Source organism: Chrysoperla carnea, chromosome 4 (assembly GCF_905475395.1).
Source record: "Chrysoperla carnea chromosome 4, inChrCarn1.1, whole genome shotgun sequence".
Classification (NCBI taxonomy): domain Eukaryota; kingdom Metazoa; phylum Arthropoda; class Insecta; order Neuroptera; family Chrysopidae; genus Chrysoperla; species Chrysoperla carnea.
The window spans coordinates 56,610,645-56,827,928 of record NC_058340.1 but is presented as its reverse complement, the minus strand read 5'-3'; the positions used below and the strand labels follow the sequence as shown (position 1 = coordinate 56,827,928).

The following is a 217,284-nucleotide window of genomic DNA, read 5'->3' as shown; positions in this document are numbered from 1 at the left end:
AGTAAGTTTCAATAACTAACCCCGTTCAGGGGTTCTTAAGAACACCATTGTTTTTACTTGTATAACATGAATATTTCCAACAATATGTTATATTTCATAACATCACAATAAATTATCGTGAATTGTATAATAATACCCTTAAGTTTTTTTTTATAGGCAGAATGATTGATTATGTAGTTAAACTATGCTCAGAAATAAATCACATGAACACATGAAGGTCGGCGCGATACGTCTTAAATGACAATACCAACAAACTGATTTGATTTTTATAGGTTTTGTATTTGTTCCCTTACATATTTATTGACATGGTAATAACGTGTCTTTAACAAATACCTATATTTTGTATTGATTAACTTCAAAATCCTTTTTGAATAATAAAACCGCAGGAATTATTATTGTAAATTTTTTCGTGAATCTGGTGCTGAAAAGAGTTTAATATATAAATTAGGCGTTGCTTGCAGATTGATAATATAAGCGTTGAACCATACCAGAGCATTTACACATTATGCTTGTTTTAATACAGAGTGGTTCGAGTTATAGTAACTAGACTTCATGAAATATTACATAACTTTAAAAGAATTACAATTCATCAAAACACTTATAGCCGGGAAAGTGTCTTTTTCCAGATATACAAAGTGTGGGCTTTCGGAATCTGGAATAAAAATGAGCTTGATATAACATTAAAATATAAACTTGAACGCCTTTCAACAATCGAGCAGAAAAGAAAATATAATTGGTGATACACAATATAACATTATAAATAAAGAGAGCATAACAAAACATGCATAAAACTTACCTTTTTTTCATGGGTTTTTATGTTATTCGCTGATAATGTAGCTTTTACAACGACATAGGTTTTTTCCCCACCTAGTAATTAAACTTCCAAAATTCCTTCCTAAGTGCTCACCTCTTCGATTTATCAGTCAATCACCCAATTTCACTTGTCTTGAGTTACCTATTTAACATACATTCTTAAATAGAAATCGAGTTTGGGGCAGCATTGAGCAATCTACCTTTGATTTTCCAACCATTGAACAAGCCATGGCCAAAGCAATTTAAATGAGCTTTGGCTTGATAACTTTTGCCTTTGGCGTTAATATACTATGGCTTGAATTGCCAGCCTTTAGCCAAACCATAGCCAATGTTAATAAAGTTTGTTTTTAATTCAATTTTTTGGCAACAGAAATTATGAGCGTGGGAGTAAACAAAACCAATTTAAATCAACCCCCTGTTTTGACAAACTCGTTTATTAAATTACTAGCTTATATGTATAAATCTAAAAACTTACCGGACACGTCATATTATGGATAACAACCGGATTTAGGAAAAAATAGACCGGGAAAAATAATTTCTGTAATAGTGTCTCATTTTTGAACGCAAGGTGTAAAAACTTCAGAACAAAACCAACTTAACTTCTCTTTAGTCGATAAACTCAACCCAATCAACTTGTAATTACAACAATAATCCGGGCCTATAAAATTTTCAGTCTATTTTTTCAGTCTAATTTTAGGTGGTCTATTTTTTCTGGTTACCATTATAACCATCAGATTATTAAAGAGGTTGATCTAGTTCAAAATTAAACCAAAAATCACGGACGGACCAGGCTAAGGCAAACACTTTGTCCATAACATACAGTTGTACAGTGGTTTAATTGAAAACTGGGATTAACGATCAACAATCTCCTCCTAGGCTTGAAACAGTATTGACAGTTTTACATTTTCTCTTCATGATAATGTGCTAAAACTGAAAAATATATTGGTAGAAAACGTTGATGAAAATAATACTTTCATAAAATTGATTTATATCGTGTACGTGAGAATAGAGAATAACCCAAGCTCTTCCTTAAGGCATGAGGTCTTGTGTTTTTTAAAAAAATTTTAATATCCACGATATTTACTTGAGAGGTTTTACAAGAATTGAAATAAAAATCACAACTTACAAAAAGAGAAACTTATTTATTGGACAGAAATGGAATATTTTTTTTATTACATGTAAAACAATTTTCGTATGGATTGGATGGCATAACACCAGACATATCTTTTAATAAATGTACAATAGAAATACAATATAAAATAATAATAGTTGTGAAATTTGATGACTATGAGCTTTGTTTTCACCCATGGCCATATCACGTTGCATTGCTTCTGTATGTTCACCTGCAACACAAACCAATGAAAAATTACTTTATATTAGCAAAAGATTATTAGATGTAACAATAGACTTTTAAATATTTATTTCTTGGAATATAATTTAATTAAAAAATAATTTAAAAACAAACAATTGACTGAGTTAACAATTAAAATACCATGTATAGACAGTGTTGATTATATATGTCCCTCTTATAAAAATGTTATAAATGAGACAAGTCCTTTCAAGCGTGCCTACGCATTTTAAAAAATGCACTTTAGGCGCGTCAAATTTGAGGCCGAATACAACATACAATAATTTGGAATTCTAACATTAAAGAAATAAAAGCTAAATAATTAAACAAAATTTTCAATTTTCGATATTTTTAAAATTACTCCAGATATCGAAAAATTATTATTATTCTAACTTTTCGTCTTATATTTTGAAGTTAAAACATAATTCACCATCATAATTGAAAATATATATTTTTAAAATTTTTAGTCGGGTACAACGAGTTTTTTTTTTCAATAATTTGTAAAGGTTTTAACTTTAATTTAATTTTTTTTTTACAATATCCACCGACTAGTTTTGGAGAAATATATGAAAAAATATAATCTATCTAGCGTTTTCCCATAAGACCAATGTTAAACATGCCTACTTTTGAAGTCATTTATTTATTTAAATAATCGGGCAACCGCTCCTAAAATTATCAGAACTGATTTAGATTAAGTCCAACTTCATATAAAAGAAAATCAAGCCTTTTATCCAAAATTTCCCTGGCACTCGTACATCCATAAAATATATGCATAAAGATATTTCTTGAGGTATTAAAAGTATATTTGTTAATTTTGGGTGCCTTGGATAACCGTCCAATTAGGCCTCACAAACAAATATCCCTATCCTAGTTCATAATATTGATTCAATTTGCATTTCCTTTAATTTCAATTAAAACAAGCAATCTTAATTAAAATGCACATATAAAATAGGCATTTAATTAATCTCCTGATACTATTTTCTTAGATCGAAATGTAAAAAGAATAGATGTACCTATTTTCATATATTTTCTTCATTGATTTTTTTTAGTCATAGTTTCGAAAATGTTAACTTATGCATTGCACCGAACGCCAACAAAGAACGGTGGTTTATAAATCTGTTTTTCCAAGTAAACAAAATCATGTTTTAAAGGGGCTTTGTTTGACAATATTTCGTGTTTTCGGAAGAATGAAAAGGTAAAAATCGCATTTTAAGAAAATGCATCTAACAATAAAAAAAAACAAGTGAAAACAAACAATTGACTGAGTTAATTGTTGAAATACCATGTATAGACAGTGTTGATTACTCTGTCACATTACACATACATATATGTCATACATTACTGATATTCCCATATAATACATATCATACAATTTGCGCATAATTTGCGCTCTCACGGGTAAACAGTGATGTTTACAAAAAATGTTTCAAAGAAAAGTTGTTTATTGTTTTCAAGGTACATTTAAACTTTTATTCTATCTCTAACGGTTTACAAGATGGGTCCTATGGACCCAAAACCCAATTGATCTATGTTAATCATTTACAAACTTGACCTGACTTTTTACGTCCTCAGCACTTTATAAAAATTTCAGCTTACTTTCTCTTTTCGTTTTGGAGTAATCGTGATGACAGACGAACAGACAGACGGCAGACCGACGACAGACAGACAGACAACCGGAAATGGACTAATTAGGTTATTTTATGAACACCTATACCAAAATTTTGTTCATAGCATCAATATTTTTAAGCGTTACAAACTTGGGACTAAACTTAGTATACCTTGGTTTATTTCATATATACATGGTAAACAAATTAAAAGAGAGATAAATGTGACTTTAGTGATGGGGATATTATGCTCACAAATTGTTTTTTCAACAATATCACAATGTCTATTGTTACACTATTCACGTTCAAATTTTAAGTCTATGTTGCAATTATTTTTATGAAATACAATAAAAATATTATATAACAAATGTTTGTTATTTTATGTTATCTAAACAAGTAATACAATTAATTCTAACAAACAAAACAACATAGTTATTTTCTTCGATAATATTTTATTGTAACTGGAACTGTTCGACCTTTGCTGATGATTGGTAGTTTACAAATACTTGTACAATTTTTGTTTGAAATTAACGCCATAACTTATTGGCTCTATTAAATATTTAATTGGATTAATTGTTTATTCTGAAGGATCATTCTAGGAGACATATTTGATATATAATTGTTTTTAAATTGTGTTTTTTTAAGTGGAGCAAAGAATAATTCTGAAGGAACATTTCAGGAGCAATTATTGACTGATTGCTCCTTTTTTTTAAAATTGTTCGGGGTCCCTCAAGCTTCGGGATCCCAGTGCACTTTACCACCTAGCTATGCTACGGTAAGTGAGATCGTAAACATTAAATAAGCACTTGATTTTTATCCAAAACATTGTTTCCATGAAATGTCTAAAAATAAAGGAAAAAATAGAGTGGTTAGGTTTTGTTGTATGGAAATGCAATAATATACAAAAAATTTTATTTGTGTTATTCTATTTAACTTTGGTAAAGATGTACCTACTTTAATACAGAGGATTATAAAAAACTGTATACATAGAAAACATCACCGACAACATTTTCATGAAGTAATATTTTAGCAGCTCTGCCGGCTATTCTATTTTAATTTCAAGATTCAATTCCAGAAAGACTCGTGGCTGACTAATCAAAAATCAAGCTAGATCGTCGTACATTTCATCAACGTTCTAATCAAATTAGCCAACAACAAAATTAGTTTTTATCAAAAATTATCAGCAAAATCAATTTTGTGTTAATTACTGTACAACATTTTATGAAAACATAGAACTGGAAAATATTCATTTTACGTAAAATCATCTAAGCCTACTGAAGGAGTGAACATAAGCCGTTCCTTAAATAATTAATTAGTAACTTGTATAAAAATATCTATATCATCAAGATCGGATAGCAATTTTATTTATCAAAATATATTTTTCACACCATTTGGAGGGTTCAAGTTACAACAAATACAGTGCAACCTCGATATAACAAATTGGAAGAAAACTAGCAAATATTCGTTAAACTGAGGCTTGTTCTATTGAGGTCAGGTTGGTCTAAAATTTGTTATAAAAAGGTAATTAATTATATTTCGCTTTTCTGCGACTGATAAGGAACAACTTTTACGATTCTGAGCCATTGCAACTTGAATCTTTAACAATAGTGAGGAGCAGCAGTGTATACATTACTTTCGATCAAACAAGAATGATTTATTTACGAAAAAAATACATGTATCGGCTCCTGTCGCATCATGAATCACATACTATGGGATGAAGGGTTATACATTGGTGGGAACGTTATATAAAGGTTTTGGTCAAAATTCCTTTATTAGAAGTATTTACACTTTTTTTATAGTAGAAAATTCGTTGTAAGGCGTTGCTGGCAAAAAATTTTCGCAATGTAATGTAAAAGTGTATTTTACATTGACTCTTATGGACAATTCAAGGGAAAAATTTGTTAAATCGAGGAATTGGTTATATTGAGATACCTTAAAATTACAAACGTTGAAAATTTTTTTAAATCGAACCATAATGGTATACCTAGCGCGTAGGTTGTTTAGATGAGATGTGGGCTCTTAATAAAATCGTTAACTAGAGTATATTCTAGTTAGAAAATATCTTAAAATAATTCTTCTAATAACTCCCATTAATAAATCCTCGTTTTTGTAATAAGTGAAATTAACAACTAGAATTGCAATTTATGTATTAATCGGTCGAACCAAGTGTTCGACCTATTTTATAACAACGCTACTTTGGCTTGACATTTTGAAATAAGAAATTTTTGACATAAATGCTTGTTACGTGATAGGTAAGTTTCAAAATAACTACTGAGATTAATTACAAGGAGAACTGCTATAAAATAGCCAACACCCCTTAAAAACAATTTTCATAAAATAAACTAACTAACGTAGGTACTTAGTTAGAGGTACATAATATTATATTCTGTTTAGAATTAAACAAACTACGAGTAGTTACTACTAGCCATGTACGATATACTTAGTTATTATTTTACCATTTTTAAAAATTCAAAGGCTTTAAATACTTTTTGTTTTGTGCTCAGTTGTTCGTTCATATCATATTTAGCCGCAACAAAAGTATTTCAGATCTACTAGCAAAAAAGAAAAATCATGCATTTTTGGTTTACTTCAAAAAGTTATTAAAAACAAAGTATTATTTGTATTATTATTTAAATTTTTTAAACTCTTTTGACATGATTTTGTTAACTATATCTATAAACAAGTGAAAACAAACAATTGACTGAGTTAATTGTTGAAATGCCATGCATAGTCAGTGTTGATTTCTTTATCACATTACACATACAAACATGTGACACATACATAACTTATAAAGTATAGTATATATGTAAATGACTTTATAGGTTTCTGCATTACCGACCGACATTTAGTGTATAGTTTGTACACATATTATAAAATTTCCGCCTAATTGGCGCCCTCACGGGTAAACAGTGATGTTTACGAAAAAATGTTTCAAACAAAAGTTGTTTAATTTTTGATAAGGAACATTTTTTACATTTAAACTTTTGTTCTATTTCTAACGGTTTATAAGATGGGTCCTACGGACCCAAGACCCAATTGACCTATGATGCTCATTTACGAACTTGACCTCACATTTTACGTCCTGAGTACGCTGTAATTTCAGCTCGATATCTTTTTTCGTTTTTGAGTTATCGTGTCCACAGACGGACGGACGGACAACCGGAAATGGACTAATTAGGTGATTCTATGAACACCTATGACAAAATTTTTTTCCTAGCATCATTATTTTTAAGCGTTACAAACTTGGGACTAAACTTAATATACTATGTATATTTCATATATACATGGTATAAAAAGGCTCCACGAAGGTAAAAATTAATTTTTTTTTTTTAGTTTGCAATGAAAATGAAAATTTGAGAAAATTTTATTAATAAACAATTGTATAAATTATTGAAAAAATAACTTAAAGATAAATTTCCAACGGTAATAAATTCTTTAAAGTGTTTAGAATACAACATCATTTTTTTCAAATTTTTTAATTATTGTGTAATACCTAACTATTACAACAATCAAAAAATGTCGCAAAAAGACCTATTTTCAGCGTTAAATTAAAAATATACATAATGGAGAGTGATGGTAATTTTTTATTGGATATCACATTGAAAAGGTTTGATTCGGATATTGTGGCCTTGAAACCGCGGAAGTATGTAAAACTGAAGTTTTTTAAAAGCAGCCCCATTACATTAACTTCCTCTGGGATCATCTTATATCTCAATCTTTTCATCCGTTTTGCATACTTATATTATGCATAGACATTAACATCTTAGTAATTATGAATAAAAGTTGTATACAGTAATTATATAAAACTATAATCATTTAGTTTCGAATGAATAGTAGTAATATGAGAACTAGCAAAGATTTATTTACAGTTTGAAAAGTTTGTCTAGAAGTAATATAAAGTTTGTCTAGAAGTAATATATAAGTATACACCCTTAATAACTCTTTACTTAATATGATTATTGTTTTGAGTGAAAACACGGATAATTTAGTTTTACTAAGATCCTCTTAAGTCGTGGGAGTATTGACATTAAGTTCATTATTTACTGTATTCTTCGGATTTCGATTTTGGTTTCCTTAAGTTTAAAGATTTACAATATTTCTTAATTACCGTTATTAAATTTTAAAATATCTATGGACACACAAATACAATACGTGTATACATATTATATTTTACTAACCTAATTTGCACTTTCACGAGTAAGCAGTGATGTTTACGAAAAAATGTTTCAAACAAAAGTTGTTTATTTTTTTTATATGGAACATTTTTTACATTTAAGCTTTTTTCCCAACAGCATTTGGACTCAAGTGACCTATGTTGCTCATTTACGAACTCGACCTCACTATTTACGTCCTAAGCACGCTATAAATTTCAGGTAGATATCTCTTTTCGTTTTTGACTAATCGTGGTGACAAACGGACGGACAACCGAAAATGGACTAATTACGTGATTTTATGCGTTACAAACTTGTGATTAAGCTTAGTATACCTTGATATATTTCATATATACATGGTATAAAAATACACCTGTAAATATAAAAAAAATCTCGTTTTTCAAGATTTTAAAATATTGTATAAAAATATATTCAGATATAGTTTGTGATAAATAATAAAAAATACATTATTTTCTAACCCAATTACATAGTGCAATAAATAAGCCGGAAAATGTGGAAAAGTGGTGGAACAGCTCCGATTACAAAAATTTTTTGTGTACGTATTCCTTAGACCTCTAGGAACATTCAGCCGCACTAACTTTGGCATAAGAAAAAAAACTAAGAAAGTTAGGGTAGTTTTCCCAACCCCAAAACTCTCCAAATAGTAACAGTGAAAACAAATCAATATTTCAACTCAAAAATCGTCTTCCGAGGGTTTTTGAGGTCGTTGATCACGAATTCAAGGTTAAAAAGCAACTGAATATGGTTGGAACCCCAATAAAACTACCCTTAAAGTGATAGAGACAAAAACTTTATTAAATTCAAAATTTTGCCTCAGAAATCGTGTCTCGTGGAGCTTTGAGGTTCGGTGTTCACATATTTAAGGTCAAAAAGCAATTGAGGATTGTTTCAACCCCATTAAAACTACCCCTAGAAGTGACAATGATAAAAAAAATTTGAAAATTCTGAATTTCACCTCAGAAATTGTCTCTTTCTGGTTTTAGAAGTCATTGATAATGAATTGAGGGCAAGAAGCAACTGAATGTAGTCCCAAGCCACCCCTAAAGGCCACCTTTAGAAGTGACAGAGAAAAAATTTAAAATTGTTCCTCGAATATCGTCTTTCAGGGGGTTTTTGGAGCCGCTGATCACGAACCCAAGGTCAAAAAGTAACTTGGATGGTTGCAACCCTATTAAAACTACCCCTAGAAATGTCAATGATATATTAATTTTGAAAATACTGAATTTCACCACAGAAATTGTCTCTCTGCGGTTTTAGGAGTCGCTGATCATGAATTTGAGGTCAAAAAGTAACTGAATGTCACAGCATCCTTATTAAAACCTCCCCTAGAAGTGACAGAGATAAAATTTTAAATTTGAATTCTCTCCTCGAATATCGTCTTTCGGGTAATTTTGGGGGCGCTGATTACGAATCTAAGATCAAAAAGTAGCTGAAGAGGGTTGCAACCCCAAAAAAACTACCCCCAGATGTAAAAATGATAAACATTTAAAAAAATTCAAAATTTTCAAATTTTATTAATCATTCACACTTCTAGGGGTAGTTTTAATAGGGTTGCAACCATTCAAGTTACTTTTTGACCTTGAATTCGTGATCAACGATGCCAAAAACCCCCCGAAAAACGATATTCGATTAAAAATTTTAAATTTTATCTCTGTATCCTCTAGGGGTGGCTTTTAGGGGTGGCTTGGAACTACATTCAGTTGCTTCTTACTCTCAAATTCATTATCAACGACTTCCAAAACCGCAGAAAGACAATTTCCGAGGTCAAATTCAAAATCTTCAAAATTTTTTAATTATTGACACTTCTAGGGGCAGTTTTAATGGGGTTGTAACCATTTTCAGTTGTTTTTAAACCTTGAATTCATGATCAGCGACCTCGAAAACCCTCGGAAGACGATTTTTGAGGTGAAATATTGATTTGTTTTCACTGTTACAATTTGGGGATGGGAAAACTACCCTAACTTTCTCAGTTTTTTTTCTTATGCCAAGGTTAGTGCGGCTGAATGTTTCTAGAGGTATAAGGGACACGTACACAAAAAATTTTTGAAATCGGAGCTGTTCCACCACTTTTCCACATTTGATGGTATTTTCCGGCTTATTTACTGTAGTAACACTTATATTCACTGAATTTCAAGTAAATATGTCAACGGTGGATTTATTTTTAGCACCAAACCTATAAAAATAAGCCTATCTACAATATAACAAATTGCTTGAAGTTTTATTACCAATTTTAAAGAAGAATATTTGTAAAATACTCAAACGACTTCTGTATACATTTAAACTAATGTTAATATATTCCATTGCTATTTGTAGAAGAAATTATTATTTAATTCAGTAGAATCGGAATAGGATAACCGAAACGGTAAAACTTTGCCGAATTATTGAGAGCCAAACCTGAACTTATTTATGTAAGGGAGACTTTTCCTGTTCCTGCGGAAATAGAGATTACACATAAAACTTTGTTTTGCTAAAAGGAGATGGACAATCTTTTATTGCTTATAACCTCTTCGTTTATCAATCAATTTTAATTTCACGTTCTAATTTTGTCATGGAATCAAGTCTAGTTATATATTTTTATGCACTGAACAAAAATTTCTTAATACCAACCGATATGAGGTTGTCTTAACTTCATCGTAAGATCAAATATGGCGATTTATACCTGCTAATAGGTTTAATTTAAAAAAAAAAAGATTTCGGAATTGAAACAGCAATATATGGATTATTATTGATTTTAGTGTCCTAAGTCTACAGTTTAACCAACAGCGCTATCGATGCTTGTTTCATATGTACCAAAAAATGGTATATGTTATAAAAATGATCGATAAGCTTATTTCAAACTTTCTGTAAGTTAGTAACAACAATCTTCATATAGTTGGCTCAATCACATATGGACTAGACATGATAGATATGCGATTATGATGACCAAATCCTTTATTTAAGAAAAACGCAAAGAAATTTTCTATCTTTCATCGGTTCGCTTTATTTACACGATTATATATTCCACCTAAGTACAATTTTATTTTCCATCAATAAAATACATGACTTTAAACTCATTTAAACTCATATAATCTCTTTCATAGAAGTAATGATTTTGATTATTTAACTTCAGTGATTTTGTATCAATGAATTCATATTTTAAATTAATCTCCTTCTATTGTAAATACAAATATTTAGCTGTACTTGTTCCAATCGTTAGGCAATTTTTTGAAAATATGTTTTCTTTATTTGTATATGAAACGGCCAACTTCGGGATGACGTTGTTATTATTATAATTTTTTTTTCAGTGTGGGTAATATGGCCAATTTGACATCATGATTATCCCCTATTCTAAAATGAAATGTGTTGAGGTTTATTCTCCAATAAACTTAGTACCTCCATTTTCGTATGAACGTAAAAACTATTCCTATATCGTTGAAAAAACATGTAACATATAATTTGATTACATAATATCGTAACTATTCTTATGGAAAATCATAAATCATATATGGTAAAATAAATTATAGAACATACCAGTATTATAGAGAGCATACATTCACTATATATAATACTGCACTGAGCTCATTGGATATCAAAAGTTATGCTAATGCGTTTTAATGCCCGTGGAACAACGAGAGATAATACTTTTTTTCACAAATACTAAATTTTATGTGTATGTGTTATATTGCAAGAGATAATTTAAAGTTTTCTTCAATTTTTATGTTATTAACTTTTGGATAGCAGGTCATGAATTTTATACCGAAAATTGAAATCAAAAGTTTTACATTTTCATTATGGCCATCAAAAAAATGACAATGAAACTACTATCTATTTTTGAGTCCCCGTATTCATATCGATTAACAATGCTGACTGACCATTGAGCCATCTGCTCACGCCAACTTATGAATTATCAATCTATAGAGACTATATTCCCAGAAAGGTCCTTTCACTAAAATTGATTTATCATCCCATTATTTTTTTAGTAAAACATTAAGGAATGTTTTACAAGGAATCACAAGTCGACAAGTCAGTTCAAAAACTAAATCCTTTTCGAGGGTGAAACAAAATCCCTTATCATCGGAAATTGACGGAAAATCTAAGAATTGGTTCATCTTGCAAAGTCACTGCATCTCAAAATTTTATAAACTTACTAGCTGTTACCCGCCCGCTTTGCGTGGCGTAAAATATACCCGCTTTGCTGGGCAACATCCTCACTTGCACCCCTCCCTCCACATTTCCTCGCGTTGGATAACATTTTTGTAATGTACACGTCATGCTCTTTTATTTGATACCCCACTTAGGTATATTTGTAAATATTCGATATTTCCTTCCCACTTTCTCGCTACACCTTTCTACCCTCCGAAGGTTAAAAAAATTTCTAAATGTAATTTAAAACATTCTGACCAAGTTTTGAACTATTAAAAGCCATAATTTAAAAATATGAATTTTTTATTCATGAACACCCCCGCAACCCCCCTTGTTGGTGGAATTTCGTTCTTAGCTGACCTCTACTTGGCAAAACGAATATTTCTGCCAAATTTCAAGTCTCTAGGTCTTATAGTTCCAGAGCTATCGTGATGAGTGACTATCTATCTATATAGATCTATAGAAAGTCTCCTATATATTTATAGATAAATAAAATAGTAAATCCAAGTGGCTCAGTTTGTTATGCCTAAGCGGGCTCGACTCCGGCCGTTGTACTATAATTTATCAATGCAGACAAATTAATTATTATCAAAAAACTATTGGCAGGAATATTCGTAATGTCTCTAAAGTCCATATCCACCATAACTTGATTCTTTTTTTTAAATATTATTTTTCAAAGCGTAACTTGACTATATTTTTTAACTTTATATTAGTTTAACAATAGGAATAATTTATTGTTTTTTTATAATTTATTATAAAATTGTCATATCCGATATATTATTATAGTTTGTCAGGAATAAAAACATTAGTGATACTATTTATTGGTACTGCAGGAAACTGATATTGTGTGAATTATATTTAAAATACTGCATTTAATCAGGATAATAAATAGACTTGCAACTATGTGTTTAGTCCTGTGTAGCATTTTTAATTTATTTTAGTGAACTCCTTCTATTATTGCTTTCTTGTAATGTATATATAGTTTCAAATTAACAGACAAAGTATTACAAATCTTTTTTCTAATGGAAAAATTTATCTACTACATTTATAAAGACCTATTAGTTCATACTACTAGCGGACATAATCCTAATTCTGTGTGTTTCTATATTAACTAATATTTCATTTAAAGTATTTCTAACGATATTTTCCAAAGTAGTTTTCAATGCAATACAGTTTTAAGAAATTTTAGATGCATTAAATTTTTAGTCTCCGTTAGCAATAAATTTTTAAAGTTTTCGATATTTAACACGTGAAGTACCTATAAGAATTTTACTGACATTTTTATACTACGAACAAAATTTTGGTATAGGTTGATAAAATCTCATAAAAAGTACATTTTTGGTTGTCCGTCTGTATGTCTGCCAAAAATGAAAAGATATATTAAGCTGAAATTATCAGCTTGCTTAGAACCTAAAAAGTGAAGTCAAATTTGTAAATGAGCAAAATAGGTCAACCGGATCTCGTGTCCGTAGAACCCATCTTATAAACCGTTTAGAGTCGTGAGAAATGGCAGAAAATCAAGAAGTGTCTTCTACATAAAATAATGTTAAGAAACCCACATGTGGGAGGAGTCAAGATTTTCAATTGCACTTTTTTTACTTTATGAAAGAAAGTTTTGAGCAGTAAAACTTGTTCTTAAATTATGTCAACGAATCTGTGATGGTTTTCGTAGCATTTCTGCTTAATGGGTTCTTTAGGTATCGAATTTTTTGAATTTATTATGCTTAAACTTGAACAACTATCACATTTTTGATTTTAAGACATTATTTCCACGCTTTTATCCGTTTAAGCCAAAATTTTCTAGTAGGTACATGATAAGTATAATATCTATGTTCATTACATGTTATACTTACATCATACTGAATACCTACATCATATATATTAATAAAAAAAAGTTTAGAAGTTTCTTAAACAACTGTGTAAATTCTTCGTCTTAGAATTAATACATACAAGTGAAAACAAACAATTGACTGAGTTAATTGTTGAAATACCATGAATAGTCAGTGTTGATGACGCAATCGTTTGTTTTTTTACGTCACGTAAGTAAAGAAAGAATAACCACACACACAAATAACTGATATTCCCATATTTGCATATACTATAAAATTTGCAAACTCCTGGGTAAACAGTGGTAAAAAATGTTTCAAACAAAAGTTGTACTTATTTTTTTATAAGAAACTTTTTTTCATTTAAATTTTTGTAACGGTTTACAAGATGGTTTACAACGGTCTACAAGATTGGATCCTACCCAAGACCCAATTGACCTATGTTGCTCATTTACAAACCCACTCTTTACGTCCTTAGCACGCTACAAAAATTTCAGCTTGATATCTCTTTTCGTTTTTGAGTTATCGTGCTTACGGATAGACAAGCAGACAGACGGACAGACAAACAGACAACCGGAAATGGATTAGGTGATGTTTTGAACATCTATATCAAAATTTTTGTTCGTAGCATCAATATTTTTGATCATCACAAACTCGGGACTAAACTTAATATACTATGATATATTTCATATATACATGGTATAACTAGTGTATTCAGTACTCTAAAATGGAATCTATTATAACATTTTTAATAAATAATTTTGAGTTAATATATGATTTTTCTATTTTTAAAAGTTTGTTTTTTGAAAAATAAAGAATGAAAAAACTACTGATAATTTTTTGGCAATATAACAATAAAAAATAAAACAAAAAGAAGTATTTAAATAGTAAACATACGGTTACAATAGGAATGTTAAAATTAAGATGAATGATAAACGGTTAAACCACATAAAAATGCGACCTACATATAGGCTGATCCGTCAACTATGACATAAACTTACTGATATTCTAGTTAACAAGTTCAAATTGGTGAAATATAGAAATAGTGTTCGTAAAAATACGTGTGATAATTCATTGAATTTGGAATGATCTAGAAAAATATGCTAGAAGCGTTTGCATATAAAAAAAATTATAGATGTCCAAAAAAGTTTTCCAGGCATACACTTTTAGTATCTGCAGTCAAAATGTAAAAATTATTTTATTGGGAGAGTTAATTACATTTTAAAATGCGGATTGTAAGGCATTTCATATTTCAATAGACTTGGGAGGAGATGCCATATTGTAAATTGTATTGTGAATTGTAATTTTTGATTTTTAACCCCCGAACTAAAAAAAAGGGGTGTTATAAGTTTGACCGTTATGTGTGCGTGTGTCTGTCTGTGGCATCGTAGAGCCTGAACGGATGAACCGATTTTAATTTTTTTGGTTTCATTTGAAAGGTAATTTAACGGAGAGTGTTCTTATCTATGTTTCCAGTGCGAGTTTAGGTTTCCGTTTCCAAAAATTGAATCTGATTTTCGAATTCGATTCAGTTTGGAAAAGGCATGTTTTGAACATATAAATAAAAACTATGGAAATGAATGGTCAAATAAACCTGGCTCAATTCATTTCGAAAAGCGAAATGGTAAAATAATTAGGTATTTCAAAACAATAATTCAAAAGAACAAAGTCAACTCAAATATTTCAATTTCAATTAAAATATTTCAAAAATTTGTCCCTAAAAAATGACAGCTCTCTAAGTATCCTTTTCGTCTTATCTAATGTCCGTGACCATCATTTTGATATTGATTTAAGAAGGAGTGTTATAAGTTTAAAGTGTTTATCTGTACGTTTGTATGTTTCTCAGTGGCATCGTAGCCCCTAAACGGTTGAACCTACTTGATTAAGAACATTTATAGTTTAGTTTTCAAAAATCGGTTTACAAGGATTAAATCGCATTTGTCGGTTTTTTTTTTTTTTTTAATTTTTTAAAATTCACCTGTTGTTCTGAAATTTTAAAATAAGACTAATTTTTAGGTTCTTAATATCCTTTTATTTTCAATTGTTTTTTGCTAATTTCTAGACCCTCATATTTTAAGGTCATCGAAAATTGTTGTCTTTTCAGTTTCGATAAATATTTTCACCTAAACCAAATAATCACTGTGTAAGAGAACCGAAAAATTTACACACACAAAATAGCAAAGAAATGAATGGTATTGTTGAATGATATATTTTGATAAGGTTTTGTGATAGAGTAACCCAAACAATATAATATATTACCTTCACATATTGCCAAAAACTTTTATATATTACTTTATCATGAAATGAAAATCTTGTGAAATAATTGTAAACAACAAACATTACATAAATGTACTCACTCGCATATTATATAAGTATGAGAAGTTTTTTAAAAACTTTTGTATAGGGAAAAGATATTTTTATACTTTATATTGACGGGAAATAAAGGTAAGGAATGTAACGATAAAGCGTAATATCATGTCAATTTTTTTTGTTCCAGTTTATATTGTATTGAATTTATCTATAATATAAAAATTAATCGCTGAATGTGTTGTTAAACGCAAATCTCGAGAGCAGCTGAACCGATTTCGTTAATTCTTTTTTTATAATATTCATTGAAGTAAGAGGATAGTTCTTACGGAGAGAAAAAATTAAAAAATTGCCTGAAAAAGTCTAAAAACAACTCTTTTCTATATTCCCATACAAAAGATTCGTAATAATAATTAAAAGTCAATTTGAACTTTAATATCATACCATAAAGTTATACTATTGTAACATTACTAAAAAACAAATTGTCTATGGTAAAATGTAAATTGTCTGTGATAAAATGTCAATTGAAATGTAAACTTCTCTTTGCTGTGCATCTACTAAATCTAAAAGCTACAAATTTCTATAAAATTAAAAAAGTGTTGTGTGTTTGTGACTTACTAAATATACATCCTATAAGGCGCGGACAAATTTAGGCAGAAGAACCCGAAATGCAACGAATGAAATTAATTATCAATCTAATCGTACTACCTTGGAATGTGAAGATCGTAGTACACGTTAAAGAATCCGGTTCAGACAGAAACGTGAAGCGAATTCGACTAATAATGGTGCAAGTTTGAATCGAGCTTCTTTATGTTACTATATTTCAATTGATTACATTGCCTACAACTGTGTTTCTATTGGACCTATGAACTCAGTTTGCCAATATTGTAAGGCAGTCAAATACAAAAATGAAGCCTATGGATTGTATTGCGCTATATCGACTGTTAAGCGGTACAAATATCGTCGGGTCAGCGAGTAAAATAATAAAAATGTTTTATATAATACTTTTTTATGAGATTAGAAATACTACTTGACATGTATATTGTGAAAGTAGAATTTATAAATCTATAAAATTATTGTGGTTTATGGCCCAAGCATTAATACTTAAAAATAGTGATTATTTGTGAACAGTTCCCCGGGATAAGAAAAAATCTTTTTTAACAAAAACTTAGAATCAAGCCTAACTTTGGCAGCGACTTTTATTTTGATATCCTGGAACGTATTGATTAAGGATATACGTGCGCCAGTTCAATTCAAATCAGTCTAAATCAATTATGAAAATTTTAAGATAGGTTGCCCGATTATTTGAATGAATAAATGACATCAAAAGTAGGCATAATTAATATTGGTCTTCTGGGAAAACGATAGATGGATGATATGTTTTCATAAATTTCTCCAAAACTCGGTAGAAATTGCAAAAAAAAAAAAAAAAAAAAAAAAAAAAAAAAAAAAAAAAAAACTGTTTAAACCATAATCTATTAAGCTTAATCTGTTATTGAGACAAAAAAGCTCATTTTGCCCGACTAATTAAGGATGTATGAGCCCGAAAGTGGTGGCACAAATTTAAAAATTAATATTTATTTTCAATTTTGATGGTGAATTATGAACTTGACAATATAAGACGATAAGTAAAAATAAAATTTTTTCGATATCTGGAGTAATTTTCAAAATATCGAAAATTAAAAATGTGGTTTAATAACTTTCCTTTCGATTTTTTGTCTATACCTACTCATGAAGTTAAAATATAATTCATCCTCAAAGTTGAAAATAAGGTACAAATAATTTCAACCACAAGTCTAAAGTTTTTCCTTTAACATAAAGCCCGTATATTTTTTATAATACTCACTTTCTTCAAGCTTTAGTATAACAGTAGCTGGTTTAGTATCACCTTGTACACATGTATAGTCTCCAGCGTCCTCTGTTGTCACCCTTGATATAGTCAGACGACTTGTTGAAATCATATCACTGTAATCGGTATCCATAGAAATACCACCTCTTGCTGCCTGGAATAAATTAAAAGTATTCTCATTTATTACATGATATTCTACAAAAGAAACTTTTTTATTTATCATTTTATATTTAAATCAGAGTATAAATTAGGTAGGTACTCACTCTTATCAAAAATAATTAAATTCTATTATTTTTTAATGAAATAGTTACTTTGTATGACCTATAAATTATATACGCAATAGTTGTTACGTGTAATAATACCAAGGTAAAATTTCCTGGAATTCGTAATGAATAATCATAAAAGTAAGATCATTTACGACCAGGTTTTAGTCGAAAGGATTCGGAAAATAGGTGGCTACGTATTGTCATAAAGAAAGTACTGTTGTTGTAAATATTACAAGGCGAAATATGTTACGATACAGAACCAACTTTTTTATTCTAGATAATTTTATAAAACAAACGAAGTAGGTAATCTGGAAACCATTTCACGTATTTGACCAATGATAACTTTACTCGAATTCACTTCCAAATAATTTTAAAAAATCTATAGGGTCAGTAACTGTAGCTTAAAGGACAATGTATCTTGCGGTAAAGGATAATTGTATACAAATATATCTGATATATAAAGAATATCGCATTTTTTTGTCCGCAAGTCTACCTTTGTCAATTATTCAGTTTCTTGAAAGATATGACTATGTGTATAGCAATTAGTGAGGAAAAAGTTTATTTCCCATGAGGCAAGTAGCCAAAAGAATGGATCCACATGAGCTTTTGATTTCAAGGAATAGAGTGTGTGCAATATCTAATCATAAAACTAAATAGCTTAATCGATTTAAGCCAGTTTATGAATGTCATATTGACTGCTAACGTCATTATTGATTTTCCCAATTATAAAATAAAAATGTTGTAGGCTACACTGGAATGAAGCCACTCAGGAAGTGTCGTGAGTGTGTTAGTAACGAAGCCATACCCCCCTCTGTACTCTAGACTATAAAGAAATATAGATTTTCCGGATTACTATCGACGGTTTCAATCTCTTAGTATCTAACGAATACGAAAACCAAATTATTATTTCCAATTTCTTATAAAAATAAAGTGCATATTTATAATCATAATATAGGAATAAATAATCAATTTGCGTAAATAAATTGAAATATATAATGCCAAGAGAACAATGTACATACAAAGAGACAAAAGTATATGAAAATGATTGTTTATTAATATAATATATAGAGGAATATCACATCCTTTCTTTAGTTTCTGTAAGGATAAATATAAAATCGTAAAATAATTGAAATTTACTATAGCAGAGATACAATAAAAATTTCTTTTGTTAAAAACAATAAAAAATTATTTTTTAAATACAATGTATTTCATTTTAAATGTTTTTAGAAATGATACTTTTAGATTTCGAAATAAAAATACTCTATTATTACATTCTTGTCAATAATGTTTAACATAAAAAACATGTTACCACCAATTACTCCCACCTTTTTATTTGATCATTATAAATAATCTTAGCTGAGACATGAACCAACAGAAAATAACTTTTGGCGGCTAATTCAGCACTATTGATTATGAGAAGTCATTACGACACAAATCCAAAAACGTACGTTGTAGACCCTAAAATCAGTTCATTTTTGAAGACAAGACTTGTCTCACCAAAGTCTCACAAGTCTTGTGAGACAAGACTTGTCTTACCAAAGTTTTAACTAGCGTCCAATATTTATTTTCTGATGATAAGTCCAACTTGTGGAGCATTTCCACCACCATCCCTTATGATGAACTTTTCTGAAAGGGATTGCTCAAGATTTACGAGTCTTGATTTAACCCAACCAACGCTATTTGAGTCTAAAAATAACAAAGTTAACGTGTTCTTGATTTGTTTTCGGATAAACTTGAAAAACTAATTGAAGTACAAGTTATTGCTCTACTTGGAGCTCAAAAGTCGTCTTTCAAGTATCAGAAATTTATTTTCATATTTCCGATGAATGAAATGAATTGATACACGCTCTTTTAATGTAAGGAAAATTTATTATAGAAAATATTGAAATGTATACCATATTTACACCAAGAAAACTGTATTAATCAAAATATTTTAAACGTAGAAAACAGTAGACAATTTACGGTATGATAAATGCAATTAAAATGGCTTAGTGAAACCTAAACCAACCAGAGGCTTCAAAGAAACGTTGGTTTTTCTTTTTAAACTCAACGGAATGTTAATTTTACTTTAATGCATTTCAATTTAGAATTTAGATTTGCAAGGGATATTATTTCTTGTCCAATGTTTTGCGATAATAAATTAATTTATTAGGTCCATCAATCTCAATAAAAACAAAATTTATGAAGGCATTAAAAAAAGTTTAGGAGATGAGGGTCTATTTATTTTAAAGTAAGCGTGTATTTTAAAACGATGCATGAAAATTCTGACGAGTGTTTGACTGAAAAATTTTGCACAGTATTCAATGCCTTGCATAAGTGTATAAATAATCGATCAAATATATTATCCTGCTTCTTTCCAGAGTTGGATAAAGCTAAAAACTATTCCGGATATGATTTTGAACTTATTTACCACATCGTTTTCTTCAAATCTCGCTAAACAAATCCAAGTAAAAATAAAGATTTTAACCAACTATAGCCCGAATCTTTCGAACAATCAAAACTTCCAAAGAGAATCAAAACGGACAGAAATCAAATAGTTTTTTGTAGATTTAACAAGTTTAATCAAATCACTCTTGAGACATGTATGTAGCAAATTAATATCATGAACATTTCAAATACAAGCATCATGTTATGTTTGTATAAAATTATATTCATGTATCACTGTTAACATACCTGAAATGAAACTAATCGTCCCTGATGTGTCCAAACAATAGGTGCATGCCGAATTCTTGGATATATTGTTGATGTTGCCATTAAACTGGTAAAATTACTGCTTGAAGGTAGTGTAGAAGAAGGAGAATAACTATCATTATCACTACCAGTATTTGTGTTCCTCTTGTCCATTGGGGACACTTCGCATGTAAACGTGACTGTTGATCCAACGCGTACATATTGTTCACGCGGTCCTGATATTCTTGCTATTTTACTATCACTGCCCCAGGATCGTGTCTTATATGGTGAATCATGTAGCTGATCAGAATCTAAACATATAAATGTGAATTGTGCTTACTTTAACATGTATAGTGTATGTATGTATATATTATAGAAACGATATTGTCTAGCTCCCTATATTCCCACACCATCCTTAGACCACTCCAATCCTTCCTTACATCTGGCCTTTATAGTATATAACATTAGAATTTATTGCATACGATATGATTTTGCACAGAGTATTAACCAATTTAATCCTTATAAACTAAAAATGCTGTTGGTGTAGCACTAATTGTATCTTACATCATCGATGTTTTAAAATCATTATAAACCATTCTCAAATTAGTCTTTTTATTTTTTTTATTTCATTCTATTCTCAATAGGGGATTGGTTGGAGGCCTTAAAGCCGATTCCACCCTGGAAAATGACATTTTTCACGTTTTAGCTCATATCTTGCGTTCTTTTTATTCAAATTTGATGCCTTTGTTGTCGTTGGACTTGCCTGCGTTTGATCATTAAATTCATTTGTGTCAAAGTACACCCTACGATTGATGAAAAAAAAGTTATTCGTGTTCAAAGTCAAAAATTGTTTCGTGAACTTTCTTCTTCAAGAGATAACAAGCGTCCTTTGGGCGTAAAAAGTAAGGTCAAATTCGTAAATGAGCAACATAGGTCAATTGGGCCTTGGGTCCGTAGAACCCATTTTTTAAACTGTTAGAGGAAGAACAAAAGTTTAAATGAAAAAAAATGTCTCTTTTTAAAAAAATAAACAATTCGTGTTTAATGTTTTCGTAAACATCACTGTTCATCCGTGATGGTGCAAATTAGGTTAGAAATACAAACTGTCATAAAGAGAAACTCACGAAAAAATGTCTGACTTTGAACATGAATAACTTTTTTTTCTATCAATCGTAGCGTATACTTTGACAGAGATGGGTTTCAAGATAAAACTTGGACAAGTCCAACGACATAAACATCATCACATAATAATGAATAGAATGCCAGATATGAGACACTAGACTTAATCGCTTTTACACTAATTACGTAACAGTCAATTTTATTTCGATAGATTATAAATAAATCTTTGCATTTAATATATTAACAAGTTAGAATTGGATAAATCAAGTTGTAACTAAAAGCAATACAAATTTAACTTAAAATATAAGATTTAAAGTTTAATTTTAGTATCCCTTAAATTCCCTTTAAATTAATTACAGAGGACGTAAATAATGATAAAGTATTGTTTATATATTTTAATATAATATATACTTTCTATGTAGTTTTAAAAATATTGAATCTAGAATAATCCTTAGTAGCTCTCTGTAAGCCAATACTTCCCCCGAGTGCAACACAGTGACAATGATTGCTACTTTATATTCTTGAAATTGTTTTGAATTAATTATTTATGTCTAAGTATTGACGAATCTCAAATATAAGCTGGAAAACTGAAACAAATATATTAACATTTCAAAATAAACGAGACGATTAATGATTCGTTAGATTTTATATTTGAGAAGATTGTAAAAGTTTGTAGGTCAGGAATGAAAATTTTCAAGGAATGCTTTTTCGATGGTGGTTATCTCCTAATAATTCAAAGATACTCAAAACTAAGTTTTTTTACTTACTATAGAAAATAAGTCTACTTTCGATATGTCTGGAATATCCATTACAAGAAAATTAATAAAAACTTGAGGCATTAAAAACAAAAGTCATTGAATTTAAAAACTTACCTATAACTGTTAATACAACTGGAAATTTTATTTTCGGGTCAGTATTTACTTGACATTCATAAAAACCAGAATCTGTTAGCTTTGTTGCATTTATTTTAAGTGCCCATGTATCTGAATTTAATGGATGCATTGTTTCAAAACGTGTATCAGATGTATATTGATGTATATCTGATGTTAATATGTGTAAATCTTTAGTTCTTATCCAAGAAACCTAAAACAAAATAAATTTACATTTATATAAACCAAACTTTGTAAATATTTTTGAAAAATATTTGCTAGAACTATATTACAAATAACTAAGAAATGTAACTTAGTTATCCTAAAAGAATTGACAAATTTCGACATTCAAGGTTCGAGGATTGAAATTTTATATGAGTATTGAACTAATGTTAAAGAAGTGGCTTTAAGTGGTGTCAATTCCGGTACCCTCTTTCTTTTATGTAAATATTTCATGCCCCAAAATGTACAAAGACAAAAGTCCCATTTCAATAACAAAATATTATAATTAATAACAAGAATGTGAAGGTAATTTTGTCAGCAGAATTGTGTTGAAACTTCTTTGAAGGGAAACTAATCTAGAAAATCGATTACTAACCACTTACAATTTTTTTACTTACAAATGTATCATCGTTCCTATTTTTTTTAAATACCATAAAGAATGTTTTCTTTTAAACAAACGAAACCCTAATAATTTGCATTTCGATTGCATACAAAATGGTTCTATGAACATGTGAAACACAACGTTTTCAAATAATACAAGTCAATGTCTAATACATGCATAAACTGTTCGAATAAAACAATTATGGATATAATTTAAACAATATATAGAACTAGCTTTGTTCAGCAGCTTCGAACGCGATAATAATTCAATTCAATTAACTCACTGTGTGTAATCATGAATTAATTTAAAGAATCATTGTGCGGCCATGAACTCACATCACAGGAAATTTCATGAGATTTCTCGCTGAAAGAAAAACACCGCATCTTAGCATTTATAGAAGAAAAAATGTACTTCTGTTTTTCCCACTTTTGGCGATTGCGACATATATCTAGAATTTTTCTGTTGATTTGAATTTTGAAGTCATTCGAGTTAAAATATAGAAGAGATAATGGTTTAAAGGCAAAAATGGTTTAATTTAAAATAACACCTACTTATCACCATTTATTTACCTGAAATGCGATTTGATCCTTCAAATTTGAAATAAATTTCGACTTCAGAAGAAAATTACATTCATCAATCAAATGAGTTTACTTTGAATTTCATTCTTAGGAATCTCTAGAGGGGGGCAGCTGCCCCCACCTGAACTCCCCCGACGTAGCCCTAGTCTTTCTCTTAACCGATAATCATCGAATTTGGTTCAGCGGTTTTTGGTGTAACAGACAAACACACATACAGACAGTAAAATTACTTTTACAATTATAATATTAGTTACAATTACATTACACGATTTTGATTGTCAGTCGGTTGGTCGGTTGGTCTAGTGTCCAGTTGGTCGTCGATATAATATTGTAATTGATCGTATCGCATTATTTGAACATGTATAACCGAGTAGCTACCCATATAATACATACACAACCCACATATATATCTGTGTAATGAATCGTTACGAAACACCTTTGTCACATTGTCGACAGCGGTCATCGTTAGATCTCTAATGGTACATGTAAGTTATTCCTTCAAATTATGACTAACTTTGCTGCTATGTGATCATTATTCAATATATGTATACTGGATGAAACCTGTTGAAAAATCAACGGTTATCTCTGTCAAGTAAAAAGATCGAGTTAAGAAAATTATGAAAATGACGCTATATCGAAAACTTATTATACCTACAACAAGAAACAGATATGCAAATTAACTTTATTGAACAGAAAACACGTCTGTTAAATAAACTTTTTTTAAGGATCACCAAGTCAATTTTATCACGCATCAATCCCTACGATAAAGTGATGTCGATAAACTCATGAAAGAGTTGGATCATGTACTATAAAAACGATTTAACTTATTAGTTCATTCATTAACCAGTGTTCAGCTTTATTTACGAATATATGAAGGATATTAATTCAAGTGAATTTGATAATTTATCGTCAATGGATGTCTTTTTATTGTTTCGAAGCAAAAAAAATTCTGATTAGTTTTGCACCCTTAAATAAGGTTACTTTTATAAAAAGTAAATTGTATTTTAAAATCATTTTAAAAACGATAAAGACAGATTTATCGTCCTATAGAGAATAATGTATAATATTCAGATAAAATTTTGAAAAAAGTTAAGTAGATGTTAATGGACAGAGAACCGCAAAGACGAATTATCTATAATATTAAATGTTATGACTGACATCCAGCATCATATATAGAAAATATAATTCTATAGACGTATAATTTAATCCGTATATTAAAGTTTATTCACTGTGTCATTGAAATATAATAATTGGATATTACCTCTCTATTTATAGTCTACAACCCACAGTGCATTGTAAAGTTAATGTTTCTGATATTGATATAAAATTACTTTTAACATATATGATAAAAGTCTGTTTTATCATATGGCGACCAAGAAAAATGATTTCAAACCTTTATTGTTTTCGTTACCAATCATACATTTAGCAATCTTTCAAAAGGCTAAACGTAAATTCCACATCGTTACTGTTAAGAGTATATAATATTTTATATTTTTAAGTATAATACTAATAATAATTACCGTTTAAATTGCCAAAAAACTGTTCAAAAACTCGACTGCGTTAAATAAAAACTGCAAAAAAAGAAACAAGTTCAGTAGTTTACATAACGACTTTAACAGCCGCAGCCCATTATTGGAAAGATTTGAGTCGGTCTAGATTTTCAATGGGTCCCGACTGTTTAAGTCGCTAGGTAAACTACTTGAACTCTTTCTTTTCAGATTTTATTTAACGCAGTCGGGCTTTTGAATTTTTTTTATTAATTTTATTTTAGACTTTTAAGTGTCCCAGCAATAAAAAAAACCCTATTTTTATACTATATATTTGAACCAATTTATTATCCCTAATTAAATTTAAACATATAACTTATATATAAGTATATGCTTATATTTTGTAATCCCTTTTAAATTTCCTTTCTTTTGGTACCCTACTCGATATATTTTGTTGATTTTTAACGTATTACTTTATCGATTGAGTTTTTGACACAAATATATTGATACCATAAATGTTGAAATCCATTGAGCCGTTTGGAAGATAGCCGAAGTTATAAAGAAATTTACAAACAAATATACATATCTACATACATACAAGGTACGCACGAAAATAATAACCATTTCTTGACAGTCGTGTAAAAAGGTTTTTAATAAATGTTTGTATAACTCATAAATTTACATAGAAATACAATAATCAAGTGTTGTTCCAAGCAAACATTCATCTGTTGAACTCTAATTTTGATATAAAAAAAAAACATTTGGTTCGAAAAAAGTCCAGCAAATATTTTTAATACACAGGAAAGTATTTTATATTGAAAAACTTTTTTTTTATTGAAAAACTCCATTTTTGTAAGCACATTTACTACTCATGATTTCGTGCTCTACAATGAACTGTAAAAACTCCATCTTGAAGAGAGCGTGTAGAGATACTCACTTTGCATAATTGTCTCATACATTAAATCGCAAATAAATAGAATATAAATATACTATTGTCGAAGTTTTTAAATTCTTTAAAAAGGCATGTTCGAACGACGCAAAAAGAGTATATTATTTCCATAAAAAAAAGCTTCAAAACACGTTCCATTAATGTCAAATTTGATCCAAGGTATAACAGCCTTCATTTTTGCTTGCACTAACAATATAGTGGAAATTTTCATTTTTTGACCCCATTGTATGACGTAAATTATGGTATTTTCAAAACAAAATACAGAAAAAGGGACCAATTTTAAAACATAATATAAAAAGTGATACAATTAAACATTATAATATTGATTTATGCAAAGTATCGAAGAACAAATCAATGATAATGCAGAATTAATTGAACCGAATGGAAAAAATATATATTTATATAAAATGTTTTATCACTGTTGAATATCAGGTTATAATATTTTGATGATGGGTAAACTTTAAGTAAGTTGAAGTACCCTTAGGTATATACCATGTTATTTACACTTTTATAAAAGATGCGGACTACAAACTTATTTATAGACAAAAACAATATTTTCATAAGATTTTCCCATGTGGTTTTCTTACATACGTTGTTTTAGGATTTTACGATGGGTGGTCAAAACATTTCCGCACTTATAACAGTCAGTTTCTTTTCGTTTTAAGTTAAGAAGGTAGATACTTGAATTTTAGAATATCATATGAAACTTTTCTTAAATATAACTTTTTTTGTCAAACATAAACTTATTTGCAGGATAAATATAATTCTAGTATTTTTTCAATGGATAGTACATCATCCACTATAAATTAAATGGCTTCCCAACCATTTTTTTAGACCACAACTTCTGAGTTTTCAAAATGTAAAGCGTTACAACTACATTTTAGAAGTTGAAAAGAAAGATTTCAACACGGAGTATTTTAAAAAGTAAGCTTTTAAAAAGTCAATAATCCTTCTTATAACGCGAAACGTGAATTTAAATTGAAAGTCAATAAAATAATTTGCATGTAACATTGTAATTCGAGCATAATTAAGAAATTATTCTAGCACGGTATTTTATGAAATGTTAACGACTTTGTCATTTAGTGTGGATTCAGATTTGGTGGAGGCGTACTATTAAGTTTATTTTTAGATAAAAATACACGAAGATGACACACTCTTAAAGTATTTGTTTGTGGTTTCCATAGAGGGTCTTGGTGTATCCAAAGACCTACTCTTAAATCAAAAAAATGTGCCATAATATACTTTTGATTTTAGAAGAGGTGTTTGGGTGGTCTAAAATCCTTTATAGAAACCGAAAGCAAAAACTTTAAGATCGTGCCGTCGGGAATCTCAAAATGTTGAAATCAGTCATTACGAATCGACTGTACATACTTTAATCTTACAATTCTAATCAGAAATGATTATTTACTTTCCTATTTGATAAGCGATAGAGGGACACTTTAAGCTAGCAATTTGTTAATTAAAAAATAACTAAACAATTTCGTTCAAAAAATTTCTTAGAATAAAGAATATCTTCGTCAGAAATCAGTGGCACACTTTCGGTTTCACTTTCGGTGGCACACTTTAGATTTAAGATATGGTATACATGTGATACAAGACACTTAATAAACCTAGTACCACGAGTATGATAGAATACTTGCGTTAAGCAATGCATCTAAGTAAGAGGTGTTATAAAAATGTGTTAAAGCTTCGATGCGCGTTGAGTTAGTTGTAAGACGCTTGGAGTTGTAAGACATACTTTTGTAATTTCATTTAACATCTATAATACCTCTTACTGAGATGCATTACTTAACGCATGAACTCTGTCATACTCGTGGTACGATTATGCTTAGATGTAAACTGAACGATTAGTATAAGAATACTAATGCATTTACTATATTAATTTCAACGCACTTATCGTGTTTGGTTCTTCTCTTCTAAATTTATTTTAATTAGAACATAAAAACCGATAGTAAAAAGGGTTAGATTTAAGTCAGTATTGGTTTATTCTAAAATCGAGTTAAAAAAACCCAATATCCTATAATAAATTTAATGAATGTACAAAACATATTAACTATCAAAATATATTATCAAATTTTATATATACACACCGCATTGGATAAAGGTGTTTTAGTACAAAATGATAGTAAAAAATTTAAATTATCTCTCTCTATAAATGGTTTTAAAATATTTTCACATAGCAGATTGTAACAATATTTAACACTAAAAACACTCACAGCATTTTGGAACAGAAGCCCTTAATATATATTTATATGTACTATGTTATAGGATATTTTCAAGGAATCTTGACACCTTTAAGGTACACTTACCATAAAATACGCTGAATATAAAAATTTCATGTACGTATAGTATAGCTATTAATTAATTAAAGCTGCAGGTTAATTACGATGAATAATCGCTGGCAAAAGTTAAATTATCAAATTAATTGTTTTAAAATATTACACAGAGTTGTTGGTCAATAAGAGTTTGAGTAGAGTTCCATAATTTTAATTGACTTTTTTTATAGCATAAATATTATTAGACAAAAAAAAAGCTCTAAAAACGGGTCAACTGTCGATTTTGTGAGCAGTAAGACGGATCGGGATGTGATTTTTTGCATTCGATTTGTGAGAGATTCTACAAACTTTGTGAACAAAAAAAGTATTGAAGGAGAAATGAAAAACTGGAAAAACTAGAAACTGAATATCGATGATAATCTTTTTGAGCCACTGAACTTGAATGTTACGAATGGTCACCGAGATACCTGGTGTCCTGGACGGGCGAAAGGAGGACGTTCAGGGACAAAATATGTTACATATTCTCTTAAAACTCCAAGAGGCAAGATGTATACTGCTCATCCTAGGCACCAGCTATCATGTGGGCTTTGAGTGGTCATATTCTACTAAACGACAGGAATTTAAAAAATATGTACCTTATTAAACAACTTTCTATTATTAATTATTAGTATATGAATATAATGGCCGACAAGTATTCTAATACAGTTAAACCAGGTTGAGTTAGAGTCGGAGGGACCGTGAATTTTTTTTCGCTTATGGATATTTCTCACTAATCTGTTTCTAGCTTATAGAATATCGAAATAAATAGTTATAAACATGGAAAAGTATAATTTATTGCCATACATAGCAAATGTTGAATTTTCGCTTATAGAGGTCAGGGTAAGAAAAACAACTGCCACTTGTATAGGTTTTTGATTCTCTCTTATAGAGCTTTTGAAAGGTCAAAGTCTGGGACTTGAGAAATATTCTCACTTATCCAGTTTATTATAAATGTTAGTTTTCTCGCTTACTCAGGTTTCTCTTACTCAGGTTTAACTGTATTAAATAATACACCTTCTCATAAACCGCTATTAATACAGTTCTAAACTTTGTGTACACTGAGTGATCGAATTTTAGTCGTCACTCTGTGCATTGGTTGTACACGCAGGTATCAACTTTTTAGAGAGCTACCTTAGTTAATACTGCCTCGAATCTTCTGGTGTAATGTATAATGTACCTCTGTGACTAAAATCATATTATGTGTAAATAATCAAGTAAAGGGAAGCTAGGGAAAGATTATATCATTTAATGTCTATAATAGTTGATGATTCGTTTTACCTTTATTGCTCAATGCAAATACAATTATTTATGCCTGAATTACTTTCTATATCCGTATACTGCTTACCCTATCTGAATAGATATATGTAAATATACGGTAGAATATTAAAATAGAAATTCCATCATATTCATAATACATATCTTCGAATATGAGTACGAAAAAGGTTAATATGTAATTTTTTTTATATTAACTTAGTTATTTTTTTAAATTACGATGTTATTATGTTGATTTTCACTTAATACACAAATTTAAGAATTGATATTTTCATTTGGGGTGATTTTTCTTTGTAAAGTTTATAGAAATAGGGGAAACAAGTGAAGAAATGCATGTTCATGATTATTGAAACATCTCGATAAAATAGTTCGATCTTATTAACCTTTTATGAAAAAGGGGGATTTATTCTATAAGTTGGAAATTCAGTTAAAAAACTTTTCTATAAATAACACTAAAGCAGCATTCGAGTAAATTTCAAACACTAATAGATCGTTATATAGTGAATATTTGTCTGCCTTATTTAAATGCTTTTGCTTTGGAAGGACTTGAAAAATACTTTAGTTGACGAGAAATATTCGTTGATCCGCGGAAAATCTATTGAACCATTGGCAGACTTATGTCAAAAGTGTATCTCTCGTGTTCCAAATGCCTGTCTATTTGGTTTTCCCTGCTTAAAAGTCAACTGATTGATGATATTTAGAATGGAGATAGCTTGAACTGCAGGAAAGAACATACGCTACCTTTTTATGAGGATCCACTAATAAAGTGCTTACATGGCAAAAGGCTTGACTTGAAGAATCGTAATGCCTTTATTTAAAAACTTAGATTAGCAAGTTAAATTTGAAATTATTTGGCTTAAAAACTATGTCTGAATGTTTTCGTTAATCTATCTTGATTTTCTTAAGCATAAGTTTTTAATTTTTGAAGTGAGGCATAATTTAATCCAAACACATGTACCTACTATATAATGAAAGCAACCCAAATTCTAAGGTTGAAGTTAGACTGAAGACTTCTCTAGTGATAAACTCGGGTAGCATAAGATTATTAAGGTGTCAGAGATACACTGTTGGTTGTGTAAAAAATAATTATTGTATAGTAATTGTATATACAGTCATTTTTTACATATTGAAAATTGGATTCATCCATGGCTAGACTCAAACTAAAGGGTAAATTTTATTACAATTAATTCTATGAAAAAAGATATGAACTAACATATTTTTTATTTATAGACAGATTGTAAATTATCATAAAAGTATTAATCGAATTATCGATATAAAAAATAATCTTTAACATTCAAGTAGAATAATATTTCAATTCCAATAGTTTTCAAGATATAATAAATAATATTAATAGATTTATATAAAAACGATTTTGAATAATCGAAACTAATATAAACCATGATGATTGATAGATAGATTGAAATAATAATAATAATAATATATATTTGGTTGAAGGCTTAACCCCCAACAACCAGAAATCATTTAATTTAATTGTATCACAAACTAGGTTTTCTTCGATGAATCAAATGACTGACACAGCTGACGATCAACTACTATTTATATTTGGTATTATATGGTTATACATTTATACAAAATGTCTCAAAAGAGTGTTCCATCTCGTATAAGATCATTTTTTTTACTGATAAAAGTATCAGTTTCAAACAAATTCGTCTATTTTGACTAGTTAATTGCGGTTACAAAAATAGATTCAAAAATAGCAATGACCTTTGATTTTACCACTATATTTTCATTCAGAACTGATTTAGAACTATTTTTCGCCTACGGTTTGTTAATTTTGTTTAAAGCTTATTATGAAAACTCTATAACAAAAGTTCCAAAACAAATTTGTTACTTTAAGTTTATAATTTGGATAATTTGATTGGTTGAAAATGTGTGCGGTAATAAACTTTTTTTCCCACGCAAAAGAGAGCAAATAATAAAGTCAACTAATCTGAAATTTATGTAAAGAATGTATCACCTTTAGTAATCAAAGCCCATATTTGTATGCCAAATTGTACTATAATAGGGCTGACGTTATAAATGGTTTTGTCTATTTCACGTTAACCATACTATCAAAATGTGTTATTGTCCTATACACACATAAAATTTATCATATCTACAAAATTTGTTCGTTCATCGTTAGAAATTATTCATGACTATTTAACTTATTTCATTTCATTTTAATTGATTCAAAATAATTGTTCATTTTAATGCCATTTCATTATAGATATATCAATATATCACATTAAATTACATGAGCTTTTTAAAGTCAGAATGGACGAATAAAGTAAAAGTTAAACACAATTAGTAAGCACTAAATAGTACTATAGCCCCTACCCTAAACATCAACTCTACCATATATCCACTAAGAAAATAACGCTATATCCGGTCATGGAAATTCCTGCTCTAGCTTAAAAAATGAAATTAAAAAGTTTCACAGTAACTTTTGTCTCAAACGAAGAGCATATCTATCAATTTGTTCATTTCTAACTTAAAAAATGATAAAGCTTTATATTAACTTTCACCCACTGAAGGAAGAATGGATTTTTTTTAAATAGTAATACAAGATATCATTTTTTTGCATTTCTTACTTCAAAATTGACCATGGTTCATGCAAACTTTCAACCCTTATTTCTGGTGAATAACACTCATACGAAACGTCGCGAGTGGCTCATTTCAGCGTAACCTACAACGTTTTCATTTATGAAAACATTAAGAATTTTCAATGTGGAAGACAAAAAAAATGTTAAGTAAACGACCTATTGAAAAAATATTGGGGCTTAAAAAAATTTGGATCGTTTGGCGTGACCTCCACTGCCAACAACTCGGAAAAACGAGCGTATGAAAATTTATCAAAAACCGGTTAATTTTTACAGAAATGTTTAATAAATATAATATTAAAATAAAATGCTCACTCATACTGGCCTACAAATTTCATGAGCCGTTTTCTCAGTCCTACGCCTTAAAAATGTCAGTTTAACGACTATATATTTTATTATAAACTCTTGGTTGAATAAATCTGAAAAATTCGATTCGAAAATAGATAAAATTATATGAAGATAGAAAAGGTTTCAACCATTTGAAAAATAAAAACTATTTATGTTTTTAATCGGGCGTGAGCAGAATGCTCATAATGCTAATGGGTACTGACAGGTTAAAAGATTGTTCAAGAAGATAGTTATTTTTATATAGAAGAAAATGAATTACTCATATAAAGTGTGCAAACAATGGTAAATAAAGACAAAAGTAAAGAAATTGAAATCATTAATTATTTGTAACTGGCATGCATAAGTTATGAAAAGTCATAAACAGAACTTGTTTGTTGTGTATACATAATGATAATCATACTTTACGTCTTTTAATACAGACAGTTTGTGAAATATTGAAGGTACAATTTATTTTAACTTAATATTTTCTTGATTATGAAAGTTTACTAATAATATTAAACCGTGAGACAGAAAAGGTGTTTTGTAAAATGATTAATACATACTTGAAATTTCGTGAGTGGCTTCCTTTTCTCAAGTCTACCAAACTTCTCTCTACGACTGTTTTTGAAAGCGCTGCGTTCTCAAATGAGAACAATGATGTCAAATTTAAACTATTGGTCTGAAACGCAGCAAGGAATTTGTTGGACACTATTACCACTTGATAACATGAATAATTATTAAACAATAATATATTTCGTACGACAAAAATACGTCATCGATGAGCTAGTCTCGAACATGGCGCACTTTTGCTTTTTAATACATTCGTAGTTCATTTTTGCTGAATTGTAAAATAATTGTTAATGTTATCCAGTGGTCATAGTGTCCAACAAATTCTTTGCTGCTATTTGTCAGACCGATAGCTTAAATATGATGTCATCATGCTCATTTGAGAAAGCATAATCATTTTACAAAGCACTCTTTCTGTACCAAGGTCTATATAAATTATTGATTATTTCGGAAAATTTGCTAATTTAGTATTTTGTCCACGGAAAAGTACGTGGCTATGAATAATAATAAAATATGAAATTCCCACCTGTGATACCATTTTCCCAATGAAGAATTTGACAATGGCACTTGTTGGCTTTATGTGCACCTGCCACTAAACATATTGCCAAATGATTTTCCACAATCGGATTAATTTAAGTCAAATTAAAATTGGAAAGCATTAAATAAAAAAATTGATATCTGCATAGATTATATATATCTGCATGCATATTTAATGTTAATTTTTCGTAATATTTCGTAAATTTGATTTGCTGTTAACGAGACGAAATAAATAATTTACAATTTAATTTTTGGTTCGACCATAGTCGCCCTTATGATAAGTCTACGATTAGCTACAGTTTTTTTACCGCTATATAAAACAAACCTATTTGTCAGGAATTGGTCGCATGGTCTTAGTTCTGCCTTGTTCACTCAAGAAATATCTACATTTTTATTGCTAGGCATTACAAATTTTAGTGCATGTGTATAGAATCTATGTTAAAAGTTTTTTGATTGATTATTTAAATCATGTATTTTCAATTGTTATTTTTATGTAAAAAAGCACACAAATTAATTAAGATCAAACACTTTTTATGGGCTGTAATCATGGGCATAGGAATATTACAGGGTGTAATACATGTATTAATGAGATTTTTAGAAGTCATTCAAGTGCTATTTCAAAAATTCTTTTATAAAACAAATTCATTTTTTCAAAACTCTTCGGTATGTCATTCGTACACAAACCGTTTCGAACCACAAGTACCGTATAGGTAATATAAGATAGGTAGAAGATCGTTAGTATAGTACCCTACTATAAAGAATACCGTAACGATAATTACTAGATAACGTATAATATGTGCATAATGTTTTGGTAATCAATACAGATTACAGACAATTATCGTATGTTTGTTGGATTAAAGACGACATACATATACGTAGATGTATACATACATACATAACTACCTATAGATATGTATTTGTTGACAAACCGTATTAACAGAATGTTGAATGATTACATTAAGAAATTATATAAACAATTCTCGCAAAACATACCCAACCTATGTTCAAATAAACATGGATATTTCATTTCAATGAAAATATTATAATTGCATGTTTGATTTGTGTGTTTTAACTATTGCGTATATTTTGGATTAAGGATGTACGAACGCCAGAGCATTTTTGGATAAAAGGCTTTGATTTTTTTTTTTTAATTTGAAGTTGGACTAACTCTAAATCAATTCTGAAAATTTTAGGGAGGGTTGCCCGATTTTTTAAATGAATAAATGACTTCAAAAGTAGTCAAATTTAACATTGAGAAAACGGTATATGGATGAAATGTTTACATAGATTTCTCCAAAACTAGTGCATAGAAATTAAAAAAAAAAAAATCTAAAATTAAAGTCACAAACTTTAATAAATCATTCAAAACAAAAAAATCCGCTTGACTAATTAAAGATGTATGAGCACGGTGTAAATATTGAAAATTTTGTTTAGTTAGTTAGCTTTCGATATTTCGAAAACCAAGATAGATATCGAAAAATTATATTCTTATTTTTCGTCTACAGTTATGAAGTTATAACAAAATTCATCATCAAAGATGAAAATTAGATACAAATAATTTCAAACACAAGTCTTAACTTGCCTTGACGCTGATTCTTTCTTAACTGATTTACACACTTATATGTAATGTTTAATATAGTTACTTGTTGCAAAATAGAGACGAGACTAGCCGAGAGTAGCATGTCTTTTGTATAGTCTAAACTTTTAAAAATTTTTCTGTCGTCTTTTCTCGTTCCGTTTCTAAGTGTTTTTGTGACTTATTAGTCGTACTTATTAAAAAGGTTCTTGGATAAAATTCCATCTTGTGCTAACCTTAAGAAAAGTGTCTAGGAAGAACACCTATCTTTTTATACTGAATTTACCTACCTTTTTATACTGAATTTTTCAATTTCTTTAGTATACTCACATCGTGAAATTTGTTTATTTATTGTCACTGGTGCAACTTAATTAAATCATATTCCTGCCATTAAAATTTTTTGTAAATATATAATGAGACATTTGTAAATGTAAGAGTATAATAACACAATATCTTGTGTTAAGGTTGAACTATGCGGGTAATCAAAATTCTCTCACTAGCCATCGACTTAACAAAACGAGAATATCGTGAAAATTTATGATTACATAATGTCCATTTTTACTCATTTTAACATAACGATTTGTTCTGTAAAACAGACAATGAACAAAAATAAAAAATATTACCATCTTTGATAGCCTCCCCAATTATTGTGCGAACAATTGAGGTTATAAAAACAAAATAACCAACCCAAAATTTCGTATGTCATTTCTGAATGACATTTTCATTACAGAAACGTTTCATAAAAAGTCTCAAAACTCATATGACGCCTGTCGTTCACGAAATTGATATCTTTGGCAAGCCACCGTCGTATCTTGTAAGGAATATTTCATCGATTCCAACCAATCCTCATTTATTCTGAATTTCGAATCTACAAACCTAGAACGCCAATAGATAAAAGGGCGACAATCATCCGTGTTTGGTTTTTTTCAAATTCCAACTATACCGCATCGTTCAAACCATCGCAGATTTAATCATACTCTGTTGTAATTCATTTAGGAAAATTTGATATTACGTGGTCTCTGCATGGCGAATTTTTATATATAACGAATGAAAAATTTTCAGTTAAATGAAATCGAAACAAACATTATTATAATATGAATACAACAGAGATTTTAGGGTACCTTTTAACTATATTGTGTAGGTATAGTTAGGTATATCTACATAATTTTAACTAGGTAATTTACAAAATGATTGTAATTTTGGTTTCATTGAGTATTATTTAATGTTAACCTTTTCAAAATAATAAAATACACGTCATAATAATAATGAAAATTAACTTATACATTACCTACAATGGTTACATAACACAATGTATGAAACAAAAATATTTATACACCTCTGCAACCCTTTGGCAATCATTAAAAATTAATTTTAATAACTAATATACACTTGAATATACGGCTTTTATTATATACACTAACAATTACCCGTTAGCCGTTACCCGATTCTATTTACAATCCCTTGCGGCAGTCATGAATCGATTCTAACTTCAGCTTCAAAATCTACGTATCTTTGAAGAATTTTATTTTCAACCGGTACCTTAGATCATCTTGCAACATCTAATTATAAATAAATTTGTTCTTTTTAGCTCGGTGTAGCGGATAAGGTAAATAAGATGGTGATACCACAGTGTAGTAAAATTATCTTTTTCTAGTAACATCAAGCTTAAAACACGGACAAACATTTGGTATATTGCTGATTTGGCATGGTCGGGTTGTCTTTAAGATTACTCTCGGATATCTGCAGGAACTCCTGATTTCTCTAAGCACGCTATGGGTAACACTGATAATTCATTTTATCAAAATAACAATGGAATATTATTTTAAACAGTGAACACATATATTTCCTGTAAAATCTATTACCAAAATGGTAGTAAAAAGAATGCAGATAATGAATTTTGTTGATAATAAAGGAACGGTAAACATTTTTAAATGTTTCTCTCAATAAACATCTTGTACAAAGTTATTATAACATCGAACAATCCCGAAGTGTTTGACCTCCTAAGTCTTGCACAATCATGTTAAACATACAAATAATTTAAAGTTTAATATATATTTTAACCCCAATTCAATTCACAAGATGTACCATTCATAATAATAAATTTATTTCAGCCCTATAAATTCTTTTAAAAATTAATTTTTGCATTTTGAGGAATAATGTAAATTGTATTTTTTTACCCGACTGCTGTTCGAGTTAAACGAGTAATTATATAAATTTATTCATGCTTGTTATTCCTATGTAAAACACAACACCTGTAAAAAGAAGAATGCGCTAGAATTTCAAAGATAAAGTATTTTAAACAGTCGTCAGTCACCATAAAAAATACACACGTAGCTAAAATGTGATGAACAGACACCTACACCGGATTTCAACAATAACGTTTTGATAATTTGACCTAGTTACCGTGGGAAATAATCAATATAATGAATGCTAAGCGCCTTTTTATCCATTCATAGACCTGTAGAGCCTAAGTTCAGAACAAATGAGAATTAGTTGAAATCGATGAAAAAATCCTTGCAATACAAGATTATTGACGTGATTTTTAAGCTAATAAAATTTTAAAATAAATTAACTATACTTTTTGAACTGTTGTGAAACAAATATCTTCAAACATTATTAATTAATTTAAAATTAACCACGATTTTATCCTTTAAATTTGTTGGACCATCGTGTAAGTATAAAAATATGTAAGTTTTTTTTTTTTTTTTCATACAATTTAATTATTAAAGTTTTTATTTTGCTAACTTTACATATTTTTCTGTTAGAACTGATTACTTGAGTTATTAGTCTAACTCTTGAATTCATGTAATCATTCTACATATAAAATTTACATAGTTCTTACTACTGGAGTATAGAGGTAGTTATTTCTAGTAACACTCAAAGCTAATTATTGTTGAGCTTCATATTTAAATGAAAATTAAAAACTTAAGTACATAAACTAAAATATAGTGTGAGTTGGGATGAACGTTTTAAAAGATAAAGTTGTATTCTACATACAGTGTGCCCTACAAAGAAGTTAACAAAAACATCTTTTTTAAATAAACTTGTTTGTCGAAAAAGCTATATTACGATAAACCAAATCAAATAGGGGAGAGTATCCCAAAAGATACTCTTAAGAAAAAGTGTAATTTATAGCTAAACTATTCGAGATATGAATAACGTCGAAATATTTTTGGTTTCTTTATTCAAGTGTTGCAATAATGGCGTGCCAATTTCATTTGATTTGTAAATTTTTAGAACTTGTCCATATTTCTCAAAAAAAATCGTTTTACTCACCTTATAGGAACAGGTCGGTTAATAATAGGTGTTTTTTACCATACAGATCACTAAAAATTGATAAGTTAGTAACTGTTCTTAATCGTTCCTTCACCGTAACCACCAAAAGTACAAGCGTAAAAATCACTGCAAAAATTATTTTCAAAAATGAACAAAATCAATAAAATTAAATCAATAAAACAATATTATTTAATTATTTGAAAATTTTATGCAAATAAACGCTTTAATTTTTGCTTCGTAGTATCCATCCATTCCTTCTGGGTCATTCTATAAGTATATATGAGTGGTTTATTATAATCCCTCATAATACGAAAAAAATAGGAAACTAAAAAAAAACTTGTTAAGTCAATGAACAGAATCCTTACAACCACACTATTTATTAAAGTTAATTTTTTTTAAGTAACGGACACACAAAAATTATATGTACTACATAATTGAAGACTAATTGTATTTTCTTGGAAAATTGATGTTTAATTGTTCATTACGTCCTCATTTCCCCTCATTTCACTTTCTAATTGATTCAATTTTTAATCTAATATAGCATAGAACATATCGAATGGTACGTTAAAAATGAAGTCTCCCAATAAATATACAGAACTAAAAGTTTAAGTAGCACATTTGTTTTAGTAATAAATCGTGCAGTATTTTATTTCAGCAAAAAAATATGATAATATTAACAACTCCAGGCTATTTTTACATATAAATTTGGTATGAAGGGTTGTTTACTAGAGAAATCGATATTAAAGCGGGTGTTTATTTCAGCAAGGATATCCAGGAAGAAAATCACAAAGCGAGGATACAATTTTTTAAAGGTTTTAAACACTTTGTGTACCAGCAAAGCCACTTCAAATTGAGTGACATAGTTTGGGTTAGAATCAACAAAGTGTTTCTAAAAGGGTGGACTATCCTATCCAACACCACTTCTTCTCATAAACCATGACAAAATATCATGGGTTATCACAGCTTTTAACACTTTACGCACCTATACATTCCCACAAAAAATGAAAAATCGAAGATTTTATTGCTATAAAAAGCATCTTATAAAAGAGGGACCTAATGATAGGAGAGGTGGCCTTAGTTATGGAGCGCTGCAACATAAAAGTTTTCTTTCTTTTTAATTTAACGACGTGACGTTGTCCATCATACATATCTAACAACTGTTCAGGTTAAACCAGCTTTAAAACTAATGGAACGATGACGTCGCATTACTGACAAGTACATATAAAATTTACATAAAGGCAGCTGCTTCGGGGAATTCAAAGCTGTAGTAAAGTAGAAGGAAAATCTAACCCACAAATATTAGTTTTTTAAGATAATAGGAGCACCAAGTTTAGACTTGTGGTTGAAATTATTTGTACCTTATTTTAAACTTCGATGATTAATTATGTTTATAACTTCATGAATGTAGACAAAAAATAAGAATAAAATTTTTTGATATCGACCGTTTCCAAATATCGAAAACAGAATAATTAAATAAAATTTTCAATTTTAAATATTTTGAAAATTACTCCACATATCGAAAAACGTCTAATACTGCACTTTTCGTCTTATTTTGCCAAGTTATAACAGAATTTACCATCAAATTGAAATCAAATATTTTTTAATTTATGTCCTCGCTACCGTGCTCATACATCCTTCATTGGTCGAGCACAAAGGCTTTTTTTTGTTGTCAATAATCTATTAAGGTTTTGACTTTAATTTAAATATTTCCACCGACTAGTTTTGGAGAAATCTATGGAAACATATCATCCATCTACCGTGTTTCCAGAAGACCACTTCATATAAAATAATCAAGCTTTTTATCCAAAATTTCCCTAGTGCTTGCACATCCTTAATGAAATAATCATGGCAAAGTTAAAAATATTCTGTTTCGAAAAATAGGAAAAAAATTTTCGTTATGTTCGAGGAAACTTCAAAAATTAATCTTCCTACTAATCAAAACTATATTTTTCATTTCCTGTAGAAGCAGAAGCACCTTAACCTGTCATCATCTTACGATTGAATTCCCAAATCCAAATCAAATCCATTTTAATCCAACACAAAATATATTCATCTTTCTCATGCACATGTAGCTTCAATTGATTTTCTATCATTCTAAAATCTAGATACACTAACTGCATGCATAGTACAAAGTTAACGTACTAATAATTTTCACAAAACTAGGTTAGATAACAGCACAAAACGAGTAAACTGTATTTTATTAGGATTCAAGTATTAAATTTAGTATTTCTCATTATCATAATGTGTGTGTTTGTAGTACGTAACTCTCTTTTTGTCTCAATGTTACTGTAACGAACAGTTATATTGTTCTTGGTCGAATGTAGACATGGAAAATAAATAAAGTTTTCTTTATTGTACTTATTATTTTATAGAACCCTGTATATGTCAAGAGCCAGTCATGCTTAATTTCCCGTTTATTTCATTTCCCCGTAAAATGGACTTCTTGTACCAGTTACACACCACTACACGAAATACCACCACAATGAGTAGAGTTTCGAGCACGGCTATTTTTTTCTGGAGATGGGTTAAATTTTATAAAATAAAAGCCACTCACACAAAAATTTGAGATTCTTAATTGGAAAACCAAGCGCAAATTTCCACAATTCTGATGTTTCACGTTTATTTCGAAGAATAACAATTAAACTTGTGTTACACAAATTCTATACTATCAATGAATTATTACTCTCTTATACTATCAATAAAAAATTCAAAACTGAAAACTGATAAACGGCGTCCGGATTTTTTTTATAATTTAAGGAGTAATAGACGATTAAGCAAAAGTTTTAAAAAGTTTTTTTTATTAACATTAACAATTTTGTAATAATATAAACGGCACTAAGATTTAAGGAAAAACAATTGAGAAAACAAACAATTGACTGAGTTAATTGTTGAAATACCATGTTTAGACAGTGTTCCTTACACTGTCACATTACACATACATACATGTCACACATACATTACTGATATTCCCATATAATACACTACACAATTTGAGCCTTATTTGCGCCCTCACGGGTAAACAGTGATGTTCGCAAAAAATGAAAAATGAATGAACGAGTGATGTTTATAACAAAAGTTGTTTATTTTTATAAGAAATATTTTTTGCATTTAATTTTTTGTTCTATCTCTAACGGTTTAGAAGATGGATCCTACGGAACCAAGACCCAATTGACGAATGTTGCTCATTTACGAACTCGCTCACTTTTTACGTACTTAGCACGCTATAAAAATTTCAACTTGATATCTGTTTTAGTTTTTGAGTTATCGTGATGACAGACAGGTGACAGACGGACAGACAACCGAAAATGGACTAATTAGGTGATTTAATAAACACCTATACCAAAATTTTGTTCATAGCATCAATATTTTTAAGCGTAACAAACTTGGGACTAAACTTATTATACCTTGATATATATTTGAAATATACATGGTAGAACGGTATAAAACTTAGTATACCTTGATATTTATTTCATATATACATGGTATAACAAGTACAAATAAGTAACTGAGATAATTGCTGATATTCTTACTTACTCTATATAGACAGTGAACATAATATATAAGTACATGGTCTTACTGTCAATTATCAACTTGTATCAGCAGACAAAGCCAAATTTTTAGTTTGAAAATTTTCAAGTTTTTATTGTATTTAATCTTATTTATGAAAAAAGTACACTAGACTTGCTGATTAGATATCTATGAGTGGTTCTTCTAAAGGTTTAAGTTTTAGAGATTTGGTTTGATAGAGACCTCGTAATTACTCCAAGAGTTTTCTCGTTTTTCCAAGTCTCACATATCCAGGGTTACTGTAGTTGCTGTCGCAAGAAATTTCGTATTGATCCAAAGTATAAAGTCCCATAGATCAACATTTTACCTTATTACATCCAATCTTGATCAAACATACTAGTTGCAGGAACATACGCCAAGCTTATTGAGTATATTAAAATTATTCCATCGAAAATTGAATACAAAACTTAATGTCGGTTAAAAACTTTTTATCTTTATGATGCGGTTTTAGTAATCGATAATGAGTCATGTTCGATGAAAATAATTGATTTTAACCGAAATAAAATACAATAACACTAAATATAAATATATACACCAATACAATAAAATTTATTAATGTTAAAGAATGTGTGTTTTTTTGCGTGTATTTCCTAACATTTCGATCGTCACATAATTACATTTCATGGCAATGGATAATAAAAATAAAATCACAACCTTAATTTAAGTGTTTTGCAATTATAAATAATGCTATTAGGATTTTTGAACATCCATTCACTTATACATATAAAGCATATCCAAACGCAGCAATCCGGGATCTGATGACAAGCGGATTGCAGGATATTAGTTTGGTTATCTTTATGTTTTTTATTTTGTCCAGTATTTTGATGAAAAATTTTAGCGGCGGGTACCTTTTCACGGGGAAGGAGAAATTGAAGAATGTACGAACATTACTAAAATTGATGAATGTTCTAAAATATGTTGTTTTATACAAATTGCAAAAATCATTCAAGTTAAATTGTCCGTGGCCCGAAACTCAGAAAATTGACATCTTCTAAGACGTTTGAATACGAAAATTTGTTGGCAACGTATTTCATATTAAAATTATAGTCTTTATTTACTAAAAATTCTACTTTGTAACATAAAACTGTTCGTAAAAACTTGGTCTTGATTCCATGTTAGTAAACTGAAAATTTTCATTCAACGACCTGAAGATTGAAAAGGCAAGTTTAGACTCTTGGTTGAAATTATTTTTACTTTATTTTCAACTTTAATAATGAATTTTGTTATAGCTTAATGAATGTAGACGAAAAATAAGAATAAAATTTCAATTTTCGATATTTTGAAAACTACTCCAGATATCGAAAATTCAAGATTGAAAACATATATTTTTTTTAATTTGTGTCCCCACCGTGCTTATACATCCTTAATTAGCCGAGCACAACGTGTTTTGTTGTTTTCAATAATTTATTGAGGTTTTAAAATTAATTTAAATAGTTTTTTTTTGTCTTAATTTCCACCGGCTAGTTTTGGAAGAACCTATGAAAACATATCATCCATCTACCGTTTTCCCATAAGACCAATGTCAAATATCCCTACTTTTAAAGTCATTTATTTATTTAAATAATTGGACAACCTCTCCTTAAACTTTCAAAATTGATTTAGACTTAATTCAACTGCATATTTTAAAAAAATCAAGCCTTTTATCCAAAATTGCCCTGGCGGTCGTACATTCTTAAAAACATAAAGCACGCACTTCAAACTATACAGACCATTTTGAAAGAGTGAACCTATGAAGGTACTTGTGCACAAACATACAACAATACTTTAGCATGTCTTAAGTCTTAGTAGGAAGCAATGTCTTACTTGAATTCCTCTTGAGTCCACTCTACTGTCATCAGCTCCCGTAGGATAAAAACTCATACTAACCTATACACTCGCATACATTGGCACACGCATTGATACATAAATGTAGCCCACCAAAAATGCGTATAGAATATAATATCAACCAACAAACCAACGAAGTTGTTAGTGTATTTTTAACCATAAAAAAACTCGTATTTTTGTTTCGCATTCTGAATTACAATTGACTGTTTGGAAATTATTACCAATAAAAAGTTTCAGGTTACAACATCAGGAAGGTGGTTTGTATCTATACGTAAACTTGTGTATACGGGGTGGATATTTAGGGAACCACTAAATATTCTTCGTCAAAAACACATCGAATAACTTTCAAAAGAATAGTTCTCATTGTGTCTAATTTTGTATTTTAAAATTTTTAAACTTAATTTACTTTTGTTAACTGCTAAAGTTGTTCTATTAGAAGTTAGTTTTTAACTATACTGCAATATTCGGATGTGTAACATTCCCAAAATTTTGCTCGATGAATTGCAATAAAAACTAAGTACCGCCTATCTATTTTATTGAATAGATTAACATTTAAATTTTCCATCGTAAAATGGCCCAAAATATTTTCTCATCATGGTCTACATACAAAATGAAATTCTATTTTTTTAAACTTCAAGTGGACGAAAAAACCTACCCACTTACTTAAAATATCGATGTTTCTTACTCACATCAGATAAGAAATCTTTCGAGACGAAAGATTTTATGACCGTCCTATATTTAAAGTGTATTACACATAGAATATAATAAAATTACTGTCAAGGTTATAAACTTTGATTATTTTCTTTAAAGGGTTCAGTAGTTTAAGCTATCAGGTTTTCTTACCAACTCCAAATATGTAGCCATATTTTCCTAACTATTTAATTGGAATGTTAAATCAGTATGCTTTAAGATTAATTACGAACCCAAAATTAAAATTTAATTTTGGAACTTCTGTTACGTTCCTTATGTATTTAGTTAAAAATTATTTATCGAAATCTAAGAAGTTGGCATGTAAGGTTTAACATAGTAATAGGAACAAAATTTAAGGCGATACAATATACAGGCATATACGAATCTCTCGAATAGATGTACAAAAACCAACCTGTACAGTTTTTTGGCAGATTTAGTCGATGGGAGACTGTTGAACCTCCAAAGCAATTTTAGATTGATATGATTTTCTTTTAATAAAATATAAGAATTACTCTCTTCTGATAGTCCCATTATCCTTAAATTTTTGCATTTTTTTAAATTTATATACTTACAGATACAAAAAATTGTTGAAGACTAGATGTATTTACTACAGTATTCACCCGTTTAACCGTACTTCCTCTTTTATTAGTTAAATAAAAAAGGATGATATGAGTGAGTAATGGAATGTATTCAACTAAGATGTATGTATGTTTGTTACCTAGCTTGTGAATTTAAAAATAGTAAAAATTCCACGTGAGTTAACTATAAAACGCATTCTATATAGACTTAATTTGCATGTAATGAAAAACTTTATTTACTTTTGCAAAGGCACAGTTTTTTTTAATATCATGACATAGAACTAAAAAGACGACTATATATTTTTTCTTTTCCATTTCTATAAAAGTGACTAATGAATTTTTTGTTTATATTCATTGTATTTAAATGCAATAATTTTACAAAAATAAGTACAGCATGCAATAAAATAACAGATGACAAAAGTTTGTTAAAAAATTACAAGAAAATATCAATATAATTTGTGTAGTCTTGATTTAGATGAAATCGTTTTTGTTACATAAAATTCCAATCTACCCCAAAGAATTTCTTGGAATTGCTATTTGAAATAAAGTCACCAATGATATTCTTGATAAAGCAAAAATTTTTGAATCAAAATATACGGAAATATGACGAAAGTGAAAGCTTTAAACTTTGGAGTAACTGGCTTTCAGGCTTCGACAGTGGAGCTCGCTGCGCTCCCATATAACTCGATTCTAATGCTTCAAAAAATATGGTGGGAGCGCAAATAAATACATTTGAATAGTAACATCTAATCTTCTATAAATATATAGGAGACTTTCTATAGATATAGATAGTCACTCATCACGATATCTCTGGAACTATAAGACCTAGAGACTTGAAATTTGGCAGGAATATTCCTTTTGCCAAGTAGAGGTCAGCTAAGAACGGATTTTACGAAATTCCACCCACAAGGGGGGTTGCGGGGGTGTTCATGAATAAAAAATTCATATTTTTCAATTATGGCTTTTAATAGTTCAAAACTTGGTCAGAATGTTTTAAATTACATTTAGAAATTTTTTTAACCTTCGGAGGGTAGAAAGGTGTAGCGAGAAAGTGGGAAGGAAATGTCGAATATTTACAAATATACCTAAGTGTGGTATCAAATAAAAGAGCATGACGTGTACATTACAAAACTGTTATCCAACGCAAGGAAATGTGGAGGGAGGGGTGCAAGTGGGGATGTTGCCCAGCAAAGCGGGTAGTTCCCAGCTAGTGTAATATATAATTTATTGCGTTTCCACCATTTATTTCAAGGGTTTTAATTTTTTAGTGCGAAACCCTCAAAAACATTTTGTAGTGGAGTGAATTGTGAATCTAAAGCATCCTTGAACACATACAAAAAAACTTCATCAAAATCGGTCCTTCCATTTAAGAGGGAGCTCACTTAGAAACAAACGCGATGAAGAAAAATGAAAGAAATTTGAAAAATGCAGTATTAAATTTAAATGAGTTTGGATTCCTGCTATGTTTTAATTTCGTAAAGAAAATACGGTACAGAACCCTAAAAAAATCAAATGTGTATATGAAAATTGGAAATGAAAAAGAAAATAAAAAGAGGTGATTTTATTAGGTAATATTATTTATAGTTAAATACGAACAATATAACGACTGCTATCTACTCTGCTGAAGTCACCCTTGGTGACATACATGTTGTTATGTTGGCGGTAGTGAAATGATGCATAAATGGTTTAAACTATTCACATTATGTGGAAATATTACTATTATTATTATTATTATTATTGTATATCAATTCGATCTAATCTAGAATACAACAAAAAATAATAAAATTTATATAAAAATTGTACTTCAGTTTTTAACCCACTTGTTAAAAAGGTCAACGTAGTTTCTAGTATAAAATATTTTATGTATTTTTTTCTTGTTGTTTTATAACATGGTAGTATTTGATTAGGAATATTAATAGCCCAAAACATTATTTATAGGACTTTTCTCAATCGATTTATGTGGCTGCTTCTTTGATTTCTTTTGAAAACTCTTAACCTATAAAAACGAAAAAATTGTATAAGAATTGTAAAAATTCCTTGCAATAGATCAAAAATCTCGTATAGATATAAAGCAACTGGATGATCGAGCTATATTCAGTATTTTTTGAATTAAAAAGGTACAAATTTTATCGCTAATATATTTACAAGATTTTTAGATTTTAGAAAAAAAAATCTTCCTTTTTCCGAGCTTAAATTTATTTAAATTAGGATTAATAAACCAAAAACTCAAAACTATCTACAATGTGCAAATTGTACCAACGTTGTAAATTTTATATTTTCGGATAAAAAATCAAGAAATCCCAAAATTAAGCACCAAAAAAAACAGGTACTTAGCTACTTATCTCTTTTATAATTGCTGAAATAGCACCAAAAAGAAAATTTTGTTCTAAGAATTAATAATCATTTTGGACAAAAAATTAATAATTTTTTGAACTTGAATTTCTTCGCCGTTTAGTCACAAAAATTGGAGTTTTCAGTAAAGGAATCAAACTTATTTATTTGAATAGAACAGCTTATAAGTTTTTTTTTTCAGATATAACAACCAAAGTTGTTCCCCAAACAAAGATGGTAACATCAGCTACATTTGAAATTTGTACCAAAATCCTTCTTTTATCTGAACTTTTTAACTATCTAGCACTTTTGTTCGGGACATAGTTTTTCATAGAAAACGTACGTTGGTAAAGATAGTGGTAGGGTTAGAAAATGCTCAATGGTGTCTAATCTTGAAAGATGTAATTGCATTTCGCTTTATAGTCGAGGAAGATGTAGACAATAGCGTTCTAAAACAAGAAATACGCCTGAATACTTCTGGTAAATGCATGAACACGGAACAGTGGTAAGGTTATATACATAATATTTCGTCTCCAACTTAAAACGCGGTGGTATTCGTTGGATGCAAAATCGTACTTCGTACTTCGAATTATTCATGAAAATTGCTTTTCATTAAATTATGAATTTGAGTTTAAAAATAATTACTATTATTTTTTTTAAATAAAAGCAATATTATTACATCAATGATAAAATAATGAAAAGATGTTTCACCCTCGCAGCTAAATAGCTGTGGTTCTGCACGTAACGAAAAATAATAACTGACCATTCCAACACAAGCAATCAAACTGCCAATAAATGAAAATATATGATACTAATTCCTGTCAATAGCCATTTTCTTATATAATACGAATGTTTTAATAAAAATATAAAAATGATGATGATAAATGAAAAATATTATTGATAAAAATGGTTTTTTAAAATAGTTTTTCTATCATCACATACATACATTTACATCATACATCATACAACATATATATTTATACTCTTTCACCAAACTTTCTCCACTTTCACATCATTAATAAAGTTATCTATCTGTGAAAACACTTTTCTTAACATCTCCACACATAAGAAAGAAACAGAAATAATAACAAAGTTTTTCATATAAAAAAAAATTAGTTGGTACAGTTTTTTTTTTATTCATATAACAAATAATAATAGAACGAATGAAAAAAGAGAAAAACTTTTTGATAATTGTCATATGACCTAAAAAAAAATGATTACAATAAGACGAAATGAATCTAAATCACAACAGATATATAAATATACACACACATCTAAGAGAACAGAAAATAATTTTTAACAATAGCAAAAATATAATATGAAAAAGATGATATTTAACAAAAGAAAATATGGGACCAAATGAATGATGAAAAGAAAATTGTTATTTAAATAGAAATCATAAAAATAAAATGTTATGACAAAAATGATCGATGATTTTAAACTCAAATGAGTATGCCATCATTTTTTTTTTATATTAAAAATAAAAAGAAATATTATAATGTTTTAAGGCTATTGTAAATGAAAATTGACTATATTTGTGTTAATTTATATATGTTGAAACCTTTCTGATTTATTTTTATTTGTTAAAAAAGACATTATCTGTGGCCTTAAGAAAACTTGCTTTGATAATGCATGCAAAAACATCAAGTGGTAAGTATTAAGAATTGTTCAATTTAATGACTTCTTCTTATAATTACCGCTATTCCATATAGAATCGTATATCGTGAGCTCTTAATGGAGAAATATATTCAGAAATTATGAAGAAAATGGCAGATAGTCCATAACTGACGATAGGGTTGAAAAAAGGATTGCAATTGTAAAAACTAATTATCAAGCATTTCGTCACTTTTTTTCACGTATCGTGTTGTCAACTTTCTTTTAGTATAAATAACTTTTTGATTAAAAATCAAAAAATTTCATTATCTTAATCATATTAAATTTAACACACAAGTCACGATTTAAAATTCAATTTTCTTTATTGCCAAACGTCCTTTCCTCAAACAGGTCATGAAAATTTTTTTTCGGGATCAGTGTCAATCTATTGAAGAAAATGAATGAATAGGCGAAATCAAAGAAGGGCAACAGCTGATAAATTTCCAGAAAAAATAATACAAATTTTGTGCTAATGAACTAAACTAGCGACTAAAATTAAGTTAACAGTGCCCATATTTCTTGTAAAAAGCAACAAATCAATCAAATCCTTGAGAGAAATTAAGAATAAAATTAAATGTAAGGCAGCAATTATCGGTCCTTTGAAATAATTGAGATAAAAATTTAACAAACAAAAATATGTCCTTATCGGTATCATAATTCTGGATTTGGTACCGCTTACTTCCAAAACTCTGGTTATTTTAAACAGAACGAATATTTCTTTAAAAAATGTATGATTCTGAAAGTATAGCAAAATTAAAATCGTTATTTTCTGGAATTTTACATAATTCTGATAAAGCGTTAACCTTGATCAAAAAACCAATCAAAATATTTATGAATAAGTTAAATTTGGTGAAAAGACATTTAATAATCATAAGAAAATATCTATACAAGTGTAGATAATAAAAAATCATTTTTATATGTTTTCTTATTACTCATAAAAGATAAACGTTTTTTTCAACATCTACAAAAAAAAAAAAACCTTATTTCTTGGTTGACCACTCGATAATTTTATCTTTCGAAAAAAATATTGTTCAGTGTAAGAGCAATCAATGAAATATAATTTTGAATAAGAATAATTTTCGTTATTTTTAACAAACAATCACAAAAGAAGTCTATAATTTTATTTTGTTTATTAACAATTCGATAACTTTAACATTCTTACAAAATATTAAATTTATCAGTTCCGAAACAATCTCATCCCGGAAAATTGTGAAGCCAACAATTTTACTATTTTTGTATTTAAATATCACAAAAAAGACCAATCTTACATGAAGATGTTCCTACCTACTTATGGTACTACTAAGCAGAGTATGAGTTCCGAAGATCTTATAGTGATATACAATCGAAAGGCCTATATTAGCAAAACTGAATTATTAATTTATTTAATTATAACTTTTGATCAGTGATTATTAATTCTAAATTAGCACCTGTAGCACTAATTATTTATTAATAGGTAATACTATTGCTTATCTCGCCTGGTTAGACATTTTAACCTACCCTGTCTGTTAAACACAAACTTTACTTCTATTTTCTAGGACAATTAGACCTATGTCCCTTATGTTCACCTTAGGGATTAATTTTCAAAATATTCCCTCTTGCTAAAAGTGTATTTAAGTACACTAACATTTTTTTTTGAACTTTATACATATTATTCACATTATAACCATTTTTTACCAATTTACCAATTTTTCGTTCGATGACAAAATATATATATATATATATATATAATTTATTTTCAATTATACTCGATGCGCTCGCATAAAGCTCTCTTAAATACTTATTCACAATACTGAAGGATAATAAATAATATCTCAATACTATTCAAATAGCTGTTCAAAATTCTACATAAATATGGTGGGAGCGCAAATAAATACATTTGAATTGTAAGATGTAATGTTATATATTATTTAATGCGTCTCGATTATTTATTTCATGGATTTTAATTAGATGCGGGACCCTCAAAAACATTTTGTGGTGTGACCGAATTGTGAATATTCAAAATCGGTCAATCTATTTAAGAGGAGTTCAATTACGAGTCAAAAGAAAGTTTCCCTTCAAAATTTTATTCAAAATCGGCCAGGCCGTTTTGGAGGAGTTTATACACAAACACCGCGACACGAAATTTTTATATATTAGAAGATATTTAATTAAAGCAACATTGGAATATTCAATTAAAGCACCATTTTAGTCGTCACGAATACACTCAGTCCTCACCAAATAAACCACAGAAATTTATTTAAAAATTTAATATTATGTTGATAGCTATATGAAAATTTCACAGTACTTCCTGCATATTCAAAATTCAGTAGCTAATACAATTTGTTCATATAAATACAAATATAATGGCTAGTTAGTAGCAACTAGCGCCCAACATAACGATGACATAACATACAAACACAAAATTATGTTTTAGTCTAGGAGAGAGAGAGTAGAGTGGGCAAACAAACAAACATAGGCAAACACATATACAAACAAACATTGTCACATAAAACAACACATTGTAATTATTTGTATGACCACTAGTAGTTAGCCGGATGGAGTTACTTTACATAGGTAATACGTATAACAATCTACCTAAATGTTTCATGGTATCCAGTACGTAGTACAGAATTTACGGGAAAATAATGAAAAAAACATTCCAGAAAATGGTTTACTATTATCTATTACGAAATGTTTCATTATAGACATCTTAATAAACAACTCGAGTCAATGATTGATTTTTTGTTTTGTTCTAATTTATCATATTGTTCATAAAATAAAAACCTGTCCTTTTGATAGTAAAAAATCTGGACATCCCTTATCCAAAAATTCAGATATTTAAGATTGAACAAATCTATTTTTCAATTGCTTTTGAAGAGTTTCTTGAGAATAACTCGAAAACCGTACATTTTATCCACACAATATATAATTGCATAAAATAAAAAAATAGCATAAAAAATTAGTATTTAAATTATTATTATTTTCGATTCATCTTTACAATGCATTTTAGCAAGAATTAAACCATTGCTATAGCTTGTTCTGTGGTAAATATGGATGTCAGGAGATTCGGTGAAGAGTAAGAATTGAAAGCCCTCTTTTAAAAAAACCAAGGATAAAACTTCCAAAAATATTCTTAATCACCTCATTAATTAGAATTGACAAACAATTACAGCTAGGATTTGGTGACGTAGCCTCAACGTTTCAAAAGGTGTAGCATTTACTATTTTTATTTCTCCTTGAAATATCAAATTATTGTCTTTCTGGACCGGTGTATAGCTCGAAAAATGGAGAAGGTAATGAGTCGAAACTCACATCAATTTTTAGAATAACTTTTAAGTACATTAGTAGCCTTTATAAAATCCGTACTTAATTCAAGGTAAAGTAACTAACCCATACGCCAGTTATCGAGCACTTACAGTATTATTAATGAAAATAGCAATCAAATTTGAGAAAAAAATTGTAAATCGTTATATTTCAAAGTATGAAAATGATCGATGTATCAGAATCTCAACTCATGAATCAGCCTATTTATAAGAAAAGTATAAATGATATATACAACACTTATCTTATATTTACGTATTGGCCAAAGATATAATTGCTCAAACATTCTGTAAATGAAAGAATCTATGGACATTCGTTTTAGATCTCATTAAATATAGTGTGTCCTGTTGAAAAATATCATGAATATTGTACGTAAATGCGACAATGATGATTATTATTATTTATTCGTTAGTCATTATTTTCATTTTTAATATTGTCGTTCCTTGTATTCCCTATTGCACATTTTTTTAAACATATTTATTTTATTTTACATTTTAGTACAGTCATTCTACGATAATAATTTCCATAATAAAATTAATGTATAGTTAAATTTTTTTTACCAAAATTCTTTAACTCTTTTCAAAACGTTCTTTAATCTGTCTTTGGCATCTTAGCTTCTAAACGGATGAACCAATTTTCATATTTACTTTTTTCAAGTTTTCAAGTTTAGGATTCCGTAACCGATTACAGCTGGAAAAGTTGTGGTGATCTTCAAACAACTGATCATATGTTCTTGAAACATAGCTAAGAACTCTCTCGATCAAAATACTATAAAACAAACAAAAAATCAAAACCGGTTCTTCCGTTTAGGAGCTACGATGGAAGAACTACGTTTAGGAGCTACTAAACACATTGACCGATATAAATTTTTTGTTTTTAGTATGAAAGGTAATTTGACTGAGTGTGTTCGCTATGTTTGAAATTCGAGTTTCATACCGGATTTCAACTAGGAAAGAGGTGTTGATCTTCAAACGAGTAGATTTAAAGTGCGTCGATTTTCTTGAAACCTACAAATCGGTTATCGGGATTCAATCGTGTTTATCAAATTACCTTTCAAATAAGAAAGAACTAAAAATAGTGTCAGCCTTTTAGAAACTATGATGTCACAAACGAATCGATAAAGCTTGATTTTGTTTTGGAGGTTTCTTTAAATTTTTAATTTATATTAATTATTAATTTATTTTGAAAAAAATAAATGTGAAATAGATATTATTTACGAAACCCAACCTATAGCATAACTTATGCACAAAAAATATACATTTATGTATATGTATAGAATATAACAACATTAACAAAAATAAAATTAAAATGTTTGCAAAAATTACATTAAATGAATACTACTCTCTAAGTAAAAAATGCGTCCTGTCCATGTTATACTGTTATATAATAGTTACTTCGTTTATACATATATTTAGTTTAGTTTAATTTTTTTATTTATTTATACAGGTTGCCTGCCTGCTATTTACATGTAAAACTAAAAACAACTTTTTGTGTGTTGCAATTAATTAGATTAAATAATCAAGACTAAATTTACGACGCCGATTATAAGCTTAAAATGCTAAAATAAACGATGTCAATAATAACCAGTAACAAAATAAAGAATGAATAGTTATAGCTGGTGTTTTTTAGTTAAATATAGAAATAGACGAAATAGTCGCATCAATGAATGTTTTTACCCGGAATACCTCAGTTACAGATCCGATTTTGATGATTTTTTTCAATGTTTCTTTTTTACCCAACTGTCAAGGAGTGGCTATGTTTTTCGCGTGAATCTTGTGTGTATGTATGATTGAATGTATTTATGTATATTTGTTTGTAAAATTCTTTATTACCTCGTATCTTCCAAACGGCTAAACGGATTTCAACATTTAAGTTATCATTACATTTTTCTCAAAAATCCAAGTGTTTTGAGATTTTTGAAAAAACAAAACAAAAAAACAAAATCACTAAAAATGATGAACAACTCCGATTTCAAAATTTTTTGTGTACGTGTTCCTTATACCTTCAGGAACTTTCAGCCTCACCACTGCATTACCAAGAAAACTGAGAAAATTAGGGTAGTTGTGCCATCCACAAAGCACTCCAAATAGTAACAGTGAAAACAGTTTTCGAGGTAGCCGAACATGAATTCATGGTTAAAAAATAACTGAATACGTTTGCAATCCCATTAAAACTACCCCTGCAAGTGGCAGTTAAAAAAAAATTTATTAAATTCAAAATTTTACCTCAAAAATCGTTTCTTGAGAACCTTTAAGATTCTCTGTTCTCGAATCTCAAGTCAAAAAGCAACTGAGTATGGTTGCAACCCCATTAAAACTACCTCTAGAAGTGTCAATGATAAAAAAATTTAGAAAATTCTGAATTTCACCTCTGAAATTGTCTCGGAAGGCTAAATGTTCCTGAAGGTCTAGCGAGCACGCACACAAAAAATTTCTGAAATCGGAGCTGTTACACCACTTTTCCACATTTGATGGTATTTTCCGGCTTATTAAATGTACTTTAATAAACAGAAATAGTAAAAATTGTAAGAAACGCATGCAATTTATAACAATTAAATAAATGAAATAATTAAATGATTGCCGTTAAGTTGATATCGGAAAAAAATTTCTTACTTTGTAGAAGTTTCAAATTTTGAGAGGATATTGATTTTATTCTTTAAGTGTCATTTCAGAAAGGATTTTTCCGATTTTTAAATTTATTTTACCTATAGAATACTACATTATCAATAACAAGGGCTATATTTTATTTTCAAAAACATTTGTGTTTCGCACCAAAAGTTAAAATTCACTATGTAGTAAACAAAAAGTGCACAAATATTGTTTAAACAATGTAAATATTTAGTAGTTATCCACGTTACATCATTCAGCTCCCTTACCTTACATGCTATCGATGACAATTCCAGAAAACTCTTTCTAAATAATTTATAGTGTGAACATAATAATTTTATTGAACTGGTTTCTAAAAACCATATATACCCATACCTTTTTATTTAAATTTTATACCTAGATAAAATCTAGAGGTCAAGAAGGAATATTTTATGAAAAACATTTACTTATATCTTAAGGTAGTACCAGCATGAAATCACTTTTCGACAGATTTGGCCGAATTTTTTTTCTCGGGTTTATAATAGCTTTATTTATGAATTCCTAAAATTTCATAATTTTTGACCGTTTAGATCGCGAGATATTTAAAGACAAAGTTCGCGATTTTGAGGGTCATGTCCCATTTAAAGCATGTAAAATGTCCGGTCTCTCCAACTATTTTTTATGATATTATTATATATTGAAGAAAAAGTAGAAAAAAATGTTTATACAATACAATTCTAAAAAAAAAATTTAGAAATTAATTTTCACTTTCGAGATATTAATTTTGACGTAAATTGATCGAAATTGGGACGTTGGCATAATTATTTCCCATTTTAAACGGTCAAAATTTCTGAAACTTTGGGAATTAATAGTAAGCATTATTAAATTCTTAAATTTAATTTTTCGTTAAATTCTGTCGAAAAAAAAATTGTACCATTGCTTTAACATAGAAACTGCAAATACCATGCTGGAACTACGTTAAGGTAATTTGGGGAATTATCTCATAACAACGCAAACACTCTATATTTCCAGCTGAAAGTGTATATATGTACTAAAAATGATACGTATGGATATTCCATGGTAAGTGTCTTCTTTGTGTTTGCATGTACAATTTAATAAAAATTTAACTGAACTGTAAAAATTATTTTAATTATAAATTATGATGTTTTTCATTTTTAAATATTATGTTTTTATAAAAAAAATGTTGAAATAATATCACAAAAAATCCATCAACTATATTTATTTTAAACTTGATAAACAATGCCTAGGACTAAAGGTATCAGATGACTGAATATAAAATGTTCCGATTATTAAATAGCTGGGTTCAGTTATGATTTACAAATAATCGTTTAGATACGTCTTTATTTATTTCTATTCAATCTATTGAATAGTCTTCGAGATATTCTACAACTTACATAGCTCATTTTACTGTCATCTTGAGAAATGCTGAAAAATTTTAAGTCTGTTTCTTGTTAATTTAAACTATGAATTAATATCTTTTAACTGAGGCGATGTCTAACAAATATGGTCATCTTGGTCTCAAATAGACATTTCTTGTTTGTCAGATCAGATATAGACTATAATTAGATCATATATGACAAAACTAAAGCTACAAAGAAAACGCTCTTTGTATGATCTTGGATTTTCCATTATCAATCTAAAGTAAGAAGCTTTAGTAAGAAATAACATAACCTTGCAGTAAGAAACTAATTCAAAACCAATAATTTTAAAAATTACTTTTGTTTTTTAAGATAATCAGCACGTAACTGAAAAAGCTTCATATATTGCAAAATAAAATGGCATTCTTTACTTTCAAATATACTACTCAAGACAAAAGATAACTCAGCGCATTTAATAAAAATGATATTTAAGATATTTTTGATCCTTTTAAGAATCTTAAAAGAACTTACCACACGGTCTCCCAAATTTCGTACAACACATGGCAAATAAGCTATTTGTCCTTCGAGTACTGACACTTGTGATGATTTTGTCATGTCGAATTCTGGCAATGGAAAATGTGTTGGCTCTACAGGATTCTTTTGAAGTTGCTTCCATTGTTGTTTTGAATCGATCCATGAATAACCTAAAACAATATTAAATTGACCAATATTAAAGCGTCTTTTCTATTATTTGTTTACAAAAATATCAAAATTAGAATCAAAAGATCAAAACTAGAATCTCTTATTTAGTGGATTAAATTAAAAATAGATTATATTAGTTTTTCATACTCATACTTTATACAAAAAAAATACTTGCTCGCTTTACACAAACAGGGTATTCTGCTATGTTTGAAAAATCACTTCAAAATATTGATTTTTCTAATAAAAAACAATAAAAAACTATATTCTGGCAAAATAAACACGCTTTCTTGCTTTCTTTTTTATTCTGTCAAAAACGCTGTCATCTATCTTGTTGACTTAAGTCACTGTATCAACATTTTTGTCTTCATCAGTTTTTACCTTCTTTTTATCATGTCCTTAGTGGTTATTATTTACCTTTTAATAAATAAATAGGCACAAATGAAATGCACTGACGAAAGAACACAGTTAAAGACAGATATGTACCCAGCTGTTTACACTAAACTGACAGTTTTTGCGTATATGACATCACGTCAGGGCTCGCTCGTGTTTTAGGTCACATGATATACAGTTTAAAAATTAGGATTTTTAATTTTAATATAATAAAACAATAATGGGCTTTTATGACTCAAAATTAGTATATTTATATATATATTTCTAAGTTATTTTTCAGTACCGAAAGTTCCATATTACGAACATCCATGTTTTTTCAAGTCAGTTAAATAGCAATAGAATGCTTTGTTACTTTTCCGCAATAGTGCAATAATCTGACAACAATTTGCTGACATAATTTTATTCAAATCAGCTCATATTCTTTTAAAAAAATGTATTCTAATTTCACCAAAAGGTATCCTTTTAAAACTATATATGTATTTATAGTTTTCGTAATAATACATTATTCTATTTTTTTCTAAATGAAAAAAAATCTAGCACACACGTATGGCATAAGTTTAGAATGTTGAATATAATAACTTAGTAGTTCGGCGTTCTCAATATTCCGAAGGAGGAATTTTTTATTATTTCACATGTGGAATTTTCGCGAAATCACATAGTTTGAATTGATGTCTTCGCCACGCAGTGATTTATTTTGGATTAAATTTTCTGGATATTATAGGTTTTTTTATTAAAGATCATCCTGCCTAAAAGATTTTTAGGCTGTTCCTAACAACAAGCATTTCTTTTTTGACGCATGCAGCAAATGTATGGATGTTGGTTTTAGTTTATTCGACCTTCAAAAAACCTGTGAATTTCAATATTGTATATGCAAGTGATAATAATTTTTAATTTTTGGAGAAATTTTGTTTCTCACAATTCATAAACTTTGTCTCCCTCTAAAAACCGATATTGCAATTCCCCAAACGTTAAGAACTCATTATATGCCTATACTATGCATTATTCAACAAAATTATTTTAATTAAAAAGTATGTTTATTCTTGTGAAAACATTTTTGGTCTTTTCGGGGCGGTAATAACGAAAAAAAAAAGTTTTTCTTAGAGTTCCACCCATTGAAACTTTTAATCAGAATGACAATTTCTTACTAGGTTAGGTTAGGTTATATTGTTTGTCCACGAAGGACACACTTAGGCTATAGAGCCCATTGTGAAACCATATATGTGTTTTACCACCTTTTCGATGATAATTTCGTTTATCAGCTCCTAAATTTCAAAGGCTTAGTGCACCTCCTTCATGCGTATACCATGCACTACACCAGCCCATCACAACTGTTAATTAAATTAAATTTGTTGCGACCGTGGGAATCGAACCCGCTACCCTAGGCATACCGCGGACGGAATTGGTAACGCCTTAACCAACTGAGCTAATAGGGCGACAATTTCTTTCTAAATCTTCAATAAAATCTCAAGAAATTCTAACATAAATCCAAAAATAGTGTAAAGTATGCGGATTCTCTTGAATTAATAAAATAAACTGCCCATACTATTAGTTTGGTGGAAAACCTATGACATTTCCTTTCAGATGCTAATATTTTCTGGCTTGAATAGTTCTTCAATTTCAACATTCCCAAACTAACAGTTAAGTTAGTTAACACTTTATTTTCAAATTTCCGTATATTGCGGTCAAAAACATTATCTCATGCAACATTTTACCAGCGATTGCACTTCTTTACTGCCGACCCAACGGATAGATATTTTTTATTTCATTATAAAAGTAGTTTCAGCTGTTATTATTGCAAATATGAGCTGTATTTAGATTGCTATATGAAGTTTCTTATGTTCTGATTTTTGATGTTTATTCTTCGACGAAATCGGGTATTCCTTTGAAGGGCCCACTAAATGTTGTCAACGCAACAAATATGCTGGTATAAAGAAAGTTTTTGGCATTTGAAAGGTCAAGTTTGTTTATGAGAAAAATTAACAGATAAAGAAGGGGTTGGGATGCGTAAAGTACAAAATTATGAATATTTTCAAAATAAAATATGTTTGTATATTTTTATCAGTTTAAGGCAAAAAATTACTGTTCTAATTTTTTCTCTAGGAGCTTAGTTTTTGAAATAAAAATTAAAAGTGCAATATTCAATTTGACAAAAAATGTGTTATTTGTTCCATTTACGAGGGAATTCGCTTAGTAATCATAATGCACCCATCTCTTGTCTAGTAAAATATAGGTGTATCAGAGTCTAGTGTACTCTGCCGATTACTGAAGTATAAGATAAAATTGAACCTTCATATTTAACGAAATCTCTTCAATATTTCGTGGATACACATACTTATTTTCAATACACATATAATAAACATCATAATAGTCATAATAATAATAATAAGAGCATCATACATGATGCATCCTTATTGTATGTGCAAAGTATCCCACATACATATTTACCATTACCATCTTAGCACCTTACCACCTTACCTCATATCATTTACCTATATGAATTATTATTGTATATACAATTTGTTAGATATATAAGTGAATATATGTTATGCTTAAGGCTCTTACTGAGTGTACATACTACACACCCTATTTTCATGCCCCCTTTTCCATGACAACCTAAGTAAAGTAAACTGCATTATTATTATTATTATCATTTTCATCATAATATGTATTCTGATAGAAAACAAAAGATAATATTATGTGTGTTTATACAGAGCTCTAATTTTAAAGTTTTTGGGTAATTTTTATGGCGTTATTTAAGGTTATAAATTATAAAATAATAATAAATTCAAAATTAAAGACAGTTTTTAAGTAAACATTGCAGAAAACATTGTATTTTGATATAAAAAAGTGGGAAAATTGCTGGGTAATTACAGCCACCAAACTCTTTTAAAAATCACATAAAAACCTTAAACGCTCTATCCCAATTTGTAGTGTTGTAGAGATGAGCAAAGCTTTAAAAAAGTCAAAAAGCAGTTTTTCCTTGGGAATCTCTTCAAATTTTTACTCATATTTAAAAACCATCTCGGTCAAGTTTTTAAAGAAAATTAAATATTACTCCTTATCTTCCAATTTTCTTTCGCAATGGAAATTTTGTACCAAATAATTTTGACATTACCAATTGATTTGTAGTGAATATTAAATCACCGTATCTCGTTGTTTTAATGAAAAATGTCTACGAAATTAATTTTTGCTTTTCTAATTTTGTGTCTTGAATAAGGAAGGAAATTTTGTACATACCATGCATGTTTTACTATGTCAATTAGTATTAATTTCTTGAACATTTTCAATTTGAGCGTGCAAAGCATTTAAACACATTACTTTTAGTGCAATAAGGGATAATATTTTTATTAAATTATTTTTCATTTCGAATTATCCAAACGATACACTTTTCAGCTAAAAAGCCACAATATGAACATGTAGTACCTAAAAAGATCGTTAACTACGATCCAAAAAAGAACAAACTTAATGGTCAGCGTGATTATGACTTATGACTTGCATACGGGTTTTATGTTGTTTGGAACATAATTTATAGATGTTAATATTAATAATTCAAAAATTAGAAAAGAGAATGTTTAGAAAAGTGATTCTTTTTTAATTTTTGAATTATTAATATTAACAGCTATAAATTATGTTACTCCAAACATAAACCCTAAAGCCGTATGTAAGTTTGTTCTTTTTTGGATCGTAGTTAACGATCGTTTTTGATACTCCCTACATGTTCATATTGTGGCCTTTTAGCTGAAAATATAGCCAATGCCAAAGAAGGCACATAATTCGTAAGAAGACCAATAAGTTCGTAATATACGCCCAAAAACCTATAAAAATCTATTTCTCCCCTCTACGTCAAGTATAAGTTTTTATCGACAGTGTCGGTACTTTATAGTTTTGAAACCACTCGATGGATTATCAATATCCTGCTCGTCATAAGTAGCGTTTGCTAATTGACCGCATTACTTTGAATTATATATTTTCGATTGTATAAAAATAAAATTGAACCAAACTGTATATAAATAAAATATTAAGAAGATGGTACCAAAGTCGTGAGAGAGTAAAATGGGTTTTATGATTGTATTAATTCATATACACACAGATATCATCTTTATCCATGTAATAATGTCAGTTGAAACGTTGCAGCACAAGGCGTATAGAAAATGGTAGCAACATGCTAGTATAAGAGAAAAAATTAGACCAGTCGTCAGAAGACTATCTAGCAAGGTGCGATGCGATCGCATATTTAAATATTAGTACCTTTTCTATTATAGGTATATTGTCATATTAAATTATGGTTTCCAATTTCATTATAAGATCCGTACAAGAACATATATATTAAGGACGAAAAACTTGATTGAAAAGGGTAGCAGGAAAAAGGTGCCTATCTGGGCGAGTCTGTCGTTGCGTACTTGGTACTGCACATGTTTTGTTTTCAATTTTTTTTCTTTTGTTTTCAATCAATTGAACAATTTTAATTGTTTTCAATCATTTAGGCAGTCTGATGCGTAGTACAAAGTACGCAACGACCGATGACTAGACTCCGCCCGGATAGGCGCCTTTATAGTTTATAGCCTTTATAGTTAAGGATATCAAACCTCCTACGATTATAGCTCAGCATAGGAGGTTTGATATCCTTAATATATATGTTCTTGGATCAGTCACCCTGAACTAAAATAATTTCTAAAGTGAAATAAATGCAACTTAATAACATAATTAAACTACGTTAACCGAATTTTCTATCACACATCTTGAACTGTGAGGAACTTAAATCGAAGGCTAGTCACCGTCATAGTCTCCGATGTTAGACTTCACTAATTCTGTCACGTATTTCGAAAATCATGCCATTTTTGACCCGAAATTCCATCCTGTTATCTAGGAGGTATTTTGCTCGCTGATTACGATCCTGATGTCCGAGTACATGGATGAATGACTGAATGTTCCTTGGGAAATAAATTAATGTGCCACTATCTGATCGTTCAGTAATTATCATCCATTTTTTGGCTTTAATGACTGATCTAAATATACGTGTACATATTGTATCGAGCATGAAGGATGAGAGTAGAAAAGCATGAGTGAAACATTTGAGGGTGTAATATATTTTATAATGATGATGATAATATTTTGCATCGTTAAGTGTCGTTATTTTTGAAGCATCATTTGTGGAACATATAACAATGGTTTTGGTACGTCCTTTCATATTGTTTTTGTTAATTTAAAACATTTTATTTAGAAGCTATATAATAAATAATATGTATATTTATAGATAGTTTAATGGTGAAAGTTATATTATGTGTGGTATGTTAGATATAAATTTTATGAATAGAAGTGTTTCAGCCAGTATCGGAATCAGCAGGGTGTAGATGTCTTTAGTACAAATACACTCCCCTCCAGTAACGAAAAAATAATATTTTTAAATGTTAAAGAAGTTGCCGCTTTCGCGTCCATCGAGCAGCTCTAGGCTAAGCCAAGAGTGACAAACAACCTAGCTATGTAATATACTATTAGCATCTGACGAGTGCGAAATCAATACTAATCGATATTCTAACCTTTTTTTTTAAATAATATGGACATATTTAGGACTTTCATAAAGGTGGTGATCAAAAATGACAGGTTAGTTTACAATATATTGCCACCTTGCCCCAAGACAAAACACCAGACGGGCACTTGGATGATATCAATGGATAGCGAAGCTGTATCAGTTTCTACGGATCATTTGACTTTCGCAAATCGTTTTACAAAAATTATATGCACCAGATCAATCATTAAGGTGATCTGCACAACAAATGATCCGCAAAAGGTAAATGGCCTATGGCGTTCGGATCTGTACGACTTACATTATCGATTGATATCCATCGCACACGTTAGCATAAGGAGGCGATATTATTTAAACTTTCTTTGAAAAAAGACTAATTAATTTTTGAGTAAAATCATTACAATTGTAAAATTTTCGCACATAAAGCACATGGTTCCCGAAAGAAAAAAGAACCATATCGACAAAAAAACTTCAAGGAACGGCCAGCTTATCTATTAATTTGGATCTCTCTCTCTTTTTGAGACTGATTATACGGTATTTGGAAATTTGTATGAAATATGATCCAGCCGAATTGGTCTCTTTTAGCCGTTACACAAACAAATTCTCCATAATGTAAGCATAATTATTTATAAGTATATTGTGTTATTTTGACAATTTCTACTGTACCAATGCGGAATGAGATAACAGCTCAGAGTACGATTTTCGTATTTAAAATTTAACAAACACGAAAAATCTCTTATTAAATTTAGGAAAAATTATTCAAACAGCAAAAGCAAAAAGATAATTCCAACCATTTTATTTAAAATGTATATTTGATAATGTTTTTTTTTTTTTTTTTATTGGAAACAACATATGAAATTGAATTTGTTCAAATTATTAAACGAAAATATATTAAATAATTTTATTAGATTTCTATCCAAACTACTTCTTATATTATATGAAAGTTCGTTTAACTATATTCTAAAATTATTAGTTTTATTCACTTTTAAAAGTTTCAATTCAATTTTGAAATTCAGTTTATATTCACTATTATTACTTTTAAATAAATTTTTAGTGTTGAAAAGTTATTATTTAATAAGTTCGATTTGACTAAAAGTAATAAATATTTAAATATGAAAAAATCTGTAAACTTATAATAAACTTACTAATATTACAAAAACCTTGGAAACTAAGAAGGGTGTATACAGAGTGGGTATATATTTTCAACATGCTTTTATGTCTTAATGTGTTACTAATTTTGTAAAAAATTGGTACTAGCCACTTTTCTATATCAGTCAAAATTGATTATAACAATTTGAAGAGAGCATATTTAGTCGTAATAGCCGATAGTCGTTATAAACGTTATGTACGTTTTTATATTAATGGGAAAGTAAGTGCATATATAAAAATTTTGGTCCTTATTGCTGGCTAATTCCAAAAACAATTGGTCGCGTAGATTAGTGATAACGCACAACTAGAGCCTTCAATTTTTTTGTAGAGTTTAGAAGTAAACCCAAATTCATCCCTTAAAAGGTTGATTTTCAATTAAAAAATAATAGCTTATCTTCATCATCAGAGCTGAAAGAATGTCCTTGCGAAATTTCATCAAAATTAATTTGACCATTTAGTCGTGAAAGAAAAGCCCACATATAGACATATTAGGCCATTCAAAAAAACTGAAAAAAGCGATTTCATGTACTTATCCAAAGGCAAAAAAACTAAAAAAACAGGAAGGTTTCGACATCTAGTTTAAGACCCTATTAACGCGGAGTCTCAAAGGTGCTGGGGTTGCGTTAATCAACGCTATGTATATCAACTTGAAAAAAGTTTCAAACAAAAACTGTCGAATATTTTTTTTCCTAAAAGAAACGTGGTATCAGAAATTTTGATATCTTCAGCCATTTTCCCGAAAATCGGAATAAACGGCCAAGTATATGCTAATTAACAATATCTTGAAACTAATTGATTTTATAAAATAAATGTAGAGTGAAAAATTTCGATATCTTTAGCCGTTTTCAAAACGATCAATTTTATAAATATTTTCGTTAATTATCTAATCATCCTCTAATTATGTGTAAAAAGTCCTGAATTGTTACTCGGGCTTTTTGCGATCGCTGATTGCGAATATGATGATAAAAAAGATCAGAACGCTTTTGGAGGTTGGTATACCTTGGTATCATATATTATTAGAAGGGTGGAGTAAGAATGGAAAGAGAAAGAATGGAGTACCTATGTGGATTTAAATTCGATAATTGAAAATTAAGTAGATATAAATATCTTATAAACTATATAAATAAATATAAAAATAATTAATTTACAAAAATAAAACAATTTAAAAAAGTAAAAATGAATAAAATTACCATAAAGTGAGGAGTTATATTCTCCATTCACCAATTTTTATTTTTTTATTATATATGCATGTAATTTCAAATATTTATTATTATTTTCCAACAAATGTAAATACTATATAATTTAAATATATTTTTTTGTGTCTACACATATTACAACTACCAACGAATACTATTATCCATCCATTCTATGTATTATATAAAACAATCTTTATTTATTTTAGTCGTGTACTACGCATCGCATACGATTTATTCATTTTTTTTTTCTTCTAACAACAAAATAATGACTTTTATTGTTGAATCGAATATATAAATGATAAGAATTTTAAATGGAATTATTTTAACTTCTATGTGGAGAATACAATGCTGCATTTCAAGACTATTAGCAGAACCAATAGAGTAGAAACTTTGAACTCAAAGATTTTAGGGACCCGCTAAAAATTCAATTTGTATTACCCAAAGATACATAAGGAACAAAGATACTAATTGTTACCCAAAGAGAACAAAAACTTTAACTTAACGAGACTTAAAAAATAAATAATAGTTTTAAAAGACCATTTAAAAAAACACGCTTTATTACACTAAAAAGTGGATGATCATTTTAACTATGACGTAAAATTAGAAGGTGGTCAACATCTGATCTTGGGTCTCGAAAACTTTAGACTGTGATTCAATCCTGGGCAATAAACAATCGATTATATAATAGAAACTTTTTTATACCAGGATTATTTTACGTTGCTTCGTTTTTTAATTATTACTTTATCAAAATACTATTTTTTTAATTTCCATAATTTCTTTTGTCAATATATAAAAAAATAAATAATATATAGATTTATTGTGAAAAATTTCTACGCAAAAAGAAACCATAGAAAATCCGCAGAAAAATGAGTTGGAATTGACGAAAATATGGCATAAAGAGATTATAAAATATTGAATCAACCTGAAAAACACTACTTTTAAAATAATTTTTCCGAGGGATTTTTTTTGAATCTTTTCCAATTCAGAAATCTGTTGTACTGTTCCCATTTTTTGTACGCAAAAAAGGCTATTTAGCTTACGTCTTAGTAATTTCTCTTTGAAAATATTATAATCCACGAGACTTTGTCTAGAAAATTAGAAAACTGAAAAAGGTGCCACTTTAAAACATGGTAATAAAAAAATAGTATGATCTTAATTCTGCTAAAACTATTTTTCTTTATAAGAGATTTGCTAAATGATAATTTTTGATAACCTTTTCTCTCTTTTGTATTCTACCAGTGTATGGAAGTTGAATGACGTTCCATCCAGAATTTATATTTCTAACTTTTATTTATTATGCTTTATTAGTAATACGAATAGCAATTATAGCTGTATATATGTACTATGTACGTATTGACAGAGATAATTGATTTTAAATTCATTGCTAGCGACTCGGAAAAAGAACTTAAATCAAAGAATTTCGATAATAATTTATTTTAGTCAATTTTTTAGAATGTTAAATAAACGAATACCTATTAAAATAATATTGTATTGTATATCTAGTTATGGATCCCCCTACATATTTAACACGATGTGATTTGTATGTAATTTTAATTTCTTTTAAAAATCATAACATTGAATTAAAAACTTCTAATAAATGTTATGAATTTTTTTTAAATTTTTTTTCTCAAAATATTCAAATCTGTTAAAATAATAATGAATTATAAAATTAACATTCCTTTATTTTCTTTTATTTTTTATTTAAATTTAAAAAAGAAGAGCAACTAGCTACCCTACTAAGTAGGGAAAAGTTTTGTACCTTAGGGACAATATACATTTAGATCATTCTTCAGTTAAAGGAACTGTAAATATGAGGCTATTATCTATTCTATATGCATTTATTTTAAGTTATACAGTCAAAAAATAAAAAAATTTACTCTAACTCTATTTTTTTTACAAGTCGACTATTTTATTTTGTGCTTTAAGTTTAAAGTTTGAATAAGCACACAGCCATCTATGCAACGTATTGTTCCACTGATCAATGATTATAGATTGTTAAATAGTGATACAAAGCACGTAAACATGAGGAGGTTTGTGTAGTTCAAACGGGGAAAAACTATTTTTCAACCCCAAGTCAATAAAAAAAGTTGAAATTCTTACTGAACGCACAGCGAAGAAAATGCCAGGCCTCATAATTTAAAATCATTAAAACATGTATAAGGAAAAATCCAAAACCTCTATGAGAGAAAGAAGCTTTCCTTGTTTTCCCTCCTGAACCTCTATAACAACTCTAGCTAATATATGCAATTTATGGCCTATTCTCTTCAAATTTGTGGAACTTAGTAACTTTGATTTTTCTGGATCCTCTATTAATGAGAAAAATCACTCCTGCATGAACGAGAGACAGTTTTGGTAAAAGAAACTTTTATAAACAAAGAAGAGATTGCGATACCATAAATATTCTATTATCCAGACTCTGTGATAGGATGAATAATAATGTCATGGTATGCCACTCTCCTCTAAATATCTCACTAAAACAAAGAATATGAAGTTTATAAATAATAATGAATTTGTTTAGAAAGTAGACTTTAATGTTTTTATATAGTAATAAAAAAGCTTTCATGAAAATAAAAAGCATTTTTACATTTCACATCTCTATATATATATACTCAATTTACAATACAAATATTTTATATTCATTATAATAAAAAATTTTACGTTTTTCTTTTATAAATAGTTTTTAAAAAGTGTATATTTAATTTAAATGAGTAAATATTAGTATTATCTTTCTTTAAATTATCATTTTAAAGTATTATCATTAAAAATTAATTCAACACTTGAATGTTTTTAAGGCAGGAAAATTCTTGGAATTGGTAATTTCATAAAAATATTTATTTCATTTTATTATCTACAAAAGTATGCATATTAAAAATATTACTTAATATTTACTATAGGGTTTCTGGTTTCTCGAGCTCTTTTTTTATTTCTCGAGGCACGATAATTCTCGACGAAAGTTTTTTTCCAGTATCTCGAGATATTTTGAAATTTATAATGATGTCATATTCCAATTTTTCTTTATTACAAATTAAACAAAAAGATGAACTCAAATAAATCAAGTGGTACATTTTTAGTTTCTTGTTTATATAAAAAAGTAAAGAGTAGTACTTAATTATTATATACCTACCAGTTCCGAAGTGTACCGTCTTGAATTAAATAAAAAATGATTAGTCAAATTAAATCAACTAAATCTACATATTTAGATAACCATAAAAACTTGGTTAACAAAACAAACATATTTCCCGATAACAAGAAAACACGTTCATTCTCCGTCGATATTGACTTAACCTACAGCCTACAGCCTTGTATATTTTATTATTACAGCCTTGTTATATTTTCATGAGCATGCGTTGGTCGCTCAGTAGACACAAATTACTGAAATTATATTTTATGAAATTTGTAGTTATGTAAGTGTGTTTGATTTCGTCTGTACTTTCAGCTGTCTGAATTGCCTTAAAATACTTCATTTTCAAGTTTGAAGTCCTCTTTATTATCTTGGTTTGCGATACCGAAAACTTCGGTTGAACTAGAATTTGAGTTTGGATGGAAATACGTGCTTTATTAGTTTTCGCTTGGACAAATCTATCATAACTCCTTAACTGTACTAGCTTTCATACTCTCATTATATGCATATTCGATGTATGTATGGTTGTATGGGCATACTTACAGGCCCTAGACGCTTATTTGTCCAATAACTTGTCTTTGGCATTATCAACAGTCATATGGTGATCAGAACTAGCCGGCAAGTCAGATCGATGTGCTTCATAGAAATAAAAAATCTGCTCGAACTTAACTAACTCGAAACTTAATTATCAAACAGTGACTCCAAAAAATCTCTTGTTCGGTGTGAAAATCGAAGAATTCTCTTTGAAATTTTCGTCAATGAGAAACGAAAAACCTCTTTTAAGCACTTTCCAGGTTATACAATTATTTTTCAAGTTACCCTCGATCAGAGAGAGCTATAAACTGACAGCTTATTATTTTTTAAAGGTTTCATTGGCTTTATATATCACCATAACGGCTGAAATAAAATAATATAAACAATTAAATTTTAACTATATCATTAAATTTTTGAATGAACTTTTTAAAAATAATTGATTATTAAATATGATAAATATTTTTTTATATAATATAAATTTTTAACATAATAGTACATTCATACTTTGTAAATAAAATTGCTTTTTATAAAAAATATGGTTTATGGTATTAAACGCAAATGAATGGCTTTCAAAATGTAATATCTCACCATATCATCGTCATACTCTCATCCTTCAAATAAATATATATTTTCATTTTTCATAATAGCAATACATGAATATCTGACGATTACGTCATATTTTATTTATATATAATTTCGTGTAGCATTTTATAGAAAATATAAAACTAATATTTAGATTATAAATTTCTTAAAATTTAATAACAGACTTAGTATTTAAGTGCAAGACTTATTGCTAAGTATAATATTTAACTATATTTTCGAGTTAAACAAATGAAAATAATAGTTTATAAAAAACCAACTAGGTCGGAATTAAGGTCGGCCTTGACCACATGTTTTTAGAAAACCCACTGCAAGGATATTTGTTAACATTTTATATTTCACAAAATAAAACAAATAAAACAGATTAATCGACCCTAATTCGGATCATAGACTATTAGGAATATTTAAAAAAAATCATTAAAAAACTACCGTCAACACAACAATGACATCCAAATCAAGGAATGGAAATGGTTTCAGGAAATGGAATATAAAAACTAGTGCCTCATATTTATAATATTATTAAACGCTGCATACAATGTCTGAAAAATATGATTAAAAGTGAAAAAAAAAATTGAACCAAAGGTCTCCAAGTTTCTATAACCGTGATTTAAGACGTTTTAAAACAATGTATTAATTTTGTCTCTTTTTTATCTGAAATGCAATGTATATATGAAATATATCAAGGTATAATAAGTTAAGTCCCAAGTTTGTAACGCTTAAAAATATTGATGCTACGAACAAATAGCCCATTTTCTGTCCGTCTGGCAACACGATAACTCAAACACGAAGAAAGATATCGTAAATGGGTCTGTAAGACCCTTTTCGATCTTGAGTCTGTAAGATCCAACTTGTAAAACGTTAGAGATAGAATAAAATTTTAAATGTAAAAAATGTTTCCTATAAAAAATAAACAACTTTTGTCATAAACCTTTAAACATTCGTAAATATCACCGCTTACCGTTGAGGGTGCAAACCAGGCGCAAATTTTATAGTATGTATTATATGAGAATATCAGTTCTGTGTGGTTATCTAAGAGTGGCTATCGTTTTTTTACTTGTATGACGTAAAAAAACAAAGTTACATAATCAACACTGTCTATACATGGTATTTCAACAATTAACTCTTATAACATGGATATTAAATACATCTACTAAGACTATATTTTTATTTTCATTTTTAATTACGTGCCAACACCTATATGTATGTCTCTCTCATACAAAAGTATTAAAACGAAGATAGACATCAGCAAGATGATATTATGTATAAAATATATAATATGTATATATATATATATATATATATATATATATATATATATATATATATATATATATACATATGTAGTTTAGCCATCAAACTTAATGTATCTTTCTCCATATACAACGGTATTTTATAATATAGTACTGAAGCGCATGAATTCAATAAACGTGGCACAGGCATATGCATTAACTTCCGGTTGTATTTCTTTACGGAAATGAGCACTAACGTATATATCTTGAAGCTAGTTTTCATTTTTTTAGATGTGGTTGTCATCACATAAATACGTTTTTCTTAAAGCTGTCTCCTCCATAATAATGCAATAGGTAATATAAAATACATGTAGATACAAATTGGTAATTATACAGGTCATATCGATACAATCATCGGTCAATCATTCCATGTAATAATCCAAACAAAAATACACCTTGACAAAAATAACCCAGGATAAAAACAATGTTTGTGAACTTGTGAAGGTTGTTGGATCATTTAAGCAAAATATTAAGAAAAATAATAATAACTTTTAATATAATTAATTAAAAGTCTAATACACACGATGTTAAAATTTAAAGCCAATTTACCGCATCTAACATGAGATATTAATTGCAATGAAAAATGCCATTTTTAACACTCATAGCAAAAGAGAAACGTATGAAAATGGTAATCTTTTGAATTTTTTCCAGCGAGTTTTCCACTAGTGTCGCCGTTTTGACAAAAAAAAGTAATATTCATCGTTTAGTTTCCCCAAAATATTAAATTAAGAATTACATTTAGAGTATTATTTCAAATGGAAAATTTAAGTGTGTATTAATTTGATTGTATTTGATTGTATTGTATCTGATAAGTAATGGTGTACACTACAGCAAGCAGTAAAAAACTATACATATAGAATGGGCCAATAAGCCAATAATTAATACTAAATTGTAGGGAAGGAATTACCTTAAAATCGAAGTTTTTAAATTTGAAAATCTATTTAAACTTTTAACAAATTTTATACACTAGCCATAACTCTTGAAAAGAAACACAGCATTTTTTCAAGAAAATTTCAAACAATTAAAAACATCAATTTAGCAGAAAATAAAATCAGATTTGAATAACCTGCCGCTCATTCAGGATACCACTACTATTAACATACTTTTTTTTTAGGAATTTTCGGGAAAATTGTGAAAGTGACAACTCTCAATTCTTATCTAATATTTTTATTAGATAGGAATTATTAGCTTACTTTAATCATTTGAGCTAGTCGATTTGTTTTTTGTTAGTTTCTTTTTTGCTAGCTTTTTCTTTCAGTTTTCAAACTACTCGAAATAATTATCTAACAGTTTGAAATTTGCTCGAAATTATGGTCTCTATATTTTCCGACATCAAGTTGCTTGTTTTACTGGCCTATCGTGGGGGCCTATCTGTCAAAAACGCGGGCATCCAATTTGATGACGTAATATCGGTATCACTATACGAAATAACACAAATAAGTTTGACAGATATATTCATGGACATCTGATTATAATAAATATAAATACTTTATTATCTATGTATATATTATACCCAACTGTCTACACCGAACTAACTGATGGTCTATGACTCATACCGTTATGACATCACATCAGGACTTACCCGCGTTTTAGGTCACGTGATATACAGTTTAAAAATTACGATTTTTAATTTTAATATTATAAAAGAAAAATGTGCTTTTGTGACTCGAAATCAGAATATTTAAGTATATTTTTACATAAATTTTAACTTTTTTCAAATTTCATGATTTATTTTTGACTAGCGATAATACTCTATTTATTTGAACTGAATTATTTTTTCAAAAATAAAAATCTATTTTTGTTTAAAATATATTTAAATTAGAATGTTTATTTAGAATACCAATCATATAATGATAATTAAAATAGCCAATTACTATTAATAGGTAAACTATATATTGAAAATAGATTGTATTGTATAAACAAAGTTCAATTCAAATATTTTCTTATCATTCCCAGAATAATTTTAAAATCGTATCATAACAAATAACACAATAAAACGTACACTTTAGATAGAGTTTAGTTGAGATATGTTTATTGAAATCTAATTTGAGTTCAACATACACTTTATAAATAGTTTTTGTCAAAGGTTGAAGTCGAAATTGCGAGTTAAGCTACTTTGTGTTTATAACAACTAATCACTCTTCCTGACACCTTATATTCAATTGATCATTCACATTAGTGACAATTCAATACTATGAGCTTATTTCGAGCTTTTAGATACAAATGACATCAATGTAGTAGTTAAGAATTTTACTTAAATTTAAGAGTTGTATAACGTCGAAAATTCAATACGATTAATTGGATAAGGTAAATGTTAGTTTTATCGGATATTTATCGGATCGGAAAAGCCGTTTTATTGGGATTAACTTTTGGTGTGCTTTTATTCCTTTTTTACAACTAAGCACTATCTTTTGAGAAATCTAAAACCGGTTATTATATACACTAATATAAGCTTCTTGTGTTTCTTTTCCTTGTTTAGGTTTTATGGGAAATAAGATTTTAGTTAATATAAGATTGCAGTTAATACCTGTAGTTAATTAATCCCTGCACATTGAAAATCCAACTACTGTAGGTATTCAAAAAGATTATTATAATATTTTATCATTCATACTTTTATCTATACTGTAATCTTTTATCTCATGAAAAATTCTCTCTTGAAATATATTCATAAAGTAGCAAAAAATGAGTCTCTTTTGCGAGTGGCCTTTTAGTTACATGTTTTGTTATAATAAGTACTAAAATATGTATTTAATGACACATAAACACTAAAACCTACACCCAAATTTTCAATTTTTCATCATTCTGGTTCATTAGTCTATTTATAAAAAAAATGAAACTGACTGACTGACTGGTCGATCAACGTAGATCCGAAACCACTGAGTCTAGAAGACTGAAATGTAGCACAAACATTCTTTAAATGACGTACACATTTGCATTAAGAAGTAAGTGATTAAAATGATACTGTATTATTATTTTAAACAAATTCATTCTTTTAGGGAGTCATTTAGGGGATGGAAGTTTGTATGAAATTTCGTCATTTTCATAGTCAAAAAAGGATGACAGTTTGTATGAAAATTCGTCAGTTTTGAATTAACTACTCAACCAATTTTAAAACCTATTTTATCTATAGAAAGTTACATTATCAGCGAGTATCATGGGCAAAATTTTATTTTCAAAAAAATTAGAATTCCACACCAAAAAATCAAAATCCATGAAATTGTTAATAAAAGGGCGAAAAAGTGTGTGCAGGAAAAGTGTGGGCTATAAAGCGGTACTCTTTATTTTTAATGTTGAAATGCCTACTAATAAGACATAAAACAAATAAAGCAAGTATAAATATTATAAAAGATCATAAATGAAATCTCTAGGATATTTTGAAATAAATTTTAGTTTTTGCCTTAATTTCCTAGATCTAGTGACGAACTGCACCAAATTTGCAACGACTAACATACACAATCAAAGTAATTACGATTAGCTAATTCATACTGATGTTGACTACTTGGTAGTCGAAATACGTATTTATATATTACAAAAATTCATCCAGGAAATTGAGAAAAAAATCGTTATTTTGAATATGAAGACCAAACGGACGAATTTTGCTAATACATATTAAACTGACTGTAAAATAAGTATTTACTGACTGATCTTTGAGTATGGCCTAATACAAGAAATTCTGTTCACGATCAAAATTTGGCAGACTCAGCTCTTGATAGATGCACATAACAAAAACCCATAGAACGAAAATTATTTATCAATATTTTAAAAACTCTCTGTATACATATAACATAGCAACAAGAGCAATATACGAAGATAGATGTATACTTGCAGGCCGATTTTATAATAGCTAAGACTAGATTTACTAGTGTGATCTACTAATTTATTCTTTTGCATTGTTGGTATCTTCTTCCAATATGTAGCGTAGCAGTGAACTAAATCACATGTGTACAATTATATTCGATATCGTGCAACAAAGTTCAATAAATTACGCGAATACAAAATTAAATACAATTGAGATTTTATCGTAGACATTTATATAGGTATAGAAGTGTTCTATTAGCACCGGGAAAATGCAATAAAATAAGATATATGGTTAGATTTCTTGAGTAGTCGGTCGATGAGACAATATTTTCTTCTATACATATTTATAGGTACATGTATATATCCTTTATAATATCCATACAACGATAGTTGCTTGTGCAAAGAATATAGCGGGTACAAAATTTTCACACCATGAAACATGTATCGGTAATAAATTCAGACCAAATAAATCAAGAAGTAACCACTATTTATAATTTCAATTCATTCATATATTAATTAGACTGTCAACCAGTAGCGGATTAAGGCTGAATGCCGCCCTAGGCCCGGTTTGATATGCCGCCCTCTCAGCCGCATTTTATAAGGAAGATTTTTAACATTTAAACTTTTGTTCTATCTCTAACAGTTACAAGACCCCAATTGATCTATGTTGCTCTTTTTGTTTTGAGTTATCGTGTTGACAGACGTGCAGACAGAGAGACAGATAGACAACCAGAAGTAGATTAATTAGGTAAATTAATGAAGCACTATATAAATAAAAATTGTTTCAGGGCTCTGTACATTGTAAAATGAGATTAATTATACTGAAAATACAAAAATTTCACTGAAAATACAAAAAAGGTACATAAGTTCTCAAAATTTTTCAATTCAGCATTCTGTTTTTATTTTTTTTAATAATCCATAATATTTATCGATAAAACTAATATTGATAAAAGCCAATTGATCTATTAAATAATTAACATTGCGGCACATTAAAAAGTACCTTCAATCATTAGATTATTCAATAAATTTTATTGAAAAAAATTGGGATTGCCCTTGAAATGGTTTGCTTTTAAAATTTTGACGTTTCAAAAATTTTGCCGCCCCTAAAATTGTGCCGCCCTAGGCCCGGGCCTCACGGGCCTAAGCCTAAATCCAGCACTGCTGTCAACTGCTGATATGTGAGATTATTGCCATACTTAGAAAATTATTTAAAATTTTTATCAATAATAATTTATTAATTCATAATTATTGCACAACGCTTCCCTATACAAACACGTGCAGAATTTGAAATTTGTTTGCCATTTGTTGGCAAAATTTGAAAGTAAATTAATTAATTAATTTAGATGTAAGAAAAATTTAGCTCCCTCATAATAATTAATATTTAACAGTCGATAATATCGTAATAAAAGTTCAGTGCTGGTTTTAAGAACAGAGAAATGGCTGTAATGGTTGCACAAGAAAATAAATAATTTGTCTGTAATAATATGCAACTTTAAAAACATTAGATAGTCGACTATAAAAACCTTTTGGTATATCTTATATTAACTCTCAATCAAAGTGGCAGATAGTTTGTACACGAGTTCCACAATTGTAGTGTCTTCGATCCGTAACTATGCTAGCATTTAATGTAATCATTTCTATTTCTGCAAATGAGATCTCGATCTACAAATTCTTGAATATTCGGCTGAAAATTTAAAAGTCTAATCTACATCAAAAACGATCTCTTTTGAAATTTTTTTTTTTTCAAATTATATACTAATGAAACAAAATGTATTTAAAAAAATAATTTCCTACGAATTCTTTGTTTTAGAATCCTTCTAGTATCACAAGCCTTTGCCTGTACGCGTATTTAATATAAATTAGCTATTGTAATTGACACAGTCGCCTTATTCATGCAATTGCAAAATTATTGACGCATATATCAAACTAAAATCAATGAATGGATTGAAATTCATCTTTCCACTGACTTGGACAGATTAATGATATAGATATATGTGCTATTTTGAAATGAAATAATCGATAAAATTCGGACACACAAGACGAGGGCTATTTTGGTTCAAAATTACAAAAATTTCCCGTGAACGAAATGAGTAAAAGCTCGATTAATGTAAAAGGGGAATATTAGCGACAATTAACACCTTAAAGGATAGAATTAAAATGACTAAGATCATTTAATGTAAAACTCAAACCTTTGAAGCTCAAACTTTTGAACAGAATGTTATGAACAGAAAAAATTTTGTGAAATTTAGGTTGTTAGAATGGAATTCTGCATATTCAGCCAAGGCATTTATTTGAATGAAATACTAATCTTTTCTTAAACTGAAGGTCGATTTAGCTGCTCCCTCCACAGACTATGCTCCCTGCCAATACATAGTCAGAAGAATCAAAATTTTTATTTTCGAATAAATTTTTTTTATTCGAATTCAAACCTTGTTGACAACTAATCGTCAGTCTACCTGTATACTCATAAAATACCCCCATTTCAATAAAAAAAATGCAGTCAATTTTACAGTTGATTAATATCTGCCGAGAACCACAGAATGATTCAAGGCCCATTTGACTCTAGATCAGGCATGGGCAAACGTGGCTTAGGAGAGTCCCTCAGATTTTTGTATCTAAAATACGAGTAAGACAGTGGCAACCTAACTAGTGACAACCAAAAATACGAGTAAGACATAGAGACAACATTTTTTTTTTAATTTATCTCATTACTATAAGAGAAAGGTCATTAGATTTAGAGCATTACAGAGATAGGAAGAAGAGTCGTATACCCATCTTGCTTTCTCTTCTATAAGCAATGTGGTCTTGGATAAAAAAACACACAATAAAGTTATAACAATGGTGACTTCGACTTAAAATAACTCTCCCATGCCTGCCCTAGATGCTGTCTCCTACCCTATTATCCTTAATTTTTCATATAAACATTCAATTTCCTTTTTCATTAAATATTTATAGCATTATTGTTGTTTTGTTGTGGTAATGTAACGTAACGACTATCTACTTAAATATTTACATTTTACATTAAAAAGTTAAATAATATACTTGCGTAAAACAAATAATTTGTTGCAATACATGTACTGTTAGTACAACACAATACTTGAAATTCTAATGGATCAATGCCAAGTATTTAACACATATCCACCATAAAACGAATGAAACGAATGAACACACCACTATACTTTTTATAATAAGTTGTCTATATGGATGGAACAAAAACTTCAATTACATCAATATTATACAGCCAGCTAGATCCAAGCATAAATAGAGCTTGTAAAATATCCAAGAAAGGTCTATTTTAAAGGCTATTCTTAAATATATCTGCTTATGATATTCTTGTAGTTCCTATTTGATTTATTTCTAATTTAATAATTACAGCTGCTTAATCTTATAGTATAATACTCCAGTCTATTAGTTAATATCACTTAAATCTTCTAGTCTTCATTTTATTATTAGTTGGAATTTTTTTATTTTGTGCTTCCTGAATGGGAACGATGTAAAAACAACGTTGAAAGTTGATTGAAGACAACCCGAGTTACTGAAGCTTAAAACAAACGAATTCTTAAGTTAATAAAATAACGCTAGCGTGAACCATCCAATCTTAAAATCCAAAAATATATTTTTCTACCATGTGTATATGAAATATATTAAGGTATACTAAGTTTAATCCCAAGTTTGTAACGCTTAAAATTATTGGCGTTAACTGTCTCATATTATAAATTTTAAGAAGAAATTTCATTTGAAACACTGAATTCATGTATAAATAAAACATATATGTTCGAAACTCATTATCCCATCCAAATTCACGCAAAGCAAACGATTACCGTTTGTTTACTCCCAGAAACCAATCAAAGTTTGACAAACTCTCTGTAAACTTATCTATACACTTTAACCATATTACCAGTGAGTGCTATTTCACATACCCCATTCTTATTATGTTAAAAGTATATATTCTCTTTTACATTATTATTTTACTTACTATCTTGATTTAATTTTTTTATTATATTTTTATTTTTATGTTTTTGTAAAATTTTAAATACCAATTTCTTTATAGAATGTTTTCATACATATTATATTTATTTTAAACTTGATGTTAATTATATTGAAAGGAAATATTTGCAAAATATTACAAATAGCTTTTATAAATATCTTAAATTTTTTTATTATGTATAAACTCAATCAGTTAGTTTCCATTTATAAAATTTTAATCGTTCATTTATAATGAAAACAAAAACGATAGCACTTAAATGGCACACTTCGAATTCATAACATAATCGGAATTCGAAGCATGCTTACCCTAACTAATTTTTTTCCCAAATGATGATATCTTCACCTAGCAGATGTTCAGATCATGTGGTCTAAGACTAAAGATAATAATTCGATATAACAAAGGAAAAAATTTTATCTGGCAATAAAAGGCATTATTATTAGTATGTAAAAAATGTCATTTAAAGCTTAATAGATAAATAGAGAGAAAATATGCGATAAATATTGAGAGGACAAATGATAAATTTTTAATCAATCGTATCAATGTCTAAAAACGTTCGGAAACGTTCGAGATAACAAGTGAAATTTACAAAATTTAAAAAACCCCGACATCTGCGATTTATTCCTTGTACACCGATTTTTGAAAACTTAGCTATAAAAAGTTCTCAATCAAGTCGGTTCGATCGTTTAGGGGCTACGATGCCACTGAGAAACACACAGACACACAAGTAAACACTTTAAACTCCTTCTTAAATCAATATCAAAGTGATGGTCAAGTACATCAGATGATTTCATCATTTTTTGGGACAAATTTTTGGAAATATTTTAATTGAAATTGAAATATTTGAGTTTAATGTGTTCGTTTGAATTATTGTTTTGAATGACCTTATTATTTTACCATTTCACTTTTCGAAATGAATGGAACCAGGTTTATTTGACCATTCATTTCTATTGTAATTATTTATATATTAAAATTATATGTCATGCCTTTCGAACTGAACTGAACTGAACTAAATCGATTTTGAAGATCATTCCCGATTTTTTAGTTTTTTCGGGTACAGAAACCTAATCTCGCACTTGAAACATAGCTAAGAACACTATCCGTTAAATTACCTTTCAAATTAAACCAAAAAAATTAAATCGGTTCATCTGTTCAGGCACTACGATGTCACAGACAGACAAACACACACACACACATAGCGGTCAAACTTATATCACCCCTATTTTTAGTTTGGAGGTTAAAAACATAAATTCGGGAAGAAACTCGAAATAAGAATTTGAATTAAGTAACATTTTAATTCAAATTCGTATTAAACTAACAACCAAAAAAAGTAATAATTTTTATTTTAGTATTTTTCAAGAAAATACAAGACATAGAGACGAGCCAATAAAAAAACATTTACAAGTCAAGCCGTTACAAGAAACAAGCTAATTTCGTATTGTCCCGTCTCCGGACAACACTTTTTCCCAAAACTTTATCTTAAAGACCAACTCAGGGGATGATTTCCGGAGAGCAACCGGTTGGAAAATAATCATTTTCAAAATAAAACAAAGCCAAAAAATAATAATTTCATAGATATAAGTTATAGAAAAATATTACTATTTTGAAAACATAAACTGTATAAAGGGAATGAAAATGAGATTTTCTAATAACAAAATATTTATTATTTAACTTTTAATTATTTATAGCTGTTAATTAGAATTATTTAGTGTTTAGTATACATATTATAATCTGATTTATTAAATTTTTTATAAGATAAATCAAATACTATTTTACTTGCTCAGAACTGAAAATACCTATCAAAATAATTTTATAAAAATATGCTGACATTAAGAAAAAATTAATAAGTTGAATTTTTTAAGAAATACTTTATGTATGAATGAATATACATATTTTAATTTTTGTATCTTCTACAATCAATTCTTTATTGTCTATTTAGTATACTAAACGAACATTTTTCCTTCGAAAAAATTGTTTTCTGGGTGTATCGACTTCAGAAAATTGCACTAAAAAAAGTCTATATGGTTTAAAGCGAAACCTTTTAGTTTTTACCTCCTCGCCATTGGGGTGAAGTAAATCTTTAAATAATAAAGATAGAATAAAATAACTTTTGTAGGATTCAAAAAGGTCAAGTAACCCACAATTTAAGATATTTTTATTAATAGACTCTTTTATGCACCCTCTACCCTTTCGGAGGACTAAAAGACCCTCCAAATGAAAATGATCATTTTTTTTTTCAAATTAAGACTCTTAATGACGAATAAGAAGATTTCTGGGGTCGCTGATCTCGTATTTTCAAAGGAATCAAAAATTTCTAGGTTCGTTTATTGTACTAATTGTCTTTATTTTTTTCACAAATTGAGAGTATTGTATGTAAATAGTAAAAAAATGACAAAAATACTATGGCAAGCCTCGTTAAGGAACTACGCTCCAATAAAAAATATATAATGTGGTGTAGCGAAAAAAAATTAGACAGTTGGCATAATGATATAGAATTAAGAAATATTTCAAATAAGAATGCAAAATATTGGCACACTAATACAATAGGTACAGCCGCTGTGCATTATGTTAAACAGGCCTAATAAAGGCGAGCGGACAAAACAGAGGAAAAAATATGATTTTATTCATAAACCTCTTCTGCACTCGATTTTCTTTTTGTTAGTTATTTTCACTTTTACTACTTATATTACCTTTACTTTGAAATAATTGCTGTTTCTGTAGAATAAAAATTTAATTACCAAACGTCATAGTAATTGCATTTAATAAGCCAGTCCTACGAATAACCAGACAATAACTCATTTATCATTCACGCATATGCATATGAAAAATGTTATTTTTAATAAAAACATTTTTTTTTATCTTCGTTTCCCACCAATAATAATAAAACATTAAGGTATGGTTTACCTCAATAATAAATATACAAATGATTAAATTTTTTGTTACACATTTAAAAATAGGTACGATGTATACATGATGCTAAAATCAGACAGAATTCGAAATATGCACATTTTGTGTGATACACATATACAATAATGCCACAAAAATCACACCATACAAATATCTTTACATATTAAATATCACAGAATAATGTATACATTTTTGAAATATGATATATCTATAAGGATTCCGTAAAATTATACAACGATAATAGTTGCTTAAATTTTTGCACATGGCGAAATATTTGTAAAACTCTTTTAAGATATTTCCAATATAAAAGCATTTGTCGACAGATTTTTGCCTATTTTTTTTTCACTGGCTTAGAATAATGTTAGCTGGGAGATTGCGAAATAATCAGCTGCAAAGTTCGCGATTTCAAGGCTGAAGTCATGTAAAACCCACTGTACAAGACATCCTCCCAGCTATTTTTTACGATACTAAAAATTCTCTAGACAAAAATTTTTTTAAAGTAGGAGAGTTGGAAGGGATGTTTAGAATAAAAATAAAATAAAAATAGCACCACATCGTTTTGTTTTCGACATATTAATTTTGAGGTAAATTGTCAAAGTTGAGAGCATTAATTATTCCGTGTTTTAAACGGTCTAAATTGCAAAAAATTTGGGATTTAATAGTAAGCTTTATTCTTAGTAGGTTTTACCATAGTTTTAGCGTAGGAACTGCAAATACCATGCTGGAAATGCCTTAAGGAGAAGGTGTATAAATCAAAAGTGGTTGTCAAGAAACGTAATTTCGGACAAAGTATTAATTATTTTGAGAAATAGCATGCTGATCACGATGAAATCCATGTGAAATTTCATCGGACCCTCTTTAAAAATGAAAAACAAAATATCACGATATCAAAGCATTAGATAACAAAAATTTCAGATAAAAGTTGTTTAAAACCGAAAAAATCTACTTAAGTAAGTGTAAATTCTTTTTGAAGTAAAATTATTTTGTTTTTTTTTTTTTTTTTTGCAAATGACCGCGATTTTATCCTACGTGAATTTTTTATTTTTCTGGAATTTAAATTTTGTCTATGCAGGGAAAACCTAAACTTGTATACGAAAAAAAAAGTTTTGTGTTATATATTCAACTTTTTGTGAACTTATTGACTATTTATAAAAAGAAATGTTTTATATTAACGCCCATTTGTATTCCTCGTTAAAGTTCAATGGAATCCTAAAGGAATCTCACACATTTGACCGAATATTACCTTTTTTATCTTTATTTATTTGAATTTAATTTTATACATACGTATATAGATACAAAAAAGGACATCTCTAAAAACAAGCAAACCATTCGTTACATTTTTCTTGAATAAAATTCTCTCATGGTGACATTTTTACACATGTAGATACCTACATGAACCAAGTACACAGTAAGTACATATGTATATATATTTATGGGAACATCACATCAACACAAAAAAAATATCATGCATGACATACGAAATGGTAAGCATCAACCATTTTACGGAGTGATCTAATAAAAACAATGATCACATAATACGTAAATGAGTAAGATTACAAGAATATCATATTTTGTATATCAGCACAGTGTATTCAGTCAAATGTAAACAGAAACATCGATCAAGTGTATGGTACATCTGCAAATAATAGGATTCCACAACTTCTAAAAAAGTTGTTCTAACCAAAATGAAATATTAAAATAAAATAGAGTTCGAAATAAAGTTATTAAAATTATAACCCCAAAATGGTTTAAATAAAATAAAGTTTGAAAACTAAAACCCCGACAATTACAGTATCGCGCTCTTAAAAGTATGAAAACAAGAAAATATTTCCATCTGAAATTGTTATAATGAGTAAAATCGTCATTACAGTCGGGGGACCTCTAATATTAAACAGTTTTCCACAGGACCAAAAGAGGTCCCCCGACTATAATGACGATTTTACTTATCATAGCAATTTCGAATGAAAATATTTTCTTGTTTTCATACTTTTAAGAGCGCGATTCTGTAATTATCGGGGTTTTAGTTTTCAAACTTTATTTTACTCAAACCATTTTGAGGCTGAAAGAAAAACGTGCTTTTATGACTCGAAATCAGAATATTTAAGTATATTTTTACATAAATTTTAACTTTTTTCAAATTTCATGATTATTTTTGACTAACGATAATACCCTATTGGTTACTACTTAACCAACTGAGCTACTAGGGCGACTACCTTAGATTACACAGCGGATTTTTTTGTAAAATGTTATTAAAACTTTTAATGCTATTGGTTATTTTTTTATGAATATTCAAAGAAAAATAAATCAATGATTGATCATATATATATTTTTTTATGTATATATAATGTCTGTAAATATGTGTAATTTAATAATACATAAATAAATACATAAAATATATACAATCGAGACAATTTAAACGATTTTGTCTGATACTTGAGACTGGAAAGTTTATTTTGTGAATGAATCAAGAAATATTTATATACAAAGAATACCAACAAGTTTTTTTTTTTTTTTTGTTGCTGTTGTGATTTTAAATTTATTGCAAAAATACTTAAGAAATAAAGAAAAAATTTACCATTATGTTTCATACTTTAGAAAAATATTCTGTTTAAATTCAATTTTGTAAGAGTTATCTAGTTTTGGAAAATTTTTTTTTTTTTTTGAAAAAAAATCTTTATAAAACATGCGGCTTCACACTGCAGTATGTAAGTCGCAAGATTGCTAAAAAGCATGAAATTATGCCGAAAATGTTTTAATATCTTTTTTTTTAAATATGTGGGAAGTGTACATGCCAGTCTATTAAGATGTGTGTGTTTTGACACTGACGAAAAATTATTCGATCGATTTGAAACTGATATATAATACAGAGAAATAAGACAAAAAAATATATTGTCTACCATAAATCCACGGTCAATGGTCGCGAAAATAGGTTTTTTTAAATTATCTACTAAACTATTATTTAATGGCCATTTTAGCCATTATAAAATTTGTTCCTTAGTTAATTTTACTCTGCCATAAATTTTATAGATTAAGCGATATTTGAAGAAAACAAATTATTTTCGCGACCTTTGCCCTGTAATAATTTTTTACGCACATGAGTTTGCAATGAAGTCATTTCTTGCATCCGATTAAAGATAATCCTGGTGAAAAAGTCCATGTCAAATAAAGGTTTGTACAAAAATTCAGCATATTCCGTTAGATTCCGAGAATTTTATCCTATACAACTTTTTATTAAATATTTATACGATTCACGGCAAAATAAACGAGATAATCACAAAAAACTAATTTTCGCGACCTTTTACCTTGAATATCTAAGGACGCGCACGCATGACCATATGTAACTTCTGAGACAACAATTTTACTACCAAAATAAAAGTTTGTATAAAAGTAATCTTATTCCGTTAGATTCCGAGGTGAAACCCTGGGATAATTGAAGTAACATCTTAGAAAAGGAATATTAATAACATTTTGTTTTCCCAAAAATGAAACCAATCAAAATTATTCATGGCGAAATGAATATATTTTGTGGAGTTATGTACAAACATGATTTTATGTATTAAACTTCCTCCATAATTATTAAATATGCTTCATATATAACCAAACATAACAATATTAAAATTTGATTATATATATAAATGGAATGTGAAACAACAACGGACATATACAACAAATGTATTATATTTTATAATATATACAGGATGTTCTCAAAGCTACTGCATTCGAAGAGCAGTAAACTATTTCGTGCAGAATTCTAGTCCCTTTACTATTTTCAGTCGGAAATACCCTTAATGTGACAGGATTTTAATAATTATGGATTGTAATTTTGAGAATATTTCAAATATTATTTATCTTATTAAAATTTTTGTCATAAGGCAAAAAAGTAAAAAAATTACGATAATATAATATAGTTAAAATTATTGTTATTTTTGGAGTCGGTGTCAGCCAAGGAAACAACTCTGACATTGTTTGCTACATTAGCTTGGCTGACATTGACTCCAAAATAATAATTTTAACTACATTATATATATATTATCGTTATTTTTTACTTTTTAGTGCATATAAATTAATTTGGAAAAGTTTTTCTTTTGAAGTAGGTTCTCTTTTTGTTAAAAGTTTTTTTTTTTATTTTGTGATGTTTAGTGAATCTGCAGTACACTAACTAATTTGTCACTAAAAAAGAATAATCGAAATCAGTTGGCGTGATATTGAGTTATTCGTCCTCTTGTGGTACATATTTAATACAAATTTAAGACTTATATGGTTTTCTCATGGATGCCGTTGTCTCAGAACTGGACCAAAATGTAATGGGACCACATAGCTTTGAAACAGATAAATAATAATCAAAATCGGTTCACCCAGTCAAAGGTTCTGAGGTAACACACACAAAAAAAATACAATCGAATTGATAACCTCCTCCGTTTTTGTTTGAAGTCGGTTAAAAATACACAAAAACAAGCATTTGGGTATAAGAACCATGTGTTAGGAAGCGTTTCCGTTCGGAACAGCAAAAGGAACTGCTGAAAAAACAAGCCATTATAAACAGAACAAAACTTTAAATAGCAAACATGTTTCTCACAAAAATATGAACAGTTTTAGTTCATAACACTTTTTCGAAAACTCAACAGCTTCGACAGAAAATCGACACGATATGCAAAACTAACACCTGAAGCGCTGAAAAGGAGCGTTTTCAGATTCAAATTTGTTATATTATCACTGCTTGGATTATTGAAGATTTATTCTGATATACCTACCCAGTATACAAAATTTAAATTTTTATGCAAAAAAAATCTAATTTTATTTATGGAACCTTTAGGATGTATTTGCATGAAGGCATTTAAAATAAGAAGCTTGATATTTTTAAATATAAAGTTCAAAAGTAAGCATATTTAACATTGGTTTTATGGTAAAATGGTAGATGGATGATATGTTTTCATAGATAGACAATAGTGGCGATACCAATTTTAAAAAAATATAAGTTCTCCATTTTGATGGTGAATTATGTTATACCTGGACAATATAAGACGAAAAGTAAGAATAAAAGTTTTCGATATTTTGAATAATTTTCAAAATGTCGTAAAATTGAAAATTTTGTTTAATTATTTAGCTTTCGATACTTCGAAAACCAAGACAAATATCGAAAAATTTTATTCAAATTTTTCGTCTACATTCATGAAGTTATAACAAAATTCATCATCAAAGTTCAAAATAGGTACAAATAATTTCAACCCTAAATCTAAAATTGCCTTGGTGCTATTAATCGCGACATTCTACAAAAACTACAAACAATAATAAACTAATGCTGATACTCGTAAATTGTACATTGCATGGCCGTACCGAAAAAGGACGTATTCATGTCTACTGCATTCCCCTTGAAAGTGGACGTACCTCAGATTTTGTTGGCTTGATATGTCAAATAAATTATGTCAAAATACTGTTGAATTTATTAAATTTTTATACCAAAATTCCCCCCTTTAGGCCAATAATTCTTGTTTAATCCTCCTGTTGAATGGGCCATGGAACATTGAATTCAAAAACTGAAAAGAAACTTTCTTCTTAGAATTTTGTCATCTACATCACTCTGCTCTTATATTAGAGTAGTTTTGGGTAACCCCATATTATGACTTTACTATACTATACTACACAATATTAGTTATAAGTAAATATAGTTATAGTTAGTGTAGTGAACTGTATGGACGGAAGTTCGTATAGATTATTGTATTGTTGGTTTTATTAGATATTCAACTGCTAAAAACACAACAAAATGTTTAACTATATTACATACAACAAATTACTTTTAAGTTTTATTATATTATCACATTAAGATTTTATTCATATAATTTGATTATATTCTGAATAATGTATTCACTAATAGATTATTATAATACAAATATACATCAAAGTCATCTGAAGATAGCCTTGATCGAGGTTTATTTAACTCTTTTAAACATTTTTTTTCATTCATGCAGTAGAACAAGATTTTAAACCTGCTATATTCATTTTCAATCCCCCTTGTGAATAAAAATTGAGCGATTGTATAAATTCAAATGTTAGTCCAAAGATATGTCTGAATAAATAACTATGAAAATATAATGTTGTAGTTGTTTTGAGTATTATCTAAAAAATCATGTTTTAAGCCATTTCCAGAGTATTTACGTATAAAGACTATCAAATCGCTTCTGATTAGAGCCGCCCTCATGAGGTTACAGCATCGCAGAAGGTTATCACAAGTTTTTCCTTTTTGGCGCATCAAAATTCATTTACAACTTGGTGGAAGCGCTGTGAAAAAACATATTCAAATAAAAGCTGTTTGTTTAATGGTAAATCCATCAGTTTTTATACTGAATATAGCATAAGAAAGGTAAAAAAAACTTTTTTTTCATTATAACTCCGTCAATTTTCATGCAAATGAATTGAAACCTTTTTCCATTTTCATGATTTTTCAAAGTAGTACTTCAAAAAGTGTATGATGTACTTTCTACAAATTTTTCAGTTATTTGACGATAAAACTCCGAATTTCAATCGCCAATAACTTAGAAAGTATTGACTTTTTTTGACTTCTATCGATTCTCGTTATCATTTTTTACATAAACTTTTCCACCCCCGAGAAAGAGTGACTCTCACTCACTGGGGAAGAATGCAATCGAACAGTTTTGATAAAGATTCATTGACTATCCCTGGATTCCGAAATTTTAACATATTTATAAGTTACATATATCAAAGAAATTTCTTTTAAAAATTAAATCAGTATATATAGTCAACTGTAATGTTTTTGATAGCAGATTCTTAACAATAAATTTAATCTACTGTATTAAATTTTATTTATTTATTTAAATTATTTTGTAAATATTATTATTGTTGACAATTATTGAGTCGAATTATATTACAAGAAATTCCGGAAACTAAAATTTCCAATTCTTAGTGTTAGTGTGTTTGTTATTATGTATATGAGAAGAATATATGTAACTAAAACGGATATAACAATAATAATTATAATTGTTCTTATTTGAGACACATTTTGTTGATTACACTCTACAGTATACTTATACAAGCCATATATACGTGTGTCATGTGGTAGAAAGAGTTCAAAAATATATTAAATAATATACAATTATACTGTATAGAACAAAGATAAAGATAAAATATTTAATGAGTAAATTAGAGTAAAATCGTCTAAAAGAACGTACTATTACCTAATTATTATCTTCCCTGATCATAACTTCTGTTAATTTGTGATGAATTTGTTTATCAGTTCTCAAACTATATTGATCCCAGTACCTCTTGCATGCAAGGTGCCTTTTTAACCTCTAAGCTACACATGTCTGTTCCAATACAATAACTAATATTGCAGTACTTTAGGAAGTACTCACACGAACAGCTTGTTGTTCGGTAACAAGCAAATCACTTCATTTGGATGCCAATATGCAGAATATTAATATTTTATCTCCAACAAAATACTTCTAAGTATATTAACCTAAGAAAGCTAACCTAATTTTTAAAAGTTCAAATATATTAGCTTGAACTAAATAACAATGATGATAATAACAATGAAAGAAAACGTAGTATTTCTTTCGGCAGCTAATGTCGTAATAAATGTAAACTAATAATTTGAACTGTGTATCTGAATCCAAGCTTCTTCATTTAAAAATTGATTGAAGTAAAGGTTTAATAAAGCTATTTAAACACACTAATATGTTTCAAAGTCAAAATTGTTTGAGTGATGTTTCCCTTAGTTTATTCATGGCAACGTTATCTTTCATCCAAAAAAGCTAATTTATTATTGTTAAAATCGTTGTTCTAAAAATAGGGGGTCAGACTAAATTTTTTTTTATTACCTCATATTAAGAATTATCAATCTTTACTTTCAAATTTTGTCATGGTATCAAGTCTAGTTTTACATTTTTATTGGTAATATGGCCAATTCGACCTTAAGATTATCCCCTATTATGAATCACTGCTTTAATTGGAATTTGTTCACCGAAGAATCAGTCATTTCTTATACAACTTTTGTTCCTAAATGCTTTCTAGGACTGTTTAACATTTCATTTCTGTCTATTTAATATTACCAAGGTCTTCATACTGGTGCTGACCAGCATGTCTTTGAAACGTATCGACCCATCATTTTATTCTAAATAACCCAACACAGCTTTGGGATGTTAAAGGTATTCCAATTTCGGGTTTTGTCTGAAGCTATATTTTAAGGGATGCGTACTCTTAGGCATATTTACTATATAAAACTTTGTCTGTTTAGTCATCTCATCAGAATATTTTAATACAAGTGCCAAATGCAATTAACTTATTTCAAACTTATTATTATTATTATTATTAGTTATTCGTTTGTTTTGTCTAAGGCGCCTTAAATAATTATGTAAAGTTTGTTTGAGAATGATTTAATATAATTTCTTGTCGATTATTATTATATTGCCTATTCTACAAAGTGTTTCTAAATTCTCTTTTAAAATTACACAGTTCTTCAAAAAAAGTCTTTTTTTTCAACTATGGCTAATATGAAAAAATAAACAAAAGTTGCAGATTTTGATGTGGGTATCATGTTTTGACATCAAATTGAGCCTAGTTCTTCAAGTTGCTTTTATAGTCAATTTAGGTCCTAAAAGGTAGGATTTAGATTAACACTTTAAATTAAAGGTTGATCCTCATAAAAAAACTACAATTTTTTATGTAAAACATTTTTTTCGAAAATTGGTAGCTTTCGAAAGAAATGCCTTAAAAATTGCATTGACTAAAAAATTGGTCATTATTGCATTGACTTAATAATATGTAATTATTGCGTTTAATAACACGCTACTGAAAAATTCTCTAGCAAAAAGTTGCAAGGGCAGTACAGGGCATTTGCCTGTGATCATTTGCCCGACTTTGAACTGAAATTCTAATTTCAAGATCATTTGACCTGGATCTTCAAATAATCTTGAAATTTTATCTGGGCTTAAAATTTGTGAACACATAAGAATGACTTTTATTGGCTTGATAACTTTTGCCTAGAACATTTTTTTAAAGCTAGAGAAGTTTCGCTTTTAGTATATTGCAACTAGACATTTTATGTGATTTCTTTTATGTCGATCCAAATATTACAATCATACTAGTGTGAAAAATTATAAAATGCACTTTCTGAGAAGCAAGAAATGGATGCTTTAAACAATTTTTTTTGTCAATGTGTGGAAGCATTTATCCAATGTAAAACATTCCATTACTTGCACGCAATAAGAAATAAAAATCATTCTTAATTTATGATAATAAAAGTAAAGAAAACAATAAGTAAAACTCAAGATAGCAATCATAATATATTATTTTAATGATAGCATCATCTAATTCTTTGGTTGTACTACTATACTGTTCTATTAGTGATTCCGAAAGCAATCGTGAACAAATAATTTTCTTTTCTGAGGTGGGATGTTTATTTGTACATTTATAATATATTTGTATGTACGAGTACTTTAGGTATATAAAGTAAAAATTGTTTATAATGATCTTAAAACAACTAAATTGATTATTTAATTTAAAACGTTCTTATTCGTAAAAAAAGTTTTATTTAACTAAAAAAAAATGCCTAATTACAATTTTTTTTTTGCAAAAATAAAAAGTGGAATTATGTTTTTTTTTCTAAATTAATTTACAAAGTGAGGCCTTTTTTTAATTTGATATTTTCAAAAAATGTATGAAAGAAATTTCAAAAAATTATTTGCGAAGTCAATGAAAATAGTTGTTATTTATATATATACTAGCGGCCCCGACGGACGTTGTCCCGTAAAAACGTAACTCCAATTCATGAATACCTATACTACGTTTAGCCTATCCGCTAAACCCATCCCGCTAAACCCCAATTTAACTCCTATTTATTGGACTGGCCTGACCTTCGACCTTTGGCCTGACCTTTGATAGTAGAGCTCGCTGCGCTCGCATATGGCTCTAATAAATGCCTATTGACAATACCTGAATACTATTAAAAATACATAGTACACATAGTATACATAATGTGATATGATTTATATGCGCTCCCACCATTTAATGAAATTTCATTTTTTTGGTACGGAGCCCTCAAAAACAGTTGTACTGGACCGAATGGTAAATCTAAACCATTCTCCAATCCCCTTGAACTCACACAAAAAATTTCATCGAAATCGGTCCAGCCGTCTAGGAGGAGTTCAGTCACATACACACGCACACAAGAAATATATATATTAAGATATATATATATATATATATATATATATATATATATATTTATAAGAAATATTTTTTATATTCAAACTTTTGTTCAATCTCTAACGGTTTACAAGATGGGTCCTACGGGCCCAAGACCCAATTGACCTATTTGCTCATTTACGAACTCGGCCTCACTTTTTACGTCCTGATTACGGTGTAAAAATTTCAGCTTAATATTTAATATCTTTTTTCGTTTTTGAGTTATCGTGTTGACAGACAGACGGGCAGACAACCGAAAATGGACTAATTAGGTGATTTAATAAACACCTATACCAAAATTTTGTTCATAGCATCATTATTTTTAAGCGTTACAAACTTGGGACTAAACTTAGTATACCTTGCATATTATATATAAGCATGGAATAAAAATATGAATTTTAATAAACTGTGAAAATATTGATCAGAATCATATTATAAAACAACGCCCCTTTCCGCTGCCTATCATTATGTCTCTATGTATGCTTAGATCTTTAAAACTACGCAACCGATTTTGATGCGGTTTTATGTAGTGGATATAAAATATTATAATTCAAAAGGAAGGTTTTAATGTATATAATACATACATAACATAGTAGAGGAACACTTATAATATTAGACATTTAAGAAATTGTGAACAAAAGGAGGGTAAGTGACGTCATTTAAAGTGAAGGTTATAGCACAATTATCATTGTATTTAAAACGGAAGTTGTCCAGCGCAGCTGGTACTTCACAGCTTGTTGATTATAAATAAATTTTTGCTCGATTAATGCAATGGCTCTTTAAAGTTAAGTTTCTAAAGTAAGAACCATTATAGCTACTCTGCTCCAATAAAAATAACATAAAATATTTTTAATAAAAAGTTAAAATAGAAATTTTTTATGTTAATTCATCAAAGACATAAATTCGAGAATGAGAGGCACATACAAATAATTCTCTATTTCTCTGTTTGAGAATGTAAATAAAATTGCATCGGTAAAAAAAAAACTTGTAATGTAAAACCCTGCAGCATAAAATTTGCTTTGTTTAAAGATGATATAAGAAACGTTTTTCACTGTACATTGTTTTCTTTTCGTTTTCGATAAACGTATTCTTACAAATACGTTTGATTTATTTACAATAATTAGTTATTTAATTAATTTTTTGAAATGTTTGTGTCGTCTACCACTTATTTATCGATAATAATCACACCTTTTTCTTCAAAGAAAAACTGTTAGTAGCCATGCCAACATCATATTTAATTGTCCGATATAACCTTATTTATTAGTAGACCTTGAAATTCATTTTCAAATTATAAAATAATTTGTTATGATTTTGTACCTGTGTACTCACATACAGCGAAGAAACTGACAATTTTTTTACACACCAAAATAATATCATTTACAGATCATTTGGACAAAATATCGTTATATCGTAAGTTATTTAGAACTTAAGGATGTACGAACACCAAGGTAATTTTAAAGAAAAGGATTGATTTTTACCCCGAGTATACAATGGCGAGGGTTTTGTGTTTGTCCCATATGTATGTATGTTTATCTGTTCGAACCTAGCTTCTAATTTACTTGGTATAATCCGACAAATGAGGTATCGTTAGAAGCGCCTTGATCGCCCGCTGGTTATAGGCAGTGGCGTCACATTAAATTGAATATGGCGCACTCTAGAGGAAATAAAGCTATGATAGCACTTTTCAAATATATATATATATATATATATATATATATATATATATATATATATATATATATATATATATATATATGTTGTTATAGTTTCTCACGAAATTATAACCCAAAAATGGTTTAAATAAAATAAAGTTTGAAAACTAAAACCCCAGCAATTACAGAAACGAGCTCTTAAAAGTATCAAAACAAGAAAATATTGTCATCTGAAATTGTTATGAGTAAAATCGTCCTTACAGTCGGGGGACCTCGAAGATTAACAGTTTTCCACAGGACAAAAAAAAGGTCCCTCGACTGTAATGAAGATTTTACTTCATAACAATTTCAGATGAAAATATTTTCTTGTTTTCATACTTTTAAGAGCGCGTTTCTGTAATTGTCGGGGTTTTAGTTTTCGAACTTTATTTTGTTGTTATATGCGGTTAGATTAAGTTTAAATCAATTCAGAAAATTTCAGGGGGGGGGGGTTGTTCCGATTATTTAAATAAATAAATGACTTCAAAAGTAGGCATATTGGTTTACTGGTAAAACGGTAGATGGATGTAATGAGGTACAAATAATTCCTATCTTAAATCTAAAATTGCCTTAGTGCTCGTAGCTACCTTAAATCAAAATAACTTAAATAAAAAAGAATTTTATGCAGATCGAAGGCATAATTTTTTCTCGATCTTTGTAATTTTCCTAAGGTTGTCAAGATACTAGCCCTTTGGAGAAATTTAGAAACTCGTAAGAAAAGTCGAGTTTTCTTACGACTTTTTGGCTAAAATTTACAGTAATCGATATCATTTAACAATCGAGTAAATAATTTTTAAGATATCATCGAAAATTATGAACAAAAAGTTTTTATTTCGGAGCAATTCTAAACTGAATTCGTAAAAGACTCATCTAATCGTCAAATGATCTTTGAAGTCCTATAATCTGGTTGATACATGCAATTTGACAACAAGGTACTGAGGGATCGGCTGAAGAAATTGATCTGGGATATCAATTTTCGTATAAGTCTTCAGACAATATCGTAGTACAAAAACTCGTAATGCAAATTACTGTAGAAAATTATTTTAATCCGAATTTTTTAATATTCTTATTTTTATTTCAATAAAAATTTTGAGATATTCCGCTTTAACTCCGAGGCTGCAAGTTTTTCAATTATTTAAAAATTGTTGTCTTTTTAAACGAACTATAATATCATGACAATTTAAACTGAACCCATGTTTAAAGCAAATTTTTTTTGGTCAAAAATTTATCTAATATATAATCTAAGTGTAAAACAAGCATTCATTTAAAATTGTTGTAATAATTTTATTACATGCAAATATTCAAAAATTTCATTGCTAAATATTATTTAATAAAATAAAAATAAAAGAAGAAAACTAAAAAAAGAATAAAAATCGTTTCTTTATAAATGTATACTAAAAGTTCCGCCAACCAATTCGATGTTCATTCGAATTGTCAGTCCGAAACTAATTGGCATTGTAAATGAACTTTGTAATGTTGACTGACTTGGTAATTCGCCAAAAAAGGATTTACACATAATATACTAGGTGTCCCATTTTATAAACAAAGCGTTTTAGAGAAAGAGGATAAATTTTAATTACCTTTTTTTGTATAAAATAACTTGTGTTGTAAACATTTTTCCGTCAATATACTAGTTTTTCAATTCAATTTCTACGGGTTTTAATCAACTTACAACAATATTTTTCGACGAAAGTTTTTGGTTGCTCTTACTATTAAGCACATTACACGCATTTTCATATGAGTAAAATCCAATTTTCGCAACCTATTTGTACTGACAGATCCTTTGTATATTGTTGTATTGAGCACATTTATTCTTATTATTATATAATAAGAAGAAATGTACTCAACAAAACTTATATGCTATTTTATAAAGATTAACTTTCTAACTTAAAATTTTCCTCTATCTCTTGTCAGGGAAAGGCTTTCCTCAATTTTTTTAATTTAAACCACCGTTCCATTACCCCGTCTGCTTCTTTTATAGTCGATATCAATCGGTGACCTCAAGAATCCCTTTTGCATTTTTTCCAAAAATTATTCGATGTGAAAAATTTTCTAAACTAGATTGATTTCAATGGGACACTTGGTATATAACATCACAGTTTTTTAAATGAACCTTACTTAGTCGTTTTGTTACAATCGATAGATAGATATATTTGGTGTAAAATATTTATGTATACAGAGTAGATCTTTGTTAAAGTTTGTAGCTAATTTTTTAAAAACGGATTCGAATATCAAAAAATATTAAGCTTTTTATTTTTAGAATGAATGCAAAAAGTATGAATAGTTTTATTTTGAGGACGCCTTCCGAGTCAAAACATGCTCAACTGTGTTTCTTTAAACAAACTACCTATTATTTGTAGAGATTCAAATTCTTTGCCACTAAAAAATACCTTTTTTAAAAATAAAAAAATATAAAAGAGCATGTAAAATCATTATTACTTTGAAAATTAGTTGATTACAAAAACTTTTATAGGATAAAATCACAGTCAAAGTTCCTTTTTGCGGCAAAAAACCAGAATCTATTACCAAAAAAACCTTTTAAAAAAACCTTGACCTCAAATTTTGAAGAAATTTGAAATGTGTTTGTTCAAGTAAATGCGAGAATGGTTTAGTTTCACAACTCGTTCCACTACAAATGTTTTTGAGGATACCGAACCAAAAAATTTAAATCCATGAAATAAATGGTGGAAACGCATATAAATAATGTATGACATTACATCTTAATATTCAAATGCATTTATTTGTGCTCCCACCATATTTATCTTTAATTGTGAACAGCTATTTGAATAGTATTGAGGTATAATTTATTTTTATTCTGCTTTTGTGAATAGGTATTTATTAGAGGCTTACACTAGCTCAGCAAACTCCAGTGACGAAGGCCCCAGTCGGGCCAAAGGCCAGTTATTCCAAAGTTCTAAGTTTCACTTCCGTCGACAGTCCCCCTGACTGGCTATATTTTTCCGATCCGTTTTTTTGTTTTTTAAATTAGCTGGAATCATTTTAAAAAATCGCCTGTGGATATGAATATCAAATATTCATAATTATGAATGTTAATTGTGCATATTAATGCTTAGTATAAAGAAAGGTATTGCTTTAGCAGAAAGCTAGACCACAATTTCTAGAGTTTCGGGAAATCAATTTAGTTATCTAGGGGTATACTAAACTGAAGGCCTAAATCATCGTCCTACTGATATTTTTTCGAAATATACATCAAATAATAAATAGGATAAAGCTAAAGTCAAGGTTTACTTAACTCCTTCCCTCAAAACCTAGCATTAAGTATATTTGTAGATACCATATATATAGTTGGGCCGAAAACAATGAGTAATTATGTGTGGCAGTATTTGTTTATAAAGATGAAATTGTTAAGCGAAGAGACGGATAACGGTTAGTTACTAATATTTTTTATGTACAGTATATTAAAACAGACATTTCCTTTGATAGTTTATCGTTAGAACAGTCTGTATTAATATAAGCAATCCACTTATAAATATAATAAAGAATCAAATCGAATTAATATTAATTTTTAAAATGAAAACCATATAAAAATGTGTTTCATTGCTTTGAGTATGAAACATGCATCCTTTAAAATGTGCAATACTAAATATTTTATATTTCCTGTGAATAAAATTGTAATTATGCATACTTTAATCAATATTTTAAAATAAAAGTAAACTAGTTGTGCATGTAACAAAATATTTATTTACTCGAAACAAATATTCTTAGATTAAAAATGCTAACTATACAAACGTTTTGCAATAATACGAATAAAAAAAAATTACATTTAGTAGCAGCTAACCAACCGGAAAACTATGCACAGAGATGATACTTATTCCATATGAACAAAGACTAAAATTATAGGTAACTGTAGTTCTTTTTATAATTTTAAATGTCGATTCAAGCTGAAATAATGGTAATAAATAAATGCTCGATCGATAAAAAATTGAATACATAATAATTGTTTGTGTTCAAGAAAGTTTGTTTGTTTTGAAACTTGCAGTTATAAATCAAAAGTAATAACGGAGTTGGTTATATACTAAACCAGATAGTAAAAGAATTCCGAGTTCGAGTCCCAGAAAATTCATGTGTTTACAGAATGAAAAATGAAGCACCGAAATATATCTCTAATCAAGGACGTCGACAACAAGTTTACCCGTGGATTTATGATGATGGACATGAGGAATTGGCAAACGTGGAACATAGATAGTTGCAGAAACGAAGAACTGATGTTCGAAAATTTGAATGTGGTTTTCTACATTTGATTCGTTAGAGCGTCAGGAATTTTTGTGACCTAAATTGATTTATAAGAAATTAAAAATATGCTATATCAAGTACTCCTTTTCAAAATTTTAAAAAACTTAACTTTCAGATTTTTTAGCAAGCTGTATTTCAAAAACGGTAAGTTTAACAAAAAAATTGTTTAAATAAAAGTTGAAGCTAATTTTGAGTCAAACAACTTTTTCATTTACATTTTTACAATAAAATCATTTTTTCTTAATGAAAACCGTAGAAAACCCTTTTTTGATACTTTAACGCCACCTACTTTTTGTAATTTAACTCGTATGACGTTGCTCCAATGACATAAAATGTAGCTGACAGTGTCTTCTACATTTTTTATTTGAAAAACTTTTCCCTTAAATCAATAGATTCCGAGAAAAACGCATTCCAAATTTTTTTTTCCCATTTTTTTGGATTATCTCAAAAACAGCGGAACGAAAAATTCTCTTAATTTTTTTTTAAGTTATTTACATGCCCCCCTAACGATCTATAACCTCAGAGTCACTATTGTAATTTTTTCTAGTCAAAATGCCAGATTTACTGTACCACTATTCGCATATTCGGATTTTTGAGGTCACTGAATACGAATATCGCGGCAGAATTGATCTCCGAAGTATTTGGTGTACAGAGTGAAAGGTATTCTGGTCGTCTCTTGGATTTTTCAGGAAATTCGTTATATAGTCAGCCGAAGCTCGTTACACGGAGAAACAGATACCTGTAGCCGTGTTTGCCCAAGGTATCTGAGATACTCTGGGTACCAAATATCTCGGAGTCCAATTCTGTCGCGATATTCGTGTTCAGCGACCTCAAAATTTCCGAGTAACAAGTTTAGAATCATTTTTATCACTATTAACCGCATGGTGAATTTAGTATATTTACGGTCTACTTAAACCGCCATAATAAAATCATATTATTTATTCAAATTGCATATTTTTAATTTCTTAAATCCGTCTTACTGTGCAAATTTTACCGATTTTTGACTGTTTTTTTCGTTTCTGTGACATAAACGAAAGCTTGCATACTTAATTCGATATTACGGTGGAAATTATAAGCTAGGCAAGATTGGCATTTGATTAATTTCGAGAGTCAGCCCCGCCTCTCTCAGTAACGTCCTTACCACATATTAATTTCTTCAATAATAATAATAATAAGTAAATGCTAAATATTTTTAAATCCGAAGTATTAAGCGTAAATATGTAAATAGTTCGTATTTAAAAAAAAAAAAAAAAAATTATTTTAATACACGGTCTGTCAAATTATAGAAATGATCATAACCATGACACCAATTTGTAAAAAATTTAATTGTTTTTTTCCTTCATTTTTCACGTTTTTACAAATAAATAATGATTGTAGCGTGTCAAAAAATATTTCCATACGTACATACAATACACATACATACACAAGATTATATTTATTTATTTCATAATACAGATTTTCATTTTATATTATGTTGACTGATATGTCATAAATAAATATTTATATACATTTTTTAGCGAGTGTATTTAAATGAAAGACAAGCATACTAATGTTCATCACTCGGAAATCATTTTTAAATTAAAATTTAACCTTAATTAAATTTAGGAAAAATTAAATGAAAATAAGAGCTATGCTAGATTTATATGCACATGCTATTTTTGCCAATTGACTTGTGCAAACTAATTTGCAGAAGTTTATAGTTCATTATGAACGAAAACATAAGTTTGTGCGAGGTTAAATTTTGAATTGAGTAATAGGTATCGGTTCTTGCAGAAAATTTGCCTGATATTGAAGTATTCATGTGAAAAAGATAATTATTTTCAACTTTCCAACTTAGTGGACTAGAAATTACCCACATTTTTGTTTATGAATAAATTTTCTCACTTTAGATTATTAGATATCAAGTTACATGCCGTTTTAGCTGAGCTCCTTTTATGTTTTAAGGTATTACGAGCGCCGAGGCAAGTTCAGACCCCCCCTGAAAATTTTAGAATTTATTTAGACTTAGTCCAACTTCATATAAAAAAAATCAAGTCTTTTATCCAAAATTGCCCTGGCGCTCGTACATCCTTAAACGGCCACATATTTAGATTTTTTGATCTCTATGATTTCTTGATAAATTCATAAGTGGCAAGTTATTTGATATCTACAGCAGGCTGTTAAGGAGTTTTTGGGCTATATCTGTCGACAGGCGTGAACCTTGCCTATCTCAAATTCTAAGGTAATCAACTAGTCATAGCTTTAAAAATTGTAGATACTAAGTTTTTTAACTAATTAACTGTCCAAACAATTCATTTTTGTTAAAATATCTTCCTAGCACAATTATTTGCAATCGGCAATTGTCTTTATTAAAAGATAATAAAATGTCATTAAAAATAGACTACTTAGCTTCATCGAGATTTTATCAAACTGTATTAATTTTCCAATTATTACCATAAATATAGATATTTTTTTTTAAGATAAAACTGTAAAAATATTTGCCTGGGAAAGAACTCGCCTCACTTTTCCTAATAAGGCCCCAGGAAGAACAAACCATGTAACTCACTTTTGTTGATTCGTAATTTGTTTTACACCATGCTTATAAAACAAACAAAACAAAAATCGTGATAATTCCTAGATCACATTTAAACAAAACAACTCGATAAACACAACAATCGAGTGGAACAATCAAGAAAGTGAGTATATTAGAATTGGTTAAATATTTCGAATTTACTTCAAAAAACGAATAATTGTGGGCAAACAATCAAACAGATGTTATATGATTTTAACAATATAGTCGTGTCATTTTAGCATTTCATAGAGAATTTTTTTGTACCTCAACCTATCGAGCCAGTTTTTTTTTTAAATGATCAGGAAAGTCCATACATCGGAATCTACATCTAACTTTTTGTGCCGCTAGAATATGGAATGGAATAATGGGGAGTATATCGAAATGCTGGAATATGGGGAGTATATCGAAATGCTGACTTCAGAATAGTGATCAACGATCCTGAAAATCCCCAAATGTACGTTTTTCGCCCATTTTGTTGCATATTTTCAAGGTTTTGAAATTTTCAAAAATCACCTATTTTTATAATGGGCTTTTTTGGCCCATAGCAATGGTCAAACTTTCTAGCGGCAAGAAGTTAGATGTAAATATTGATATATGGACCATCCTGAACATTTAAAAAAAAAAACTGGCCCGATAGGTTGAGGTACCTAAAAATTCTTCATTTTAGCCTTTTTTGATCTAAAATGATTCGTCTAGTATGCCTAACAAATAATAATACGTACAATTGAAAAGATTTAAACAATTCACTTAAATGTCACACATAAATGATTCTTTCCTTAAGCCGTAGCCGTTTCAATCAAAGAGGACTTGAGTAAATGTTTTAAGACCATCACACCATCATCTAATCGTGTCTCTATATATGATGTTCTAGATGAATGACAAGGAAGGATGTTGTCAAAAAATATAAAACACAAAAAATAACAACGAAGCTAACTAACTAAATAAATAAAAAAAAGCTATGGTAAATATGGTAAATCTGGCCTTGAGAGATCAGATCAATAGTTTTCAGATTCAGATAATTATTATATTCTTCTAATTTACTAATACTTATCGATATATTCCAGATTTTATGTTTTAGAAGTTTAATACAGATATAGGAACTACCCTGGGGAATTCTTAAGGAAAAGTATCCTGCAGAATTCATAAGGAAAAATGTCTTAGGTCAAAATATCTACAAATTTAGGAAATGTTGATTCTTGGAAATGAGTCAACAAAAGTCTCAGAGGTTCTAAGTCTCTATCAATTTGTGATATTAAGAGAAAGTTTTGCTCTATCTTAAACAGTGTGGTCAAATCTAGTTTTATTTCGAATTTTTAATCCATACATATTATTATAAAGTAAATCGACATAATACGAATTTTACATATTTTTTTACCTTCGCGCTAACCTTGCGCATTTTGAGCATCCTTCTCCAATTGAAATTACTTTAGATAATTTTTTCGGAAGTTGTGCATCAAAAATTTAGTGTTTATTTATTTTTATTTAGTAGCTTATTTATTTTGAGGTAGGCACATCAAAAAAATAGCATACAAATTTTGATATCGATTTCGTCAAAAAATAAAATAGAAATTTTGATTTCGATTTCGTCAAAAAATATAATAGAAATTTTTATTTTGATTTCCGAGATGAAAATAATATTTTCCTATTATTTAATGAATACAAATAATAAAAAGTCAACATCTGTCCCCTATGTCGTATGTAACATTAGTCCGTCACAGTCACACTATACAAATATTTATTGTGTCATTTCAATTCATTTTAGTCTATCTGTTTCATCAGAGAGTTTTGAGATCTATATTATTTATTCTATTTTAAAAATAAAAATGTTATTACTAACAAATGAGGTGCTGATTATGTTAAATTTTTTGCTCAATTAAAATATTTTATGATCATTTATATTGTAAACATTTTGATGACATTTTAAATAAAACAATATGTATATTTCTATTTTTTTTTTATACATTTTGTATTTTGTTCTGAGTCATTTCACAAATATTTTATTTATTAGTTTTTATGAAAATTGAAATCGATTTACACGTTGGCGAAAAAATACTATTCCATAGTATACAAGTATCCATGAATGAACAAGAAAAAGTGTACATTACCTATATAAACCGACTTCAAAAAATAATCAGTCATTGGGACTGTCGACGGATATGAAAACTTAAAACTTTGCAGTAACTGGCCAAGCCTTCGGCTTGATTGGAACCTTTGGCAGTGGAGCTCGCAGTGCTCGCATATAGCTTTAATAAATACCTATTCACAATACCTGGAAAATAATAAATAATACCTCAATATTATTAAATAGCTGTTCACAATTCTAGATAAATATGGTGGGAGCGCTAATAAATACATTTGAATAGTAACATGTAATGTAATATTCTATTTATATGCGTTTCCACCACTTATTTCATCGTTTTTAATTTTTTGATGCGAAACCGTCAAAAACATTTTGTAGTAGACCGAATTGTGAATAAAACCATTGTCATATCTACTTGAACACACACAAAAAAGTGCTCAACGTGCCAAAAGAAGTTTTCACTTCAAAAACCTTCCCAATTATCAGATAGCTCTTATTATAAATTATACTACTGACCATTCGCGTTGAGTTTCGGAACCGTTTCAGGGTTTAGAACAGTACGATAATTATATTCTACATATACGATAATTTCATGTCAACGTACAATGTAAGATATTCTACTTTCATTGTACATCGTACATTTATTCCTGAGAAAACAGAAAATTTTGATATAAAAATTTATTTATTCATTAAAGAAGTTATTTTGATGATAATTCTGCCTTATGTACGGTAATTTTACGGTACCGGTACGATAAGTTCCTCACTTCAGATTGTGAACACTGAATTCACGCTACAGTCTGACTCAATGTTAGGCGTATAAAAATAGAGCATACCAAACACTAACAGAACTATTGTTATACTATGTTATTGTTGTGGAAATAGGAATTATATAAATAGGTATATTTTATTGTTTTGTACGAGAAATTATCAAAAATATAATCGTTGTATAATCCCACAAATTCAGCAGAATGTGTAGGTGGACGTTTATTTATAATAAAAATCAGTTATTTTTGCTCAATTCTGGATAATATTTTCGCCACCATAAATAGTAATATGATGAAATATTTTTTCTAAGAAATGTTAAACGATATTGTGATTTGTTTTTTAATAAATTTTTTTATTTGATTGAATCAAATTCTAACTGCGTAAAACATTTCTGAATATAATAATTGTAAACAAATTATGTCATACTTTATTTCTGGAATTTTGTTGTACAATTGAATTACAATCTAATTGCGTGAACAGTTTCTGATAAAATGAAAAGATACTTAGAAAGGAAAAATATTTTGTTTTTGTCTTAGCAAAAATTATAAATACTAACCAAAAATTAAGTGATATTTTGAATTTGTAGTGTGTATTAAGTAACGATATATGCCCCAGAATTTGTTTCTGAGGCATGTGTCGTTGCTTAATGGATGCGAAGATTTAAATATTAAGTAATTTTATTCGTTAGCATAGGTTACTTGATAATAGGTCAATGTGATAGTTAAATAGGTATATAACAACCTTTTCAGCCATTTGAATAACTCTTATTATCTTCCTATTCTCTTGTGTATGGGTTAAATAAATGATAAAAATCTGAAGACACTAAGAAAAGAGAAAGTTTTGGATTTGTATATATATAGTTTTGCTAATTTGTTGATTCCGGTTTTGTTGAAGTTTGGAGTTTTCAACCCTAAAGGCATTCCACTTTAAGATTGTAATAACTCAAGAGCTTAAATTAACTTATGTGATTAAGATAATTAATTAATTATTGTTTAATCATCTTACATTTAGCAACATTGAATTAAAAAAAGTTCAAAACTTTACATGACTTTTTAGTGTTAATTAGACACTAATAAAACTCGAGAAAACTCTTTTTTTATAAAATTCGAATTAAATAAGGCTTGTAATATTAAAATTAAATTAAAAAATAGATGTAAAACTTGAAATACATACATACTAAACTAAAATAAATTGGTACATGACAAAATAATAATAAAATATTTTACATTTAAACATTAATTGTTGATATACTTGTATTTGCTCAATGCTCAAGTCTCTCACAACACAACGGTAGCTAAACTAAAACTTAGATAATATTAATATGATACTTTCTTCACATGATGAAAATAATATAAAATATATGAAAGATTAAATACTACACATTTAAATGTCATAACAATCATAAATTATACTGAAAATTTGTTATAAACGTGTATGTGAGATTTACAGAATGTTACAGAATAATTAGTTACTTGACTTACGCTGTAAATATACCCTTCAAGGCATTTCTCATTAAAAAGATTAAAATGATAATCCCTCAAGTAGGTATTATGAATCTCTAAAATGGCGAATTTCGAAAAAAAAAATGTTTGTACTTTTTGTGCTGAATATCGTTGAAAAGTTCCTTCCACATCCCGTAAAAGGATTCGGTGATCTTAATATATCAGGTTAATATAAAATTTGTGACTAGACTCACAGAAGTCAGTATGTATTTCAGTTAACTTTTCATCGTATATAGTTTAAACCTGAAACACATGGTACTTACATATATTTGACTACTTCTTATATGATTCATATTTTCAAGTGAAATGAATTAACATCCGTATAGTCATTTTAGATATATCATTGTGATGAGCATAACAGTAGAACACAGTAACGTTATAAGCACATACTTACACAAAAACGTATACGTAATACATGGAGACTTCAAGATTATCTAACTCTACATACAAAATGTAACCTCGTCAAGAAAAATCTGTGTGAAAATAGCTCCCTAAAATTATATAAACCAAAAATTGCCAATGGTTTAAGTAGATAGATAGACCCTTTGTTCTACAACCTGTAATAAGCTTGACTTCATTTGAAAATATCTTCCAGGAATTTGTTATTTGGCTTTAACTTTCCAGTTCCTAGTTCCAATTTCTGCTTCGTAATTCTCGACTACTATATCTACATATCGTGGCCTAAATCTCCCTATGAGTCTTAAGCATTTCAAATTGTTATCATAAAACTTCCTTGTATCCCTGTCACTCGCCCCCAATTCTTGATTTGAATGAGAGATTATATCGAGATTTTTAAGTATCAAGTTATTTCTTACTTTACATAAGGCATTGAAGGCTGTCCTGACGAACTCTCAAAACAATACGTCCCACATATCCTATGTCCTATTCGTTATACAATCCGGTCCAACTCGTTACTGGCGGGTTTTTGGAGTCAGTGAGCACAAACATCGTGACAGAAATAATCTTCAATTACCTGGTGCTTAGGGTACCTCGTTTCAACTAGGTACCCCAGGCACCAGGTACCTGGTACCCGATTCTGTCGCAATGTTAGTGTTCAGCGACCCTAAAAACCCCCAAGTAACAAGTTTGGAATCATTTTCATCACTATTAACCGAATTGTGAATTAAGTATATTTACGGTTAAAGTGCAACTATTAAATGCAAATTGCATATTTTAATTTCTTATAAATCAATTTAAGTCACAAAATTTCCTGACGCTCTAACAAATCGAATGCCGAAAATCACATCAAATCCGGCTTACTGGTCAAATATTTTGAGCTTTGACCGTCTTTAGTGTTTCGTTTCTGCGACTAAATTAATTTTTTGGCAATGAAATAGCAAGCTGACGTCTCAGAGCTTTGAAAAAATGAATGGTTACAAGAAAAAACAACGCATTTTGAGCAATTTTCTTACAAACCTTAGTGTATTAGCTTCATCAAAAGTGTTAAGATCCTTCAAGTCTCCACAAAACAATGAATAGAATAAAATAGTCTAAGATATTCAAACATCCTTAAAATTTTGAGAGAATTCATACTTGGGGGGCTTACATCACATACCGTAAAATAATGTATATTTAAATAATAATTTAACCTTTTCCATGATTATACACTTCTACAACACAGAAAAGTGAAAATTTTATTATTATATAGAGAATATGAAATATTCGACCTTAAACCATCATCCAATATTTATTCATGAGTGTTATCAAAAACGAGAGATACTGTTGTTCAATCATTTAAGTAAGGCATACAATTCATGTATACCATTTGGTTTGTATGAACGTCCTTTTTTCTATATACCTTTTTATTGAATAATATTTCTTTTATTTTTCATATAAACGAAAGGATTGCCAATAAAATAATCAAATAATAATTTTTCACTTATCCAAAATATCCTGAATATAAAGAAAAAATATCACCATAAGCTAAAATTGAGTTTGAATTTATCTTATGGGTTTTTAATCGAGTTGAAATTTTATTTTATATCTAAAAGTATATTATATTCAAAATTATTTTTTATTTTTACGGTATAAGAGATTGAGTAGACTTTGAATGAAATCCTATAACTGCAAAACTTTGCAATGTCAATCCGTTTATTCTAACAACACATTGTCAAGTGTTTATCATTGTAGGTGTACTTGGGATTCATCAAATGGTAGAGTCAAGGCTTGAAAAACTACGATGGATCAAAAGAAAGCATTTGTATTGAAACAAAACATACAAAGATACTATCGACAGATCAAGAAAAGTTCGTAGCGCTGGAGCTGCGTTCCCTCAAAGATTGAAAAAAAAATTTTTTTTTTCTAAAAATCGAATATTATTGCATTTTTAGTTTTTCAAGAAATTTTATTTCGAAAACTAAACGACTAGAGGAAAAATTACAAGAGTACTTTTTTACTTAAAGCTGATCAAAAAATACAAAAATATTTTTATATTGAAAGTTTTGTACTTATAGCGTGCCCTCTCCAGCTTGTTTATTTGTCGATTTTTCTCATTAACGAATTTGACCTTTCAAATACCAAATTTTTTATTCATGGTTACAAGTACCTAAATTTATTTTATAGGAATTCGTAAACATTACATAATTATTTTCCAGTGATATTTACTGTGTCTTAAGTAACTAGATGTTATTGCGTTGAATAACTGTATAAATATGCATACTTTAATTATGTATAATACAAATTATCGAAAATTAAATTAATGCTAAGTAATGTCCGTGTAAAGTTCTGTAAAAACATAATAAATTCACTTGAAATTTCAAGTATGAGCTATGAATCCTAGTCTGAATACTTAGTTGTTGTAGGCTTTAAAAATATCTTTGTACATACTTACCTAGGGAACAATTGTTGCAAATTTCAGGAAAATAGTCAATTGAAATAATTTTCATAAATAAATATGCCTTTAATAAATAAATAAATATAAAAATTCCAATGCGTTTATTGATTTTCTATTTCCAAAAATAAAGTTTGGCTTGAGCTCGAAACTCTATAGATATCATTAGATGTACCTTTTATTGACGAAATAAGCTGCTATTCGTTACGAAGTAACTCATTTGAATATATCACGATCTTATCCAATATTATGAATTCTCACAACATTATTTTTGTTTTAAGGTTTTTTTAAAACAAAAACAAAAAATAAACCTGGTAAAAATAACGTGACAAATTGATTTTAGACACTGAACTCCGTTCATAAATTCCAACACCTAATTATAGTTGAAAGATTTATTAGATTTTTTTTCATGACATATGCAAATTTTTGTATTACTTCATAAAAGTCTATAGTGAGAGCTATTTTTGATGTCAATCCATCGTGCAAAAATTGAATATTTGACTAAAAGTTTGTGGCAATATTCAATAACCTCCGGGCGTAAATTAATCGTTTTAGTGCAAGTTTAAACGATCAAGTTGCCTGTAAGGCTAATATTCTCATCAGGTTTCTATAAAATTTATATTTGAACTAGTATTTCCGATTTAATCGTTTTAGTGCAAGTTTAACTAATTTCAAAAAATCCATTCTAAATTGACACCTACAGTATAAACCCAATATGCTCTCGTAATTTCAAACTTCTATCATTAGCGATTTAGGCTAAGCGTCCATACATCAGTCGGGAGTCTTTCCCCCCTCCGGATTATTTTCCCAAAATGAAATGTTTCTGATTTTAAATAATATACAAAAATAATCATTTTGAAAAAAAAAATCATCAAAATCGGTGCTTTTATTGAGGACTCCTGGGTAAAAAAATCCATTGATGCAACTAATATATTCATATTTAATTTCATTCAACATATTTTGGCTGCATGATTCCACGCACACCGAGGGACTATCATTTTACTTCCGATTTTTCTTGAAACTTTCGATTTACATAGAAATTTTTTAAATCCACGATGACGGGGCCTTCAATGTCACCGTCTCCCGATTCGTGTTATTAAGTACATACATTATAACCAACTTTTACTATATATAAATTATATACGTACAACTCTACACTAAATTAATAATATCACAACTAATATAATTCTCTTCAGCAGAAGCTAAAAAACAAAATAAATACATAACGTAAAAGAGAATTTAAATGATATATTTAGATTGTCAAACGTCGACACGGTCATTTAAAGTCAAAAAAACAAATTCATAAACAGACCAAATAAAAATTAAAATAAGCGCCATTTCATCCAACCTATGTATAAATAAAATGCTGTATATTCGTAGCATAAAAGAAAAATTCAATAATGAATGGTGACATGTTTATTTTTAATAAATTTTGGTTTACTATTTTATTTTTATATTATAATAAATTATTGGAATCGAAACATAAAAAAAGTATATTCATCATAAATTTGATTCTCATTTAGTAAAATTCTATGAGACCCAAATATATATATTTGCCACGCACGCCGACCCAAAACCGAAAATTTATTGATAATTTAATGAAGTTTTAAGCAGTGGTTTCTGCAATAAGAGTTTTTAGGAGAATATTACTAACTGCTAAAATTTTTTTATTTCTATTATGAAAGTTCTGGGAAATATAACATTTTAAAGCCATAAGTCTAATCTAGACGTTTAATTTTGTCAATGCTTCCACAATTTTATCAATCTCCCTTTACAATTATATCTGATGATTTTCAAATTCGCTTCGACTTCGCTACCAAGAATTTCCTTAAAGGAGCGTCAATTTATTATTAAACCCTTGTGTATACTATTTGTAGTCTTTTATTTATAGATATATATACTTATATGTAATAGGTAAACGAAGGTATAAAAATTGTAAGGTATCAAGTCAATGTTTAGAGATGTTTTAAAAAACATACAGGGAGTTAAAAATTACCAGTACCCCAACCTCCTAGCCATTAGCCGAACGATTTCAAGACGATTTAGATGGTACGACCACTGAACCGGTAAGAAACATAAAATAGAAACTACCTAAATAGACACGCCAAAATTATATTTTGAAAATAATTAAAGTCGTAAAAATTGACTTCCAAGATCTTGAAAAACATAACAAAATCGATTGCTCGACGTGTATACTCAATGTTACCTCGGGATACGCTTTATTTCCATGCCAAAAAATGAGTGTTTCCTCTGCAAATTTCAGATAAGATAGAAAATAATTTTAAAAACAACTTCAAAGATCACCAAGTACAAATTTTAAACTTTTGTTTTTAATTATTTTTCACAAATCATTATTTTTCAATTTCGGGGAACCGATTTTGGAGTTTTATCGAATTTGTTTACACCTGGTTTATACGATATGTGAAAATATATTCACAAAGTATCATCAAAAGTTAATTTATGACATAAATGGTTTTATTTCAGTATAAGTATTTTGGAAATTAAGACCATCAACTACGAGCAACATGATACCAAGAAAGCTTTGTTTCCTACGTTTATAGGGCCAAATGTACTTGTACAATCTACAATAAGAAATTTTTTCGAAAAAGTATTATTTATTTTTATTTTAAATATTATTAATTATAGTTAAAAATAAAAGTTCATTATTTTAACGACGCATTTTCTATAATAAATTGCCGTGACTAGAATAATTGAATAACTCTTTAAATTGAAGTAATTTAATGTGTTAATAATTATTGTATCACCGTAAATGATGGCTCGTGCGTACATTACGTTTTTAATCATACAGATATACACACTTAATTTTATCGGGTAAGTTTGGAAGCTGTTTCCTACAAATTTTCTATTCTCTTCTCTCTTTTACAGTTTAAGAGAATTTGGAAACAAAATTTATTGCTTGCTATTACATTATTTTTTTCTAAAAAATTGAAATCAAAATTTTTCTCCACTAATATATTTCTATTTTAGTATTTTTGCAAACATTATTTATTCTTTCGTTCCGTTTTCCATATATGTTTCATATGCGTTTCATAAAATTAAATAACTTCTGCTGTTCGACAATTCATCCATATATGTATAATAAAAAGATATAAAAATATATAACAAAACTTATTTATATTCTTCTTATACATAAATTTGAATATTATAAACTTTTTTAACTGAATTATAAAAATTTTGTTTACTTTATAAAAAGACTTTTATTCTTTTTTTTTCCAGTTGTCATAATAATTATTTTAAATTTCTGAAACCATTGATATTTATAATTCCAAAAAGCTGCTTTAAAGAAAATTTTAAACAATAATAATAGGATAAATCAGTAAATACAGAAAAATAAAGAAAATAGGAAATTGTAAATAATTTATCGAGTTTATAACTTACTAACGGTTTAAGTTAAGGAGTTTCTAATCGTTCATATTTTTACTTAGTGAGATTTATTTTTGTCCTTTGTTTACTGATGATACTAGACGAATAATTTTACACGAAAAAAGTGTAAAATAAAGAATTTCTATGTACCTCAATCAATAGGGACAATTTCTTTTTTTTTTTACTCAATAAAGTTTTAATTCTTATATTGTAATTAACGAAATAATTATCTGTTTGTTTCTTTTGCAATATACTATTTAGCCACGGTGTAGGAAGAAAAAGAGAGCCTTATCTAGTGCATAGTAAGAATATAATTTTCTATTTACGTCGAGTTTAAAAAGTGTATGCATACCTATACTATCTTTATTCTAAAACATTGCTATTGCATGTAAAATGGTAATTTAATGTTAAAATAAAAAGATTTTCTGCATTATGCTACTAATAAAAATAAGCATAAATTTTACCTTCTTAAAATAATATAATCACACACATAAACAATTCTTTATAAAAATTTACGTCATAAAAAGATAATATTTATAATAATAATAAAGTACATATAAAATATAAAAATCGAATTAAATAATAAATTTACAAGCTGATAAAACACAATAAATACGAATTGAAATATAGAAAAGAAAAAAAATCTATTGTAGAATGACATTTCTGTCTAGACATTATATTCCTCTATTTGAAAAAATTTGTGATAAAAAAAGCTCTATATGATCATGCTAAATTAGATTACTGGGACAAAAGTCCGGCGGGTCACGAAAATTATTGAATTTTATACTACAAAATTGATCGTTCTTGAGGTTTTATTCATCAATGGTTCGGTACTATCGTAACCTTTTCTTTTCAATGTTCTCTAATCGATCTAATATGTTCAAAATGTTTTTGCAGAACTGTTTTTATTGAATTATAAAATTTCCACCCTGTTAGCTCAAATCGTTTGTGCGAACAATTACAAGTGGTTAAGCAAAACATATAAACATACCCCATTTTGTGAGACAGTTTGTACAACAAGTTCATGTCACCACCAAACAATTCGGACAAGAGCCCGTTTTGTGAAAACCGTTCATACAAACTATGATATACTTGTGTAAGTTAGTCAATCATATCAAACAGAATAACTAATATTAGATATCATGAGTTTTTGAAGTGAAAACATCTATCTAAGTGAGTTAAACGATTTTTGGCAGGGTATAATCCCATGGATTCGTATCAGCAATACTACGTCATCATCGTAGCAGCAACATGAAATGAGTTTATAGATATAACATCGTAACCAAAGAAACTAGAGCTTTTTTCAATAGAAAAAACGACCAATGTAATAATAATTAATTTAAACTGTACAATGAACTATTGACTAAATGATTCTGATCTTTCGTAACTTCTGATTACTATTCATAGATGGTGATACTTCATTTTAACTATTCATACTATAATTAATTAAAAATTAAAAAAAAACATAGTTATTCCAAAGTTTTAAGTTTTAAGTTCCGTCGACAATCTCCATCACTGCCCTTCTTGTTTTTGTTACAAAACCCTTAAAATCGAATAGATAAAATTAAAAAAGCTTAAAACGAATTAATAGAAGATAAACATAAACAAGAAATAAAATTATTGTGTATATATAAAAAATTGTATATATTTGCAAAAAACTATTATAACACCGATTTTATACATCTTTAACGGCTTCTTACAATTTCATTTGAATTTTATTCCCAAAAACCCACTTTTAGATTTATTTCTAAGTTTCTATATAGGTAAGTACCTACTCTAGAATAAGGTACATGGTTAATAAAATATAATAAACATAAATCCAAAAACCATACGTTAAATAATACATTTATAACAAGTGAAATTTCAAAATTTAAAAACACCCTGATAAATAAGAATTTTTCGGATACGGAAATTAAACATCGGATTTGAAACAAGAACACTCTCCATTAAATTACCTTTTTCCTTAGAGCCTTCTACAAACTGAGCGATTTTGAGGATCACGGCTTATTTTTTTAGTTGTTCCGGGTAGAGAACATAAACTCCCACTTGAAACATAGCTAAAATACTTTTCATTAAATTACGTTTCAAGCGAAACAAAAAAAAATCGAAATTGGTCCATCCGTTAAGGCGCTACGATGCTTCAAACAAACAAACACGCAGACAGACACACACACACACACACATAGGAGTCAAATTATTATGTTGGAAGACTATTTAAATTTATATTTTTTATAACCAAGAAATATTTGAGATTTGTTTTACAAAACCAAGTGGTATTTTAAAGATCAATCGTTAGGTAATTTTATACATCACAATTATTACTTCACAAATCACACATTTATAATAAATTTAACCTCTCTAAAACAAAATCCCACAAAAAATACATAAACATTATATTTAAAAATAAAAATTTATTTTTAATACTACACACTAAAAAATAAATATTTAATATAAAAAAAGCTCTTTAAATACTAATAAATATATATATACATGTATTTAACTACATAATAAGTGTAAAGGAAAAGGTTAAATTTTCTTAACCTTTTTGTAAAATTTATGTTCGTCTGATTCATAGAAAGAATGTTAAGAGCTTTGACGCCACTAATTTGTTCTATAAATCATTTGTAGAAACACAATAAAAAGTTATAGTAAGTATTTTTTTTCTCATTGATTTTTCCACAACGATATTTTCTTCAACTGTATGGTAGAATGCTGTATCTTGGATCACAATTTAAATATATGTACTTTTCAAGAGATATTTTCAAGAATGTAACTAATCTCTTCTTATAGCACCAATATGCCTGCAAATTATAAGTTTACTTTATGAGAATTTACATATTTATTAGAACTAGACAAATTTATTAACTTCCCAGAGGAAGTTTATTTAATAGGGCCGATTTTTAAAATCTCCAGTGTTACATATTCCTGCGGTTTCAAGGCCGCAATATCGAATCAAACCTTTTAATGTGATGTCTTTGTGTGTGTGTACGTATGTGCGTATGTTGCGTAATCGCGTATTTATATACATACTTTAATAAATTGAGCCGTTTTTTAATGGTAATAAAAAACTGAATAAACAGAATCTAAAAAATGGAAAAATATGGTCAATGGTTCAAGACGACAATGTGGCATGGATCAAAACTTTACTTTTCTTAGATCATCTCCATCCTTTGCTTGTATTTGATTACAGATCACTCTAGAGCAAAAATTTCACTTATTTCTTCTCTGAGTATCCAGTTTCAGTATGATCTTGTGATTTCATGGACTACCAGTGGATAGTCACCTAAAGACATTTACATATCAGATTTATAGTTCCTTTAGTAGCTAATAGTATACTTAGTAGCTAATAGTATATTTGTATTAAAGAAAGAAAAAATATTATACTAAGCATAAAACTAAATATATTATACTAGGGATAAAGAGTTTTATTTTTTGCACTAAAAAGTTTTCCTCTACTGGAGTGATTCAAGGTACTGACCTTATCCACAAGGTACAATGGCTTGCCCTGTGTGTATGTTTTCTTTTTTAATAATAATATATGGTTTTGTCAAATAAAAATTGGCAAAGAGAGCAACGCGGCGCGGCGAATAACCAACGAAAAAAACTATATAAAAAAAAAATAAACACATTTATTTATAAATATTATTATACATTGACTTACAGGAAGTTAACCCACGATTTGTTTTTTATTTTCAAAATACAAATATATATTTTTTTTTCGAGGAAGAACTGGAATGAGACAGTATTCCAAAGGTTAAACAATATTTTGAAGATAATGTTAATCATTATATATCAATACGAATGGTTTATTATATACGCCTAATGTGACAGTTTTTGTATGCCACCCGCCCGCCTGTACATTCTTTCAATTGGATCGAAAATTAATGTAATAAATATGATAACAAAGAAACTTATTGAAAAACCGGCGGTTTCATATATTTATATTTGCGAAGAGGTGGAAAGACGGTAAAATGCTAAATTTTCGGGTCACTTACCTAATATTGTCTCCCATTACTTTGGCGAGATAAAATCCATACCTACTAGATTTTTATACCATGTATATATGAAATATACATAGTATATTAAGTTTCGTCCCAAGTTTGTAACGCTTAAAAATATTGATGCTACGAAAAAAATTTTGGTATAGGTGTTCATAGAATCACCTAATTAATCCATTTTCGGTTGTCCGTCCGTCCGCCCGTCCGTCTGTGGACACGATAACTCAAAAACGAAAAAAGATATCGAGCTGAAATTTTTACAGCGTACTCAGGACGTAAAAAGTGAGGTCAAGTTCGTAAATGAGCATCATAGGTCAATTGGGTCTTGGGTCCGTAGGACCCATCTTGTAAACCGTTAGAGATAGAACAAAAGTTTAAATGTAAAAAATGTTACTTATAGATAAATAAAAAACTTTTGTTTGAAACATTTTTTTGTAAACATCACTGTTTACCCACGAGGGCGTTAAATAGGTGCAAATTTTATAGTATGTATTACTTAATATAGGAATATCAGTTGTGTGTGTGTTGTGTATTTAAAAGTGAATATCTTTTGTTATTTACGTGACGTCAACACTTTCTATACGATTGCGCATCAACACTGTCTATACATGGTATTTCAACAATTAACTCAGTCAATTGTTTATGGTGTCTTTAAAATTGCATACCATTTTTTGTTTTTTTAGGTTAATGATTAAATTTGTATTAAAGTGAATCTGTTTTTAAGATTTACGTTAATTATTTAATATTGCGTGAAGTATTTACTTTTTTAATTTATAAATTTTTAACGTTTTATATAATTTATTTTAATTTATATACACTAATTAACTGTATACATTGATCGAATCGAAGTATTTTTAAATACCCACTAATTAATGTTTATTATTTAATTAATTCGTAGTGTAGGTATGTAATCTGGAGAAAGTCATCCCTTTTAAGGAAGTGCACAAATAATTGGTTTTCTTTCTAATTGTATCAAGAAAAAAAAAATTGAATGAAGGAAAAGTTTTTAACGAACTGTGTATTTAAAATAAGAAAAATACTTTGGAATATGAATAAATAAAAATACATAAATAATACATTAATATCGATTTAGAAAATATTTCAAACGATTTGGGATTTTCCTTGACCTAAGAGAGTCCGGTTCCTAAAATGGCCCATAGTAATATCAAGTTGAGATTCGTGGTTGAAATTATTTGTTCTTTATTTTCAACTTTGATCATGAAAATACGAAATTTTTCGTTATTTGTCTTGGTTATCGAAATATCGAAAGCTAAATAATTAAACAAAATTTTCAATTTTCGATATTTTAAAAATTACTCCACATATCGAAAAATTTTAATGATAATCATTATGTTAATCATTTACAGTGGAAAAAAAAGCATTAATCATGTGAAATCTGTAAAAAAAACTTTTCGTATAAGAGATTAACTACAACATAAATGTAGTAAAAAAACCGAGGAAAAACCTGATATTTGTAATAAAACATTTTATAATAGAAGCCAAAAATTCTTAATAAATAGGGTCTATGAATAGTTATTACTACACTGTATCCGAATGACTTAATGTGTTTCGGTTTAGAAGAATGTGTTTTCGGTTTATACTTATTCGGTTTTCTCACTCAAATCTCGGATAAGTATAAACTTTAATTTTTTTTAATGAATTTATTAATATGATTTTTTGCAAATCAATTAAATTAATTTGAATACGCATTTATTTTGGAATAAGTTAAATTTATTTATTCATTAGGTTAATATAATTTTCTCATTGATATTGCCTGTTTAAATTCTATGTATATATGTCGGGTCATATGGCGATGTGGTGAGCGAGTCCGACTCTTAGTACTAAGATCGTAGGTTCGAAACCCACTAAGGTACAAAATTTTTTTTCCCTACGTTATTAATTTAAGTTTGTGTAACAATCCCACAGGTGTTTTAGTCACTCAAAGTTTTTCATTAGGTTTGTACAGCTTTATCACCGATAATGTCTCTTGATATTGTTTCATCATATAAGAGGTGTCGCAGCTCGGTGTTAAGCGGGTGCGACTCGTAGATCGAAGGTCTATGGTTCAAAGCTCGGGCAAATAAAAATTTTAAATTTTTTCTCTACATTTCATGTTCTGATTTATTCAAATTAATTTCATTAATTTAAATGCGTGTTAAATTTCCGCGCTTTTTTCGGGTGTGGTCAATCAAAATTATTCATTAGGTCAGTAGTGTTTCATCGTTCATAGTGGACAGTTGGTTACATTTGTGCTTTGTGTTTCACCTTCATTTGACTTCCAAACGTCAAATTTCATTTTCGAATTTGTTTCTGAGTAAGTTTTTGTTTTAATTTACATTTTTCTAATTCTTTTTTTGTACATTGTAAAGTTCTATATTATATTTAATTTGTTTCACATTTTGTCCAAATACTTTTTTACACAAAACTTTTAATATTAATTTAAAAAAATTATGTTTGAATCATTTGTTTATTTTTTCCAATTGAAATCACATTCTAGAATTAGTTGTTTTATTATTAGTGATTGACTACAAGTATTTTTATTTGATTTCAAAATTTTTCAAGCTTGTGTTTATTCCCAAGAGATTCAATCTCATTTATACAAAATTTATTTATAATAAATATAACAAAATGAATATGTACTATGGTTCGATAAAATTTTTTGACGTTAGTGTTATTTTAGATGTAGAGTTTACTAATAAACACACAGTTTTAATATTAATAATTATAATTTTTATTTAAAGACGTTCATTCATCAACCTGTTTTGCTATGTGCGTTTATATGGAAACAGTATTTAAATTTGAAATAATTTTGAAATTTTATTAAAATTTTTAATAATTACTAACTGATAAAAGTTTTAAGTATAGTTATCGATATAATTTTTGAGAAATATCGATTTATATTTTCCATTTAAACCTATGTTAAAGATTAATTTTTGTCACTTTTTGAATTTAAAATTTAACATTAATGACGTTTCGATTAATTTATATAATTGTATATTTTTTCTTTCTTAAATCATTCAAAATCATTTAAACTTTTTTATCATCATAATTATTTTTATTTGTCTACTTACAAGTCTCATGAATGTACGTCCTTAAATGAATAACTAAATAACTCTACAATCACTTGAACAATATTAATGAAATGTTTTAATATTATTGTTTTAATCAACAACTCCGTTACTAAATATCGAAAAAAATTCTATCAAAATAATAAATAAAACTAAATTTGTATTCAATTGATTTCAACACTCCGCTCAATTCAAACAAAACAGATTCCTATGGACTTAGCAAATTTGTGAAATTTTTGATTTGATAAACCTTTGGTACAAATATCAGCCAGTTCATTTTTTGTAGGTATATAATCAATTTTTTTTTAAATTCTGATCGAATGAAATGTTATTTAAGTTCGCGTACATGCGTGAACCTGTTTTGCTACGTGCGTTCATAGGGAAACAGTATGTAAATTTTAAAGAATTTTAAATTAATAGAAATTTTTTTGAAATTCTATTAAAAGTTTAAATAATTATTACCTGGTAAAAGCTTGTAAAAAAAAGTATTGGTATCGATATAATTTTAGAAAAATATCGTATTTATATTTTCCATTTAGTCCCATGTTAAATCTTACTTTTAATCAATTTTTTAAACTTAAAATTCAATGAAAATAATTCGATAACAGGTTATTTTTCTTGTCTTAAATCATAGAAAATCATTTAAACTATCGCATTACCATATTGTTTTTTATTTCTCTACTATTATCGTTGACGCATGTACGCCCTTCAATTATTTGGAAATAATATATTTTGAAAATCTAAAAAACAGAATATTGTTGCATTAGCTAGCTGCGGTTTGTAAAATGAATGTTTTAATATGATCGTTAAACCAGTAATTTTTGAGGATAATCAATCAAGTATTCAATAAGTTAAGAATTGGGAAAGTAAAAGAAGTAAATATAGTGGCATTAAATACCATTTCATTCGATCAGAATTAAAAAAAGATAATTTAAAAATTGAACATATACCTACAGAGAATCAATTGGCTGATATTTGTACATACACTAATAATAAAATTATTTTTAATTATTTTAATTATTTATCACTAAAATATATTTATTCATTAGGTTGGTCCAGTTTTATCACCGATTATGGCCGTTTAAATTGTAACAAGCATCAAGTCGTGTGGCAGAGAGTATAGCGAGTCCTACTCCTCTTACACAGGTATGGAGTTCAAAATCCAGGTAAGTAAAATTTTTATTTTTATTTTCTAAATCTCATGTGATAATTTATTCTTAGTAATATAATTAATTTGAGTGTGTGTTTTACTATTCACTATGAATAGCTTATTTATTTGACATTTATCTATTCCCTTCATTTGAATTCCAAATCTTAAATTTCATTTTCGGGTTTGTTTCTAAGTAAGTTTATGTTAATAAAGGTAAATTAAGATTAAATGAGCCATCTTTAATTGTTTATGCATAAATATTATTGCAAATTAAGCAATTTTTAACTTTTATGCCCAGAGATATTTTTGGTTTTTTTCAATTTATTTTACTCTAAATATCAGTTCATTAATTTAAATTTGTAAAATCGGTCTGCCCTAAATTCTGAGAAGCGACGTTGACTAACTAAGATTAGTATGATGTTTCTCAGGAAAAACTCGTTCGATTTGTTGCATGTGTTATAACACTATGAGAAATTGTGTAGTCAAAAATCAATTTTTTCTCGTTATGTCTGTCTGAAGCTAAGCGCCTCGATAGGGGATTGTATCAACTCATGATGACGTTGAGACGGAACTTGCAACGTGCGCAGTCATCACTTAAAGTGAGTTAGGTATATCTAGACAGATAATGTACGGAAAAAATGATCTTGATTACATGGATTTTTCGCCTGTGTTATAGCCTGTGATATTTTGGATTGGTTTCATTCTGGGGTAAGTCTACTTATAACTGGGTTGAAAAATTGCCTAATTTTTCTTTTTAAATTTTTTTTATTTTCTTTTTTAAATATATTATTTTAAATTTGTAAAATCGGTCTGCCCTAAATTCTGAGAAGCGACGTTGACTAACTAAGGTTAGTATGATGTTTCTCAGGAAAAACTCGTTCGATTTGTTGCATGTGTTATAACACTATGAGAAATTGTGTAGTCAAAAATCAATTTTTTCTCGTTATGTCTGTCTGAAGCTAAGCGCCTCGATAGGGGATTGTATCAACTCATGATGACGTTGAGACGGAACTTGCAACGTGCGCAGTCATCACTTAAAGTGAGTTAGGTATATCTAGACAGATAATGTACGGAAAAAATGATCTTGATTACATGGATTTTTCGCCTGTGTTATAGCCTGTGATATTTTGGATTGGTTTCATTCTGGGGTAAGTCTACTTATAACTAGGTTGATATGGTTAATTCAAATGGACCTTCAGAAATATTTATGCATTAAGGTTATTGTAAATTAAACAATTTTTATTTATTCCTTTTCTTTTTAAAATAATTGAATTTTTTTCCAGAGATATTTATGCTTTTTCATCTCCGACATTCTCATTTGTATAATTCTGTGTTTGTGACTTGTAAAATTCATATCCTATCCTAGAATTATCTTTTTTTATCATATCCTATCCTAGAACTTTCTTTAATTGTTTATGCATAAATATTATTGCAAATTAAGCAATTTATAACTTTTATGCCCAGAGATATTTTTGGTTTTTTTCAATTTATTTTACTCTAAATATCAGTTCATTAATTTAAATTTGTAAAATCGGTCTGCCCTAAATTCTGAGAAGCGACGTTGACTAACTAAGGTTAGTATGATGTTTCTCAGGAAAAACTCGTTCGATTTGTTGCATGTGTTATAACACTATGAGAAATTGTGTAGTCAAAAATCAATTTTTTCTCGTTATGTCTGTCTGAAGCTAAGCGCCTCGATAGGGGATTGTATCAACTCATGATGACGTTGAGACGGAACTTGCAACGTGCGCAGTCATCACTTAAAGTGAGTAAGGTATATCTAGACAGATAATGTACGGAAAAAATGATCTTGATTACATGGATTTTTCGCCTGTGTTATAGCCTGTGATATTTTGGATTGGTTTCATTCTGGGGTAAGTCTACTTATAACTGGGTTGAAAAATTGCCTAATTTTTCTTTTTAAATTTTTTTTAATTTTCTTTTTTAAATATATTATTTTAAATTTGTAAATTCGGTCTGCCCTAAATTCTGAGAAGCGACGTTGACTAACTAAGGTTAGTATGATGTTTCTCAGGAAAAACTCGTTCGATTTGTTGCATGTGTTATAACACTATGAGAAATTGTGTAGTCAAAAATCAATTTTTTCTCGTTATGTCTGTCTATAAGCCAAGCGCCTCGATAGGGGATTGTATCAACTCATGATGACGTTGAGACGGAACTTGCAACGTGCGCAGTCATCACTTAAAGTGAGTTAGGTATATCTAGACAGATAATGTACGGAAAAAATGATCTTGATTACATGGATTTTTCGCCTGTGTTATAGCCTGTGATATTTTGGATTGGTTTCATTCTGGGGTAAGTCTACTTATAACTAGGTTGATATGGTTAATTCAAATGGACCTTCAGAAATATTTATGCATAAAGATTATTGTAAATTAAGCAATTTTTATTTATCCCTTTTCTTTTTGAAATAATTGAATTTTTTTCCAGGGATATTTATGTTTTTTTTTATCTCTTTCTTATATTTTAGGAATACCTGTCCTGTAATTATATTAAGTGATGTCAAATTTAGGCTGATAGTATTTGGGGATTGTGAATTTTTTTTTTTTTTAGGAATTGCGATAATGTTATCCAATTTGTCATGTTCCGGTCACGACAAATTGGATGATTATTTATCTTTTTCTTCTGTTTAAATGTAACCGGATGCACTTAAATAGAAGGAAAAGATCGTGGATTAGGCCTATAGGGGATACCACGTAAAAAAAACGCGCTGATGTATCCTACCTCAATGGTAGTGTGGAAAGGGATACAAATTTCTTTTATAATGATTTTCTTTTACAGTGAGAATTTTGGGTTACAAATGACAATCTTGGCTAAAAATGCAACGATCTGCCAAAATTTCAAGTATATCCATCGAATATAAATAATATCAACAAACATTTAAACAAACAACAGACTTAACAGCACACGTGAGTATTTGTTTTATGTTTCTTGTAAATAAGTCATCCAAAACAACATTTATCCAACTCAACAAGATTCAATGGTTTTCGTGATTCAATATTTTGTTTCATATAAATTATATTTGAAGGTATCATAAAGTTTCAATGCCGGAAAATATAAAATTTGTGCTTTTTATTTCTTTATAAATTAATAATTTATTAATTGATCACTAGAAAATAAAATATTGGCTTAGGTATCGATTGTGCTGTTAAATTAGTTGCAAATATTATTTTATTATTTTAACATTTGGACAACTTTTGCTTAATAAGCATTTTTCTGTATCTTGCGTTTTTTTTTCTTTCGATTTAATGCAACAATGATATATTTTTCGTATTTCGTCGTATTTCCTCCGAAATCTTACAATTTTCGAAAGAATATTTTCAACCAATTTCCTAATCTAATGTGTTATGCTATCTCTTACATTTTAGGATTAAAATTGATTAATAAAGCAACCCCAAAAACTAGATTCAATCTGAACGAACTATTTTAGCCATAATAGATTAAAATGTTCTACCCTGTATATCCAGAATTCATGTTCCCAGAACATTTTTCCCAACTAGATTAATCAGTCCCTATATGCGTAAAATAGTATAAAATGCGAAATAAAAAACCTTATTTGTATCTTCGATTGTCAAGAAAGAAACAAGCTTTAAACTTTTTATTATTTTTTTATTTAAAATTTGCACTGAATTCTTAAGATCGTGTTAAATCGATCTTTACCGATGTCATTCACAGGTAATTACAGTAAAATTGCGTTATAAAATACTTGATATTAAATAAAATGACTTGCAGAGTTGCAGTACATGTAATAAATTAAGGGCATTATTTAATACTTGAAACAAAATATGTAATTATGAATATCATGAATTTATAAATAGGAGCCGAGTCGAGTTGAGCCGGCTTCAACACAGTAGGTCTTAACAAAATTATTTACTTTCACTCATAGCACGTCGATCGACCACCGTTGGCATTGTGCATGACTGTTCTACGGGGCAGAGGCATACTGGCGGTGTAATACGTATTGTTTTCAACAGTTAAACAATTTTTTAATTTTATTACAAGATAATTACTTTAATCTGATTACTAGACTCTTTTTTTTTATTTGTTTTCTTTCAAATTCAGTTTCTTTGTCGATATGTCCTAGATATCTTTCTTATTTATTCCAAATATTTTGATACTTTGATTTTTATCTTAATTAAATTTTTCTTGTGTAATTCAATGGCACGCCTCACATAGTTCAAGTATCTTACAAAAGTGATTCAAGACTCAAACAGACTTAATACTCTTTCTATTTTTTATCAGGGTAAGCTTTCATTTGGGAAAGTGGGATCTTAGATTAAAGCAATTCTGGGTAAAATGTAAACGCAATTAGCAACTGTCTATGCATGGTATTTCAACAATTAACTCAGTCAATTGTTTGTTTTCACTTGTTACTATACAATTTCATTGAATACAGTTCAAACTTTACGTGATAATCAAGCAAACAAACAAATAGACAAGCACACTGTTGTAATTTTATAACTGTACTAGCTTGATACCCAAACGTTTCGCTGGACTTTAAAGTAAAGACCACCACGTTATAGCCTCCACCTCTATTGTTCACATTTACCCCCCACCCCTAAATAGGGGTAGGAATTGCTTTACACAGGTAAAATAATGCTCATAAATGGTGTAGGGAAATGTCATAGACTAAATTTGATTTTTTTTATATTTTTATATTTGATTTTTTTTTTTATATATTTTTTTGATTCTGAGAAAATAATAATACTTATAAGTAAACAATTTATCATTGGACCTAAGCAAGCAAACCACACCCATTGTCACATAGTTTATTTGTTTACGTACAATAATTTAATGTCTTTGCAAAATAATATAATCGAATCAAATTATGTTATAATTTCTAAAAATCCCTACCTCAGTTGAATATTATTTAACAAAAATTTACTAATATCTTCTGATTATCATTGGTTACTGGTTAGCGAATGACAGCCAATGAATAATCAAATTTATCAATTTTTGTCATACCTGTAGCTCCCAAATTAAGGCTCAGATTGAAATTTGGAAAAGAGTTTTTTTGTTGCTCTTGATGAGCTTATTTTGAAAAGTTAGGTTTCTGCAGTTAATAACAGAACACGGTGTATATCTTCATAAATTATAGCTCATGTGTTATTCTGATGTATGAACCATGTTATTATTAACATTTATAATATATAGGGATAAAAGAAGTAAAACTATAATATTATAAAGTGTTAACTTTTCACAAGTTGATTCTTTACATCCCATATACAAATATTAAAAATATATTTCTAAATGTTTTGAATTGTCTAATAAATCTTTTCGACGACTTTTTCCAATATTTTATTGATATATGGACTTACACTGTTGAAAACTATTTTATGATAATGCATACAATCTAGATATCAGATTTAACCCATTTCAGATTAGTATTTTTGTTATAGTTTTTTTATTTTAGTTTTTTAAACTTACTCAAAATTAAATCGATTCAAAACTATCTTCATATACATTCATCATCTTTTTTAATATTCTGATCTATAACCATACTTTATAAGATAATATTGAAAATATGTTTTGATAAAATATTCATTAGAAATTTCAATAAAAAATATTTTTGTTATCCGATGTCCAAATGTTATTTATACCGTCAAAGATGGATAGCAGTCACTCCAATTTTCTTCTAATCCAACAGAAAAAGTCACTTATAAGAGAAAACCCAGAAGGGAGAAAAAGTATTTATGAAGATTTATTGGATACTGTTTTGATTGCTAATCTTTTAAAATTTATTTAATTTGCTACTAGTTTCTAACCGGTATTGATTCTTCCTTTATCACATATTCTATAAAAATAAGACTATACAATTGCAAAAAAAATTAAAAAGTAATCTTTTCTTTATAAAATTTCTGATGAAGAATTAATATCGATTAAATTAGTAGCAAATTAAATCAATTGTAAAAGTTAAAAATGATATTCAATAATCCTGCGAAAAATACATTTATTTAAAAATGATAGACGATAATTATAACAATTTGGGAATACATAACTTTTTAACCGACTTCAAAAAAGAAGAAGATTCTCAATTCGACTGTATTTTTTTTTAAGTTTGCTACCTCATAACTTCCGACTTTGATGATTCTCTCTTTTATTTGAAAGCTGGTGCTTCCTGTATGGTCCTATTTCACTTTGGCCCTGTTTTTACCATGGCATATAAGAGCGAGAAAACCATATAAGTCTTAACTTTGCATTAAGTATGTGCGCTACAAATGGACGAATAACTCAATGTCACGGCAACCGATTTCGATTATTCTTTTTTAGTGGCAAATTAGTAAGTGTACTTCAGATTCACTAAAAATCACAGAATAAAAAAAACCGACTTCACTATTCCAAAACAAATTAATATGCACTAAAAAGTAAAAATAACGATAATATAATGTAGTTAAAATTATTGTTATTTTTGGAGTCGGTGTCAGCCAAGTTAATGTAGCAAACTGTTCACAGTTGTTTCTTTGGCTGACACCGACTCCAAAAATAACAATAATTGTAATTACATTATATTATCGTTATTTTTTTAATTTTTAGTGATTATGAATTTTTCTTGAGATTGATGAACGGTTTTAATTGATTCAACGGTTAGGTATAGTGGCTATATTTACACAATTCCAAGATATCACTCAATAAATTTCCAAACACATTTCCCGTACACACAGTATAAATACAAATACAATTGCTATAATCTTTATATAACATCAAACGTAGAAAAATTAAAATAAAAAATATAATTATTTACAAAAAAAAAAATATTTTTTATACACGTCTTTTGATTTCTTATCCACAAAATAATAACTAATCTTTATTTCAAATATCATTATTTCTTTTGTTATTCTTAACACACAAGTCTAGACTTTATTTAATATTACTCTCCCTGCAGACGCTCATTTCTTTTAAAATATAATTTTGAAAAGGAAAAATCATAGATAAAAATCAGTAATATAATTTTAGTAAGAAACCAGGACGTTGAAAATAATTCAAAATAATAATGATTAAATAATGACCAATGATTTTCAAGGAAAGGTCTAGTCACATGCTATAGTGTTCAAATAATCGTTTTTAATGCTTGAAAGTTGTCTTTGTTAATTTAAAGTGAAATTATAGATAGTTCTATTATAAGACTGGTATAGACGCCATATAAATATTATAAGGTAATATGAATAATGATGGCCCGGTTCTTATCACACCCCACATTTAAAAAAAATAATTGTTAAATGACTAATTCATTTCATTTTTTGTAAAAACTATCACAGGCAAAAAGGCAACCCCACCTAGACACAAATACGTTGTCATTTTAACGTCGGTACTTTTTTTAGACACAATTTTTTATTTCCAAGTCTCACGATAATTTACATTTGAAAAATAATATTTGTGCAATTTGATTTCATATTTTCACATTTTTTAATGCATTAGGTTTAATTAATTAGTGTTTTTCAATAATTTTAATATGGCATTTTCTATAATATTAACATGTAAAGAATTGCAAATTAGTCATAACAGCCTTCTTTAACGCCAATATTTCACTGGAAGCGCTGGCATCGATTTTATTGTCCCTACCATGACTACGCCCACAACGAATATGGTTTCAAAACAATACACAAACGATAGAGTAACGGATAGAAGCTTCTTTTTTTAAAACAACTTATGTAGAACTAAAATGATTAAATAAATTACGCTACCATGTGACTGAATAAATTTTATTATCGGTAAATTGCTTATATAATTTTTAAGGATACGCGTCAAGAAATCAGGTAGTAATTTTGTAGATTATACAAAGCTACGATCCATTTATACTTACTTTTAGATTAATTAAGCGTGATATGAGTGTTAAAAAATTCATTATATTTTCAACAAATTTACTGGGTCAATACAATTTGTTAATAATACCTTGACCTTTAAACATTTCTATAAATATTATCAAAAAGTTTAAAGGTTATAAACAAGAACACCAACTTATCATTGTAAGCAAAGTCTGATGCTTCTTTTATCATACGTCTTATTGTTTTACTAGCCTATTTAAAACTTGGTAACATACTTCACAAATGGTATCTAGTGGCAATGGCACTCATAGGCAAATTTTAGAAGAATTGATGTAAGGGTAAAATAATTCTTAAAAATTAATTCATATCGCCTTTTATTAATCCAAATTACGATTTATTGATTTTTTAAGTTAGTTTTGTAAACAAATCTGGCATGATAGAAAGAAAAAGATCTTATTTTTGAATTATAATAAATATATAATTTACCAAAAATATCCCATACAAGTAAAAAAAATTTTTCGAATCCTGTCATTATTAGAATTTGAAAAGGGGAGGTATAGTTTCAACACCTGTGTCACTTTATTGTTTGTATAAAAAAGAGTGTTAATTATAACAATTTATTATGTCGGTCTCTTTGATAGATCAAACTAAAATAAAAAAAACTATGAAAAAGTATTTAGTAATATTTCTTTCAATTTTTGAAATCAATATTATAACTTATACTCCTCAACACATAAGATTTTATTACCAAATGGATTCCTGTAAAACAAATAAATATATTTATACATCTGTATAATAGAAAGTATTCCAAGAATATACATTAATAAAAAATTTAAATAAAAAAGAACAAAAAATACGCATTAATGTCTTTAATACATCTGTCTATTTTCACTCAATATGTGTATCATACGACAGGAGGTATTTTTAAATTTAAGATGACAGAATCTATAAATATTATAATGTATTAAAAGTATTTATTAAACAATAACTACAATTTCATAGAATATAAATTGTATGTGCTAAGAATATCTAAAACAATAGTGTGATGACGTTGTTGAAAGCTATAATTATTTTTATACTCTATATATTCCTATCACTACATATTATAAAACAAAGTCGCTTTTTCTGTCCCTATGTCCCTATGTCCCTTTGTACGCTTAAACCTTTGAAACTACGCAACGGATTTTGATGCGATTTTTTTTAATAGATAGAGTGATTCAAGAGGAAGGTTTTTATGTATAATACATCCATATTATAGTAGAGTAAGGGGTTGAAATAGGGGTTGAAAGGGATATGCTTCAAAAACTAAAAAAGTTGTGCATCGATTAAGCTCAAATATTGACACGATATACAACCAGCTTCAAAGATCTATTGTTTTTATCTACTTTTAACCTTCGGAGGGTAGAAAGGTGTAGCGATAAAGTGGGAAGGAGTTATCGAATATTTACAAATATACCTAAGTGGGGTATCAAATAAAAGAGCATGACGTGTACATTACAAAACTGTTATCCCACGCAAGGAAATGTGGAGGGAGGGGTGCAAGTGGGGATGTTGCCCAGCAAAGCGGGTAGTTCACAGCTAGTATATTATAAATGTGAAAGTAAGGGTGATTGTTTGTTTGATTGTTACGCTTTCACGCAAAAACTAGCGAATTGTTTTTAATGAAACTGTACAGCAATATAGCTCATACATCAGAATAACACATGAGCTATAAATTAAAAAGATAAAGACTAAAAAAAAATTTTTTTATTAATAAATTTAATATGATATTTACTATTTTAAATTTTTACAGAAATCTTTAATTTATAGTTCAAAATGACGATCTTTTTCTGATATACTTAATGAATTATGACTACTTTACAATTTAAAAAATTGAAAACTATGAAAATATCTTTTAGCTGCGTAAAATAATCCCTTCAAGTGTTATGGAACGTTGATCAGTGAGATCAAAAGAGGTGGAGGCTATAAAGCGGTGGATTTACTTTTAAGGCCAGTGAAGCGGGCTGGTATTAAGCTAGTATGAAATATATATCAAAGTATGATAATTTTGGTCCCGAGTTTGTAACACTATGGAATATTGATGATACGATCAAAATTTTTGTATAGGTGTTCATAAAATCACCTAATTAGCCATTTCCGTTTGTCCGTCATCAACAAAACTCAAAAACGAAAAGAAATATCAAGCTAAAATTTTATATCGTATAACTTGAAAAGTGAGTTTGAGTTCGTAAATGAGCAACATAGTTCTTGTAAGTCATTGGGTCTTCCTACGGACCTATCTTGTAAAACATTAGAGACAGAACAAAAGTTTATGCGCGAAATCTGAAAAATGCAAAACGCATTTTCGTTAGTTAGTTATCCACGCTGGTCAATGTCAAATTTCCCCACATTTTATTTCACGAAAGAATAATTTTGTTAAGCTACAGCATCCTTAAATGCATAAACCAACCGTATAACCGTAAAATCAATACCTATTATACATTAAATAAGGTATAATATATACGTATTAAAAATTACGATTGATATTATAAATAACAGAAAACAGTTTTTTTTTTTAACATTTGGTGTAAAGTTTATAACGTTGTAATAAAAATTTGGTATTAAAAACTGATTCGTAACAATAATAATTTGATGTTTATTTTTCTAAACGAACATTTTGTGTGTAATTTTATTTTTTATTATTTTTTTTTTTCTGTAGTTTTTATTAACCACGATGGAAAATAACAAAAGTGTTTCGATTCATACAAAGAAGACGTTTTAATTAAATCATATAACCGTCAAAAGGGAAGATTCTTTAAAAAATCGTATTCCGTTAATGCCACTGAACTACTCGTATGCCATTGAACCAATATAATTATCAGTAGGAAGTATACAGAATGTTCGATTTACATCTAGGCATATAAATATCATGAGTATGACAGAGTACATGCGTTAAGCAATGCATCTAAGTAAGAGGTATTATAGGTGCTATATGCAATTGCAAAAGTGACTTGTATCGTGGCTTATCTGTTGTAGTTCACCTAATCAACTAAGAAACTCACGCTCTCAAGCGTCTTACAACTATCTCAACGTATATCAAAGCTTCAACACATGCAAATAATATCTCTCACTTAGATGCATTGCTTAACGCATGTATTCGTTCATACTCGTGATTTTTATATTCCTAGATGTAAATCGAACATTCTGTTTAGCAAAAACTATTTTTTTCTATAGGATGTACATTTAAGGAGTTTGAATATCAAACTTTAAGCATACCAAGATTTTGAAATTTTGTCCATCAATTAATGAGACCTTGGTGACTGTTAATATTTGAAGTAAATTATCAAATAATAAATTGTTTTCTAAATGACTGTATCGAAAAGGGCACTTAAATATAAAAAAAGTAGTAACTAGTACCATAAGTTATACTTCACTAATATAAAGGAAGGCTATCGATAAGGCCTCATTTCCGTCCCAAAATATCGAGAAAAAACATACAATTTGATGTTTTTTCATATATTCTGAAAGAAAACTGTGTGGTTAAACAACGATTATTATTTGTATGCGCCAAACTTTAGCTCAACTGTAATTCTGGCTCAAAATGTACTTTTTCTATTCGTCGTTAATTTTTCTGGAGTGGAAATGATGATTTATCGTTACCCCTCTTTTGGCTTTAGATGTCTGCCGATGTTTATAAAACAATGAACACATGAAACAATTAAAAAATGTAAGGCCTGTTAAGACAACAACTTTCAACTTAAACTATGCCGCTGGTTCTATCAATTCAGTCCAGACCAATCTTAGAGTGATGACTTAATATAACTTTTAAAACTCTACAATTTTTGTTAAAAAAAAATTTTTTTTAAATCGAGTTACAGGTCAGTCTTAAGTTAAATGGGACACCCTGTAAAGTTTAGTTTGCCCCAAGCAAACAAATACTTCAAGCAATAAATTTTACAAAAAAATAGTTCAATGAATCACGTGTGTTTGATTTAAAAAGTGACATTTTTGCGAACCTCTGGAATAACCATATTTAATTTGTAAAGGCAAATATTTAGTTACAGTTTTTATATAAAAAATAATAAATAAAAGTATTTGAAGTATTTGTGAACGATTTAAAAAAATAAATTAATTTTACGCAAACAATTTTTACAACACACAGTTTCAAATAAACGATGTTTCCTGTTTACACATCTTTTTTTTTTTTAATCATTGTCAAAATTTTTGATTGAAATGTTTGGATTATTATTTTATGTGTATTTTGGATGCAGCAATACTATACGCTTTATATATGTTAGCAGCCATAAACGAATTAGTATGTTACTCGAAAACATGCTCAAAATTAATACTCAAGACGAGTAGAATAGTTTCTAAAATTTAAACCTCTATTAACAAATAGGGTTGTTATAAGTTTAACGTGTCTGTGTATCTGTTTCTCTATATGCCTGTCTATATGCCTGTCTATCTGCCTTCGTAGCTCCAAAATGGATGAACAGATTTCGATTCAAACAACTGAGCTGATTTTTCGAAAACATCCAAATTACCTCTCCACGAATCCAAGCTACAACATATCACCTATTTTTAATCCCCGAACTAATAATAAAAGGTGTTATGCGTTTGACCGCTATATGTGTGTGTCTGTCAGTGTTTCTGTCTGTCTGTGTGTCTGTCGGTCTGTGGCATCGATACGCCTAAACGGATGAACCGATTTTATTTTTTTTTGGTTTCGTTTGAAAGGTAATTTAACGGAGTGTTCTCAGCTGTGTTTCATGTGCGAGTTTTGGGTTCCGTACCCGAAAAATTTGTCAGAGGTTGCTTAAATTTTGTAAATTTCACTGTTCTACATGATTTAATTCGCATAAGATTTCTACACCTTTTTCCTTGTGGGGCAGAAGGAGCTTAAAACGTGTTTATTACATACAACCGTTTTATATACTAAATAATTTTTCTATTCTTAGGCACTGGGCGGCGTTATCCATAAAATCGTGGTTCTAATACACTAAAATTGGGATCAATTAATAATCATTCATTAATCCTCTACCTTTTCCAAATTGAAAATTTATCATCAAGAAATACAATTTCAAAATAAACGACATACCAAGTATTAAACGATATTCAGTGTTTGTGTTAACTTTCCTAGTAAAGTAATTAAGATTGGTTGGTGGCAGCATCTTCCCAGGACCCTTAACCAAGCAGTTACATAACACTTTGTACAAAACACCATGTTAATTGGTACGATGTGTTATTACTTAATCACAATTTCATATATTCGACTTTTCTGTATTACACACATAACTAATTCTCAACTAGTTTTTTACATTTTATAGAATACTTTTCGACTGCGAGTGTTGACGCTTTCCTGCATATATATTTTACTAATTGGTACACAAAAAACAGTTTAGCGATATAAATTCATAAAATAAAAATATATATTTTTTGTTTAACAATGTTTTTTTTATAAATTTTGTAATTTGTGTAATCAAAGTTCTAAAATATCATTTTAATTAAAAAACTTTCTCTTCCATATAATTTTACCAATGATTTTCTCTACCAAAAATAAACTAGTAAATAAACATTATTGAAATTGGCGTAGACTAATTAAAACGGAGAAATCTGGAAATGTTTTTAAAACCTTTAATTATATGCATATAGGGTTTCTTGTAATTATATCTATACGAGGATGTTCAAAAAATCAATATATTTAAACTTTTTTAACTTATGTCTTCTAAACGGTGCTTTTTTAAGTAAATTCTACGTTGAATAAGTACTGCAGTGAGATGTGTTTAATAAATTCTTCAACTATTAATTTATAATTTAAAAATTAAATAAGGTTTAGTTTTTCCAATTTCAAAATTTATTATATTTAATTTACAACAATTTTGTTAAAAAAAAAAGTCGAAATTATTTTTTCAAATAAAAAATATGCTATTCTTATGCACGCTTATTAGCTAAGATGGTAGGCTTAGGGTAGCGGGTTCGATTCCCGCCATCGCAATAAAATTATTTTATTGAATAGTTGTGATGGGCTTGTGTAGTGCATGGTAAATGCATGAAGGAGGTGCACTCAGCCTCTGAAATTGAGTAGCTGATAAATTAAATTATCAGCGGAAAGGTGGTAAAACACATATATATGGTATCACAATGGGCTCTCTAGCCTAAGTGTGTCCTTCGTGGACAGCCCATATAACCTAACCTAACCTTTGCACGCTCAATATTTTTGTCAGAAAATATTATTGTTCTATTTGTTCCGGATTAAACATTTTTTCGTCTTAAATTAGCCTTCCTAAGGTATGTATTTTTTCTATGAACTATTATGTTGTTCAATCTTTTAAATATCCCCAATCATTTAAATAAAAAAAAATCCTGAAAGCAAAAAATTCATCATATAGTATTAATTCAATTGAATAATAATTTGATTTAATAATAATTAATTGAAAATTATAATAATTGAATTTATTATAATAATTTATATTTATTTAATTAATATATACAGTATGTTCTATTCATCCTTTAATAAGAAAAATGTAGGATGAGTTAGATACAGAAAAGTACTTCAAACAAAAGTTGTTGAGTTTAGCGTGGTACAGCTCAGAAAGATCTTCAATTTGACTTTGACTTCTAAAGTTATCTAAAAGTCAATTCCATTTCGTTAAAAATAAAATATAGAAGAATCCAAAAACAAGTTGATCTATGACTAAGGACTTCTGGAGCAAACCGTATAGTCCAATCCATTTACAGGCCATTATTAGAATTTAAAAATTCATTAATAGTAAAAAAAGCTTAATTTTTATTTATCATTGAATTTTCATATTGCAAAATTATGTGAACTGGCAGTTACCCACCCGCTTCGCTGGACAATATTGAAAACAAAGACTACCGCTTTATAGCTTTCACTTTCTTTGTCTACACAATTTTTTGATATGGAACCCTAATTCTTTTTCTAAAGTAAAAGTAATAGAAGACATATGGTGTAATTGTTTTTTTTTGGAAATCCAACAAAAATCTAACATTTTTCCGGGATAAGAATCCTATAATAAAATTCTATAATAAATTCCGGGATAAAAAAATTATTAGAATCCTATTTACTAGTTCAGATATTAAAATACCTACGTGCCAAATTTCACTCAAATCTCTTCAGTCGTTTTTATGCGATTGAGTAACAAATATCCAAACATACAAACTTTCACATTTATAATGATAGTAGGATGTAATTGTATTTTTTCTAGGGTCTGAATATAAAAAATGCAATTATGACAAAATTTAAAATTATTTAATAGAACGAAAATTTAATAATAGATATGTGTACCAATCATAATAAATAGTTTATGCAAATTTTCATTTTATTTCAAATTAATACACCAAGAGAGAGTGTCCTAAACTACACAAAAGCACATCTACATTTTGAAAATATTATGTAAAATAGTAAAATACAATCGATGAAATAATATTTATTACCATATTGAAAACGAATATTGATTATCATATTGATTTAATGCCAAAATCATATCAGTTTGAAACTGTAAAAATTTACATCACTACTCATATTTGTCCGTCATTATATATTTCTTATTAAAATATGATGCAATTTATTAAAATGGCATTTAAGTCTTCTCAAAGTTTTAAATACGTACAATATCTACTTAACAGCCTAGAATGGGTATATGGAAAATTCACAGTACAAAAGGGCACATCTCTGACACCTGCCCAACTTACATATAGATTTTCAACTCTTTACAAAATTTGGAAAGACTGCATAGATGTTTAAAGCTATAAAAATCGCGAAAAACACAAAAAATAGGGTAGAAAATGACACCCTCTAAAGACACATCTTTGACAGTAACTCACGTACCGATTGGAATGCTTAAATTCAACCTTCTTAGTTCATTTCGGGAGGCTACACTGAAGATGAAAACCTTTAAATCCCTTTCATTGGCTTCCACCTATATACCATCTTTCCAGCTAGTACAAATCTCTACAAAGCTAATTTCGGCTCATTTGAGCGAAAGGGGGGGGAGGGGCTAATAATAGTGGAGAAAAAATATAAATCAGGCATCCTCAAAAATCCATAGATTGTATTTTGGGAGTGATGAAACGGTTTTACTTAAAACTTTTACTTTAAAAATCATTTTATCTAAAAGAGCGTAGGGTACTTTTAAAGATACTTATAATAATAATATCTCTGCTTCTATTGATCGCGGATTGAAGCGAATAAGAAAAAGAATTGTTTGTTATGAATTTCTGCATCGACCTCATCTCCTATCATACCTTAAACATAACCTCAAAATCTCAATAAAACCGTATTAACCTCATATTTTCAAATTTTCGGATAACATTTTTGAAAAATGAAAGAATTGAGTTGATATTCTGGAATAAAATTTTTAGCCCGATATATAACCTCAATTTTGAAAAATTTCAACAGCTCATACAGTTTAGGCAAATTCTCGGATTGTATAACTTTATTACAGGTTGCAAAAAATCCTATAAACCAGCAACATCAAAGTTTGTCAGCAATAATTTTTTGAAACATCCGGTTTAAGTCTTTTTGTTGTGTAAAAAGTTATTGGAACATAAACTATGATAATTTCATTTAGCTACCATTTTTCACAAATACGAATTTTATATTTCAGTTCACCCAGCAATTTTAATAAATATTTATTAAAATAATTCAATGAATTCATGAATACAGAGAAATATAGGAGGTGTTATCTACAATATTTTGATGTGTTTTTTAAAGTATCACAGTGGAACTTACCTGTTTTTCTAGCGCTATTATTCTAAATACTATTTATACAAACGTGTGAACCCTAATAGAGTATCATAATGTACCATGGAGCACATCCTAATATACCTTGAAACAATTCCACCGATTGTAGGTGAATATCATCGTAGAATGTATGCGATGGAAACATTTTATGTTAACATTGAAACTTATGCGTCCAGAAACAGCCATAGAAAAGAAAATGATAATGAAATTTACTGCATACAAATGTCTTCCATGGATCAATAGTGCATTATGTTGATAGCTTCAAAGTACATAACTTAGCGCATTTAAAACTTTATCTTCTCAAAATTTAACATTATATTTTAAATTGGAATATATGTTCATCAAGAACCGATGATTTACGTTCAGTTAATCTTATAAACCAAAAGAAAATGGTCATTTATGGTAAAAGTGCAGTGAAAAAAATCAAAATTTCTTACTATATTCGAAACCAAACCCACTTGAACACAACCAGTCTTTAACCTACCTACATTCTGATAAAAAAAATATTGATTTCAATACAAATACTGTTCAGTAAATGGCAATATCTGCCGAGAAGCTGAAAAATAATTTAATATACATATCTAGGTAATTCATCCTATCCTTCTAATAACAATACGCGAAGGTTATCGCATCTGAAGAGCAGACTAATTGAGGATAAACTAAGAAAGTTTTTTTGCAGTTTTTGGATCCGATGTACCATTAAAGATGACAGTGACTAGCTAAATAGCCTTTGAATTTTTAGTACATTTAAAATTGTATATTATTGAAATTGAAAATTGTATAATATGTTATAAAGAATCAAATCTACTACAATTTATCTTTTTATTTTGCAACTTTTATCATAAAAAAACTCCAATTTTGTATTTTTCAGTTTGAAACATAAATTTTTGAAGAAAAAAAAATTCTAAAAATTACACTGGATTGTTAGATCAGATATGAAAACTGTGAAGAAACTTTTATCTAAGAATTTTATCTTTACTCTTTTCTAACGCGGTAGTTTAAGACACTCTATATAATAGATATTAATTTTATATATTTTATTATTTTAAAGCAACAATTTTGATATTATTGAATGGAAACAGTATTTAAACAATCAAATAAAGGATTTTTCACTAAAATGCACTCAAAATAATATCAAATTTATACAAAAGTATCAATTGGCATAAAAGCGTTCAATATAAAAGGAAAAAACTATTATGGGAATGGAACAATGAACCGTTTTCCTGAAAAACCTTCACACTAATCTAATGGAAATTAGATCAAATTTTCTCAAATTGCTGAATTTTCAAATTGATAAAAGTCTCAATTTGCACGAAAATTCAAATGCACAGAATTGTGGGCTATGCACGAAATTTTAAATGTGAAATGAGTTTGAAGGTTTTATTTGTCTGTATGTAAATTTTTGTTTAAAAAACTAAAAAAGCACGGTTTATTAAACTTAAAAGTGGCTAATAATTTCAATTGTAATGTAAAAGTCAAAGCGTGAAGTAACCGACATCGCTAAGTTAAAATTATTTACTTGACCTGGCCGTTTAAGTTATCATCCATAAAGTAAAAGTTGTTTATTTTTTTATAAAAAAAACCATTTTTTATATGTAAGCTTTTGTTTTATCTCCAACGGTTTACAAGATGGGTCCTACGGGGAGACCCGCTTGACCTATGTTGCTATGTTGCTCACGCTATACAAAAATTCAATTTGATATCTCTTTTCGTTTGTGAGTTATCTTGATCACGAACGGACCACCGGAACTGGACAAATTGGGGGATTTTATGAACACCTTTACCAAAATTTTATTCGTATCATCAATATTTCTAAGCGTTACTAACGGGAGGATTAAAATTAGTACACCTTAATATATATTTCATATGTACAGGGTATACAAATTAAAGTCTCAAGTGATAGAAAAGTATGACATGCTCATTTTCTTGAATAACAGAAGAAAAGTAAATAGTTAGCAAAAAATTATCTTGAAACAAATAAAATAGCGCCTGTAACAAATTGTACAAATTGTACAGGAAGGAAATAGTCTTCCCTCAAACCTGAATGTAAAACTGCAACTAAGCAACGCCTGGAGATAAGTAAAATAATATGTGTCGATGACTTCGTTTCATAAGCCTTCAACTACAATGAGCTGAACTTAAAAATCATTAATGAATCTAAAATACTCGTGACAGCATCTCAATATTATAATTATATATGTCACAAAAATTTCATTTTCTTTATTATTTCTATTCAATTTTCTTTGTATAAAAAATGGCTACTAAGTGCAAACAGTTGTGAATTTGTTACTTTTACAAACTAATATAATTATGAATTATTTCATGATTAACTTCAATCAAAGATTTCATCGTTTGATGTATTATGTCAAACAATGAAATGTAATAAAACGTAGTTCACAAAACGGTGCAATGGAAAAAAGACAAATGAAAAAGGTTCAAAACAAAATTTTCCAAACAAAATGTTAAATACAATTAAACAAAAAAAAAGTTATAAAATTTTATTTTAATAAAAAATAACTTTACATGCCACCCATGCTTATCCTTATCCTGTATAACAACCACCTCTCAACACACTCATTTAATTAAATTTATTTAAACAAAAATTATTAAATCAAAACAAATGATTGTTACAACTTCCTGTGCTTTATTTGCTTCAAAAATATTATATTATTAAAAGGGTCAATGTCGTCACATCACTGAAAATAAATGAATGTGCTTGCTATATGATCATATATTTTTATAAAAAGTCGTAGGCGCGATAAAATTTAGACAAACACTTATTGGACTAAAGAATAAAAATTGCTTATTTTTAACTTGCTGGTATTAGATCAGCAATCATGAACCCAAAATTCGGTCTACCTACTTTTTGATGGATTCGTAACGATGAGATTGATAATAAATAAAATTAAGCTTACCGTGTTTTGTTCGTCGTATATCTAAAAGATGTAAGCTATATTCACAATACGATTCTCGACTATCAAAGAGTAGTTATGTTTTCCGAGCATATATTGCATGTTTGTTTTTTGTAAGTTTATTTATTATTTCGTATCTATCAAACGGATCAGTGCCGGATTTACCTCTGACGGGGCCCCAAGCAACCTTAGGTTTTTGGGACCCTCATTGTAAAATACCCCCCCCCCCAATATTTCAAAATAATGAATAACTAATTAATTTTGCATAATCAATATATTTTACAGTTAACTTATAATTTACTATCTAAATTACAACTTTTTTCTACTTTTCTCAGTCGCAAATTGATGAATGACATCATCAAAGTCAAGTTTTTCAAGCTTGTCTTTTTCGATAAACAGTAAGCCTAAATCACTTACTTTTTCTTGACACATCGATGAGCGTAAATAATTTTTGACGCGTTTTAATGCGCTGAACGATCTCTCCCCTGTACTATTAGCTATCGGTATTGTAAGGAATAGCCTGATGAGGCATTCAACATTTGGAAACGCTGAAAACAGTTCATCCTCGAAAATGATTTGGTACAATAAAATATATTGTTGACATGGATTTTTTCTTTTTTTCATGTGTTATTTATTTATTTTTTTTCAAATTTTCGAATGTGTTTTCAAAATTTTCCATCTTTTGGGGCCCCTGTCCTAGCGGGGCCCCAAACAATTGCTTCCTTTGCATCCCGGTAAATCCAACACTGAAACGGATGAATGGATTTCGACAGTTAAGGTATCGTTATATTTGCCTTCAAAACAAAGATATCGTTATCTACCTAACGAAAAAATGTCGGATTTTTGGCTCTAAATAGTAATACATTAATTTAAAAAGCTTTATCAAACCTTTCAAGTAGAGTATTAATATAAAGATAATTAAAAGAACAATATAAAAGATATATAAGCTATGTTTACTTGACTGCCAATGAAGGGCTATTAAATCTAATTAGGAATAATAAATACAATGTTAAGTGCATCATTGAATAGGTATTTGCAAATTATAACTAAAAGTGTAAAATAAAAAGTAAATTGGAAAAAATAAAAAACCCGACTGCATTCAATAAAAACTGAAAAGAAAAAAAACAAGTCGTTTACATAGCAACTTTAACAATTAGTCGGGACATATTATTGGGTAAATCTGAAATGGTCTAGATTTTTTTGGGTCCCAACTGTTAATCCCTATGTAAACTACTGGACATAAATGGTTTTTTTCTTTTCATTAATGAACGCAGTCGGGCTTTTATCTTAATTAGAGTTACAAGTGCCCTTTTATGGCTTAGTGCACACCACTAGATTTTGAATGATTTTTTTAAAACATACTTTTATCCCTCATATTTTTGGCTCTCTACAAGAATAGATTAGATTAAGGGGCTATCCAAAAGACTTAAACTAATGTTTGTGATATTTAAATCGTTTTAAATTGATTTCCAGTCTTAGTCTGAGTCTATCAACCAATGTCTTATGCAATTTAGTAAATAATCTCTCATAAATTCATTGGTACATATCAAAACGATGTACATACTTTTTATTTTATTTATTTTTGTATGGAATTCTGCTCTGAACAAAAATCTAAGCTTTTTCCGAAACTATAGTTTGCTTGTAATGCGAGCAAGTATAAAAAATTATATGTATAAAAAAATATTTAATTTGCATATTTATTAAATACAAAAATATAAACTTACAAAATATACAGTGGGTATAAAAATATAAGATAAACAGGTCAAATATCTGTACATCTGGCAATACAACAAGTTAAATTCTATTGTCTTATTTTTAAAGTGTAAATATAAAAATCTCTTACAATCCTCAAATCATATGCAATAAAATATCTCTGAAATTGTTACACTCAGCAGTGGATTAGCTATAAAGCAAGAGTAGCAAATTCTACAGGCCATGCGAAATTGTAGGCCTCGTGGACCCAGCTTAAAATAAGTTGATGATGGCACCGATTAAAGGCGGTGGATTAACGAAGGCTAAACAAACAGTCAAGGGGACATAAGTGAAAACTTAAAGCTTTGGAATAACTATTTTTTTTTTTTTAATTTTTAATTTTTTAATTAATTATAGTATGAATAATAAAAACTTCATAATTTGAAATCTGGAATTATTAACTTACTAATTAAATCCGATCACGTTTCGGTTTAGCTTTATCTGATGTTATTATTTGGGAGTAAAAATGGAAAGACAATTGAAATTTATGTTTTTCATTTCTTTTTTAGCTATTTTTAAATATTCGTTTCCGTGATAACTTCGGAATAAAAAGTATATAAACACTCTTGAGTAAAAATGCAACAAACGACCTGTAAAAATTTCAAAATCAATCCATCGACTACTTTTCGAGTTTTGCGATCTTAAATACGGAAGCTTAAGATTTACAGTGGGTATAAAAAATTATTATAAATAAATAAAAGATATGAGAATTCTAAGCTGAAAATAGCCCACAGAAAAACAAGATAAAGATACAATCGAAAATATTCTTGACTTCCAGAATATTCAGTTTCAGTTAACATTCTATAAAATTCTGGCAGTTCCATCACCGAAAATGGTTCAAAATTTCCTGGAATATTTCCGAATCTTCTGAGAGATTCTATAACATTCTTGAAAATTATACAGTAATTATATAGTACAATAAAAAGGAATATTCTGGAAGGTTTTTAAATGTTTCTGGAGAACAATGTCTCTAGAATATGTAGAGACATTGTGGTCAGTTTTGACTGCTAAAATACTCCACGGCGATTGTCAAACAGCTGAATTTTATCCCGAAAAAAAAACATTCACGAATGTTTTTCGCCAACCGCTTCTATATATGTATGTCTAGAATAATATTCGTATATAATTTCTATTTGTTTTATTTAATTTTATTATTAGAAATAAATTGTTGTTGTATATATTTGAGTATAAAATGATGTAGGTATGTTTATATAATATAAAATACATTGGTAATTGAAATCATTTCAGTACAATGCTCTTCTTATAACATTGTATCAACGAATATATCTACTTAGTACTGCAAGAGAGCATGTTATTTAATATACAATATATCTCCAAATTACTTATTGCTTGCATTTATTTGCAAATATGGGTATAACTCAGGGGCGACAAATTTCGAGAATGACGTGTTAGTAAGGACCTTGAAAAACGTTTTCGCATACTTCCATTTCCAGACTCACTTTAAGTTTTCTCCTAATTAAAGAGTTACTTCGAAATAAAGCTAGTCTAAAATTGAGTTTATTATTTAAACAATATTGTGGAATTTAAATACCTCTTGGTACAAATTGGAAATGAACCCGCTCCATTTGAGATGTAACCTGATAGATTAATATAATGCAAACAATAAATTGAAATAAGAAAAATATTTCCAACACAAGTATTTGTACCTTATTTTCAACTTTGAAGATCAATTTTGTTATAACTTCATGAACGTAGACGAAAAATAAGAATACAATTTTTCGACATCTGCCTTGGTTTTCGAAATATCAAAAGCAAAATAATTAAACAAAATTTACAATTTTCGATATTTTGAATATTACTCCAGATATAAAAAATTTTATTATTTCTTTTCGTCTTATATTGTCAAGTTAAAACATAATTCACCATCAAAATCGAAAATATATGTTTTTTTTAAATTTGTGTTCTTTTAAACTATCGTGCTCATACATCCTTAATTAGTCGGGCTTTTTTTTGTTTTCAATAATAATTAATTTAAATAGTTTCTTTCTTAATTTCCACCGACTAGTTTTGGAGAAATCTTTGAAAACATATCACCATCTACCGTTTTCCTATAAGACCTATGCTAGACATGCCTAATTTTGAAGTCATTTATTTATTTAAATAATCGTTGAACCCCCTCTAAAATATATAGAATTGATTTAGACGTAGTCCAACTTCATATAAATAAAAATTTAGACTTTTATTAAAAATTGTTTTGGTGCTGGTACATCCTTAATGATTTTTAATGTCGAATGTTAAATTTTCGTCTTTGAGATTTTGACCTTTCATATAATAATTAATTTTCTAGTTTACATAGTATGTGTGTATAATTTTCCAATAAAATCATAGTATGATGAAATTTACATTGAAGAGAAACGAAATCCCTTAAATAAATAACTAAACGATTGTTCGTTTACATACAAACTTGTATTTACATAGATATAGATTCATTTCATTCGTCTTAAAATCAATGCAATGTTAGTTGAATACCACCTAAGCAGTATAATTTTGTTTTGTCTATACACAAACTTATACTTACAATATCTGTTGTAGAAATATACTAAATACATGCATACAATTAGTATTACCATTGAATTGTTTTCTAAATACAGTTGCAATTAATTGAAATTGGTAGACAAATGTTCATTACATATTTATGTAAATACTTAATATAAATTACAATGTGTTTACATATTTACAGGGTGTTCAAGAAACATACTTCATTGTTTACTCAAAATATCAAAGTATCATTTCCACAAGTAAAATTTACAAAATTGAAAAAAATCCCGACAAATGCGATTTATTCATTGTAACCGATTTTTGGAAACTTAGCTATAAAGTATCCTCAATCAAGTCGGTTCGACCCTTTAGGAGCTTACGAAGCCACTGAGAAACACACAGACGCACAGATAAACACTTTAAACTTATAACACACCCTCTTAAATCAATATCAAAGTGATGGTCAAGGACATCAGATGAGATGAAAAAGTGATTTTCAGCTTTAATAAATTCATTTAAATACCACGGAAATCATAAATGATTATTATCTACTTATTGTTCATTAAGTGCTGACTGCCCAGCCCTGTTCTAACGTTTAACTGACTGACTTTCATAACTGTTATCTATATGCAATATACAAGCTGTATAACAATTTTCAGCTTTGATAAATTCATTTTAATATCACGGAAATCATAAATGAAACTTATTTATTTATTGTACATAAATAAGGGCTGACTGACCAACCCTGTTCTTACGTTTAACTGACTGACTGTCATAACTGTTATCTATATGCAATATACTAGCTGTATAACAATTTCCAGCTTTAATAAATTCATTCATAAATTCGTTTCGATAGCATATATCTGACCCTTGTTCTATCGTTCGCTTGACTGACCGCAGTATGTGTATGTACACAACTGCTACAACCAATCCTTAAGTTATCAGCTTTAGTAAATTCAACGATTTTTTTTTTTGTCTGGCACTTAATCCATAAATGGAATAATCCGACTATAAAAGTGATGTTGCACATACAATACTAAAACATCATTCTATTCTATATATACTAATTAGGATCTATATTGTCTGGGTATAATATCTCTATTCTATAACAATATTATCGTCTAATTTAAGATACATACATCAGCCATTAATAAATAAACTATATGGTAATGTCCTACCATACATATATATATATATAACATATATGTATGCATAAACAATTACATGAACGTATTATTATTATGGTACTGATGTGTATGTTGAGGTGATATATTTGAATAATTTTATAGACTGAAACAATGTTTTGACTATTTATACATAAATATGTGCTTATTTTTTGTTATTTATTGAAAAATATTGTTTTTTGGAATTATTGTGGCTAAGTTCACAAATCTATATTTATTTGTAGTTTACAATTCAATACAATTCAGCTATATTTATACGTATTTATAGAAATAACTGGCAATTTTAGTTTGTCTTACTGTTGTGAAATGCAATACATTTCATATCTTGTATATTCACTTTATATTCCGTTAAATCATCTTTAACTTCTTTGAAATTTACTATAAAGTTTAATTTCAATACTAGGTAACATTAGACCATCAGTGGAACATTAAGCCATCCATACCTTGAGAAATTTTACAATATTAAGTAGAAATTATCCAAAATTTATTAACCTGGTGTTTTAAAAATGTACCTAACATGATAAATTTCGATTTTTCCCCAATTTGCTAGAGTTCTCATTTATTATCTTTGATAATATTTATGCCCACTAAAAAGTAAAAAAATAACGATAATATAATGTAGTTAAAATTCTTGTTATTTTTGGAGTCGGAGTTTGCCAAGCTAATGTAGCAAACTGTTTTGTCAGAGTTGTTTCCTTGGCTGACACCGACTCACAAGAATTTTAACTACATTATATTATCGTTATTTTTTTACTTTTTAGTGCGTATTAATTTATTTTGGAAAAGTTTTTCTTTTGAAGTCGGTTTTCTTTTTGTTAAAAGTTTTTTTTTCCTAATTGATATCGCGTGGAAAAATTGATATCGACTTCGTTGAGAGATCGATCGAAGCGTAACGGCAATATGGTTCGAAATTTCATAACATTCAGTCGAGTCGGTCCCCACGACTTGTTGTGTATATTCATATCACTTGAGTGAAGATCAGTTCATTCCAAATCATGGTGTTGTTTGAGACAAGAAGCTATCGCATTCAAACAAAATATGTATTCCATCTTCCTCCTATTCATAAAATTCAAAATCTACAGAGATCATTCTCATTGATATTGATTTTGTTAATATATATAAATTGTTAAGAAGTTACAATAAAGTTACTTTTGAATTTTGTTTTATTTTGTTTATCTATGATTTTTCAACGTGTCATTTTTTTTAATATAATAAAATTTAATGTATTATTAAATTATAGAAAATACTTAAATAGAATTAAATGGTTGACCATATTTAATAATACATTTAAATATTTATTGTAGAACCAACATATATTCGAGATTAATTTATATTTCCGGTAAATCGCCACTAGTAGTATACAATTGAATGAATTGAATATGCTGAACAAACAATATTTCCTAACACAATTGAGGGAAAATATCGTTTGGTTACTATTATACTGATAAGTTCATATCTACAGATATAATGTTTATGGGAGAGTTTCGTACCTAATGGCTATTGAATTTTCCAGCTAAGAGATACTTTATTTCATCCTCGAGCTAAAAAATTTATTTTTATTTTACTTGATTGCAAAAGCACGTAGAAAACAATTTCATCTGTTTACCTTCTGGTAAACATCATAGATAGCAAGAAATCTTTCAAGACACGGTAAATTGTCCCCTAGGCACACCACCTTACCCTTCATACCTACAGATATTTTATATGCGTTTAGGGATGTTAATTACATTGTGTTTAATTTGAATACTTTGCAAAATTTTGAATATAATAAGTTTCTCTTTACTGGTTTACTTAATTGGTTAAAAATATTAACTATTAATTTTCATTTTCTAAGAATTAAATATGTTTATTTGCTTAATTTCGTTTTCCTATTGTAAATAATCGATTAAGCCAATTTCCTTTTTCCAATAATTTTGTAAATTGATAATATATAATATAGTACAAGGTTTTCCAAAAAGATGTTACATACAAGAGTAATATATAATTTAAAATAACTCATTATATACAGAGTATTTCGTAAGTAAGTAAAAAATTCAAGCACATACTTTGGGAAAATATGTTAATAAGAACTTTTCTTCATAAAATAGACTCAAGAATATGTGCTTTTTAAGTTTCTGTACTTACGTAGGAACTTGTAATAGTAACATATTTTTGATAAATGTGCTTCTCCCATTTAAGTGGTTACATTTATTTGGCCAACCAAAATCTTTTTTCAAAGATTTAAGCAGGCACACTAAAAGACGACGATTATTTAATAGACTCATAGCACAAACTATGTTATCACGTTAATATCAAGGGAAGTGGCTAAGTTTTTAAATAGGTTTCTTTCGCTGTAATAAATAAAGAAAAGGAGTTTTTCGGTTCCGGAAATATTTTTTGTTGTAATGATACAAATCTGGATTTTTTCGAGTTTTTTGCAAATTTTTTTTTCTTGTATTGTTTTGGCTCATAATCAGGTTTTGAGAAAAACCCGTTAATAGTATCCAAAAATACATAAAAAAACGTACAATTTAAAAAAAAAAAGATAAAATCCGATGATTTGCCTTAGTTGTACGAGCTGTTCAGAAAAAAATTCCTTTTTCTCAAAATTGAGGCTATGTATCCGGCTAACTTACCACCCTTTTTATGATTGTAAGTTACATCTTTTTCCAAAATGGCAACTCATTTTTCCAAAATATATCAAAGGAAGTTGAAAATATGCATGGTAAGGCTCGATATCAAGCAATGTCGATGCAGAAATTCTTAACAAACAATTTTTTTTCTTGCAATCAATAGAAGCAGAGATATTCAAGAAAACGTCTCCAAAGAAAACAATGAAGAGATAAAAACCGCGCGCAGATGGTCATGCGGATCGTTCCAAACTCCTTTTCTGTATTTTTTACAACGAAAGAAACCTGTTTAAAAAAATTTACCATTTTCCAAAATTTACCGAATTTATTATCAAAATCTGGTAGATTATCCAACTATAGATATGCAATTTCAAAATTTTTAAGATAAACAACATTTTAACGTAGAAAATTAAATGGATATCCATTTCAACTATTAAGACACCAGAAAGTCATGGTCAAAAGTTTATATCTACTTTTTTAAAAACTAAATTGAATAGAACGATTTTTGTACAATTTGTACCTGTTCAACCACCCGAAAATAATTTGAAATAATTCGTATTATTATGATCAACTTTCTATGCGCTAGTTGATGACTAACTAAAAGTATATGAAAAAAATCGGCCTTACTTATATTCATTTATAGGTTGCATCTGTTTTAGACTTAAAAGTTCTGGATAATATCCTTCCATATAAAGGGTGTTTTTTTTAGAGGTATAGAACTTTTAAATGGAATAAAACAAAGATGAGTTTTTTTATTGATATGAAATTTACTTTATTCGAAAGACAATCTTCTGGCATTATAATTTAAATACGATTTCTGGCATATGACCGCCACGGCTGGCTCGGACGTACTCTAATCTGGAGGTCCAATTTTCGATGACTTTTTCCAACATTTGTGGCCGTATATCGGCAATAACGCGCCGAATGTTGTCCTCCAAGTGGTCAATCGTTTCGGGCTTATCGGCGTAGACTAGCGACTTCACATATCCCCACAGAAAATAGTCAAGCGGCGTTAAATCGCACGATCTTGGAGGCCAATTCACGGGTCCCAAACGTGAAATTATGCGGTTACCAAACGTTTGCGTCAATAAATCAATTGTGGCACGAGCTGTGTGATATGTTGCGCCATCTTGTTGAAACCACAAGTTCTGCACATCATGGTTGTTCAATTGATGAACGAAAAAGTCAGTAATCATCGCTCTATAGCGGTCACCATTGACTGTAACGTTCTGGCCATCTTCGTTTTTAAAGAGGTACGGACCAATTATTCCACCAGCCCATAAAGCACACCACACTGTCAGTTTTTCTGGATGTAACGGTGTCTCAACATACACTTGAGGATCATCATAACTCCAAATACGGCAGTTTTGTTTATTGACGTATCCATTCAACCAAAAGTGAGCTTCATCGCTAAACAAAATTCTCTTATGAAAATCGGGATCGACGGCAATCTTATTTTGGGCCCATTCACTGAATCTACGCCTTGATAGGTGATCGCGAGGCTTCAATTCTTGCACGAGTTGGATTTTGTAAGCACGCAAACCAAGATCTTTCCGCAAAATCTTCCATAAAGTGGATGGACACATATCCAATTCCTGTGCACGATGGCGGATAGACTGATTCGGGTCTTCCTCTACGCTACGCTCTACAGCAGCAATGACTTCGTCTGTACGCACTGTACGACGTTTTAGAACACAATGTAAACAATATACGATTTGAACAAAAAATGAATGAAAATGAACAAAAAAAAATTATTATACTAGTACAAAATATTTCAAAAAATATATCCATCGTTTGCAACCGTGCGGAAATCATATCATAACATGAAAAAATATTATTTATCTAGATTTGTTGAATTTGTAACGGGTCAATAATTATTTTAAATCTGAGTTATTAAACGATATTAATCTAATTCTACACTAGTTTTCCTATTTTAATATAATACAACCAATAACGTATGTAAATGCTGCTTGTTTTTATTTTTATTTTTTAATAACTGCTGTAGCTAAATAAAAATAGGTCATAATGTTTTTCATATATGTAAAAGGAGTTCCAAAATATTGATAATACCATTATTATATAAATGTGTTCAGTATTTATATAATACCTACTATAAAATAAAATAATTAAAAAAATAAAAAACTGCGTTAAATAAAATCTGAAAGGAAGAAACAAGTCCAGTAGTTTACATAGTAACTTTAACAGTCGGGGCCTAATATTGAGAAGATTTGAGTTGGTCTAGATTTTCCCAACTGTTAAATTCGTTATGTAAACTACTGTACTTGTTTCGTTCTTTTCATATTTTATTTAACGCAGTCAAGATTTTTATTTTTTTTAATATTTTATTTTATTTTCGACTTTTTAGAATGCTAGCACTAAAAAATCTCTCTTATTATGCTATTTTAAAACTGTTTAACCAATTTATTATTCCTGATCAAATTTTAACATATCTTAATATATATATATTTCTTGTGTGCGTGTGTATGTGACTGAACTCCTCCTAGACGGCTGGACCGATTTCGATGAAATTTTTTGTGTGAGTTCAAGGGGATTGGAGAATGGTTTAGATTTTACAATTTGGTCCAGTACAACTGTTTTTGAGGGCTCCGTACCAAAAAAATGAAATTTCATTAAATGGTGGGAGCGCATATAAATCATATCACATTATGTATACTATGTGTACTATGTATTTTTAATAGTATTCAGGTATTGTCAATAGGCATTTATTAGAGCCATATGCGAGCGCAGCGAGCTCTACTATCAAAGGTCAGGCCAAAGGTCGAAGGTCACCTCCAATAAATAGGAGTTAAATTGGGGTTTAGCGGGATGGGTTTAGCGGACAGGCTAAACGTAGTATAGGTATTCATGAATTGGAGTTACGTTTTTACGGGACAACGTAAGTCGGGGCCGCTAGTAACTTATATACATTTTGAAATTTCCTTTATTTTGATACCATACTCGATAGATTTGGTTAATTTTTTTTTATTAACGTATTATTTTTCTCCAAAAATCCGCTATGTAGTTTTGTTTTCTTAAACACCTATCTAAGATCGCTGGGGTTTGGGTTTTTCAGACAAATATAATGATACATTCAAAGATGAAATTTCTTTGAATCTTTTGGAAGATACGAAAAGTTTCCATACAAATATACATATATAGAATATACATAGGTACAAACATACAAGATACGCGCGATTAACATAACCACTCCTTGACAGTCGGGTAATTATCATATTTAAATATATAAGATTGTTAAGTTGGTTTGTGTATGCTTCAAAAACTCGAGTTTTCAACTCGCGTCAAAGTTTCAATACCATGCATATGTGTAATATATATTAAGGTATACTAAGTTTAGTCCCATGTTTGTAACGCATAAAAATATTGATATACGACCAAATTATGGTATGGGTGTTCATAAAGTCATCTAATTAGTTCATTTCTGGCTATCTGTATGTCTGTCTGTCATCACGATAACTCAAAAACGAAAAAAGATATCAAGTTGAAATTTTTATAATTTGTTCAGGACGTAAAAAGTGAGGTCAAGTTTGTAAATGAGCCACATAGGTCACTTGGAACTTGGATCCGTAGGACCCATCTTGTAAACCCATAGAGATAGAACAAAAGTTGATTAAAATGTACCTTAAATTAACAACTTTTGTTTGAAACATTTTTTCGCAAATTGTAAAGTATGTATTTTATGAGAATATCAGTTTTGCATGTGTGGCATGTATGTATGTATAATCAATACTATCTATACATAGTATTTCAACAATTAACTCAGTCAATTGTTTTTTTTACTTATTTTTATCTATTTTCAACCCTTAGCGCAATATGAGGGTGAAAGTGGGGATGAACAATCGAATATTTTTTATTAATATTTAAGAACTCTCTGCAGATATATTTTATTTGTACAAAAAAAAATTCTTTTAAATATTAAAATATAGTTTAATATTATAAATATTGAACGAATATTGCCAGAAATATATAAACCATGTCGTTTAAATTCTAATATATGTATAGTCAGTCCTAAACAAATATTTTTCTCAGTGTTTACAATCAAATAGACTATTTGCGAAAGGAATTTTGAAAACCTGTTGTTATTGCAAAGAAAAATGCTTACAACTGGTTATTAATTTCTGAAATACTTACTTGACTTACAAATATCGAATGTTATTGAAGGCAGTTTGCCAAAACGGTTCGCCTGATTCAATGTCGAGACATAATATGTTATTCACCGCAAGTTTAATTTTTCTCAAGCACGTTCTGTATTAATTTTTTATAAAAGGTAGTACATACAGATTGGAATAAATATATACAGAGTGGGCCATTTTAATCTATACACCTAAATATATTGTTTTCCAATTAAAAAAATAATTTATACAAAAAGAGGCAAAAACATTTGGGGAGTGTTAAAAACACTTTTTCGAAAAACGTTAGAGAAATATCAAGCTGAAAATCGAAAAGAGATATCAAGCTGCAATTTATAGCGTGCTGAGAACGTAAAAAGTGAGGTCGAGTTCGTAAATGAGCAACATAGGTCAATTGGATCTTGGGTCCGTAGGACCCATCTTGTAAACTGTTAGAGATAGTAAAAAAGTTTAAATGAAAAAATGTTCCTTATAAAAAATTAAACAACTTTTGTTTGAATTATTTTTTCGTAAACATCAATGTTTACCCGTGCAAGCGCAAATTATATAGTATGTATTATATGGGAATATCAGTTATATATGTGTGACATGTATGCATATGTAATGTGACAGAGTAATCAACACTGTCTGTACATGGTATTTCAACCAGTCAATTTTTTCTTTTTACTTGTTTAGGATAAAATTAATGAAATAATGAAACGTCTGTTTTATTAGAAAATTATTAAAACTTTACCTTAACTTTAAATGTCATAAAAAATTTTGTAAAAAAAGATTTACGGGCAAAGAATTTTCTAATGTAGCTAAACAAATGAATCAAAAATTGATTAATTCAGGTTAAATACAGATTTTTTTAATTAAAATATTTTCTCGATTTTTCGATTTAATTGCACTTTGTATTTTATAGATAGTTAAAAAATTTCAATATTATTTATAAGTGAATCCTAAATATTTATTGTTTTCATAAAGCACATCAGAAACAATACGGAATTTCATTTATTTCAACAAACTATTTTTAATTTAACTTTTACAAAGAATACTTTTTTTTACTTTTTTTTATTATGACATTAAAAAAATTTATTATATCAAAGATGTATGTGGAAAAAAAATCACACGAATCTAAATAATTTAACACAAATATTTATCCACAAAATAAATAAAATAAAGAGTATTCAAATAGTAAGAGAGCCGATCATAGTAATCCCTCCCTGACAATATATACAGTGTGTCACATTTAAGATGAGGATATCCTCATATTTTCATAATTTATAGGAAACTCGATTTGAAATTTAGCACAGGGTTGTTGGTTATATTTATTAAGATAATAATTTTGAGTAAAAGACCAAAACAATGAAAAAATTAAAATTGCGAATTTTTTCGATATCCTTACCATCTCTGACCTGCCCTATTTTTAATCATTTTGTAGTAGGCTGAGTTTAAAGTTGTAATTACTGTTAAGTATCTTAAAAAATGTAGGCCACAATCCTGTAAGACTCAAAATTTCAAATTCGATTTTCTTATAAATAACAAAAATATGAGGGTGTCTTCATCTTAAATGCGACACAAAGTATAACCCGATTAATATATCTTTAATATTTCTAATCTATATATTGACTTTCTAATACGGTTAGAAAATATGTAAGGTTTTTATTTAAAATCCTTGAAATTTGCTCATGACCTTTTTTCAAAAACATCATGTTTATCAAGATTTTCTGCTAACTTAAAAAATAAAAAAAGAAGATGAGGCCACACCAAAGATAAAAACAATCATAAAGTACTGAGGTATATTAAAATCTTGATTCCATTACAACTTATTACACCACCTACGAAAAATCTGAAAAAATGAACTATAAAAACCTTAAAACATGTATGAAACGTACTTTTTAAATGACTCTAAAATTATTGCATTAAAAAAAGTAAACTTTAGTGCTCAACGCAGGCAGGGTTAACTATGGCGAACTTTTGAACAATAATGTGAGTGTTAAATGTTAAATTACGAATTTAAAAAAGAAATTATATTAATTTTTAAATATTTGGCAACCGATACTTTGTATTGAAATTAGTTTACATGAAAAATGAGATATCATTAGTGGTGTCTTTAAATATTGTCTGTTTATAAATATTGATGATTTGTAATTTAATTTTTTTCACTCAATGCTAAATATAGTCTATAGAAGTTGCTGAAAAAGGTCTTATCTTAAGAAAATTAGAAGAAAAGATATTTTAAATATAGGTGTTTGAAATTAGCTACTTTTTAACAAAACTATCCAGCAAAACGTTAAAAAATATGTATCATGTTCAAGATATATCGGAAATTTTGTTTAAATCATACTCTCAAAAAGAGCTTCAGCTAGATATAAATTAGTCACTAAGATTTTCTTACCAAGCCATTATCATTTTCCAAAGGGTAGATAAATAGAAAGATTTTTAATTTCATTACAAGCTCCTGTCTAATATGAACGACTCCATATTTTATCCTATTACTATTTTCTACGTTTTATAATAGGAAATTTAAAAATTCCCGACGCTTCCACCATTTTTTTAAATGTTTATTTATTGCTCTGTCTTCTCCTTTTCTTAAGTTATTAATTATCCCATACATTATATGAATTATATACTTAAACCTTTATATATACAGCTTGTTCCAGCCAGAAATTCTTAGGCAACCTTTAATGAGACCTGTTTTTTAAAGCCCGATACAGAAAAATGTTTATTTCAAAGGGAGCATCTCTGATGGGCACATAAGTTAAATGAACGTTGCCATTTAAGTTCAGTTAAAACTAACTCACTAACTAACTTTTTGGAAATATGAAAAAGTTTAAAGTAAAAATCTATTTAAATTTTGACTTCAATTTTGGGCTTTGGAATAGCTTTAGAAAAAATATCTAACAATCGGTAATGAATTATTTTTATATCCAATTTCTGATAGCGATATAGAGTTTTTACGCTTAGCTAGTTTATACTGATGATGACTGCATGGCAGTCGAAATACATATTTTCATAATAAACAATTGATCTAGAGTAATCCTAGAGATCTCATTTATTACTTTTAATAATACTTGTAACGAAAATCTTCGAAAATATTAGTTGTACTGAAAATCTTTCTAGAGAATACTCCTGATGTCAAATTAGCCATATTACCCTGAAAAACTAAGACAAAAGACCAAAATTCAAGATGTTACTTATACAGTAAACAAACTTAAGTGGAACTAGATAAGTCACATAATCTGAATTAAGAAGACAGGAAGATGGTCAAAAGACATCACTATGTGGTGTCTTTGTGAGGGTAAAAGAAAGAAGGGGCGAGAGAAAAAATATGGGAAGAAGAAATTAAGAAGATAGCTGGACCCCTATGGAGAAGCCCCAAACAGAAAATTATGACAAACTCTAGTAGAGGCCTTTGCCAAAGGACAATCTGATTCAAACGTTACCGATGTCACATGATGAACCCTTTTAAATATAATTTATAAAACAATAATAATAATTTAAATAAACCAAATACATATATAGTAAAAATAAAAATAACTTAATTTATTTAAAAAAAATTAATTTATTAAAAATATCAAATTGGTGTGAATGTTATATACCTATATGTATAATATTGTTATTTTCCAATCAGAAATAAAGGCTTTTTGAATTTTGAATTTAAATTGAAGTACTTCTGAAACACACTGTTTACAAAAGCATATCCTATAAATATAAGAAATGTAATAATTATTACCTGTAAGCACTGGATTTACAGCCATTATACAAAACACCGTAGAAAGTACTAGTTTATTAAACTCACACATTTCACTGTATTATTATTGTTAAATCACAATTAAATATGATTTATAAATCTACTTTAAAATATACATACACACTCATTTGTTCACTGCTTGCTCATACTTTGCAGGTACGATGTAATAAACTTCATCCAAATTATTCCAATTTATTGGTGTAATTGATTGACCCATTCAACAGATTTATATTATAAAATGTTTTCATGTTAGTTTGTTTTTTTTAATTTTCTTTTCACTTATTATTTTCCAAATGATGAATGACTGGCTGTAATTTATAAACTTCATAAAATATACGTTAGTTTTATTAATTTAATTACTTTCACTCTTTGAATTTTATAATTATATATGTACGATGGTTATTCAATTAAAATTATTTTAAGTGTTTTGTATATTTATATAGATTTTGGTTCACTGATTATATGCGTGTGGGTAAAGAAATCGGCTCACTAAATAATTAAGTAAAAGTTCAGTTTAGCGAACTTTTAAAAAAAAAAAAAAGTTAAGAAAAAACATAAATTAAAAAAAAGCAAAAATAATGAATGCGGTTACGGAAATAAATTTAACAGTTTTTCTTTCATCCCTAAAAATAAATAAAATTATTTAAAAATAGGCTTAGACTTATTTTAAAATAGTAAAGACTTCTTAGCTATGTTTCAAGAAAATCGGTTTAGTTTGGATATAGTTATAAGGAAAAATCACATTTGTCGAAGTTTAAATTTTATAAATTTCACTATACTGGACATTTAAAAAGACAAAGTACATTTTTAAAGGACGCAGTTTAATTTAAGTAATTCGACCTTTTAATTCTGATTTAAAATAACTTATATTTAGCAAAGATATAAATTCGAATCAATTAAATTGTACTATTAGGCTCGAAAACACACTTTAAAGTTTAAAAAGTTTGCCTCGATAAAACAACTCAAGTATATTTGAATAACATAGCCCATTTATTCATTTTTAGACACGTAAAATAACTTTTATTGACTATGAAATTATTGGAATTATTTTCTTATATTAAAAATAACTGTAAAATTTTCACAATTCCCACCAGATTCATGATCAACACAAAAAATGCTTTAATATTTTTCCGACGATTTAATAGCATTCTTAAGAAAAGTCGCCAAGCTGAACTTTTACCAATTATTTAAAATTCTCTTTAAGAAAAGTGGTTTCGATAAATAAGTTTGCTTTTGGAATGTGATGCAATTCTTCTCACTGGTGATTTTGAAGAAATGAATAGTTAGTGTAAATTTTGTATGTGGCTACATAATTTCTGGCCAGATATTTATGAAAAAGTTATTTCTCACATAGCTTGTCAGCCGGCAAAAAAAGCAAAGCATTATTTCTTCGTCTAAAAAGCGAATCCAAAAAATTGCATTCAAGGCACAAATTTAAGATATAAATGGCTCCTTTCTCTACTGTAAGTTATTCGATTTCTCTGTTTGCAAATAAGTCTGGATTTTAAGATTTTATTGAATCACTATCTTCAAAGATTTATTTACCATTATTAGAAGACATTTTTAAAAGTTATAAGAAGCAATGACATAGGAGCAAGATAGTGCGATTATGGATAACCTAGATTACGCTTATATCTGAGTTCGGCTCCCCATAGAATTTAAAAAACCGTTTCAATAAACAATAGAATTGATTCTGATTATGTAGAAGTAATGCAGAAGCACTCATTGATCCTAATTAAACGAAATCTGGTTTAATGACATGGAGACGCGAGGAAAAAGTAGGTATTTAATATTCTCAGAACTTTTTACCCTTAGTGTAAAAATCTTTTTCAAGCTGTAAGAAACAGCGAAGAAAAAACGAATCTTATGCACTAAAATATTTTGAATTTTTTGTCTTATGTGTATCTAAATGTTTTGAAATTTTATAAAATAAAATATTTATTATCGATCAATTTAGATTTATTTTTATAAATATTTAAAATATTCTTGTCGTTATTTATTTTAAACACAATCGTATTTTACAATTTTAATGGTAGATAGAACAATAAAATTTCAAAAAAAAATTTAATGTCTTATTAACATCACTCAATACAAGTGGCTCTGAATACACAATTAAAAATTAATGTATTTTAAATCAACTAAATTTAATGATTTAAAAATGTAATATTTCAATCATATTATAAGCTAATTATTAGAGTAATTCAACTTTTAAACGTAATCATATCTTGTTTGTTATTTATATATTTATTTCGCTAATTATAAAACCTTGCAATCAAAAACAATAAATATCAATTAAATCTCTTTAAAAACATAATTAAAACGGATTTAAATTATTAAGAAGACTATAAATGTTACGAGATGTAGAAGACGACTAAAAGATACAAAAATAATAAAGAAAGCACAAAATTAACTAAGTTAGTTAAAATCAAAAATTTGTATTGTGATGATGTTAGTTGACTTTAAAGATCTTTCAACCAACTTTGAAAATTTGGTTTATTACCCATCCCACGCTTTTATTTCAATATTTTTGAATATACCATTAATATATTTATGATATTAAAGTGTGGATTAAATTAATTTTGTGCCCTCTTAAGACAAATAGGTAGGTATGTTTATTTTTATCACATTTGACTTTATCGAATGTATATATGACATCTGGATTTTATATAAATTTAATAAAAGATAATTAATCAATTTTTTCTAGAATATTTTGAAATAAATTTCAATTTTTGCCCCAATTTTTTAGATAAATTTTTGTATAATATACGTATTTCGACTACCATGTATCGTCATTATGAATTAGCTAATCGTAATTACTCTTATATTGTAGCTCACTCGTTTGCTAATTTGTTGAAAGTCTGCATAGTGGTAGTTTTTTGTGTCTAAAATTTATACTATTCCAAGTATCTACGATTTTACAATTTCAAAATCCAGTATTAATTATAGAAATTTTTTTATTTTTACTTTGCAATTTTTTATTAAATCTAAATTTGTAATAGGTCCCTTTTCCAAGTTCACTGTTTCATTGCTCAGTTTTTGAATGTAGAAGCTTTCATAGGTGTTTAATTCGCTAGAGCTGGGTACTAATTTTAGAAGTATTCAATTAGATTTGTCGTTTTTATTATCATTTTTGATAACGTGAGCGGCTACACATGATTTTTCGATCCTACCCTGATATTGGTTTATAAGGAAATTTTTACAATTTAAAAAATACCTCATTTATTAAATAGAAGTTTAAACTAATTAATCTAAAAAAAATGTACAAATACTTTGAACTATCGATTACAAGAAATATTTAAATATCAAAATTACGAAATGGATTTAAAATGGATATGGTTTTCGTTAGAATGATGCGTAAAATAGAAATATTATTACAGATTATGATAATCGATGAATATTAGATATTGCGCTTATATTTAAAATTTATGGGTTCCACCTATTTTTGAAGGTCCATCTGTTTGGCTTTATCGAATAGTATAACTCAATAGTGTTTTAAATCATTGACCTTTAATCAAAGGTTCAGTAAACTTTTTGCCTTATTTATAATACATAGACGTACAGATTTTTGATCTACGGTTTCATAAAAATATTTTTTTTTATTTTTTATTTTTGTACTCAAGATTAATTTATTAAAAATAAAACAACAATATAATAATAATTCACATACATCTGCCAACAAGCTTCATATAAGAATGTGTGTAATAAAAAAAAAAACTATTGTAATATTTAAGTACTTTATAATAATTAAATTGTAATTTTTATGTATGTAACCTTGTAAATCTTATATAAAATTATAATATTATGTAAAAAAAAAGCTCACTTTAAATGGAATGTATTAGAATATGGATAGGGCAGCTAATAGCAGCAAACTATCACTTCCATATATGATTATTTTTTCACGATTTTGCCGAAAAAGCAAAAAATCGTTAAATTAATTTTTCTTAATTTCGCACTATGGGAAGTTATTTTAATGGGTCCACTTTTTGAAATCGAAACGTTCAACATATCTTTATGTTTCACGGTTAGGACGTGGCATTAACACCAATTTCCAGAAGAAGTATGTGTCTGTGTGTATGAGTGTACGCACGTCCGACATTTACGTAGGTAGACATCCGTTATGTCCGTACGCCCATAGACATTTATTTCGTGTCGATCGAAGCGTATTAAAGGCAATGTGATCCAAAAATAATTTCATAACAATCGGTCGAGTCGTTTCAAGTTTGCCGAGTTTTTCTTTTTTTAAATTTTTTATTATGCGGGGAAGTCGTGTGGACCTCAAGGGTCGTACCAGACTCTACCCACGGTTCTTTTTGTTCTTATTTTCTATTATCAGTTCTTAAAACAAGCATAAATAGCTTGAAATCTAATCTAGCCACTGGCAGTCATCTAAATGAGATTGTACTAAGTATATTTTAGACTAATGTATATTTCCCTTTTTCATCAACGCTAAGAGGTTTGAAGAAAATATTAGCAATATTATGGAAGTATCTTTATATTTGTTTATTAGCCTTCATACCACTTTTGGAGTATAATAATGTTTAGGTGTTAATTATTATGGTATTACATGGAAGCCGCCATACATAAAAATATTAAATTCCCTATAATAAAATATTTAAATAAAAAAGGTTCTTCCATGTTAATTATGAAAAACTAACATGTTGTTGTATATACGAAAAAACGAAGCACTAGGTACTCTCATATTGTAATTTATACTAGAGAAAAATTCAAAAGATACATACATAAATTTATTTTTTGTACATCTTGTCAGTCTTTAATTTATTAGCTAACTAGCTGTGAACTACCCGCTTTGCTGGGCAACATCCCTACTTTCACCACCTCCCCCTTCTCCTTGCGTAGGGGTGACAGTTTTGTAAAGTACACGTCATGTTCTTTTATTTGATACCCCACTGGGGTATATTTGAAAATATTCGAATATTAATCCCCACTTTCTCACTCCATCTTTACACCCCGATGGTTAAAAATAGATAAAAACAATCCTTAATGGTATTGATTTTATATCCGTTTTTAGGTAACCATCTATTACCTTACTAAATTTCATCAAAATCTGTTCAGCCGTTTAGACGTGAAAGAGCAAAAGTCCCAACAAAAACGACTAAAAATCACTAACTCAATTTAGTTATCTGCCTACTGCCTACCCCCTAAGAACGATGGCGTGATTATTTATAGCCTATGACCATTTCTAGGTTATCATCTATCACCATACCAAATTTCATCAAAATCCGTTCAGCCGTTTAGGCGTGAAAGAGTAACAGACAGACAGACAGAGTTACTTTCGCATTTATAATATTAGTAAGGATTTTCAACCTAAAGTGTATGAAAATCTATCAAAGCAGAAAAATACCAGTTTATTTCATAATCTTTATATAAAAAATTCTTCTGTACGTGTGTATGCCACAGAACTACTCTTAAACGTCTGGGTCGATTTTGATTAAATTTGTGTGTATTCAAGTGAATTCACTTAGGTTTAGATTGATAATTTGGCGCAATTTTCTAAAAAAATTGTAATTCCGTACCAAAAAATTAAAACCCATGTAATTATGAACAGATAATTGAATAGTATTGAGGTATTATTTTAGGTATTTATTTGAGCTATATGCGAGTGTAGCGTGCTCCACTGTTGAAGGCCAAAGGCCTGTCCAAGAGATAGTAGTACAATTTGTGTACATCTCAACGGGCTTAGCAAGCGGGCTAAGCATAGTATAGCTGTTAATGAATTGGAACTGCAGGTAAATTTAGATTATTAATCGCTAATCAATAGTTATAATTAAATAAATTGTAGGTGAAACGTAGTCCACCAGGTCATATAGTTTATTTATATTAAATAAATATAAATTGTTTTAATTTTCATACTGACCCTTATTCATTTGGGGATTTCATGAATAAATCTTTTTTTAACTATAAAATAATACCCGTTTGCTACAAAACTGAGGCTTTTAAAAGCTTGTACCTTTAATATTTTTTTTATATTTGTTATTTATTAGTCAATTATCTTGCAATACCTTTAGTAAGTTTTAAGTTTCCGAAGTCAGGGGGTACAAACTTAAATTTTTCTCATTAAACATAAATATTTTTTTTAATTTCATAAAGACCTGGCAATTTTTTTCATTATATTGACAAGTGTTTCTAAAGTTTTGATTTACTTCTTGTTTTATCGAAAAATGTTAAAATCTCTATGTCTCTTTAATTAAGATTACTAGATTTGTCAATATTTAGTTAACGCTGTATGTATCATATTAAAACATCAATTATAATCGAGAGACCATGATGTAAATAAATATCGTATACATGATTAAAATAAACAATAACAAAAAGAAAGAGAAAAAAACTTTTCATTTACCAAAAATTATCATAATTTCATTATGAAGGCTTTACAAAAAAAAATACTTCGAATTGCCAATATTGTAATTGCCGAATTGTCAAATCTTTCTCCAATTCTATCACTCAATAGAAATGCCTAAAACCACGCAAAAAACTGACGGTCTTAAAACGGTAGATTTTCATTAAACATCAAAATATTAAAAAGTAGATAGTTTAAACCAATCTACAAAAAAAATCGTTCTAATTTAGTTTGTTTTTGACCTACGTTATCATAGATAAATACACAGTTAAATGGTTGAATCACAATGTGACAAATGACAAAGTGCTTAAGAAAATTGATAAAATAACGTTTTTCAACAAATGAGTTTAAAAATTTCAATATCCAAATTTAGATAAAACTGAGCCGCTTAATATTTTTTATTTTAAGGATCTACATAATCGTTATTTAAATCTTATATTTTAACACCTACTGCTAATGACTCAAGAAAAAAACTTAAATGAAGGATATGATGCCATTTAAACCTCCACATTTTGCTTAAAGAATATGTCATCAGATAATTGAAACTGTCAGTATAACATTTACTTTTAAAAAATCATTAAGGGCAAATTATTTCAAACTCTAACGTTGCATATATTATAGTGTGACGGATGTGGACAAATATCAAGAATAACTCTGCATATTATGCTACAAAAACGTAATTGTTTTTGAAAAGTACAATTTTTCGTCCATCAAAATGTTCTATTACAACGTTTTAAATCCAAGATGAGGGGGTAAACATTATATTACATTAAATTTTAAATACAAATGAATTTTATAATTGTTCCCTTCAATAAAATTTGTCTTCTGTTCAATATGATTCTGATTCATTCTGTAATGAATAACTTAGATTATGAAACCAATTAAATATATCATTTTGTGGGGCTTTTTGTTGAGCCAAAATATCGATTTCTTACTCCAATTAGTATTTTTCCTTCACTTTACGTTATAATGATCAGTTAATATTTCCCAATCATCTGATTTTAGCAAAATATTGTAATAAATCAATCATCATCAGTACATTATTAATTTTTCTTAAGACAAAACTTCAAAAATATTTTCATAGTTTCCATGATACAAATTTTGCTCCAATCTTGTACTACAGAACATGGTTCCGTTATTGGACTCAGGTCAAGTGTAATTCGAGTTTTTAAAAAAAGTTCCAGCTATAATACTTGAGTTGAGGTAAGAAATCAAACTTTGATGATGAAAATCAGAATCAATTCAGATATTTTTCATAACAACCACACTAAAAATTCTACTCAATTTTTAACAAAATTTATTTAAAAAAATTCCAAAATTCTTTGACAAACAAATATTTAATTTAAAATTAAAATTGTTTATTTCTCTATAAAGTGTGCAGAAAAAAGAAACATATTGTAGGAGACAGTTGACAATTAGGCGTCGTTAAGTCGCACAAATTGTCTTTTTAAAATGTGGCCTCAATAATTAATTTGTGGTTAATTAACACACTTAATGTTATATTTTTAATACCTTTGTTTTTGTTACTCAGTACCCCTCCCAAATTAATCATTAAAACAGTTAAAATATTAAAAACAATATTTTTCATTATTTAAAACATTTTGTTTAAAAAATCACAATTTTCACTTTATAACACAATAATAATATTTTCATTTTTTCACTTCGTAACACATTTTTTCATAAATATTTTTGTTTGAAAATCAAATAAACGCGCGCACATTTTACTTAAACAATAATCATAACAATCGTTTCGTTAAATAATACAAATATATAAATACCACTCACGATTCCACTGTTAGTGTTAATTCGTAGTGTTAATATATAAATATGTTTGTTTCAACTACGTGCGTGTAGGTTTCAAACAGTACTGAGCTGAGCCATTTAATTTGTCTTCAGTATATTAATATCTGTATATGTTTTTATACCATGTATATGAAATATACATAGTATATTAAGTTTAGTCCCAAGTTTGTAGCGTTTAAAAATTGATGCTACGAAAAAAATTTTGGTTTAGGTGTTCATAGAATCACCTAATTAGTCCATTTCCGTATGTCTGTCTGTCTGTCGTCAGTCGTCTGTCCGTCTGTCATCACGATTACTCAAAAACGAAAAGAGAAATCAAGCTGAAATTTTTATAGCGTGCTTAAGACGTAAAAATGAGGTCGATGTTTGTAAATGGACCTATGAAATGAGGACCCATCTTGTAAACCGTTAGAGATAGAACAAATAGTTAAATATAAAAAATATTCCTTATTAAAAAATAACCAACTTTTGTTTGAAACATTTTTTCGTAAACATCACTGTTTACCCACGAGAACGCTAATTAGGTGAAAATTTTGTAGTATGTATTAATATGGGAATATCAGTTATGTGTGTGTGGCTATTTAAGAGTGGAAATCTTTCTTTATTTACGTGACGACAAAAACAAACGATTGCGTCATCAAAACTGCCTATACATGGTATTTCAACAATTAACTCAGTCAATTGTTTGTCTTCACTTGTATATTAATATGTTTCAATTGTATCATCGTGTATATGTATATTATTATAGTAAATGTTTTTTAGGTGTATAGAAATATATCAAAATCTGTGTATACAGTTAACATATCTTAATGAAAGAAAAAAATCACAGCTTAATACATTAAGGTAGTACGAGCACCAAGTTAATTTCTGATTTAGGATTGAAATTATTTTTACCTTATTTTCTGATTATGAATTTTGTTATAACTTCATGAATGTAGACGAAAAATAAGTATAAAATTTTTCGATATCTTCCTTGGTTTTGAATTATCGGAAGCTAAATAATAAAACAAAATTTTCAATTTTCGATATTTTGAAAATTACTTTCAATTTCGAATAATTTTATTCTAATTTTTCGTCTTATATTGTCAATTTATAACATAATTCATCATCAAAATTGAAAATATATATTTTTTTGAATTTGTGTTCCCATTACCATGCTCATACATTCTTCCCCCCCCTAACATTCTCAGAATTGATTTAGACTTCCAACTTCAACTCCTTCAAGTCCAACTTCATATAAAAAAAACCCAGCCTTTTTTTTTAAATTGCCTTGGTACTTGTACTTCCTTAAGACAACTCGACCGTGAATGAATCAATTCAAAAATTTTTTTTATTTATCCTAGCGATGAGCAAAATCGGTCTTGTTTTAGTTTTGCAAGACTTAGAAGACCAAGACTCTACTCTTATATACCAAGTCCAAAGCTAAAGCCGAGTAACACGCTTCAGTCTCACAAGACTCTTGTGAATATTACTAGAAAAAAATGTATCTATTGTTATTATTTCAACTTATATTCTAGACTTAAAACTATCAAGCATTGAAAAAACTTTTAAAATTTTATATGTCATCAAAACCTAAATTCAGTAACCGTTGTCAAAATTTAAAAAAAAAAATTAAATGATATAGAGGGAGTTTAAAAATGCTTGAGTGTATTATTTGCAATTTAACATAAAACAATAATAAATTATATTTAAAAATTATGCACCAAAACGATGGTGAATAATAGAAAACAGCTAAATTGTAATTACCGGATAAAATTTAGTGAAAAACTCTAATATCCAATGCAAATATCCACACGAAAATAAAAAAGTACAGATTGTATCGTGGATAGTTAAGCATAATGTAATAATATTAATAGTTAATCAAAATTGGATAATTCTGCTTAAATACCAGCCTGATTTGGAAATACAGATTCGTGTTTTTTTAAAACTTTATTATAACTTGAATATTAAAAAGATAATGACTTCAAAGGTTTCCAAATTATCAAGATCACGTATTATAGTTCCAAGTATAAAATGGCAACAGGAAATTTTTAGTATTTACGACTATTTTTGAAACTATTAATGTAGCAGTTAATTACACTTACCGTGAAATTGAATATAAACGGTATACATATTATCAAAGATAATAAAAGAAAACTCTAGGATATTTCGAATTAAATTTCGATCCTTTCCACAATTTTCTAGTTCTATTCTATTTCTAGTCTGCTCTAGTCTATTTTTGTATTGTATAAATACGTATTTCGACTATCTTGCAGTCATCATCAGTGTGAATTAATTAGCAACGATTAACATACCCTAGAAAAGTAATTATAATAAGCTAATTCATACTGATAATGACTGAATACATAGTAGTCGAAATACGCATTTATATAATACAAAAATTTGATCTAGCAAAAAAATACACATAATAAAAAGATATACATAATTGTTTCATTTATTTTTCCACGTTTGTGAAATAAGAATTAAAGAATTACTTTTCTCACTCAATGTGTGTGGGAAGGTTCATTAGCGCCCTAGTGCGGTAATGAATTCCTTACCGCCGAATTCATTACTGTACTTGTACCATAATAAATTCATCATCACACTCCAAGTTACTGTCAAAATGTAAACTAACAACAAGTTACTAATTTTCAATAAGTCAAGACGAATTTTAAATAACAATAGTTTATTTTCAAATTTTACAGGCGTAGGTAGATAAAGTTTTGTAAGATGTACGTCTGCTTAAATTTTTCCATCTTCTTTTCATTGTTAAAAAATTGGTCACCTTATGTCAATTCATATTATTCGGAGTCCTAATGACCTAATAATTATCAAACTAAACTGTATCAAATTAATTATAAAGTAATAAATATTTACGTTGTGTATAATTAAAAACATTTCAAAAACTATTCAAAAATTTAATTACATTGCACGCACTAAAACTAATATAACAGCACATATCACACACATTAATGAAAAAAAAAAATTTTATTTTAACATTAATTTAACAGCAATAACAACATCCCCAAAAACAAATGTTAATAATAATAATAATTATAAAAGCAGATGGTTTTCAATATCGCATAGTGTTTATAATTTATCCCTCATAATTACAAGTATTATTGTTATATTTGTTTTTAAAAAAAACGTTTAATACTACAACAATAAACATTAAACGATATACTAAATAGTGTGTATATTGTGGTTGGATCAATGTTGATATTGGAGCTGTCAATAAACTACCTATTTATATTAAACATAAAATTTAACATTTATTTATTTTTTTTAAATATTGTCAATCAATACTAAATGTACATAAAATAGTAAAAAATGGGATAGAACTAAAAAAATATTGTTTTGAAATCGCTTCCTTTTTATTTCTACCAGAAGCAATAACAGATACAGGCAACATTTATTAATTTTTATAATGTATATCTGAAACCAGATATACATTTGTTTCAAATTTTTATGTACTTTATATAAGCCAAAGTCCCTCGTACATGATAATTTTAGCCAAATTAACACATTTTATATGAGGGCGAGACTATACACTTCTTACAGCAAGGAACGAAAAGATATCCGAAAAATTGATTATTTATACTCTAAAATCCAAAATCCAAAAAATTCGATTTTGCTCTATCACATCCAAATTTTATCCTAATTTAATAAACAAAGTATGTAATCCCACTAATTTTGGGGCATACTTTTCAAATAGTTGGTGAAATTTAATGTAAGGCAATATTATTCAAAATTTAACTACTATGGTTTCCACATTTGGTTCAAGGAGTTGAATAAGCGATTTATTTACACAAAAAATAGAAAATACGACCTAAAAATAGTGTATTTCAAAAAAAATTTCATTCAAGTCGATGAATATTTGGCCAAGATATCCAAAAATTGATTTTTTATACTCTATGACTTCATTAAAATCCAAGAAAATTGATTTTGCTCGATCACATCCAAATTGTATCCTAATTTAATAAAGAAAATATGTAATCCCACTAATTTTGGGTCATACTTTTCAAATTTTAGGTCAAATTTAATGTAACGGCAATATTTTTCAAAATTTAACTACTATGGTTTCCACATTTGGTTCAAGGAGTGGAATAAGCGATTTATTTACACAAAAAATAGAAAATACGACCCAAAATTAGTATGTTTCAAAAAAATTTCATTCAAGTCGATGAAAATTTGGCCAAGATATCCAAAAAATTGATTTTTTTATACTCTATGACGTCATTAAAATCCAAGAAAATTGATTTTGCTCGATCACATCCAAATTGTATCCTAATTTAATAAAGAAAGTATGTAATCCCACTAATTTTGGGTCATACTTTTCAAATTTTAGGTCAAATTTAATGTAACGGCAATATTTTTCAAAATTTAACTACTATGGTTTCCACATTTGGTTCAAGGAGTGGAATAAGCGATTTATTTACACAAAAAATAGAAAATACGACCCAAAATTAGTATGTTTCAAAAAAATTTCATTCAAGTCGATGAAAATTTGGCCAAGATATCCAAAAAATTGATTTTTTTATACTCTATGACGTCATTAAAATCCAAGAAAATTGATTTTGCTCGATCACATCCAAATTGTATCCTAATTTAATAAAGAAAGTATGTAATCCCACTAATTTTGGGTCATACTTTTCAAATATTTGGTCAAATTTAACGTAACTGCAATATTTTTCAATATTTAACTACCATGGTTTCCATATTTGGCCCAAAGAGTGGTATAAGCGATTTACAAACACAAAAAATGGAAAATACGACACAAAACTAGTGTATTTCAAAAAAAAATATTCAAATCAACGAAAATTTGGCGAAGATATTTAAAAAATTAATTTTTTATCCTCTATGACGTCATTAAATCCAATATTTGTCCAAAAACTACTACCACAGGAAAAGTTTATTTTCACTAAAAAAAAAATAACAAATAAATTTCTCTTTACGTTGCGCTACGCAACACACACACAAAATGCATGGGGTATAAATGTAAATTAATATTAATAATGTAAAATTGATATTTAATAATGAAAAAAGAGAATTAGTGGATCAAAATTTTATGCACGATAGGTAAAAGATTCATTTTATGGGCAAAGCTACATAATTAAAAATTCTTTCAAACAAAAACTTTTTTATTACAAAAATTATTATTGAGAAGTTTACATTATCTGAATAATAAATAAATTTTATGAAATAATTAATTATGTTTAAGCTATGTATAAATACAGAGTTGATATTTTATATTCATGGCTTTCCAATTTCCAAAAACTCTTATAGTCTAAGATCCCAATTAGGATCGACCTTCACCCATCTGTTTACCGGATGAAAGTTATTTTTTATGAAATATAAAATGTTAACAAATATCCCTGCAATGGGTTGCCTATAAAAATGTGGTCCAGACTACTTTTAGTGAAAATATCAAGAGTAAAATTTTTAGAAATTTTTCACTGACTTGCATATCTTACGAATTTTGATCTACTCGAAAGTAAAAGCCATAAAGAATATGCAGCAGCTATGTTGTTTGCCTTTTTTCGTTCACTATTATCGCATTTATACAAGTTGAAAATAGTAATTACGTGCATCTGTTAATTCATTGACTCGCATATCTAAATAAAGATAATTTTGTTACAATTACGGTGGCATATGATTGGCCACAAAATATTGGTCAAAAATAATGTTTACAAGCTTTCCAAGTTTTGATATTTATATTAAAAATGGTCTGGACCATATTTTTTAAGGCAACCCGTTACAGGAATATTTGTTAATATTTTACATTTCATAAAAAATAACTTTCATTCGGTAAACAGATGGGTGAAGGTCGACCCTAATTCGGATCTTGTACTATTATAACCAACATTGATTGCTTGAATATCGAATAACAATTTTAAAATTTCCCAAAAATTATAAAACTTCAATGGTAAACTATTGATTTCTTTTATTAACATGTGTTTATTAATTAGCTTGGCTTGTATACGGGGTTCACATTTATACTAACAAACTTCTGTCATATACTTCTTAAATCAAAAGAAGCAAATAGTTGAAAGACATATGGTTTAATGCTTTTTCTAGATACAAGTTTTTTGAGATATAGTATTCGAAACTTCGAAAACAATTTCGAAATTAGAAATTTAATATTTTTTATTTTTAAACTTTTCATATTTATAAAAATAATGCAAGCACTAATATTCAACACTGTCTATATAAGGTATTTCAACAATTAACTCAGTTTTATTTTCACTTTTTATTTTTATTTTCAAACTAGAAAACCATTTTGAAATTATAATTGTTCACACTGTCGCTGTCTGTATTCGAATCCGCAACCCCGCAGTCAGTAGCCGAACGTTTTAAGGATGATTTAACTTGCATGATCACACACAATATCCTTATTTAAAGTTAGAAACAGTGGAATATAATGAATATATAAATTACACTATTACCTACACATTTTAATAATATCAAACCCAATGAACAAATTATATGTTTATTTAACAATATTTAGTTTGGTGTAATGATTTCTATCAAGTCATAGATAAGTAAAATATTAAAGAGGGTTGAATTTTGTGATGACTGTTAAGCTGACTCATAATATTTTCAACCCCATATTATTATTTTAAGTAATTATTATTTCGTTACCTTTAAACAAAAAGATGATTTTCATGACATGTCAAACACTATATATATCCACATTTTATATATACATATATATACACCGTGTATCAGTAGATATTAATAAATTTCACTTAATAATGGAAGGGATTTTAAAAAAAAAGTATAAAATATTTTAATTGGATTTGGTCAAATTATCCTACTTTTTATACTTTTATTATATTTTTGTAATAAAACATTAGATTATTAGTATACTAAAAAATCACGGCATAATGGGCGTGTTTTGTTTGTTTACGTCCATTGAAATAATGTTTACTCAGAATTATAATTTTTTTCTCACAATAATATAATAAAAATATAAAAAGTGAGATAATTTGACCAAATCCAATTAAATAATTTTATACTTTTTTTAAAATCCCTTCCATTATTAAGTGAAATTTACTAATATCTACTGATTATAATTAGCGACTGGTTATCGAATGATAGTGAATGAACAAATTTTATATCTATTATTACCATACCCGTATCTCTTAAATTAGGCCTCACATCCGAATTCGGAAAATAGTTTTTTTGTTGCTCTTGATGAGTTTATTTTGATAAGCTGGGTTTCTGCAGTCAATAACAGAATACGGTGAACATACGGTGTACACGGTGTACAAATACAGGGTGTTCGAGGCTATATTCACGTACGTTTTTTATTTAAAATATAAAGTTAATTATAAAGATCTATAGCATCCTATGCTCTGACGACTGTAGCATAATAGGATCCGATTTTTCCGGAAATAACGATCTTTAAATGGCTAGTTAAAATATATACTAAAAAAATATTCTCTAAAAAATCAAACAAGTATTTGACTTCTAGATTAAAACCTTAAATTTTCAGAAAAATACCTTCGTAATTAAAAGAAATGAGACTAGAGAGATTAGAAGAGATTTCTAATGTACTAAGGTACGAAAGTAATATAGCTCCTACCGTTTGTCTCACGATACTCGTTTTTTTAATAGGAATTGAACAGTAGGACAGGCAGAAGCTATATAGAAATAAGGGTATATTAAGATAATGCAGATAGGCAGAAGACTGCTTATGTGGTTTTTGTTTTTGAATAAACTAAAAATATTATTTTCTTGCGAAAAAAGTAAAAAAATTTTGATTTCTTTGAGTTTGTGTTTTACAAGCTACTGTATTGATTTATAAACCATATTTGTGATATTTTCATTCTTGCTTTAAAAAATACATAAATTAAAATTTTTATTCTACTATCCTTCTACAAGTACCTACTACACCTATCCTTATATTATTGCATTGTGATTCAAGGTACATCACCATCCAGCGAAAAAAACTTTACCTTATCTATATTTATATTAAAAATTTGCTATTAAACATCAGATGGTGTTTGAATATAAGATAAAATTCATTATTTATTCAAAGAACTTTTAATAATGAGAACGTTTTAATACATGTTCTTTTTGTCTATGGTTTTAATATTAACATTATGTTCTTTTTCTATTTATTCTGCTTTGTTTATGCAACTTTAATATATGATATGAAATGATGGTTGTCTTCATATTTTTACTTTATACTCTTTGTTGGTTATAACATCTGTTATGTGTTACGTGGGTCAGTCCATATTCATTTTGTAAAATGTTGTCATAATCATTTAAAATTGATAAACATGACTAATTTATTAACACCTTTATAATTATTATACAAACTATAGTATCTAACGTTATTCATTACATAAGAGAAAGAATTTCGGGATACAAAACTGACATAAAATTTTCACTAGATTTGCTTTTTTTCTTCCAGAACTTTCACCGTAAAATAAAATAGGTACACTTGAGCACCTAAGATATATATGTGGTCAATAGTCAATATAGTCATATATGAATACCTCAAGAAGAATTTTTTACTTTTTAGTTCAATCAATTTCATTTTTCAAATTTTTTTGGCCTTGAATTGTAGGTATTGAAGAGTGTGGACAAGACATTAAGAGTTTCACTATAATATTAATCACTATAATATTAAAATTTGACCTTCCAAGCAATCGATATATTTTTAAACCATTTATATATGTAATATATATCAAGGTATACTAATTTTATAACGCTTTGGTATTCGCTCCGTGCGTGAGTTTCGTTTCCATGGTAACGATACACTACTTTAATTATAGAATTGTATGGATGCATATATAATTGTATGGATTGCATTTAAAATTTACATTGAAAATTTAATATAATTGTCTCACAAATTTAAATAAATAATTATGATAATTTCTATTTAAAAAATAATATTTGTGCAATTTGATTTCTTATTTTCACAATTTTTAATGCATTAAGTTTAATTAATTCGTGTTTTTCAATAATTTAAATTTGACATTTCTATAACATTAACATGTAAAGAACTGCAAATTAGTCATAACAGCCCCCTTTAACTCCAAAATTTTTCACTGGAAGTGCTGGCATCGATTTTATTGTCCCTACCATGACTACGTACACAACGAATAGGTGTTCATAAAATCACCTAATTGATCCATTTTCTGAAAAGTTCGTTTATTTGCTTGTTTGTTTGTTTGAACGCGCTAATCTCAAGACCTACTGGTTCAAATTTAAAAATTTTGTAAGTGTTGGTTAGCCAATTTATTGAGGAAGGACTTTCTAACATTACAATTCGAATTCATATATTCATTAAAGGAATATATAATGAAACTTTACGATAATGTAGCTCATACGTCAGAATAAACCATAGGCTACAATTTAAAAAGATAGCAGTTACCCAGCCGCTCCGCTGGACGATTTCAATTTCAAATAATTTTATTTTGTTGAAATACAAACGAATTATTATCGAAAAATATGAGACAGTCCATTCAGTTTCTTCAAATTAATACCTCAATATTTTTTCTATTACCAGGAAAATACCAAATGATTTATTATTAACTAAAATTTACCTTTCTAATATAGGTAGGTAGAATAAATGCGTAGTCTCCGAAATAGGTATGACTAATCTATATAGCGTGCATCGATAAACTTTAGACAAATCACGCAAGAATGAATCATATATGAGAGTACATATAATATATCAAATTGATAATAAATAATCCCAATGAAGCTTTCAAAATTATTATAAACACAAAAGATACTTATATTTTGGGCAAAATATAAGTGGACAGAAAATTAATTTTTATTTTAATGGTCATTTCTCATAAATATTTTGATAATGTCTATAAATAATAATATATCGTGTACAATATTTGATTTTAAGTTCAATCATGGGAAACACATGAGTAATTGATAATATAATAACTATAATTACGCATGATTATCATCACCGTTATTCGAAAATCATAAATTCTAAACCATATTTTTTTTGACATTTAAGTCACATAAATTGTGCAGTTATAAATTATTTTTTGTGCAGTTCTAAAAAATGACTAAAAAAACATTTTACAGTAATAATAATTTTATCTCACTTTTAATATTTTCTATTCTATTAATAATAATTTTAACTCAATTTCAAGCTTTTCTGAGTCGAACTACACTACGTTCTGGCTTATTCTGCATAATGAAAATGTTTTGAACATATAATTAGTCAGCAAAAGTGGAAAATAATAGTTTAAAAAGGATTCAAAACTAGTTTTCAAGGTTCTATTTTAATTAACACATTACACAGAAATCCTCAATATAAAAATCTCAATATTTTCAGAGTCAAAAAATTCCGCGAGTGATTCGAACTAAAAAAGGAAGCTTATTTCCTTTTCTGAATATCGAATTAATGAAACGGAAAAAGTTTAAAACGTATCGTACCTTTAAGAAAATTCATCGTCACTAACCTCTGCATTCATTTGCCAATTAGGGGAGTTTCAACTCTCCAAACCACCCCAAACAAAAAACACTCTATAAAATATATATTTTACTTCCGAAATTGGCTCTAGGAGGTTTTTTTGCTCGATTTTCTTAGCTGATCACAAATCCGGGGTCTAAGTTCAACAATACCATACTCCAGTATAGAATTCGTGCAATATATGCCAAAAAACCCACATTTTTTATGTAACAATTGAAATTTAAATACTTTACTGCGAGAATTTTTAAATGTTGAATTTAGACCCCGGGTTCATGGTCAGCGATAAAAAATCCCCTGGGAGAAATTCTCGCAGCAAAACTTTATTTTACAATTTTTCCCTAAAAGCAGTCAATTTTTCGTTCAAAAATGGCACAAATCCTGCAATTTAGTAACGTATTGTAAATTCTATGATCTTTGAAAATATTGTACAAATCAAAACTTTTTCTTTCAAATAAAATGTTTCCTCAAGTGAGTATTATATTTTCTCTTAGACCGCATATTCCTCTAAAAATATTTACACAAAACAGCAATATCTCCCATCTTGAACAAATAAGGCAAACAAGTAGAAGAAGCATTCAATAATTAATATAATTATTGGTTAAAATAAGACCACCAACATAATAATTGGTTTTCTTTCTGTTTACAATGTGAAATGGTGGTGGTGCAGAGAAGAACAACATGGAAAGATGTGCCACTCTAAAACAATACATAAGAGGAATAGGACAAAGAATATATAAACACAGATAGTATTGTAAAGTAAGTATATATACAATACACACAATAATAGGGTTTTGAAACCTTTTAACCAAAAACAACTTGTAAAATTTCGATCTATTTATTTTAGTAGAGTGAAATTACGCCTTGTGTATGGATTAAAAGTTCGAGCAGTGAAACTTGGGGGTTTTTCTTTTCACTTCAATCAGCGACCCCCAAAACCCCTTTATACGTCATAAAAATTTTGAATTTGCAAAATATATGAAAGCGGGAGGGGAAGGGGTGGATGTTGTAAAAAGTGCTATATTAATAAAAGCATCTAAAATTTTGGGTTACTTTAGCATTTTAAACTATTTTGACCTCTTTTTAAAATCTTTTAAGATACATTTATTCCATACACCCCTTCCCCCTAACAGCGCGGGGGTTAAAACTTAAAAATTTTGCTTTAAACCATATAGACCTCTTTTAAAAATAGTTTTCTCATGCCAAAACAAAAAACACCCCCCAAAGCCAGTCCATACACCCCCCAAACAATTATTTCCAGAAAGTATTAAATTTTCCGTTTTTCGCAAAAATATGGATCAAGGAGTCATTTTACGGGTAAGCCACTTATTATAAAATCGAAAGATAATTAAAAATGCTACAATTTAAAAAAAAATTTTACCTCGTAGGACAAAATGGCATAAAATGGCAGCCATTTTAAACAATTCCCTAAATTGGAAATTTTGGCCGAACTATTTAACGGATTTCGCTAAAATTTTAACCGAAAGTTGTAAGTAATAAAACCTACTATTGATATTAGTTTCATTAAAATCAATCGAATATTTTTCAAGTTATAGTCAAATGAACTGTTTTACTATATGTATGTATACATATATATATAACTGGGAGGGGATGGGACGAAACCCCACCAAAAAATTATGAGGAGTAGTTCTTAACATGGACTACAAACCTACCAAATTTGGATATGCACTGATGTCTCATTTTGCGAATATAAAATAAAAATGATAAAATTTCTGAAAAAAATTGCATTTTTGACGCCATTTTGTTTTTTAAACATGTTGCACCACTCCGAGAAAGTAAAAAATTTCAAAAAATACTTATTTTGATGTGAAAAGAAAAACCCCCAAGTTTCACTGCTCGAACTTTTAATCCATATAACAGCCTTTTTTTGCTTAGATTTACTCCAGTATTTGATTTAGATCAAATGAATGTATTAACAAATACGATACTAATATAATTGAATTTATATTGACTTATTGTTTTTTTTTTTTTTTTTAATATTTATTTTTCTTTAATTGCTTTATCTATTCGTCGCATCAATAAATGATTTTAGTCAGGAGTCCTCGATAACAGCTTCGATTTTGATGATTTTTTTTCAAAATGATTCTTTTTGTATATTATTTAAAATCAGAAACATTTCAGATGGGGTAAATATTCTGGAAGGGGAATAGGCAATGTTGCGACAGATAAACCGACGCCCAGCCTGGATTGCCAATGATAGAAGTTTGGAATTTCGAGAAGATATTGATTTTATACTGTAGATGTCACATAAGAAAAGATTTTTTGAAATTCATCCCCAAAAAGGGTGAAATAGGGGATGAAAGTTTGTATATCCGTCATTTTTGAGTTCACTACTTTTTTAAAAGACCGATTTTAAAAGTTCTTATTTTATGTATTCCTTTATCCGACTATATCCAGATGACCAAAAGCTTTGTATTTACAACAAAGGATTTTTAAGCGTTATACGATCACATCCTTCATATTCCTTAAATTGATGCATATTTTCATCCATTCATTTTTCATATATAAATTATAAAAATCATAATTTCTAAACCTCGAGACCTCGAGTGACGAACGTAACTTTGTCAAAAATCGAAAAACCGTAAAAATTTAGGTTTTTTTTAGTTTTTATCGATTATACCCTAAAGGACTTCAAAGGATCATAATTCATTCAAAACGACAGAATATTGAAAAAAATTGCGAAGTTCGAACAAATTGTAAACTTTGTAAGGCTTTATTTGGACTATGGGATCTACAGAGACAATTCTAGTCTTTTACTGTAGTAAATTTAGTCTACTTTAAAAACATTTTAAAAAGGTACTATCAAAAACTCTTCCTTCGGGTATAATCGCAAAATCTGAAAAAAGTAGTTACGTTCAGAGCTCGAGGCCACAAAGGTCGCTCGAGGTCTGTTAAAAATCAAAACTACCAAATTTCACACACAATACCCCGAACTTTCAAACAATGAGGGTATTGGATTATAAACGAAACGTTCTAGTATAGAAATTTCTGATCAACTTTTCAAATAACGGAAAATTACGAGCATCCAACATTCCAAAATACAGATATCAAATTCACGATTTTCGAAGAAAAACGGAAATATTCCTTTTACGTATGAAAAATTTTAATTTTGTCGAAAATTTTTTTAATAAAAATATTTTTTAAGGAAGCTTTTATTGCACTTAAAAGTAAAAAATAATTTTTATTCATCTTGTGAAGCTTACGTACGGTGCAAGTTTTATAGTGATTATTTTAATTCCACATTGTGGGACAACTACTTTTTTATTTGAGTAACCACAATTGAAACTGTTTCGGTCAGTAAATGATATTCAAACAAAGGTAAAATTTAACTAGTTGTTTCAATTTAAATAAGAAGCATTTTTAAATGCTTGAAGGCCTAATTAATTTTATTTAACAGTTTGTTTAAAAATAATAAATGTATATTTATGATTTTTACTGATATAATTAACTTGTCTAAAACAATTACTATTCATTAGATTTCTTCAAATTATATGAAATATTATATTTATACACATATATAAAAAACCAATAAAATTTTATTTACTTTATTTTTGACTAATTGGCTTAACAAATTGTCTCTTCAATATAATAAGCGAGTAAATAGGGACAAAAACAGTTGGGTTAATTTAAAAATCATTATGCCATGCCAATGAAATAATGAAGTTTTGACGAAACAAATAAACAATTTAATATACACTTGAAGCTATGGGGGATGGATGGTTAAAATATTGTATATTGTGCGTAACCAAACACAAAAAAATTATATTTTCATTTATAATATTACATTGTGTTGTGGGAATTATATGGGATAAAATTTTAAGACCACACACAAGATATTACTACAATATTGTTTTTGTTTTAAGAGTCATGAGAAACAAAAAATCATACCGAAACTTATTATATAAATAATATTTATAAGCAAAAAATTACTAACTTTTATTCTTGAACATATAGGCGCATATCATTTGAATAAAACAAATCAAAACAAATAATTGACTGAGTTAATTGTTGAAATACCATGCATAGACAGTGTTACTCTATCACATTACACATACATACATGTCACACATACGTAACTGATATCCCCATATAATACATAGTACATTCTATACAATTTACGCCTAATTTGCGCCCTCACGGGTAAACAGTGATGTTCACGAAAAAATGTTTCAAACAATTGTTGTTTATTTTTTGATAAGGAAGATTTTTTTGATTTAAATTTTTTTTCTATCTTTAACGGTTTACAAGATGGGTCCTACGAATCCATAGGTCAAGACCCAATTGACCAATGTTGCTCATTTACGAACTTGAACTCACTTTTTATATCCTGAGTGCGCTGTTAAAATTTCAGCTTGATATCTTTTTTTCGTTTTTGAGTTATCGTGTTGGCTGACAGACGGACAGACGGACAGACAGCCGAAAATGGACTAATTAGGTGATTTTATAAACAACTATAAAGATTTTGTTCATAGCATATAGATTTTTTTTGTTCATAGCATAGCAATATTTTTAGGGGTTACAAACTTGGAACTAAACTTAGTCTACCTTGCAAATTACATATATGCATGGTATAAAACTTGGGACTAAACTTAGTATACCTTGCATATTACATATATGCATGGTATAAAAAGATAGTCAGTCATGGGGACTGTTGACGGAAGTGAAAAATTTTGAAATAACTGGCCTTTAGCTTTATTTACTTTTCAAAGAATGGCAAAACTGAACTATTCTGGCTCATCTGTCAAGTTTTTCGTGCTTCAATGATTAGCCCTGTTCTAAAACCTCGAGGCTTTTTCGACGCACATTAAAGAGTTAACAAGAAAAAAATTAACGCAATGTTTGCCCATTTGCGTGGTAATGTGTTGGTAATGAAAAAACAAAGATAGCAGGCAGTTTAAAATCAAAGTCTTGATGAAAAAAGAACCCATTTTCACTGTTGGGAAAGGTTTTAGAAATGATAAAGCTTTGAAATTTTATCTGATATGCTATTCTATACATAACTCTATACTGCAATCTTTTTGAATTACTATAAAATCTAGAATTTTTAATTAAAAAGCTGTGTTTTCTATTAAAATTATTTCTTGCGTAAATTTTGGGATACCCTTTACAATTAAATGTCAATGAATTTTCTCTTTTTCGTAACACTCTGTATACAGACAAAATTGATCTCTAAGATAAAGATAACTCATTATATTATCTAAACTATAATTAAAATCAATCTGCATCTTGACTAAGTTATTCATTAATTACATGGTGATTAAATAGAAAGAGACTCATGCAAATCAATTTCGAATATATATATATAAACAAAAATAAATTAATAAAGTAATATATAGGCATTTGAAATTTTGTTTATTGAATTCTCTTTTATCATATCATCAATTTTAGAATATTCTATCTCATCTAAATTATTAATTTTCTGAGGGAAAGTTCTTAGTTTTCCATCGAAAATCTTAAAAATAGGGACAGATTAGTGTGACTAATTTTCTCGTTTCTACTATGGAGAAAATTGAAGTATATATAAGTGTTGATTTAAATGAGGAAAATTTTGAGAGTTAAAGCAGAGTTGAAGCAAAATCCAAGTCACAGATCGATACGGATACATGACACGAGATTGCGGTTCCGTTTCTGAAGATGTTGTTCAAAGGTTTCAAAGTTAAACGCGACTGTACTACAGCTGGTTATCATAATTTATCATTGTAAATACATAGATAATAATTTCCATATGGATGTACAAGCACCAAGGCAATTTAAAATAAAATAAATAAATAAAAAGCTTGATTTGAAAATTTGTAAAATTTGAAAGGGGGGTTGTCCGATTACTTAAACAAAAAAATAACTTCAAAAGTAGGCATATTTAACATTGGTTTCATAGTAAAACGGTAGATGGATGATATGTTTTCATAGATTTCGCCAAAACTAGTATGTGGAAATTAAAAAAAAACTATTTAAATTAAAGTTTAAACCTTAATAAATTATTGAAAACAAAAAAAGCCGATGTGCTCTACTAGTTAAGGATGTATGAGCACGGTAGTAGGGACACAAATAAAAAAAAAATATAGTAATTTTCAAAATACCGATAATTAAAAAATTTGTTTAATTATTTAGCTTTCAATACTTCGAAAACCAAGGCAAATATTAAAAAATTTTATTCTTATGTTTCCTCTACATTCATGAAGTTATAACAAAATTCATCATCAACCCTTAATCTAACCCTTAAACTAAAATTGCCTTGGAGCTCATACTACCTTAATCAGAAAGCTATTGATTTCCCTTTTATGGTCCATATTTATTTATAGCCTTGTTATTATTTTCGTTCCATCTGTATAATTTAATGGTTTTTGTATATACCTGTACCCTGAACGACTATCAGACACACCTCTTTTTTGGAGAAGATAAATGACATTCGAATATTGTTATAGCCGTAAGGCATTTAATATTAAACATCCAAACACGACCGACGTTTATATGGATTTTTATTTGTAATACGTATAGGCACGTAAATGCACCCTACATGTAACGATGATGTAAACACTATTATGGTACCTATGTGATGCCGCGCATACTACAAAGGATTAACTCCCGCATAATATATCTCTCGCGTCTACGATATATTGGTACATGTTGTGAACCCGAACGTTTTTAACATTGATATCCAATAATATTTGTCGCTTACAGGTACAATAATGATATTCTCAAGATTATTTACCGATTTGTTACGTAAGAACGAAATATGTATTAAATAACATTTTCTAATTATTATAAATATCGAATTTAGTTTGCAATTATTATTTATTCAATTTTATTTCGAAAAAGTTTCTCTCTTGTTTACGATAGTTTTATAGACCGGGATTTAATAGGAACAATTGAGTTGGGATTCTGATCTGAATGTTATTAACATCATTTAAAATAGTTTAAAGTATTTTTCACTTGTTAATCCAAAAGAGGGACTCGATAAAAAGTTCCGGGTGCGAATACAACTTTTCTGAAAAATTGGTGAAATCTTTTTTTTTTAAGTGTGGAAGGTACAGTTTTCACCAAAAAATTCCCGGTATCCGAATATCTAGAATAGAGAATTTGTATTATTATTATTTTTTTTTTTTTTGGTTACAAATTCATATATAAATGAAATAATAACTCATCTAAAGTATATTTAAGTAACTTTTTTTAAATTAATAGTTTATTTATTAATTATTAATAAAAAAATAGTTATATTTTTGAATAAAAAAACGATACTGACGTATTTACACGTATTTTTCAACTTGTTTCTATGGAAATCTATATATTTTTACGTTTTAATATATTGAAAGCAAGTTTATCATTCTACATGTATATTTATCATTTTACATGTTATTTTATCGTGTTTTCTCAATTTGCTAAAATCGTCATCTATTTCGAATAAAACATAATGATTGATAAAAGTCATAATTCGTTTACAAAACTTAAAAGATAGGGAGTTGAAAATTTATAGGCAGTTTCAACCAGTGGTCTTGTGAAACATTCTGGGAAATACTTGCGAAAATTTTGAAAACCAAATAAATTTGGCCTTTCGACCGCCATAATTGTGTTTATAACCTCTTCTAAAAGTACGCAAGCACAGACATTCCAAATTTGTAAAAGAATACTAATTTTGGTGGAAGCGCAAGTCACTTCATGGAGCATATCTGTTTGTCAAGAAACTATATGTATCAAACGCTTCCACCAATTCTATTTTATTAATGGTTCTTTTAGCCATGTCTGATAAAAATCTGTAAAATCTCTTAAAAATCAATAGCTATTTTTAAACGGTGCTTTTTTTTAGCTTTTTTTAAATCCTCGGCCATGCAACACAACAATTTTTACTAAATAACTAATAAATAAATAAATTTAAAAAGAAAATTGTTCAATTAAAAAAACTCTTACAATGCATTTTAAAAGATTACTGTTTTACATCGAGTACTTTTTAAATTTTTCGAATTTAATTTGTTTATCGATATGGAGACTGAAGTATAATAGTACATGGTAGATTTATTTGTAATTTCAATAAATAATAATATTATTATAAACTTTTCACCATTACATACACATAGTGATAACTAAAAATTTGAATATTATTATAGTAATAATTGCTATATTAATTATAATATAATTTAAAATGACATTTGAAATATTAAAATAATTGAATTTCCATTCATTAAATTTAGTAAATTATAATAATCACAATCAATCTGTATCTGTTTAAATGAATAGCTACCAAGCTCAATATAAATAGTATCGGAGCTGTATTAGCAGGATCATTACTGATATGAATGTAATTGAATGTAATATGTCATATTTGTTTAACGACAAACGTTTATAGATTCATACTAAAAGACTAAAACAAGTGAAATTTACAAAATTTAAAAAACCAGCGACAAATGCGATTTATTCCTTGTAAACCGATTTTTGGTATCTAAGCTATAAAATGTTCTCAATCAAATCGGTTTGACCGTTTAGGAGCTACGATGCCACTGAGAAACACACAGGCCCACAATTAAACACTTTAAACTTATAAGATTACTTCTTAAATCAGTAACAAAGTGATGGTCAAGGAACTTAGATGACATGAAAAGGATAGCTATCATTAATTTTTGGGACAAATTTTTAGAAATATTTTAATTGAAATTGAAATATTTGAGTTGACTTTGGTCTTTTGAATTATTGTTTTGAATTACCTAATTATTTTACCATTTCACTTTTCGAAATGAATTGAGCCAGGTTTTTTGACCATTCATTTCCATAGTTATTATTTATATGTTAAAATTACATGACAATAATAAAATTACATTTTTAGTTTTTTCGGAAACATAGCTAACACTCTCCGTTAAATTACCTTTCAAATGAAACCAAAAAATTAAAATCTGTTCATCCATTTAGGCACTACGATGCCATAGCTAGACAAACACACAGACACACACACATAGCGGTCAAACTTATAGCATCCCTTTTTTAATTCGGGGTTAATAAGAGCACATTATTGAGTGTATTCTTAGTTCGCAGACTAGTATATAACGCTTTCCACCTGTTTGAAAGTTCAAATAAATAAATTTTCCCAACAGGAAATGAAAGAAAAACGTTAGTAATATATACCTAGCTCAAACATATAAAATTCCATCGATTTCAAAAAATCTGGAGTTAGTACGAATGATTCAAATTTTGAAAAAAATTAGGTAAACAAATTTGATATCCTAAAATAAAACGGATGAAAATCGAGGCATTTCAGCTGAAAAAGCCTCCAAAACTCAAAAGTATTAAAAATATCCTATAGCTTTTTTAGTCCCACGGGTATCGGAAAACTTTATACTATATACTTTATATTTTTATATCGAAATGAACAATTTTTCATAGGTTTTATACAGAAAGCACTCATTATTTTTTTATACATATTTTTTTTTTGAAATTTGATCTATTTGTATCATCCCGAAGTTCCTTGAAAACACTGGACTTTTGTTTATTCGTGTAAGGCTAAGTATTACTAAATTTTTTCCATCATTGCCGTCGGGAAACGGGTAAAAGTATCGTTCTACCTTTATCTACAATTAATCTGAAAATAAGCAGGAAAAACTCTCAGTTAATATGGCCATACTAAGCTCCGAGACTAAAATGATCTAACTACCAAAATGTTTTATTGTCACGTGCATATTTTCCACGAAGATCAATTATAAGCATATTAATTAATAAATACTATTTTGAATAATTATTTTCATATATATAATTTCGTTTAATGTCCGATGTGCGACCGATAATTATTTTTAACACGATTTTTTCTATTTAGCACTAGAAACAACAATATTTCAAATTCCTTCGAACAATTTCGAGAACGATAACAACATTACTTATTTGATAAATTATGTATTAAATCTTTGCCTTCCTCTTTGCCTTTTAACACCCTGTACTAAAATCAACCTTTCCTCTTACTATCAATGCCAATCTTGGATCTCTTACCCGAAAACGTTTCACCTTCGGCCAGGTTGTTCTCAAGGAGAACACAGAGAATGATTTTGTGTAATTTCTAGAGACCCATTTAGGATACCCCTCGTATGTTTTATCATTAATTATTATTATTGTTACTAACAAAATGCTGTCATTTATGGACGATCTCTTGCAGAAAACTTGCCAGAGAATAATGCATTTCACCAAAACGCTTAAATAGTTTTTAAATTGCAAATCCAAAAAGTGATTAGCACGCTGACAGTAAATTGTTCAAAACAGGAACCATAATCAGAATATTTTTATATTATGATAATAGCTAAATAATAACGCCTTTCTAAAATGCATATCGTAGTTTTTTTTTTACTTGGACTTATTACAGAGCTTTTTAACTGACCCCCCAAATTAAGATATTCATTCAATTATAGAAAAATACAACCATTGCAATGATTAACAAAATAACAGTTTCCCTAATCCACCTTCAACATTTTACGAAACCTCTTTACAAGAATACTTAAATGAAAATATGTTTTCTCTGCACTATAAATACCATTATCACTTTATGTGGTAAGTGAGTATACACTTACCCGGATTTTATAGTGATGGAAGTTTTAAAAATTTTAAAATATTATAATTTTATGATTCATAAAAATAATCATTTTCTAACTAGGTTTACAGAATGACTAAAGGAATGCACTAAAAGTGAATTATTCACTTTTAAAACTAAACATAAAAATGTAAAGGTTTTTTTTATTCATTTTGCTTTTAGTGATTTTCGTATTACAAGCCTCAATTCAAAACCCAAATTCTAAGAACGGTTCTATACTTGAAGAGGTTATAGTTTAGAGACATTTTAGTTATAAAAATTATAGGTATAATAGTTTTATTTGTGAAAGCATTTATGATAACGATTGATAAATTACCGAAATGGCAATAAATCTTGAAAATATGTAGAAAATTGTGATATTATTTCTAATAATCGGATAATGGAGATCGAAAGAACGCTACAAAACAGAAATATGGTGGAAGCATCGTGGAAACTATCAAAGTTATAAAGAAAAATAAGTTATAAGCAAAAAATAAAGTAAAAGTAAAGAATTTATTAGAAACATGTTTCCCTGAATAAGCTACACAATATTAAGCCGGAATAATTTTTTTAATGTTTTTTAAACTCCGTTTTTCAGATATCTATCTATAACAGAGGCCACTCACATCATTATTTTTTATTTTTATTTATCTATGTAGAATTATAATTTAAATGTTAAGGAAATTGAAAAAAAATGAACGGTTGAAAATATATTTAAAGTAACAGTTTATTGTTGTTAAATTTTTTTCACCTGTAATAGTGTTAGCTGACAGCAATTGGAGTTTCCTCACCGACTTTCAACTCGCTGGAAATATTTTAGAAATCATAGAAGGTTTTTAACAATTTTGAAAACTTATTAAAGTAATGCTTTTAATACCATGTATATGAAATATACCAAGGTATACTAAATTTAGTCCCAAATTTGTAACGCTTAAAAATATTGATGCTATGAACAAAAATTTGGTATAGGTGTTCATAAAATCACCTAATTAGTCCATTTCCGGTTTCTGTCTGTCTGTCTGTCTGTCTGTCGTCTGTCTGCCTGTCCCCCTGACATCACGATTACTCGTGATGAAACAAAAGAAATATCAAGCTGAAATTTTTATAGCATGCTGAGGACGTAAAAAGTGGGGTCGAGTTCGTAAATGAGCAACATATGTCAATTGGGTCTTGTAAATGGTTTGAGAAAGAACAAAAGTTTAAACATAAAAAATGTTCCTTATAAAAAAATAAACAACTTTTGTTTGATACATTGTTTCGTAAACATCACTGTTTACCCGTGAGAGCACAAATTATGTGCAAATTGTATATTATGTATTATATGGGTATATTAATTATAATGCGTATCTCCGGAATGTATTCAGTAGCGTAATTTAAGTAACTTCAATAGTATACTTTCTTCTATTTGCTATAACATTTCATTAAATCATTAAAATTTCTTTATACTTTCTAACCCACTGTGAAAAATAAAAAACCATCTTTTACTTAAATATTTAATGTATAGAAGTATGTAACTTCTTGTGCTTGGACTGTTCTTTCCGACTCACCTTGTAGATATTTCAACCATGCTATTATAATAGATATCCCGTGAACTTTTAAGAGAAGTTATAATACCCTTGTCAACAGTTATCAACCCTTAAATAACTTATAGTTGTTATATTGACGTACAACAATAGGGGCGGAATATTATAATTTTTGTAGAATATAAATTGTTATTATAATAATATCTTAGACAATATTTATGTACTTTTAAAGTATAAAAAAATTGTGGATAAAAAAGTTATATTTAATAGACAGGCATATGTCTTATAAACCATTATTTATATTTTTGACAATATGTATTTAAATTGTCCAAAAAATTAATCTTTAGCTGTCTGTTTCTGGTAATTGAATTAATTTTTATTGGTAATTAATTTAATTACCCTAGTTGTAGTTAAATTTTTGACTGATAATAAGTGGCAAATGGTTTAATATAGATCGCATTCGAACAGCTTCATCCGACTCAAAAACGTTAAACTACCTCTTCTGTTTGGTAAACGACTCCTCATAGACGTCCAAAGGGGAGGGCAGTTTGGGGCTTGGAGCAGTTCCCTCCCCCCCAGGATCTGGATTTACCACATATTTGGGTAGCTAAGTATGTTTTTATCCCAGAATATTGTTGAATTGATAAAATTTTTTGGCCAAAAGTTTCTGATTTGCCTCTCTCTAGTAGTCCCGTATCACTGTTTCATTAAAATTTTGTCTTTTATCATTTTTGCCACCTTGAAATTTACCATTCATTCTTAGAATACGATTTCCCTACAAAAATCTTATTTAATTTTAAATCTTGGTTGTCTAGAATAATCTATGAAACGAATAGAATACGTTTGTTTATGAAATGAATATTTGAATAATGGTGATCAAAAAATTCAATGAATATGTTAATCACTGAAAATACCAATGTAACCCCTGGTGGTCCTGGTCACACCGTTGTTGTCGCTCCTATCAAATCTTTATGTATTTGTCGCTTTCGTTTATTATTATATTTAAATATTAATAAACCGTGGTATCGTTTCATACTTAAAGAAATAAAGCATTTTTAGAAATAAAAATATTATACTCGAAAAAATTAATTGAAATCTTTCTTTTCGCCGTTTATCGCTTCTCTGAGTCTGGATGAAAATTTATTAACAGCATATGGTTAGATTCTCAGTTATACAAACTTCTTGGCAACTACTTCAATTATTTTGAAAATGATTAAAAGTAGAAGTAAGAGAATCTTCATTACTTCTTTATTAAAGCTGAGCGTGAATATTTATTTCAAAAAATTATTAACCATTATCTTATTTTCCCAAAAATAAATCATAAAGTTCCTTCCCAAAATTAAGACAAAGAACAACACTCATCTTCTTCACCTATCGTGTTGTTCAATCAACCTGGTACAGTCAGCGCAAAAAATTCTATATGTACTCAAACTAGTTTGGTATATCAAATTAATTTCATTCACAAAATTTTATCGAATTCAGTATAATTTCTGCGAAAAAAGTAAGGGTATCGTAATATGAGCCTCAGTCTGCAATACTTACAAATAAATACATCGTAATATGAGCTTCAGTCTGCAATACTTACAAATAAATATACTTAGCAAAAAACCTCGCACAAATTATATGTAGTCTGCATTTCGGTCAAACTTTTTCAAATTCAACAATTTTTAACAATTCGTATTATTGATCCACTGAACATTTACACTGCTTGTTCTTTGAATTTCGTAACATATTCTTCAAAAAAACAAGAACTAAAAACAAACGTATGCATGTAGTTATACATATTTGTATATGTATTTGCATATACACACATAGAGCATATATTATACAAATAATTACATTTTCCAACTTTAAATTTTAGCAATAAAATGAAATCCTGTCATTTTCATGACTTGAGACCCTGGGAATTTTTCTTTAGATCTTTAGACTGGCTTAAACTAGCATTTGCCAAAGTTTGAAAGTATAAAAGAAAACCTTATGTTTAAGCGATCCAAATTTCTAAGCAAGACTATAAAATTCTACTCTCTTTACTTTTTCTTTCGAATAAATTGAATGAAAATTGAATCCCTTGAAGTATGAGACCATATAACAAAATTTTCTTGTTAATTCGATCAAAATATTTTAAATATTTTCCCGGCACCTATTTACCGACAGGATAAAGCAAAAAACCGCAAAAGTGATATAATAATTATTCAATTACTATTGAGCTATATCTTATTTATCTATATCTTATAAATCGTAGGATTAAGTGTACCAAGCAGGGAGCAGATTAAGAGATCGTTCTCCCTCCCTGTATGTTGAATAACCATACACTTTGTTGGCCCTTATTATTATATTTATATTTTAGACCAAAAATTACTGATTTGCCCCCTTTGTCCAAAAGCTGAATATGCGCATGATCATTGACCAAGAACTAATTCTAAGGTGAAATTTTTAGTTCTACAATAAAGCAAGCTTTTTATTTTAAGTAATTTTTCCAATTCTAAAAAGACTTTTCAGTAAGTAAGGAGTATAAAGAAGTGGAAAAAGAAACTTTTGCAGCAAGGAGTCAGTACTTAAGGAAGTGAATGTAATAATAAACAATTGTTTAAGTCGTTTGTAACGTTTTATTATATTCTAAAACAAAATTGATTGTTTTATTTTATTTATATATTTTTTAAGATATATTGTTATATTATCTTTTGATAGTAACAATAAAAATATTTATTTGTCTACCAAATTTTTAATATCAATAATCTTATGATGGTTTTTGTTTCTATAAAAAATTCTTGTTTGTCCTTTTAATATCATTGTAAATCTATTTACATATAAATATGAAATATGTTATTGATACTTAGTTATTTAAATAGCCATTGTTGTTCTTATAGAAAATACTAAAAAAATGCACTTTTATTAATCGAGAAATTCAAAATAAATTTTAGATATTGTGTAAAATTTAATAAACAACAAGTGAAAACAAACAATTGACTGAGTTAATTGATGAAATACCATGTATAGACAGTGTTGATTACTCATTAGACATACATGTCACACATATATAACTGATATTCCCATATAATACATACAATACAATTGGCGGATAATTTCAACTCTCACGGGTAAACAATGATGTTTACGAAAAAATATTTCAAACAAAAGTTGTTGTTCAAACAATTGACTTATGTTGCTCATTTACGAACTCGACCTCACTTTTTACGTCCTAAGCACGCTATAAATTTCAGTTTGATATCTTTTTTCGTTTTCGAGTTAAGACAGACAGACAGACAACCGGAAATGGACTAATTTGATGATTTTATGAACACCTATACCAAAATTTTGTTCATAGCATCAATATTTTTAAGCGTTACAAACTTGGGATCTAAACTTAGGATACCTTGATATATTTATTTCATATACCTACATGGTATAAAAAGCGTGAGGTGTTCGATTTGTATTATTTTCAATTTTTAAACGCTTAGTATTTGTAATATTCTAGTAATTAAGACAATACAAACATTAAAGATGACAACCGTCCTTTTAAAATACAAAAACATTCTTGATTCAAGAAAAAATTTCTTGCATCAAAATATATCATTTTTTCTGTGATGTATTTGGTGACTCACTTTGTATATTTCGACATTCTCATGTTATTTTGATATTGAGGTTGAAAACGCATTTCTCTAGGAGAGAAAAAAAAGATTATTACCTGATCGAATTTACTATCAATTGAGCTTATAACACTCTATTTTGATTGAATGGTAATGAGAAAGTTAATATTGGTGGAAAGCTTCTTAAATTGTAAATAAAATGATAAAAAGAACACTTTAGATACCTACATACATTTAAATTGAAAAAAAAAAAAAAAAAAAAACTTAAGATAATTTAGAACCCGCAAACCAAATTCAAAAATTGTTCATTTTTTTACAATCAATTTAAGAAAATATGTCAGTGGAATTTCCGAGTGATTGAATCAAACCTTTATTCTAGGGCGAGTAGCAGGCCTTTACATTTCCACCAAAACCGAAAGAAGAAGATCGAAAGGAAACCCGGTCTGTCCACACAAAAATCATTCTTTGAATCTTTGCAGCTGTGGTTCCATTCTACGCATTAAGTACACAATTCAATGAGAAAGTAATTGATTTATAATGCAATCTTCGAAGTTTCTAGCCCAAATTTATAAAGTATTAGTATTATGTTCCCTTTATTGTATTTATATAATTCAATTAGGTTCAAATGAACATTGAAAGAAATTCGAAGAGCTGAGTTACTTTTCCGAATCATGTTACAATTATCTATTAATTTATTGTGATTGTAAATGAAATGAAAATAATTGTTGAATGATTTTATAATTTTGCATATCAACCCTTATCTGTTATAGAGCCTCCGTTATCCTTATATACCCATTGCCTCCAAAAGGTTAATCGCGACCCAGGGGGCTATTAAATTTTCACAATAAAATACTACCATGCTTATTATTAGCTAAATAATTTAGATTAAATTTGATCATATTAACAATAGTTAATGATGTTGTAATTAATGTATTCTAAAAAATTGTTTGATAAATAATGAAATTATAGAAGAAAACTTTTGGGATTGACCCTTGGGATGTATATAAGTAATCACACATTATAGGATGTAGGTAAAGGCCTTAACCGGGTAGTTTTTTTTTTTGCAATTTACTGCAGAAATTTTTGTCTTGTTGAAATATGTTCAAGGGTATCCTCCGAATAAAACCCAAGTTGGTAGGACGAAGAAGCGCGAGCTTCAACTGCTATCTTGGAATACACGTTTTATCAAATATCTCTGCGGCTGAAGCTTTCACCCCCCTCGTCCCGCCTACACAGGTTTTCATTCGGGATATACTCCTGAACATATTCCAACAAGAAAAAAATTTTTACGATAAATTGCATTTAAGAACTTACTTTTTTTCTCTAGCTAATGGGGTAGTATACTAAAAAATATATGACATTTTATAATTTTTCCTCACTTTATTAATCATTATTTTATCAAAAAAGTATAGATAATTCATTTAGCAAGTTAAATGTACATTTATCCAAATAACGTGCACAGTTTCCCATTTGGCCGAATTTCTCAGCTTCATTAAAATCAGTTCGATTACCAAATTCGTTAATAGATGTGGATGGCCTGAAAATATTTTCAAATAATTATTTTGTTTTGCTTTATATGTTTGACTCAATTTTTCGAAAATCCAACGGATTAGGCAGAAATTAGAAATTTTGCACCAAAATCACCAAATCTTTTCCACCAAATCCAGAATTCTGTTTTGTAAGTACATCATTTCATTTTCCCTGATCTATACTAAAATTCATTGAATTTTCCAGAATCACAAACATATATATATATATATATATATATATATATATATATATATATATATATATATATATATATATATATATATCTAACTATTTGAATAAAGAAATATTTTTGTACCTAAATAAAACAGACAATATGCTACCCAAAACACCATTATAACTTAAGTCGATATTCGAGATTTCACAAATGATACGTAACAGGCAGTCATGTCCCGAAAAACCATACCTAAAAATAGTTCAAACAATAGCAAACTATAAAATTTTTGATAGTTAGTATATTATACAGAGAAATTAATTACTTTTCTAAATGTGATTGAACATTGTGATAAAACATTTTACGATCAATTTTAATTTTTCTGTCCTTATTTCTGCTCATAATTGTAGGTATATCACCTTCGTGCTCAACATAACTATTTTCAAAATAATAATTACCCGTAAAAAGAAATGATAATGATATGCTCTTTTGATCTTTATCAAGTGGAATTGCAACGGCTGCAGATATCTGTAAAAATAAATTAGAAACTGATGATTATTAGAAAATTCTTCCTGGCATATGACCTGTAAAAAATTAATATCCAGCTGATATACCTACGTGGTCACTGAAAGGGTGGCAATATGGAGTGGGTGAGAAGATCAAGGTTTAAGATAACTATTTTCCCACAAGTAAAGATTTGTGGACTGTCACAAATAAAGATTTGTGGAGTTTTTTTTTTAAATAGTTATTTCCTTTAAAATAGTTACAAGTTTTTTATAGGATCAAAAATTACCCAAAGTTACCGAACAACAAATTTTGAATCCTTATTTAGGAAAATATATACGTTTTTGCAAAAGTCTTATACTAGAATGTTTTTAAAGTTGCCTACAAAAAAAAAGTTGTAACACATACAATACGTATTTTTTGCCTTATACATGTTTAATTAAATTGTTTTTTACTTTCAGTTTTCGGAAGTTAAACAGCTCGTAAACTACAATCTACTAATTGTACATACATTACATCATTAACCAGAGATGAGTAGGGTTCACGAAGAAGTTAAATGAAATGCGAGTCGATGAAATTCAATAATTTTAAAAAAATATAACCTTCATCAAAAACACCGCACTGTCTAATCTAAACATCGCATTTTATCAATATCGCGTTTAAGTTATAGATTTAAATAGTTCAGAATCATACAATTCTGCGAAAAGGGTTAGGGTATCGTAATTTGAGCCTCAGTCTGCAATACCTACAAATAAATATACTTAGCAAAAGATCTCGCACAAATTATATGTAATCTGCATTTCGGTCAAACTTTTTCAAATTCAAAAATTTTTAACAATTCATATTATTGACCCACTGAACATTTAACACTGCTTGTTCTTTGAATTTCGTAACATATTCTTCAAAAAAGCAAGAACTAAAAACAAACGTATGCAAGTAGTTATACATATTTGTATATGTATCTGCCTATACACACATAGAGCATATATTATACAAATAAGTACATTTTCCAACTTTAAATTTTAGCAATAACATGAAATCATGTCATTTTCATGATTTGTGACCATGAGAACTTTTCTTTAGACTAGCTCAAACTATCATTTGCCAAAATTTAACCGAAATGTAGATTACATCTAATTTAACACTGCTTGTTCCTTGAATTTCGTAACATATTCTTCAAAAAAAACAAGAATTAAAAACAAACGTATGCATGTAGTTATACATATTTGTATATGTATTTGCCTATACACACATAGAGCATAAATTGTACAAATAAGTACATTTTCCAAATTTAAATTTTATCAAGAACATGAAATCCTGTCATTTTCATGATTTGTGACCATGGAAACTTTTCTTTAAACTGGAATAAATTATCATTTGCCAAAATTTGAAAAAGTTTGACCGAAATGCAGATTACATCTAATTTGTGCGAGGTATTGTAAAATTAACCGGATTTTCGTGTCTTGGATAACTTCGGGTAATCAGAGTCCAGAAAACATAAAAATTCAGCTAATTTGACGATTAACTGGGTATTTTTCGATCCAAATTGCTCTAAAATAGAAGCTTAGATTACAAATTAGGTACATCTAATTTGTAAGAGATCTTTTTTGAAGCCTTGACAACAAAAATTAAATTTCAAGACTCATAAGTGCATTAATATTTCACGATTTCAATTATTAAACGGCATTTATTTGTTTACTTAAAAAATTTATCGAAATACAATAATATCGTAAATTAACTGTTAATCTCTGTTAACCTGTTATATTTATATCAGAATATAAACAATCTTAATAAATATTTTATAATACTTACATCCATATATGATTCTTCTGGCAAAACAAAATTGGTTGCTTCCACAAAATGCACAAAATATCTTATAAATTCACCAATTATTAAAAATATTAATATAAAACGCATTGAAATTTCAATTCTTTTTTTAAAAACGTAAACAGAAAATAGTAAACTGCAGAAATTCAAAATGGACATGATATATAGTTTCTGAATATTATTTTACGATGTTTGTTATTCATATTAGTACGTACATATGATAAATAAATAATTATGTAGTAAAAAGACATTGCTCTGGGAAGTCATTTTATTCATTAACCATTTGAAATCTTCTCTAAAAAGTAACCATAAAACATTTTAAGAGGCCATTAGGGATAAATCAAAAAACGACGGAGAAAATTATCCATAATATTACTGTAATGAATACTTCTTAAGGTTAAAAACTTGACTGGATAATATAAGACAAGTGAAATTTATAAAAAATTTGTCCTTGTAGTTATCTCTCTATTAAATTTCCTTTCATACAAAAAAAAATCAAAACTGGTTCTACCGTTTAGGAGTTACGATGTCACAGACAGACCAACACACATACATAGCGGGCAAACCTATAACACCCCCTCTTTTGGCTCGGAGGATAATAAATACGAAATTGAATACAAGTAGGCGTTAAAAATATCGCAAAACCAATCTAAGTTACCCTAAATAACTAGTGGTGACAATTTAATTATAACCACGACACTAAAGGAAAATGCTGGACTTTAAAATTCCCAGCATCGCCATTCAAGCAATTGTCGAGCACAACTGCACAATTCAGTATAACTTCTGTAAAAGAAAGCGATAAACTACAATAAATAAATAAGAAGCAATTTTTTTTCTATTATTTAATAGTTTATTGAAGTACAAAATGAAAAATTAAATTTACCATTCACCCCATATTTACCTTATAACACAAAATATAAACGAAACGTGTAGTCCAAGAGGTTGTTTTCTCTTAATGATCAAGCATAACACTTTAAGTTAATTTGACAATTTATGTACTCAAGAAGACAGCTCTACTGTCAGCTTGAAAGTGTCTTTACCTTATAGTCATTCATATCGTGATTATTACAAATAATTGACTTGTTTAGCGGACGAACGCAAACCGTTACGAAAAAAAATTACTGGCCGTACCTTTTCCAGAAAATTTAGCACCCCATATATAAATTCTGAAGATAAAAATAGATTATCTATATTGGGGTAAGTGTCTAGAGAGAATGCCTCATTTAAGTATTTTTATCGCGTAGCCACAGCCAATAACTTTCTATTGGTTGATCGATAAATTAGTTGATGAGTTTCTTATTTGCTATACAAGTCCATGTTAATTGTCGATACAAAAACATCCGGTTTGAGACAAAAACATCCAATATTGATCTGTCTTTGAGAAGTAATATAAAAAAATGAATTGTTTGTTCTGAGTGCATAAATTAAATATTCATAATAAAATATTCGATATTCGATAAAGGCAGCTTGACTACCGAATTAACAAAATCAATACAATTTCTTTGTTTTCTGTGTGTTCTCACCAGTAATAAAACAGCATATAAAATAACATTTTGCCAACATTTTAAAATCAAATTCAACAGTCTTATTGAAAAAATCACAGTTTTGGAAGAGGCAAATCTTTGAAATGAAGAAATAGTTGGCCGCTAATTAAATTTAGTCAAATAAATTCAATTTGTTCATGAATGAAAGAAATGCACACGAAAATTAATAATTTGGGCATACAAAAATAACGTCTGTCCAGTGTTATCTAAATCCATCCCTAAAAATCGTCATCGAAAATGTTACAATAAAATTATTATTAGTTTTCCGTTAGACGCCAATAATTCTATCTTCTATTCGATCAATTTTATTTCAAGAAATATTGATTTGATAAAATCTTCACCCACCTTCAGTTGGAAAAGTGTCAAATTTTCTACCCACAAAAATATCCAATTATTTTTTCTCGAAGCAACACTAAAGTAGAAATTTTAATAATATTCTAAAATTGGTGCACAAAATTGGAAAACTAATAAGGTCTTCTATCAGAACTAGCTTTTTAAATCATAATGTTTCATTAGATTTTAGAATGTATGACAATGATTTTTAAGGATAGACCAGATCGACTTGGAACTTTTGACGATACAAAAAATGGATAATGATGAATTTTTAAATATCTCGATAAGACCATTACCTGGTTATTCCGTGATCAAACCGTGGTTATAATTATATGCGACTTTAAATTGTGTAAATCTATTAAACTTATTATTTTTGATCCGAATAATATATTTCCTAAAAAATTATATTCGGAAAAAAGATACTTCAAAATCCATCAAATACTTTCAAAAAAAATCTTTATTTGAAAAAAAAAGTAATTATTACAAACAAGAATACAAATATATTTCGATATAATTTTTTTTTGGGACATGGAAAGTCGTAAATATGTTTGAATTCCTGTTTGAAAATTTGTTTTTACTAATAACTAGAAATACATATATCTAGAAAAAAAAATTAATTTGACATAAACTAACATCACAATTCAGAATAATCATTAATAATCAGTTCTTCTTACATTTTACTACTGCAAGTATTTTAAATATTAATGGAAATATTCAAAAAATAAAAAAATGGCGAGTTTAGTGCAAAATTTGTTAATTCTGTAATATAAATCATTTAAAAAGATCGTATGAAGTTATTCTTAAAAAAAAAAACGTTTTTTATTCAGTTATTTCGTTTGGGATTTTGTATCACCATTACCAATATTCTTCTGTTTTTTATTCTGAAAAATAAAAATGTATAATTTTATTGAATAATATTATTTTCAAAGCTTTGAGACTAAATTGTAGCTCAGGAATATTATCAATAAAAAATTTCAAAGGCATAAGCTACTACAGTCAGCAGTATTTTCCGCGTTTTTTCACTGTTTTTTTAGAATATTGAATATTCATATATTTTTTTTATATTTTGAATTCATAAGATATATGATGTAAAAAAAAATAAAGGTTTTGACTGTTAAAAGCCATTTTTAAAGCAGCATTTTCGCTTGAAACAGTGGATTCTTACAGGTGTCGTTTTAAGAATAGTGTATTTTTTTTCTTATGTTAAAATCTAAAACACGTATTTTATTTTAACAAAAACGTACCTTTTCTTTATGTTTAGGTTCATGAGTTAAAGCTCCAACCTTAGAGCGTTCTTGTTCCAAAAGTCCATGTAAACGTTCAACTTCTGCAGTTAATTCATTTTGCACTCGAGTTAACCGTTCAACCTCTAATAAAACTTCAGCTTTATCTTTCACTAAATGTAAAGAATAAAATTCGTTAAAAACAATGCAAATAAAAATAATTTAATATAAAGAAATTACTTTCGCCTTGTCCTAGTAAACTGCATAATTTTTTATTTCGTGTTTTTACATTAATTATATCTGCACGAGCAGCTTCTAATTCTTTGCGTAGTGTTGCATTTTCAACCCGTTGAACATCCAATTCAAGCCCTTGTAAATCTAATTCAGCTTGAAGTTGAGCAATAGTTACAGCCCCATTGTATGGTTCACTTGGTTTTTTTGTTTGTTTTAGGCGTTCCCGTTGAAGTGCTTCTTTAGCGTCGCGGTGAATTTTTTCAAAGAATTTATCATCTAATTCTATTTTCTTTGGAATTGATGGTGTCGTAGTCGAATTATCACCTAAAAATTAAATATTATTGTTATACTTTACATCAATAGCAGATTATCCAAGCAACAAAATTCTACAGGCATTCTTCACTGATTGATAAATGTAAAAAAAAAAAAGTTAAGCTTTTGTATTTGGGCATAAATTTGCCCAAGTAGATTTACAAAGAAAAAAACAAGCAAAAGTGGGCAAATAGATGAAAAGTGGAAGGAAGTGGGCAAATTTTGCCCCATGGCCCCCGTTGGAAACTATTAAAAAAACACAACCATTGATAGAATTTGATACAGATCTCGCACTGGCTTAATCCGGTACTGCTCTGCATGTAATAAATCAAGATTATATTAAATTCAGTCAAAAGTTTGTAACGCTTAGAAATATTGATGATAAAAACAAAATATAGTATAGATGTTCATAAAATCATCTAATTAGCACATTTACGTTTGTAAAACGTATGTCAAACATGTTTCCATGCTTTCAAACGAATCAAAAACACTTAAAGAAGGCTTTGAGCATACTTTCAACATGCACCTAGTTAACAGCCAATAGAAAGTAGGCACAATGATAGCCTGCCTCTTCCCCCTGAGTGAGACTCATCCCACTCGATTATACTCCATCCCTTTTAAAATATTCCTATATCCATGCTACGGGCGGTCGGAAATAAAACAGTTTGCCTTATGGCATTTACCATAACTTTAGTAGAATCGCATCTATTTACGACAGGAGTTTTATGGCTCTAAATATAATAAGAAGTTGAGTATATTCTCATAACATTGAAGTAAGTTCAGAAGAATATAAGACTTTTACTTATCAACAATCGAATTTAAAACCATCACTTACCAACTGGATTTGCTTCGGGATCTACCATACAATTAAATTGTTCTAAGGTCATTGCTTTTTTCTTTTTATTCTTTTTACCATTGATTTCTTTAGATTTTTCATTTGACTCTTCTTTCTTATTTTGTTGATAAAATTCTTTTTTTTCTTCATAATCTAATTTTGATAACATTATAGCATTTTGTAAATCTTCTTCGTATGTACCATCAACTAAAAGCATATCCTTTTCTTTCCATTTTTCCCATTGATCAGATTCTTTCTTTTTCTTATTTCCATTTTTACCAGTAGACTATAAAAAATAACTCAAAATTTGTAATCAAAGTTTTAGAATTACATTTGAATAACTTACTTGTGGTTTTGTACTATTTTCACCATTTGTTTTGGGAGTTTTTACTGTCAGTTTTGTGCTTTTTATTGGCTTATTATTATTTGTGGTATTTTTTTTATTTTTTACTACGGTATTTTTCGTTTCATTTTTTTTAGTTTTAATCACTGTTGGTTTGTTTGAATTCGTTTTTGGACGATAATCGTCATCTTCAATTTTAAGACAAGCAAATCTCGACGGTACTGCAACAGCCATTTTTTTAAATGTCAAACATTAAACACCGGTACATTAGATTATAACTTTTATAGATGATCAACAAATCATAGAAATTTCACGAAAAATGCTTATTTATATATTTATTGCTTATTAAATTATTTAAATTTATTTTTAGTATTAACATAATTTAAATTTTGTAAATCAACAAATGTATTTTATTGTGGTTTTAATTGAAGTTTTATTAGTATTTGAATATGTTAAAAGTTTATTTATTTCATGAAAATAAACGAATTGTAATCATAATTTCTTTTTCAATCTTTTGAAGCTAGGAACTACTACAAAGTCTACATTTTTCTTTCAGACGTATCGGTTAATTTTAAACACCTCTAATTACGATTAAAATTTCAAAATTTGTAATATGCCGCTCAAATGGAATATTCTCGAATACAATCAAAGATATTGTAATAGTAAATACAATACTTTCTTATTTTCTTGAGCAAGGCACACTCGTTTATTTATTTGGTACAAGCAAGCTTGAGCGTCTATAACCACAGATTATAGTTTATTACATAAATAAAAATTATAATCTGTGTCTATAACTCTATATGATGATTTTGTGCAAGCATCTTGTTTGTATATACATGCAGGATGAAGATAAATTTATGGTGTTTTCATTATGCGGCATGTACAAGCATGATTCAATGTGTGTATAGCCAGCCACCAGGATCCGATCTAGGGGAACAACTAAGCAACCGCCCGAAGGATCAAACATATGGGGCGGCAAATCGTTAAAATATGATATACGATAGTCTCGATAATTGGGACTCACTGATCTATATAACTCGGGACTCAACAAAATCAGGACTGTTCCGAACACTGGGATTGTTCGGAAAAATGCATTATAATTTATAAATAAAATAAAACACTATAGAAATACCATTGGAATGTTTGTATTTAAGCCTAACTTACACCTAACACATATTAGGTGTATGTTAATTTCTATAAAATTTGTAAATTTATAGTTTCTTGTTTGTACCCGATTTAGACTTAAGAACTTTATATACACAGCGTTCAATACATTAGACATTTGTTCCTGCAATGTCTATGGTTCAATTGCATATGATTTTCTTACAATTAGAGTAGAGAGAGAGATCAGTTTTAAGGGAGGCAATGTTTCGTACGCCGTTATATTGCACCCAACAATATAAAATTTATTCTTGGCTTTAAGCTTAGGTAAATCGGCCTTGTAATTGTTAATGAAACGATAAAAAACATCCGTAAAACGTACGTTTTAATCGAAAATTTTGGGGTGTAATGTTTCGAAAACGACTTAATTTAGAGCCGTTTTTAAAAAATCATTTGAATGATTCCTCTAAACGATTCTTTTCTCCGAAATGTCCTGTCCCATAATTTGATTTTTACACTAGCACAATATTGTACTGCCCAACTTGTCTTATCCTTTTATACGCAGTAAGGTTCAATAAAATAAAACAAAATTTATTATCTAATATATTTTATTTACCATAGAATACAGTAATTAATTAATAATAATAATACAAAGCTTTTAATATTTTAATAAATGCAAAATTATTCTTATCACATTAATTTTACTTTAGTAGTATGTCATTCGCAAGAGTTAAAATACATCACTGCAAGAAGTAATTACCTACAAAAAATGGCTGCTAAAATTATTACGACAAAACTAGGATAAGTTTCCTCGTCACATGACAAAATAAGAAAAAAGAATTTGCAGAAATCAAACATTGCGGTCAATCAGATAAAATATTTACAACTTGGGTCCAATTTAAGCATCCATTATTGTAGATAAGTAGTTCAAGCAGCTACCAAATTAGACTTTGTAAATTTCAATATTACAAAATTATACACAACTTGTCAATGATTTCTACCTAAAAGTCGTAATTCTGCCGATGCACATGTGTGCCAACTACCCAGATACTGTTTCAAAGAAACTTCAGCACTATAACCATTGTGTCTGCGTAATAAACATAGCAACTAAAGACATACAAAAATTTTAAGGTAAATTATCTTTAAAACGTAAAAAAAATGCGAGTTTGAGCTGTTTGAGTTTGAGTGTTTAATTCAAATGTATTTTAACATTTAAACGAATTTATTCAATATTATAAAAATGTTGAGTATTATTTATGTCACGGAATGAACGGTTCATACTCGTCCTACATTTTTTGTCAGTGAGAGTACACTCTAAAATATATTTCCGATACTTAATTTACCGTTTAAGGAAAGGAGAAATCAATCTTTTAGCGAGTATAAGTAGATTTTAAATAAAAATTATATTCAAATGAATAATATAAGAGATCCGCTGCTTAAAACGTATAAACTATTACAAAAACCCCATGCACTAGATAGTTTGACTGAAATGATCATAACTAGTCGTTTTAATCGCGCGAGAACTCGTCAGCGAAGTTTGAATAACGTTTCAGAATCTCAAACACGTTCGGTTGCTTCGGCAAGTATAAAGTAGCCAATTTATACAACATTGCGCGTTCTAAAGACTGAAATCGCAGTCAGAAATTATTTGCTACCAAGTGTGTGATATTCAATTAAGCCGTCCAATGTTAGGTGCCTCAGCCAGGTTTACTCTATCACTTGTAGATTATCGGCTAAATCAATTTCGTTGCTATAAATGATTTCACAAAAAACTCAACAAAATTAACAAATGATTACCGAAGACCATTTTTAGAATTTTAAGTAACTCTCTCAAAATCTTGATAAGACGGCTTTTATTGTGTTTATGAACAGAAAATTTATTTAATAACTAATAATTTTAATCGAGTTTTTCGTTTTGAAATTATTAATCCAAATATGTATTATTGCACGTTTGGAAGCATATAATTATTTTTAACAAAAGATAAAATAAAAAATTATTAAAATTCAAATAAATATTATAGCTTATTTCTAAAACTTATGCCTACGATGTTACAAACATATTATCTTCATATCTTTTAATATTTTTCAGTCCTTTTTTCATAATTACACTTGAAGAATGTTTCCCGATTTTTCAAATATTTTTTACTGAATTGTTAAATCCTATCATTGGATTTTTTTAAATTAACGTCGAAACATCGAAAATAAAATTGGGCTAAGAAATATTCTCATGTGATAAAAAATGTCTAAGCATGCTAACATGTTTGTAACATAAATTTCATTAAAAGTCGATTAATTTATTAATATTCTTCATTAAAGCATACTGTAATATATACAGACTGTTTCATAAAAATAATTATTGAAATCCACGTTTTTCTTTTTAAATTAAAGTGAGTAAATTGCCAAATATGCATCAATAATTGTGTATTTCATTATTAACAATCCATTAATTTATTTTGCTTAAGCTACTTATGCTCTTTTTTGGAAGTAATTCGCAGTTCGCTCAGCTATTCTCGTTTCCCAACAAACTTTACTCGTGAAAAATTGTTTTTTCAAATGTATAAATAAAATAATGGCAGTGAACCAATAGCGTTTGTTGAATAACGAAAATGAAATTTTTAGAATGACGATTATTATATTAAATTGTAAAAATACACAAATAGATACCACTCAACTGGCGACAATCTATCCACTCCTTTTATGAATATACAAACTTTACAGATTATACAGAGGAAATAAAAAATGTCTGATTCGATGTATGAAAAAGAACATCATATTTTATAATTTGTTTCACACTTGTTGGGCTGTGAATGTTTAAAAAATCGATAATCACACTTTTTTTATTACACCCAGTAAAAATTATTTAAAAATTTTTTTATTAAAATTCACGTATAAAAAGGCACAAATATCATATGATATTTATACAATACAATAAACACATATTATTTCTCTGACTAGAAATTTTCAAGATATCATTTTATATTGGAATGTTTAAGACATACTGAAGAAAAAATCATAATTTCTAGTACAAAAATAAGTACCATCCTTTTTAGAATGGTTTTTAGCACAAGAAAGGATTATTATCTACGATTAACACGCCCCACATATCAAATTGTTGGGATATCTGTTTTAACGAGCAACAATTTGGGAAGAAATTGTTACTGTTGTAGTAGATTAATTTATCGACTTATGATTGATTTGAAAATGAAAATTTTACGACCCTCTTTCGGGCTAATATCCTTTTTCATTCAAAACAATTACATATCAAGGAATGGAAACTTATTTTTTTTTAAATTTGGCAATAAAGTTCAATGTAAAAATCAAGTTTATTCCTACATGCCTTTATCATATTTTTTCAAATCATTGAAAAGCTACCTAAATAATTTACTTTTGTTTTGGTTAGATATATATATTATTAAATAAAAATTAAAGTAATTAGCTCATAAAATAAGACTAAATAGGGTGATATGTGAAGTAAATCCGATTTTAAAACACGACCACTGAGAAAATAGGGAGTTTTAGTAGTTGTTGTTATTTGAATAAGGGGCTATTCATATATTGGGTAAACCAATTTTACGATTTTTTACCCCCCCCCCCTCCTCTTTGTCAAAGTTGGTCACATTTTTTAAGCTCCCCCTCCTTGGTGTGACATCACATATTTTATAATTTAATAGAAACAATTAAAATAAAGTAACAGTTAAAAAAATTTTTTTCTAAAATTCTTAATAAAATCAACATCAAGTAAAATAATTTAATTAATTAATAAACAGGCAGAACAAAAGATTAATTAAGTTAACGATAAACGATTGCAATCGGGCTGACTCATGGCGGCGATAAAATGATCTAACAAATTTTCGTTCAAAAAAATGTATATTACGAGAGAATTTAGAAAGGGAGTATAATAAAAATTTGGTTTTTATGGGTTAGTTTTTTTGTTTGTTTTACATATAAATTTGCGTTTATATTTATTATAAACGTCACAAAGCTTTTGATTCCCCCCATCCCTTGTCACATTTCGTTGACTCCCCTCCTTAACGCGTGCCGTAATTAATGGATGGTCCCTAACTACTAATACTCCCTATTATTATATTACAATACTCGAAAATAAACTAATACAAAAATGTTACGCTTTTTAACAAAAATTTCGATTTTGAAGGTCTTTTTTACATTTTATAATATTTTATAATTGAAGCTAATTACCTTAAATGTAAAATTGAAAATTTTTTTGAAATTACTTTCAATTATAATGTCTCCTCTGACATTATTGACAGCAACTTTTATGTAATAATTAATATGTATAAAATAGAAAATAGATCCTCTAGAAAAGCGCATATTGACTAAAAAGTCACATTTTTTTCACTGAATTAAAATTTCTTTCAAATATTATATATATATATATATATATATATAATTATATTATATCGTTTTAATACAAAATAGAAAAATATAAAAATAAAGAGATAGGAGGGAAAGTGATAGCATATAATTTTGATGAATTATTCGATCGAATAAGAATTCCGAAAATACTGACTAGGTTTAAAATTACGAACATTTATTGTACAATATTTTCAATTTTAATTAAACAAAACATTTTATGAAAATAATTTAACAGCATAATTTTTATAAGAAAATAATATTATATTTTCTATACAAAAGTTGTTCTTACAGCAATTACACATTATTATTCTCTAAACAACTATTGGTGTTTTTTTAAATTGGTAAATTTTTTCAAATTGCTTATTACTGAGGTAGATTATATATTACAAAAATCATGGGATCGAATCAAAGGGATTATATAATATTTTACTATACATTGTTGACGAGAATGCCTCGTCATGAATTAAAATTATTTTTATAACTTTCTTTTCTTTTTTTCGAATTACATAGTTTTTCTGATTGTACATTTTATATACATTTAAATATGATTTTTGCAATAACATTGTTGTCGCATGTACAGTGCCCTATTTTACTCTACCCAGCTGAATATTTCTTCAGTAAAGCGTTTTTGGCAAAATTGATCCAAGTAAAAGTTGTTATACTTGGAGGAAGATTGAACTTCTCTGTCAAAGTGACTTAAAATTCAACTCATACGTAAGTGATAAGAGATAGGCAAAAAATTTAGAAAGTTATTCTTTATCAAATTACAAACAACATTTGTTTGAAATATTTTTTAGTAAACCGTAAGTAATTCGATGGAAATTGATCGAATGCCCAAATCTGCCTGAACAGCTGAACTGGTTTTTACATTCCAGTTCCATGGAATTTAGGTAAATTTTAATAAAAAGTTTTTAGTAAAAGTTGTTATTTTTGAAATAAGGGCCAACTTTGATTCTTATTTCATAAACAATAACTTTCTATTTTAAATTTTTCGTCTATCTCTTATCAGTTAAGAACAGAAGTTGATTTTTAGGTCACCTTCAAGGTTAAATTCAAGATGCAGGTGAATAGAACCTTTCGAATAGAACAAATTTTACTTGGGTCACTTTTTCCAATAAAGTTTAATTGATGAAATCGATTGGGGAAATTAAAATGGGGCAACCTACATTTTAAAGCAAGTACTGTCGCGCCTAGGGACACCATTTGATCAGGTTGAGGGCGATTTATTAATTACGTAAGCATTGGGGGGGGGGGGGAAACCCCATTCTCACGTAAGGTTTTTTGAGTTGGAATTTATTATTAGAAATAATGTATGTACATCAATAAAAATCTTTATATATATAATTTATGTCAAACTGTGAGTTTAAATCCTTTTCTAAAAACGTTTTATTATTCGACAAAACGAGATTGAATCTTACGTAAGAAAGAGGAGGGTTCAAAAATCGTCAAAATCGTGCTGGCGAAATTAATGAATGGCTTTTGCACGTATGTGTATTTACTTTGGGCTGTAGTTTTATTAATTTTGATTCGCTCTCAAAAATTCAAAATTTTTTCATCACAACATGTAAGTTAAACGAAAAACAAATGCGTGAACTTCTGTTTGGCGCGAATAATAAAAATATTTTTTGCTGAAATATTATGGTAGTTTCTGATAGATATAGAAAACTCTGTATACGGAACAAATATTAAAAGGACTTTTGGAAACTGAATGACTTGACCCCAGGTCAATGGTTAAAGTGATCATTTTAAAATGAGTACATATATGCGTTATCTATCCGAACTTCTTACAAATCTTCAATCGTTTAATTTTTTTATAACAGTTGGAAAGACAGTGCAGTCGTTTATTAAACTGAGTTCGTTTTTAACAAATATGCTGTCATTTTTGGGTTGATATTTTTCGATCATCAAAAATTGCTTCAACTGAAAATTTTGAAACTTTAAAAACTATCCAAATTATTGTTCAATTTTATTTCTTTTTTAAAAATTTGGTTAAAAAGTATAAAATTATCTGAATAATTAAGTTAACTTTGTATTTAAAATAAACGATGCTTATTCTCGTATATGTTAGCATTAAAAAATTTGGAAATAATTAAAATTATTCATATTTCGATAATTAACATTCAATTGTTTTCAAATTTTTGATGCTATTGTAATTGAAAAGTTATTTCTCGTAATTGATCTTTGCTCAGTTGAATTTCGTTAATAGATAAAAACTATTGAGATTTTTTTTTCTTGTAAATTATTTGATAAAATTGGCCACAATAGGTATAGAAAGTCAAATTCTATTAATTAGAATTTTGGTATTGTCAATTCCAATAGATATAAGTACCTACGACAAACAAATGATTTTATAAAACGAAGACATAGAAACATTTGTTGTTAAACTGCCGTAGGCTTTCTTGATTGTCAATGCCACTTCGCTTTTTGTGCAAATATGTCGGCTCGTAAGTTTTGTGCAAAACAGATTCCTAGTATCTGAAAATTTAATTTTGTTAAATTGTATAAAATATTTTCTTTAATGTAAAACTAAGCATGCTTTATAAAAATTTGATATTTATTCAATCACAATAAACGATTAATGATTACCATAATGTATAGATGATTGATCCTCTTTCTCAAGTGAATAAGAAACTTTTAATATAATAGAGAATATGCATGTTATTTTTTTTTTCTTTAATCAAAACTCATTTATGTAAAAACAACAAAGAAAAATTATTTTTCGAATAACTGTAAAAATAACCTAGATAAAAGCCTATAAAACCGAATTTAGCATGGAGTTGCTATGGTAGAACGTCACAATATCTGCCGGATCTCTCTGGCTAATATCTGCCTTTATTAGTAGTTTAATGCTTCTAAAGAGTGTTCCAACACCGGTTTTGAATTACATGTCATTTTATATTAAAAAATAATTAGCCGTTCGTCAGTAGAGAGCGGGGAGTTAAGTAAAATGGAGTGCTACAATACACAACAACGAATTCTCATTATGAAGAATGATTATAAAAATGGTTGAAATTTTATTTCCTAGTCGTGTTATTTCTCGTTTTGGAAATTGTCATTGGCTGCCCAAATCATGAAATTTAACGTCTTTGGATTTTTTCTTTGTGGTTTTTTAAAGCCACAAGTGAATAAACCCACAACGATTGAAGCCTTAAAAAAGAAAATTTAATGATGTAACACTGAAATATCGCAAAATTTATACAACACAGCCCTTGAAAATTTCATGAAAAGAGTACGTCTGTGCCAGTCGAGAAAGCCGAGGCAGTCATTTTACGGATGTCTTATTTCATTCACAATGATATATACTTCATTATTCAATAAATGTTGGAACACCTTTATTATTCATTTCTAGTCAATTTTAATTTTAATTTCACTTTTTGTTATCTCTTTTACGATATTTTCATAATTTGTTGATACGATATTTCTATATATGTTAAGAAATGCGAAAAAGAACTTCATGCATATTCTCTATTTCAAAAAAAACGATGTTTCTTGTGCACAAGTTATACCTATCAAATAACTTTGGAAAATTTGATTCGTGGCTTGGGAAAATATTACGGATGCGTCACAATGAAGATTCTCATTTTAGTGATGGTAATCAACAGACACTTTTGCTTAAGGTACAATTGGTCATGGCAAAACCATTCCTTGCAATTTATTTGACATAAGCAAATTCATAAATTAATTAAAGTATTTCACAATTAATTAAGATTGAAATGAAGTAGTTTAATTTTATTAGACCAATGTGAGACCATGGTTGGACCAAATTTTTGCATTTATCGTTGAGAAGTTTTACGATTCAATTAAACATTTTCGACATTGCAACAGTTGTCAAGCCGAAATGTTTGGTAAATAGTTAAATAACGAGCCAGAAATTTTAAGATAGATAAGATTCAAATTTTGTTGGAATATACGCCGTAAAAAATTATTATTATTTTTTTAAATTCATTTATTATAACGCATCCTATATTTTTTTATAAATGGTGTATATAATAAAATAATTGAACTCACCTGCAGGAACAAAGTCATAATTACAATAAAAGCAATTGTCAATAAATTATATTCGAGCCAGTTATGGAACGCCTGAATACAACCAGTTTCGTTAATGATCTTCGACACATCAAAATTCTGGAACCCGATTTAAAAGACTATCAGACGATATAGTCATATAACATGCACTTTACCTACTAAATAGTTGTTAGCAGTCTCCAATAATTTCAAGTATAAGCACGCCCCTTGGTTGTTACTGAGTGCTGTTTAGAAAAAGGGATCATGCAATAGCTAATTATCATTCACAAATAAACTACACACTATTTGATTTTCTAATAAATATATACCTGTAGAACCATCAGTCCTACGATTACACTTGTAAGTAAAATCAAATTAGTTTCCATCCAATCTTCCACAGACCGCAAACAACCTTTTTCAAAAATATTTCGTTCTCCCGACTATTCCAGAAATACATGCATATTTTTAGTAAAAGCCATTAAAATTTACTATTAATTAATTAAATTACATCAGACTCTAAATATTTTTAGAACAGTTCAAATTAATCAGTAGTTGATTGTCGATCAATAACGAGCTTATTTTTAGTACACCGATCCGTTTATTCTTGTAATGGACTGGAAGATGGTGACAGATTTCACTCAATTTTGACGCTTATACCTCCGAGAATATAGAAAGATATGAGTGACAAAAGGGTTTAGTTGATGCCAAATTTTGTCAATTTTTTTTGTCTTTTCGCTGTTTATGTGTATTCTAGAAGTGGTTAGTTTTGCAGAAGTTTCTCGGAAGCATAAGCAGAAAATCGTCGAGTGAAATGTGGCACCACCTCTTGGCCTAGAAAGTCTCAATAAACGGTTAATGAGGAACATTACATCTGCAGTAAAAAATTTGAATCTCTTCCGTAACTCAAATTCAAATCGTAAAAATAGATCGTATTGCTGCAATCAACTACTATATTGATAAAAAATATTCATTAAAGTGAAGTCAAGAGCTGTCATACAAATACAATGGACATGTTTACAATTTTTTTATGAATTTTCAATATAAACAAAAAAAGCATGAATGTAAAAATATAATAAGTTTTTGAAGGAAATAAGATTTAAAAAAACGCGAAGGACATTCCTGAAACGAGAAGCCCACAGAAGAAAAGTGCCAAAACCAAAACTCAAACAAATTCGGATTGAACATAAAATATGTGTATTTAAAGTTAAACAACTCTTAAGTTAACGTAGATCAGCCTGAACTGAACACATAAATTTTTTTCTCATTTATATTGTAAACAAATCCAAAATATTTTATTTTAGTTAATATATCTTAAGCCTAACTTATAAGAACCAACCGGTATTTACATGCGCCGAGTTTAGTTAAGAATTTTACACAGAGATGAACAGCGTAAATGTTTATCAACAATTAGCGCAAATTAACCAGCAAATAAAGATTCATTAATTATATTATGATATCGTACACTATTACTAGAAACGTACAAATCAGATCATGCATGATTCAAATTTGGAAAAAATGAATTTTTGCATTAATCTCAGTTTTTCACTTATGCAAAGACGGATTATCCATAAGGCAAAATAGGCACGTGCGTACAGGCGCGAGATTATAAAGAGAAAAGCGCGAAAACTTTCTTTCTTTCGAAACTGCCTACGGGCCTACAATTTCTTAATTCGTTTTTTCACTTATGACCAGGGCCGGATTAATCCTCAACGGGGCCCTAGGCAACCATCAATTTGGGGGCCCTTTTTTCACGCCCGTTCCCTTCTTTTTTCGATTAAAAAATACAAACTTAATCTGACTCAATGCAAAGTATACCTAACATCTCGAATCGCTCTTGTCGCGTTGTAGCTCTTTCAGCAGCTTTGATTTTTTTTTAATTGCGAGAAGGATCGTTCGGCAGAACAATTTGTGATCATTAATGTTAAAAAAATCCGAAGAGCTATTTCTGTGTTAGGAAATACATCGGCTAATTGATCTTCCATTAGAATCTTATACAAATGACTATAAGTTTTGTCAAAGTAGTCGGAAATGTCCTTTTTAGGAACTTTGTCTAGTTCGTCGGTCGTCGCCTTTTGAATGCGGCCAATTGAGTTTTATTTATTTGAGTAAAATTTATTTTCAGTTCTGATTATATTTCCTTTCACTCTCTAGAATTTTATGTTTGTAAGAAAATTTTAGAAGTCTTTTTCATTTTTTGGGGGCCCCCTAAAATCGGGGGCCCCAGGCAACTGCCTTTTCTGCCTACTTGTTAATCCGGCCCTGCTTATGACAGTGCGATTGAATTTAAATCTAAATCTTGAACTTTGCCAGTTAATAATAATAATTGTTTTATAAACAAATTCATTAAAATTGTAGATTTTAACTATTTTCTTAATAAAATTTTCGAATATCTAATGATATTTTCACATATATCATTTATTTTACTGTTACTCTATAAAAAGGTTCTATCAGAAATTAAATCATTTGAAGCTGTATTATTAATGTCTGCTTAGCATAGTTATTTGATTATTCATAGCTTATATTGAATCCAAGAAATTATGCACTAATTTTTATACCACAAAATTGGTTAATAACTTCCTTAATTATCCAAGATTCAACTGCAACTGGTATTATACAAAAGAATATCCACGCTGATCTAAACGATTCACAATTATATTCTTCCACTCTCTTTTAACGTATTTGATCAACGCAAATGAGTGGTAATGCGTTTACCAGTCTATGTCTGTTCCTATGTGGCACACTCGAGACCAAACGCGTCGGCCGATTTTTATACTATAAACCCACCTTGATAACATTTTACTTGTAACGCGAACCATACTCAAAGCATTAAATGCGATTCATTCATCGAAAATATGCTAGATAAACTTTATATTTTTAGCGGTACGTATTTCAATATAAGCTACCAATAAAATTTAAACCCATTATTATGATAATAAAACCCGCGTAAATTACAGATAAACACTTACATAACCGGATTTCCGTACATCATATCCGCATTGTTTGTTTTTGATAATTTCCTAGTTTAAAAAAGGAGATTCATTATTAAAACATAACAAAAACTGTGAAATGTCACCTTACATTAATTTTTCTTTTGCAACAAGAAAATGGAACACCACATGCTTCTCGACTACCAACTGTATGTGATGAACAATTGAAATAATTATTCAAGTCCCAATCATTTGGGCCTACAATACCACAACATTGTAACTGTAAATACAAATACATTGTTACTATTGTATTTGGGGTCTAACAATAAAAATGCAAGATTTATTTTTGGAATATAAAACCATTGTTGGAAAGTTTAATTACATTTTACTGAAACTAGTCGATCCGTGTGAAATTCAACAGGGCGGTGGCTAAAAAGCGGCTATAGCAATAATATATAAGTGATACAAAATTACAGATATGATATACAAATTACATACTGAACGTGTGTCTAGTTTTCGTCGTTAGCCAGCACGATAAGCTTTAAAATGAGGAATAAATCATGGAAATTGATAAAGGAATGAGGAATCTCTCGCGAAGTGGCAGAAAACAGACTAAAGAAATAATATATAAGTAGGCACACATTTTAAATGTGTAAAAATGCTACATAAATGCAGACCAGAGCTATGTATATAAAGTCTTGAATAGTCTTTGGCTAAGAATTGTAGATTTGAGACTTCAAAAACATTAACGAAAAAAAGTAGTATGGAATCAAATTGTACAATCTTAGATCTAGTAAAAGTAAATTATGCACTTTCAACTGAAATTCAACTGTCTTTTTCCACAATGTGGTACAAAACCTCGTCAAACGAGTAAGAGCGTAATTTGCACATTTTTCATTTTAATAAACCTTTTTAGAAGATTTATAACAAACAATGCTTTTTATTCCAATTTTCGATTTGCATTTTTATTATAATACGTTTATTAATTCAATTATATTATTACCCAATCTTCTTGAATCCAGTCTATTAAATTTTGTTGATCTGGATCTTCTCTGTAATGTACAATGAATGCTTCCAAAATACCAGCATCTTTCACTTTATTCTTAATCTACATATTATACAAAACATAATAATTAAAAATAATAAAAATATTTATAAATTATTTAATTTTCACAAAAAGTTACTTGAACTTTACTCTTTAAAATTTCTAGAGATATCAACGGTGTTATAACGGCTTCTTACAACTTTTACTATGATAAAAAATGCCACTTTCGAAGGCATGCAGTTTCGGCGTAAGGTGTGAGCGACCGCCTACGGCCTCGCGGTCCGAGGGTCCTATCAACTTGAAGAATGCGACAAAAAAAATATATTCGTCATTATCGTACACGATAAATTGTATGTTACTCCGTGATATTTGTGTTTCATTCCACTGTCAATTCATAGACAAGTGAATGGATAAAATTATCAACTCTATTGTAAATCTAGCTTGCTTGAATAGCTGTCATCACTAACACCGCAAAACAAGAGTTTGACAAGATTTGCGTTTAGTCATAGTTATTTTGGAATAATTGAAAGTTAATGCAATAAAATTTTTTTAGTATGCGCCCAAGACATTCAATAAAACATGTACGTAAACCCCCCTTTCTATAGATTGTTGTTATTTAGTCTAGCAAGGATTGTTGGCGTTACGTCATCTCCACGGGAAATTCTTGCCTGGCTCTATAATTTATTTAATCTATAATTTTTTTAATGAAAATTTTAATAGTGTGCCAATAGAGTGTCTCGCAAAATATACTTTTCCCACATGAAATTTTCCTGCAGGTGTGTGTGGTTCAGATCGAATTAAAGTTTGATTGCACTAGTATCACAAAGAATATTAAATTACTAAGGCTGGATATATAAGAAATTACATTTTCAACTTACCCAATCTTTATAAATGAAACCTAAAACACCTGCTGTCATTTCTAGCGCTAATATTATCGTTAAAAATATTGCGTACTAAAAGAAAAAACAATATTATTTAAATTATAAAATATTTTCATAAATACTGACCATAAATTGCGTAAAACTGTAAAATATTTGATCACTATTTTTGTAAAGAAAATTGTCAAATGTCAAGGAATTTTTTTATATTTTTTTGTGAGTATACAAATTGCGTAATTTATGATATAAGTAATAATAGCGAAATGCAAAATTTTATTTAAATATCATTCGGAAGAACAATATTACGCAATTTATAAACAGCAATTAAGACAAAAAAAATTCTACTAACACACGATAACAGACATGTATTTTCACGTAAAGCACCAATGCAGCCCGTAAAACCAATTATAAATGTAACAGTTCCTAAATTTGACAAAAAATTAATTTAGTATTCTGTATATAAAAGTGAGGAAATATGAATCCTAATTTAATATCTTTACCAGCACAAATTAATGTGAAAGCCGGATCAAGAGCGATGGTTGTTCGTCCTAAATTATTGAATGCGTCTTTTTCGTTCCATGCCCAGATTCCAACAGTTAAGAGGAATAAACCAAATAGCTGGAAAAAAATAATATCCAACTTATTTTCATAATCTCGAAAATAATTCTAGCAGACTATATAATCAATTATCATATAATTAGTCCATTTTTTAGAATACGAAATGGATAGATGAACGACTGTACGTTTATCTTAATCAGGTTTTTGCCAATCGGTTTAACCAATCAAGGAATGGCTACGACAAGCCCATTTTGATTACTGAGACTTTGCGCAGGACATGCGACAAATGTGTAAAACTGTGTAAAACTACAGCTAGGTCATTCGACTGTGCTCGTCTGAAACTTACTAGATCACAGTTGAGAAGGATGGTAAGGCCCTTGGCAGGACACTGTCAATTGAACTACCATCTTCATAACATGGGAATCTCTGTTAATCCCACTTGTAGAGCCTGTATGGAGAACGATGAAATCTCCATACATGTTATTTGCACCTCCAGAAACCTGTACGACGTCAGATTGTTTGAGTCCGAAACCTTGGATCCATACATGCTGGGAGAACTCTTAACGGAGAAACTGTGGACTTTCTACGTAGCGTCTGGTCCCAACATAATCTAGCTTCATCTGCTTAAAATAGCATCTCTTACCCGGAGACGAAACGTCTTCGGATGACAGGTTGTTCTCAACGAGGGCACAGAAGACCCCTTGGTCTAGGTGCTATGTTTTATTATTTTATTAATATCTTATGTTTTATCATTACTAATCGGTTTTTTATTAATGACACTCAAACTTTAAACTTCAATCAATCTACTACATTATATATGGAATATAATTTTTCCCAAATAAGGACAGTTTTTTCTTTTTAATTCCCTCGCTGTGCAGTTTTGATTTATGTGCTAAATCGAAATTTTAAAAAAATTTCACAATTTCAAAGCGAAAATATCGCGTAGCAAACATTCAAATACCACATATTCTGGTAGAATTCATGATATGTGTTTCCAATAACAATTGGAATATTGCTAAATATTCAATATCTGTTTTGATAATTTCCCTAACAAGAACTATATAAAGATAGGAAATAGATTTTTAAGTCAATATTTTTGATATCGCTTGCATTTTATGATATGCTTTGGAACACTGTTTGGAATTATTGTATACCAATGGAGTAAAGACTGTATACTAATAGTATTCAAAACCAATAAACACAGAATATAACTAGTGGTTTAAGGTCCTCTGATGATTTTTCCCAAAACTCTAATTACTTAAAAACAATAATAAACTGTCTACATGGCAGGGTCACAAAAACAATTCATCTTGGTAGAATCAGACAAGGTATGCTCTTATGAAAGGCAGGAGTAGGATGGGGACATTTTCTTACTCTCTCACACGGTACCCAGTCACCGCCATATTGCTTATGTCATATTTGTTGACAGTAAATATGTACTTGACAGTTCGAATGTAAACAAACAATATGGCGGTAACTGGGTACCATGGAGGTTATAAAGAAGGAGAACGATCGCTACGTGCTAAAGGATTAGCCCGGCTGTCCCTGAAAATTTGTAGAATTTATAGTTCGTTTTTCAGCCACCAGTCGGTAAGTAGTATCTGCGAAGTTAGCTGTTTATGAGTACAAGTAGATGAAGTTAGTACCATTCAAATTTATTAAGTAGTATAGATAAATTTATAAAGTAGAATAGATAATTTATAATTTATTCATTAGTAAATAATAATAATAATTTCATTATTTGCTTTTTTTTTTCGGTATACCTTTTTTCCTTTGAATGATATTATATACACGTATATTAAACGTTAATAGATCATTTGAAATTAGCGCACAACAGCCCGCTTTTAATGAGACAACTTAGCGATCCCAGCGCCTCACTTATTTTGTCCATATTTTGGGGACAATATTTTCTATAGCGATCGTGCTCCTTCTTTATAGCCTCCATGCTGGGTACCGTGTGAGAGAAATTACCGATAGTGAGAGCATTCCCCCATCCTACGCCTACCTGCACAAAGAGCATACCTTGTCTGATTCTAACAAGCAATTCATCAAAATAAGGAGCAGAGCCTCTATAAATATATATCTGAAAACGATTTTTCCAAAATGTAACTCTAGAAACTACTAATGACTAGATCATTTTTAGTGAATAAAACAATACTTTCAACTTTGATATTATGTTATTCCTCGAAATATCAGTTCATAACTTTTTGATGCCTTTTATCACCTAATAATTTCGATTTCTGTACACTATTTTTTTAGCAACATGTAAGGTAATTTTAAGCAAAATTTTGTACCACTTCAAAATACAATTTTTGTTTTTTAATCATAATGTAGTAGACACTAGTCGTAGTTTACAATTTAACCTTCGTATTGTATAATAGGAATTTGTCTATTTACAAAGACCTTCGATTAGTCTAGGTACCATAACAAATAACAAAACGAGAGTTTTTTTAATAATTATTTAAAGAAAACAGAAGTCTTACCCAAAATAAAACATTAAAACCAAATATCATATATTTTAAACAACAACTGACTTCGCTGGTATCTCTTCTATATGTTTTACGAACATGTAATTTTGGTATTTTTGTATTATGTGCCGTACTCATGATGAATAAATTAAACTTATTAATTCTACGATCAAAAGTTTAAAAATATTTTCAAGCACACAAAATCTTCACGCTTAACATTACTTTATTATTTATATTGAACAATTAAAGTCTTTCATGACAGGACATATGACAACACCATGGACAAACTTCAATAATGGGCATGGGTGGGATGATTTTTTGTGATGAATAATTCCGATTAATTCATACGACAGTGTGATGGGCGATAAATATTTATCTTTGTTACCTATATTCGATTATCTTATTGTTAATTTGTAACGGTTAGAAATATTGTTTATAGAAAAAACTCAGTTGCCAAAAAAATTGAATGACAATAGGGAATATTCATGTAATTTTTTTTATATTTTGAATTCATTGTTTACACCGTTATATCAAAGTAAAAAAAATAAATACTGCTTAAAAATGCTGTACTTAAGTGTAAAAAAATATTTAAAATACATTATAATTTTGAGATATTTAAACGCAGTTTTTTGGCGCTCTCTATTGATGACGTATAAGTACGTGATCTGTCAATTTTTGACAGTTCAATGTATAATTTACACTTTAAAAAAATGAATTTACAAAACAGAATTTACACTCGTTATTATTAAGTTTTCTAATAAAAAGCCGTAGAATAGTATAATTTAATGAAATACCATATGAAATGTAAGTAATTAATATCATACTGTATATCAACAAATTTGACAAGCCCGTACTTTGATGTCACGTCCGTATAAAAATTTGAATTTCCGTTTTAGAAATTTTTAAATGCCCTCACTGAATTTGTACTTTTATTAATTAATTTTAAGTAATCAAAAAGATATTAATTACTAAAATAAATGTTTAGTTGAAATGTCCAGTTATTAAAGTTACGGAAGAAAAATATTTCAACCAAATTTAAATTTCATGAATATTCCCTATTTGGATTTCTTTAAAGTATCTATAGCCACGTGAAATTTAAAAACAAAGATATATTTTTCCATGCGCTTACAAACTTTCGACTTAATTAATAAACAAAATTCCTTAAAATCTCTCCTCACACAATACTGAGAATTGATGAAATGTTTTGTTTAAAAAAATCGTGAATCTTAAATTCAATGTTGTACACTTTATATTCAAGGCACATGTTTCTTGAGTAGGCGATACAAAGGAGTGGATAGGTTGTCAACCTATTTAGTATAGTAGTTAGTTTATTTTAAATTCATTGACCCTAAATTTATTTCTACAACACTAGTATTTTACGTTTATATGGTTGAAAAATTGAACTACCACGATGGTAATATGTAATCGCAAAAAACCTAGCTGGAAATAGCCAATAGTAAATTACTTCTTTTGTGTTTGGTTCCACGTTCCACTGTTAAAGTTACGAATTGCAGGTTAAACAGTTTAGAATCTAGGTTGTAACTCCTAACATACAGGCTGTTGTTTTTACAAAGATCGTGATAATAAATTATAGATAACGGGTTCCTGCAATTGGAATCCGTTTTCGAATTTAATTCTTCAATTTCGAGCTCAATAAATAGCAGTCTGTGAAATTCATCAAATATATCCTTTTTCATTTATTTTTTTGCATCCGTTTTCTTTGTTTCGAACTTTACTTGGACGAATTGCTGGAAATGTTAAAATTCAAGAGATTATATCAGTGCTTATCAGGCTTAAGACGTATCACTTTCAATGAGGGTATTC

At 28.4% G+C, this 217,284-nt stretch overlaps 4 protein-coding genes across 7 annotated transcripts; all 4 read right to left on the bottom strand.

Moving 5' to 3' along the window:
- Positions 1 to 1,935: 1,935 nt before the first annotated feature.
- On the bottom strand, positions 1,936 to 162,941 carry LOC123297577. 2 transcript variants are annotated; one of them, XM_044879300.1, is made up of 6 exons: positions 162,863 to 162,941; positions 57,492 to 57,664; positions 22,969 to 23,179; positions 20,981 to 21,288; positions 18,039 to 18,195; positions 1,936 to 2,156 (listed from the first exon to the last, which is right to left on the bottom strand). In XM_044879300.1, the coding sequence occupies exons 1-6, from the start codon at positions 162,936 to 162,938 to the stop codon at positions 2,041 to 2,043; spliced, it is 1,041 nt and encodes a 346-aa protein (XP_044735235.1). In that variant the 5' UTR covers positions 162,939 to 162,941; the 3' UTR covers positions 1,936 to 2,040. The 2 variants fall into 2 exon arrangements, with proteins under 2 accessions (XP_044735235.1, XP_044735236.1); XM_044879301.1 differs by lacking the exon at positions 162,863 to 162,941 and adding an exon at positions 154,975 to 155,251.
- A 27,704-nt stretch (positions 162,942 to 190,645) lies between these two features.
- Positions 190,646 to 193,383, bottom strand: LOC123298814. Its single transcript, XM_044880911.1, has 4 exons — positions 193,266 to 193,383; positions 191,275 to 191,477; positions 191,094 to 191,201; positions 190,646 to 190,784 (listed from the first exon to the last, which is right to left on the bottom strand). The coding sequence occupies exons 1-4, from the start codon at positions 193,368 to 193,370 to the stop codon at positions 190,646 to 190,648; spliced, it is 555 nt and encodes a 184-aa protein (XP_044736846.1). The 5' UTR covers positions 193,371 to 193,383.
- A 2,510-nt stretch (positions 193,384 to 195,893) lies between these two features.
- On the bottom strand, positions 195,894 to 198,426 carry LOC123298316 (G kinase-anchoring protein 1-like). The gene is made up of 5 exons (XM_044880285.1): positions 198,108 to 198,426; positions 197,762 to 198,047; positions 196,621 to 196,938; positions 196,402 to 196,553; positions 195,894 to 196,038 (listed from the first exon to the last, which is right to left on the bottom strand). Exons 1-5 carry the CDS (start codon positions 198,336 to 198,338, stop codon positions 195,985 to 195,987), a joined length of 1,041 nt encoding a protein of 346 aa, XP_044736220.1. The 5' UTR covers positions 198,339 to 198,426; the 3' UTR covers positions 195,894 to 195,984.
- A 7,306-nt stretch (positions 198,427 to 205,732) lies between these two features.
- LOC123298494 (tetraspanin-5) lies at positions 205,733 to 215,727 on the bottom strand. Of its 3 annotated transcripts, none has more exons than XM_044880510.1 (9): positions 215,476 to 215,727; positions 212,935 to 213,052; positions 212,784 to 212,857; positions 212,435 to 212,509; positions 211,515 to 211,619; positions 210,663 to 210,791; positions 210,551 to 210,601; positions 207,914 to 208,024; positions 205,733 to 206,054 (listed from the first exon to the last, which is right to left on the bottom strand). In XM_044880510.1, exons 1-9 carry the CDS (start codon positions 215,596 to 215,598, stop codon positions 205,986 to 205,988), a joined length of 855 nt encoding a protein of 284 aa, XP_044736445.1. In that variant the 5' UTR covers positions 215,599 to 215,727; the 3' UTR covers positions 205,733 to 205,985. The 3 variants fall into 3 exon arrangements, with proteins under 3 accessions (XP_044736445.1, XP_044736444.1, XP_044736446.1); XM_044880509.1 differs by lacking the exon at positions 207,914 to 208,024 and adding an exon at positions 207,588 to 207,704; XM_044880511.1 differs by lacking the exon at positions 205,733 to 206,054 and adding an exon at positions 207,744 to 207,829.
- Positions 215,728 to 217,284: the final 1,557 nt, after the last annotated feature.

Excerpts from the sequence above, each read along its gene's own strand:
- LOC123298316 (XM_044880285.1), bottom strand. The coding sequence starts at position 198,338 with ATGGCTGTTGCAGTACCGTCGAGATTTGCTTGTCTTAAAATTGAAGAT. Across the intron at positions 196,554-196,620 it reads TTTACTAGGACAAGGCGAAA|TGAAAGATAAAGCTGAAGTT; the intron begins GTAATTTCTTTA and ends CTTTACATTTAG. Across the intron at positions 196,039-196,401 it reads AACCTAAACATAAAGAAAAG|AATAAAAAACAGAAGAATAT; the intron begins GTACGTTTTTGT and ends TTTATTTTTCAG.
- LOC123297577 (XM_044879300.1), bottom strand. The coding sequence starts at position 162,938 with ATGAAAAATATTGTTTTTAATATTTTAACTGTTTTAATGATTAATTTG. Across the intron at positions 21,289-22,968 it reads AGTTGTATTAACAGTTATAG|ATTCTGATCAGCTACATGAT; the intron begins GTAAGTTTTTAA and ends TTATATGTTTAG. Across the intron at positions 2,157-18,038 it reads TATACTAAAGCTTGAAGAAA|GTGAACATACAGAAGCAATG; the intron begins GTGAGTATTATA and ends TTTGTGTTGCAG.
- LOC123298814 (XM_044880911.1), bottom strand. The coding sequence starts at position 193,370 with ATGCGTTTTATATTAATATTTTTAATAATTGGTGAATTTATAAGATAT. Across the intron at positions 191,478-193,265 it reads CAGAAGAATCATATATGGAT|ATATCTGCAGCCGTTGCAAT; the intron begins GTAAGTATTATA and ends TTATTTTTACAG. Across the intron at positions 190,785-191,093 it reads ATATTGTCTGTTTTATTTAG|GCCATCCACATCTATTAACG; the intron begins GTACAAAAATAT and ends AAATATTTTCAG.
- LOC123298494 (XM_044880509.1), bottom strand. The coding sequence starts at position 215,598 with ATGAGTACGGCACATAATACAAAAATACCAAAATTACATGTTCGTAAA. Across the intron at positions 210,602-210,662 it reads GTTGCAAAAGAAAAATTAAT|GAAATTATCAAAAACAAACA; the intron begins GTAAGGTGACAT and ends TTTTTAAACTAG. Across the intron at positions 206,055-207,587 it reads TTATGACTTTGTTCCTGCAG|ATACTAGGAATCTGTTTTGC; the intron begins GTGAGTTCAATT and ends TTAAATTTTCAG.